We start from the raw sequence: 203,284 nt of genomic DNA on the forward strand, positions 1-203,284 counted from the left end.
TTTCAACTAAAGTGGGCCATTCATTTCTGAAGAGAAGATTAGGGGAAGAATAAACACCACTGTTCTGACCACACAGAACAAAATTCTGACAGATGAGTGTCTGGAAAGTGCAAGCTTATGTCTTGGAGAGAGGATTCAGTGTTTGCAAAATACCACCCCACCTAGCTAAAGCTGCCCCTCTGACAAGATATGCACTTTTGAAAATTCCCCATCCCATGCATATTCTGTAGAGACCATCTGCAACGTGACTGCTCCTTCATCCCATGGCTCCTACAATCCAGTTTGGCATTGTTTCCAGCATCTACAGAGAGCTTTTGTGCAACTCTTACACTGCCATAACACGATGGAGTTTTTAGCACACAGAGCACTCTGGAGCACTGTTGCTAAAAGACCTCTGCCCTCTGTGGGAGGCTGCTCCCTTCCTGAGGGTTGCACACAGGGAAGGATGGGAAAGAGATCTTCGGTGTCAGTGGGCAGGCTGTGTGAGATAAGGTGCTCACTGGGAGCAACTCATTTTTCCTCTTCCTTATTTGTGCTATCCCTTATACCCGGATGAACTGGTGATATGGACACATAAAATCCCATGTAAACCCTGAAAAATCAGACTTTAAGATCAGTGCAAACCTAGCTTGCCAAATTAATGAGGATTCTGAATAAATTTGGCTTTGTTTCTGTCCCTCAGTTCCTCAGTTATGAAGATAATAAAAATACCTAATTCAGCTGGGAAGCTGCTGATGAGCAATTTATTAATACCTGTGGCACTCAAATGTTATCATGAGCAAAGCTTAGAAAAGGCTTTGAGGAAACCTATCAGGGTTTAGCTGGAACACAGCAAATATGATATGGAGCACTTGGGAAGATATGGATAAAACAGAATCGTGTTGAATGCCTTCCATCTTGCGTGCTGAATGATACCCAAAACATCACCAGTGAAGAAATCAGAGGGTGGAATCTACCATGAGTGGAAGGATCCAAGCAAGGTCAGAGACAGTGTCACCATACAGCTGGCCGCCCTGGGCACCCATACCTCAGGTGTTAGACTAAGAGCAATCTGCTTGCACTGGCATTCTGAATGCAACTTGCTCCTGAGGGGAGGAGTAGTATGCATTAAATATTAAGTAGCATACAACCATTTGGCACTCCTGAGAAATTTCAGCTTGGGTGTAAAATTAGTTAACTACCAAGTATCATCTGCAAAATGGTAGTCACAACAACAGAGTGCATTATATGTCTGTGTACACAGCAAGAGGCAAAGCCATCCCCAGAGTTCTATTCCTCACGTGGGCTCCTTCCTTCTGTTTCTGTTCCCCCAGAGGTTGTTTTCTCAGTCCCCAAAACTCTTTGCCATTGCCCTGGTGAGTTACTGAGTGCTTTAACTTCAAATGTTATTACATCAAAAGGGACGTGAGTTTCAGATACACAGAAAAACGGTTTGGTTAGTACAGGGTAGTTCTACTATCACAGAATCATAGAATCTTTTGAGTCGGAAGGGATCTCCAAAAGCGATCTTGTCCAACTCCCCTGCAGTGAACAGAGACATCTACAGCTACATCAGGTGCTCAGAATCCATCCAGCCTGACCTGGAGTGTCTCCAGGGATGAGGCTTGGATGGAAGTAATCCACATCCTTTGGTAATCCGGTAATTTGGTAAGTCTCAGAACCCAAAGAAATCCAGCTTCTCCCTTGATGGATCGTTAGTAGCAGACATCTAGCCCAGATATAACACTGAAAGCAGGAGAGAGCAGCAGTACAGCAGTACCTTCCACCTCCATGGAGAATGGGAGCAGGCTCAGGAGTGATCAGCCCTGCAGCTTCAGCCAGCTGCTGGCCATGGGCTTCACCTCCTTCCACAGGGTGTTTGGATGGAAAATGGCACACTGCCACCAGGCACGGGGAAAGATGCTGCAGTTCCTTCCCAGTCGCGTTCCTCTCCTGCCTTGCAACTGAATCTGGCCCTCCGGAGGGAGGGGAGAGGGGACGACACGCCAGCAGGCAGGGCCGGGTGATAGCAGCCTGTTTGTAACCCTCGATAAATGCCACAGTGCAGCCAGCGTGAAATGAAGAAATATTGCTCCTGGTAAATATTTATTTTATATCAGAAATTAGCATACCAAATGTAATTAAAAACAACTTTATGTGCACATTCTACCCCCAGCCCCCTACCCCAGTCTGTCAAATGACATCTTAGAATAACAAGTCATAAAGAATGTGGCCTAATTAGCAAGCATCCCAGCTTACTGTTGCCTTTTGATAATTATCCTGCAATGAGCATCTGAAATTGGGATTTAATTCCCCCTCTACCCTCCTCCAGCTCTATCCCTGAGCTGCTCGGGAATGGCCGGCACGCAGTGAGCCTGCTGCCTCTGTGCATCAGGGTGTGTGAGATAAAACACTGCTGTAAAGAGGGTTTCCAAAGCCTGCAATCAGTTAGAAATGACCCCTCAGTGACAAAAAAAAAAAAAAGAAAAGAAAAAGAAAAAAAAAAGAATTAAAAACCAGATGGTGCCTTATGAGAGTCTTTCTCTCTTTGTAGCTTGAGTGAAAGCAGTGCTGTCTTCCCTATCTCAGTGCAGGCTCCCCTTGTGAGCTGGAGGAGCTGAGATTTAGGGCAAAAAGAGGCACCTTTTCTCCTCCTCAGATCTGGGACTCTCCCCGTGTGACGCCGCTGCCTCATCCTTGCATGTCCCTCCCTGCCACCACAAACCACCAGCTCATCACCCACCTGAACACTTCCCACCCCATGAGCTCCTGCTCTCTCACCCACAGTGAGAGCACGGGGTGCTCAGAAGGCTTGGTTTGTCTGGCTTGGTTTAGACATTGACTGCAGCATGAGACAAATTACGTCATGGAGGAGGCTGTTTTCTTCACTGACTAAGCAGAGACCCTAGGGTGACTTACTCAGATAGAGAAAAAAAGCAGTGAAATGAATCCCATTCTGAGATCTTGCTTTCCCACAAATAAGGGCTAACAAAGACAAAGCAGAGGTGAGGGGCAGCTAGTATTAAGGAACAACAGAATTAGTTGTAATGGGAAGCATTTCCCAAGAGGCCCTTCAAAATGAAGCTTTTCATCAGCACACAAGAGAGGCACTGGCTTTGGCTGTGTCTGGAATGCTTTGGCGAGAGAAAAGGGGAGAGGAAAAGCTGAGGTTTTGGAGAGAGCACCAGAAGGAAGGGCTGCACTCTCTGAGATTCATGGAAATCCAGAAGTTGTGTTGAGGGACCCAGGGATGGTTTCTGGTGGCCTCTGTCAGGGTGTTGGTGGTGCTGCTGACCTTATGGAGAGCTTCTCCTCTGTTTTGTAGAGGACAGGGAGGATCTCCATGCTGACATCACAAATGCAGCAGTCCCAGGCACTGGTTTCCTAATTACTGTGCATGGATGAGTCCTCCTGGGGATCCAGCAAGGAGGGCTACTGAAGATAAAGGAGGCTGGCATTACGTTTAAGTCATTAGAGATCTCCTTGGGGAGCTGGAGGGATGAGGGGGAGAAGGAGGGTGAGGCAGTGGGAGGTGTGGGAGCAAGGAAGAAAGAAGGGACTGAAGGAAGGTGTGGGCAAAATGGGATGGAAATAGGTGACAGTATCTGAGGGGAAGACAAAGAGAAAAGAAAAGGGGAGAAAGGAAAGCATGGGAGAAGGAGGTGGGTTGTGATGGTGGAAGAGGCCCTGAGGAGCTCTAAGTTGTCTCTGTGGGAGGGGGATGCCCATGGCAAGGGCATCACAGAGCAGGAGGATGCAGAACAAAAGTGCTGCTGCTCATGGCAGAAGGACAAATGCACGACACAGGCTTTGCTCCCAGCAACTTCCTATTGGAAATGGTTGGCTTATTTCTTTGGAAATACTTGCTGGTTTGAGAATAAAGCCTCTTTTCTAGGCACTTTTTTAGGGTAGCAGATTGTTGTTTCTGTCAATTGTAATGTCTAGTAGATGGAAAAAAATAACAAATATGTACAAAAATGATGTGCTTTCTTTTCTTTCTCTTTTTCCATGTGGGATATAAAGGGAAAAATAGAAAATGATGTATCTGAATGCATGAAATATTTTCATGGATTATTTTGAAGAAAGTGATTTTTTTTTTTTTTTTTTTTGGGGTGTGTGTGTGTGTGTGGTTGCAGAGGAAAAGGAAAGAAAGAGTGTTCCAATAAATTCTAGATGATCTTAGAGGCCTTTTCCAATCTTAATGATTTGGTGATTCTGAATAGCCATAGGGCAGTATCCTCGTTCCTGCTGCTTCACTGCTATTTTGTAGCAGGGGAAACTGAGGCACAGGGCTGCCTGCCCTGAGGGTGGGGAGATGGGAAGGAGCTGTGCTAACCTTGGTGGCTGTGGGCAGTCACCCTACAAAGATCTGCATCCTTCCAGCCTGAATGGCCCCATGCTCTCCCTCTGCTTCACGCGGTGTGTGTGCCCCACACATGCTCCATCTCAGTGCCAGCACAGGGTACTGGGCACACTGGATAAAAGCTGTGCACAAAGGGCATTTCTGCAAGTGAGGAGGCTGGGAGGAGTGGGAAGGAGGTTATTTAATTGCTGAAACTGGGGATATTTTCCAACACAGACTTTTTCAAACAGGGGATGCATCAAAACTAATTGCTGTGCAGGCTGGCCAGCTCCTTAATTAGGAAGGGTTTTAAAGCCCCATGTCAGCTCCCCACTGAGGAAACCACAGCATCAAGGGAGTCCACTACCCTCAGCACTTTGTTCCTGTGCCAGGACCATGGTGGCAGCATGGGGTCCTTGGGGTGCAGGCAGATGCTACACCTTCCAGCCCTTTCCCACCTGGGATGAATGCCTGGACCCCTGCCCAGCAAGGACACAAGGGGTTGTTGTGGATCCAATCCTGGTTTGGTGCAAGAAGAGGCCCAGTTTTTCCTGGTTTGGAAGAGCTGCTGTTTCAGCTCTGCCATCTGAGCTGGTCTGGGCTGTGGTACAGCCACGGCAGTCAGTGGAAAGAGTATTCCCCAGTGCAGCCTCCTGCCTCTGGATGTGCCCCCCCTCTTGCTTTCTCCACTGCCCTCTTGTCATTTCCCACTTGGGCACCTCCACAAACATCTTAATTTCATGCTTGCTTGTCAGGGCTGCATTGTGAAACATCTGAATGACATTAGCACAGTTTAAGAGTGTGACAGACTGAGGAGCAGCAGCCTCCTGTGATCACCTATTCCAGATGGCTGAGTGGCAAATCTAGCTCCTGAGACCTTCATGGAGAGGTGCCACAGGAGGACCCCCCGGGAGCACCATCCCTACCCACAGCCCAGCTCCCAACATCCGCTGGGATAGGCAGCACTCATCCAGAGTGAAGCAGACATGCAGCAGATGTTGCATTCTTCAGGGATCCCAGTGAGCATTCCCCCTCCCTCTGACTCGTTGCTGTCTCATCTCAATTATATGCACAGCCATCGGCAGCTTGGGCAGACCCTGCTCTTGCTCATCTCACCAGGGTGGTTCTCCTTCCCATTGCCTTCAGGTGGCATTTGTACTCGTAGACACACTTCAAACCCCAGATCATCACAGGATATTTTGGGGAGGAAACTGCATTCACTCATGTAGTGGAAGACAAACATCGCTGGGGACAAGTAGAGAGAGTGTTAGTTTCAAAAATATGCAGCCCAAAATGGTGAAGCCCTGTGTTCAAGGTGACACTACCAGCTGCTTCCATGCCTGCTGCCTTGCGGGGCACAGCTCTGCTTCCCATGCAGCCCCTCCTGAGTCATACCCAGCTCTTGGGACACCTACTGTAGTGTAAGAGGCTCCTGCTGCTGTTACTGCTGGGAGCGTAGAAGGGCACAGTAGGATCAGAGCTTACAGGGTCACACTGCAGTAAGTAAAGCTGGAGGTTTCTGGGGGAGCACAGATGGGGAAACGACTGAGTGAGGACAGGGCAGCAGGTGTGGGGAAGGAGGGGAAATGGAATACTGGGGAGAGAGTTTTAATGATCACCTACAGTTGGAGCTTTGTGCCTCCTCTGCAGCAGAGCACTGTTAGAGTACTGCCAGTAAACAACCTGTATTAAAAAGCTTCCATTCATCTTTGCAATTCAAAGCCAGTTTCCTGTTCTAGCTCAGGACTTGGACCCTGCAGTGGCTGTGCTCCTTCTCAGGCTGAAGGAGGTAAGTGTATCCTGGGTCTGTGGGATGCAGGAGATCCAAGACACAAGGTAAATATGGAGAAGGTATTTCATCCTATGCTTTCAGCATTGTCCTAGTGGTTTAATTACAGGCATGTGGGTGTTGGTAAATGTGTTCTCCTCTCCTAACAGCTCCCCTAGCCTTAGTTTCTATTCTCTAGCTCAGAATATACTAACAGAAAACAGGGCTTGGGAAATGAGGTGTTTCTTGTGTTCTTGCAATCTGCTTTAGGTCTCCAGGAAATGAATTTGAGGGTCTTGGGACGAGGTCAGCTGGCGCAGCAAACCACAGCATCTCACTCTGCCCATCCCAGACTGCTGCCTGATCTGGGGACACCCAAGAGATAGAAGTAGGACTGTGGCTTACAGCACCTTTACTGCCTGCTCAACTGACGTGCATGGACAGGGAGCTGAGCCGTTTGCAAGCTCAGACAATGGAAATCTGACCACCTGCACTGCATCAGCCCCGAGTTGATCAGCTGATCAGAAAACAAACCAGAGCTTGAGGGGAGAAGTCAAACCCAGCTTTTGATGATCTCACATAGAACAGTAGCATTCTGATGGATAAATAATTGCTTTTGTAGAACACTTAGGCTTCACTGTAGTGGCAAAAGGTTTTTTGATGGTGCCCTGTGAATAAATTTGGAGTCTCTGCAGCCATTGCTTTCCATTTAGTGAGGCATTTAGCTTTGGTGCAGGTGACTAACAAGTGACCTGGTGTATGGGAACTACTGAGTCACGGCCTGAACCTCTGATTGATCACCTGAGGTGAGCCATGAGTCAGCCAGAGGAGCACAGCTGAAGGCAATTCACTGTGCTGCCGGAAGGGGTGGAACCTGGCTGCACCCCTCCTAGACCTATTTAAGAGCTGGCTACCAGTGGGGAAGGATCTCTTCTGGAGATCCCCTCTTTTGGTGTTTTGTGGTGAGCTCAGCATAAGGGTAAGCCTTCCATTTATTCTCTCTTATTATCTTAGTCTACTTTGCCTAACTCTCTTGTTCTTTTTTGTGGTTATAACATCTTAATATCCATTGATTATACACCTTAATATCCACTGATTATACACCTGGCCTGATTCAGTTCCTCTGAGAGTCTGTGGGATGAGGAATCGCCTGCTTCCTTGTGTCCACCGCTTGTAGGAAAATGACAGGGGGGCCTCAGGAAGGCAGCAGTGAAGTTTCCAGTCACAAGCTAGTGGTGTATTTCTCAGCATTTTTAATCTCCTTATTATGGTAATGGGCTGCTAACTGATTGTACAGTTAAAATGGGAGTTGACACCAAGGCTACATTTTTTCTCTCTTCAGAGAGATGCTGCAGTAAACAGCTTAGTAGAGGGCTGTAAGAGCTGGTATTCTGTCTCAAACCTCTGTTAATGGGAATCTGAAGCACAAGGGAATAGAGTGAAACTAAATTCAAGAGGATGAGTGCATCAATTGGCCCTGGATAAATAAATTGTTTCTTGGCCTATAAAGGGGATGGTAAGAGAGGGCACTCTGTGGGTGATGAAGATAAGGCATGGAAAGTGCAGATGCTGTGGGAATACAGGAGCACACAGCACTGGCATTGTCCTGGCTGCTGTTTTTGTATTGTCTGCTGTACCTTCTGCTACGTGGCCCAGTGTGTTGGCCAAGCGTTTGCCTTCTATGGGTTTCCCTTGAATTTTCCATATGTTTGGGAACTTGCTTCTATCTCTACACATGATCTGCCAGTACCCTATCCCATCCCAGATCCCCTCAGTTTAATATACGCCCCTTCCAGCAAAGCACAGTGCAATGACAAATGTTCTTGGCCTTTGGTTTGCTCTCATATCTTCACTCTTGACAGTTACTGGCACTGAGCTGTAACTTTGCAAAGGGGAAAAGGGATCTCTATCACCATCCTAGCCATTAAGTTGTGGATGATAACAAGTAAGAAAGTGACAGGGCTATGAAACTATCTTCTTTTCCATCTCTATGAACACTTCTCTCCTATGCTACTGAATAAAAGGGGAAGAACATTTCTTCACTCACCCATCACTGAGATGGGTGGGAAAAGGGGAGGCAAATGGTGAACTGCTCTGCGCTGCTGAGCTTGTGGTACTCTTCTGAAATCCCTGGGGAGCTGCAGGTTGATTTCTTGATGGCTTCTAAGGAAAACCCTTGTATGATCCTCCTGGATTTACCTCCAATTAAGCTCCCCTCTCTTGCTCTACCAGATACTTAGACCATTCATTTTTCCCTTTGAAAAACAGAAAGGACTGGTTTCATTTTGAAACTTTTATGTTTGTGGTTTTTTTTTATAGTCATGGTCAAGTACATCTATGTGAAGCGAAAAAGACCCACTGAATTTCAAGGTCTTGGGCAGCAGTTATTTCCTCCATTAAGCAGATGGATGTGAGGAAATGAGGGAAAGCATATTGATTTATTTTTTTTCTTAACCATGATCCATTAAAGGTTGTGTGGATATTGAAATATGAATCTGGTTTTGACATGTGGCAGAGAGGAAACAGGAATCCTGAGAGACTGCTGTAATGAGGAGGTAAGGAGGGTTTGTTCTGCTGCTGGGATGGGCGAGGGAGAGTGAGTGCTTCCTTTAAAGAGCTGGACTTGATGATCCTTATGGGTCCCTTCCAACTTGGGTGATGCCTCAAGCTCAACTGTTAGCAGGTAGGGATGGGGTTGCCCAGCTTCTCCACCTATGTGCTGGTATTGGGAAAGAAATGTACATGGCTCCTTTGTAGGAAAAGCTGGGGACTGTGCTCAGGCATGAAAGGGGAGGAGTTATTTACAGAGGAGTCCACAGAAGCCTAAAACCTGAAAGGTGCTTTTTACCAGCTGGACTGGGGGCAATACTGTCTGTCTTGAGTGATTAGCTGAGAGTGAGGTGTTTAGAGTGGAGGCTTTTATCTAGCTGCATGTAGCACCCTCAGGTAAGGAGAGACAAATTTACAGGCCTGCAAAAATCCTTTGCTGTCTGTGCTCTGCATGCACTGGAAAGGAAATGGATCTGAGGGGATTAAATGGAATGCCCAACAAGGTTTGTGGACTAATGGATGTCTCACAGCCTCCCTTATTCCCAGCTTCTTGAGAGCAAGGAGAATTCACAGTGTGAATCGAAGCAAGTTCAGCTCCTCCAGGCAATGCAATACTGCAAACCAAGCTGTACTGATTGCACAGCACATGCTAAGCTGTGGGACTCCTTGCCACAAGGAATTATCCTGCTAATGGTGAAGATAACTAGGCAAAGCTTGATGACACGTGGTTATACAAAGCAGTATATACAGAAATGCAGTCTTGTGATCCATGCCATAAGGAGCTTCTTTTCTGGTATTAGTCTTGGAGGCCTTTCCTTGCTATTTTCAGGGTGCTGAACAAACGCTTCTTTGCTGTAAGTATGTTCCTGCTTGCACTCATTTTTTTTGCAAGAGGGGAGTAGAGAGAGGTGGCAAATGTTCCATCTGTGGGATGCTGGTTGAGTGATGCACCCTGAGCCAGAGGAGCCAGAGAAGTGGGCTTGTGTAGATGTGGGTTACAGGAGTCTATGCATTTCCCTACACAGAGAGTAGCAGTAAATCTATCTTGCAGTTCAGTTCTCTTACTCAGCCCAACTGTTCTCTGGGAGAATTAATGACCTGAAGAAGTGCTGAGCCAAAAGCATGCCTTGCTTTTCTGCTAGGAGACTGCCCTTGTCCCATCCCTGCCTCCATCCCAGCTCCTCAGCCCAACCTGTGCACTTCTTGAATGTTGCCCACCTGCTGGAAGCAAATGGCCACAGATTGCTGCCTGCCTCCTTCATGGTAATATCACTGTGGCTCCTGGTGTGAGCCGGGCTCCTGCCCCTCCACAGAGCATCATTTGTGTCCCTGCCTTGTGTCCTGACCATTCATTAGATGCCTTTTCTGGAAGAGGCACTGGGCTCCCTCCATTTACATAGTCCCAGAAGCACCCATTAGCATTAGACTTCCCCTTGCAAGTCACAGGCAGCCCCACTCTGTTTGAACTCAGCCTCTAATTTTAGTATCACAGCGACTCTTTGCAGAAGGTCAGCAGAGTCCCTGCCCTGTCAGGGGAATTACTCCCTTGGCAGCATGCCGATACGTTGCAGTCATGCAAGCCAGCCTTCTCTGTACAAAGCAGCCTTCATCAGGCAGCAGGGATGCCGTGATTCGGGGTCATTAGGTTGGCATGGCAGAGCTCACACATGGATCTGTGCTGGGCCCAGCACTGCCCTCCTGGCTGCCTGCAGTTCCTTTTTCCCTGCTCTGTAGTTGCGCTTCCAGAGCAGCTCCATGTGCAGCCCTGGGGTGTGCTGTCTGAATTCTTCCTCTCTTCCCATTTCTCGAGCTTTAGAGAAACCTTGCAGACCCTGGATGGTCCTAAGCTTGGTACTTCTCCGAAGATATTTGCTCTGGGTTTTTTGCATTTCAGAAAGCTATTCAAGTACTTGGGGGATCAGAGGTACAGCAAGCCTTCCTCTTGCTCCTCTAGGATCCAGAAGTGCTCCCCTAAGCAGGATGCTCCACAGCTTCTGGAGCACAGCTTGTCACAGCAATTGCCCTGTTGTCTTTGAGCTGACTGATGCCCTCTGTGAAGTGAGCTGCCTTCTGGTAGCGCTGCATGGATGGCATGACAGGGCTGTGCACTGAAGTTCTCCAGGAAGAAAGGAAGCCAATGAATTATTTAAGCACCTCCATTTCTGATTAGCTTATGACTAACGTTCATTGCACCCACCCCTGAGATGCTGTGTGTTAAAACCACTGGAGGAGATATAATGGGTTGAATTGCTTTCTAGGTAGCAAGGTACACAGAAAGCTTTTGTGCACTGGTGTTTGTTTTGCTTTTAAGTAGGTGCACACCAAGAGAGAGCTCAGGAGTCTGCTCGGAGATTGGGAGTTCACAATGAGCCTGAATAATTTTTCAAGGGCAGCGGGGAACAATGGGGAGTGAATACCACAGCAGCCACGGGAATTAGAAAGAAATCTTCTTTCTGATGCTACATTAAGGTTTTAAAATCCATAGAATTGCGAGATGAGACTGGGAGTGGAGATAGCCTTGAAACAGTGCATGGAACGAAGGGTGCACGAGCAACACCAGCAAATTTCACACTGTGTTGAAAAAAATATGAAAACCACTGTTGGTGGAGCTCAGAATTCAGAGGCCAAGTTACAGCAAGATAATGAAAGTCTGATGTGTGCTGACTTCTGTGCTGTACAGCCTGATGTGGAAATGCTTTCCTGCTAGGTTGGCTGCATGGCAGCCCAGCTCTCTGTCTTACAGGACATGGAAGTCCAAGGTAGAAGCCCAGCTACCTGCCCCATTTTAAACTGGGGATGAGCCCTGAGCCTGATAATGCAGAGACTTATGTAACAGTCTTGTGTAGGACTCAGATACTTTATGTTTTCCCAAATGGCTCCTACCTATTAGCTGACCCCCTTGCCAGGTGGCAGATCTGGGTTTAGACCATTAGGGACCATGGTTTTTTTTTTGTTTGTTTTGGCCTGATGCCCTTCTTCCTCCAGGTCAAAAGATTTGAAAACCCTCAGGCTGTTCTTCTTTGTTCATGTGCACTGAACAAAGAAGTGCCTCTGGATAAAATCCCTCTGGATGCCTGTGTACTGCCTTATTAGTTACCTAAGTTATATTTTCTAAATGAGGATATGGTTCTTGATCACAAAACCTAAGCGGTAACAATAAAGGAAAATTCATTTGTCATTGTGTTATTCCACTATATCAGTGCCAGCTGTGCTGTGTTCCCAGTGGTGTGAGTTTCCTGCAAGCTTTTTCATCAGCTAAGCTCCTTTCAGGTAAGCCAGCTATTTAAGCCACTTAGAACAAAAGTTTTGGGCCCAGAAGGAACACGAAAATGTGCCCCAATGGGGACCTCAAACCAACTCATGCAGCTCTTTCACTGCTAGCAGCTGGTTAGAGGACCAAATCTTAGAGATAAGAGCCATCATCCAGACCTTCTGCCCAATTCCCACCTTAATGGTGGGATATCTTAGCTGTGGGAAGCAGAGCGGTGATTTCTGATGCCCATTTTGACTCAAGAGATTCCAGCTTCTACCGGAAGCAAAGAGAGCTTCAAAGCATCTCCGAAGGTCCTCTTAAGAGTACCATTCACTGGAGGGATCTCACAGTGTGATGGTTGTGCTGGGCTGCCCGGTGCAGGTGGGGTCAATGTTTCTTGCTCCCTGCCTGCTTTCCCCCAGGGCTGCCTTATGCCACATCCCAGGCAGATGCAGCTGCACCACAGCAGTAAGGGACCCTGCTGCACGTCTGAGTCCCTAGGGGTGGAAGTGGTGTCACAGTGTCTTGGTGGTAGCATGAAAAAGGCCACTGCTAGGGACCATCTGCTCTCCCTTTGCCATATGTCTGTGTCTGTATGCAGCCTGAGTGCAAATGCCTCTTATTAAATAACAGTGTCTTTAATTGAATAAAACTCCCAAGGCTGGTTGGATTCCAAAAGCAACGTCAGCTCCAGGCCCCACTTTCCATTCTCTCTGACTTCTTAAGCCCAAATATCTCCTGGATGTTATCCCTTCTGCATTATTGGACAGGAATCAATGGGTTAGAGCTGTGCTTAATTCAAGGAAAAGCAGGGCCTAGGAACTGCATGGATGAGGCCATCCTGTTTCAGGAAGTTTCAGGAGAAGAGGTTTTTGGGTGTGTGGGTGGAAACTGTGCCATGCTGCCTGCCTTCCTCTCCCGAGAACAGAACTCTGGGACCTGGAGAAAGGGTCTCCAAAGGAGACTGACTGCTGCGGGCAGAAAGGAAACTTCTCTCTGATAGCAATAGTGTCTGCTGCTTTCTGTAATGAACCAGAAGATGTGCGTGCTAAGCTGAATCTCTGTCTGGCTCATTACAGCACCTTTGCTAAGGAGGGATGGTTGTCACCAACCAGCACTGTCCTTATGGGGTGCATCCTACTGAACTTATCCTTTCCTTGATGTTATTATTGTCATCTGCTAGGAGAGGGAGCCTGCCTCTTTTATCACTGACAACATGCTAAGAAATCCCTGTTCCTGCAGCTCCTCATGCTGCTGAAGCTCAGGCAGCTTCCTGCTACTCAGCAGCAGCAAGGAATTTATGTCCTGGAAATATCTAGCACAGCCTTGGCAGATGGGCTGGTGTGAATCAGGTAATGCACAGGTTGCAGTGCAGCCTGCCTGGGAACTCTGTTGATAACCCAGACCCCAGTAATGTTCTTCCTCCATTTATGCACCAGTCTCTGGCCGTCACACCAAACTCCTGGCCGGTATCTTCCCATAGATACTCAGCATTGCTGAGTGCCATGCTCTGGCACTGTGTACTGGGCAACCTTGATGTGTGCTTAACTGTTATTTTCAAACACAGACAGACAAGGGCAGTCATCAGTGCACAGACATTATCTCATCCATCCCAGCAGTACCCACTCCAGCTTCTTTTTGCCTGGCACCTCCTAGGTCCAGTCATCTCCACAGGAGGATGACCTGACTGCTTCATTCCTATTCACTGAGCCCAGCTGCCAGTGGGAGAAGCCACCTGTTTTCTCCCAGCCTCACCGTCAGGCTTGGGGTTTCAGTAGTGAGAAGCCAGGAGTGTTTCCCTTCCTATCGCCAGACTGCTGCCATGAGGAGCTGCCACGTGTCTGGGCTGATGCTTGACTGCAGAGTCCAGAGATCTGTAATCAGAGCCAATTGCTTCCATCACCTCATCCTTGCTGTACTTACCTGGACACAGACCCTAGCTGTTCCTGCAAGAACTGACAACGCTTCCATTGCAGCATCATTTCTTGCTAGGAGAGCTCTATGTTTGTGACAGTTGTCCACGCTATGCTTTTTGTGATAGTCTTGGTTAATGTGTTGTGTGGATCATACAATACTGTCACAAATCTTGGCATCCTCTGTACTACGTTTCCAGTAATATCCCAATTTTTAAAGCAGGTGATGGGTCAAATCAGCCTTGCACTATAATCATTGGCTGGGGGTTGTTTTATTTCCCTGAACACAGAGAACCCCATTCCTTCATGCATCATTTATATTCCCTACACCCTGGGAAATCTCTGGACATTTCTCTATTCCAGCCACGTATTCAGAAATGTTCATTTTCTTTCACGTTCTCTTTATAAAAACAGAAATGCTCTATCATCGCCAGTGACCCCCAGGATAGGTGATTGTGTAGATTTCCCACAATCTCAGCAAGTGCTTTGTCTGCAGATTTAACAGACACCATTAGGCTATGCAGCACATAATAAATTTCAGCCCCTATTATGATCAGTAAGCTGACATTTTTTTTTCTAGGTGTTCACTCATCCAGCTTAGGGGGGCAGTTTTCTCAAGCCAGCAGGATCCCCTCTTTTCCCCAGCCAAATGGATGTGCTTTATCCTTTTCCTCTCTTTCTCACGTGAGTGGTCACTCCTGTGCAGGAGCTCTCCTGCTCCCCTCACATACCAGCAGCTCTGCTGCTGCCGCTCACCTCTTCTTGCCTTTTTTGCCTAGTTGGAGAAATGAAAATCAGTAAGCAGGCTTGGTAAATGCATTGAACTTGTAATGAAACAGCTGGTATGACAGCCTAATGTTGTTATTGCACAGCCCAGCTGCATGGGCTCTCTTTCTCTGATCTCCTTCCAGTCCTGATGCTTTGCTTGGAGTAACTTAGGTCTGCTCCTTCAGCTCAAGTGTGGGGCAACCTCAGTGTCTGTGCTTTTGATGCCCAGGGACAAGGGAAAGCTGAGCCATGACAGCTGGTAGGGAAGGAAGGAGCCATAAGTCCTGAGAGCTCTCTGCACTGACAGCTTTGCAGAGGCTTTGTGCACCTGTACCAGAGGAAGAGCTGAACCTCCAGCTTGTGTCATGTTATCCAGGCCCCTCTCCATCTTAAAATCATAAATCATAGAATCATTAAGGTTGAAAAACACCTCTAAGATCATCTGGTCCATCCCCACATGACCATGTCCCTCAGTGCCACATCCACATGGCTCTTGAACGCCTCCAGGGACAGTGACTGCATCACCACTTTCTGAGATGAAATTTCTCCTCATATCCAACCTGAACCTCCCCTGGCACAACTTAAAGCCATTGCTTCTCATCCTGTTGCTACTTACCTGTGAAGTTATCTGACAACTGAGTTCTGTGTGGCTCATAGAGATGTGTAGGAGCCAGGAGGACAGTTACCGTCTATGCTCCGTCAGCTGTCTGGTGAGGGTTTGCAAGCACTCAGTTCAGCAGCACAGCTTTCAGGAAAGCTTCTGGAGGTTTTCAAGAGAAGAATAGTTAGATGTGGTGCTGAGGGACATGGTTAGTAAGCACGGTGTTGATGGGTTGACAGTTGGACTAGACTATCTTAGTCATTTCCAGCCTCAACAGTTCTATGACTCTGAGTCTCCCCACCCCTTAATGTGTCATAAGAGGAGGTACGTGGCTGGCTAAGACTTTCCCAGGCAGATGCAGCTGAAGCAGGAGAAAGCTTCCTCCAAGCCCCATAGGCCTTGTCTGGGTGGGGGTGATGAGGGAGGTCACACTTTGCACAATATTCTGGGCTCAGCATTCCCCTGCAGGGATCTGGATGCTTTATTCCTCACTCTCTGTAAGCCACCCTGACCTCCAAAGCCCAGGGGGAGGTGGGGTAGGTCAGAGAATCCCTGAGCCAAGGAGGCCCTGAGGTGCTGCTGAGCAGACAGGCAGCTATTGAGCATACTGAATGTTTCATAGCACAAACTGAAATCCTGAGCCTGCTGTCAAAGGCAGGCATCATCCGTTTAATGCCTTGTCTTTGAAATAAATGATAACTCTTAGAGAATGAACTGCAGCCAGGTGATGGGGGGTTGTGCGGGAAGAGTGACCATAATGAGGAGACCAAGCACTCTCAGCAGAAGGGGAACAGGAAATCAGCTCACAGTGACCCTCAAACCATGTTGAGTAGATTTCCAGCCAATGGTATTTTGGCAATCCACTGGAGAATTTGGGACCTCACATTTCAGTTGTTTTCTGATCTGCAGCATTTAGTACAAGTAGCTGGAGAATGCAAAGCAGTGTTGCAGTAGCATTTGGCCAGAGCCACCAAGGACTGTGGTGGGGGAATGTGATGCCACTGCCCTGGCATGTAAGAAGAGACAGCTTGGACCTTGAGTGGGAAGCTGTGCTGCTGGGGAATTAAATCTGAGAGGAAGATGCTGTGGGTAAAAAGGAGCTGCAGGCATTGGAAGACATAGGGCACAAGTCAGCAGGGGGATGTAGGAAAGCCTGCACAGTCCTGCAGGGACAAGTGGAACAGCTGCCATCTTCTGCATGGGGCAGCTGTGGGATGGGGAGGGCTGTGCCAGGAGGAGGGGCACAGGGCAGGGCACTACCATTTGTATGGCAGTAATGGCATCAGTCTGCTCAGCCCTGCCCAGCACACAAAGACACAGTCACTGCTTGGGAACACATGGGAGTCGTGAAGCCAAGAGACATACATACATATATATATCTATGCATGAAGAATGGGAGGAAAGAAGGCCACTGTAAACACAGGAAATGCTGTAGCAGACCAAATGAATGTCCCTTTATGCCCTTATCTCAACCTTGACAGTGGCTGCTATCAGATGCTTGAGAGAAAGCTGCAAGAACAATCTTCATAACACATCTGGGCATCGGTGTGATAGTACCCCTCAGGGGGCTCTTCCTGCCAGAGCCCATTTGCAGATCAGCCTATACACAGAAATGAGGAGATTCAGGGCTATGTCAGCTTTGCTCCGGCTGATGTTGCAGCCAGAAGGACTTTCACCCATGTGACCCATGGGCCCAGTCACTTTCCTTCCCAGAGTTACATCCAGGCTGTGTTCTGGTCTCTTCCACCCTTGTTAAGAATAGAGCTTACATCCCTGTCTGCTCCTGCAGACAACTGCAGCTTGAGGTAGGGGCAGGACAGTTTTCTTTCTAGGCAGGTCTAACTGCTGTCAATCACTGGCTTGTTGGGGATGGGTTAACAGAAGCATGAAGAACAGACCAGGTGATCCACTACTGCTGCTACAGAGAGTCTAGAAGGTACAACAATGCTATAAAGCCCAGCTGGAGGGTCTCTACCACCATTTGCAGGTGTTGGTATTATTGCATTGGGCCTGCTGCCTCTGTTCTGAACAGAGCAAAACTAAGGAATAAGGGAAACAATTTTGAGGAAGGACCCCAAAAGCAGATAGCAAACATCTATGACTTACTGACAACTGCTGAGCCAGTTGGTAGAGTGCAACATTAGCCTGAGTCCTTCAGAAGTCCATAAGACAACAGTCTGTAAGATCTACCTGCAGAACTAGCACGCACAGACCTCTTCATGGAAAAATAGCAGCTTTCTTATAACAGCACAGCACCCAGAGCAATTCCTCTGCAACACCCAGCTCCATTGGCTATCCCTGTGCTCATACCGGATACTCAGGCAGCACAGCACCCTGCTTTTGTATATGCAGTCCTAGGACAACAGATAATATCCTTCCCTGAGCTGGTCCTAGTTTAGTTTTGCTTTGTGATTTCCAGCACTTGGTTTGGAGCAGCTGGCTCTCAGTGCCAGGTGCATAGATAGGGAAAAGGCCTATTTGCAGCCCATGTGTGTGCTTATGCTCTTTCCCTTTAAATTTCAATTGGCCAACACAGAACAATCCAGCAGCCTACAGAGATTTTTTTTTCTTATATCCCCACTGTTTCATATTTACAAATACTTATAAGGCATATATTCACACATACACAGTTGTATATACACACATATATGTAGGTTGCTCTGAAAGTAACGCCTCCAATTTATTTCCATGGAAACTATAACAGACACAAAGAACACAGTATTTGTTAGAGCAAATTCTCAACTACAAAGCACTATTTTTATATATTTTTTTTCTTCAATATAGTCACTGTAATTCTATAATGGGATGGAAAGTACTGCAATGATAGCAAGGTTTGTCTTTAGCTACAACAAATGAGAACAAGCCCAAGTGCAGCAGCCACAAAAATATAGGAAAAAAATAAATCTGCTTACCTTTGAAAGGCATCAGGTAGGTACAGACCACCATCAAGAGATGCCTTCCTATCTCCACTGCCAACACTTAAATGAGGTCTGGGAAGGGGTGGATCCTGACTCCACCCTTCCAGTCACTCAGGTTCATTGCATGCACCTGAGCTCCCCTGGGTTGGCCCTGCCTTCTCACCAGGTGCTCAATCATTGCTCCAGACCATGACTTAGCATTTCCATTGCAGTCACCTCAATTAGATATCTGTTTTTGTCAGTGATGAATAAAAGGAGCAGTTCTGCATGGCTGCTCTTCAAAGCTTGCTGTGGGGCAGGGGAGGCAGGGAAGCAAAGGTTGTTCCTATGTAAAATGTCTGAAATAAAGTTTTGGTCTCACGTATCTGAGAGCAAGTTGTCTATTAGCTTTGAGCTTAGTTACCCTGCTAGCCAGGGAATGTATGTGGGAGAAGAGCAGGATTGTGCCTCTGGCAGTGCAACTATGTAGAAATGCATTTGGCAGGATAAATTGAGTGAGATTGTTTTCGTCTTACTGAATGAGTGTCCGTGTCATAAAAACATGACTTCACTGTTGCTACTGTACATGGTAAGATAGAAGACTGAGCAACAGCTTTGCAGCTCCCCAGTTGCTCTTAGCAAAGATCCCAGTACTGATCCACGCAGTGCTGGTTATCTGTTCTGTGCGCAAACAAGAGAATGCATCCTCTGGGGACTCTCAGTCTAGTTTCTTTCATTAAGAATAAATTAAACATTAAAAAAAAAGTGGAGGAGGAAATTAAAAAAAAAGTTTTTTTCTTTTCTTTCTTGTTTTTGTTTGGAACACATTTCTGTACAGCTCTGATTGGAATAAGCAACATGAAGTGCAGTGTATTTCGAATGGATAGAAATAATACCCTAAAATATACCAGCCTAATTAGATGTACTTTCTCTACAAAACCACAATTCTAATGTTCTTGTTTCACTGTAATTAAAGAAGCATTTACCACGCACTGGAACTTTTAATTAGGTCTACCATCTAATAAACTTAAACTAACAAAATATTTTCTCTGTCAGTGGGTAGTTTTTAGTCAGTGTCTGGAGATTTAACACTTCACACGGAAGACATCAGCCAGTGCCTGGAGAACCTGAAGAGTCATTTGTGTATAACCTGGAATCTGCTGTGCTCACCTCTGTAAGGACATGTTTAGGGTACCAGCTCCCAACCTTTCCCCTTTTATGGTTTATCTCTCTGGTGGTAGCACTGTGCAGTCTGTATTTTCAGGTTTGCTGGACGCCCAAGGTGGAGTCTGTACTTGCAGCAGTTGTCCAGAAGCTAGACTGGTTCCTTGCATTCCAGCCACGGCCAGAGGAGGAAAAGGTGATCTGCACAGAAAGCAGAGAATGGTCCACAGGAAAGCTATTAGGGAGAATGAATGATAGAATGATAGAATATCCCAAGTTGGAAGGGACCCATAAGGATCACTGAGTCCAACTCCTGGGTCTCCTGGTGATGATGGGATTGAAAGAACCTGATGGGGACAAGTTGTGCTGTCCATCCAGAGAAGGAGAGACTTCTTGAGAGGAACACAGGGACCATGAAGGTGGGACTTGGATGCTGAGGAGGATGTAAGGGATGGGGACCACAACTATTCCAACGTGCTCCATGTTCATGTGGGATAGGAAAATGAAAGCATGTCTTAGTGTCAAGAGATTGTGAGCCAAGAGATTATGAAGCAGTCTGATGAGGTTGTAAAGAATTTCAGAGCAGCAAAGCATAAACTGCATGCAGTTGCATTCCCCAGGCAGCTTAGATTGCCTCTAGGCACCAGTCATACTATCTTCCCATATCCTGCATCTTTCCCCTCCTTCTGGCAGTTATTTGAAGTTAATGATCTGTATGATGGTCTTCTGTTGGAGCTCTAAGATAATGCTATGCCTGTGATAACATGTCCTAAGGGATGTTCCCACTTATTGTCTCAGGAAAGGAATCCCCCCTTGCATCCAGTAGGATAGCAGAACCAAAGGGAGTGGGGAAACTGAGTCATGAACTATCGCAGACTTCCATACTCTCCACAAAAGGAAGGAGTAGGGGCCAGGGTATAGGTATACATGTTGAAGGAGCTATTGAGGAAGCAGAAAAGATGGGATACACATATTCAGGGCAAAAACTGAGGAAACACCATCTGGAGAAAGGGGGTGTAACAGCATTGGATGCAGTGGATAAAGCTGAGAGGATGGGGAAAAGGGAAAGGCTTTCAGGTTTTGCCATGGCAATGGGGGTAGGACCCTTTGGAGGGAGCGGAGATGCTGCTGCAAGTGGTCACACGAGGCAGTGATTGTGAGGAAGCAGACAGCTAAGTGGCAGCATTTGCCTCACTACAACAGGCAGGTGTCTGTGTTTTTGGAACAGAAGGTCATATATTTTGTGTGAAGTCTCCTGCATCTAGGGAATGACTTTAATGTAGCTTGAAGTGCCAGTAAGTGGAATAAGTATGTGCCATTACCAATAACAATAACAGCCCCAGAATATTTTCTACGCAAGGATCTCAAAGCACTTCTTTTTATGACTTATTCATTGACTCTTGATGTCCCCTGGGAGGCAGGGGATTATAATGATCACCCACTTTACACGTGGTGAAACTGAGGGTAAGTGGCTGAGCTGTGTGAATGGAGCTGTGACTGTGCTCCTCCAACAGCATCAATTTCCCCAGTCACTGGTGGGGAGGGAAAACGCTGCTTCAGCTGCAAGAAAAAGCCTTTGATTCAGCAAGAAGCACGGAGGGGGTACCTGTTGCACTGTCCCGAGGCCACTGCCATGTGGGGAAGACAGAAAGGCAGAAACCATGAGGGCACACTCAGCTCCATCTCTGACTAGCTCCATCCCTCAGGCACACATGCAGGCTGAATCAAAGAGCCTGTGCTTGCCTTCTGCAGCTGAGGAAGGGCTGGGGTTGTGCATGGCAGAGCAGAGAGTTATTGCTATGGCATTTATGGAGCATGTTGCTATGAATCGATACCTCACCATAATTATCTCATTTGCCCATTTTTCAAATTAGATAACAAGGTTGAAGGCCTGACCAGACCATCCCTCATCCGTTTACATTTCCTCCTCTCCTTGGCAAAGGAGGGGAGCCCTTTTCACATTAATCAACAGGCTTTGGGGTAGCAGGGTCAAACCCCGAGGGCTCACGGCTCTGTTTGCTGCTTGTGTCTGGACGCTGTCACCAAAAGGTGTGAGGCCAGGCCAGGCCTCCCTTGCAGTGGCTGCTATGGGGGCTGCTTGCCCCCCTGGCTGAGATGGGAGGGGGAGGGGAATGAGCTCACGCTCTGCTCAGACGGTGACATTTCCACGGGGTAGGGCTCATCCATCACCGTGCTGTGGCTGAAGAGAGCTGTTAACTGTTTCGAGCTGGCTGGCTGCCTCCCAGCTGCATCCAGAGCGTGCTCCTCAATGGAGCATCCCTTCCTACCTGCCCTTTTCTTCCCCCACCGCCCCCCTCACTATGGCTGGGGTATTTCTGTTTCTGCTGCTCAACCATGCTCGGTTAGGTGGGCACCTGGCTTTTGTGCAAATGAGATGTGCTCCAAATCAAGAGCTCTTCTGTCTTGACTCCCATTCCACTGTTCCTCCCCTCTCCTTGTGGAGCTTGCTCCCCAGCCAGCCCTAGGGGAACTGCCTGTTAACAGGTATTACACACAAAGCACATGCTGGTAGTCGGTTGGATCATTAGCTCTGATCTTCTGGGATGCCCCCGCACTGCTCCCTTTCCCCTGTGACAGTGAAGGCTGGCAACCCTCCCCACCTTGTCAGTGCGAGCTAAGGAGCAATTAGAGAGTCATTAATCGGCAGAAAGGAGGGCAGGATGGGCACCAGCTGCCAAGCTGCCGTTGCAGGGTTAAAGTGTGGAGTTTCAGGGGATTAGAGGTTGGAAACTGGCTTGTGCCTCTCCCTTGCTGTCAATTAGTCCAAGAGGTTAGCCATACCTCCAAGGAGCTGGGAGACCTCGGAGCAGCTCTGAAAACCGCAGGCAGACTCTTTGGAGACTAATTGGGGTCTTTTACCTCCTTTTAGCTGCTTATGAATTATTTGCACTGGAGTGCAAGCAGGATAGGAGGCACTTACTTTGCCAGACACTGGGAGTCTGTGGGGCTTTACCAGTGCCCTGGACAGCAACGTGTAATAGAAAAAGAGATCTGGCAGATAAATGAGCTGCAGGTGCTTTGCAGTGGGGAGCAGACCCTCATGGGCAGGACAGTGCCTGCATGGAGCAACCAGACCCTATACTGGCACTTCCAGAGCCTCCATACCTGTGTTCTCAGGGTACTAGTCCTTCATTCGTTTCCTCCACTTGGCCCCAGAATCCAATAAAGTGCTGTATGCCCCGCTCCACTGCTTCAGGAGTCTGATGGTGACTTCCAGTAAAAGGTGAAGGGGTGTCCAGAGTCCTCCAGGAAAAGTGTCCACTCCTGAGCAGAGGAGCAAGTGATGGGGTTCTTATGAGGATATGCTCTGGACTGCACCAGAATATACCAAGCGACGAGTGTGAGTGGCGGCTGGTTATGAGCCCCTGGGGGGGCAGCTGGATTCAGGCTCAGTTATTAAGACCATAAATCATGGAGACAGACACAGGGAAGGCTGATGAGGCAGGCACACGCAGCCAGGAATGCTGGGAGGGAGAGGTGGTGGGCATCAGAAGCACGTGACTTCTCCACGTTGCACGTTATTTTAGGAATTTCTCATTTTTTATGGCAGTCTTGTCAGTTTTCTCAGAAGATGGAGCCAAGTGATTTCAGGCTCCCTGCTTTCTTGCAGACCCAGGCATGAATGCCAAGTTGCTCACAAGTAAGAGCTAAGGCTGGGGAGGGGGATGGTGGCATCTGCAGTGATGCAGAGCAAGAGTGAGAGGTAGAGATAGGGCTGGGCTGGGTACTGGAATACCAGGGGAGATTGTCTTTGTGGACAGGAATGGCTGGGACTGTGGATGGCACTGCTCTCACTGCCAAAAGAAGGCAGCGTTTGGTTCTCCACTGGAGGAAATGTCTTTGCCACTTGCAGTCTAGAGATGCCCAATAGAGGTCCATGCCACCATTTTCTTCACCTCACAGTGTCCTTGGAGCACAGCAGAGGAGAGGAATTTGTAGTGCCATAGACTCAGAGTTTGTGAAAGACAACTCTCCCACTGAATCCATGAGACAGCAGGATACTAGGTGTGGAACTCGGGGAAGGAAACCGAGATCCCTGTCTTAGTGCCTTCTTCGGTGCTCTGATGTCACCTCTTCAGTGAGGAAAGAGATTGTGGATTCTCCCTCCTTGGAGACCTTCAAATGCCACCTGGATGTGGTCCTGTCAACCTGCTCTGGGTGTCTCTGCTTGGCCTCCGGATGTCCCTGTCAATCTCAGCCATCCTGTTATTCTGGAATTCTGTGAAAGGGCTGGTTAACCTCACTGCACAGCCTGGGCATTTTCACAGCAGATTTGACATCTGTCAGACCCATGGCTAAATCTCTCTACAGGTGAAGGCCCCTCAGCAGTCCAGCTCTTTGCAGAGGCAGACAAAGCTGAGTGCAGCCAGGAAAGACAAAATCTGGCCCTGGCACATCAGGAAGATGAGCTGGCACCAGGGCTGGCATGTGGCAGGAGCTTGGCCAGGGGCTGCAACATAGCCACCAGGCACGGGCTGGAAGTCCTCCTCCTGGGAGAGGCAGAACACTTTCTGATGCTCCCCTCTGCTGTGAGATATCAGGCACAGAGCTATCCCAGCTCTCCCCAAGGCGATGAACAGTCATTAGCTAATTAATTTCCACTGTCTCCCCTCGGCAAGGGACTTCCAGCTCTGCCACATTGGAGGCACAGCAGCAGGCAGTGCTAATCCAGTTTGCCTTCCCTTCTCCTGCACACAACCTGATGGACAGGGCTGTCCAGGCAGTGACTGCTCTGGGGCTGACAGAGCTGGCACAATTCTGCTGCGGTGGGCTGTAGCTACAGCCTGGATCTCTAAATCTTCTCGTCTTTTTAGGTCACTTTGTTCTGCTTATAAATCCTGACCCTGTTATGCAAGCCATAAATCTTTCTCTCCAGTCAGCATCATTTTTTTTTTTTTTTCCTCTGGTCTTTTTTAAAATACCGGGGTCAGAATGTTTAAAATCCAGATTGTTACATTTTCTGTTGTTTTGGCTCACAATAAATATTCTGTTCCTCTCTGGGATACTACCAGTGCAGTGCAGTTTGGGGTGAGAGCCTGGATTTGTATGTTGGCACAGTGGAGACCAGGCACCTGGGGGAGCCCTGCATGGCACAGGGGTTGCCAGTGAGTTGTGTGCAAAAACCAAACTAGTGCACAGCCAGTGCTTCCATGCTCAGCCAGCTGGCAACCTAAAGTGCAGCCAGTCATCCTTGTGTGCCCGCATTACTGTCCTCTTCTTAATGACTGTGCAACCTGTGTCTGCAGGCTTCATGTGAAGGACTGTACTCACTTGAGCATGCAGTCAATACTTGTCTTGATCTTCATCACTCACTGTCTCCAGGTTTTATTTATTGCTCACCACTGAATCCCCAAGCCAAAACAAAACACTCATTCCCTTGTGGCCTTTTGCATTGGGCATTCCCAGTGATTGCAAACTTTAACAAAATTAGCATTGTTCTTACCTTTGGAGGTGATATTGTCTCCAGCACATGCAGGAGGAGCTGAGCTGTAGCAGTTCTGCAATCAATAGTGCAGAGCACCTTGCAGGAGCAGCGTGGACCTCAGCCTAGCTTCTAAACAGCAGCACATCCTCCTCTCACAAGGAAGGATTGCAACAGTGTAAGTTAGCATGGAGGTTGTGAGGATGGCTGCAGGCAGGGTGGTGTAAAGTCCTAGACGTAGGTTAGAGCAAGAAGTCTAGGTCATCAGAGCTAAATGGTGGTTCCCTGTTTGAGAGAGCCAGGAACCCTGCTTTTAAAGAAGTGTGTATCATTTTACACCAGACAATGCACTGAAAGTCAGGAGTGCTTCTGCAAAGCCCCATTTGTTAGGACATATAGAACAGGTGGTTAGCTAATTAGTGAAGTACAAAGCAACAGGACACTTGGAGGTCACTTCTGCCTTGCTCTGACTCTCTCCCAGGCTGTCTCCAATCGTGGTGGGGTTTGGGCAAGAATGAGAGCCTTCCCCAGTGCCGTAATCAGACTTGGGAAGTGCCAACGTTCACACATTGGTGCGCCCCTCAGAGTTAGGCTGCCATTGCAGCTTCTCCCTGCTCCACAGCCCATACTGCGAGCTGCATCCTAGCTATCATCCCAGCCTAGCACAGAGGGACACACAGGCTCACCCACTTGAGTATTGCAGCTTTATTTGTATGAAACAATCCATGTTGAGAGTCTATACGTTACATGTCAGGTGGGTCAGGGTTAGGAGGTGGATGAGGCGATGCTTATAAAACATCTCACCCTGTTCAAAAGGTTCAGTTCAGTCCCTTGGTGTTTTGTGCTTTTAATATCGTGGATGACTGGGTGAGAGGGTCCCAGCTCCGCTCAACAACCATGATGGCACCCTATGAGATGTGGAGCAGGACGAGACAAGATATGGTGGTGATGATGGAGGTGGGTGGGCTTTGCCCAAGGGTCCCCACCCAGGATACCAGTGCAAAAGGAAACAGGAGACATCAGAAAACTTCCCTGCCCTTCACAGTATCCCTGTAGCTCCGGATGTTTCTGAGTGCTTCCATCAGTGTACTGTCTACTGGCCTTGGCAACCTGGAAGCATGAGGCTGGCGACGTCCCGCTGGTGCTGGATCCCACTGAAGTGGCTCACCATTGCACCTGAGCTGATTCTCCCTGCCCCTTGCAAGCTGAGAGAGGGATTTTATGTGGTCCCCTTCCACGGGATCCAGGAATGATCTACTGCTGATCTCTCCAGGCTGAGAATGAAGTGCCCAATGAGGATGAATATAGGCAGGGTGATGGAGTGAGGAAGAGTGTGGAACACACCACCTGATGGTCACCTCTGGCCAAAGGGAGGAGATGCCACAGTTGCTGCCCTATGAGACAGTCGCGTACTGAGTGACAGCTCTCTTCCTCCACTAGGCACAATGCAATACAGGCAGGATGGTTTTGGCTGTGAAAAAAGACCCAAGTGAAACCATCCTCGTACCAGTTTTTCCTCCCCACGTAAACATTGGAGACTGTTTCCATGATGTTAGGCATGGGCTATGGCCAAAAACACAAAGGAGAGCCATTTGTCTGTAGCATCTCCAGCATTTTGGGATTGTTCCGAGAGATGAACGCATGTTGTAGAGCCCTCTGCAGTGCGATGATAAATCCAGACAGTCCCAAGAGCTGTGAAAACAGGCCAAGATCATCTATTTGAAAGCACTGATGCCAGGTGACTTTACCCAGAGTTGATGCCACTGGTTACATCAATACACTGGAAAGCTAGGGTTGAGGAACAGAGGACAAATAGCAAGGTTTGATAAGAGCAATAGGTCACCTCCAGCAAACTCAGAGCGTGTCTTCTCATCCGAGGATGTTACATAGCAGGGTCCCCTAGGAAACAAATTCACAGGAAAGTTCCTTTGCTCCCCTTTTCCCAGTGCTCAGGGCTCCCTGGCTGCTCATCCTCTGGGAGTTGCATGCTGCCACCCCTACAAAGAGCCTAACATACTGCCCTGGTCAGTGCTGATGGCATTTCAAAGACAGCAAGATATTGATGTTCTCTTCTCATCACAAGTTAAGAGCTGTCTGAGTTGACCATGCCACTACAGCTTCTGCTGGTTGTTGTTCTGTGTTTATTGACACTAGTGACCAGTTCCTGAGATCAGGACCCAGTGAGACAAGATATGAACAAACAGGGAAGTGTGGCAGCATTCCCTTCGAGCTGGTTTGGGCTCAGTGACTGCCAAGAGCAGCTGTAATGCTGAGGGCGGTGCAGTTGCTGCTCACTTTCCCTGCCAATGCCTGGCATATTTCAGCTGTTATCCATGGCCTGCCTAAATAGATTATCTGATACTATAGTTATGCAAGTTTTGACCATCCAGGAATAAATACTCACTATAACATCTGGGTTTTATGCAGCTGAAAGCCTCCCTGCTGCCAAAATGGCAGGACCAGAACCCAGCCCCTTCAGCTGAGGGAGACGTCTGTTGGCTACAGCAGCAGCAGCAGGCCCTGTATCTTCCTACAGGGCTGGCAAGTATGCAAGAGGAACATAGAAATACACACACAGGATGGCAGTGCAGCCGGTTACCCGTCACTTGGCTTAGTGCTTCAGTCCAGGGTTGGCCATTATAGCCTCAAACACAGCCAACAATGAGGTCTGGGCACCAGCTCTGACATGGCTATTGGCATCAAGCGAGGGCTGTCCAGCTGTGTTCTGCTGTGCTGAGTCTACCCTGGGGGTAAAATATCTCACTGTAAGCCAAGCGTTCATAGCTAAATAGCTCTTTAGGACAAGACTTACTGGAAGCATAAAACTGCCTCCTTTCATACAAGCAAATGGTTTATAGGTCTAATGGCTTTTTATTATTCTCCATCACCCAGCATCCAAGCAGCTGCAGGGCAGAGCCCACTGCCTTCCACCTGTGAGATGAAGGGCAGTGCACAGAGTGCAGCCTTCTTTTCTTCCAAGAACAATGCAGCATGCCATCTTGTCCATCCTCTCAGCTGCCCTGGAGTTTGTCTTGAGCCCTCTTCTGTCACAGGGGAAGCCACCATGTGACCCACAGCAAGTCCCTGATGGAGCCAACATGTCTTGAAGTGCTCCTGTCTTCCTGCTCCATCATCAGCACTTGAGAACTCCACCACCCCCCCAGCACCTGCCAGAGGCAGTTATGAATGGGATGTGTGCTCTTGTGCCTACTGAGACTCAGTCAGCCCTGCTGACCTGCTGCAGGCCCCCTAGAGAGCTGCCTCCATTGGAAGAAGGACGCATGGTGGCAGAGCCTACACCCAGCCCAGGTTCACACCTTTCAGCAGTGCTCCTGGGGATGTTCATGGCCTCCTGCACACAAATGGCTGTCCCTGATTTGATGTGACCACACCAGGCTATGAGTAGCCATCAGAAGGGCCCAGAATCCCCTGTAGTGTGCCAGCTGGTGGCAGGTTGTCAAACAAACTGGCACATGTCTTATTCCAAAGGGGTGACTGCTGAAAAACACATATCTATCACAGCTATCAATTGGGATGCTGAGTGTACTGGGGTTATTCAGCTCCCGGCTGGAAACAACCAGCTGCCAGTTATTACCACGGAGTGTAAATTGGGTCCTGTTAAAATGCAATTTCCAGAGCTCTCCAGGACTCGTTTTTCTGCAAATGCCTTTTGTCTGCATTAAACGCCTTCCCAGGCCGAGTGGGACGAGCAGTTAACAGAGGAGCCAAAGTAAAACACAAACAGAGGCAGCTCCTGGCTTCCCCAGCAGCCTGTACTGGGTTGTGCTCCTGCCTCGGACACCCTTCCTGCAGGTCTCCCTTTTAATAATGCCCGGTGCCTCTGTGATGGTGTGGTGGAACAGTGCTGCTTCTCCCAGCAGCACTGCCGCCTGCTCCTGGTGACCATCCCTGCCCAGCTGCAATGCACAAAGATGCCAACAGAAGGTAGTTCTCCTGGTGAGGAGTGGTACAGGCAGGCTGCAGAGGGAGCACCCTGGTTGTCTCTGAAGCTGATGCATTTTCATGCTGTTCTGAAGCAGTGTACCCACAGGACTTTGTACAGAGAGAAATCAGATTTCCATGCTTTGAACAGCAGCAGAGAGCAGAATACAATTTGTATGGTGTTTACTACGCTCATTCATACATCCATAATTATCCTTGAAGGAAACACCTAAACATTTGACCTCCCCCAACCCCCCACTTTTCCCCTGATTGCTGCCCTGCCTTCTCCCAGAACAGCACTGCTTGCAGAAGCAGGGCTCCTGCTAGGGCTGCTCTCATGTGGCATGCTGTGCAGGGCAGACCCGTACTGCTCCCAGCCACGGAGCTCAGGAGCTCCCCAGCCGCTGGTGCGCTGCACTGTGATTTGTCACAGAGATGAAACATTTTTCACTCCTGTGTGGCTGAGAAGAGCTGCGCTCAGGCATTCCAAATTACTTAACTTCACATCAAATGAAACACATTAGCTCCGTCGTTTTCCAGCAGCTGATCTACATGGAGGAAAACAGGCTATTACTGTTACCAGCCAGGAGCTGCTTTTCAGAGCCGGGGTAGGAATTGACATTTGTGTTGTTCAAAGCTATGGATTAATGTCCTGTTGATGTCCTATTAGTGGGACTTTCATCCAAACGTGGAAAATTATAATACAAAAATGTATATTTTTTTTTTTCAGAATACAGTGAACAACTACAAAAAGAGGTTTCAAATGAAAGTTTCTTTGTAAGCCCCACTTGTAACTACACAGTAGCAGTCACTGCTTCTAATATCTACAGCTTATACCCAGGAGCCTGCACACTCACATATTTTCTGTTTTATACCCTGGAAAAAAAAAGAAGAAATTGAGTATATATCGGCTAACACCCACACAGCATTCTTCCTAATGTATTTCTACAACTACCAAGCAGAGGTCTCCTTGTAAATAAAAGCAGTCTCTTAAATTTATATTGCACTTTTCTTCTGCAGGGATTTTCATTCTATGTACAGAATAATCTCCACCATCACTGAAATGCAGCCACTTCTGGAGTGGAATAAAGCAGCTACTCGATAAGCATGGAGCAACATAAAACATCAAGAAGGGACACATAATGTACCAGGTTGGGACTGCAACAGATATTTAAGACGACAGTCTGTAATTAAGTTTAAGGACGGTAATTTAGCCAGAACGCTGTGAAAAGTGTGAGGGGGTCTTTAATTGCAAGGGCTGAGGAGCATGGCTTTACATCTCACCTGGGATGCATTACCTCCTCAAGGAGAACTGCCCCCTCAAGCACAGGGATGGGGCAGCAAACCCCAAACGCTGCTGCTCTTGGGAAGGGGGACAGAGCCTCTTGTCCACCACTGCGTGTACACATGCACACACACACACACACACACACACAAACAGCAGCTTCCATCACTGCACAGCTCCTCACTGCTGAAGTGCCTCTTCCCTCTGCCATGCTCCCCCTGCACACCTGTCAGGGGAATGAGACCCTTGGTGCTTCTGACGAGCTGAGGCACTTGTGTTAAGGGCTTTCCACCAGACTCACCGCCAGCCGTGTTCAAGCCAGAGATAAAGGAGCAGAGCTCTAGGCTGGAAGGGGCTCCCTGAGACTTTTACCAGAATTGCAGGTCCTACAAAGTGGCACGTGGGTGCCTGACAGCAAGGAGGAGAAAGCCTCACTGCTGACTGCTTGCTCTGCCCTGAGCCCATGGCTGCGGATGGGCTTCCTGAGCCCTGGGTCGGCTTGTGAGGCACTTACATTCCTCCTGGTGGGCTCAGGGCTGGCAGCAGGGCACGGACACTTACCATGTAGATGTTGCTCTGTCCGTGGGTCTGGACTCTCGGGCTCCACCTCCCCAACCCCTCAGCAGCCCTGCTGCCCACTGAGCATCAGCAAAATGCATTTGTGCAACCTCCTCCCACGGACCTGAGCAGCCTGTGGAAAGCAAGGCCATGAGGATCCCTGCCTCAAAGCCCAGAAGAAGGTGAGATGACTGCCCTGGGCTATGTCTTCCTGATAGGAAAATGCTCCCATTTCCTACTCTGCCCAGTGGAAGGCCCCTGGAGTCAGCAAGATAAGACTGCTAACAGGTCAGGAGACACCAGGTAGCGCCCAAGGGTTCCTGGAAAGCATCACCTCTCTGCTAGGACTGAAAGCAGATTCTTATGAGGGTGATGACTGCTATCCTCCAACAAACACAGGCAAAAAGAAGAGCGGACCATTGGACTGAAAGAGCGTAGTTCAAACATGCCGAGGGCACTGCCTGTCTGTCAAAATGGCAACAGACAGCAAGAAGCAGAATTGCTCCAAGCTCCCACAACATCCCACAGCACTGCCTGGCCCAGTGAAACAGCTGTCAAATAGGCAGCGTGATCAAGGTCCACACTCTGAAGAGGAAGAAAGACCTTGCAGAGACAGAAGACTGATAGGGCTCTTTCTGGAAAGCAGAGAAAAGCCACAGAAACAAGGGAGAGCTTCTTCATCCCCTTTCTCTTGTCTTGTAAGGATCTGTACGGAGGAGGCCCCTTGTCCCTCAGAGCTGATGTCTCTCTCTGATGCTGGCTGGGAGTTTTAATGCAGAACTCCCACCAAGGAGCAAAGAGAGCTGGAGTTCAGGAATTCAAACTGGATCTCTTGGGTGTTAAATAAAAGCTTTCCTCCTCCATCACTGGAGAAAGAAGGCATCAGCTGTTTTCAGAAGCAAGAGACAGCTAATACATTCAGGTATTTTGGACAAACACAGTTGTCTCAGTGAAGCTGATATATTCATTATGTTATGTGCTCACTGCACACCTGTGGTGCTCCAGATACAGAGCTCAGATGGGGAGGGGAGTCCCTAGGGGGAGGAGTCCCACTCAGCTAGGAGGCTAGTGGAGAAAGTAACCCCCCGTGCACCGTAATGTGGGGCTAACTCTGCCCTGTGCTGGGAGGTAAGTCATGCCCATTGCTGCTTCCATTTGCAGCAAAGATATCATGGCTCCTGCTTGGCCAGTGCAGGCAGACCCTTCTCCTGGGGTCTGCAAGGCTGCACGTACTGATGGAATTCAGCCACTTCTCCCTTGAGCAGTGGTGCTGTGCCACATTTCCCCCTCTCTGCAGCTAAAGGCCTGAGAAGTGAGGTGGCAATATCAGGCTGACATGCCTGACTCTTTCCATCATTCAAAAAGCTCGAGCTGAGGGAAATTAAACAATGGAGTTAAATATTAGAATAAATAAATAATGCAAGAGAGACAGAGAAGCAATGCTAGGTTTAGGGCTGAGACAGCTCTCATCCCAACAAAAATAGCAAGAAGCCAACGTGTAATTGCTCCCCCCTTCCCACCCCAACCCACTGGGAGACCTTTCTGCCTGCAGCTCAGATCTGCTCTCATAGTTTCTCCACCCAGCAAGAATTGCTGAAAGAGAGAAAGAGGTATGTGGGGGCCTGCACTGCAGCTGAATCCAGTTGGGACTCCTCCACCATTCAGTGGAATCCAAGGGATGGGTCCATTCCTGGTTCCGTCTTCTTCAGTCTGGTGGGTGAGAAGCACTAAAAGGTGGGGAGAGGACAGCAGCGCAGGCCAAAGCAAACTGCACAGGGGGCAGTTAAATACATGAGAGCCTGGAGGGTGGATGGATGGAGACACTGAAGCACATGCGGACGAGGCAGGGTGCTCCAGCTACTGGCCTGTGGGGCAGCTGCTGCATCACTGCAGGGCCACCCCAGCCAGTGGGAGAGCATGGCGGGCTGAGGAGAAGGCTGTGAAATACTGTCCACTAAGCTGCAGGCTCTGTGGTAAAGAAGGTAACTGTTCTGGTAGAAATTTGTGCTTTAATATGTTTTTCTTTGTTTGTTTAAAACAAGTTCCCACTTCCCTGAGGAAGCCCTGTCCGACATTCCCAAGGAAATATAGGGGTAGATTTTTCCTCCTTCATTTGCTTTTCACATTTCTTCCTTCTTTTTTTTTCTTTTCTTTAATTCCTTCTTTCCTGCGCTTCTGTTTCTTTCCTTCCTTCCTCTCTCTCTCACTCTCTTGTGCACGTGCTTTTTAAAAAACATTGTCTTTATTTTTTAATTTTGTCTTAGACATTATGACTTTCTCAAGGAGTGCTCCAGTTCTGAACCAGATCCCTTTGCGTGGTCATGCCTGTCAGTCTTTGGTAACATATGGACACTTTGGTGTGCCAGTGAGGAGGGGAAGAAGAGGAGCAGAGGTGGCTGAGTAGGAAAGGAGCAGGAATGTCTCGGTCCGAAGACAGGAGCGCTCACTTGCCATCATCTGAGCAGCACGTAAAGGAAGAAAGTCAATGGGCCACAAAGACAAGGGCCATGCTGGGCTGGAACCCCACTTCCTGGAAGAGCAACCGCTGCCAGCCAAGGAGAGAGAGAGAGAGAGAGAGAGAATTAGTGATGGGAAAGATGCAGATCTCATCAAACAAGTCAGTGCACAGCAGCGTCACTGTCTCTCCTCACACCCAAACCATGAAGCACATCCCAGATGTAATGAAAGGTCTTTCTACTCCTCCCTGGACATTTTCAAGGCTTTCCCCAGATTATTTCATTTCCAGGCCCAAAATGCTGAATCTTGGTTGCTTTTGCAATTCAACCTTCCTTTCTTCCTCAGATAATTCAACTTCAGCCATGGAAAAAGTTATCTTTGTGGTTTGGTTAAAGTTTGGCCATCTGAGGACCTTTAACTACATTGGAAATTTGCAAAAAATTAGGGTATTTTGACTATTCAGATGTTTTGTTTTCCTCTTCACCATTGGAATTATGAAAATTGTTGACAGGAACTCTTTCTCAACCATTTTTTTTCTCCTGCTCACCTGGACAGGTTATCGAGGACACAGGCAGGACACAGCAGGACTAAGGCACAAGGCAGGTTGAGTAACCAATGGTTCCTACTCAAAGACTTAATACTTGCATACTGTTCATGCACCTTGCTATGGCTTCAACCTCAGTGAGAATGAAGTTCTCATTTTCTGGAATGCTTTCAGCTACCTGGAGGTGACGCCCCCACACCAGCTCTTTGGCATGGTCTTCAGCATACTGGTGTTTGGCAGCACAGCCCCTACAGTATCCAGTTGTTCCTCTGAGCTTTTGCTGACTCATGACTATAAAGAACAAGTTAAAAGTCTGACAGGCCCTCTCCTAACTTCTAGCGATGGAGCCCGTTTTGTCGAGCCCCATGAATACATCAATGTGCACAGCAATCAGGGGAACGTCCCTAGCACACCATTCATATGTGCACTCCCGCTGGCTCATTTTCCTCTGGGGCATTCACATTCTTACCCTTATTCGGTCCAATTGGCTTCCTTGGACAGTCCCCCTTTTTCAGAGTGACATCATCAATGGCAATATCTCCCTCATAGCTCGTGCCCCGGACGCCTTCGAAGATGATCTGCAATCAGAGCATGGGTCAGAGCCCAGAGTGAAGCTGTGGAGGACCTGCTTTCTTCCCATGCAAGGAGCAAACCAGCTCTTACCAGGTTCCCCTGTGAATGACTTCTCCCTGCTTTTCCAGCACACATAGGATTTGGAGTGCTGAGCCCCACAGAGTAGAGAATCAACCTCTGTGTACTGTCTGCAGTGTAATAAATGAGCATGTAGAGTTCTGCTTTATTAAGTACTTTGCACTAGCAAAACCAACATTGAACAGCACTCGCAAGAGTAACTAAATCCTTATTTATTATTTTATAGTACCCAAAAGCATGCTGGGCATTTTGCCACAGTATCATATTGTACCAGCCTGCATAGCCCCAGATCTCACAAACAACCCTACAGCAGCCAAGCAGCCTGTTGGGCAAAAGCACCTGCAGTAAAACATCTGATAACAAAGCCACACACCTTCCTGGTATTCATAAATAGCCCATCAAGCAGATACATCATGCCTAGTTCACATTTGCAAGCCGCCCTACAGTCCTAAACCAGAAGGGTAGTGGGGGTGGGCTCTTGTAGAACATGCTCTGAGAAGCATCCAGCAATCAAAGTCACTTGTGACCTCTGTGCTTGCACTAAGCTCTTGCCTTGCCTCAGTGACCATGGGGGTGCAGAGCTCCCACAGCACATGGATGGGGTGGTTGGTATGCAGCTCCTCGGCTGTGGCCCTGACTTACCTGGAAGGGCCCAGGCGGGTTGATGGGCACATGTGCTTGCTGCCACATGTTCCCCCTGTTCCCACTCAGTGACCACACCTGGGTGTCGATGGCCCGCTTGTTCCGCACGCGAACCAGCAGATTCAAGGAGCCTGTAGGAGAGAAATTGGGTGCTGGTCACATGGGGCATGCGGGAAACCCAATCTGCTGGGCTGACCCTTGGCACAGTTCCTTCTCCTGAGTTGACAAACATGTCTCACTGGCAGTATTTCATCTACCTGGGCTCTTCAAAGAAGGATATGTACCCAGATGAAGACAGAGGAAATTAAGAAGCAGCAGCAGTTTGTAACATGGCTGTACGGCCTTGCACAAGAAGTGGGTGGCAGATAGGCTAGTTGCAAGGAACCTAAACAGGTGTCCTGTCCAACCTCTTGCCTGAAGCTGTTTGCAGTTCTAGAGCAAGACAGCATGGCTTTGTCTGGCCAAGTCCAGCACAGACCTCCAGTGATGCCATTGGAGGCTGCTGTTCCCTGTTATATTGTGTAATATTACGGATCCTTCCAGTACTTGAAGGGAGCGTATAAACAGGAGGGGGAATGACTGTTTACATGGGTTGATGGTGAAAGGACAAAGGACAAAGGATGGTTTTAATCTGAGACAAGGGAGATTTAGGTTAGATATTAGGAGGAAGTTTTTCACACAGAGGGTGGTGATGCACTGGAACAGGTTGCCCAAGGAGGCTGTGGATGCCCCATCCCTGGAGGCATTCAAGGTCAGGCTGGATGTGGCTCTGGGCAGCCTGGTCTGGTGGTTGGTGACCCTGTAAATGGCAGGGGGGTTGAAACTACATGATCACTGTGGTCCTTTTCAAACCAGGCCATTCTATGATTCTATGAAAAGAGTTTGGGTTTGTGACCTTTGTAATTGCCTTTCAAACAGTTAGTGGTCAAGGGCTGATAGCAGCCTCCTCTTTGCCTGATGGAGCAAGCCCAGCTTCCTCAACCTCTCTTCCCTAACATTTCTGCTCCTGTTCTATCCTGATGACTGTGTGTTGGATCCACACCAGTTGGTCCATATCTCACTTGAACTGAGAGTCCTAGGACACACATTCCCCTCTCCTCTTCCACTGCTGTCACCTGGCATATTTAGTCTACAGTTTTTCCTGATCCTGGCCCTTAGAAATATCACCTGTGTCCTCAGCAGCCACTTGTCCTGGTTACTTACTTGCCCTGAAGCACACAGATGTGCTTTTCTGGTGTTCTGTAGCATTGCCTCTCATGCCTGCTCCCACATTTTCAGAGGGACACAAACACTCTGAATCAGCACTGGCTTTAAGCCCTTTCCATCAAACAATTCCCAAAAGGTTCTGTCTGCCACTAAAACAAAAACAAAGCCAACAAATATGAAAACATTTCCAGTTTTCACTTTGAAAAGTGTCACATCCCCCCTCTACCCACAAATAAAACTGTCAACCTACTGTATCTTTTTAGTAATCCTCCCCAATTGACTTTTTTTTTTCCCTTTTTTGTTTCAATAAAAACACATTTTTAAACATTCATTCAGGGCTGAACTGAAACACTTTCTTTTTTTCAATTCAGCTGATGAACCAAAAAATCAATCAGGACTCTAGTCACTCTCTTGCTCACCAGTGTCTCTGATACGCAGACATATTACCCCTGAGAGCAGAGAGGCAGTAACAACCCTTACTTAAATGTCCATAGTCTATCTGCACTTGGGATGCTGCCTTCTTGCCTGGGTATGGCTTTATTGGAGCAATGAGAGCTCAGGGAAAGCGATAGGAAGAGAGACTTTCTTAGATACCTCCTTCCTATACAGTATCCTGAAATCCTTCTTGGCATGTCAGCCCTAGGGGTACTGTATGATGGACAGGGACCTGGAAGTACTCCTGCTGAGTGCCTTGCTGACAGAGAGCAAGATACATCACAAGCAGTTCAGAGATGCATAATAAAGATGATGAAATGTTTAGATTCTGAGTGGCTGACTTACAAGAAAAGGTTAAAAGAATGAAGTATGTGTATAATTTAGTGAACTGAGAAAAGACAGGCACGGTTATTGACTGGAAATATTCAGAAGCACTAGCATTAAGGCTGGCTGAGATAAATAGATGAACACCTGACCTAACAGGGAGAGGGCAAGACAGCAGGAAGGGAGGGAGACATCCCACCACCTGGGATGCATTCTGGCCAGCCTGCAGAGCTAATACCTCCCTTCAAATTCTTGACACTCAAAAATGAATAAGAGAAGGATGGGAAAACATTTTTCTGTCTGGAAATATTAGGATATTGAATATATCAAACTACTTCCCCAGTGGTTCTGAGTTTCCCTCTTCGAATGAGGAGTAAGGTGACTTTGTTCCTCTTTTGATCAGCTGCCACTGCACAACCTCAGGCAGAAGTAAGCGAGTGGGATCTCCCTCCTGGCAACACGGGTCAGCATGGGAGCCCCTGGCAAAACCAGTTTTGAGCCTCTGGCTTCTTGGTGCCCTCCTAACCTCAGAAGCAACTTAGGAGGGAAGCCTCACTAGGAAGGATACCTAGTCCTCACTGGAGCCCTTAGCCAAACTGATTGCCCACACAGGATCTACATAACCCCATAGATCAATGTCAACATGAGCGTGTTCAGAGCAGCTAATTACAGCAGTCAGAGCTGGTGAGTTGAGGGACTGAGACTAAATTAAGTACTGATATGGAGCTGCCAGCAAGCAAGGATTAAAGTCAACTGCTGTCCATTCCAGCCTCACTCAGGGATGGCAGCTAGGATCTACTACACCAGAGCCTGGCTGAGCAGCCAGCATTGAGACAAATCAAGCAGCAAATGAACTCTGCTGTGCCGCAGGATAAGAGAGATGGTGAGATAGAAAGGTACTCATAAAAGCATCCAGAATGCAAGTTAATGCCCCCAAAGCACTGGCTGTGAATACCTGGCCTGAACCCAAACTGAGCCTAAGCGTGTCCTCGCTGACAGCCTGCTGTCCTTGAAGCATTCAACCTTTTGGCCCCCAAATTCTCCAGCAGAACAATACTGAACACAAGCCGGTGTTTTTCAAGCAGTTTGAAATTGGAAAGGAAGCTTCCTTGTCTGCCCACAATATGCCATGTATCACCATACCTGTCTACACCTGGAAAACCGAGGATCAAAACAGCCAAGCAACGTGTCCACGACTGCCTTACAAATCAGAGTTGCAAAAGAGGGTCAGATCTGCTCCTCACAACCTGCATGCAATCCCACCTAAGTTACAAAGCCTCTCCAAGGCTGGGAAAGGACCACAAAACCCTCTTTCTCCAGGAACATCATCATTGAGAATGTGCTTCTGGGAGGCACGGCAAAGATGTCAGCTCTTCAAACTAAATATGGATGAAGCTTCAGCTCCATCTGGTTTTGTACTACTATCACGCCCAGTTTCTGGTGTCAGAGTCTGAAGCCAGCTGGCAGTTTTGTTACCTATTTGTTTAGTCAATGCTCTTTCCCCATCTCCTCCATCAGATGTGTCTGGCATTTCCTAATGGCACCTGGTGGCGAGGCACACACAAAGGCAGGCCACGTATCTGCTGCTGAATCTCTCCAGCTGACCAGAGACAGACAAACACAAGAAAAATTCCAGGACACTGACAATCCTATTGTTACCTCTCCCCAAACAAGACAATATTCACATTTCTCTTGCAATCTGTATTATTCCTTCTTCCCAAACAAAAGAGAGAATAAAGGCCAGTGAGGAATCAATTACAGTGGGAGCGAGCCCTGCCTTCTGCTGACTGCCTTTAAGACCAAAGCTGGCATTTCAAGAGTGGCACTCACACAAAAGAGCACCAGCTGGGCTGCCAGATAGAGTAGCCCAAGGGATGCCTTTAAATGTTACCTTCTCACGAGAAGAAAAGGTCTCCTCTCATTTTCCGTGGGATGGAGATTTCACTGTCATGCTGAAAAGCAGCGTGGATCCAGAGGAACCAGCACAGGCGGCACTGGGAGGGAAGCAGGGTCTGCAAGGGTAACACCATGGGCACAGTCCATGTGGGATGGCAGAGCACCCTTCAAGGGCTCTCTGCAGGGCAGCTGGGAGGGGGAAAGAGGAATGGGTACAAGCTACTGTGTGCAGGGGTGGGCACACAGCTCATTCTGGGTGGAAGCCAGGAAGAGAACAGCCAGAAAGCGAAGGGAGGACAAAGCCGAGCACCAGGAGACAGAGTGTGTGCCAGGCACGGCAGAGCTCTGTGGGCTGCATTGGAAAGGCTGCCAGCATTCACAGCTGGGAGTTGGGGTGGCTGCAGGCTCAGGGTGATCCCACCATGGCTCCCTGCCGCCTTCCTGCAGTGTTCCTGCTGTGGGATGGGGCTATCCCAGGGGATCAGCTACCTATGGACGTCTGGCTGGTGCAACGGTTTGGGTTTGGCACCCAGCTGAGGCCAGCCAGAGAGGGGAATCCAGAGCAGAGAGTCCTCAGAGCATCACAGCTGTAAGCAAGATAAAGCGAGATGAGAAGAAGCTGATTTGTGGCAGGAAGTGCCCAAGGCAGAGACAACTCAGACCTTATATAGCCTGACAGAGTCATTTGCAGACCTAATGTCAGGGCTAAAGCCAGGCCAAGGAGAAAAGAGCTCTTATCTTTCTTACAGGGATTTTGAGCACTTCCTTAAGTGTGGTTTAGTGTAACACCACTGATCACAAACTACAAGCCCAAAGCTTAGTGCAGGCAAATCCCAGAAACGAATGAAAGTCCCCAGAAAGAATCTATTACTGCTCATAATCCCCGGAACAAATACCCGTCTCTCCTTCTCCCTCTCTCATTTAAATGGATGCTAATGAAGAGCAGTCAGTATCAGGCTGGTGTTCTCAGTTACAGTGCTGTGGGGAAAAGTTACTGCTCTGAGAGCTGGGAAGCAAAGAGCAGAAAAACAATTGTGGCACTGATTGAGACGGAGAAATAATATCAGCTTGTTACTGAGTCATAATTTTCAAGAATGTCTTGTCTTTGTGCCATGATAGGATATATTTATTCTTCCACAGTACCTAATGATGCTTCATACATTAATATATGTGGAATAAGGCAATTAAAGCCCTTTGGCTGCTTTACTGGCTGCGCAGAAACTTTGCCTCAATGTGTCTTTAACTGATCCCAGCTTGGTGTGCAGGGCCCTCCGTGACTACTCACAGGTTCACTACCCAGACCCCTTCCACTGCTTCAGCAAAATCAAAGCGGGAGAATTCAGAGAGCTCATTAATACCAAGGAAACAGAGTCTTGGTCAGAGTTTGGAAAGCACAGCTATCCCAGCTCTACTTGTAAGGCATTCCCTTTGGCTTCAGAGAGACATTAAGCATGTCACAGGCCTGCTAATTGCTATGGGATTCTCTTTCAGCCGTGCTATGCTGCAGAGACTGATGAAAGGGATCGGGGGAATCAAAGTCTCTAGTTCCCTACTGCGGCTGGGACTTTCTGAGAATAAACAGCAATGTGGTAAGTTTTGCTTGGCAATGTTTCCCCTGTAGCAGACCTGTGAAAATCATTTAAATCTTGCTGCATGGAATTATCTTGGATTTTACTGGGGATTAAAAAAATTAGAAAAAAAATGCATTTTCACCCCTGACTTTTCAAAATACCATCAGATGAGGATGGGTTTGAAGCAATATCCTCTGACACAACAAAGCCAATTGCACAGACCAATCTATGATCCATCACTATGTGACCTGCCTGGCATGTATATGAGTGTTGGGATGGAAGGAATGGGCCAGCATGGAGAAAACTGTGAAGAGGCAAGGTGGACAGATGGCTGGCAACCTGAGGTGACTTGCTGGGGGGAGACCTGGGTCATGTGGGCAGTGGGGTAAATGCAGTGGCACCATCATGCCTTACTTAAGTGATGAGGAATGGAAGTGCTAACGGGAGGTAAGCAGGCAGACTACAGCTACAGCTCCTTCTCTCTAGGACATCCCCACCTGTCTGTGTACATGGAGAGCAGATGGTGATATGGTAGGAGCAGACTTGCAGTGGAGCTATGCTTGAGCAACTTTGCTCATTTGATCTGCGGTCTAATTAGAGAAAGTGTTGGCATACAGAGATGAACGATACAAATCCATTTTTGATGCTGCGTGTACAAAGTAAAATCCTGCCTCCTCTTTTCAGGGAAAATTCCCTCAGAAGTTCTCTCTGACCAGTGACAGGCTTTCCCGCCTATGGACAACAGGATATAGTTTAAGAAATTCAAAACCAAAACAAACAAAAAAACCCACCCACATTCCATAATGTTAAATTAATGCCATCTCGGAAGAACAAAGGCCCGTCAGATATGCAGCCAGAACAGAGCAGAGGGAGAGAACAGTCTGGCATTTAAAAAGACAAGAAGCAGGAGTCCTCAGGCTTTTCGCCAACTCCACATCTGATTCATTATGCCAGCTTGCTTAATCACACCTCCTTCCAGTACTTAAATGTTTTGCAGGGGACAATGTGAACAGGCTATATCCTTCCCCACAGGACAGTTTGGCTACAGCATCAGGCTCAGAGCATCCTCCCTCTGCCAAGGTTGCCACTGCACCAAGACCCCCGTTGCCTTCAGTCCAGACACTCTGCCACTGGGTTCTCCTGGAGAACTCCTGCCCTCCATAGGCAGAGGAGCACAGGACAGTGCCTACCACTGTCTCAGTTCAACGAGCTGGACACAGTGGAGAACGGCAATGCAAGGAGCAGAGCAAGGAGATAATGTGGAAGTAACTGTTCCCACCAGTTTTGCAGATTCAAGGAGCAGAGTGAAGCACAGTTACCATGAGGTCTGCGTGCTCCTCGTTTACCCTCTGTTTTGTGACATGCCCAGATGCCTTGAGGCAAACATTCTATCTTCTCCCAGCTTTGATAGCTGACCCTTTCATCTTTGCCACCAGAGACAGCTGGGTCCTTTGAGCAGTTTTTGCTCTCAGTTCTCAGACTGAGAACACGCACTGTGCTCTGCTCTCAGACAAGTGGAAACAGAGGTCTGCTTCACACATACTGCCAGGTTTAAAAGAGCACAACAGGCAGGCAGGGTGAGCCTGCCTGCATCTCTTCTGAGGGCAGTCTTTGGAAAGACCTCAGTCAGAGGGGAAGCAGACTTGCAGAGCCCCCTGGATACAAGTGGTGTCAGGAGGAGGCTGACAAAAACCCTGCAGAAGCAGATGTACTTACGCTGTCTCTATCCCTATTAACAGCCTATTTCCCCATCTTCACCCAGCCCCAGGAGCCAAGCATAGGGCAGCTGCACAGCTGCAGGGCTTGGAGCAGATGGGCTGTTTTAGTGCAATGCCGATGCGGGCAAGACAGCAGGAATGAGCAGCTGAGATCATGCATTCTTCCTGTTAAACTGAAGACACTGCTCAAAATCTGGTCTCTGACCTCATCCTCCGCCTGACCCAAAAAGAGGTGAATTAAGATTGGAAAAGACCTCTAAAATCATCTGGTCCAACTGCCAACCCATCCCCACCATGGCCATTGACCATGTCCCTCATTGCCACATCCACCCAGCTCTTGAACACCTCCAGGGACGGTGACTGCACCACCTCCCTGGGCAGCTGTGCCACTGCCTCACCACTCTATTGGATAGCAAGCTTTTCCTAATATCCAACCTGAATGTTTCAGACCTGGGAACTGGGGAGGATGATGGCCTCTTCACGCACAGTAGGGAAGCTGTTAGAGCTTGCTGTGTTCCCAGCTTTGAGATGGGATGGATTGTTACTAGAGACTTCTATACCATTTCCTATTTCATTACGCTTATTCTGAGAAATTTCCAGGAGACAGTAAGACTCCCAGCCAGGATGTGCAAACTCCAGTGGTTCAGGTGCTGGGATGCCTCTCTTTGGGAGAGGTAGTCACTCCTAGAAGCAATGGTAACGACTGACACTGGGAATTTTTGAGTTTTCTGGGAAGCATTTCAATACGTGTTGCAAAATCACGTCTTGCTGAAATTCAAACAGAGGCTGGAATGTTTGCACAAGTAGTGCAAGATAGGTGTGTCCCCTGCCCCACAACTATCCTGTCAGAGCACCTGGGGGGGGTGTCTCTGGAGGTACACCAATTTTAATCTCCACTTGCACAATCATTAAACTGCTCCATGAAGAGAACAGAAGAGTGACCTATGAGCGCTAAAGAAAAATCCAAAGAGGCACTTAGAGCTTAAGCATTTCTTCTTAACTGTTTTGTGTCTAGTGATTTCAGGGACTGAATAACTGATGCAGCACCCAGTATCCCAGGAAATGATCAGGTTGCAGTACATCCTGACTGACATTCAACTTTCACAAGGCTGTGCCATAAGCCCGGTCTGAATCCTCTGCTCAGAGCTGAGCAGGAAGGGGGTTGTAGTAGTTGTAGCTTCCCACAGGACAAATAACAGTGACTCAAATTAGGTGAGCAGAAGTAAAAATTGTCTATGGGCATTCAGGGCATCTGTGTCAGCAATCTGTGCTTGCCATCCTGTCCAACAAATTCTGCAGCAGTAACATGGTCAGATCATGATTTGTAAAACAGCAGAAGAGGATTTTTGAAGAAGGCAACATTTCACTAGCTATCTATCTGCAGTAGGAACTTGATTGAGTGGCACACTATTATATAGGAGCAAGAAAAGGTAAGGATCAGTGTTCCAGGACTGAAGATAATAACAGAATGCCTGCATCGATATGAAGACATATTATTCATAGAACAGAAAGGACATATAGCCAACCCATATGTGAATCCTTTTTCTTCCTCTCCATGTCTTCTTCAGCTTTTATAGCAGTCTCCAACCAAGCTCTTTGGGTTAAGACAATTCAGTCCCACAACTGCAGTCTGTGCCAAGCATGCTGTGGTGCTGTTTGTGAATCAACATCCAATCAAACCTATAATATACTGGGTTTCAGGAAGAGTAACTGAAGGGAGTTCTCTGCCTCTTGTTATTCAGAAACTTTGATTAGATAATGTATTGGTCCCATCTGGCTAGAATCCAAAGCTCACTGGAGTCTTCAGAAGAGCAATGACTTCTATTGAAGTCATTCTATAGCCTTTGGTTCAGAGCCACTCTATTGAACTTACAGAGTTTGAATGACACTTTACAAATCTATAGTTATCTTGCCAGGTATTTAAAATCCTTGCTCATGATCATGGTATTTGACTAACTTCCAGGAGAACCAAGCAGATACTATTAGAAGAGACAACAGTTTATCCAAGACCCCATACAAGGGCCACAGCAAGCTGCTTGACATCTGCAAAGAACATTAGTTAAATACGCATCAATTGATGGATGAATGAGTAAAGCCAAGAGCCCATCTGAACAAGTGAAAAAAGAAAGGATACATATATATATATATATATATATGTATGTATACACACATATAAACGGAATGCATTTTTTCTTTACAAACTTAGCTCTAACAGCAACTTGTTTTCAAAAGCCTAGAGGGAAGTGAATCACACTCATTAGGAAAATCAGCCTTCCCCCAATCAATCCAGTGACGTAAACTGTTGTGTAGAAATATTGCACTGGTCACAATGGCATGGATTAAATGAACTATGCATTTGTATACCAAGCAAAAGTTCTATCTCCAACACGAGGCAGCTACCTGCAGGACAGCAGCTGTGTAACTGCATGCAGTAGCACTTGAACCAACAGAATACATATATCCACAAGGTTTGGGTGGGAAAAAGGGTGCTAAGATGTTGAATATTACAAAAAGGTCTTCTTCATGGTTCAGATCACTTTGACATTGGCATAGCTGGTACCTGTCAATCAGCATGACCTGACAGCTCTTACTTCTGTCACTTGTCAGAAACAAGATGCAGCTATGGCACCTCTACAAACATTGGCTCCTATTGTGATCATCCCAGCCTCAGACACACCTTTGTACCAGCTGCATAATTTGAGTTGAAGAACTAAAACAGCAATTTGTTATGTCAGCCCTTCCTGGTCTATGTTTCCTGATCAGGAAGAGGGTGTCAATGGTGACACTATCAGTGCAACTGGGCTGCTTAGAAGCCAATTACTTCTGTATAACATCTTGTGAGTTTCTTAGATTTGGGTGCTCTGGCAAGCGATGTGCATGATTAAGGCTCACTGTTTCTACTGACCTAGATGAAAAATCCCTCTTAATCAGTACCAAGCATGGTTCCTCACAGTAGCTTATGATTTCACTGAAAGTCTCCCATTCTGATTATACATAGGCCAGACATAGCTGTTGTGATCAGATAAGGTCTGTGTCAGCACTAAGCTGGAACAATACCACCTTCAGTTCTCCAAGATTTTTACAGATGCTGGACACACACCAGAAAATAAGCCTGTTCTCTGACTTCCGGAAGAGGGACTGGCCAAGGTAAGACTGTGACACTACCAGAGCAGAAAGGAGGCTTGAAGTATAGAACTGTAAGCCAAGAATAGGATCTTCAGCCAGGCTCATCTCCTGTGGCCTAGGACCAGCCAGACTGCTGTACACTTCCAACCTAGGAAACACCCTAGAGAAGAGCTCTCTGCCATCTTCCCCTTATAAGGCAGAATACAGTCATAAGCCCATATGCAGTGATGAGTTGTATTAAAAACAAAGCAAAAAAAAGGGTCTGCCAGTGTGATCACATATGGGAAGGAGGCTAAAAAGTAGCTGTTTAGGTACATTCAGAGCCACTGCTTGCATATAGGTATTCCCAGCAAGTTGGTCCCTCACAGCATTCCCTTCTCAGGAAACCTCTGGGAAGAGGAATCTGACAGTGGAAACAGGGATCTGGGGATCTGCTCCCAGCTGAATGCTGAGACTCACAGGGCCAACCTGGCAAGGAGTTGCACTCAACAACAGGTCCCTGTGTGCTGTGGCTAGCTCCTCTTCTGAAGGAGGACATATAGTGAGCAATTCCTGCTTTGATGTATTTGTGTCTGCCACAGACAAGACTCTTGAATGTCTGCTAGAAACTGTATTTCTTTCCTACTCCTCCTCCTGATTTTTTTTGTTTGGGTTGGGAGGATTGTAGGCAACACAAACACTTGCTCCAGAGGGGGGTAAAAGAAGAAAAACTGATGACCAAATAACTCCAGAAGAATGGGAATTGCCTCCAGGGAGCTCCCCTTCACCCTGCTCTCTCATCAGCTGAGAGAGATTCAACATCATCCTGCTCTGCTAGTTGCTGAATATTTTATACCATGGCTACAAATGCTCCATTTGTATTCAGTTTCTCTCTTTCGTCATATCTATTATAAACGAGTAGTGTCTGGGAACTCTCCCAGGGAAGATTTGCCTGGATGGCTATGGATATTTTATAGTCAAATTGTAAGAGTAAACCAGCTTTCAAGTTCTGTAGAGACGGGAAAAGGTAATAAAAGGGTTATTAAAAAAATAAATAAATGTCGGGGTTTTATATGGCTTCCTTTCATAATGACAGAGCTTCTGTTGGCTCCACGATGGAGCTGGAGCTTCTAGGAGAAGCTAAGAGATATCCTCTTACTGGCACTGCTTGCCAATGGGAGACATCTGATATGCTATGGCTGACTCAGTAGTGCTGGCATCTGGCTTGGTAGGACCAGGCTGACACTAGGTGAGCCAGGGGTAAGAGCTGTGGCCATATGCACTGGGGACAGGTGGCAATATGGGAAGTGACATGGTCATGGCCCAAGCTGGTAAACACTTATCTTTACCTCCATATTGTCACAGGTGTGGTACAGGTAGGAGGCCAGGGTCTGTCTCTTCATTTGGCAGGAGGAGTCCTAGCAAGAAAGCCTCTATTTGAGGGCCAACTCCCCTCTTGTTCAAGTGGGGACTAAAAAGAAACATGGCCACAAGCTAAAGAAGCTTGCTTTGCCATCAGGCAGCCTGCCACTTCCAGACTCTCAGGGGCCTTCAGCCAGCATGGACATCAAGACTGCCCCAAAATATCAAAAAGAATCCAAAAAATTACAGAATATCATGACTGGCCCTGAAGGAAGCTACAGAGCAGAGAGCAGATATGAGGGACTGAATTTCAAATTGCAGATGGATATATTGTGGGTTTCCCAGACCAATCCGCATCTTCAAAACCCAAGAGAAAAGAACTTCTCATTTCTTTTTCTATCTATTCAGTCTAATTTTTAAATAATTCATTCACTCCCGCTCAGCCTTAGCCATTCTGGAAAATCATCTCATGGTGTTAAACAGCCTATTTACCTCACAAAAATTTAACAGCCCCTTTATGCAACAAGGGGGAAATGGGGACCAGGCAGGAACAATGGCATTGAATATAAGGGAATGATCAATTATAAAAGGCACCTGATGCTGATGAATATAAAACGATACTTGGTGGCTTTCCTAGGTCTTTGGTTTAACAATATCTTTGGCTCAGGGTAAGTCGTCGGTGAAGCAAATGAATAAAGAGTTAAAATACTAAAAGCCAAAAATCTGTAATGAATTGATTCCCCAGCACATCCAGTCCACACCACCTCTTGAGAAACCACAGGCATGCTGTCAAACAGCTGTCTTCCAATACAGAGCAAAAGCTAAGGGGCTTTTACTTTCCCAGTGAAATGAACTTGGAAATAGGGCACAGCTGCATTCTTAAAGGAGACAAAGAGGAGGTTGCTTTGTGCTCCTCCCTTCACATCTTCTTTCCCTGGCAGTCTCCCATGTTTCCCTGCTGGTCTGTGTCATCGTTGATTGCAGTCACAAAGATCTAATCCCTTTCAAAAATGCCAGGAGAAGACAGTCAAGAAAGCCAATTGATCACAATGGAAAATGGCTGAGAAGAAGGGAATTTGCCATCCAGCATTAACAGCTGGAGTCTGTCAGCTAAGAAAGCCCAGCAAACCTGGGAAAACTTGGTGTCAACCAGTGCCAATAGTTTTCTGCCAATGCCAGTGTGAAGACAGCATGGAGCAGATCATCTGCAGGAGAGATACAGGTGTGTGGAAACACCTCTGACCTAGCTGGACTTAGTGCAGAAAGCAAACCTGAGTCCGCACAGCAAAGACAGAGAAGGAGACCTGCTCTGTGAACCACTGCCCAACTACTTCAACCGGCATCCATGGGATCAGGTTTTCAGCCTAGCCCCCACTGAGAAAAGGTCTCAGATTTTGCAGCTTAACCTCTCTGCTGTGCCACATTGCACAGAGATGTGGTGGCTGGACTCAGGAGCATGTTTCCTTCCAATGACATCAATGGTGCTGAAGCAGAGAGCTGTTAATTAACCTCGTTTATTGAAGGGTGGACACATTCCTGCCTGGGCCTGCTTTTTCAGTCAGGCTCCAGTCCAGCAGGTGATTAATAACCTAGCGTGCTGTGGAAAGAGTGCATCTATTATTCAAATTAATGAAATTATAATCAAGAGGTGACGAATTAGCAATTGCTCCTTGACTGGATATGGAAACTCATTAGTGTGCTGGGCGCTGCCGTGGCACTCACTGTACCAGTATGTACAGAGTATGGCTGGAGAGGAGGGAGTCAGGCAGAGCTGAGAGCCCCTTCTCACAATTCTGCCCTGGCACACACATCTGGAACACTCCAAAGTAGCTGCACCCACCACAGAGTCCCACAGAGTACCTCCATCTCCTCTCTGATGTCACACCACCTAGAGCAAGGTGGCTGTGGTCACAACAAGGAGAAACACGTGAACATAGCTGTGGTGTTTTTTCTTGTGGAGGGTAAGGAGCCATGTTCTAGAGGAAACATGGCAAGGAGTGATGGCTGGCTTCAAGATACCATTCCAAGGACAGCCTCACAACATGCTGGGTACAGGCAAAGAATAACTCTCTGAGGACCATCCTGGTGCTCTGAGTACTGAGTGAGACTCAGCCACTCAGATTGCTGGCTGCAGTCATAGCTGGTGGAGCTGATGGGGAGGTCTTCCCCTTACACCCTGCACTAGGCCAGGGGAACCCATCCCCAGACAGTACTCACCGATGTGCTTGCCGTACATGTGGTAGTAGAAGGAGACACAGTAGTACTTGGCCGTGATGTTGTATAGTGGGCTGATCAGCCGGGCTTTGTCTCCTGTCACCCGGGGCCGAGAGGCCTCGATGAACATGTAATAACCTACACAAGGAGAGAAAAAGGTAGGGAAAGGCATTGCATCTTCCGCCCTGCAAGTAATGGGATGCTTGGGGCTGAGAGACTCCTCCTGATGCATGAGACGTGGCCTTGCTCTTCTCATCCCATTGGATCCCATCCAGAAACACGTGCAGAAAGAGGATTGCAGAAAGGATTCAGTGTATCTGGCCTAAGCAGTGTTGTTTTGATCTAAAGAGAGCAATGCCAAAGTAGTTGCTACCAACCCAAGGAGGATCAGGTTAACTATTTTTTGACATTGTTTTTGGTGCTAGGTCTGGCTGGTGTACTCAACAATAATGGGAAAAGCCACTTCCTTAGCTGGCCTTCGGGTATCTCCCTTTTTTTTTTTTTTTTTTTTTTTTTTTTTTTTAATTTTTTGTGTTCAGAGTTGGGCTTGCATATGAATTTATTTTCCTCATTAGAGAAAGGGGAAAGCAATATCCAGCTAAATCTGGTGTGGGTCCTATCTCGTCAGATAGGATGAGAAATACACAACAGCAGCCTCCTCCAGTCCAGCTTGGGGCCCCCACTGGCACTCCCCCAGCCTCATCCCTCCTGCTGGTGCTTGGTATGGAGGAGAATTGCCCCATGGAGATCTTCTTTGAGGAAGCAGCTGGTTAAACCCAGCAGGGACATTTTCAGGTGTTAGAGACGTTCTCTTAATTGTTTATCCTTTTTTTGACTTCAAAACAAGCATCAAATGGGACAAGGACATTAGGCAGCAGGCAATTAGCTAGTAACAAGAACTAATGCTCACACTATTCCCTTAAACAAAGTTGTGGGTGTTTTAATTGTGTGTTTAATGCCAATCAGTAACATGCAAATTAACTGCCTGCTCCCTGCACCCTGTGCGGAGGAGAAGCATGTGTGCAGAAAGCAGATCAGCGCTCTGCCATCTCCCACAGCCTCAGGACCCTGATGCCTTGTGGCTTGCATCTCCCCCCAGAAATGAACCAGAAGAAACCCAGAAGTGTGCCTACCCTCTGGCGTACCGCTGATGTCCGTGGGTGGCCCAGTGTTGACAGTACGCTTGGGGTTCTGGGTCAGGGCGTTCTGCCGTGTCCAGTCAAAGTTGTCCATCTTGTCTTGCACGAAGCCGCAGATCTTCTCATCCTCAAAGCGACAGGTGTTATCTGCAGGGAAGGACACGGAGTGCCGCTTTTCAGACCTCCTCCGGGGCTGCCTTGCTGCTTCAGGAGGGTATTCAGCACAGGTGAGCAGCCCCCAGCCTCAGGAGGAGGCTGAAAATGTATATTTTCATGGTGGCTACAATTAAAGAATGGTTAATCCAGGCTGACGGATGCAATTATCTGACAAAATAAAATACAGCTAACAGGACTTAAAAGAGATTCTGCTGGGAGGTCTAAGGGAGCTGATACAGAGGATGATAAAAAGAGTAACAGAGTGATGAAGGCAAGCAGGCCATGACAGCTTTTAAACCAGAACAGCCTGATGGTAGAATAATCTTCCCAGGAAAGAGGAGAGAATGCCAGCAGGTAAACTTCACTCTGGTCTACTTATTAAATTAAACTATGGCACACATGAAAAAAACAGCTGTGGAGAAGAGGTCAGCTCAATGCTATAAATGTGTAACTTAGCTAGAGCATATTCAATTTATACCAGCTCAGAGGTATATCTGCTATTGCAGCTTATGCGGGTTCTCCTAACAAAATGCATTACACTGGCAAAAGATTTTCATGTAGCATCAGCTACATGTGAAAAAGAGCTTCCTTATGCTACTACCACAAGACAATCACAGCCTATGGCAATATGAGATGGGTGAAAAATCTTGTGTATAGACACAACCCAATGTGGACCTGCAGAGAATGGAGCAAATCAAACTTGACCAGAATTAAGATGGTCTTTTGTTGAACCTTTGTGGTGAAAACTAGTTTCTGAGCCTCAAAACCAAAGCCTTTCACTGCTGATACAGTTAGAAAAGAAGAGAAAGAATGAACAGAAAAGAAAGAAAAAACAAATCAAGATTGGCTATGAAAATTACTTTGTTTTTTCAAATGATTCCAGGAATGAAATCAGAACTGGAGAATGAGATGAGAGTAGGATCTCAGAGCTCTCAAGTGGTGCAGACACAGCAAGCAGATCTTTTTACCTTCTGCCTTTACATTACAGCCAGGGGGGTATGCTATGAAACTGAACAATAAAGTAATTAAATTCATGAAAGAACACACAGAAAAGAAAAACATGTTCTTTCTCAGGTTATGGAATGTGTTAGAAACTCATCCATGGCACGCTGAACTCAGTTATTTGTGGTTCCCCCCCCACACACACAGTTCCGGCTATCATGGACAGATGAGAAGCAGCCTGAACACCTACCTGCATCTGCTTTGTGCCATGGGAGGTTCCAGTTGAATATCAGGAAAAATTTCTTATTCAAAAGAGTGGTGAGGCAATGGCAGAGGCTGCCCAGGGAGGTGGCGCAGTCACCACCCCTGGAGATGTTAAAAAGCCATCTGGATGTGGCACTGAGGGATGTGGTTAGTGGACATGGTGGGGGTGGGTCTTCTCCAACCTTAATGATTCCATGATGAACGGACAGCATTTTGTCTCTGAGACGCTGCACCTATCTTCCAGCTTTAGCCTGCATCACCTCCTCCCATTTGGGAAACGAAACTGCTGTCTGCCATACAGACACCAACAGCCTCCAGCCCCATGCAGCAGGGCCATGGAGGCTCTCTTCTCCCTTCTTATGTGGTTCTTACACCAAAGCAGTCAGGAAAAAGAATGTAGCCTCCTCCATGACCCACAGAATGGCTGGACACTATGCTTCAAGCAAGGGTTTGGTTTGTGGAGAAGGGCTGGCTTTTCTTTTAGCTCAGCAGGAAACACTGCTTCTGTGAGCTGATCACAGCCATAGGGAGCTCGACAGGGCTGGCCACTTAACTGCTGATTAACCCTGGCTAAGTGCTTTCCGGTCAATCCGCTCATTTCTAATTAGCATCCTAATCCAAATTAGCCACTGCTACACAGTGCAGTGCTGGGCACAGGGAGCTGGAGGAGGTGGCAGGAGCAGACAGGGCAGACACCTGTAGGGTCTGAGGCTGGGCAATAACATCGGCTAGGGGGTCTGCCAGCCCAGCACAAAATCCTTTTGCAATCATAGGGAACAATCAGGACGGGAAGGATTTGCATCTCTGATCCTATTGTGCTTGTGGACCTTTGGAGGAAAAAGCTAGCATTTTTCCCCAGCACAAAATTCCCTTAACTGGGAATATCAGACAGAAAACAGAGCTGAAAACTGTAGCACAAAGGCCTGCCAGGCAGCTGACTGAAAGGGAGCAAATCCCTGAAGAAAACAGCACAGAAACCAAAGAAGAAGGAGGCTGAGGAGAAAGCCCAAGCTCAGGTGGAGACCAGAGAGAAGGTCAGTGCAGGGACAGAGAAAAACAGGGAGCTATGCAAGACAAGGGGACAGTATTCCTGTCTTACAGCTGAGGCCCAGCCCTGGTGGCTGACAACTGCTGCGTGAGAAGTCCATCACACCCTTGGGAACAGGAATGGAGAGCTTTAAGGCGGTAGGAAGGGGCTGCTCTTACTGCTAGAGCACAAGGCATGAGGTGCTGCAGACTCTCAGCTCTTTGCATGCCAGAAAAGGGCCATGCCTCTGTCTTCACCTCTCATTCAGATGCAGCCAATTCCAGAAGATATTGCTCCTAACAGAGAGCACAGAATGGAGGAGGCTCCTGGGCATGGCATGACACAACCAGGCTTACATGTAACATCACTTGCCATGCGAGAGCAATCTACAGCAATGCTGCTTCTGCCTAGCTTGGGATCTCAAGGCAGTTTGGGACAGCTAATGAACAAGGCTTTATAATATCTCCATGAAGCATCACCACTTTATACATCTCCTGCATTACACACGGTGAAACAGATGCACTAAAATAGACACATCTAAGGTCACAGCAGGCAGTGTCAAAGATGGAAGCAGAACCCTGGTGTTCTGACTGCTGGTTGCTTGGTTTAAAGCAAACCACGGGAAGGCAGAAGCTCTGCTGCTCCTCTGAGCTGGAAGTGGAGGTGCCCACGATAACTCAGGTATATTCAGAGAGTTGGGAAACAGCCAGCGTGTCACCTCTGGGTGACTATCATCAGGCTGACTGAGAGAAACCTGTCTGATCCAGCTGCAAAGCAAACCTTTAAGTGACCCACTGCGTCTCAGAGGCTACAGCAGTGATCTGACTGCTGACCTCGGCTGTGTGAAGCAAACCTTCTTTCAGACTCGCACCATCTGCCAGGGATCCTGGCTCAGCACTGTGGAGCAAAGGAACCTTCCTGATTAAAAATTAAACAGTGGCTTTAAATATTGAACACAGAAGTTGTTCTCTGGATTGTTAGAGGCGAGGTGGAAGTAGCAGGGGAGCTGGTTCCTCAAAGGCTGGAGTTAGTGCTGTCTTCACCAAACAGATTTCCTTGGCAGGCTTTGCAGTGGCAGCAGCTCAAAGTGCAGAGATGTTTGCTCCTGGTTATAGACACCTCCCTGCATTCCCAGAGGTGAGACCCTCAGCCATGCCTATTAGCATTTCTTGTTGCTTCACCTCCTCGAGAAACATAATGGAGGTTTTCATTTCAAGTCCTCAGGGGTAAGCAATCCCTGGCCTTGAAATTCTAGCTGCCAAATGAATGCATACAAAAAATAATAAGATGATCCTAGCTGCAGACTACAGGTGAATAGCAGATGGAAGCACATTCAAATAAAATTGCCTTCGTCATTTAGCTGTGCTGTGACAGCTGAAACTGGCTTGGAGCACAGGGGACCACGATCTGAGCCTCAGCTCTGTTGCAGACCCACAGTGTGACCTGCAGCCCATCACTAGAGATCACTTTCCCCACCTAGAAGATGAAGAAAATGCAAACTGGATTGTGACCTCAAAGTACTCTGGGATTTAAGACACACGTAACAAATTTTTCCATAAGTTTCTAAAGCATTTCTACATTTCTAACCAGTAATGGAAGAAAGCTTTACAGTACACTAACTGGTTGGGTCATATTGGAGCACCATCTGCTTTAATATCCCCATCTATGATACTGGGATAATATGGCCCAATCTCATTTTCCATCCTGTCATGAGGAATTAGTGGCAGTCACCTGCTTTAAGATCTGGGATGGGCACAGATTTGAGGAATCCAATTCTAAACACTGGGATCACATCCTGTTCCCACATGTTCATGCTGAGTCAGCAAGTTCAGATCCCTCTGTGCTATGAGGCATTAAGAGAGACAGGACACACAAGCACTGGATGGTGAGCAATGAGACAGGTTAATCTACAACAACCTGCAGCCGATCACCACCCACCGTACATTTCCACCATCCAGAAACATTTTAGCTCCATCACAGCCAGATTGCGGATACATAAGGAATAATATGTTTTTTAATTCTCCTGTCACTGAGGTTGTGAGGCTACATCTGCTAGAACCAGGGAAACCAAACCATACACTGTGAATAAGATGGAAAAGTTTTGGGAGCAACACTGCAGGGTTGGGTTGGAAAGTGAACGTCATACCCAAATGAAATCACAGAGTAAAAGTAAGAAGGACAGAACAGATTCCCCTGGAGTTTAATCATAACATTAAGATGATCAGCTGTCCTAGGAGATATTTAAAATATTACCTTACCTTATACTACTCAAAGAGAGACTTTTAAGATAAATTCTGGTTTCTAGAATAAGATTAACTGGTTTTTAAGAATCAGTTTTACTGCTAATTTCTAAATAAGTGAAATATTCAATATCTTTTGTTCACTCCCTGTGCTTTCAGTTTCCCTTTGCCTTATAATCTCAGCACCTGGCTCAGTAACCATAGCACATGCATGCCTGCCCCAATGTCATTAACATCTTATTAGGCTGGGAGAGAAAATGCATGAAGAAGTAATTGTATTAAGTGACTCTCAGAGTTTGTAAATTAATCACCATTGTGCATGCCCTTGGATCAGGCTGCCAGAGGCATTAATCATCCAATCTTTGCCTTTCACTTGAGAGCTCTCAATGTTTGCTCCCAGAATTTGGCTGGGCAGCCTAGCGTGAGGATACCTTTGCAATCACAACACTTTTTTTCTGGAGGTGGTGGTAGCAAGGGAAGTGGGGATAAAAAGAGGTAGGAGTAGGGATTTCCATGCTGCTGAACTGAGAGGCTTGGAAGCAAGTTGTGGCCCAGAGACAGAGCTATGAGGCTTTGGGCTCATGTTTGCAAAGGGCTCGTGTTTGCAATGGCAGCCGGCCTGAAAGGAAGGGAGATCTCTGAAAGCAAGAGTGGTGGCTGAAGTTCTAAGGCAGTCAATCTCAAGGCGTGAACTCAGAGGCAGGACCCTGATGGCTGGCTCAGCGGTTCCAATTTTCAGCTCAGTCTGGATAAATCATAACAAGGAGAACTCAAGTGCTGGTTTTACTGCATGAAAATACAGGTGTGGCTGAGTTCTCTGATGTAGGCAAATTTCATTCTGGTCTCAGTGAAGCTGCCAAAGCAATCCCAGGTGAGCAATCTGAAGGCTCAGCTTATAAAGACTCCGAGGAGACTGACACAATTAAGACTGAAGTTGCCCTGTCATTACCAGAGATACATGTGGTGTAAAAGCAAGTGGCAAAAAGCCAGATTTTTCACTTTCCCCTGTGAGCCAGAATGCTCACCTCCTCCAGCAAGGGAGAGATGCATCCTGGAGTGGGTCCCTGGCAATATGTTCGTTGTTTCCTGGTGGAAATCAGCCCAATGGACCAGTGAGTTCTCTTTGGAGAATGTTTAAAGAGGATCAAACAGTGGGGAAGAGGAAAGAAAAAGGAATCAGGAGTCATAGATACAAAATCCCACTGCCTCACTGAGAAACTCCTGTTACCGGATAAGATGTGATAAACCTAATCATCCTCGGAGTGTGAATCTGCACACACGAATGCTTGATGGCTGCCTTAACAAGATAACCCTGTGCTCCAGTTCCTGCTTGTTGCCCAGTCCTGGCTTCTCCTTCCCACTGGTATCCTGCAGTGCAGCAGTAACACTTGCCTGCCCACATGCAGAGTGCTACCTAAGAAGACTGAACGGTGTTTCAGCTTTTTTGATTTTTACTTAGCAGTTGAAAACAGGAAAAAAGAAACATCTACATTGAACCAGCCTGCTCTCTGTGATCACCAGCAAGCAGTTTGCCCATCTCTGCCCAAGAGCTTTGCCTGGGCTCATATCCAACAACTGAAGCAAAGGGACTTTGTTTCATACCTTGGAGATTAGCATGCTAGAAATCCTCTTTTATGGACATTATCATGTTCTTCACTAAGAACATCAATGTGGGATGCTGTGTATTGTGATCTCAAAATCAAGAGGAACTCTGGGTGCTCAGAAAAGATGGGTCTACATCTAGATGTTAGGATGCATTAGCAGGAATGACTGGAAGATAAATGAGAAAGCAAATAGTGATGACACCAGAGGGGAAGAAGAAAGGAACTGTGCTCATGGAATTTGTAAGCAGAACCAGATATGAGCTCGAGATTGCTCCACACCAGCCTGTAGAGGTGTCAAGAAGAATATGAGGGTTATACATTCCTCAAATAGAGATATTTTGGAGAACTTTTAATAATCTTCTCAGTAGATGCAAATTGCTATTAGTAGAGGGAAGGTGGGCTCAATGTCACAACCTACTCAGTCACAGAGATATCAGGTTTAAGTGGGAGGCATGTCTCTGGCATATATCTCCCGATGATAACTCAAGGTACAAAAAATGGCATTACTTAATGAAATTATTAATAGTTTATGCAATCGCAAGCTCTTTGGGGGAAAATACTTTGTTAAGTTAGTGCTGTTTTCCAGTTTGGCTGATCTCCTGCAGCACTTGACTAACAAGCATTACAATCAAAACATAAAATACAAAGGTCTTGTTGCTTACCTGTTGGGCTGGGATAGTTGATTGCTGGAAAAGGAAATAGAAAAACAACACATCACAAATCATAATCAAAGTCTGAAAATAAAACAAGCACATCAAGAAAGGTCAGAGTTGTACAAATCTCTTAGCAGCATCCCTGCAAAACAGCACTGCTCAGTGTTTGCCTTGGTGATAGAATAAGCTGCTGACTCACTGATCTGAACAGCAGCAGATCTTAATAATGGGTGATCCTGGAACTGCACAGGGAATCCCTTTGGGCTTTCTGAGCAGTTTCTTTCTGAAAGCAGCCGCTGGGAGATACAGCTTGATATCTAAGAGGGGCATCAGTGTCACTTTCCAGGCCAAGAAAGTTGTGAGATCATGCAAACACAGGTGGAAGGAGCTCTGTACTTCATGCTAAAATACAGGGTCCAGACTTCTAATGGGAGTGAAGGAATCATAAGGTTGTGAGAATGGATGAGCTGGGAGCTGTCTGGATGCTGGAAAAAGAGGCATGGTCAAAGTCTGTCAATTGGATGATCTGAGATTCAGGATGTTGGGCAGACCTACAGGTTTATTGTGGCTAGTTGGGAAATGAACTGTGCATTCAGCTCTGGAAACAATGAAGTTCCTTGAAATCCTCTTGCTTTTACGGGCATGTGGCTAATATGCAGAATTCACTGGCTGTTCTCTGAAATATGTCACTGAGCCACAGGTAGCAGTGGGGTTTTGGGCTCCCACAGAGAGGAGAGTGTGCTGGAGCTGCTGGGTAAAAAATGAGTTGAGACTGACCATAGTAGGTCTCTGTGTAATACTCTGCATTGATGGTAGCAGCCAAAAAATGGCCAAATATGACAGTACCATGCCATCAAAACTCTACGCATCTGAGAGATACACCCAAGGTTTGCAGGAGACAACATCTACACATGCCCATATCCATTGGCCTGACCCATAGCTGGCAGCTCAGACTTGCTCTCATAGCCAGGACAGAGGAGGAGACACCTACGTTCCATGTACCGGATGATGCGAGCAGCCATATCGCCAGCCCCAAAGCTGGTGATAGGTGTCAAGCGAACTTCGTAGCTCTGAGGCACCTTCAGGTTGGGCAGGATGTGCTCCAGCAACAGGCCCTTCTCCATTTTCTGCACAGGAATGAAGGTTTGGATGATGTTTCGTTGAGCCAGCTGCATGAAAAGAGAATCCACAGTGTCATGAAAATCCTGAAATTAGAAACCAGAGAGATCATATTCACTATCTAACACCTTGCTTTTTCCCTTCCTATATAGGCAAGTATGCCTGCTTTGTCAGTGAGATCGTCATGTAGAACTGGCTAAAAATTCCCTTCTCTGGCACAGAACAGTGATCAGGAGCCTGAGCTTTCACTGAAAAAAAGCTTTCAGGTCCTCCTGATTAGGGGGATGACTTGAAATATGGACCTGGAGCAATTCCATGTCAAGACCAGTGGCTCCAAGATGGGAGAAATAAACCTGATTGACTTGCATCAGTGCACCAAGGTCCTGTGCTCATTGCAGCATGGCATTTTGCCAAGACCCCCTTGAGTTCACAATCACTGCTGCAAAATTAATTCATTTGCTGTCTGTGTCCTGTGGCATTTCATTTGGTGCCTTGCTGGAACTTACCTACCAGCTATGCTTCCTCAGCACCCTTCCATGGGATCTGCCCTTCAAGCCTAGCCATTACTACTGCTTCAGACCAGGGTAAGGTGTCTTGTGTAAGTCAGGGATCCTCTGCAGTCACCCATAGGCTCCCTCTTTCTCTAAATTCCACTGAAGATGCAAACCATACTACCTGAACCATACCAGCTGAACAGAGTTTCATACACTAAGGCATCAGGGAAGCTTCAAGAAAGCGACTGGAAAAATATCGTTGTCAAAATCACCACCACTAAAAATGATGAATTATGTGTCAGCAAAACTTCCCTGCCACAGTCATGCTTGCTTGGCAGGGGAAGGACAAGAACAAGGATTATACAGTAAAGATATAATCTCTATTGCTGTGCAGTGCCTGGATCCCTGCAGCAAGGTTTGGTCCTGATATGTTACTGGGGATGCTGGTCCTGGCAATAAGGCCTTCGGCAGAGCTTTCTATGGCCTCACATTCACTATCCCAGACACTAACCTCCCCTTGATAACATTCTCTAGGCTGACAAGTTTCATTGCAAAGAAAATTCTCCTGATAGCTGAGCTCAGTGATCATCACAAATTCTGCAATAACAGGACTGAAAGAGGGATGCAGGGAGGAAAGTTTTCAGCAAATCCATCAATATGGAGATTGTGGGGCAAGAGCGCAGTGCGAGGGTAAGGCAGGAGCAGAGGCCAGCAGCAAGAGGGGGCGAGGGAGGGATGCAGGCAGAGCACCCGAGCAATGCAAGCACATGCAATCCCTCTGATCCCCACCTACCCTAACATACATGACTCTAAGCTCCAGCTGAGAAGGAATGGTTGTCACTGGACCCAGCCAGCTCCCAGTGCCAGAGCCCCATTCTTTTCCAGCACGGCCAGGACCCATTTCCTCAACTGAGCCAAACTACCCACAGGTTGCACGGAGCTCCCATGCAAAGGGCAGGGCTGGACCAGACCCTACCACAGTACTGTGCAGAGTCCCCCACAGAGCTGCGGCTGCATGCTGTTTTCACAGCCAACAACAAGCTTTGTACCTGCTTAAGCTGATCAGGCTGCAGTTTGCTTGAGGAACTGGCACCCTCCTTATCCCCAGGTAAGAGGGGTCAGAGGACTGGGAAGGCTCCAGTGCCTTCCCCTATCCCTGTACTTTCCAGGGAACAGCCTCAGTGGGCAGAACCAGGGCAGTACCTGTGGGAATCAAGCATGACAGTGGCACTGGGCTGCTGTCAGGTTCCGTACACGTAAACAACACTGTCTGCATGCATGCATGCAAGCTGGGTGCAGGTCCAACTGGCATGCCTGCTGCTCAGCCCTTCCATCTGCCAGCCTGCAGCACGACTGTTATGCCAAGAGTGGAACCAGATCCTGGTGGCAGTGATCTCACCTGGGATCATTAGCACCAGACCATCATTTACTGGGAAGGAGAGGAGGAGGCACAAGACATAGGCAGGGGACTGGGGGTGGCATGGCCTCTGGCATGGGGCTTTTTGGGAAGTAGAGCTTGACCAGGGGGCTGGTGGCAGCTCCTCCTTACAGGCTGCCACAGAGCCTGGGCAAAGGGAAGGTAGCCAGCAAACAGGAGGGGGTCAGGAGCCATTTCCCTTGTCTAGACATAACCTTTAGAAGAGAAACAAAATGGAGAATCGAAGAGAAGCCTGAAGGTGAGGTTCAGACAGTGCAAATTCCACCTCATCTGGGAGCTGTGTGGAATTTGGGTATCTAAAGCCTCTGGGAATAACATGAAATTACGTATTCTTCCACATCATTTAAGCCAGGACAAGAAATCAGCCTCTAGTCCAGACTGCAAAATTCCTGAAGCACCAGTCAAGTGTATCCACACGGGCATGTCGGCTTAACCAAATAAACAGTTGGATGCTATCTCAGTTTGTCTGAGATAAATCAGAAAAGAATAACAGCACCCATGTCCCCATGGATCTCAACTGTCCTGCTTCTAGGTGGAACTTGTATCACTAGGCAATGGGCAAGGCACAACAGGGTACCCTGGACACATTTCCTCGTGCAGCATAGGTAGAAAGTTCTGTGAAGGCTGAGAGAGAGAGAGAACAGGCTGGAGTTCAGCACAGTTTAGTAGGTGTGACATCAGTGCAAGGGAGAACAAGGCCTGGCTCCAGCCAGCTGCTCACCCTGTGAGTGCATAGCTGCTGTGGGCTTGCAGTGATGAGTACAGGTCCAGCAGACAGCAAAATTACAGCCAACGTCTGGCTCCACCTCCCTCTCCCCAAGCATCCTTTGCCTTTCTGGCTGCCAGCAGCAGCTTTGTGCAGAGCTGCACACATCAGTACAGCAGGAACTTGTTTTTAATCCTTTGCTCCAGTCTCCTGTTGCTGCCTTTATGCTCTTCTCTCATGCTACCCCAGTACCTTCTTCCCTCTACCTCCTCTTCAGCCTTCTCCTTCCTTCTGATCATGCTAGCATGGTCCTCCAGTGTAATAGTGCTGCGGTGCAGTTCCTAAAGCAGAGGCAGGCACAGAGGACAATGAAACACTGGCCACCTTATTCAAGATGCTGAAGCCTCTGTGGAGAATCTCAGGCACTGAGCTCATTTATCACCAGGCTCAAGATGCTGCCAGTGGGCCCAGAACAAGAGTGCAGAGCAATGCGCAGTCTCATTTCGCCTTCACCTCCTTCCATTTCAAATAATGAGAGGGAGGGAATGGGAATAGAAACAAACAAGCAAACTCACACTATTTCTACCAGATGGCTGTGGATATCACACCGGATGCAGAGGTGGGAATGCTCTTGCAGAATGGTTTTTCTAGAAACACCTTACAAAGGACAAAAACACCCCAGGGGGGTTGTATATATCAACATGTACAGTAGGCAAGCTGTCCCTTTCCTGTGTCACTTGTAAGCAATATTAGCGACCAAGAGAGAGAACCAAGAAGTCTCCCAGCACTACAAACTGGGTCTGCCCTTTCTCATTCCTCCCCATCACACCCTGTTGGCAGGTCTCGTCCAGCCAGTCCCACACCTCATTGTGTAAACTGGTTTGTGGTCCACACAGAGTGCTTGTGCCAGTGTGACCAGCCTCAGCTGGCTTGTGAGCCAGGAAGACACAGCCTCAGAGAGAAGAGCCACACTGCCTCTCACCACGTTTCATTCCCAGCTGGGATGCTGTCTCCACAAAAGGACCAATGTATGACACCAACACGTCCAAGCTTTTTGTGTGTTAGAAGTGAAAAGGATGCTGTTTGCAGGCTGAATTATGTTGAGAGCAGGCGTGTATCAGCTATCAGATATAATAAAGCCAAAGCCTATTAACAAACGCATCTGTCAATATTTACTGTTGCAGCGCTGCACAGCAACCCGCACCAGGGATTCAAAGGACCATGATAACCTGTGTGTGCTGGGACTCAGCATGACCTGAGCAGCCACACACGTGCTCTCACAACCAGTCGCAGACTGCACTGCTACATGCTTAAGGGAGAAAGTGAAATCAGAATGAAAACCTGTTTCATTACTGAGCCTCGGGAATCAGTGCAAACATCAGCTAGAAAAATTTATATTAAAGCCCCACAGATTCTCCAGTAAGCTGATCAGAGCAAAGGAACCACTTGGTGGGCATCCTGCTTCCCAGCATTGCTATTCACTCCTGCTGCTCTCTCCCCTTATTTGTCCCACTTCAACAACAACAACTCTGCTCAGCACCAAACATTAGCTCTGCTCTCCAGCATCTTCTCTAAAAATTCCTTCTACATGCACTTGCTCTCTCTTTCCCTTTTTCACTCTGCCTCACTCCAATTGCAGCCAAGCCACCCAGTTTATCTTCTGGCATAGACACGTCCCAGTTTAGCATGGTCCAGTAGTCAGGTGAAGGTGACAACAGCAGAAGGGCACTTTTCCTCTGACAGGTAATACTACTCAGAATGTGAAAGAACTTTCCATTTTTATCAATTCAGACTGTTTGCCAGGAGTTTTGAGCACAATATATAGCACCGTCCTAGGGGGCTGCAAGCATCATCTCATGTTGAATTTCCCCTGTGACTGAGACTGCCATGAATGAAACCAATCTAAATGCACCTAAGATAGAGCTACCCCATTCCAAAGGGGCTGTTGCTTGAAAGGACCAGGACCTCAACAGGAACAATCACACCACTGCCCTCAACATGAAGAGACTGGCAGTACCTGTAGCCTTAAACTGGTGATATCCAGGAAAGATGTACCCAAACACCCAATCCTTGGGACTGGAAGGTGTCGAGCTTTGTTATGGCACCAGTGGCAAATTCCTGAATGAATGTGAGGCTCTGCAATGCAAATCACCTTGCCATCACAGTAGGCACCAAGCACAGTTGTCCCCTCCCCCCCCTCAGGACTTCCACCGATTTCCTCTGGTGCCAGGATTGAGCTGTTCACACTACTTGGGGCTTTGCTGAGGTTTCTTAGGAATTTAATCCTCCACCGGCTGCTGCTGGAGAATGAGTCCAGAATATGACTGAAAATAAGATGATAGCAAATTCTTAGGGAAAAATTAAAAAATGCTCAGAAAGAGAGGTAAGAGAAAGGTGGGGGTTTGGAATTTTAAGAACATCTCCTAAACATATGAAGCTGCAGTATTTTCCAATGACCTTTGTCTCCCACTTCTCCCCATCCTCTTCCTTGTACACAGCAGTGTACTGAGATTCTGGTCCTTTATGTCACCTTGGGTCCACAGGACAGAGCAGAGGAAGATAGGTTTTTCTTTGATGTGACACTTGGACACCACAGATTCGATTCTTGCTCTCTGTATTTTGGGACAGGCATAACATCCCTCTGCACACTGGAAACAACCTGCTATCTATCAGGAGTTTAGAACAGAGACAGCACAACTGCCTCCAGGGACAAAGTAGGGGAGGTACAGCTTTGCCTCACAGAGCCCAGTCCCTTGACACCACAGGGGCTATTTCTGCTCATTTGTTTTATGGATGTATCATATACCATCTTAAAAGTCATTCCCATTTGGCCTGCTCCTCCCACTGGACAGCTGTTCTGGAACCTAACCACCCTAATGTTCTCATTTCCAGCCTGAATTTATTCACAAGCAGCTTGCACCCACTTGATCTCATGCCAGTATTATCCTTTAACTTTTCCCTCCCTGCTGCTTGACCCCCCATTGTTTTTATAAACAGCAATCACATCCCCTTCAGCCTCTGCTTTGCTAGGCTAAGCAAGCTGAGCATTCTGTGCCTCCTCATATAGCACACTATCACTTTCCCTATTTCCCTATTTCATAATCCTTTCCTGCATGATCTCACTTGCTGGAGTTGGCATACAGGATGCAACAAGTCCTCTCCACCTTCCCTGGAAGTACTTTAGGCTTCACTTAGGAGTACATTTGCCCTTTCTCACACCTACCTTTTACCAGCAGATCCCTGCAGTCAACTTTTTTCACCCACATCATGCCTTCAGTCCTGTTATTTCCCTCTTAAGATCTCCTAGCTTGTAGCAGATTCCTCTGTCAGCACTCCGTACTCATGACCTTTCATTAGTACTGCTGCATTTCATCCTACTTGACCCACTGAAGCAGTTTCCAGTACTTGGGATCTTCTTTACAGTGTCCCAATCCTTCACTATGATGGCACTGTCTTCTTAATTCAGCAGCACACCCACAGAAACATTAATGTTGGAAATACCTCTAAGAACATCTGGTCCAACCACCAGCCCATCCCCACATGCCCACTGACCATGTCCTTCACTGCCACATCCACACGGCTATTGAACACCTCCAGGGATGGTGACAGCACCACCTCCCTGGGCAGCCTGCGCCACTGCTTCATTACTCTTTCTGAGAAGAACCCTCCTGAGAGGGGATTCTGATCTGATCACAAGTTGTCAACCTCAATAAAGGTGCCTTCCCACTCAGCAGTGTAGCTGCTATCTGCAAAAGCCATTTGGGTAAGTTTTGGGTAGCAGAGAAATTTGCTTTGGATATGAAGACAGACAGTAGTTGGGACATTTCTCTATAATTTCTCATCAAACTTCCTGTGCCTGTCAGATTGGATTGCAACATGTTCCTGGGTTTATACTTTATCACCACCTTGAATGGAAATGATGTCAAACATTAACGGCATCAATTAAAGCACTATGTGGATTCATTTCCTTTTCCTTATTTGATGACCATTGCTTATTAGGGGTTTTCAGAGCAAATAATCACATTGGAAACATAAAATTGTCATCTGCCAGACAAGCAAACCAGCAAACTGAAATTCATGCCTGCGTTGTTCATCAATCAAGCACACTTGTTCAGATCATGAGGTTAAGCAAGCATGAGTGGTCAAAGCAAATCCATTATTCAGTCTAAATGAGGAGTCCTGGAAGGTTTTCCTCTTCAATTGTCCGCAGAAGGAGGCTCCCTTTTCGGGATGAGACATCACCATCTCTAAAGAGAGAAACAACTGTGACCTTCAGTAGCTACAGAGGACAGCTGGAGCAGGAGAGCGCCTCTCTCTCTCACACACAGGCAATCAGCTGCCCATCCTCATTAGGTACCGAGAGCAGCAGTTTACAGCTTCCTAGAGAAGCCAAATTGGTGCTGTCATGAATTACTGTAAGTGCTTGTTCCACACTCTTCAATAATGTCTTTCATTAGGGACTGATCAGAAAGCAATATGTATTTTATTAGCATATGTTCCCTGGTCTTAGAACAGATCTAATCTTCACTCTGTCAGGGAGACAGTCAAGCAAAAGCCTTAACTGAGGCACAGCATGACTGGCAACTTCATGAGCCGTGGCTTAGTGGGGTACTGCAATGCTGCACGTCCTGAGGAGGAAGCACCCGGCAGTAGAGAAGGAAAGGAGTAAAACACCACCTGAATTTGGTGATGGGTAGGAAGGAAGGGAGAGCCACGTACCTCCCAGTTTGTGTTGGGGTCACTGTGGTTTGTACTGAGTTAGATGGGTTATATATATGTCTAGCCATGCTGATTTCTCTCCTACTGTCTTCACAGCCATACCTTCAATCCTGAAGGCACATGGATCCTCCTGTTTAGAATGGGAGTTCTACAGTGGTGCTGCAAGATCATATCTGCATTCATCTATGCAATGCAGAGCTTGGAATCACCTCTTTGTCTGCATGATGGGCATAAAATCAGTTAAGGACAACATTCCTCACACTGCTTCCTCCTTCCCAGAGCAATGCTTCCCGTGAACTTTGAACCCACATATGAAAACTGGCACTACTCAGAACCTTTCTGGATCCAACTTTATACCCATCCTAACCTCAGTGAGTGCAGGTGCCTCTTCCCGTCTCCTTGCACCAGATCCAACCTTCAGCAAGACTGACATATGTGTCAGTGCACCATCCTGCACCATTCTGGCTCAAGAAGAAAATGCAGTCCAGCTCTGCACAGCCCAAATTTTCCAGCTTCAGTTTGCTTGAGCTCTAAATCATTCTGTCTATAATATGATTGAAACTTAGTAAATGAGACTGTGCCACCAACAGAAATTGTCACCTCCTGGGCCCCTTTCCTCAGGCTCCTTTTAGACTCTGGCAGAATATGCAGTTTTACCCTTAAAAACAACAGTTGATAAAGGATGGGGCTCACTGGAATTCCTTGGTTTGTGTGGGTCTCTGGACTTCCCAGTCTGGTACATGTAGTGAAGGTATACAGGCAAGTATCACCCAAGAGTCTAAGGGCCATCTTTGAATCCACTGCACTTGCAGTCCTACTTCTCATAAAGAAGGGAGAGACAGCACAGCATGTACAGGGAGAGCCGTAAAATACTTCCTGTTTCTCCATGCTGCCTGTGCTGGCAGCAAGACTGCATAAGCTTCATTCCTTTATGAAACAGACGAAACATCTTCCTGGAGCCTACTCCTGCCCGTTTGTCACCAGCTACAGGAGAGACTATGTCTTCCTTCTGAATCCTTCCTCCTTCATACACTTTCAACATGTTCTGGAAGCAAGAGCAAGGGAAACAAAACCAAAAAAGGAAATAGAAATAAAAGAATGAAAAGGAAAATAGAGAGAGAGGAATGGAAAGGGAAGAAGATTAACAAAGAAAAGACTCACTCCAAAAGCAGTAGCAGGAACTTGGATCTGACTACTGAAAACAACAGACGAGCAGAGTAAAAGGCAGGAAGCTACATCATAGCCCATCGATATGGAATCTCAGAAAGACTCAATAACTGACATGTACCCCTTGAAGCCACTGGAGAAGTGTGGATAAGAGATGCACATAAAGAACTCACTTTTATCTTTGAGACCTGGCAAGCATTTTTCATCCTGTGCTCAGCTTTGTAAAACACAAGCCAACAGCCTGCTGGATACGAACAAGCACAAGGGTGTGAAAACAACATCTCAAGCCTGCAGGGCTGATATGAGGGGTATATTGGTTGGGGGAATGTGATTATCCCTTCTCTCACATACTCCTTACTTTGAGTGAGCACTGAAAAGTGGTGTTAGGAGCTAGAGATAGATGAGATTTTCTTACTGGATGTGTTTTAAGAGCATATGAGCCTTTCTAGCAAGATTATTTGTACTGCTTTTCTCGGGCACTGTGACTATTCCAAGCACAGCTAAGAGTGCGAAAACTGTTTATAATTATTCCCTTGTACTAGGGAAGCTAAACAATATCCTGCTTTCTCTCTATCTCAGTCAAATGCTTGAATTGCATTAAGAACAGTGCTTATGAAAATTGAATGTTAAGTGTAATCTCATCCTTCTGAAGGGCGAGCCATGTTGTAAAGCCTTCAGCTACCCTGTTCTGGGCAGGTTACTTTACTTGGGATAACCATAGAAGAGAAATAGTAGCAAGAGTCTGAAGCATGATTAACCTGCCACTCCTCATATTGCTAATTTTCTCAATTAACTGATTGCAACTGATATCTGGACCAAGGATAAACAGCTCAAGAAAGCCATGAACCACACTGAGGAGGAATGTGTGAATGCAATAAGACAGAGTGAGTCAGGCTAATTCATTAGTTAGGCATCGTTTGCTAAGATCCTGTAGGCTAAGGGAAGTCTCGATAACAGAACTGGAAGATATTAGGCAAACCTAAAGGAAACCTCATCCCACTGCTCTGAGCAATTCCACTGAACTCGCCTGACCCATTTGTGCTGGTTACACCCTGCAAGAACCACTCAGATCTTTGGCTGAAAAGCTGACAACACTTGTGGCCAGGCCACACCTGCAGCGAGCAAGGGTCAGGAGGAAACATGCTTCACTTGCATTGAGTGGAAACTCTACTGTCACTGACTTTGTCAATAAAAAATACATACAGAAAATCAGAAAAAAGCTCTTCAATTCCCACCCCCACCAAACATCCATCTGAACTGCAATCTTCTCTGCAGCACAGTTAGAGAGAACCTTGCCTTAGTAGCTGGCATCATGGACACACTATCCCCCCATGGTGTATTGCTGGGGACAGAAAGAGAGTTGGCTCAACCTGCTGTAGGCTGCAGGGATGGATGCTTAGCCCCATTTTCAGGCAGGAGGGAGCACAGCTGAAGCAGGATCCTGCCGTCTCTGCTCCCAGATGCCTGTGGTACAGTTACTGCTTTACCCCCTAAGCCCTCCCCAACAATCTAATTAAGCTTCAAGCGGAGCTTGTCCATCAAACGCTATCGATCAACTTTCACCAGCACGTGGCTGCCGCTCAATCCCACCACATGTCCCAAACCTCTCCCTCTCACAGCCTGTAAAGGCAGCATAACCTCTCCCTCCCCTTGCTTTCCTTGCCTTTGCATCCTGATGGCTGTTTGATCCATCTGCTGAACACACCTCCCAGACACACTCGTTCTGTATCCTTTTCCACTCCCCTCAGGGCTGAGTTCTGCACAGCATCACGCACGCCACTAGCATAACTGAAGGCAACTGACATGAGAGCACACATGCAATCTGCCTGTTCCTCCTGCCTGAACAAAAATCGAAAAAACCCTGCATCAGTTGGGGAGAGAGGAGAGTTTGAGCCTCTTCCTGCTACAGAGGACAGCTCAGCAGGTAGGTGGAATTGTGCTGATTTGACTTTGTCCCAAATGACAGCAGCCTGTGATCAGACATCAAACTGGCAGCCAGGGCAGGGAAAAAAGAAAAGAGGACTACAGAAGCTTTCCAGCAGGCATGACTTATAAGCCATCCCACAACAGAAGATCTGCTTTGAAATTCAGTCCTGTGCAAACACTGCAAGGCCAAGTCATTGCAGTTCACAGTCCTAACACCAGTGAGATGGGACCAGCACAACCCGTATCAAGTGACATGATTAACAGAAAAGGGATGTGCTCTGTGTCCCACCCCACAAGTCTTTTGATCCGTGCAGCATCTCACAAGCAGCCAGCGGCACCATCTGCTGCGTCATGGGAAGCCACACTCCTCTCCCTCAAGCTGAGACTGTCATGCTGTAGCAGGGAGGAGGAAAAAAAAGAGGCTGACACGTCCCTTTTCCATGTTACCTGTCTGTGCCCCTGTCCATGCACTGCAAGGTCTTCTCATCCTGCGGATAACACCAGGTGAGTGCTGCACCAGTCACAGTTCATGCAGAGCAGTATGGGACCCTTCCCAGTTTACAAACCACAGTTCCATCCTTTAATCTTCTCATCTTCCAGAATGAAAAGGCATCACAAGGACCTCTTGAGGAGCTATTTAGCTCAGCTGTCCTGAAACCTCACTGCATCACCTCTGATCACGTCCCCCAGCTGAAAACTCCCCCTTAGCACTAGTGGGGGGACACTCAGGATAGGCACGACGAGCACGGGAGCATAGGGCACAGCAGGCCTCGGGATGCAGGCTGCGGGCACAGGCCTATCTTCCATCTTCTGTGGTTACCGTGGTGATGGCAGCATTGCCCAGACAGCGTGCAATCCCTGGGAGCTGGCAAAACGCTAGCCCTTTTGTTTGTAAAATGAGTTCGGTCACCCCTGCCTGCCTTACACAGAGTTTCCTTATTCTGTAGCCCTCAGGCAACCCCCCGAGGTGCCGACTGCTCTGTCTCTCAAGCAGCTTCACCTGAAGCCATGGCTGCATCAGCAGAAGATAAGGGTTTTCATCCTGCTCCCACAGCACAGGGCTGAGCTGCTGCAAGGAGTGTCATTTGCCACGTTCAGAACCTTTCCTGACTTGGGGCTTATAATGCAGATAAAGCAATTCTCTACATGCTATATTTTTCTCCAGACACTGGATATGGCTGAAGATGGGAAGAGACAGCCTCTTGGTTCATCCCACATGGATATTCTTGTGTTCTTGTTAACACAAGTCCAGGAGGATAACCTTGCTCTAGAAGCTTCTTCTACCCTACTACTTCTGCACACACTAGTGGTTTGTAAGATCACGGCGTTGCTTGCAGGCACTGGAAGATGCATCTAGGTTCATTAGGTTGGGTTCCACATGTGCCAAGGGCCATGCACACATGCTCATCAAGCTGTGTTAACTCATGAACAGGGCAAGACAGTGGTGTGGGCTAACTATTCTGATTTAGAGATTGATGTAGGAGAATATGGCCAGGCGTATAACTCACTTCTCCATTTTAAGTCACACCATCCCTGCTTGGTGCATGAGGAAGAAGTGTGAGGATGCCCTGTCCCACTCTGTGGTCCCGGAGAGGGGCGCAGCTCTGTGTACTCCCATCTCAAGAGCACAGCAAACGAATAACTCAGAGGCAGAAAGGAAGCGATATGGATCCACAGACTGTGGGCCTTGGTGTAAAAACTCTCCCACTGGGTTGTGATGGCAGTCAGCGGAGTTATCCTTCCGCTCTAATCACAATCATTAAATCCCTGCTAAAGTCCCTGTCCTCTGTGTGTCCAAACAGCTCTGTTATCTGCCACCTCCCCGCACGGTGAGCTGGCTCCCCACGGCCCCGGCTCTCATTAACACTGCTCTGGCTGGCTGATGAGGCGAGTGGCAGGCGGCTCTGCAGCCCAGATGAGGTTTGTAGACAGCAGGGGATGTTTATCCAACATGGAGGGGATGAAAGTACAAACAAAGAGAGGCCGCACAATTACTCAGGCATCGCACAGGGCCACTCTCATTAAAGACAGTCTCCCTGACAGGAATTAATCTGAAATGACAACTCAGTGAGCTAATTTAGCAAACGGGTCCGGGGCTTGGCCTGGTGCAAATTGTGGGGTCCTGTCTGCCAGGTGGGGCTGGGTCTGCTCTGCCTGAATCCCTGTACCAGAAGTCATGGAGGCAACAGCAGCCTCGAGTCTCCTTGAGGGGTACAACAAAGATTACACTCCCCTTCTGCACCAATACCTTCTCCTTCCTCTTTCTCCTGCAGCCTCAGGTCACAGATGGGTTCCAACTCATTACGTGCACAGTAATTCTGCCACTATCCTCTGCAACCGTAACCACCAGCCCAGCTCAGATCTTTCCTCCAGGATGCGACCTGCTTGCAATATTAGATGGCTTCTCATTTCTCTTTAATGTTAGAGCAGAGCACTGGGAGGGGGATAAAATACACAGAGAGAAATAAGCAACTTAAAAGGCTTTTCATTTTTTAAGCAAAGATCTGGCTCGGGGAGGCTGCTTTGAATCCCCAAGCAATGAAAAACATTTCTAGTTGGAGCACAGTTTCTCAGTGCCTTTCTATGCTGCGAGAGCACACAGAAGAAAAAAGCTGACCAAATGAACACCCCAAAGCCTGCTGGATCTGCCCAGAACCAAATGACCTAAGGCTGCAAACTCATTAAGATCACTGGCTGCACTGAGGTAAGGCAGTTGGCATTTAGGTCAGCTGCCTTGGAGCAAGAAAGGGAAAACCTCCCAGACCTCCAAAATAGATATCCGTGAAGCTCCCCACTGAATCAGTACTCAATGCAATGTCACTGCCTAGCCCACCTGGCTGACACGCTCCAGGAAGTAACAGCCTGTTTGCAAAGACAGCTTTACAAGAAATTTGCTCTACAATGCTAGTATATGTGCTTTGCCTGGGTCAGTGGCTCCAAGCTGTCAGGCTGTTTATTGGGTTTTAATTTAAGGTTAATTCTTATTCTACTGGAACTGGTAAGTCTGCTGTGCTATTCAGCCTCTGCTGCAGGGCTGGGAACAATCAGCTTCTATGGAAATGCACCTGCCTGTCTTGCTGGGAGCCCATGCATTGCTTAGGAAAACAAATTCCCCCAGGCTGCTTGCAATCCCCGAAGGAATGCCCAACCAGCCTTCCCAACCAGCCTTCTCAACCAGCCCTCGGAAGCCATTGAAGAGGGAGAGCTGGAAGAGCCATAGCACCCGCCAATTAATAAGCAGCACTTTTACCCTCACCCAGCCCCATTTTCAGCAGCTGCAGCAAGTAAATTGGATTCAAGGGTTCCCAGGTGCTTTGAAAAGCATCCTTCTACTTAGGGATCTTCACATTACATATGCTAAGAGCTCTTCAAGTGAACTGGGGAGAGCAAGAGGAAAACCAGTAAAGCATGTTAAAACCAGCGGGCATTCCAGCTGGTTGCCCTTTGGACTCCACCTAAACAAAAGCTAAGAACCCTCCCAGACAGCCTGTCACCATCCAGCAGGCACTGAGAGGTGGCATGCTGTCCTGCTCACATTTGTCCTTACAGTGCTGAAGAGCATTTGGCTATGGAGGCTGGGGAGCTCCCAGGGCTGGAAGAGGTGGGCTGGCTGGGTAAGCTCTCACCCGTTTGATGCTGGCAGTAAATCAATCGTGACCTGTTGTTTGTTTTTTTTTTTTACATTTGAAGAGAATATCCCACTTCAACACCAGCTCTCTAGGAGGACTTTTGTGCCACCTTAACTAAAGTCTGGAAGCCAGTGCATCCTGTGAGGAGGGTACCCAGGCAACCAGTGGCTCCTCATTCAGTCAGACAAATCCCCTTTCTTAAGAGCTCTTCAAACACCGACGCTTTTAAGCTTTTGAGCTTTTTACAGTTATATTCATTAACGTCACCATGTTCTGCAGTTTGACAATTGATCAGCAGGACACAAAGCTCAGCTCACATGCCCCAGTAAGGGGAAGAACGTGACGAAGGAGCAAAGACTGCAGGACATGGAAGAGAGGTATGGTGCAGGGGAAAGAGCAGAAGGACTAACAAGAGTGCTATAAGCCCAATGGAGATGTCACAAGGAAAACACCAGAGAAACAGCAGCACAGCAGAGAGCTCAGTGAAACCTCAGCACATGGAGCTATGGAGACCTCATCATGTGATGCAAGTGGCTTTGCAGGAGGAGGGCCAGGCAATACTGGTAAGATGCCTTCCAGACTTTCCTCCTTGTGCTCAACAGAATGGGAACAATGCTCCCCTGCTGCCTCCTTGCTCTGTCATTTGTTATTCAGAACTGGGCCACCAAGATGGGACCTGTAGAGATTTCTAAGAGCCTGATCATACATCACATTGGGATACAACACGGTCATGGTACAACGACTCCTCAAAAATACACCTCTTACCAGTCAATACCATATAGTGATGCTGCACAAGAAACATTAGCAGCAGTAACCAATGGGATATGGAAAAAAAACAGAAGATTAGGCTTTCCCAGGCACTCAGCTTCCTTTACATCAGAACTTAAAGCAGAAATGTGGCTTTTCTTTCACTTAAACCCTTTTGCTAGATGCACAACGAGGACAAGAACCAAGATTACTTTTAGGCACTGAGCAAAAGGAAAAAAAAACTCAACATCACTGGAGAAAGATAAAAATCACAAATTAGTTTGTGAAGTTGCAGTGCTGGTAATGGCAAAACTTGGCTAACAGGGAAGGGGTACTGTGACAAACTGCTTTCATTATTAGAGGCTCCCCTGTGTCCTGTATTATTATTAAGCACTGACAATGCGTTCTGCGCTGCATGAGGAACAAACAAAGGCTGTCCCACCCCAGAGAGCTCACAAGCAAACGGAGACATAAAACTGAAGCCTACTGTGCAGAACTACAGGAGAGAGAAACTTGGATCGTTTAGATTATTTTATTTCCTATCTGCAGTAAACAAACTTCTCCTTACAAAACATATTTGCTTCCAAGCTACCACTGAGTGGCAAGAAGTACCAATTTGAAGCATCCCCATTTTTAAAATGTATTGAATGCAGGCACTTTGATGAGCTTGGATGAAATTATCTGGCAATCCTTACTGGTTAATGTGCTCTTTAAAAATATCAGACTTCTCCTTGTCCTTCTCCAACCAGCGCAATCTTCAGCTTTTCCTCCGTTCTCCTCTCAGTCCAATTTCCATACTCTGGTGTGACTTCTCTTCACATTCAGCAAGCCTTGCAACACACTTCTCTTTCCCTGCAGAGTTTATGTAGTCCCAATAGCTTCATTACTGTGACAGTATGAAAGCCCTTTTGCAACACAGACACTGACTTTCCTGCAGTTCCTGCCTGGAGAGCTCTTCAGCTTATTCCCTTTATTTCACATGAGTGTTGAGGGTAGAAGCCTACTTACTTGAATCTTTGGCCTATGAAATCTCTAAAATCTACTAATGACTGTGGATTTTTGTTCATATTAACCTCCCTTCAGAATACTGAGCAGTAGCCATCTGATGGGAAGCAGCAATACTCTGAAAGCTCCCAACTGTACCCAGCATCTAACTTAATGAACACTGAGCTGTGTACTCAGCCCATGTCACCGATTCAGCTGGGAAGGCACAAGAGCACCTACAGCTCTTAATCATCAGGGAGATTGATGTAACTGCCCCCTCTCCTCAAAAGCATGAACCAGGGATGCAGACCTTACCTGCCTGACTTCCAGGCGATACTTGAGGATAGGATCCACAGCATCAGGTTCCTTCTGTGTCCACTGCAAGATGTAAGAGTAATTCTTGGATTGCTTCTGGCTCAGGGTGGGGTTTGGAGTGTCATAGTAAAACTCAGGGCTGTAAGCTTTTGCTGAAGGAAAAAAACAAAAAGGAGGAAAGTAAAGAGTGGGATAGAGGGGGAATATAAATTACAAAGATATCGGGTGAGTAAAGGAGCTCTTCTCACCCAACTTATCATCTGCCTTTGGCATGAGAGAGTCTTTCAATATTCCAGCTGTTGTTGTACTGACATGTTAAATAGTTCATGGCATCTTTTTTCTGTGGACTGCTTCTGCTTTCACAGCCTAACCTACTGGGAGGGTTCACAGACCTGCAGCACCAGTGGGGCATGACTGACACCAGAAAAGGTGGAAACAGCTTCGATTCTCCAGCTGGAACCAGCTCTAATCTTTTGTGTCTTGCTTTTTGTAGCTTAGGTTGAGGTAACTTTAAACTGGCATTTCTTCTGTTTCATCTGCAGCTTTACAGAGTCTCCTGCTAACAGTCCCCAAGGAAAGATCATTTGGCCAGTAGGTCATAGGAAAAGTGCTATTTATCACACAGGGGACAATGGCACTCAAAAGGAGACCTTGTTCCTTCTGCATCTCCCCTGCCTTGAAAACACAGTGCTCCAGCCTCTTTGTAGCACGGCTGTCAACTCCGCAGCAAAGGGGATGTTGACCTCAGCCAGGGTGAAAACAGCAAGAGATTTTGCAGGGACAGAGTTTTCTAAACCCACATCTCTAAAAAACTAGAAGGAAGCAGGAGGAAAAGAAACACAGAAGGAAAGATGTACTACAGAGAATAACAGAATCGTAGCATGGCTTATGTTGGAGGGGACCATAAAGATCTTCAAGCTCCTTGCCTTGGACAGGATTACCAACCACTAGGTAACCACTCAGGGCCCAGTCCAACCTGACCTTTAACGCCTCCAAGGATGGGGAGAAATTGGATGGTTCAGAGAAGAAGGGTTTCCTTGTCATTTCACCAGCCACGGCTGACCTGAACCAGTAACTCAAAGGCTGGTAGAGTAATGCACTGGGCATGCTTATCTCCAGTCCAGGTCTAATCCAGGCCTGCACACAGGCTGGGAAGGCTGCAGGAGAGCAGAGAAGCCCCACAACTACCCTCCTAAGTACTGTGTTGCACCTTGCCTCTTGAATCCTGGGCCCGGCCATTCAGTATGATTATAATTAGGCTCAAAAGGATTCAGCATTTTATTTTTTATGAACTCAGATGGAGAATATTGATGTGTATTTCCAAGTCTTTTTTTCCTTATTATTTTTATTGACTTGAATTTTTGCACAAGCAAGAAGTTCAGAACCACCTCAGAGACTAATTGCTGCTTATTCAACTTGTATTGACTGTGGAAGTCAGGCTTCATAATGGATTCAGAAATAAAATCAGAACTGATTATAATCATAATCTTGCATGATATTAATTCCTTATTAATTGACTCTAAAATAGAAATAGAAGCTAAAAAAAATCCTTTTAATAAGAAAGGAAGCACATCAAGATACTTTTGGAACTTCCTTTCTGGCAACTTTTACCATTGACAGAAAGTTTGCCTTTCTCCTCCAGCTGACAGAAAGAGCTAAAGGTTATTCACTCAGTCTTTCAGGGCTTTTTTGTGCTGGTAGATGGTGGGGAGCAGGTGATGAGTGGTATGGGGAGGGTCTGGATGTGGATTGGATGTTTTTCCAACCTTCCACAATATCACAGAAAAGCTAATCTCCCATGCACAGAAGGAACTAATCCCACAACACAGATCTTTCCATCTTGGGCATGGTTTTGTATTCCGCTTCCAGTACATCTGAACACCTCATGGTCACAGGTGAGTCACTGCCTGCCCATCAGCTAGGAAGGTTTATGGTCCATCTTTCCAAGCAAGAAACAGAAACAAAAAGAAACAATGCTGTTCCTCCTGCTTACAAAGGAAGGTTGTAGCAGATGTGAATTAAAACTCCAGCAGTCCTCAGCCCAAGTACCATAGCCTAGCCACCGATTTTTCTGGTTACTTTACAGATTCAGAAGGTCCAATTGATTTGCAGCTGCCCAGGCAGAGATGTCTGGAGCTGAAAAGCCAGCATCGGCTATCAATGCCAGGGAAGGAGAAGAGAAATGCAGAAAAACAAATGCTTGCAGCTTTCCCGGCAAGGGCTCTGTAGAGATGACCACTGCTTTCTGTTAAGGGAATCTTGTCACATGGGGCATGACCTGGCACACACAATGGCATTATGTACTACTTATTTTTCCTGCAATATTTAGATCCTGGAAGTATTCCCAAATTTGCTAAGAACAAAGCTTGCCATGGTGGAAATTTGCAAATTATTCTCTCTTTTTTTTTTTTCCCCTTCCTTTCTTTCTTTCTTTTTTTTTTTTTTTTTTTTTTTTTTTTTTTTTTTTTTTCCCAGCCCCTTCTTGACATGTATTATAAATTGGCCCTAGGCTGAAAAAAAAATATTTTGACTGATTTTTTAGTTTATTAAGGGAACCTCATTTAAGAGCTTGTTTAGAATCTGGTGCCCAACTCGATTCTGGGGTCATGGGAAAAATAGATTTAATGATCAGCCAGAGAGGCTAGAGCAGATGCATGGTTTTAGTTGCTATAACTCTGCTGCTCTTCTCTGCAGTTGCAGGTGCTAGGAGCCAGTGCCACTGCATGCTGGAAAAAGAAAACTGAGCAGCAAATCTACTAGTACTAATATCCAACACAAACTTTGTTTTTCTTTTCAGGCATCGTAATACAAAGTCTGCCTAGAGATGTAGGAAAGGCATAGGAATACATGGTGTGGTTGGTTGAATTGTTTGAAAGGGAAAAATGGATGTTTTTGGAGACTGCTGGGGTACATAGAGCTTTTCTATCCTCTTGGTTAGTACTTACTTACAAATAGCTTGCCCAAGCTGGAAAGTTTATGAGTCTTGAGTTTTAGTCCCACATCTTTCAGGCAAGCATCTAAATATTGTTAAAATACAGCAGAGGCTGCACTAGCTGCCCCTGCTCCATATGGCCTTAAAGGTCTGCCTAGATGATAGACACAGATGCTCTGCTAGCTTACAGAAGGCCATCCCATTTGAACCCACTTCCAAGACGCCATCTAAAGCTCACTCCACTGTGTGCTCTGTGACTCACCAGACACCTGGAAGAGGCAGGCGGAGACCCCCACATCATTGGAGATGCTGCACTCATAGCTGCCGCTGGTCTCCCGGCTCACGCTGTCCACTTTTAGCTCCGAGTAGTCCTGCTGTTCTGCAGGGGGCTGCGCCAGCAGGGTGCCATTGAAGCGCCAGACAGAGGTGGCCACCTTCATGGGGCTGCCCTTCAGCATGGTGCAGCGCAGGGTGACGCTGCGCCCCATGCCCTGCCGCACATCCTGGAAGGCTGGCTCCACCACCGGTGGAACTGGGGACCAAACAGACAGACAGCGACGTCATCAGGAAGAGCTGACAATGCTCAGCACTGGCACCACGGTGCTGTCTCTGAAGAGATCTATTGCTTCTGAGAAGATATTTATTATCTAGCAGGAGACAGACTTTGCCAAACAAAAAACAGGAATAACCATCAAGCATTACCTTCTGACTGGGCTGGACCCACCTACTCCCTCCTTACCATTTACTAGGTAGGTGTGGCTTTTAGCAAGCACTCATCCTACAATGAGATACTACTTGGGGGGCTACCAAGCAACGACCTACCACGTGAAAAGTGCAACACTCACTACAGCTTAGCTTCAACACTGGGATCCTAGTCAAAACAACCATAGTCCTTATTCCTCACATCCAGCATTAGTTGCACTCCTTGAGCATGCAGGTATGCTCCCAAGCAATTACACTCACACTCAACTAACAGGCCTATCAGAGACACCATGTTCAAATGGAGAGATACACATTGCCCGTCCTCATACAGCACAGAACTCAAGGGATCATAAAATCACAGAATTATTAAGGTTTGAAAAGGCCACTGGAATCGTCTAGTCTAACCATCCACCTACCACCGCTATGCCCTGTAAGCTATGTCCCTCAGTGCTGCATCTCCACATTTCTTGAACACTTCCAGGGACGATGACTCCACCACCCTGGGATGTCAGAGTGCCTCTCCCAAATACATCAAATACATCAATACGATAAATCAGAGACTAGCTACAGGGACCCTGGGTCCTATTCTCATCTCTGCCAACAATGCCATGACATTGCAATGTCATTTCTCTCCATGTCAGCTTCCCTGCCAGTAGCACTAGAATGATACGTGGACACCTCCTTAGCAAAGGAGGTTAAGTCTTGTTCTTTGGCACTTACAAAAATTTATAGGAATCTCATAGTTTGGACATGGTTGAGGTAAAGTAAGGAGAAAGTCTGAATTAGTGTTTCTTGGGTCAACCCCTTATTTAACGCAATAGCAGAAGACTTCAATCTCAGCAGATACCTGACGGACACGTTTCACTTGCAATAAACTCTTAATTAAAACACTGACGCAAGGGAATAACCAGAAGCTCTCTCTCTAAAATGAGGAAGGCTTCCTGAAAACAAAACAGCTGTTAGCCCAAATGGAAAAGAGGGAGAGCAGGCTTATAGCAGCTCCACCACTGTCACAACTTACCTCTGGATTCAAAGCATCTGCTCTTCTACTGACAACTTCCTTACAGTATAGGCCTACAAAAACACCTGACTCTTCTAAGCATCCAAAGAGCTGCCGAGCTCAGCCAGGTCCCCAGACTTGCAGCACACAGCACCCACTGTGCCACAGACACAGCTGCATGCAGGTCTTTCAGCACCCTTTCAGCCCAGAAATAGACATGCCTGGAATGCTGCAGTGCAGCAGCCCCTCCCCTAGCCTGACCCCAACAAGACTCTCCTACAGCTTAGTAATAAAAGTGATTTCTCCATCCTTACCACAGCCACCCCATAGCTCTGCTATGCAGTGTCCTCCCTCCTACAAACACTGTCAAATCTGTGAGTATGGAGCATAGAAACACCCCCTCTACCTGGCAGCCCTAGTCAACAGTGGCTGATTGTTTTCTAGATACCTGTTCTCAGCTCTCAGCCTCTGGGCCCTTTACTGTGCTTAAGTGGATTAAAAGCAACCCTTGACTGAACTCACGTTGCTGTGCTGAGTGGTGTGGTCAGCTCATTACAGATGGTTTTGCTAGCAATGTGTCTCAGCAGGTGCTCCAAGCACTGACTTGCCTTTGGCATACACGTCTCCCACCTCACAGTGAGAATTATGTGAGAAGTTGTTTGATTAGACCTAGTGGCATCAATGTGTCATCTCTATCCCTAGCTGCTATCCCATTTCTTGGGTTACATCTGCTCCTTAATTGAAGATGGTGGGGTCTCACATTATAATCAAAGCCAGTTGGTGGTGACAGGAGGAAAAAAAAAAAAAAAAGGGTGGGGAGGAGGAGAGGGGGAAATACAAAAGAGAAAAGAAGGCTTAAAAAAACAAAACAAACAAAAAAACTATGGCACAACAGCTCTGGTTGTACTCAAAATGATCCATATCATGAGAGGAAGAGAGGGGAATGGGAGAACAGCACCCATGCATGGAGCTGTTACAGAAGAAAGAATCTGAAAGAGGACAAAGTGTTCCTCAGAAGGATATCCCCTGAGCTCCACTGTGGGAGGGCCTGGGGCTGAGACAGTCCAGTTGCTTCTGTAGGTCACAGAAGTAGCACGGCAGCCAAGGATGCAGAAAATATTTAATCTTCCTCAGCTGGGAAATGGGATTTACTTGATTTGCACTGAGACAGGCTCAGGACCTATGCTACTATGCTATCACCTTGTGAAGGGAATGTCTGAAAGTGCCTACACAGTACACACTGATTACATTTTCTCGCCTTTGGCACGAGGTAACAGCAAACAAACACAAACTGTTCTGATGGCACCAAAGCTCCTGAGATCTCAGTAGAGAGAGCTGAAGCAGGTCATGCTATCAGCACAATGGATGCAGCACCATGGCAAGGGGCAGTGCTGAGGGATGGATAGGAAAGAAAAGTCAACAGCAGCTTCAGTGCCAGATATCAGTTTGTGGCCTCCAACACCTGCTGGGGTGCCCGCACTTCTGTGAGTAGGTTACCCGTAAAGGGGAGGCCCACCGCTAAGGCAGGGATCCAGACTGCACATCCTAGCAGATTAACAAAGGGTCTTTTATCATCTCTGGCTTAAGCACAAAAGAGAGCTTGTTTAGATGAGCTGGCACTCTGACCGTCTGCGAGGAGAAACCTACAACATGATTCTGGCTGTGAGGAAGATATCTGCTCCACACAGCAGCATCTGGCTGTCATAGTGCTCTTCTGGAAGCTTGGAAATCAGCCTCAGTTTTTGCCCTGGTTCCAAAGGAAGGTCCTTGCACAGAGGCTTCTCCAAAGATCTCCAGTGCTCTGTTAAACAGCAGTTACACTCCAGGAGGCAGGCTGCTATGCTTCAAGGGGAAGGTAAAAAAACTACCAACCTTCTACATGCACAGGGCACTGGGATTCGCCTGCAAACAACAGGGCAAACAAATACAGATGATTGTTGTTTTCTCTCAGCACTGTTTAGCACTAGAAGAGCCAGCCAGCAGGAGGAGCAATGAAGAGAGCAGCACACTGCTGCTGTAGGCAGCGATGAAGGAGCAAGGCTCCTCCAACAACCTTGTTAAGATGCGGCTGCTGTGAGACAACAGGCAGGGCAGCCTGCCTTCACAGCAGAATTATTGTGCAACAGAAGAAACATAATCATTCACCTGCTCGTTAGGAACAAATCAAATCAGCCCAACACAGGCAACCTACTCCAGCATGCCAGGCGCCCTAAAGTAAAGCCAGGCTGCAAGCAGTTCCCTTGCTGTGAGCCAGAGCAGATGCTCTGCACTGACGGGGCTGCTAAACTAGCATGGTGTTCACAATGATGAAGGGCAGGAGCAAGGGAAGCACAACAAAGAAATGTCAAGTGTCAGGGGGTGTTACTTTGTGCTCCGATAACCTCTCATTTTCTTGGTTTCATTGGGAATAACTAGAACTGAAGCGTACTGTCCTGTCAGATGAGAGAGAAAAGCACTGGTTGTTGGGCTGTGGCCAAGCCTGCAAATACTTGTTGAAAAAGCCTGTTCTTATTTTAGCCTCGAGGAAGGGAGGTTAGTTCTTCCTCACCAGACCCAAAGTACTTGCTGGAGAGACCATAGTCTCCATGCAGTATTACAGTGAGGCGTCACTATGCTCACACACAGCTCAGGGAGGGCTATTCTGCGATCTCTGTGGTGCCAACTGAGTGCTGTACATTCCTGTCAAGCTCAGATGCCTCCAAAATGCATTTGCTGATGTTGGGCGTGTTTCCTCCTCCAAGGATGAAGCCAGAGCACCTCAGACTGGCAGCAATGAACCGCAAACAAACAAGATCTACTCTGTCCTCCAACACCAGTCCAATTAAACAAAAATTTACATTTCTCACTTAAATCTGGAAAGTGCAGCATGTAACAGAAGCAGCAACAGTGCCAAGTCTTGCTAGGTTAGAAAGTGGCTGTATTTTCTACAGCACCCAGCCTACTCTACTGAATGACTCTCTTCAAGCCAAGCCATGCAATTACAGCATCAATGGGACTCCTGCTCACAGGCTTCACCTCACCCTGTGTGTGTGTGAGCTGATAACTGACCGCTCATTTACAGGATTAAAACTGCAAAGAACATACAGAAAATCTTGTATGAAAGACTGTGCTTTCTGTGTAGTCACAATTATTAGCTACATTTTGTTATCCAAAGTGGCTAAAGATGTCAGTCAGCAATTTGTCTCTGGAAATGAGCATGGCTGTGTTAAGGCCTTATAAGATCTATACAACTCCATCCAACATCCATTTGAATTCTGATAGATACCCTCCTGAAGTCATACCAGAGTTGTCTGGATGCCAGCAGAGGGTGCCTTCTTTATCCAGCTCCTTGACCTATAATCTGAGAAGTTAAATATGTCACAATCCTGCCTTCATAGAAACTAGAAAACTCCATGCATTGAGTTCCAGGAGAGACTGCAGCTTTCCCTTCAAGCAAGAAGGAAGCTCTTCTTTTGTCACAAGGGTGTGAAATCACAGTTGAGCAATTCTGTTCTCTAAAACAGCATCCATAATCCATACTCCAACAATGCACGTTGGGCACCAACCAAGCAGTTTTCCATTTGAAGACAAATATCCAACTAATATTTGCAAGTTCAGTTTCCTCTGTTGCTTTCTGAGATAGAAGAGGGGAAATGGAGAAAAGCTTGCTCAACCAATCTGAGCTAGAAGCCAGAATATCTTTCCTTCTATGCTTTTTGTCTTTGCACTTCAGCATCCTCATGTATAAAGAGATAAAATATTTATTTCTGCAAAATGCTTGAAAGCCAACTTGCAAGTATTGTTATTTCAAACAATACAAATTTCCTTTGAGTTCATTTTCTGCTAGAGAAGCGGGTGGAGGGACCAGAAGACCAGAGCTCTGAGTGGAGCAGGCTTAGTTGTGTGCTGGTTGACTGGTTTTAAGAGAAGAGCAAATAAAATATATTCACAACAATCTTTTCTGCTTTCTTCTTCTCTGAACTTCCCAAGCCAATTAGCTCAACTCATCTTCACCTTGTTTTAATAAAGAAGGATTTGCTAAAGAATTTCCTCTCCTGCATGATGAGCTGTGATCATTAATGCATGAGACCTCCCTCGCTCACCTTATAAAGCAGTTTCAAGAAAGTCTATCCTGGATGGGAATTTCCTTCTGCCTCACATTTATGTCTCCATAAAAAAAAAAGATCTGCCCCAGACATGCTGGAACTCCACTCAGACTCACAGCCCAATTAATTCGTGCTAACAAGACACTACAAAGACAAGCGTTCCCATGCCTCGCTTACCTTTGAGTGCCTGCTTTCAAAACAGTGTGCTCCCCTAATTAAGAAAGACTAAGTGGGAAAAGATGGCGTATGTACAGAGGGCACATACATATTTGTCTGAAATGCACGCTGTTAACCCTCCCCCCACCCACATACCACCCAATTAGAAAAGTTATTCACAAAACAAGTAATGAGGGTAAGACAGTGAGCATGGTTGTTTCACAGCTGCCTTCAATTACTGTCCAGCCATCGGCATAAGCCATATCTAGTCTTTTACTATAGAGATGCTGGAAAATATTGTCTTTAACTCACATGCAATTTTGCTGGTTGTAGCGTGGTGAAGCAGGATGACAGCTATGCCAGATTTGTTTTTCTCCTGCCCACCCACGTACCCATAAGAGGGAAGTCCTCCCATTTGGAGCACTGCCAGACCACCAACTCTTCACTCAGGTTTATACTTCTGTCTCCTAAAAGATAACAAGATGCTGGCTCATACACATGCATCCATTAATACATGCTTCTGTTTAACAAATTGGGCTGGGAGTGACATCCTGCTCCCAAGAGCATATAAATAGTTTAGATGCAAACATTCACTAACAGTCAGCCAATGATACTCTCTCCCCAAAAGCATCCCATATGCATTAACTTTTGGCAGAAGACCAGTTATCTTACTACTCAATAATTCATAGGTGAGCTACTCAACTGGGTAGTTCTGGGAATAAAGAAACTCGTTGCCAGTACAAACTAAAGAGAGGGAAAAGAAAAAGCAGCAAAAACAAACCACAAAGAACCAAATAAGATTCTTCTTCGAGAATGTGAAATTCACATCTTTTTTCCTACGTCGGGGGTTAGTTACTAGTTTTTGTTACCATCTAACCTCATTCCCTTGCTGCTGCTTAAGCCTACTGCAAGCTGTCCCATAGCTGTTTACATTCTAGTAATCAGCTCTGTCCTATCCCAGTAGTTCCCAACCTGAACCAAAATGAGAGAAATTTTGACCAAATTCTCTCTGGAGTTCTTGACAAATGATGTTGGCATTTGATACATATACATATCTACAAGCTTTCCCACTCTCTCCATTCTCTGCTCTTCAGGTGACAGGAGCACAGCTTTAGTTTCGTGTTAGATTTCTGTTTTCTTTGGGCAGAAACACTGCCTGAGAATTTTAAATGCCAGAGGAATCACATACAAACAGTTTTGGGAAGGAGAAAAGTATAAGAGAAAACTGCATATACAGTTCTAACTCTCCTCACATGCCTGGCAAAAACAAGCAGGGCATGAGGAACTACAATAGGGCAGAGAGCGTACCAGTACCATTTAAAACCACGTGAGCAGAAACAGAGCTTCTTGGCCCACTGCAGCAGAACATATTCCCTGTTCTTCCATCCAGAATATAAGGAAGTGAAAATAGCAGAAAAAAAGCCCATCTGTGATGTTCATAGTCCTAGGACACGTCTTCCACATTCTTGAGGATTAGAAAAAGTGAAAAAAGAACTGATCATCCCGCAGCTAAGACAGTAAACTTGGAACTAGCTAAAATAGGACTTTAAAGGCCAAATTTAACTCATTTAGCTTCAGGCTCTTTGTTGAAGTGCTTAAGGTGAACATAATCTTTTCATGAAGGCCACCTCCCCCAAAACCAACAAGTGTGAGGTACATCTCCAGAAGGCAGTTCAGGACTAGGAATCCCTATTTGACATTACCTCCCTCCTGCATGGCTGCTCAGGAAGCCTAAGCTACCCACAACCTTCACATCTCTGCTATGTCCAGTGCCTTCCCTCTACGTGAACCTCTCCGTGACTTTCAGTGCCTTGTTTAGTAAGTTCATCCATAAGCTGAATCATAACATGCATCTGAAACTCGGGCAGCATGTCCTGATGTTGGACAGGTGCCACCTCCTGTGCTTCAGCTGCTTTGTGCCACAGCGGAGCTACTCTGGAAAGCAAAACAGACACCAGACAGCACTTTCCCTATAGCAAATCAAGCAATAAATCTTTGGACTCCAGACAGCATCCAATTAGTGCCACTGCTAGGGCTCCTGTCCAGAATATGCAGCTGCCTGCAAGGAATTGTCTGTTTCCCCTTGTCTCTCAGGGAAGATCTTACTCACACCCAGAAGAGCTACTAGGCAGAGGTGACTGCTGGCTCCAAGCAGCAGCCCAGTAGCAACAGGCTCTTATTCCATCACCAGCTGCTGGAGCAATTCAATCACCTCCATATGTTTGGAAAGTTAGAGGCAGAGAGGCTGCAGGAGAAAATGCCTCTGAGAATGACAATCCTGTCAAAAGGGAGGAGAGTTCCTTCTTTAGAAATTCGGTGATTGTCAGAGCCACAGGTGGTCAGAGCCTTCTGCTCAGAGTTGGGCTACAAGCCTTACCTCACCTTCTGTTTTCAGTTTGAAAGCTGAAGTGGGAGCACTAGATGATCCCTCCACAGCTGCTTTCAAAACAGGCAGGTACAGCAAGAGGCAGCATAGCCAAGAGCAAAAGTGTTGATTAAAAAATCAGATGTCCTTTAATGCAAAGGTGGTGCCAGAGCTGGACGGGGAAAAGATCCAAGACAGAAAGAGCCTGGTAGGGAAGGAGGGCCACCAAAGGCAATTAAGATAATCAAATATTAACCAGCACTCCTTAATATGTTTACTTCAAATTTTCTGCCTGTACTATTAAGAAAAAAAGGATGCATGGGGCAAAGCTAGACTAGGAGAAGTCAATGCAGTGGTTCTTATCTATAGAGTGGAGAAGCTGCCTACACAAACCAGACTTTTCCTCAGACATCAGGCCTGGTAAGAAATTTGAATCAAGGGGGAAGAAATCAGCGTAGAGAAAACACCCAGTTCTCCATCACTTCTCTATCTGCTGCTTCTGAGTTCTGCTGCCAGTCGTTTAATATCCTGCTCTGCTAACTGTCATCATTATCCCATTTTTCCATCCTTCACCCTTGATTGATCTTGATTCATCTGCGGAAGATGACGACAATGAAAACGTAACCATTCAGAAGGAGGCTAAAAGGATGCTCAAATGAGAAGATTTATGTCAGATGTTCAGTCTCATAGATGAAGCAGCCGAGGTCAACAGATATTAAAGCAATTTTCCCCACAAGAGTTAATATAACAAGGCGGGTGGTGCATAGAGGAATTTAGGAAATGCACACAATTTAAAAACACAGGGTCAGCAGAGGTAGAATAGAGAAAGGAAAGGTGAGAACATTTTTAACTATTAGCACTTTTACTGTCTCTCTCTTTGGATGGTTACCTGTTCATCACTGTCATCATCATCTTCAGATGAATCAGGATTGATCAGATCAATCAAGGATGAAGGCTGGAAAAACGGAGATAAGTTCAGGCAGTCCATCAGAGAAAATGGCTGGGGTCTTTCAGAACAGCGACTGGCTCCAAAACATCAGCTGCCAAATAACCAGTCTCCGTCATCTAAGAGTTTTATATTCACTCTCTGTCCTTCGTACTGTTGCCTGCATGCCTTTAAAAGTGTGAATTTCATAAGTCCCTGCTTCCAACTCCTCCTCTATTAAACAATTCTAATGGGAAAAAAAAAAAAAAAACAAAAACAAAACCAACCAAAACCAACTCTTTATCTGTCATATCAGTAACCATCACACTTCTCAAAAATGCATCTTTAGTAGATTGCTGGTCACAGAAAATCATCTCTCTGTACCTTGTTCCCAAAACTGGTGATGACCTGTACCCCTGTGAAGGCATCTTTCTGCCTCTAGGTTAGGATAATACCAATGGCAGGACAGTGGAAGATTCTGGGCCTCAACCAGGCCCCGGCCATAAACGGATTAAGAAAAGTGGGCTGTAAGCCATCTAGTCTCACATCTTAGAATTATTTCTCAGCTGTTTCAATAATTTAGCCTTTTAGTTTCACATGCTGAGCCTGGTGTATACATTCTTAATAACCTCATACCATTAACAGCAAGAGACGCTGAACTACAGAGAGATCTGCTTCTGCTGCTAGCCAAATATCTACTGCAAAGAGAGTGCAAAACCAGGGAAGGGCCCAGGATCAAGCTACGGAGGAGTCACTCTCTTGCTGGAAACTTCTTGCCCTCTCTAAGTTGCCACCATCTTTCCAGACCAGCAGCACACCGACCTGACTGCAAAAGCACCCACACAGCCCAGCAGCTCTCATCTTCCCTTGCATTAGGATGAGCACTGTCACTCCTGAGGGCTCTACGTATGGTGGTCTCCCAGAAATCACTCTCCAGAGTTCAGGGTCTCCTCTTGCAGCAGAGAGCGTAGGAAGGAAGCATTAACACACTGGCAATCATTCAAGGACATAGCCTGATTCCCTGACCTCCCCACCAGCTCTGTTTTACCTCCTCTGGACTTGGAGCAAGAGAAGGAAATTCATTAGCAAGCCCACTCTCTGGATAAACCTTCTCTGGCATTTGATTTTCCAGGCTGCTTCTGGGTCAGCACTAGTGGAAACATTTGGAGAATCAACATCCCTGCAATGTGGGCATGTGCCTATCTCACAGTTACTTTTTCACGTCAACTGACGAGAACTTTGATAGTAATGAAGACGTTCTGCAGATCATCTGGGAACCCCCCGGTCAGAGTAGATTTTGGTCCAACAGATACATGCCTGAAATCTATTCCATACAGTTTCCTTCATTCCAATTCCCAGCTTTTTTTGGGGCACAAAAAGTAAAGCCATTACCTTCCTCATTCTCATCCATTGCATCAAGAGTTTAAACTGGATCCTGGCCTGAGTTGTTCCATCAGCAGTTTTCTGCCTGAGGAACTGAGACAGCATACGCTGCAACATGTCATCCTGCTCCTTCCACCCTCTCTGTGGTAGGTAGATACCACCTTTCAGAACCAGATCAAAAAGGCATTCTAAACAAGTTTCAGTAGTGGTTGCTGAGCCATCCCACTGCGGTGGGCAGAGGAAGAGTATAATTCTGTGTACAGCCCTGGGAAGAATCTGCACAGACTCAAATCTGGTAGCTAAATTTTTTGACTAAAGTCAGAGATGAAGGAAAGACAGGCTTCTCTCTGTGCAAGTGTAGCTAGATCTGCAAATCCAGGCCTGAATTCATCTGTGAAAAAATGGTAGGATTACAGACTAACAATTGATTGCAAAACCTCCAAAATGACATAGAAAGTAGGAAAATATGGGGAAAAAAAGGGTATCTAGCCAAGCCCTTGAGGGGAAGTATGTGATAGCAACCTCCAAACACCAGAGGAAATAAAAGTACTCTGTATCAACCATGATTGTGTTCCTTATAAGAGTGCAGATGTGAGCTCATTGGGTCAACATAAGCAGAGAAAAACTCAGAAAAAAAAAAACAGCAATAAACCTTTTTATTCCTCATTGATTTCAGAAAAAGAAATTACGGAAGATGAATGTGGGATGCAACTATACAAATTAAAAAATGAATGGTGATTAATATGGTTTTATGGGTCCTTGGCAGACAAACTGGGTAGTGTTTGAGAAGGCAACAAGAAAAGTAACTATCTTGTCATAACATCCTCAGGCGTTGGAAAGATTCTGGCTTGCTTCCACATGACAGACTAACTGAAGATGTAATACTATTCAAATGTAGTCTACATTAAACAGATTAAAAGCACATTCACTGAAAAAGTTCAAAAAGAAATTTTAAATTGGTGCACACACCACTGAGATCTCTGTAGTGAAAGGAAAGCCCTTCCCCAGGAAGACATCCCAGGTGAGATCCCACATGAACCTCTTACACTGAAGCTATTTCACATCACCACCAAGGTCAAAGCGCCAGCAAGCAGGTTGGCATAGCTAGAGAATATCAATTACAAACTCCCCAGATCTGGCTGCGTATCCAGTATCATACATAATTTCTCCCTTGCAGTTAGGGTGGCTGTGTGCAGATTTTGGCACAGCTCTGGAATGTCTTGGGTTTTGCTTCCTTCCCTTCCACAGAAATACAGCATTTCAACATGCAGTAACAGAATCACCATCCTTGAGCACCCATTCACAGTAAGATACTAACATCTGTGGGTAATGTAAAAATCATAGAATCATAATATGGTTTGGGTTAGAAGGGACCTTTAAGATCATCCGATTCCAACCCCCCTGCTACAGGCAGGGACACCTCTCTCTCGACCAAGCGGCTCACAGTCCCATCCAGCCCAGAAAATACATAGTAGTAAATAAAATATTTGAGAGATGCCTCATACAGGACAGCTTGGTTTGCTTGTTAGAATGAGCTTATAGTAAGAACACTCAATTTGCCTTGGAAAACGTAAAGACTTGGAGAAAAAAAAAAAAAAGCTGTTGAGGAGAGAATGTTTCACTCTTGTCAAAAAAGAGACAATGACTCCAGGAGGAGCCTGAGTCAATATAACCATGTCAACTGTCAGCATAACTCTGTAGTTCAAAGGTGTCAAAATCTTGGTATGATTAAGTCAAGAATAACTGAAAGTACTGTGAAATTGGCATCACTGCTGTATCTGCATCAATGGGATCATTTAAAAAAATCTGTTTAATAGGGGTTACATGCTGCCAGAATGATGTTGAAAAAAAAAAAAAAAAAGACTACAAAAATGATTAAAAGGACTGGAAAACATGCATTGTGGTGAATGGCAGAGAAGACTCTGGACTGTGTACTGAAAAAAAGGCTAAGAGATGACTGGTTCTGGTACCTCAGACTACACAAGAAAGAAGCCGCTAATAACAAATAGCTCTTTATGTCAGAAGACAAAGGCATAAACAGAGCTTGTATCTGGAAACTGAAAAGAGACCAGCTTACATTAAGTCATGACAACTGAACCGTGGCAGTAAAAATTCATTGGAACAACTTCCTGAGGGAAACAACTTACTGAGGGACTAAGTTGACTTAAGTTGCTAACCCACTATCCATCATATTTTTGAAGTTGTGTCAGTCTGGGGAAGTTCTCACTGACTGGAAAAGAGGAAACATAATTCCCATTTTTAAAAATGGAGAAAAGGAAGCCCTGGGGAACTACAGGCCAGGCAGTCTCACCTCTGCACCCACTGAGGTCACAGAGTAGATTCTCCTGAAAACTACACTGAAATACATGGAAAATGAGAAGTTAACAGCTGACAGCCAACATGGCTTTATACACTTTATACTCTCCAGCAATCTACCTTACATGGAGCACTGCTCCCTTTCCCTTAAACCCAGTTCCCCATTTTACAGCATAGCATGATATTGGCTGAAGGGTCTGTTCTATGCATATGATATGAACTGCTAAGAAAATCCCAGCAGAGCTAGCACTATTAAGCCCATCTATATTGCATTAAGTTGTTATGAGCTACCACATTCTAGCTTATGATTAGGGCAGTAAAATCTTTTCACAATCAGCACTTGGTAAGGAAAATCCCTGCTCTGTGCAAATGCCACCATTATTTACTGTTCTCTTGACCTCAATCTTAGCCACTGTCAGGAACCTGTAAGTTTTGACGTGCCAACCAATCCCTCCCATCAAATGCATGGCTGAGTTTTGCCTAGAGTTGCAGCACATTTGCAATGGATGAGATTTCCAGTCATGAAAGTGGGTCTCAACAGATCAAGAGCCTACAAAGGATGAGCTGGACTGGCCTTCAATTGCCATTCTTTCTTTACCAGCAGGGATCTATCCCAGATGCTTCTTCTCTGCAGAAGCAGTAATTTTCAGTCTCTTCTACTTTCCATTCATCCCCTTGTAGCTTGGCAAGTAAAGCGAACACTCAGAAGTCAGCTTCCTCACAGTCAACAGTAATGAAAAATTTCCATGGTTGCCTGTGATTGCATGTGACCCCAGAAACAAGGACTCCAAAATCATGCAAAATGCAGCAAGTCTGCATGCAACTGAGAAATCTAACCACATCTGTAAATTCCTGGGATCAGAAGGGTTTCACACGTTCATCACTGGGTTCATAAAAGAAAACTGACTGTTTTATCTCTGTCCTAGAGACCAATTAAGTTTGAATCACAAGTGAAAACTGAGGTAAGGTAGGAGCGTGTGCGCACACACTTATTTGTGTTTGCAATAAAGAGGCAAAGAGGGATGGAAATAAGAAACTATATGAAGTGAAATAAGATGAGAAGTGCATGTTGGAAATACAGTCTTTGTGCAATGAGAAAACAGTTTTCTAGCTTCAAAGAAAACATAGTTTCTTTCTCAGAGATAGAACCAAGTAAAAAAGCATAAACTAGTAACTGAGCACTTTTTTTTTCCCCCACAGGTGTCTCCAAAAAGTCTTACACTCTTCCTAAAAATGGAGCCCTCAGCCTCCCACTGAGTGACCCTCAGTGTCCCAGCACAAAACTGGTGGCAGAAAGGCCTATTAAGCTGCAGGAAAGTCTGAGAACCTCTGTAATGTAATTTACATGCAAACAGTTTCCCTGTAGGAGTGACTGTAATTGGTGCTGTTTCAGAGCTCAGGGTCAGTATGGTCACAGCTAATTAAAATTTAGACCCCTCCCTGGGATGCTCAGTTTCCTGTTATGGTTTCTGTTCATACCATGGGTGTCTCAGGGGGGTTTCCTTGCACAACATCTCCTCCTTCAACGTGGCATCACTGTTCTGCACATTGTCTCCATATGCCTGCTGCAGTCCTCCAGTGAGCTAGAAGGAAATAGCTCTGCACTGAGAAGATGAGGGATAGTACCCTTGCTGGTGCTACATGAGATGGTTTCATGGCCAAAAAATCATGCGAGAAGAGCAAAGCCGCTGGCACACTGCCATGGCACCTCATTGTTTCTCCCTGTCAAAGAGGCTGGGGACAGCACGTCCCAGCTCCCCTAGCATAGGCTCTGTGTTAGGTTTGATGTTATATACTCCCTTGCACACGTGGACAGCTGTTTTCACCTCTCTCTGTGTCTCGGATGCTTTTGCAGTGGCTGTGAGTTATTACAAGAAAATGAGATGCTTTTTTTTTTGTCTGTTCAGTGCCTTCCTGGTCCCCCCAGTGAGCCCTGCTCCATGGTATCTCTCTCCCCCACTGGGTGCTCAACGTTTGCTTTCTGGTCACCACAAGGCAGGATTTGGCAGGAGCAAGATATTCCCTCCTTTCCCATCTTGTGATCCCAGCCCAAAAATGAAAGCTGATTGCAGTTTTCTAACTAACTCCCTTTATCTAGCACTTCCCTTGCCCAATGTCTCCTGTTGCCAGTGGTACCACACAGCTCACAGTATAGCACATGCCTCTGCAAATCTATTTTGCTCAGGTGTACATACATTCTAATAAAATAGAGCTACTGCTAACAAGCCTTCCCACCCTCTTACCTTCTGTAACCCTAGTCTGGGTCCCCACATTTAAAACTTTTCTCCTCCAAGTGTAGCTGTGACACTCAATTCACACAAACAGGTACCAGTCCCCTCTACCACCTCTGCAGAGGATATCCCTCCAACCCACATTTCAGGATTCATGGCTCTTGGTCCACTGTCTTGCCCAAGTGCCCATATTCTGAACTCATCCATATGCCTATGGTGCTGTGCAGACCAAGAGATAAATCTTGACTGGTTGTAAGCACGTGGCAGAAGTAAATACACTGTCAGAGAAGAAAGTTGCATGACATCCCTGTGCAAACCAGAGCAGAAGCAGGATATTCTCTCCTATCAGCCAGGCTGCCTCAATGTAGTCTGGGTACCACCAGCTGCGTCACAGCTTGGGGATCTCTGATACAGATGGTTTAACTCATGGCCTAAAATCAACAACAGGGCTCAAAACCAAAGAAACAACTTGGGGATGTATACTAACATGGCTTAAAGACAAGGACACACCCAGACCAGACATGTACATTTGCAGCCTCACATGAGGCTCAGCACAAAGCACCAGAGAGGATTCTGGAGATTTTTTTTAACCTAACAAGCTGATGTAGAGCTAGATTTGAAAGGGAAAATGACTGCCAGAGCAAGAAAATCTTAAGAGGAGTATCTGAATTTAAGCAGCACTAAATGTGGTGTTCAGCACCAGGAGGGCCACAGTAGGTGAGCAGTTACATAGAGATGACCAAGGCTGTCTGCCATCCTCTGTGTGTGTGCAGGTCTTGTCTCTCCTTTCCAGCCAAAATTGTATAGTGTGGACATCTCTCTGACTTGATAAAATTAAGTTTGCTCTTCCTGGAGAATATGGCCAAAAACAGGATAACAGCAGCTTATGGAACAGGTATTTGTTTCTCTTTACAATAACTGAGAAATAGATTAGCTGATTTAAACCAGTTCTCATCTGAACAAACAAATTCATCTCTCTAGACAAGGAGCTCTCACGTAGGCTTTTACTTCAACCTATCATTACAGCTATGGAGTTGCTCAGAGATGAGAAATGGGCCACTGAAAGGCCAAATGGCAGCACAAGCAGGCTGCAATCCAGTCAGCATAACCAGAGCTTCCCCCTTCTTGAGGCGTATGTCTGGATGCTGCCTTCTTTTCTCTCATGGCCATTTCCCCACGATGCAGTGTAGAGGCCTCATGGTGTTTTGCACCCAACATGCATCTAAATCTGCTCCCCAGTCAACACTGCTCCAGTCAACTCTCCCCACCATATGTACCTTCTGCTTTACATCTCAAATTTCATACATTTCCTGGTCACCACAGCATGCAGACATGCTCTGTCAAACCATTTCAAATCAAAGAGGTAAATCTGAAAAGCTCTCAGAAAACAAGGGAGACTGCCCAAGAAAATCTCAGAGTGGCAGCACACAAGAATCCTCCCCATCAGGCAGCAAGTGCAGACTAGGATCCTGTGGAACAAATTCCATGTGCTGAAAGGAAAAAAAAATCTGGCAGATCAAAATACATACAGCAGCTTTACTCTGTGAAAGACTTTTTTTCCTCCGAAGCTGCATATACCAAATGCTACAAAAATTCAATTCCGGGTGTCCTGAGGCTTTGATCCATGAAGATAAAGACTACAAAGGCAGGCATAAAGAAGTAAGTTTTGGCCAAACACCCTTTGGCATGTCAGACTAGCTGCCCTTCAGTGCCATGAGGCTGGCAGGAGGATAGGGCCAACAGGTCCTGGACAAACAGGAGCCATCCTTTCTTTGGCCGCATTTGATACAGCCCCGTCTTAAGATTCACTCTGAAGATAATGTAAGCAATGTCACAGTTTGTCTGCCAGGCTCTGGGACCAAGAGATGGTAATTGTTAAAACAAATCCAAGGCCAGCTAATCCTTTGTGGTTGTTACTGTGCTCTGAACCATGGCCATTTGGATTTACAGCCATGACGGAATGAAATGGATTCCTTCTTCAGCCCGTCCTTAGACTGACAACTCTAATTAGCTGCTAGCAGCCCAGGCACTGGGCAGCCGAGTGAGCAATCCTCACGCTGTAACACTGAGGACAGAGCTGTATGCACAAACACAAACTCAGAGCAACGTAATCCCAGACAGCACTGCTAGCTGAAAGCGTGTTGACAAACAGGAACAAAACTCTCAACTCTTAACGAGGAGGGTTCTGTGTTGATGGAAAAACAGAATTAATGTATGCTTTCAGCTTAGTCACACAAACCTATAACAAATTAGAAAGGAAACAAGGAGGATTTTGATTGAAGTAGGACCAAATGACAGAGTCAGGCTTTGCCCATTCATAGTGGTGGGTTGAGGTCATGCCTGTAGCTGCAAATAATTCTCTTCTCACTAATGAAGGTGCCCAGGTTGGCAAACACTGAATTCACAAAAGGCAAGGTTTACCCATGACTTTGAATGCAGGCACACTTTTTCCAGAAGAACCTCAGTTAATTTTTAAGATCACCCTTAGCGTCCCAGAGCTCTGGTTATTACAAGAGGACAGATTTCCCTCTGCTAGGAACAAGACCTGTGGGATGTAGCACAACAATACTGAACATGAATGGAAGGACAGGAAAGCCTCAGCCACTGTAAGAGTAGAAAAATTACCTCCTGCTCCCAATAAAGCTTCTGAACTGCATTCCTCCACTTGAAGTAGATTGTCAGACTAGGCTTCACTGATTAAAATCATAATTAAAAAAATAAAACAGCTACTATTAATAATTTCACAAATTAAACCAGCCAAGTCTAAAATTCTTAGCAGATGGCTCCACACTCCAGCTCACATGGCCCAAGCAGCAAGATGGATAAACCAACTCAGTCACAGATATGAACCAGCACTGGCCAGGGACAGTCTCATTTCTCTTAGACTCCCTTCACATAAGCAAGGAGAGCTGCAGGGAGCCCTGAGGAGCCCAAGGCCCCATCATAACCACTCTGAAGAACCATCTCCGTGTCAGGAGCATTTCTCAAGAGCACTTTTAATAAAAAGTACTTAATATCCATGTTTATGTTCCAGAACAAGTAGGATACCTGCATAGAGCACTGACACTGATTGAAACCATTTAGTGCATTTTCATTTCTAGTTGCGTGGGTCCAGTGATACGTCTTACTTATTGACATAATCACTCCCTCCTCTGCTCCCTGTTCTTCTGTTTGCTACATAGGTAACAGGGAGAACTGATGCTGACTATCGCCCACCTAATGTACAGCACTACCAATAGGTTCAGGAGAATTTTAAAGAGAAATGAGTCAATAGCACATGAGCTTGGATGGGATTCTGCACCTGAATATTTCTTTAAGTAGCAAGGGCAACAGATGCCACCCCAGGTTGTATTCTGGCTGCCTTTCAGATGGGGGTAGAGCCAGGTCTGCTTATCATAGAATCAATAAGGTAGGAAAAGACCTCTAAGATCACCTAGTCTAGCCATAAACTCATTACTGTCATGCCCACTAATCACACCCCTCAGTGCCTCTTTTAAATGTTTCTTGACTACCTCTGAGAATGGTGACTCCACCACATCACTAAGGAGCCTGTTCCAATGCATTATCACATGCAATACCACTTTCTGAGAAGAAATTTTTCCTAAAATCCAACCAGAACCTATCCTGCTGCAACTTAAGGCCATTGTCTCTCACCCCATCACTGTCCTTGTTACTGGCCTTATAGCCATGTGCATTGCTAGAACTACACATATCTCCTGAAGTCCCGTTAACTATGGTGGATGCCTCTCCAAAGACAATGTTAGATTACTTTCCTGATTGCACCTAACATTAACTGTGCTTTGAAGATGAAACAATGATCCACCTGTTCCCCACTGTACAGTGTAAAACTCAACCTAAGGGCAGTAAGTCTAATTCTTTGGAGACCAATCCCAGATGACTGTGAACTACTATTTTGGATCTAGAGGGGGTCAAGTTCTCAGGCCATCTTATTCATTCTCTAGTGTTTCCTTCTGCCTAGATGATGATCTGCAGTGTGACCCAAAGATGAAAAACAGCGTCATTGTTCAGACTGAACTACATAAATATTCCCTGGAGGAGATGTATCAAGGATTAGGCATTATGAGGAGGGTAGGGCAGAGCTGGATTTTAACAAAGCTGTCCAGAAGCATGTAACATGATGGTCAGCACTGACAAAGCATTAGGGCTGGCACGTAATCATGCAAGCAGAACAGTGTACTGGGATTACAATTTGCATTGTGCTATTATGTAAGACTCTAACAGAACAAATGTAATATCACCACAACAAGATAAAGTTGTTGCAAAGGCCAGCTCTTGCAATAGCTAGAGTTTTGCATTACTCCTGCTCTCCGCAATTTATGGAAATGCTATTTTGACCAGGCTTGCAGAATGCACGGATTTTTATTATTACTTTTTTTCTTTTACATTATGTACTTGCTAAATTTGCATCTAGGTAACATCATTTTCACTGATCCACACGGAGACTTTTTTTCCTCTTTTCATACGTGTTAGCTCATACTATACTTTCTAATCCAAAATGCACAGAGAGCCATACATTTTCAAGTCCAGAGGGTGTTTTACAGCCTTATGCTGATCTCATCTGCGCAGAGTGACCCAGACCTCAATTCAAACCCACCTCTGCAGAGGATTCATTTTTCTGCCAGGATTTTCTTGAGCAAGTACCTAATCCTAGAAAAAGGCTTGACAACAGCATTAACAATAGCGTTGATATTATTAACAACAGCACTCTGCCCTTCCATGGCTATTTTTGTTCCAAGATTTCAAAGTGCTGTTTATTATGCCTCACATATCCTTGAAGAGACAGAGCAGTTTTATTCCTGATTTAAAGAAATGGGAAAAGACGAGAAATTGTCACACTGAGTGGTAGCTAGATCCCCAGGAGTTCTGCAGAGCCCAATCTCTCCCTCTAACCAGTATGTAACATTTCTTGATCCTAACCACAGACCTATGAGGCTGCAAGGACTTTCATGAACTTATTAATCTTCCAACCCCCTACAGTTCAGACCAAGAAGTCCAGGGAGCAGACTAGCCAGCCTGTCAGGGAGTTGATGATAGACAATTACTGCTCATAAGATAAAAGAACATCTTTTTCTGCTTGCAAAATGTAAAAAAATAATAAGAACAATTTTTTGTGACAGCTGACTTGTTCTTTTTGTCTTCTTGCTCTCTTTTCCAATACTGCAGTGCAGTTGGCAAAGCCTATTTCTGGGCTGGTTTGCTACAATACGTAACTATATGCATGAGGGCAAGGGGAGAAAAGGAAAAGAAAAAAGAAACACAGAAACAGGTTCTGACATCTAATCAGATCTGCTGTATTGATTTTGCAACTTCAGCTTTGGAGCAAATCAGAGAAACAGCCACATTATCGCTCAGAATTCGCTCTTCCCTTGAGCGAGCCGGTTCAAAAGGAGCTCACCCAGACACACAGAGAGGCACGTCTGCATGCACACACACACACGCAGGTGGGCGCACGCGGCTCTGTGGATGCATATCACCTAACCGGGCCCTCCGGTGGGAAGCACTCATCACGGAGGCTGCAGAAGCCACACGATCCCCATTTCTGATATGATGAGAATTCCAGAGCAAGCGACCGGACTAATGAGCTCCTCACACTGCAGAGCAACGTTTCAATTAACCACTGCGGCCCCGCCACTGCACCCACCTCCTTCCAGCTGCTCAAACTAGGAGGAGAGGCATAAACATGGGCTGTGCTGTTTGCTGTTGGCTTTTTTTCCTCCCATTTTTTAAGGGGATGTAAAAGCAATGGGGGCAATTCTTGCCCTCCTTTCTTGTTTCACAGTTTATTATGCATGGACCATGCTGTTGTTACTTGTGCTAGATCACAACAAAACATTGCTCGGCTTAAGGAAAAGTTATAGGAAGAGTATGTCAAGTTACTCTTTATACAGAAGTTCAAATTTTTTTCCCTCTTGTGGAACAATCACACCACAGGCCATACCCACAACAACTTCAATCCTCTGCCTATCATCTATTGCATGGAGAATTGTGTCTATCCACTCCAACTCAAGACATACAGCTGTGATTCCCCTCCAAACTACCTATCAAGCCTGAATTCATCCCAGGCTGGGCACTACCTCTCCCTCTGCAATGCCATACAGTGGGGACAGCATCACTTTCAAACACCAGCAAGAACTGGGGACTCCAGCAGATCTGATTGTTCTTTGCTCCAGAGTGAGACTTTGCTGTATCTCCATCCATCCTTGGGGTGAGGATCACTCTCCCTGCTGCATCCTCCCATGCACCATATGCTCATCCCAGCTCGCCTTCCAAAACAGCTTAAATCAAGGCACCCACAACCACCCTGCACAGAATCTTCTCTACACACATTTCCACTTCATGAAAACCTGCACACATTTCCCCATCCCCATCCCATAATTCAATTGCTGACGTGCTCGCAAATGGACAGGCAAACTGTTTTTAAAGGGGAATCTTAGAATACTCCAATATGCCTGAAGGATATGGCACACTTTTGTTACTGCTGTACTCCCAACAGCTTGCACCTGTCAGCAGTATGCCTGCTTGGCTTCAGCCAGGTTATCTGCTCCAGTCCTGCTTCTCCTTGGAGAGTGAGCCAGGGAGGAGTGAGGCAGCACTCACCTTAATGCACAGATATACTCGTCAAAGCAAGGCTGGGAACACCGCCCATCACTGAAATCACTCAATACACCACATGCTAACAGTCAGTTTTCTGTTGCTCACACGATCTGCATGGAAACTATTTGGAATTATGCAGTCCATGTGAGGGTCTGCCTAGTGCTGCTTTCCAGGCAAAATGGTTCAGGCTGGGGAAACTAAGATGCAGAAAGGGTTATGAGGTACAAATGGCATAACTGACATTCGTTTGCTATCTTCCGAACAATTCTGACTTCACAACCTTTTTAATATGCCCTGAATGCACATTTTGCAAAGCAGCTGTTTTGCAATAGTCAACTGATAGGGAAATGGAAGAATATTGTGTACAAACACAGACAACACCCTTCTCTTCCACTTGCAACACACTACCCATATAGTATTCTATCCTTGTCTTTGCAGCCAGGCCAATTAAATACAAACTGTTCAAAGGTCTTCAGATAAAAGAGACATGTAATTTCAGCCCAGTAAGAAACGCCAGCCCTGCCTGAAAGCAGTACTCGGTATGACAGAGATGCTTTGCACTCACACAGGCATTCAGACCGGTATTCCTCTTACATGTTATACTCACACTGCACGTTGAGCTGCACCAGGGCTTCCCGTGGTCTGATGTTAAAGCCATTGTACCTGGCTGTCTGGCACTTATAGGTCCCGCTCATTTCTCGGCTGACGCTCTCCAGGTGCAGCTTCCCATCATACGTCTCCACCGCCATTGTCCCTGAAGGCATGGGGGTTTCCTTATCTACTCGGGACCAGATGATGGGTGGCTTAGGCTTCCCTCGAACCTCACACTGCAGCTCAGCCCTGGAGCCCTCCCGGACGGTGATGGTAGACTGACCCTTGGGGACACTGATGGTTGGCGGCACTAAAAGGGAGATAAAAAGGGACTGGTTTTACGCTTGATTTCCAATAAGCAAGAAACATTCCCAAGATGCTTGTGCCTGCGTCACTCCAGCAACCCTGAACTCAACTTGACGCTGATAGTATTACTGCAACCCATACAAGAACACACTGCCCATGTAAACCATCCTACAGAGTCTGGAGCTGCATGGTACCAAGGAAGTTCCCAGATTCTCCAAAAATTTACCCCAGTGTCAATGACAACTGCCAGCTCTCCTGGAACATTTTGCCAGCTCCCACCTCTTACTGCAAAAGCCTCTTTCATCCATTTCTCTATTTCTGGTCAGTAAATTTCCTAAATCGAACTGCAAACTTTTGACCAAGAAATAGAAGATGTCTCTGCAAAGGCATCTAGTCCTCTTAACAGAGGTCAGACAGAAACAGAGATTTATAGGATTAGTGCTTAGTAAACCTCCAGCCTTGTCAGACACCCAGGACTTCTGTTTGCTGCTAAACCACAGTAAGGAGCCATCTCTGTTAAGTGCCTTTGTTTACTCTGCACTGAGATTCACAGTGTGCTGGACACCTCTGGCTCACTCCAGAGAGAGGGGTCTCAGCAAATGTCACTCCTGTGCATCACAAGCTCACCCAGCAGAACTGCTGCCTAGCTGGAGCTAATGGCACTAAAACGCTCAAGAAAAAAACAGCTCTCAGACAGCAAACAAAACTGCTGACAAACAGCTCAAAAGAAGTCCAAGCTGAAGGGAGGAGAGATTTTGGGGAAAGCTTGTTGTTCACATCCCCACATTCACCAAAGGCCCAGGAAGGGAAAGCTCATGCTAAAACCCACGTAATGTTGACATTTAATTTGTATTAGGCTTCTGAGTTAACTGTTCAACTGAAGTAAATATAGAATCATAGAATCATTTGAGTTGGAAGGGCAGCAGTTGTTTTCTGAAAGCTCCTCTTTCAGCCCTTCCAGATGACAATGGTGACACTTGGATTGACACTTCCATAACTATGTAATTCATTTCCATTTAAAGCAAAGTTTAGGACAGTTGTAACAAGCTAGCCTGACCAGTATTAGCTCAATTCAGTTCCAGCAAGGAAGAGTGTGCTAAACTAATTGCACACATTACAGCCTACAGCTGCTTTAAAGAAGATTTAGGATGACTCCAGCCCCATCTCCCTCAGCAGCGATCTCCCAATGCAACAAGGAGGCTGCATTTTCAATTTACAAGTCTTCCATGGGCTGGGGAAACCTCATCACACCCTGTCCTGTGCAGCGCGATGGACGACAACACTCTCAGCGCCAACAGTGCCAGCAGCCACTCACTTACCTGCTAGAAGTAATTTTCTCCATGGGGAAAAGCTGAAAATTGCATTTGGAGATTTTTTTTTTAATTAAAGCTGTCTCCTCAGAGCCACTCCGTGGAAGCAGCCACCTTGGCGAGCTCAGGTCTTTCTTGTTGGAACTGCCACTGCTGCTCTTCTGCACGGATCCTGCACTCAGGAAAACCCACCAAGATTTTATGCAGGAACCATGTGTTGGATGTGGTTTGGTTGCTGCTGGTGGGCTCATGCTACCTGAGGGCTGTTCCAGCAAGGACAATGGCGTTCACTCCCTCAGTCACAAAAGGGGCTTTGCTGGACCAAGCTGCTGAAGTGAGGCTTCAGAATGGCCAGGATGACCTTCTCTACCAGCAACCCGTGTGAGTGTATGCCTCTCACTCTCCACCAGCACAGAGCAGCTGCTGCAGACACCTCCCTTGGGAACCTGGGCCAACCCCTGTGCCAGCAGAGCTGCCCAGCTCCTTGGTGGGATCATCCAGGGTCTCTCAGCTCTTTGCTGCCTCCCCCCTTTTGTACCCTTAAACGCAAGTGCACTTTGGCATTTACTGCTCTTGGACAAAAAGAATTACTCACAGTGGCAGTGACCCCCACTCAAGACCTACAGGACAAAGGGGCTGCTAGCAGAGTGGAAGCACCAGCCACAGTGTCTTTCAGGTCCATGGCAAGGTAGGGATTCAGTCTTCAGGCTGCTGGTGAATGTGAGTTAAGTCTCACTGGGAGCAAACTGGTCCCAGCATTTCTGCTGAGACAGATTCCTGAATCAGCAGAAGCAGTACAACACTGCTTTCTGCAAGGGTGCTGAAGCAATAAGGGTCCAGAAATGGCATTGGGACCAGCCCAAATAATGGGTTCAGCACAACCAGAGACTGAAAATAAACTTCTTATGAAGCTTCAAGACAAGCTCTATGAGCAGCTGACTGCCCTTGCCAGATTACTTGTATTGTGCCATACTCTCAAGGTCCTGGAAAGACAGCAAGATGACATCGATATGTTGAAGGGTAGAGCTGGATCCACCAGCTTTTCCAGAAGCAAAGATGCAGCTCTGAGACTCTGAATTTTAGTCCCCAGGGAGACTCTCAAGCTCGCCTATATCTTAGGGTTGTCCTCACCAACCCATGGGGTGAGGTTTTGACCCTGGTTTTAAAGGTGAAGGGCATTTGTGACACATGGAGTCCTGCAGAGAGTACCCAACACAGATTGAAATTGCAATCTAGTAAACATTACATTAAATCTTTCCACAGAATTTGCTATAACAGATGATACCAATCTTCTGATCATAGCTTTGAAAATTTCCTCATAAGCTATGCCAAAGAAAGCAATGAACAGCTTTATTTTTTCTTTTACTCCCTTCTAAGCAAAAGGACTTCTGAAATTTGGTGAAATATCATTTCCTCTATCTTCCTGCACAATCTGGTGCCTTCTTTGTATAGTCTTACTCTAAAACTGTGGGATGGAGGTGGAGGATGTGATGTCCAGAAGGTCCCCAGATGTCACAGAAAGGCTCACCTGTCTCTGAGGAGATGTTCACCTCCACACTGAGGTCAGGAATGGGTGCTCCCTGGAAGGTGGCCACACACAGGTAGGTGCCGTAGTCACTGAATCTCAGGTCGATAATCTCCAAGCTGCAGGTCACAGGTGGGAGCTCAGGGTCATTCCTGGTGATGAGTAACCGGTCTGAGAACCTGGCTGGTTTCCCATTCTTGTACCAGGAGTAGACAACTTTCTCCTGGGGGACAGCATCCACGTGGCATGAGAGTTTCAAGTCCTGCCCTAACTGGATGGTCTCACTCTCTTTGATCACATCAGGGGTGATTTGGAACGTGGCATTCTTCATGGCTGGGATGAACACAAATGCAAAACCATTTAGGGTCAGCAAAGAGCCTCACGTGGCACAAGACAACAGCCCTTCACTCCTTTGGAGGGCAGCAACTCTGTGCAATATACATGTCCCAAGACCTTCTCTAGCTAAGCTCCCACAAGAGATCCCCAAGGCCTCACACCTGTAAGACTAGGATCCCTGTCTAGCCCAGGATAGCGATGCAGCCTAGGATGAGGCTGAAAGTAGCCAAAGCACAGCTCTTGATCTGGGAGCACAGAAGCTTGCACAACAGCTTCTCCAGAGTACTGATTTCTGCTAAGCATCCCTTAGTTGTACAAGAACACTCAGGGGGAATGCAAATCTAACTCCTCCTCTGAGAAAAAGAGCAACTTACACCGCACCAGTAGGTTCACTGTCTTCTTTGCTGGGTTCCCCACATTGTTTATGGCTGTGCAGTTGTAGTATCCTGAGTCCTCCACGCGGATCCTCCAGATGGTGAGGTTGCCTCCTTGCACGAGGCTGTTGGGAGGCAGCAGGCCGGGAGAATGAGACCAAAGCACCTCAGGCTGTGGGTCACCGCCTGTCAGAGAGCACTGCATAGTGATGTTGTCACCAGGGTTGACCACCAATGTTTCATTGACTGACAGTTTCAGAGCAGGTGGGGCTGGAAGAGGACAAAGAGGGACACTTCTAAGCTTGAAAAGGACCTGTCCGCTCACCTGTCAACAGCTTCGTTCTTTCTAGGGTTTCTTCTTGAAGTTAGCTGGTTTGAGAAAGGAGAGCTGCAGGGACTCAGTAATGCTTTTTACCTGTAATGAATTAACGTTAACACACCTTTTTGAGTTAAAGCATCCTTCTTTTCTAAGGTTAGAAAACTGCAAGCAGGGCCTGCAGGCAACCCAGACCAGAAGCCATACTTAAAACACCCCACAGCCATTTCTCAGAAAAGGGATACAGCTAGGTACAGTATTTTAAGATTGTTCACTGCAAGTTCTCTAGGCTTAGGACTCAGTTCAGGAGAAAAGCCTGACAAACTCTCCTTGCACAGATAGGAAAAATAATAAGACATAATTTGGCAATGGAAAATCCATGGTCTGGAAAACCAGACCGTGAATAGCAACCCTCACCCATCACATAGGTATCAAATAGATTTCCCTGTTGGCCTGCAGACTGTAAACCAAGTCCTGGGATGCTCTTTCATGCACAGCTGAACAATTGGGAATTATTCAAAATGTCTAGGCAACTTATCCTTTGAACAACCTACTATATGGTTTTGGCTTATTTTATTCCTGCACTCTTCTCACTACACCTCTCTCCCCAGACTGATCCCAAACTCCTCCCCTTGTATTTTCAGTTTCATTGCATCCTCCCTTTGCATTCTCTGCCTCATCCCAAGACAAGCTTTTTAAAGCCCTTGTCAGCATCACTGCTGGCTCCATCCAGACAGAGCTGAGAAAGTAGCAGTCCGCAGCACAAAGGCTGGGAGTACGTTTTAAGTAACTGCCATAATAATGCAAAATAAGACATTGTTCCATATTCATGAAGCTTGATTTAACAGCATCATTATTTCAGCCTCCCTCTCCCTGGACCCTGTGTTAATGAGCTGTGCTGGGTTGGTGTTGGATCTCTGAATTACAGCTCATACAAACAAGGCAAGGAGGAGTGCTCCCTTCTCAGCACCTGCACCATAATTTAGCACTGCAACTACTGCTATGCTGGAATACTGCGTTAGCACACTAAATGCAATGCCCTCTCCCTGGCCATGGTATGTGCTTTTTGCAACCAGATGTGGACAGCTATGCTTAAGGATGAGGGCTACTCCTCTGCTTCCTGCACTTCTGGCCATTCTGAAGCCTGTGGTTGGAGCCCTTGAATTTTGAGAGGCCACAGCCTGCACTCAGGATCTATGATTGCTTCCAGCATTCCAGGAGAGAAACCCATGCCCAAAGGCTCATTAAGTGACAAAGCAAGGATTTGTCCTCTCTGGGCTCCAGATGACCTCATGAAACTTGGTGAAACCCAGCAAACAAAATACCTCAACAGACTGTGGCCTAGGCAGGACACTTTTCTGTGGCGAGAAGGAATACAACTGATACGATATAGCTGTTCCTGCTCCCTGACACTGAACAAGTCTCAGTCAAGAACGCAGACAAGCTGCTAGATGCAGCATCTTGCCTGGGGGCATCCTTGCATCTGCATCCGAGCTAGAGAAAGGTTGAAACCTGCTTACACCCAGAAAGAATACGTCAGTTAGTATGAACCAGAACTCCTGCAGCCTTTGGCTAAGATTTTAGGATCCTGTGTTGCTTGATGTGCAGATAGGATGAACACTCACCTTGCAAAGCTGTAACATGTTCTGGGCAAGGAAGCATGGAAAAGAAGTGATGCATTGGGCAAGCACTGCCTTGGGGCAGGTTGCATGTAAGATTGAAAGCAGAAAAGCTGCAAAGCTGCCACCCACACAGCTTGATGCAGAGAGCCTCCATAGTCCCAAAATGGAGCCCTGGCTATGGCAGTCTGCATGGGATCCCACTCCCACTCCTATCAATAGACAGGGGTTAACAAGCTGCAGACATTGTTATGCATGAGATGAATCTCATTTATTTGTAACCTGTGGCAATTCCTTTTGTTCTTGGCTCAGAAAACCTGCTGGCAGAGTCTGCAGAGAAGCAAGGGGACCATTAAAAACAAAGAGTCGCTTTCAATTCCCTTTGAAGTCCAATTTGCTGCAGTAAAACTGCAGGAGAATTAACCAGCTGGGCTGCTTAATTTTGCAGAAATCAAGGAAAGAGAAAACACCAGCCCTGCCCTGCCAGAGCAGGCAATGACAGCCTGGTGCTGAGCTGGCGCCACGGTTCTTCTGGATTCAACCTGCTGCTCCAGAGCCACAGGACAGCAGCAAGGGAAAGCCTCCTTCCTGCTGAGGCTGAAGACTTGAGAGCTCTCTGCCTGCTGTGAGGGCCAAGCCTCTGACACTGGCCTGGGGAGAAGCACATCTCCATGCTGGACACTGTGGCCTGCCTAAAGGCAACTGCCCAGAGAGCCCAAGTGAACTATCTGAGGAGCAAACAGACTGAGAAGAGCAGGTTCTCTTGTTCCACTAGTTCCTCTCAAAGTCAATTGCAGTTGGGTCTATAAATGTTTAAGAAATTGATTTCCATGCACCTCTGCACCCTTTGGACCCTTCTCAGTTGCAAGGCATCCTGAGGGAAGGAGGCTATGGAGTTTGCTGCTGCATGAACACAAGAGGAAAAGAGATCTATGCAAAACAAGGAGAGAACTACAATTTCTTTTTACAGTATTTTCTCACCTGTGCACAAACACTACCAACATTGTAAGTAAGCCAGATAATATTTAATGATAAATATTCTCATGCTATTTAATACAAACCCTACCTTTAGTGCAACACCAGCTTCATTTTCATGTGTAGCTTTTGAAAACAATTTAATGGGAATACATTATCCATAGTCTTTGAGCATGTGGTGTCAGGCTCTTTTATAACCACATGTAAGCATGCATTTACAGCTAAAGCACAAGAAAAAGATCACTAGATGCATAAGATATACGAACCAAGTTCAGAGTTTTGATAAGTACCTAATAAGCTGGTGTTTAACAGGACAAGAGGTAACAGCTCTAAGGTATGCCAGGAGTGGTCCAGGTTGGATATTAGTAGAATTTTATTCTCTTAAAGATGGTGATGCAGTGGCACAGCTGCCCAGGGAGGTGGTGCGGTCACCACCTCTGGAGGTGTTCAAGAGCCATGTGGATGTAGCACTGAGGGACATGGTCAGTGGGCACGGCAGGGGTCGGTCAATGGCTGGACTAGATGATCTGAGAGATCTTTTCCTTACCTTAATGATTCTATGAATTCAGATCTATGCTGGCTTCTGATCTGGCAACAACTTGAAAATACATTTTCCTATTCACTCAATAAAAGGGCTGAGCTGAAATGAAGGGCTGGACTGGCAGAGGAGAGGGAGCATGAAGAGAAATGTGATTTTTTTTTTTTTTAAACTTTACAGAAGTAAAGCCACAGTAGGAAATAGCAGATGGCAGAGATCCCTTTCCTTACTATGAGCAAAAGGCTTTTAAAGAGAATATTCCTGCATTCTCTGCAGTTTCATTCTGAGACAAGCTCAGGAAGTGACATGAGTTGCCTGAGAAGATCTCACAGAGATCTTACCATCAGGGGAATATTTTTACTCCAACATGAGTTATAGTTGACTTTTTTTCTTTCTAAATAAAATGAAGCAACTGTCGTTCAGCACCCTGGGCTCAGTCAGATCAATAAACATAATTTATACTGTATCAACAATATCCCATCAACAGTTGTCAGCATCAAAAGGTGTTGTTTCTACGGCACAAAGATGACACCAGGGATACAAACTACTTTGTGCTACATAAGAGAGAGGTGAATAATTCAAACACCTACATTGCCTTCCTTTCTGATCATGAAATACCCCAGAGCTGGAAGCAATTTTCTGACATTTACGTATTATTTGATAATATTCAAGACAAGTGGGGACTCTGTAATGGTGTGGGTTGCTTTTTTTTTTCCCCTCTTGTTCAACGGACTGGTTACAGTCAGGTCTTTGCAACGCATCTGGTATATGATTTCAGCTGTTGCATGCATGTCAAGCGAGGGGTACCAAATTGATTCTGTTTGCAACTGGAGGTGCACTCAGACCCTGCCTGCATGGATATCAGTGCATGTGTGTGCAGTTCTAGAATTTATTTATTGGGAAGGCACCAGAGATATTTGCCTTCCAAAAACATCTGTACTCATGGGAACCTTGGGCTGGGAGTGCTCTAAGTGCAGCACTGCAAAGCAGCACACAGTCACACATAGATTAATTATTTGTAAGGACTTCTGCAGCAGCTGCCTTGCTCCAGACTGTATGAAATTTATTTTTAAAATCACTTAGAATTATAAATAAATAAAACAGCGTCTGGATTAAAAACTCCGTTGTGCCTCAACACCTACGTATAGTCTGCTTTAATGATCACACAGCAGGCCTAGTCATGGCACTGGCTGCAAGAAATTAAAGCATCCCTGACCACAGAGTTCCTGCCTTAAGGATTTACAACGTCAGCCACGCGTGTGAAATGGAGGTGATTTTCTAAAAGCTGTAGGCCTGGAGAGGCCATGGCTGCTCTGCAGGCTGCTGCATTACCTGTGGTGTTTGTGAGCTGGAAGGTGATCGATTTGTCAGGGATGCTGCAGACATTGCGGACAGACACCTGGCATGTGTAGCTGGCGTAATCCTGGGGCCGCAGGTTCTTCAGCTTCAGGACTTTGGTTTCACCCTGGGAGTCAGGAAGAAAGGAGGAGAAAGATGTATATGTACGAAGTATAGCTCATCACTGCAAGTCAATCACTGGGCCCAGAGCTTACAAATAATAACCATTCAAACCTCAGGAAGCTGTGCAGACTCCAAACCCTCCTAGCTATACACATAGGAGACACAAAGCATTTGCAGGGACTGCTCTGAGTTGCTCAGAACGCCCAGCAAATGTCACAAAACCTGGAAGCGGTGCCAAATGAGTCTAGGTTTAATTTCTTGTCAGCTTTTGTCACAGTCATCTCACGGAAAGAAAAAAAGCCTTAAATGTCCAAGGACAGCCCCTGAGCTCACACTGAGATGTCAGTGGGAGCCTAAATAAAGTGAGGGGAGTCTCAGCATTGCAAAAACAAAGTAAACCAGGGCTGATGCTGACTTAAATATGGCATGATCAATAGTTAAGCCACACACACACACACAAAAAATTGCAGTCCAGAAAAAAAAAAAAAAAAGGGTAATTTAGAGAAATACTCAAATATTCCCTCCCCTCAACTCTTTTGATCTCTTTTCTCCAGATTCTAATCTCATTTACACTGGCATAAATCCAGAGTGTCTGCACTGAGTTTGATAGCCTTTTCTCATGCTATGGCAACAAACAAGCACAAGAATCACTTGCTGACACTCTATCATGTTATAAAAGCAGAATAAAGTTGTTAAATTAACAATAGATGTGTTCCGTAAATTTTTATTTATGGAATGCAGAAAGCTCAGAGATGCATCCTGTGGTTTGCACACCCTGCAACTCATATGTCTTCTCACGACAGCTTGTCGCTGCTGTGCTCCTTGTGCTTGTCTAAATCTCTTTTGGAGAAACCATTCCGTAATTGCCTGTAAATGTGAGAAGGTGTCAGCATGACAAATCCTCTTGAGGCAACCTCAAGGGACTGGACGATGAGCTCAGGCATGCTAATATGCATAGAACAAGGATTTGAACTGAGTAAATTAGGAAGATAAATACCTAGGAGACCAATAACCCTACGGAAGTCCTGTCCCCTAAGATTTGTTGCTATGCTGCGCAAATGATGGCATTTACACCGGGCATGTCAGCTAGTGACTTATACAGTCATATGTATCCAGTTTATTGATTAGTAAATGCATATAAACCTTCAGTGTAAATAAGTTTTTAAAAGCTTAGACAGCAAAATCTTTCTGTCCTTTCTAGTGCAAAGGGCTACCTGAACCTGGCTCTGATAGCAGTTCATCTGGCTTGTCTCAGACAATTCTACGAGCTCTGTGAAGAGTGCTTTGTTAAGCACAATTTATTTGAGCTCCAGGAAGGTTTTACTCTCCACACGTGCTTCACCTAATTTCAACTCTTCTCAACCCAAAGGCTCATCAGGGTAAGAACACTGCCTGACTGGAGCTGCAGGGTTTGGGGTCATTTACATGTTAACCTGGCACTACAGTGAACTTCCACCAAATGCCTTATTTATCTGGAGAGAACATCTCAAGTACTAGGACATCCTCTTCCTAAGCAATGTATCCTGTTAACCATAAAGAGCTTAACGAAAGCTGGATGTGCCCAGAGTGGCTTCCTCTGAGGCCAGGGATGTCCTGGTTGGATGCCACAGAGCACCACACAAGACAAAGCGCTCTTCAGGACCAAAACAGCACTGACCTACAGCATTTCTACAGTCTGCTTGGGAACCCAAAGCACTGTGCTCTCCCCTAATCTGCCTGTGTGTTTCCATTTGGCTGCCTATTTCCACAACTTGCAGAAATAGCGTGTTTCAATAAAATATGAACATGACTGCATTAACTAAAAGGGTGCCTACAGCATGCTCAAAAATCAAACTCAGTCACAATGTGCTTAGGGCCCAGCTTTGGGAGTGCCTGAGAGCAGAACTGGATGTGGGATGAAATGGGTGCCCTTAGGAACTGCCCACCTAGCCCTCCCTTCTTACCCATCCTAGTCATCCTCCATAAGTTCTAGTGCTGACTGACATCTTAAGTACATTCAGAACTACTGAGTCATCAGCAACATAAAACTTATTAGGGAAAATCGGTCCTGCACTCAAGGACAGTACCAAATGGGGAAGAAACACCAAGCCAAGGATACTAGGCTGTCATGTTCCCTCTTGCTCTCCTGCTTCTCTTTCTCCCTGAGAACCTACAAACAGAAGAACACACTACCAGCCCTTTTGAAGCTGATGCTCCTTGCAGTGCCCACCACCATCTCCCCACCATTGTAACCCACACAGAGAGAGAAACATCATCCGGTACAGAAGGCACTACATCACACTAAGATGTCGATCACAAGCTCGTGGAGGTTTGCTTTTTTTCACCTGTGTATAGAGGGGTTCATAGATGTCCACACCATTGTCCTGACTGTGGGAAAGTGTTTCAGCTCCCCGTTTCCATATGAAGCGAGCTGGTGGGTTGGAGTTGACGGTGCAACGGAGGAAAACAGTCTTCTCCTGGTAGAAGCTGCCACGTACATCACTGATGGTCTGATGAACAGTGAGGACAGGTTCATCTAGATCTGGAAGGAAGGTAAGGAGGGCCACAGCAGTTGTTAGTGAAGCACTGTCTGCATGTACAGCCTGCAGAGCAGATGATACTCCAGGGGCTGTAGGGGAGAGGGGTAGCTCTCATACATTTAGCCAAGAACAACTGCTGAATTCAGAACTGATCTGAAGGCAGGTAATACTAACAGCATCTAAAGGGAACAGACAGGAGAAGCCAGAATTCTCCCGCTCACCACACAACATTCCAAGAATAGAAAGCATCCTCCAGTTCGCGGATTCTATGTGGCCTTCCAGTAAACCACCTGTTTGCCACACACCTGTCTGACCAATGGGCTGGTCGTCTGACCACCAATGACACCTCACACCTAAAATCACCATTATCAGCTTCAGCGAGAAGTTGGAAGGATCCCAGGAAACTCTACCACATCCTCATTTCCTCTGCTCCCTTCTGAAATCACAGGGCTAAGCCCATGGTTGATAAGTCAAGGGGTGAGGATAGAAACCAGGACAAGATCAATGTCCTTGTTACCAGCAAGTCTTGATAGAGTGCTGCTAGAACATGAGAGGCAAAACATAGTGATTGGTGTGTATAACTTCCCTCTTATGCCCAGTTTAAGTACTGCCTGAATTTTCTGCTTCACAATGTTTGTGCTGACTCTTCAGTAACATCTACTAACTGCATCTCTATCACTCCTAAACTGATCAGATTCTTTTCTCCCTTTACAGAAATTAGTCCTTCCAAATCTTCCTTCACCATAGCCACATCACACAACTGTTGTCATTGATTCAGTGGTTATCAATAACTTCACTTGCAAGGACACAAGCAATAGCCCTGGAGGGAGGGTACTCGGAGGGTACTTTCTGCTTCCATCCAGGTCACACCGCTGCCTACTGGTTGCCTTCCTGCTAAAAAGGAGATATTTACCTTGTTAGATTTTTTTTTTTCCTTCAGACATTGTCTGAACATCAAGGAGTCAAGGAAGCACAGAGAAAGGAAAAACCTCAGAGTTCTTTCCCCTTCCAGAACCACTATGATATTGAGTAGGATTAAATGTAAAAATCCCATTTGAAAAGCTGGGACAACTTTGCCCTCTAAAACTGAAATGTGCCCCATGACCTTAAGCATGTCTTCAAAGTAGTCTGTTGAGCTCAGTGAAGCACTTCTGTATTTTCAGAAGCTTTATGAACCCATCTTCAGCTGCAAAACTACTGAAGCACACATGAAGCCCTTCTGTTGCCAGCACTGTCTTCTGCACATAACAGCAGAGAGGAAGAGGACATGTGCCCATCACCTCCAGCTCTTGTGCGTCACCTAATTTTCAAGATACATTATTTTAGAGATTTGCAAGTTTGGAAGTCTGGCTCCCAGGAAGGAAGTGGGGGAGGAGAGATGAGTTTCTGCTAACAAGTCATCCAAATAATGTATGTTCTCTGCTGAATCACAAGTGTTAACTGTTGGATTTGCATATTTTTGTAAGATGTATACTTGTTGGCTTGCCCATAACATAGCTCAGAGAGATGAGTAGAGCTGTGGACAAGGCAGGAGAAAACAAAATCAAAACACACAAAAACCATCTAATACTGTAGAAAAACATACACAAGTGGAGATAAACAGCCTCTGTCCATAAAGTGCTTTCTCCATATGGCCATGACTAAGATTTACATCTCTTGGATCTGGACTTTGGGCATTGTCCTTCTTCTTCTGCATTCCTTAATCCCCCTTTGTTTGTTCACCCTTTAGATGAATAACTCAGTAGCTACCACCCCTCTGAGGCCCCATTTCTCTGCATGGCAAAACACTTCCCTTATCCATCAAAGAAGACACTCTCCATTCAAGTCTGCTGGTTCCCAGCTACTCCCCAAATAGAAAATATTACCTTCCTTTTTCTTACTAGACCTTTCCTCCTTCAAATCTTCCATCCTTCTTTAATAACAGTCAACTGTAAGCCTAGTCCTCCTGAGAAAAGCTGAAATAAGACCCACGACGATACACGTGTGCTTGATGTACGAGTAAAGCCACTGATGTCAGTGAGCCGCACAAATGATAAATTTGGCCCAAGGCAGCTCATGGAGAAGATCACATGGGATGTTTCGTGCGCAATATAAGCTTGTAAACATCTATTCTTTCTTTTTCTTTCCTTTCCCTCTCTTGCACATAAAAATACTCCACTCTGCAGCAGCCTCTATGCCAGCATCTGAACAACACTTTAAAGTCTCACTCAACACACACTCGGGGCAAAGGAATAACTTGCTACACAGGTTAGTGCTTCCAGTTTGATATCCTCTTGGTACCAACAGTGCTCTTCACACAACCTTTCTGTCTAATACTATGAGTGAAGAGTAGTACTGGCTGTCAAAAGACATCAAGGTCCAAATGAGAGTGATTACTTACCTCTAACTACAAATAGGGATGTGGGGAAAAAAGGGTTGTATTTTCAAATTCTGGTTCATTCAGATGAAGGTTGCCCGGGTGAGCGTTCAACAAAAACTGTGGCTGTTCCTATGTGTTCCCTTATATCTATTGCAAATACCAACAGAAAATAGATTCTCCTCCCCAAAAACCAAGTGAGCAGAATAGAGGTGCATTACCAAGTCCATCTTCAGAGTAGATGTTAGTATGAGAAAGCCCTTGGCCATCCCATTAGCCCCACAGTTCTACAGGTCAGAGCTGCATAAAGGACAACAGGATGCTACATCACTCTAGTTCCAGTCTGCATCTCAGAAGTAAAGGGAATTCCCATAGCCCACATCATGCAACAGTCCAATTCCTAGAGACAAAGACTCTGACAAGTTGCCATATTGAGTACTGAGAAAAGCCAGACTCTTTTAATATGGAGAGTTATTGAATGCAAGAGAGAAAATGGTTAGAGAAGCCAAGCAGAGCTTGGTGGGTGTCAGAACTTCTCCAACGAAGCTATGCAATGCCTATGAAGTAACGTTCATCCTATTCAAAGTGGCAAGAGGCTCAGATGAAGTGATCTGCCATACGTGTCCAATCTGCTAGTTTTATGACTTTTGCCCTTCTTTAAAAATGATTTAATAAAACATAGTAAAAAAAAAATTAAAAAACAGGTTTTGTTACTTACATGCTCTAACTGTATTGCATGTTTTACAAGTGGTTCAAGACAATTCCTCATCACTCAGTGTGGCCCAGACAAGCCAAAAGGCTGGACACTCATGCATATACTCCAGATCTGTGGGATGCTGCTCATGCTCTACTACTGCCCATACAGGGTAGGGAAAGGAAGGGAGGGAGATGAAAACCACTCCAAGCTAGATAACACGAATATGGATCATAAGGTAACCCAAGCATAAGGATTTTCACATACAGACATAATCTAAACAGAACATAGCACAGCGCTTGAACACACTAGCTCTCATTTCAAGACTGGATAGCGGTGGTAAAAGGATGCAACCAGGCAGTGTTTCCTGCAAGCAAAGTCTCTGCCCAGACTTCAAGCACATCCCGGGGTTTTTAAGCCTGAAGACTGCTCCGCTGACAACAGTTACATCAGCACAAAAGGCCACCTTGCTAGAAGGGCTTTATAATCATTTGCAACTTTTGCATCAGTCCATTGCTGGACCTTCTCAGATGATATGAGGAGTGGGATGTGGTGCTAATAGGATCGGAGGAATCTGGAACAGTGGATAGCCAAAAGCAATGAACAGAATCTTAATCCTTGAGGGCAAACCTCTTCAAAAGTTGCCTAGACCTTAAATCTCCAATTCCTCCTATCTGGGAAGTATAGGACAAGCCTAACCCTCTCTTCTAGCCACAATTGCCCAAGAATAAATATAAGAATGCCCAAGAATCAGCATGAGAACCTTCAAAGGTGGAGAGCTCCTAATAGCATTGCCAGAACACAAGATAGACAGGCATTGCAAACAGCCAGAGAAATACTAAGTCACTTCTGAAACCAAGGGATCCTCAGTAGTTTCCTTCACGTCTGTCCTTTCACAGCTCATCTTCTTCAGATGCATCCCAGAATCTTTTGCTCTGTTTCCACCGCACTGCAGTTTGAGATGTGGGGTTTCAGAAACACTCCAGACACCAGACATCTGAAGAAGTACTGATTTCAAGAACCAAGCCATCTTCAAAATGAAGATAAAGACTGCAGAAGCCATCTACAATGCTACGTCCCACACTAATGCTAGGACTTCTTGTAGTGGCAGACACCACAATACCTAGACAAGAGCATTGACCTGGACAGGCAGAGCCATCTTTTTCCCAGATGGATATCTGATCTCTAGAGAAAAACAGCACAATAGTCCCTTTGCCACTGAATTAGGTGCACACAGTCCTAGGGCAATGCAGCTCCCTACTAGCCCCGCAGCAAGACAGAGACACACAGTAGAACTGTGGGAAGATCTGGGTTGCCACTAAACGACTTACACTGCACATCTACTCGAATGGACTTGATGGCAGGGACCCCAACCCCATTTTCTGCTTTACAGTAATAGCGGCCCCCCTGCAGCCTTTGGATCTTCTCAATCCGAAGGGTCTCGTTAAGCACTGACGTCTCTTGGAATTTGTCCGATGCGCTGCCAGCTGTTTTGGTCCATCTCACCTGCACAAGAAAGAGAAACACAATCTACCAGCGACAGAAACCAGAGATCCCAGGGGACAGCAGAGCTCCCTTTTCTCCCCTCCCCAGCCATTTATAGAAATGGGCCTCAAAGCACCACCAGACTACCAAAGTTCAACTGCTGATCTCAGTATGTCTCTGCAGACTAGCTGCTAATTCTTAGCCATCACCAATTCTTATGTCCTAGCACCTGGGATAATCCTTCAGATCACAGACACACACAACACACTCATCACCCCTGATCTTGTCCTCTAACTTGCTTAGTTTAATATCACTGTATGAGCAGCACAGGACTTTCATCGTTAAGCCTCAGGATCCCACGTGGCTAGCAGGCCATGAAGCTATAGAAGACATCAGCTTACAGCTACAGAGCTTTTATTGCAGTCAGCACCCTTTCATCTTTCTCTGGACAGCAAGGTTATTTCTGCTGTTTGCTTTTCCAACAGTTGAAACTGCTGTCACTATGTGGCTCTCACCTCCTTCCCACAGGGGAACCCCACGTATGTTACTTTTATATGTCACCCTTCTGCAGTACACAAACTTTTACTTTGATTTTAAAACAAAGAAAAAGAAAAGAAACAAGAATCCCTTCAGATTTCAGGGTATCTTGGATTTCTGACCATATGTTACGTGTCTTAAAGTCCTGACTGATGGGGGCAACATAGTGACTCAGTATTTCACAATGAATGTTGGCAAGAGGACAACACTTCTAAAGACTGAAAGGTATTTTAAGGCTTGTAATGAGGTGTAGTCTAAGCAGCATTGGTACAAGCTTGCCCTCGTTTTCTACAGCCCAGATGATAGAAGGTAGAGACGGCTTACTTCAGCCCATTGACTGCTTATATCACAAACTACCCTTCTAAAGGCTGATGACACTGATGGCTCCCACACCTGCGCCATCTAGTCTCTGGGGCTGGGATCCAACAGGATCTGCCAACAGAAAGGAGACAGACATTCATTCAACTTTGGCAATGGATGGGAAGGACCAGATTCCTTGACCCCTGACCCCAGGCTTTGCCTAAAGCTCACTGCCACCTTCTGATTGATGCTGGCGCTCTAGAAACGACAGGCATGTTTAAATCACAGTCTCACAGCACCAGGCTGAGCAGACTTTGGAGCTAATGATCAAGGATTTATTTAGCCTTTGTAGGCTTATTATGAAATTGTCTGAGGGCATCAAGTTTCCTGTTTGCAAAAATACTTCAGCCAGCTCTTTAATCTTTTCAATTTCAATCTCATTTAAGTATTTTGGCCACATTTTCATACTTTAATGACTGCCTGATAAGAAGGAAAAGATTAAACAAAGGTTAGGAAAAGAGCTTAGCTGAGAAAGAAATCTATCTGTGAAGAGAGGGGGCAGAAATAGGACACATCCCATGTTTAATGCACAGGTGCCAGGCCTCCCTCATCATGCCTGGCTCTGCATTACAAGTGTCCCCTGGGTGTGTCCGGGCAATATCACACCTCAGTGTTGCCCACAAGCATGCTGTCTGCATCAGGCTCTGCTACAGAAATCTGTCTTCTCAGGTTCAAATCTCCACAACCAGCAACATGTTCAACATCCTTAGGTAGAGCCAGCCCCACCATCCTCCTCACTTCTGATGTACACAGCTATCACCCACCTAGCACTTTCACAAGTCTAAGCTGGTCATTCTTGCTGTCTTGGTTCAGATTTATTTATATTTTAATTGCTTCCAGGATATGCTTTGATGGACAATTCATTTCAAATCCTGCTGAGCCTCCTTCCTGCTCCTTTGTTGTCTCCTCTCAGTAAACCATCTCTTCACAAGCAAGTCCATGGAGAGGTTGACCGACACATGCTAATGTGTACTGCTCAGCACAAATGCCTTTGATTGGAATGACTGAAAAAGAGGGCCAAGAAGGTGCACATATCATACTTGGATCCCTTGAGCGTATTCTGGCATATGCTGCCTCCCAGCACACACCAGCTGCCATGCCTTCCATATTGTCCAAGAGCAGGCAGACCCATGCTCCTGGCTGAGCATCTTTATAGACACCATTTACACTGATATTGAAACAGCCTACTCTGAGTATTTGAGGGGTGCAGAGGGGGTTGCACAGGACTTGAGGCTGTGTGGCACTTCAGGGGCCCCGAGGAAGGACTGCAGCAGTTAGCCATATTCACTCCCAAGCCTCCTCACTGAGCTGAGGCTGACCACAGCATGAACACATCCAGCACCACAGGTCTGAATCTGCCTCTTGTTGATGGCTCTAAAGCAAGGACCAGTGGGCTCTTTGTGGAGCTCTACAGAGTACGCCACAAGCAACTTTCTGAACTCCCCCAGGCAAGTTCCTCCTTGCCTGCACAACCAGAGAATCAAAGAGAGAGATGAGCCATGAAGGACCTACTTCTGTGGTCAGCATTTGGGTCAAATCTTCTCTAGTCTGTTCAGGTTTTTGTAGAAAGTGAGGTCAAAGGTTTGAGGGTAGATTGTACAATGGGCTCTTCTATTTTGAGAGAAACTTCACATACTGAATACCACTAGATGTTTTGGGTAGGCTCCTGAAAAACAGTTTGGAACATATTCCTTGAAAACAAGGCTTCTTCACAGTTTGAACAGTTAATATTCGGGCCATAGGACACTACCTGGCTCCAACATGCAGGATAAAGTTGGGCATCCTGCTGACAGGTGAGACTGAAGTCTTACCTGTGGCCGGGGGTGTCCTGTGACCAGACACTGCAGGACCAGCGTGTCCCCTTCCCGAATCGTGTAAACACGTTCACTGATGTTGTCCTCCTTCACTACACACGCCTGCCCAGCATGGATAATTTGGGCCTGAGCAGGAGCTGCAGAGAAGAAAGAAGAGGTAACGAAGGAAACAAACAGCACTCCACCCCCTTGACTCCACTACCCATGACAGCTGTGCCCACAGAAGGATGGAAGAGCCACCTCTCGAACCACAGAAGGGAAGAGCCAGATAGCGCTGGGTATGAGACACAAAAGACTCAGAAGATGGAGAATTGAGTAATTATCCTTATTTCCTGGGAGCCTGGTATCACCTTCTACTTAAAGTTCTTAGGCACTGTTGAGATTAGCAGCTCTAGGCACTGAAAAGAAAACATGGAGGTTTTTGTTTTGTTTTGTTTTTAAAGACCTCCCTGAATGGGCTAAGGATCAAGAACTCCCTGCTCTCCCAGAGATGAGCATACACAAGAGGTTAAAGCAGGGATCTGTTCAAATCATGGCTGCTCTATGCTTGTCTAAAATGGGCCTAATGACTATAAATTTACTATGCAGAGGGCTGAGTGGAGTTAGAAAGGGCCTTGATGCTCCATATGGCTTTCAGTACGTCCCTAGAACATGCATAGTGCATGCTACAGGAAAAACAAGCCTTTCCCAAGTTACACAGCAACCATTGCAACTCTGTGCCAGAGGAAACAGTCTCCATGGGACCAGAAAATGCATTAGCTCTAGGGCTCCTCTCTCTCTTCCCAGGATTCTAGGAGTAGACCAGTGACTGCCAGTCCAGCCAGGAGAACAAGAGAGTTGTGCAAAGGAAAAATTCATGGAAAGAAAGTTCCCAGAGTTTACAAAACTGCACATCCCCAACCAGTGATCCACTGCAGTTCTAATCAACAGCAGGGAGAGAGAAACAGCAAGAAAATAGGACCTAATGAAAAAATCACCTTAACTCTAGAGATCTGTATGAGCAGCCCTTGGTTCCCTAATCCAAAAGCATCTGTGTGATCACTGAAGCGGCTGAGATGTATCGAAAGTGACTGTGCAGCCCAATGAGACACCTGTGCTTGTTCGAGGGAGAACTCCAGTCACACTTCAAGGAACAGAGAAACCCACACGTGTCTAAGAACCACTACCTCAGTGAGAGTGCCCTTGGGATGCACTGCCCTGTCTTGCTGCAACACTTCCAGGTGACTCCAGAGTCACAGCTCCAGCTGCTATTAGTGAAATACAATGCAAACTAACAAGACAGTGACAAGACAGGAAGACAGGTGATCCAAGGGTTTAAAGCAAAGAGCCTGAGTGAGCCTTCTGAAACAAACACCGATTTATACAACCTGTCACAGCTGAACTAAGCACCCACTTTTTCCTCAAGGTTAGCTGAACTACTATTTTCTTTCATGGATTTTTTTTTTTTTTTTTTTTTTTAAGTGATTTCTTATTTTGCTCCAGGCATGACCAAAATGCTCTAAACCTAACCAGATGGCAAACAGAAGTGCTCAGATTTATGCTGGTTCCATGCACCAGCAGCACAGACTCAGGGCAGGCTGGGCTTAAGCAGCAGAGATCTGCCTTTGAGGTTCAGCCTGTACAAACTGGTGTCACCACAAAGCACTGAGCAGCTATGACACAAGAGTGGCCACAGGACCGTGGGCAGCCAGCTGCTCTTGCTGCTGGGTTCTCCATTCATGGCATGGCCACACAGCACTCAGGCAGCAAGCTATTATCTTTTTAGAATCACAATTATTTGAGTTGGAAAGGACCTTAGAAGGTCAGCTGGTCCAACTCCCCTGCAGCAAACAGAGACACCTACAGCTACACCAGAGTGCTTAGAGTCTTGTCTAGCCCGACCTTGAGTGTCTCCAGGGCCAGGCTATCCACCACCTCCCTGGACAACTCATGCCAGTCTCCCACTGCCCTTCCAGTCTGATGTTACTTGGTTGGCACAATCATGATGGGCTCATTACTATCCAAGCTATTGACTAAGAGAAGTAATATGTTTATTTGAACAGTATGATGGCATAAACAAGGACAAATCCCTTAATCTTTTTCATCTGCAGGACTTGTAGGAACTTGCCTGCCATCTCTGAAACAACAGTCAAAGCTCCACTAATACAACTGAGCAGATGAGTGACCTTCCCCTGCCTGGATGGCAGAAAATTCTTGTTGAACACAGAAGGAAGAAGAAAGCAGGAACTTTTGTATGTACATATATACATATGAACACATGTTTATGCTTTTTAAGTAAGACAGTGACTTATCAGTAAAAGACTGCACGATTGCTTGTCAAGCGAACAATGGCAGAGCAGCAATTCAGATGCCCACGTAACCTTTGCCAGTACACTTCAAATCCAAAACACTGCCTCTTATCATGCTGCTCCAGCCCTCTGCAGACATGCTGTAACACCTCTACCCACATGCACTGCAGAACATTGCTTGCAGTGCCAAGACACACTCTGTGATGATGAAGACTCCCTGCTCTATGATTAAAAGAGAAAAACTCTGTCCCTTCCTATCCTATAGCACACTCTCCTCCTGACCTATACCACCCCTGTTTCAGTGGGGTCCTGACACCCTACAGCATCAAAGCTATTGAAATCTCTCTTCTCATTCTCTGGGCTATGTTTGCCGGCTGGTGGCTCTGTTCTCCCTTCCCAAACATGACCTTGCTGCGAAAACTAATTGCCAGCCATCCCATGGAGAATTAGAATATTTATCTGCAGCTCTTGCTCACAGTTAAATGTTGCCTCAAGTTGCTCAGCTGTGCCCCACATGGTGCACAAACTCTTTAGCCTCAAGCCTTCCAACTTGCATGCTTCTCCCTTTGGCCATCCCACCACCCATACTTTTACCTGCCTTCTGTAACCTCCATCTCACCTGCCTAAAGGCATTTCTACATAGGGAATTTCCACAGCAAAACATTAAGTACAGTTGTACTGTACAAGAGGGTTTTTGAGCAAGCGCTGCAGTACCAAAACACTTTGTCATCATCATTGTTACCAGAGTTTGATAGAAATATTATATAAACTAACCCTTACTCTGCAGTGTAAAGCAATATATAGCACTAACTTATAGCAAAATGAGAATGCTGGAGATAAATGTTGTGTCAGTTTAATTTTTCTCTCCCCAATCCCCCCTGGGTCCACCTGGGCTGTCACATAGCTTAGAAACATGGGGGTGTACATTCAGCTTTGTTCTACTGTTAAGAATACCTTAAGCTCCATTTAGTGGAAAGGGACATCACTTTAATTGAATCACTACTATTCAAGCAGTGACATCTCTCTTGCAATCACAGCACCAGGTCTCCTGCAAGACCAACAAGCATTTTACCATGTTTTAAACCTCACATGAACCCATCTCTCAAAAGTGAGACCAAAAAGCCTAGGGCTGTCTTGAAGAGAAAAGCGCTCAAGGAAATGGCACAGGAGGCTGAGAAAACAGCCTTAAATATAACCTGATAAAAGCAAAGGTGTGGGGACTGAACAAGGGGTGAATCCAGCTCCCAGAGGATTATGTTAAAATCATAGGATAGGATTCCAGAAATCTTGGTTCCAAGCTCAGCCTGCCACACTACGCAAAGGCTGGGAAAGCCACCTCATTCCATACTACAGATAGACAGAGATGGTAGGGATTAATTGTACTTCTAATGTGTTCGAATAGAATGTTGAACAGAAAGAATATGTTGTTTGACATCATTCCACATCTCCTGGAGGATTTCAGGACGATGACAGTTTGCCATCTTGTCCTGGCAACACGCAGGACCTGCTTTCTCAAAAGAAACAGTTTCAAGAAGGCCCTTGGGAGCGAAAAGAAAGGTTCGAACATCAGGCAAGTGCTGGAGACGGAGAAAGAATCTCAGCCATTCACAGAGGAGCCCCACAAGGAATGAGTTTTGCAGATACAACCTGTCCTACTAAGCGTTTTAGAGCAGAACTGCACAAAGCGCTCCAGAGAAACTGAGCCAACCAAATATTCGAAGCCAGACACTTTACAATGCAAAATTCAAGCTCTCAACCTGCAGCATTAAGCTCTTCTTTCAGAAAGAGCTGGCTTGCAACACATTTGGCCCCTGCATCGAGACTTCCTACTACGCTTTCATTTGATATATTCACACATTAAAACAAAAGGAAATTGGAGTGGGTAAGATAATTTTATTCCCAGTGCAATGTACTGTACAATGTTATTATTACTATAATCTGGAAAGTTTATGACACTCTTGGTGCTTAGAGGTTGCTAATATCATTAAAAAGTAGAAAAGGAAAGAACTGTTTTTTGGAGAGGACTGAGTAACGTGCATTTGATTCACAGGCCTAGCCACTTCATCTTTTTGAACCTGAGATCACCTATCTCTGCGATGGTAATGATGAGAAGTCCTTCTCAGAGAGGGTAAGACGCAGATTCTGCATTGCCAGGAGCCAAATGAAAATCTATAGCTCAAGGAGGGCAGAGAGAGAGGGAAAAAGCAAGAAGACAAATAGGCAATGGCATTCTTAGGTCTCTATCAGTTTATTACATATTCTAAATTTTAGGGAGAAATAAGAGGAGTGTCCCTTGAGAACAGATCTGCTGCAGCAGAACAAAGAGAAAAGAGGAATAGCTGAATTCCTGCTTCAGTCTGTATCCTCTTCCCAGACAGTCTACCAGTGTTGCAGGCTTTCTGCAGTCATGTTTCCTGTAGCCAAGCCCTCCAGGTGGCTGCACCAGAAGGCTGTGCCTTCCATCAATGCCTTCATCTGCACAGGAATGCAATCCCCTGGCTGCCTCCAGGCAAGGTTTGACAGAACCCAGCTAAGCCCAAGAAGCTCTAGGCAAAGAAGCCATGGACTTCCATTTCTCAGCTACAAGGGAGCACTGCTGGGAGGCATTGGTTGCTAATCTGCTGCTGAAAACCCTCAAGAACCTTCTGGCATTTTCCCCTCACCATTCCAGTCCAAAGCAAGTGGCATGTAAGAGGTGCATCTTGAAGAGAGTTTCTGGAAAGAGGTAAAAGATGTTTAAGGAGCGCATGGAATTGAATACAAATCTCCCTCAGCCATTAGTGGCTGAATAGCCACTCTCAATAGGACCACCCACAGGTAACACTGCCCCATGGCACTGTTACAGGTGCTACAGTACAGAGGGAGTCTCTCTCAGGCCTCAAAGTCACTGCTTCAGTGTTTTATCCATTCTGTTTATTCAGTGCACAACTCTGCTCAAAGAGGAGGCAGATGCAAACATAAAGGCCTCTGAGAATCAAAGGGGTTGGAAGGAACCTCAAGAAATCACAATGTCCAAGCCCCCTGCTAAAACAGATACCCTACCAGTAGGCATCCAGATGGGTCTTGAACATTTCCAAAGGAGACTCCACAACCTCTCTGTTCCAGCGCCCCATCAACCTTACCATAAAGTTTACATACATGTTAGTATGGAACATCTTATGTTCAAGTTTTAAACCATTACTCCTTGTCCTACTGCTACGCACCACAGAGAAGAGCCTGGCCTCATCCATTTTCCTCCCACCTCCTTTTAGATATTTATAAACATTAATCAGATCCCCTCCCAGCCATCTTTTCCCTAGGCTGAACAGCCCTAGGTTACTCAGCCTGTCCTCATGCAGAGATGCTCCAGGCCCTTTATCATCTTCATGGTCCTCTGCTGGACTTCTTCTAGGAGATCCCTGTCTTTTTTGAACGGAGGAACCCAGAACGGGACACAGTTTTCTAAATATGGCCTCACCAGGGCAGACTAGAGGGGGACTTCCTCAACCTGATGGTCACTCTGTTTTTAATGAACCCTAGAATACCACTGGCCTGCTTGGCCACAAGGGCACATTGCTGACTTATGGCCAACCTGTTGTCCACCAGGGCACCAAGGTCCATCTCCACACAACTCACCTCCAGCAGGTTACGCTCTTATCTATGCTGATGCATCTGGTTATTCCTCCCCGGGTGCGAGACTCCACTTCTTGTTAAACCTTGTCAGGTTACTACCTGCACAACAACAGAACATCCTGCCTATGCCCGCTCAGGAGAGGGTTGGCAGCTGGGTTGTTGTAGGGTCCATTGCTATTCAGCTGGTCTCACTGATTGCTCCACTGTGGATGAAGACCACAGGCTCTGCCAAAACTTCCGACAATACAAATTAACCAAGCCTGCTCCAGCCCACAGTGCTGGACATGATATTGATGGGCTGTTTGAAAAGGAAAATTCACTCCAGCTTGAGGCTGATTATGGAAATAATAATACACAATCAGTGTCCATTAACACTGTCAAGAGGGCTGTGGATCAATAGCATATTAATGGCTGAATAAAGACTGCCCATACCTATAAGCAGTTCAGGCCAGCACAGTGGCAGAGGGAGAAGCAGTGTCAGCAGACAGGTGTAAAGGAGCTCAGGTACCTGATGTCTCCACACAGCCTGCCCTGGGAGGCTGGAACAGAAGCCCCTAGAGTAGCTACAAGGAGAAAAGCACACCATGCTCTCAGGTCTCCCACTCCTTGCTCCGAGCCATCTCGCACACCTCCAGCACTGCCTTCAGCACGTAGTCTCCATAAGCTTAATGCTTCTCCCTTGAAGCTCCTCCTGCCAGCTCTGCTAACAGTTTGCTGCCCAGGTGACTCAGCCACACCAAAGGCTTCCCTAATGCAAAAACCTCCAGGAAACCCTAATGGCATGCTGACACTAAGGATTACAGCCCCAAGTAAGATAGATCATTATTGAAACTCTCTTGCTCCCTGTGTATCAGCATTCTCATGGCAGTGCAAAGCATACATACTTAAAAATAAAAAATCTGCTTACTGGACTTTTGGCCTAAATTTGCAGCAGGGAACCTGTCATATTTCAGCAGCAAAATGCCTGGCTCCTTACCATGATTAGAACACAAACATCAGTCCACCCACAACAAAAACACAACCACTTCTGAGATATGCAAAGCAACCATGCCTAATCCTATGTAACAATTCACCGCACTCTTGAGCATAAAGGGAAGAATATAATTTTTGATAGGAAGAACATAAATCACAGAATTTGGGAAAACATTCATAGAGTGTGAAACTTGGCCAAGGCAGTCTTTACAACTCTGGCTGATTGCATATCCAAAAACAGAGTTCCCTTTTGTAAAGCTCAGCCAGATGATTTGCATGGTCTTAAAATAACTTCCTCCTAAAACGATGCCACTTCCTTGAAGCATCTGTATAATTTTGTTTCTTTTAGAAAAACATCAGCAACAAAACCATGTGAGATATTATGAACAACAGGTACACTCCCCAGTGACTGCAGGAGATGCTTCTGAGGTCTTTGTTCGATCTAAAATGAAGGAGGGTAGTGTGTACTTTATTGAAGCATCAGAGCCACTAGATCATCAGTAACTCCTTCGTTCCCAATTCCCCTGCCTGTAACAGATCATTAATTCCCAATGGTGTTCCCCAAACTTTCTTACACAGATCCACCTATCTGCAAAGTATTGAGCTGCAGAGTAAAAATCCAAGTGTTTTGTTTGACAGGTATTAAGTGATAGATGTTACACACGCAACATTACACCAGCATGAACTCTGCATCACTACCTAACTTGAGCCTGAAGGGAATTTGTACAGATAACTTAGTGTCAGCAATATGAGGCAGGTTGCCTTCAAACCATTTGGGGCTCCAGATATGGTAGCAATCACAGCCCGTGCTGTACCTGAGTAATACCATCCTGGGAGATTCCAGGTTTGGTCAGGAAATTTATAAAATAAGCATGCCTCATGACAGTCATAGAAGAGACCATTTTCCCCAACCCACTTCCCACTGTACCAGCTTCAAAGCCTGTGTCGTATTTCTAAATCTTGCTGCAAAACCCAATGAGCCACAGAGCCACACTCAGGCAAGGAGATCCTGGCAGGCTGAGTGCTCAAAACATTACACTTTCAGAACCCATTTCTTGTCTGGTTGCTACTTCATGCTCATAAGCATTTTAGGGTAAAACAGACGAGGCAAGCAGCTTGGAGGAGAAATCAAGCATCCTCTTTTCTAGGGACCACAGAGAGATTGACTTGTTTGTCAGCTGGTAAAATACTCAAAAAAAATGAGGCAGTCTCATCAGAAAACAGAGGGCTGCAGAAATAGAGACATTGCTCATACTCTCAGCTTCCAGCACACCTCTCACCTCTGTGTTCCAGGCAGCTTCTGAGCACCCAGCCAGCAGAAGAGCTGAGATGAGACTGGATGCAGACAGGAGTCAGCTGTGCTCCATACATCTCATGCTTTCTGCTCCCTATTCTCATTTCTCTTTTCCTATGCTCTGAAGGTACACAGTCACATTCCTACTAGAAAAATGCCTTCCATAGAGATGCTGCAGCTTCGCAGTCCATGGGTGATATCCCCAGGATCTGCTGGTAAGAACCTTTGCAATCAAATGAATTTAGATCCTCTCCTCTTTTCCCTAAATTCAAGATCAACTAGTTCCCAAAGTCACCACTGACACTGCTTACTCTACATCCTTTCCCTTTTTATATTCTAAGTCACTTTGGTACAACAGTGACTTTTCAACAGAGATTCAAATACACAGATCTATAAACCAGCATACTTTGAAACTCAGCTGTAGTTTAATTACTAGACTATTTAACACCAGAGATGAAAGGAGAGCACAATACAGACTCTTCATCTCTTCCAAAGGGCTAAGATATGTCAATTTGCTAATCTGTCAACTACTTTGGGAGCAAAGGTGCACGACCTCTAATCAATGAGTAACTACTTTTCATATCAAAAGGAAAAAAAAAGCATCAGACAATGGCTGCGGCTCTCAAACCAGAAAAATAAGAGAGTGCTGAGGTGGAAACTGGGATATGGAGAGCATCAGAAGGGCAGGCAGAGGAGAGCTGTTTGAAGAGAAGATTCATTGCTATATGGAGAGCCACAGGGGCCATCTCACACTGGGGACCGCTGACCCCAGTGGATAGGCACATGATAGTGGGGTGAAGCAGAGCCAGGCCCTAGGGCAGGGCTCAGGCTCTCCTGCAGAGTTTGCTGACAACTGGACCATTTCCACCTCTGTCAGAAGAGCTTCTGCCAAGGCACAGAGCTTGGTGCAAAGCGCAAAGCCCATCTGAGGAGCCAAGTAAATACTCAGGCCCTGAGTCTGTGCTAAACCCTCACCTGTCATAGCTGAGCTGCTCCAGAGCCCAGTGAGCTTGCTCAGAGGAAGCTGAGGACATGAGGGCAATCACATCATGACAACAATGCAAACATTGACTCTACACGGGAAAGATTCAACAAATGGCCGTGTTTACCTGCTGCTTTACCCAGCCTCTATGGAAAGCAAAAGGAACAGAGCAGGGCTGGGGGAAATCACTGCAGGAGTGAGAGGATAAGAGAAGCTGGAGAGACAATGAAATACAGTTTCACTGAGACAGCTTTGTTCTTCCCCATAGTTAGAAAGAGCTGGAAGTACAAAGGCTAACTTTAGTTCAGGTATCTAAAAGAATCCAATTTTGCTATGAAAAGTGGTATGCAGCAAGGCCTTATCTCTGTGTGAAGCTCTGCACTGAGCAGTAGAGGCACACAGTCTTCCCAGGCTATCAGAAGCAAAGCAGAAGCAAAGTCCCCCCCATGGGGATGAGCAGCCGCATACAGAGCTCAGCTCTGTCTTGGCAGTAATGCCAGGACCACAGAGGAAGGTCAAAACTTGGCACCCATCAGTTGCATCCCTAATTCCAGCCTGGCACCTTGTGAAGCACCAGCCTGTAGCCTCCATGGTTGCCTAGCACAGCACTAAGTCCACACTTCCAGGAAGACGAGGAACCTCTCATGCAACTCGGAGGAGCTTGTTCAAGAAAAACCGCTTTCCACTGGATTTTTTTCCCACGTCTCTTCTTGTCAGCACAGGAAACTCAAGACCAAAGACTACTGCCAGCATGCAAAACAACCTGGAGAGAAGGGAAGCAAGTGTAGTAGCTCAGCTCCACACCCAAGGAAGACAGCGAACATAGAAAGGAAACAACAGCAGATTTTCAGCAAAGTTGAGTCAACTGAGGCTGCATGACACCCTGGAAATCAAGCCCAGCAATGTTTTATCTTGACAGCATCCTCCACACCCCTGCAGCGCCGTTAGTGTGAAGAGGACTAGAAAGTCCCCGGTTCTTTCGCTCTCAAGTACCAATAATTAATAGCCACAACCTGGCAGACAAGCCAGCAATTCCCACTGGCTCTGATAAGAGGAGCTGACATCCCTCTAACCCCAGCCACCTCCATTGTTTTATTCTCTTTGCTTATTGATTCGTTTATGCACATAATGCAAATTGGCATTTAATAATTCAGCCGAGTTAATGGTGCTTAAATATTAAAAGACTTTTCTCTTTTAATTAGATACAGCAAAATAGGCAACAAAGGAGTCCTAGAGAGATGCCATTTAAAATGCTCTTGTCCAAGTTCTTTGGCATTTTTCTAGGGAATAGGAAGGAATAGTTCAGGGAAAATTTCTCCCACTCTCATTGGGAAAGTAACCAACCCATAGCAGTGGTTTGGAGAATTTGATTAGTAGAATGAATTTATCTTTGTTAGCCCTTTGTTTTGTCCCCCTTCTAATGATAAAGGCAGAAGGGAAGGAAAGAGGGGATGGAAGGCACTTCCCTATAAGTGCCACTACCGGCAGCAGCATGCTGGGTAACAAAGTGCAGACAGATGTAGAAGTATTCAGATGTGCCACTGCAAGACCCACAGCCAGGTGAAAACAGAGTTAAATGAAAGAAACACATACTGTGAATTGAAGAGATACAGACAGCATAGAAATCTGGCAATTACTCCTTGAGGCAAAAGTTCTAACCCAGAAAATTCATTGAAGATTATACCAGTGAAATAAAGGTTTCTACACTTATTTTTCTCCTCTCTTCATTATGCCAAGGGTTGAGGAAAAATCCACGATATTTTTAAGCCTCAGCTTTGTGTCATCTTTAGCCTATGAAAATAATGTGTCTTAGTCATGACGATGCTGTTTAATGGCATCACCACAGAAAGAATTGGTACTATTTAGGGTGCTTTAAGTGCTCAGATCTCTCCTCTTGATTAGCTCTCATTTTAAGTAGTGAATTTGTTTGAGTTTGAGATAATGATGTCCCACCTGACCCAGAGCAGAACCACATAGTCACAATAATTAGATCTAGTAACCGTTAATAACTTAGTTTAATCAGAACCTATTTTCTTCAAATTTAGCCTAGGCATAAGTTGCCAATGAATTTCAATTACATGCCATGTTTGAAGAGCATGCGCTCTACATTATTTAGTTAATTCCTGACAAATAAAAATACTAACAAAAACTAAATTCCTTACAGAGGACACTTAGAAAAAAATCATCTTACATTGGACCAATTGACTTTCATTCTTCCAGCGAGGATTAAGTGCTGCAATTCTGTAAAGGTTAAGAAGCATTTTTCACGTAGAACTGAAATCAAATTCCTAACGTGTGCAAAGTTCTGTTTGTCCTCAGCAGCAGAACTGCTACCTGAAAAACAGTGGTGAGGGGTGACCCACCTGCACCTGGGGACACCAGAGCCATGGGAAGGGCAGAATGCTGGTCACCCTGCCCAGAAGGGACAGAGGTGTGCAGCACAGACTTCTGCACAGCCAGCATCCCCCCATGCACACAGGAGAGGGCAGTGGTGCACGGAGCAGAGTCAGCCCAAGGCGCTTTTGTGACTGATTTTAAAGTGCAGAAGTTTTGACATAGGAACTGCTACTCCCCTCACACGCAAGTGCTAGAAGAGAATCTCACACTCGGGGCATCCCCTACCATTGCTTTGGCAGAACGTGGAGGAACCCCTCCCCCCCTTCTGTCAGACTCTCTGCACGCAGGGAACATTTTCTGTCACTCCACATCTGCCACATGCTGAAATATTCTTGACACTGCAACAAACAGTTTGCAGTGTTTCCCTTTAATGGATTATCCATCCGCTCCTTTCCAGCTGTGCAGCACATCTGGCCACATTGCTTCTCCAAGGCAGACACTCCTCAGCCCAGTGTTCTACATGTTGCTCCTCAAGGGACATCGGAGCTGATGGAGGAGTAGAGGCCCCACAGATCAGTAGCATTTTCAGAAATGCTCAGAAACAAAATTAAGCTTCTTCAGCATGCAGTTGTCTGCTGTCGCCTTCTGTCATCCCCTTTGTACCTGCAGCTGTTCCCTGCACAGACACAGTGCTCTATGGACGTGCCCAAGGTTGCCTAACACAGTACTGCCAGGCTGTTCCTGGGAAGGGGATGTGCTCTCCTTGACTACAAGTGCCAGCTGTTGGTCTCAGAAGCATTCCCCAGCCCTTGCAAAATGAGAGTAGCTCTGGTATTGCCAACCTCCTGGCACACACTCCCTCAAACAGCATCTCTTTACAAGGAGTGATTAAGAAAAGAAGGGATTAGATGGAAAACAGACTAGCAAAGAATTTGGCAAAAAAAAAAAAAAAAAGCCCAACTACAGGCAAGGAGAAGCAAAGCAGGCTGATGCTGGCATAGCAGCTCCCTGGTGAGAGACTGATAGCAATGAACTTTGGAGGCAGGAATTCCACAATGCAGGGTTATGAATTGATTACTTCACATCTGTGCAAAGTCAAAAGATCATCTGAAACACCAGAGATTTGCAGAGGGAAATGAGGAAGCACTAATGCACATGGGATAGTATTTAAAATAATTTCCCAGTTGGCTGGCTGGCTGCACGGGGGGTAAGGACAGAGATTAATTCCCTGCCTGAGATCCTGCATTTGTGCAAACATTGTTGAACGCTTGTACAACAGGGAATTCAGGGATGAACACAACCATATCAAAGCAGCCGGGGTCTTGCTGACAGCCTTGCAAAGGAAGCAAGATGATCTTTGACACCAAGGAAATAAAGCTCCGAGAGACTGAAATGCTGACAGACATCAGCCTCCAAGAGGATGTGTGTCTGAAAAGGAAAGCCCTTAAAAGACTTTTGTTCTCAGACTCTCTTCTGCAAGAGAAAAGCTTTGGCCTATATTTAGGCGAAGCTACAGCAGGCTAAGACCTCAGCATATTTTAAAATTACTTATCCTCAGCTTCACTTGATGTTCTCTTGACTTAACTAAGAAATGTAGTTTTATTTAAAGTACTCCCAGGCCTTTGGCAGCCCACCCCATGGAGAACAAAGCAGTCCCTTGATTCTGTAGGGGACAGGAGGAAAGCAAACTTTCCAGTCAGCAGGGAAGAGAGAAGCCCTGCCTTGTACCTACACCCTAGTGGGTGCAACCAGGCCACTCCTCTTGTCCAGACCAACAAACATAATCATGTCTACCCAAGCAGAAAGGAGACCCTCAGTCACACAGTATAGTCACTCAGCCTTCAGCCTTATCTCCTTGCTTGATCACATCCTAAAACAGGTGAGGAAAAAAAGTTTAATTCCTAGTCATGTTTTTCCTGTTGCTGCCTTGCCAAGGACAATGAAGCAGCTCAAGTATCTGGGGAGCTACTGGTTAAATACAATAATAAAGGTTTTCACTTGCAATAGCAGAAATGATCCAAACCACCAGTGACCACTGAGCATTGATTGCAAATGGCTCTTCAGGACGCTGTTAGCCACAAAGTTATTCAGCCAAACTACCCCAACTTTACCTAGGAGATATAGTACCCTATATTCTATGCTCAGGTAGATCAACCTAATGCTCTTCAGCTCATGGTCTTCAATGCTCTACCACTCCTATATATCACTGCTCAACTATAACACAAGCAAAAAAAAAAAAAAAAAAAAAAAAAAAAAAAAAGAAAGAAACACAAACTGAGAATCTACTTCAGCTGGTATTTGTTTTGATGCGAGACCCTGGGCAAGCACATTGTCCTCTAGGTACACCTTTCTCTCCCTCTCTGTCGTTTGACTGATTATCCTACTTTGCCATGCAGGGTACTTTAAAGCTTGTTTATACAGCTTTTTGAAGATGCAAGGCACAGTATAAGTGCTAAGTATTATTGTGGCTATTACCTTCCTCACAGGGGGGTTATGAAGCTTTGTAATTGATGTTTGTGAAACAATCCTGTGTCATTGGACAGAACGTGCTACAGAAGTACAGAGGATTAATATCCTCAGTAATCTGATGTCGGTTTTACTGTTCTGTGCAACACTTAATAAAATGTAATTAAAAACAAATCTAGGCTGATACTGATAGGAAGGATGAGGAGGTGGAGCTGGATGCATGTGGGGACAGCCTGCTCTCTGTTAATTAAACCAAATACCATCAGTCTAGAAGAGAACGCCGAGCGTTTTCCTTTTCTTTGTGAAAACTGCATTAACATTAAAGCTGATTTTGGGTAACTAATACTCAAGCACCCTAGAAAATCTCATGTTTGGAATTCTTAAATGCAATACCAAACATCTGAAGCAGGATGGCTCTGAGCCCCACAACTTCTGCAACAGCAACTGGTGCTGTAGGAACTGATTAGATAGAGAGAAATCAGGTGCACTCTTTTTTTTTTTTTTAATGACTCCACAATCAGGTAGGAAAACAGATTTGGGAAAAGAAAAAAACCAACAACAACAAAACAACCATGTGAACTCATGCACAGGGCCTCAGCCCCAAATATCCCAAGTCCCTGGTCTCCATTTACTAGCTTGGAGGAGTAAAGTATTTCTTAATTCCTGAAGGAGCTACTGCTTTATCCAAAGATGTGCAGGATTCAAGGCCCTCCAGTGCACAGGCAGCTACTGATCCCACACACCAAAAAACAGTAGCTCAGTGGCTCTGTGGGATAGATGCCAACCGCGTTATATTTCTTCCATATGAGAATAATTGAGTCTATTGTCTCCCACAGCAGCCCAAGTAACCTGTTGGTTGCTTGAGCCCACAAACCTTCCATAGGGTCAGCTGTGGTTCTTCCCCTCCTCTAAGTCCTTGAAAGCACACTACTGCTTTGTTTTTCCAAAGCCTTCAGCTCAAGATGGGATCACTTATCCTTCAATCAATAAGTTACAGAACTAATGACAGTAACTGAACGATACAAAAGTCCAAAAATGAGTATGTTTTGTTTCCAACCCAGGTCCAGCTTTGCATACTGCCTCCATGACTGTGATAAGGAGTCCATCACTGAAGGTCTAATGCTTAAACAGCTCCCATGCCAATAGCCATAAAATCTACCACTCTTTAGGAAACAGTATAAGGCCACCGCTTATGCACTGTAAGCTGAAGAAAATGATATTCATCATAACAGGATGGATGATGCTTCATTTAAGGACAGTCTGAGTGGAGAAGCTAAAGGCTGAATGAGCGCTCAGCACCTCTTCAAGCAAATAAATGAGGGGCAAAGAGCAAAAGTACACCCAAGAGCTGGGCTGGAAAACACCAAGTATATGGTAATCACAAAGCAGTGACAGTCCCCTCCAAACAGCCACATTCAACATGCAACACTGCAGCCAGTCCAGCTTTCTGCTAAATCATAGAAATGTGGCTACACTAGTGTTTAGCAGTGCAGTTACATCCATGGGAAACGGAGATGGAGAGGCCTACAGAGAGTTCCTTGGATAACAATTATGATCAAAGAAGGGAAACCGCAAGCAGTTGCTTTAGGTTCTTGAGTACCAGTCTTCTGCCCATCACAGCAAATGCAGATACTACCTCATAGCTCACTGAACAAACAAAAAACGCTCCAGATGCATTGTATATCTGTGTTTCTAGACACATGCCCTGGTACTGGGTGGCACAGACAAGGCTATTCTGCCTTCATGCACACAGGCTGCAAGACTCAGAAATCAAACGGATGTTGCCAGCTGTAAACAGGAACACAGACATTTTGGAAAACTGTTAATCAGACTTTACTCTTTCTGCATTTGTCCACAGGGCTTCTCATGGTGCTTGGTTTACTGCAAAGAGAAAAGTGTTACTGGTTTTACCCTGCACGTGTGCATACACTTTCCAAAGGAAAATGGATCAGCAGCAAAACTCGGAAGAGCTACAGAAAGAGCTCCGGCAACCACACACATTACAGACAGGAGTCCTGCAGTACCTGCCAGGTCATCATATTCAAGTCTTCCCTACAGCCCACAGTATTGAGCCTGATCAATCTTTAATACGATTCCCTTTAAAAAGAGACATTTTTGAATCAAGAAGCTTGTCCTGACAAGCATCCTGAGTTGTGCCCACAAACAAGGAGGTTAAGACAGAGTGGAAAAGCAGCACCTAAAGCACCCATCTTGCAGCAAGGTTGGTTTACTTTTGTTTGTGACTTGAAGGCACACAGCAAGGAAGTCTGATCTCTCATCATGTCACATCTGTCTTAACCTCCTTGTTCACAATTTTCCATGTCATGCCCACCACACTCACCTTCACTATACAGTCTTTATCTTATCTCCTCTGCAGCTTGTTACTCCAAGTGGCATTTCCACCACTGAAAGATGAGCACCATTCCTTTCCTATCTGCACTGCTGCCCAGCATGCTGCTCTCATTCAAAGTGTGCAGGGCAGCTATAGGTGCCACAGAACAAGAGGTGAAGGAGAAGCTCCTTCTGCAGCTTGCCTCACCAGGGGGATGTCAGACACCCCAGCTGTGAGAAGTCACTTCTCACATTTTACAGTCATTTGTCACATCAAAAAGACTTTATAAATACCCAAGTGATGGAATAGGCTGCTTCTATAAGCAATGAAGTGCATCTTCCTCAGAGGGGGAACATAGCTAGTTAACAGGGCTCAGGCTAGAAAAGAAAAAGCAATCTAAACTGATTTGCAGCTTTAGAGGGAATTAGGGAAGCAGAATATTATTACCCAAGTTGGAATTTAGACAGAGCTCATGGAAGGGAACAAAAAAGTTGTGTACTTTAATGATCACAAGCAATCAGCAACTGAGTTTTCTGTGCCTTTCCAAGGGGTACAGGTGTGCATTTGATCTCACAGTAAACACTGTTCTTTGAGAAGCAGTTTGGAGGACAAAGGAAGACAGGATATACACCAATGTAGCTGTCAACTACATTATAGTAATGCACTAAAGAGGTCACAATGGTCATAATGTTTCACATCATGTAGATGACCTCTAACTTTGGAACATGCAGGTTTTCAGTCCTTGAACTGCACCAAATTCTTAGAATCCCCATAGCAAATCCTCAATGAAGTATAGACTACTGTCCAACTGCAGCCAAATGTGTTTCAGAATATTCCATATGTGCCACCTCAAGAATGCTTCGCAAATCACCCATGGAAGAACAGCAGGCTTGCTGCACAGTTCTGGGTCCTCCTGTCCCCAGGCAGTGGCAAAGGACTTGATCTAACTCCACTGAGCCAAGTAAGGCTCTTCACCAGCTCTTCTGCTTGCCAGCCCATGGTTACTCAGGATCAACTTCTATCCCTCCTTCACTGCAGGTGCTGGGTAGGTTAGGGCAGCAGAGTCTCATCTCCACCTGGAGGAGAGCACAGGGCTTGGGTCCCATCCCAGTAACAGCTGGGTCTCATCCTGAGAGCACCAGCACCATGTTTGGGACCAGGCAGCTGGAAGTGAACAGGCTGAAGCCTTTTGGCTTTCTGTCCAAAATGCTATATCTTCAAAATGTGTGTCAGTATGATTCCTAGCAGGCCTGCTGTCACAGCAACAAGAGACCAGGAAAGAAAACGTGAATTACCAAAGCAGCAAAAGCCTTTCATCTCACTAGCTCTGGCACACCATTGTGCTGAAGCTTCCCTAGCATTTCACAAGCCGTGAGAAGCATCCAAGCCAAATCTGGTTTGCATTAAAGGACAGCCTGACTCCCACTTGGGTCTGAAACACCACACAGCTGCCTGCAGCTCACACAATGTCCATACGGGAACAAGTCATGGCTAAAACATCGCTCATAGAATGCTGCCAGCAATGCCAGGCTGGCCCTTTTCCACCTCCAACCTAGCAAGCACCTGTGAACAAATAAACACAAGGCTGCTGCCCTTCTGCTCCAGTCTGCCCAGAAACAGTAACAAAGCAATGAGGAGCTCTGCCAGGAGGAATTAATTTCATTGTTTTTAGAGCTTGTTATAATCCAATTAAAAAAAAAAAAATCCCCAAGTCTACAGAAAAATAAAAGTGTCACAGACTAAAACATTTAAAAACATGCACAAAAATAGGAAACGGTTGCAGCAGGCTTGGCTTTACACTCTCAGTCACATGTCCGTTCTTAATGGTAAAGCAGTGTGGTGGGAGTTATTTCCAGTCCACCGCAAACTGGGGGAAGTGCTGGTCACAAACACCTCGGAAGAGTCTTGCACTGACCTTGGAAAAAGAGGAAACTGGTGATGGGTTTTCTGTCTCTAATACATATGGATCCAATTCCACCTTCCGCTGCAAAACTGTAACATCCACTGCAGTCGATGGGAATTACACCTATTTAATAGACGGCAAAATTGATTTTGTGATCTCAGGTGTCTGGGCATGCAAGATTTCCAGCCCACATAACTTTAGATAAAAATCCTGCAAACTCCAAGATAATGAAGTCTTTGAGATTCCACAAACACTCCCTTACTGAGCAAAGCTCGAAGGTGGCTATAGCTCAATGCAATCATGAGCTTTTGCTAAATTACCTTGGGCCAGAAACATTGCAGATCAGGACATTTCCAGCCAGGCTAGAGACTAATGCCATAAGAATTGCTGCCTAAGGGATATTTTTATTGCTACTCCATTGCTCCTGGGCAAAATGCAAAGGGAACGATGTGTACACAGCACTACAATCCCCATCTAAGAGTTGAACCTGAGCTTCACATCAAGCTGTTTGACTTTACTCTGCAAGCTTTGCTTGTCACAGTGCAAATGCAATGATGTATTTAAGGAGATCCTGTTGCCAGACAGAAAGAGTGAGAAAGACAGCAGGAGCAGCTGTCGCCTGCTGAGATATGGCTTTGTAACTTAGTCGGTGTCACGTTGAGGACTGTGAAGTGCCTGACAGGAGCAACAGAAGGTCACAGATACGTATTCTCACTAGTAGGTCTTGGCACCTTGATATAAGCATCCCTGGGAAGCAGGGATGCTCCTGCCTTTCTTTGGCTTTATTTTCCTTTGTGTTCTTGCTGAGCTTCTGAGGGCAAGAGGTTGTGCTTGACTAAGCAGGTGCCTGGCAGCTGGGAGAGTCTGATGGAGAAGGAAGGACAAAGTCCTGAGACAGGACAAGCATTGACACCCTTTCTCCCAGAGCCTCATACCTTTCCAGCAGCATGAGAAGCCTCACCATGTTCGCAGCGCCAGCCCACAGCAGATCCAAAGGTCAGCCCAGAGTCCTACAGATGATTTAAGATCACTCAAACAAGATGTTGTCATCTAAAACCTGCTTCCTTTGCAGGACACAGCCTCTGTTCTCTTGCACTGGGAGCGCTCACAAATGTCACTGCCCACACCAACTGCAAGTTCAAAACTGTCCAACGTGTAGAGCCCCTCAGTCTCCTGAAGGAAACAAGGGGAATCTGATGCAGCAGCAGAGCAAACCCTGAATGACAGACCTGGAGCCAGCATAGCCATGAAAGCCAGCTGGGGAGGCTTTGTACCACAGTGACTGCCAGCACCACCCTCCCATTATTCCAACAGGGCAGAACGTGGGAGGCGGATCTTGCACCAGGGAAAGCACAGAGCCTGCTACATAACCTCCCCAATAGCAGGTTTCAGGCTACAGAACACGCAACCTGCAATAACCTACTCACTGCTTGAGCTAGAACCTTCACACTAGAGGTTACTGTTCACCTCTTCTCCCTTCGCAGGCTCCTTCCTTCCTCATAAAACTAAGCACATGTAGGCTGTTTCACGGTCTGTCTCTCCCACAGTCAGTCTGCTTGCCACAGAAATGCATTCATGTGGGGACAGAGCCTGGTACCAGCTTAATGGTGCATTGCAGCATCAAACATCACTTGAACAGGGCAGGAGAAAGAGGAACATTATATATGATCTCACACCAGACACTAAAACCCTCCTGCAATCATAAAACCCGGAAAAGAACAACAAGCCCATGGTATGTTTTTTTTTTTTTTTTGGGGGGGGGGGGGGGGAAGGAGGTGGTCTCTAGGTAACAAGTCACATCCAAAAACAACCACAATACCAGATATTCACACCAGTGCAGCAAGCAAGACAGCATTTTGCCATTTACCTCCATCTATGCTACTCAAGCACTGAGAGATGCTTCCATCTTTTCCCAAACCAGGGAGCAACTGCTGTATCCTGCGCTCCGGACCCACAGCACTGCCCAGGATGCTTACAGCCCTACTTCACCAGGGTAGAAAGGAGCAATAAATGGCTGAGGGCTCACAGCATCCTTGCATACGTGACAGTGGCAATAGTGCTGCTGAGTAAATATGGTTACACTGGTTCTCACTAAAATGTATGAGTTAGAGACCCCAGCAGGCAGATTTTCTGCAGCTGTGAGGAAGGGCTGGTGGTGCAAAGCTGTGAAGAATGAGAAAGCAGTAAAGCTGGGAGCCCAAAAGCTTTAGTCCTTTGCAATGTACCAGCAAGACAGCACTGCATACTCCGCTGCTGCCTCAGACAGTGCTCATCTGCCCAGCAAAGCTGCTCCCATTGGTCTCCTCCACTGCACACAAACACATCCTTAACTTGGAATGGGGTAGCAGTGAGGGCCAGCTGAGATTTGCTCCTTCTTCACAGCATCAGCCTCAGATTAGAGGGAGATGCAGCCCTTGGAGCTTACCCATGCTCTTAGGCTTGTGAAGCATGAGATTCACAGCTGGAGAAGATGCTGGATGGAGTAGTTCCTCCCCTCCTGAGTCACACTGAGCCCCAGCAATGTGGGCAGGAGTCACACACATAGGCAGATGTGTGTGAGCTCTGCAAGGAATATAATTCACATCTCAAGAAACTAACCCTGCCAGTATAATTACCTAGCAAAAAAAAAAAAAAAAAAAAAAAAGAAAAAATAGACTTTGCAAGATGCTAAGGGGAACACAGCAATACACATCAACAGAGATGGAGGAGAGAAATGGATGCTGTTTTTCCAGAGTCCTGAACCAGACAGGAGCCTGGTACAGTCGCTGGGAGAAACATACTGTTCCAGTCTTGCTTAACAGCACAGTAGACTGTGGTTCTGGGACTTGTCACAGACTGCTGTGCATCAGGGACATGCTGGGTTTCAACAGATATCTTGTGTACTTTCTCAGTATCATTTTCCAAGCTGTTTCTCTACAATTGTGCTATAAAGCTTTAAACATCAATTGAAGGAAACAGCTTGCTTCAGTCCCTCCCTTCCACTTTCCTGGGTGGGACAGTCACCCATAGCATTCTCTCCCTAGAAGCAAGCCAAAGCAGCACTAATAGTCCTCCTGCTATTGTGCTCTTGCTCCAGCAGTCTCCTCCTGCTGGCCTGCTTCATGGTGAACTGCACAGCATCCCCATGGGAGCAGGACACAGCTCAACACCAGCATAGATCCATCTCAGCACAATAGCTTGCTTTCTTTGCTGCAGGACCCAGCTCTGCAGAGCACAGGAACAGTCCAGCTCCCTCCTACAGCCACAGCCCCAGAAGCAGGTAGCAGAGTGAAAGGGCAGCACATCCAAACCAACATAAAGGACCCACAGTTTGGCAACTCCATCGCATGAGTTATTCTTCTTTCTGCTGAAGCACTGGGAACTGTTCACTCTTAAGGCAGGAACTGGATCAATTAGTTGGTGTGAAAGGCTTAAAATCCATCACCCAATGGGAGCCAATCAATGGTGCATATCAAGGAACTGGCACCTTGGATTTTAATTGCCCCATGTCTCGCTTGCTTTGCTCTGGCAGCCTGGCACTGGACTTGCTCTGCTGTCTAGAAGCAATGCTGCAAGCTAGAGGAACGGAGCTTCCCTCAGGAAGGAAATGGGCATGGGATTGAGGAACCCCTTCCCCAGAAGCCAGTGCCCCAACAGAGGAGCCTGCCCTGTGCTGTGCTTCCCTCCAGCACTTTAACAAGCCCTCTGCTAACCATAAAAGCAGCAACAGCATGCTCCACAGCCCTGATACCATTAAATACTCCCCTAAATATTACAAAGTGCTGTTGTCATCATTCCCACACACACTCCACTCATGCTATTGACTGCAGGGACCTCTGCTTGGCTGCTTTAAAAATCCCATAAAGTTTTGCACTCTCTCCCAGTGCTGGAGTTAGTGCTCTCCTCAGGATTCAGACCTGCTCCCTGAAAGTTATGGCCAAGTCAAAAATAAGCTTGTGGTCTAAAAACTGAACGGACTTAAAATTTAAGGTGCTAATTTATTTATTCCTTCCTATCCTCTCTCTTCCTTATAGAGTTCCTATGACCATCACTAAATTAAAGCAAGTACAACAAGGCTGAGGAGAATTCCAGCCAATTTCAAAGGCTAAGAACAGCAGACAGAATAAACTCACCCCATGACTCTCCCTATTCTTTGTTTTGCGAAGGAAAGCATATCTCTCCTGCCTCTTTGCATGAAGAATTCTTGCATGTTAGGCTCCTGTATTCAGGCAAGTACTGGAAAACAGGCAGCACAGTACCACAAACTAGTATGCAAGCCCAACATATGCCATATATATGCCATATATAGGTCAGCTGATGTTTAGAGACCTCCTCCAATTCTTACATATTTCAGAATGATGTGTGTCAAGTCAACCAAGTATTTTTCCAGTCTCTCAGATACAGAACACATAGATTGTGTAAATCAGGGCTTTCCAAATTAGCTCCCCACATCTCCAACCACAGCTGTACCAGTGGGCTAAATCCCACCTGTCTTCCAAGTGGCACAGGGACCATCAGAAAGCAATTGGCATTAGACCTGCTGGTGACTCAACAGGCAGTGGAAACAAGCCTTGCTAACCTTGTCAGGTTTTTCTATTGCTATTGAAACTTTCAGTAGCTCTTGATAGGTGCAAGCACTGATCCCAAGGATCTCAAAATAGTTCCCTTGTCTGGATAACTGCCAAAACAGCAACATAACAGGAAACCAATGGGGAGAGGAATAAGAAGATGAGCGCCATGTCTTTAGGGGGATGGAATCTTTGTGTGGAAGCTGGGTCCCAAGGCTTGTTATCAGGCAATTTTTGTCAAACCCCAATAAAGCACTGTGATCCAAGGAGCTCCTGCAGTGGACTCTTCACTTGAGAGTTGCAAAATCCACACTGTTCTTCTCCAGCAGGGGATATGATGGTCAAGCCAGCTGTAAGCCCAATTGGTCCATACTGAAAACCATAAAAATTCAGTAACCTACAGAGCAGAATGCATGTACAAATGAATATATCATAATGGCACAAGAACACCTCCCTACCAAGAGGATGCAAAGAGCTGTCTCACTGCCCTTGACACACCAGCCTGCAAAGCTCTCAGATAACCCAAAGAGACAGACAGAGGGTGCCCAGCCCAGAGTTTAATCAGGCATTTTGTTCAGCCAAGTTGCCTGGCGCAAGCTTGATTCCCACTTGACAAGCGCCAACCCGCAAACCCCCACAACAGGGCCCCCCTCTGTATATTGTGCAAATTGGAATACAAATCAGAGGAAAAAGCTTTCCTCTGTTTGAACAAATTGCTATAGATTCACCCCCGTCTCAGGTCAGAGCCCCCGATGGGAAATATTTTCACTGGCTGACTGCTAATAGACTCTGGAGCAGCCATTGGATCAATACCTGAATAAGAAAATTAGCCAAAGCACACAATCTGATTTTGCCTTGTTTTGAATTACAGCAGGCTTGTGTTTATTTCACTCCCGTTTCCCTCCTTCCCTCTCTAGCACGCTTCCCCAGCCTTGCTCCCTGGTTACCTATCTATCACATCTAGTCAGATTTGTGGGAAAATAATAAAGTACGTGCAGGAAGATGTAATGCCTTTAGAAAAATGTTTACATGCATTAATATTTTCTACTGAAGCTGCAGCACTGCCACTCCCTCAGAGGAGACAGCTCAAGAGCAGCACTAAGATTTGCACATACATACATACTCCCCCCCCATACTCTCAAAAAAACCCATATGCAAACCATTTAGGGGATGTGCAAAGCATGAGCATGGACTGGCTACGCACTGCACTCCTTTTCAGAAAACCCAGGAGGTCAGCAGCGAGGTTTTCACATTGGAAATTTAAAAACAACAACAAAAATAATAATAAAACTGGAGCAGAGTTATTTTCTTCAGCTGTTTGTGGCAAGAGATGTGAATCACCACCTGGGCCAAATATCAGATGCATTGAGGGTGAGACAGATACTAGAAGTCTCCTTTCTTCTTTGAAAGACTTCACCAGCAAGCAACCAGTAAAGGGGATGCCTCTCACACAGAGTCAGAGCTGTGTTTTTGACACCAGGACACATAGGCCTTCCCATCTCTCTAGTCCCTTTTCACATGCCTATTCATTCTAATCTGGAAATAGTTCTACAGAGAGGGAGACACAGAGGCAAAGAACAGATACTAAGCATGTTAGGAAATAAAAATCCTACCAAGCCAACTGTTCAGATAGGGCACATTGCCCAGATAAAATTCAGTGGGAGTAAAATAAAGCCTACTTCCCACCCTAGATTTCCATTCTCCATGCCACCTACAATTGTGTCAAATGAAAAGAGAAAGCAAAACCAGATCTTCAGCTTCCTGCTCCAGTATTTCATGCTGTGAAGCAAAGCTGCCAACCGGGCACCCGTGGAGAACTCAAAGTGTAAAGAAACCCTGGGGCATCCAACGTGAGATGAGGTCCCCTTGTCGCATTAGCACACCGCCAGTGTCTTTGAACTAAACAGTCTGAACAGGACCTGAAGTTCCCTTTACAAAGCATTCTGAGAAACCACACGTCTTTCTTCCTACCCAGTCATTTGTTGCTATGCCCCGGGGATGCAACCAGCTCACGCTGACAAGTCGCACAAGGCAGGACACTTGCTGGACACTCCCTGCTTTCCTATCAAGAAAACTGGAACGGGGTACCTCAATCAACTCGCTGCAGAATGTGTTTGTGTGTATAATACACATATATAATATTCCTATTACATAGGAACACATCTAATTATAAACACACAAAGGATTTTTTCCCGTCGTATGTGGGCAGCAGGTTTACTGATATTTTGCACCATCTCTAATTCCATGCTTGTTTAATCTTTTTTGTTGTTTTCACAGAAAAATACTAATTATGGCCATTACTGGAGATCAGCTTGGATATTAGGAAAAGCTTCTCAGAGAGAGTGGTGAGGCATTGGAACAGGCTGCCCAGGGAGGTGGAGGAGTCATGACGACTCCAAGAACCACATGGACGTGGCACTGAGGGAGATGGTTAGAGGGCATGGTGGAGATAAGGATCTCTAGATCACCTAGTTGAACTTTCCAACATTAATGATCCTATGAGTATGCTGCATATAAAATGGAAAGTGTAGAGATGTCTACCAGTGCATCTTCCATTTTTCTGTTTGTCTTTGTGACAGGCTACACCAGAACTGTGCTGTGCTAATTACAGCAGGGTTAATCAAAGCACTTTAGAAACACAGGAAACTCCCATTAGCCATAAAAAAAAACCCTTCATCCTCTGGTTTGTCAAACACCAGCAGAGGGGAACAAAGAGCTCATGGAACCCCTATCCTTAGATATGCTCGAAATGTAGTTGGAGAACAACCCAAGCAACCTGTCTTAATTTTATAGTTGGATCTAACCTCAGGCTTAGCCCTGCTTGCAGCAGACAACTGGACTAGATTACTCTAGAGGTCCCTTCCAACCAGCAGATCTTTAAGTTATCATTTTTCCTTTAAAAAAAAATTTGGATTTTCTCACTCCTGCATATAGTGCTGATCTTTACTGCTTCCATTTGACTACCATAAAAAACAAATTTCATGTTTCTTGGGCAGTGGCCACAGAGCTCCCAGAACAACACAAAATGTCACAACTTCCTACAGCCAGGAATTCCAAGGGAATCTAACAGATTATCAGAGATATGAAAGCAGTTCTCCCAAGATGGATGAACAATGGATTTGTTATAATATGTACAACCATACTGCTCACCTAAGACACATCCCTGTAGAGTCTGTGGACATGCATACTCCTTGAGAAGAGCCACCAAGTACTGGAGAGGATGAATAGATCAGCTCTAGAAAGAGACCTGCTCCTGAGAGACTGTACGGTGACCTTTCTTTCCTTCCAATTTAACTAGAAAAGAATTGCATGACCCCCTCATCTGTGATGTAAAGGAGGCTGAACTCATCTCTATTCAGCCTAACCATTTCCAGATGTTGTAGAAGTATGGTAATTCTACACTAATGAGGAAACAGCAAAACACTGATCCAGCAGTGACGTGTGCTCTAAGCACAGGAGTACCATGGGAGTACAGCATTCTCTTTCCATCTTGGCAAGTATAGCGCCTGGAGGGATTCTATCCTGGAACATGGAGAAGTAGCATTTTTTGGCTTCCTTTCAGTGTCTGCACTGGGCTGATGAACAGTTTGGCCCAAGTGGTACTCACACCGGAAAGGGTATCACTCCAGGAGATGCACTAACCCAGAAAACACAAGCAGTGGAACATGTAGAACTAGATTTTTTCCTAGAGAGTGATGGGAAGATGGACAAATTATCTGGGAATCTATCTGCTTCCCCAGGAACCACTCATGCAACCGGAGAAGGCAGAGATGCCCATTTAGCCAAACCTGTTGAAAAGCTGAAAGGCACATTCAAAATGCAAGTTTGGGATAAGAATACAAGAGGAGAAGACAGGTCTTCCTCAGCCTTTGTTTTGTGGAAGTTAAAGATGTTAAGGACAGATTCCACATGCAAGAAGCTACACAGAAGATGAAGATGTTAGCTTCATGAGACATCAGATGTCTCTAAACAGGAAGGAAACCAGAGTGACAGAAGCACCAGGAATCTGAAAAGCAACTTGACAGGAAAAACAAAACAGCCAAAAAGTCACTCTTTCACTTTTGCTCCTAAAATGGAAACAGTGACGACCATTCAGACCAGAAGAGAAAACGCAAGAGCAGAGAACATTAGTGGGGCTACAGAAGCAGCCTTGGAGGCTGTCAACCCTGCCTCACTTTACATAGTAGAATTACAGAATCATTAAGGTTGGAAAAGACCACTAAGATCATCTGACCCGACGGTCAGGTCTCACATCGCCCCTGAGATACCCAGGAACCGGCCCTTGAATCCCAGCTCACTGCTGACCTCCAGGTAAGGTTCTCACCACAGTGGGATGATTCATTTAATTTCAAACATGTATGAATAATCATAGTGAGATTAACAGGAAAGAAAGGGGAAAAACTGACACAGCGGAAAAAAGTCCATCTTCTCTGAAATATTCAGCTGCAGAACCAAAACACATTATGCCTGGATTCTTTTCAGATATTTCTCCTAGAGTAACAAATATGATGTGTACAGTTGGTAGAAGCAGCCTAGACCCACAGCAACTTCAGAGGCCTGGAGGCAGCTTCCACAGCACATAAAGTGTTCTGAAAATAAAGACTAAAGAAAGAAGCAGAGGCAGGAGAAGAACCTACAACGCCAAGCAGCCTCATGCCTTCCTGAAAACACTATACCACAGCAACCCACAGAGTGCCAGTCCTGAAGGACTGCCATAAACACCAGAGATGGAAAACAGTTTATTCAAAAATGCTCAAATCCTTTGTGAAAGGAGTTCAGGAAAGTACCTTCTCACCAGCACCATACCTGCAACTTAATCATATAGAAAGATCAAACCAGGCTTCCAGCTGCTATTTGCCATTGGTCCTTTGGCTCTGTATAAAGGCAATGCCAGCATGATTTCACTGCTGTTTGGTTTTCCCTTGCAACAAATCCTAATGCAGAAGCATGCCAGCATTTGCATTCCAGGAAGCAGGAGAAAAGGGCTTTCTTCTGTTGAAGATCTTTTAATTGCACGCTCATTTTATGTGCAAAAGCATACAGTTAGACTTTCTTTGCAAAGCACTCTCTCACAGAGCCAACATGTGTATTTAAACTAAGCTTATAATGTGTCCTTTCAATATAGCTTTTACTATTCAAACACATATTTTAGGCAAAGTGAATACAGCTAGGATTCTGAAGGTGGAACACCAGGAACCAAGGAAAGCCTGAAGGCAGAGGGAAAGACGGCAGGAACAAAGGAACACAGACTCCCCACTACGAGGCACACATCTCCAAAGCTGAATGATATCCCGAACACTACTTCTATTTATGTCTCTTTCTTTTAGATGCGCTTTCCAAGGCCAGCAGAAGAGCTAGGTAAAAACACAGGTGACAAAGATAAGCAAAATGGTCTCAGTCAAATATAATGCAATTAAGCCATGGAAAGGAAAAATTCCTCCTTTCCCAGAGCGAAGGGTAGAAAAATCTACTCTTACCAGCTGCTCTCAATTCACTCAGAGACAGCAAGTCTCAAGAGTGGTAAGTCTGCAGCCTGTAGGAAAGGATACTTTAATATCAGCTACTATAGGAAACAGTCAAAAACTTCGGGAGTAGGAAAAATTGTTTTTTCCCATCATTCCAATATCAACCAATGAAAGCAGAGGCATAACTCACTGAGAGTGGAGCTACAGATCAAGTATAAGAGTTAGTGCACTCTGGAGTAACCATAAGCACAATCCAAGCCCTTCAGAGTAGTGGGTTTTGAAATCAAACTGTCCAGACACTTTTCAAGACCAGAGAAACAAGAAATTCCTCTAGAGAAACCATCAGATCCAGACAATCCTGACTATAGAGCTTGGCTCTTCAGAAGCATTGCATGCAGTTAGCCCAGGTCCTGAGGCATTGCACTCCATTTGCACAAAGCAAGCATCTTACTGCTTTACAAAGTAGATTCACACATAGGCTTTCCAGCAGCACCTTGCTGTAAGTAGCTCAGTGCTACTTGGGAGTGGAAGCAGCCTGGTAAACACAGCAGCCAGCCATCAAAGAAGTGATGCTCACCAATGCATCCAAGTGGAAGCCGCCACGTGACTGCAAAAAACTCAATTAAAAACGTAATGCTGATGGGAAAGCAAAAATAAAAAATAAAGTCATATCCCTAGAAACTTCTGAACTACTAAGATAAGATGCTGCATAGAAACTGAAATTGCTTCTCTGTGGCTCCACTGAAATCACCTTCAAGACATCTGAGGAAAACACATGGCACCACCTCCCATTCACATGGGGAGAAACTAACAGACATGACATCTTTTGTTTTGTTTTAATGTTTGTTGTATTTATTTTAACATACTTGTCTTCTAGCAAAATCTTGAAATAAACTTGGAAAAAGACAACAAAAAAATCCCCCACAAAGACTGACAGAGACAAGTTATTATGTGCATCATTTCAGGCCAGCATTTTCACCAGAACAACAGCACATCTACATTCAGCTCCTTTCACTAAGAACTGAAATACCAACTACATGAGTAGTACAGCAGAACCAAAAACCATAGCCAAGATAGATATCAGTAGCTCCTCCAAGATTTTATTTTTCCTTCTAACTTTTGCATTCATAGAGGAGCTCTGAAGAAACACAACCATTCCTCCCAGCCAACCAGTGACAGAGACTGGAGTAAGCTCAGCCATCAGTTCCTCAGACTCCTGCTTAGGCACAACGGCTGCCTGCTTGTTCTCTTGGCTGCATTATTTCCTTCTGGGCTAATGGGTAGAAAGCCATCAATACCAGTAAGGCAAGGAGGTGTGACAAAACATTCAAAAATAAGCCCTTGCTTAACACAATGGAAAGCGCAGCAAAGACAATAGAGCAGCAAGGCCCAAGGCTGCAGCAAGCGAGGATTTGCTCAACTACAACAGCCACAGAAATAAAGGAAAGAAGGTACTTACCTTCTTCACACAGGTACACAAGGATCTCCAGCAAAACACCCTTATCTTCGCAGCCAACTCTTAAATGAGGTCTGGGAAGGGGAGTATCCTGGTTTAACCCCTTCTGGTCACTCAGGGACATTGCATGCACCTGAGCTCCCCCCGTTGGTCCTGCCTTCCCACCAGGTGCTCAATCACCGGTTCAAGCTGTGACTTAGCATTTCCACTACACCTTGTATCAACAAAAATGCAATCAGCCAAATATACTGCAACAACTAATTAGAATGTCTTAAACTAGATCAGTCAACATGGTAAAGAAAAAAAATAAAAATCCAAAATGTTAGTTCAGCAAGAGAGCCTCTTAATCACAAGCCATTGCATCCTGGGATTTGGGCTCCAGCCTCAGTGTTACTACAACTGTTTTCTACAGGCAAAAACAATTCTTCCTCATGAAACTTGAAAAAAATGGTATAGGAATATACATGCAAGAAGTGCTTCAGATTCCCCTGTTTCTTGCAAAGGGGTGCTAAGAGCATCCTGCTTTCCATGGCCCTACAGCTCCAGCTCTCACCCTCTGGGAGATGTATGATTCTATTCCAACACGGTTCCCACCTGTTGAGGACTGTGCTTCTCACTCACTCTTCAATCCCTCATTTCCAACAGCAACAATGTCACTGGTATTACCAGGAGGGCAATGAAACAGAGAAATATGCTCACTCCTAGAATTTACACACCGTCAACAGCATCAATTTCTTTTCTCTCTTTTTAAATCTAGCAATAGCTAGACACATTTCCTTCTCATTTTCCTGTCTATATGTTCAAGCAGATCATAATACTTTTTAGCACCTTCCTCTGCTTCCTCTTTCTGCAAAGCTTTTATTTAGGCCTAACCAGCAAGGAGCTCGCACTGAGGTTTCCTTCCCCCACCTCCTCACTCGCTTCTTCTAAACTTGCCCTGAAATAATCAAGTGCAATTCCTAAATTAAAACACCATTTACAGTTAGCTGAGCTGGAGCTTTCCCACGCGTCTCTGGGTGCTGCTGACCCACGCAACACAAAGAAGACTGCAATGCTGTATTGCGGGACTCCCCATTTCCCTCCACTGTTCTTTTCTGTGCCTGTACTGCACACCCTGCTAACCCCCGGGAGCCGAGCAATACGCAGCTGATCTGCTGTGTCTTATCGGGTGTCTCTTATCCAAAGTCTCCTTAAGCAAGCCATATGCTGCAAACATACTTGGGGATGTCTCCACAATAATCCGAGAAGCAGAACTGTTTGTCAAGTAGCACACGCACTGCTGCTGGCCACTTGGAACTACCATCAGCCACAAGTAGGTACATATGCTCATTGTGATCTGCAAAATGCAGCACGTCAGCTCTGCCAAGGCTTAGCAAATGGCACAGAGAGCTTTGATAACCACCGTTACCTTCGGCTAATTTCTCCTTTTACTTTGCGTTTCAGGCCTGATTACCAAACATGAGCATGCAGCCACCCGCTCCTTCCAATTTGTTGTGATAACACTCGTTCATTTCACCCGGCAGCCCCACATGAAAGATTTATGGTATTAATCATGCACATCATAGTAAACAGCCATTCTCTACCGCCTATTTCCTTTTTCTGCAGGAATAAGGATGAAAGTCCTGATCTGCTGTATCATTCGACTGACCAGAAAACAAGCGGTTATTGTGCTATTTTAACCAAAACCGGAGCTTAGTTTCTATGGGTAACGTCTCAGATGCAGCTCTGTGCTTTGGGAGCTTGACTACCCCATTTGGAAAAAAAACAATTTAAAAACTCAGTGGCAGTTAAATGCAGGGTTCATCTTTGCAGGGAGCTGTTCAAGGAGAGCTTTTTGAGTCGAAATGCAAAATGAAAGATTAATTTTAGACCTGCTGTCCACAGCATTGCTTTCACAACAGCTGAAACCTGGCTCTGGAGCACACACAGGTTGCATTCCCACCTTGTGCAGGCATAGTGTACATGCACCTCAAGTCAACTGGTTTGCAAAGACATTCCCCTGATCCCACTGTCTCATGACACTGGGAAGCCCCTATTCTCATCCAATATCCAAGCATTTCTCTCCTGTAAAAGCAAGGTGTTGTCTCTCACTGCACCTTAACATGGGGTTCTTCTGGATGTGCAGCAGCTGTCACCACTGCCCTCTTCTGATTCTGTATCCAGAGATAAGAAAGTGTTCTTATTCAGCAGTTCTTTTTAATCACAGATCAAGATTACCCCTTCTCACAAACTTACCTGCAAATTTTATTTGCTCTAAATATAATAGGAAAAACATTTTTTTCAAAAGAAAAATAAATAATATTAATTCCTTTCAGCCGTTGTCAGCATTTGTGAAACAAGAGTTACAGAATCACAGAATCACAGAATTGTAGCGGTTGGAAGGGACCTCCTGAGATCATCGAGTCCAACCCCCCTGCCAAAGCAGGTTCCCTACAGCAGGTCGCACAGGTCAGCATCCAGGCAGGTCTTGAACATCTCCAGAGAAGGAGACTCCACAACCTCCCTGGGCAGCCTGTTGAAGAGTTGAAGAGTTGAAGATTTCTTTGCTCTATCTTTGCACTTGCAATAAACATAAGAATGCAAACTTAGCACTAATTAAAAGAACAAAACTTGTTGGAGTATTCAGACATCCCTTCTTCAAAAGCTATGCTCCACTCTGGCATCCAGTCTCACTGCAAGAGCCACAGCTCCAACCTCATTGCCATCACTTCTTCTCTGGCCCAGGTGCCCAGTAGCACACCTATGATATCGCCTGCTTTTTCTCCCCATCCCAAATCGTTCATAGGCAACTCAGTATTATTTATTGTCCTTCCTTGGATGCCATAAAAAAATCATTTAACCTCCTTCATTAACGAAAGCAGTTTCTATGGTTAAATAATAATGAGTCAGAGATCTCTGGACAAGAATCTGTTCTCGGTGGCTTAGAATCATGGAATCATTAAGGTTGGAAAAGATCTCTAAGATCATCTCATCCAACCACCAGCCCATTCCCTCCATGCCCACTGACCATGTCCCTCAGTACCACATCCACACAGTTCTTGAACACCTCCAGAGGTGGTGACTGCACCACCTCCCTGGGCAGCCATTCCAACACCTCACCACTCCTTCTGAGAAGAAATGTTACCTAATATACAAACTTATTCCTTCTTGGGGATGTATTTATCTTGCACCTATCAGCTGCAGGGATTGCACTCAATACCAACTGCACTCTACCAGGTAGAAAAGAATGGTTAAAACTTCAGTGATGTTCAGTTCTCCATTCTGCATAGGGTGAATCACTCTATCTCCATCTCACTTTCTCTCAGACAGAGTGGAAGGACTATAGGCTGTATACTTCTATATATTATAGTGATGGGAAACCCCTAAACCCACAAAGAACCCTACTTGTGTGCCCCAAGAGGATTTTCATGGTCTAACAGCTGTGGTGTAAATGCTCCAGGACAGCTGAGAGAACACATCAGACATGCACTCAACTGGCAGGGGAGCTCAGCCACCCATCCCCAGCTGAAGTCAAATTACTTTGTGAGCCTCCATTTTTCACATCCTCACTGTTTCTGAGCTGGAATGAACCAGGTACTAAACTTAGCAAGATACAGTCACTCTTCACCATGTAATTCTACAAATGACTCTTCCAACATCTGTAAGCAAGAGGTGTTTTGCTGTGTTTCTCAAAGATCAGTGTGAATCACACCTTCATTTTTTCTTTTCATTCCATCATGGAGGGACACAAGAGATGCACAAGATTCCCATCCACATTTGTCTTAAAACAATTTATGCCAATTAGTGAAGGACCATTTCTTCCTGAAACAGGAGCAGTAACATCAAGCAGCTCCTCTCACATTAAATGTCCACCTGCGGACATCCTAAAGCCTTCCTCACAGCTTGACTTTAGCTTTCAGTGTTGTGCCAGCTCTTCTTTATGCAACGTGTGCTAATATTTGTTTGGAAATTACAGTCCTTACTGCACCTCTGCAAATTGCTATCCTCACCATGCCACCGTTTCCATTTACACAAAACCCAGCACAAGTGCCCGCATGCCATTTATCCTACACCATGGCTCACAGCGGAGAGAAGACACAAGCCAACACATCACAGCCAGACAGATTTCTGTTACATCTGTAAGATCATAGAATTTTTCAAGTTGGAAGGGCCATGTGGTCCAACTCCCCCGCAATGGACAGGGACACCTACAGCTCCATCAGGTGCTCAGAGCCCCATCCGTCCTGACCTTAGGTGTCTCCAGGATGAGGCTTCCACCACCCCTCCAGGCAACCTGTGCCAGTGCCTCATTTCCCTTATTGTAAAAAAATTCTTCCTTATATCCAATCTATATTTTTCCTCTTTTAGTTTGAAATCATTTCCCCTTGTCCTAGCACAACAGATCCTACTAAAGAGTCTACTTCTTCTTTATCCCTTGGGCAAGGCCAAGCAGAGGGACAGCAGCCAACACCCCATGAGTAACCCACAGTGTGGGCAAGAAGAGTGACAGGAAAGAGATAAGCTACAGAGAGCCACCTAGAACCCTGCTGTCAGTGTCCCTGCAGCCCAGCAGAGCAGTGACCTGCTCCCAATGCAGCAGTGGTGACCCCCTACCGTCAGGCCACTCCATCACTTCTATCCTCCCTTATTTGCAACTGCTGAAACGTTGAACTGCCTCTGCATTGCTCTTCATGATGAGTACAATGCTAAGAACACAGCGTGCTTCATGGAACAGACAGAGGGAACATCCTCTACAGAGGAGTTTAAACACAACTAGACTACAAAGCTTACTGTAGATTTTGAATTTACAGTGATAGAAGCATATGCTGGTGTGGCCAGATTGTCTAGTTTGAAAAAACAAGTAGAAAATTTAAAGAAATAATAATTTATATTCAGTGGTATTTCAACAGTTCTCTGTTTACTTGTCCCTTCGCTGGCCACGGACCAGAGTACTTAGGGATTAAAGATTCTGGTATTAACGATCAGAAGCTGATCTGGGAAACAGTGCAGTCAATGCAGTGGAGCATCAAGATCTCCCAGTAAGCAAGCACAACACTGAGAAGAGCATGCTGCACTGAGCCACAGCCCCTGAGCCACAGTTTCCCAAGAGCTGAAGCACCACCATCACTGACACCTCAGCTCTGCTCCCTCACAGAGCTGGGAGATACAGGGCAGCAGCCAGAGGTGCATGGTAGCACCAATGAGCTCACTGGGGCCCAGGAGAGGTGGTGCTGGCCAGCTAGATGCCATCTAGATGCCTACATGCCATCATTTTTCCTCCTCCGGGGGAAGGCCATCCATGAGGAAGGACCCTTCTGCTCTCATATCTGTTCAGATTCCTTTAACCCTACTTTCCCTCCTCTCTCTCTCTTTTTGTGGTCCAGGGAAAAAAACCAACATCCAACATGGATGCCCCATCCCTGGAGTCATTCAAGGCCAGGCTGGATGTGGCTCTGGGCAGCCTGGTCTGGTGGTTGGCGACCCTGCCAATGACAGTGGGGTTGAAACCACATGATCATTGTGGTCCTTTTCAACCCAGGCCATTCTATGATTCTATGGTTCTACGATCAATTCATAGTCAAATAGGTGTATGAAGGGAGGAAAAAAAAAAAATAATGAGAGCACGGTTGAAAATCAAATCAGGATTTATGATGCCTATCCTGGCTTCATTACATGATCTTTTATGGGAAATGGACAACTCCCGGAAAGAAAAAAATAATGAGGAAAATAGGATCATCACTGCTTGGAAACTGTGTGACAGCTTCAGACCCAAAACAAAACCAGACCAACCAAGCCGGCAGGCGGCCAGCGGAGCCGCTTGGGGTCGGACAGAAGCTCGCACTGCGCTTCCGGAAGCCCGGGTGCCAGCACCTCTCTGCCCATCCTCTCCCCACGCGTCCGTGCGGGCATCTCCCCTATTCCGCTGGGGACGGGACCCCCGCCCCGCCCGCCCCGCCCGCCCCGCGGCTCCCCCGGCCCCGGGGCGCTGCAACAGCCCCCCCTGCCGGGCAGCGGCGGAGCGGCGCGGCCCCGGGCCCAGATGTGCCGCAGCTGGGCTGGAGCCCGAAGGCAGAGCGACTTCCCCCGACAGTCGGGCAGAGCTGGAGCCGATGCTCCGAGTAAAGCCGCGATGTCGGTCTCGGCACTCCGCCTCCAAACAGGTCTTGGCCCGGCCGAGCCCTTCTGTGCCTCGACTTTTGTTGAGCCAAGATCAGAGATGTCCGGGTTTCTCTTTCTTGGCCCCTATTCTCTATTTCTTTCCTAGATCTTTAACACCATGTCGGTTTTTTAATTTTTTTAATTTTTTTTTTTCTTTTAATCACCATCTCCACGGGGCATCTCACATTTAATTTCTTCTTTTGAACACTAAGCAGGCGTTTGGCTATAAAAATAAACCTCTGTTGTTCCTCCAGCCCCTTCCCCTCCACAAAAGGCAGATGAAAGCTCTTTTCCTTTCAAAGCAAGCACTCTGGATCCCAGGAGCAGAGAAATCTCACCGCTTAAACATGAGTGTAAAGACACAAAATACACACGCTCCCTTCTCCCCTGGTGCATCCCAGGGCCCTGCACAACAGGGCCCCCTCCTGTCTTCTGCAAGCCTGGGGGATATTGACACATTTTCCCAGCCCGAATTAAAGCCAGCAGGTGGAGACTGGAGTTTGGGTGGGATCATGGAATTGTTTGAATTGGAAGGAACCCCTAAAGGCCATCCAGTCCTACTCCCCTGCGATGAACAAGGGCACCTAAGGTAGATCAGGTTGCTCAGAGCCTGGTCCAGCCTGGGAAAGGGGCACTAACCCCACTCCTCAACATTTCCATGAGTTGTAGTTGTGCAGGCAAATTTCTTTGACATAAATTATGGTTAACGAAGCTAAAGAACACAGTATGGGTTGAGGGAGTGACTGGAAAACCAAGACGTCACCAATCAAGAGCAGAATAACAGTAACTTCAGCCCAAATCTGGGAAAACACTCAGGCTTCTGGCTGGAGGGAAGCCTCACACCATCTCTAGTCTCCAGTCTCTTTGTCTTCTTATTTAAAATAAGAACAGCACTTCCAGCAGCACAGCATCCCTCACTGCCACTGCTGAATTGCTGTCTGACTGGTAAACCTCCAAGGCTACCCTCAGCTGCTTATAGAGATCTTACTGCATCTTCCACCCCATCTCTTAAAATCATCTTAAATTTATACGTGTAATAATAAATAATGATAAAAAAAAAGATAAATCCAGTGCAAACCTGACATGGTGATAATTTCAAAAGCTGTGCTGCTCATGTCAAATTATCCAACATCTGTCTTCATGTTCCCACCAAAATTAGCATAGGATGGTGGTTTCTGGTGACACTTATACTGAAATATTTTGACTCCTACCAGCAAGTTGCAAACAACCTGTCAAAAGGATAATGTCGTTTCTTCAGTGCTGCATATTAAAGTCAATTGAGGGTTTATCAGGTGTGTGAAGCTGCTGACCTGACCTCCAAACACAGGCTCTGGTGGCACAGAAGGGCGAGGCTGATACACTGCATCTGGAGAGTGCCGCAGTGAGGGGGAGCATGAGGTGGACAGACTTAATGCCCCGACCCCACAGGGCTTCTGGAGAAGCATGCAAGCTCTGGACCAGCCCAATCCTTGCGTGTAGCCCTCCAGTTACAAAATACCTGGAACCAAAGGGTACAGCTGAGTCAACAAAGATTTAAGGTACGGACAACAAGGAGAAATGGCTGAGCTCAAAGAAAAGGGTGCATATATATACATGCACAGTATATTGTGCACATGTATATGACACAGCTATATTACAGCCTGGGGGACAGCCATCCCTATCCTGATCACACAGCCCTTCTCCAAGACGGGCCAGCCGAGAGGCAGCAGCCAGACAGCCCCACTGCTGCCTTACCCAGCGACCTGCTGCCCCATCTCAGAGTGCATGGGAGGCATGAGGCTAACACCGAGGAAGCTGAGAGCTCCTTGCCTGCAGCCCCACTCCTGCTGGCAAAGCAGTGACCGGCAGCAGGGGACAGGGATGGTCTGGGACAGCAGGCTCCAGGTGACATTAATGTCTGTTCCCCCAGAACAAGCAGCAAAGACACACATGTGGGCTGAAACATCCAACTCAGGCGATGCTGCGCTCAGAGCTCCAGGAAGGCCTGGTGGGAGCCATTCTGAAGGATTCTTCATGCACCCTTCAGCAGGTGAGTTACAGCAGGCAGGGGCAGAGCACCCCACTCTCTTTTGCCCTGGTGCTGCTCAGCCAGGCTGTGCTGGCTGCTGGGCACCCAGCGATGTTAGCTGTATGCTACATATGCAGGAAGTAAAGCTGCAGCCCCGCACACACTGCATCGGAGCTATGCAAGTTCTGAGACAAGTTCGGAGTTGCAAGAGGAGACAAGAGGCACACTCATCCCCTTGGAAGCCCTCCTTTCCTCCCCTTCCACTAACGCTCAGTGTTGAAGCACAGTTAACTTCAAGCATGTGAGGGCAGCAGCCCTTCCCTGCTGTCTCTTCCTCCCTTTCTGCAAACAGTGGCATTTCCCATACATACATCACAGCTCGCACCACATGCCGACAGCAGCACTAACAGGACAGCACTGTTTGGGAACAGGGCACAGCAAAAGCCTGACAGAAGCTGCCCCTCAGCAGCCTGTGAGCTGCCCTCTGTGCACCAGGCCAGCCCCGTCCTGCTCCAACCAACAAGGCAGGAGAGGTGGAATCAGCTAATGAGAAGAGGGCTTCAGACACTCGTCAGTCATTACAACAAATGCCAATTTGTACAGCAGCCTCTTCGGGTAGCAGCTGACAGCACCTTGACTCCTAATTAAATCGCACCTCCAGTGCCATCGCTCCTTTCCCAGCAGCCCCTTTACACACGCTTTATTTATGCCGTTCCCCTCAATAAAGCTCTCCAACAACTCCGCTCTCTCAGACAGAAGTCTTTTGTGTGCATCCACGTGGGTGTATTATTTAAAGAGTACATCACATGGATACTTTATCTGCTTTAATCTGATTTAATCTTAGCAGATTTACTGAAGCAAAATATATTTATAGACCAATACACACGCCTCTCCACGTCCCCATCGGTGTAAAACACTCAAAAGGAGAAAAATGGACCTGAGACACGATACCTGAGTTCCCAAAATTGCCACGGTCAGAGCTTTGCTCACAACACAGCACAGCCAATGGCAGCCAGCCCGGAGCTCTGGTGAGAGGCACGCATTTAGGGCACAAAGAGCAGAGGGGCAGCAGCACCACTCCCTAATCCCACTTTAGCTGTCCTGGCAGTGGTTGGGGCTGCTCCCAGCCTCAGAGATAGATGGAAACATGGGGAGGGGAGAGCAGGAAAGGGGGCGGATTCCTCCTTTGTGCAGCTATGGACGAGAACAGACAGAAGTACCCATTTTGACTCAAAATGATGATGCTCATCTTGGCACCAGACTATCTGAGTTTTATTTGCAAGCAGCTTCTCCGTTCTCTTTCTGAGAGAAGAAGACAAAGCCATGAGTAAGTTGTTCTGGAGATGTAACTCGGCAACAACTCCAACAAATGCAGGTTTACTGTGTTTATGAACACAGAGCCTCCTCAGGTTAAGCAGGAGCAGGTGTACACTCTGTCCCTCTCACTGAGGGGCCGCTCTGAGACCCAGCAGCAAACACACTGAAACAAAATCAAGAAAGTTCAGCTGGGAGCACTCTGCCTGCTTAAAGGATCAAACAGCCCACCCAGATCAGGCTTCTGTACCACAATCCCATTCCACTCTTCATTTCCCTGCAATTTTCCTCCAGACTTACAAACTGGGAGGATGAAAGAGAGGGAAAAAAAAAAGAAAAAAAAAAAAAAAAGAAAAAAAAATGGAAGCAATCCACCCTTTATTTAAGATGGTTATTTTACAAACCAGACCTACGCTCAAATTAACATCCCGGCCCTCAAGGAGAAAGAAGGAATTGTGTCCATTGAAGAAATACATCATTAAAAAGTGACCTACAAAGACATACCCATAGTCAGTGAGACTGAACCGAGCTCTGCCAGGGCTCACACAAGGAACTGCTAAAAGGGGGAGGAGGGGGCTGGCTGCTCTCACTGGGGTCTCTCTTCAGCGCGTAGAGAGCCGGGCTTGTTAGAGGCAGCGCCGTGCCTCCCAGAAGGACTTTACAGCAGCGCACAACTGAGTTGTAAGCCAAGATAAAGCCGGCTTGTTGTGAGAGGCAAGGCTTGTGGGTTGCTTTTCTTCATTTTTTTTTTTTTTTTCCCAGTGTATTGGAAATGCAGAGCTTGTACAGCGAGAACTGAGAGAGGGCCGGGAGAGGGGAAGGGGCGGGGAGAGGGCCGGGGTGCGCAGCCCGGCTGTCCCCCAGGGCTGGCACTCGGCAGGGATTCGGGTGCGCTGCCCCGGGAGGCTGAGGGGCTGCAGGATCTCGGGTTTTGCCGCACAGACCACCAACGAGGGGAGAAAATAAGCACCACCGCTGTCCAAACAATGATAATAATAAAAATAAGAAATGGAAAAGCTCGCCGTCAGCTCTGCTATCACCACCCCCGCCTCGGGATGAAAACGGGCAGCATCGAAGTTCCATAGGGTGCACAGGCAGCATCACCCCTCGCCTCCCGGGAGCGCGCCGTGGGGATAGCTGGGCTCGGGCCCGGTCCTCCCCTCCGCACCGAAGAAGCGCACTTCGGGGGCGCAGTGTCTCCCGCTCGGGGCGGCCCCACGGCGGCTGGAGAGGTCGGGCCGGGCGGACCCGATCCCTGCGGCAGCGCTCGCCCCGCTCCTCTCGGTGGCAGCGCTTGGGGGCGAGCATCCCGGTGGGCTCGTCAATCCTTGGCGGCCAGAGGTTACGGCGAGGAATTACAAAGTAGCTCCAGGCTCCGGGAGCCCTATTGCTGCATCAATCTCTCCGCTCGAGCTGCGGCGAGCTCCGCCGGCATCATTTACTTTCCGCTGCAGGTGCTTTTTAACTTTGATCCCATCGCAGCCGTCCGCGCCCTCGCCTCCCCCCTCCCTCCCGAGCAGCCGCCGCCGCGTCTCTTACCGTAAACCCCTTGTCCCCTGCTGTACGCCGGCACCAGAGAGAGGAATAAAACACAGATCATCTCCATCTTCAAGGCAGCGCCTTCATCGCCGGCGAAGAACAGCAGCCAAAGCAGCCCTGGCAGCATCCGGCGGGGGAGCGGGCGAGAGCCTCCCGGAACGCCGCCCCATGCGCCCGCTCCGCCGGGCACCGGCGCCCCTCGGGCGGAGGAAAGGACCCCCCACTCCCCCCGCAACGAGGCCGCCGGGAAGGAATTTAAAAACAACGGCAAAAAAGGGGATGAAAAATAAAATAAAAAGGAGAGAGAGAAGAGAACGAGGGAAGGCAGCGGGGAGGGCTGGAAAGCGGAGCGCTGCTTCTCTCTTTCCCTTGCCAGGTTGCTCGGGGATGTCCAGGAAAACGATGCCCAGAGCACGGGAGAGGCCGATCCGGAGGGGCAGAGCAGAAGCAGGAGCCGGGCCGGCCCAGCGCCGTTCCCAGAAAGGGGATTCCTTTGTTCAGCTCGAGCCGCCGGAGTCCCGGGCTGCCCCGAGTGCTGCCAACTGGGGCCAACTTGGGAGAGCCTCGCCCGCCCTCCTCCCGACGAGGCTCTGGCCGCAGCCCCAGGAGCGAACGGGGGGAAGAGGAGGTGGAGGGAAAAAAGGAGGGGGAGCAAAGAGGGGGGGCTAGGAGCCAGCTGCTGAAAGAGGGAGGGAGGGATAGGTATTGTCTTCTCCAAATCTTCTGGGGAGGGGATTGTTGTAATTAATCAAATCCAGGAAGGGTTGGTTGTTTTGTTTATTTTTTTCCTTTTTCTTTTCCTCTTTCTTTTTTTATTTTATTTTTTTTTTAAAGCGTCTCCTAAGAGCTCTCCCAGCTGTACAGCATCTCCCCAGCCAGCCTGAAGGGAACAGCGGGCGAGGAGCAGCCCCACCGCACACCCCGCGGCTCAGCCCGGCTTTCCCCGCCGCCTCCTTCTCCCTTCCAAACTTTCCCCGATGTTGCGAGCTGGATTCTGCCGGGTGCTTCTCCTCCGCGCACCGCGCAGACGATTTGCAGCTGCCGAAGGCTCTGAGCCGCTCCCCTCGACGGCTGCCGCGGGGGCTGCAGCTGAAAGGGAACCGCCGCCGAGGATGGTCACGGAGTCGGAAGAAGTTGATTTGCTCCCGCCAGCCGCCGGTGAGCGCCCGCACAAAGTTGCCCGTAGAAGCTCCGGGCGCTCCGCTGCGCTCCGCCAACCCCCGACGGTGCGTCCGGGGGCAGCGTGCCCCGGGCTCGGCTCGGCTCACCCCTCCCCGCCCGCTGGCTCTGCCGAACGTGCCGTCTTTTCCTTCCCTTCGGCTTTCCAGGTTTTCCCCCTCCTCTCTTCACCATTTCATTCCCTTACGGCTATGGAGAAGGAAAAAAAAAAAAAAAAAGGGGGAGCCAATTAAAGCGGCCGCGCTCGGCGGAGCCCTGCCTCCTCCCCAATTCTCCGAGCCTCCCCCCGCCCGGCCCAATTACGGGCAGCGCCGCAGGGCTATGGGAAAAGGGGCTCGTTTCGGGCTCAGGAATCAGCAGCCAGCCCGCGGTTCACCCCTTCCTATCCTCAGGATCCCCCCTGCAAGGTCGGCTTATCCCGGGGCTGGGGGAGGCGGGGAGGCAGAGCAGGGTGCTGCGAAGTTTTTGCCCCCTTCCAGGCGGGTTGCGGGGCTCCCCTGCGCTCGGGGTGGGGACGAGCCCAGCGGGGCGGGGGCTGCCCGACCGCAGCAGGTCGGTTCCGGAACACTGCTCTGGTCTTCCCCCCCCACCACGCACACGCCGCGGTCACGCGTGGGCCGGGCTCGGGGCGCTGCTGGCTCCGCATCGCCGCGGGGAGGGACAGCCCCGGAGATATCCGCTCACCGTGCGACTGTGACGCCGCCTGGATAAAAATGTAATTAAAGAAGAAGAATGTAGAGGTGCGGCTCGAAAACCGGGCTGGTTGGTAATTCACGCTCTAACAAACAAGCGGTTAATAGATATCGCCGCTAATTAAGTGGTTATTCCTATTGTAAGTGGTGCTCAGCGGGAGGGAAACAGCGCTGGGGATGGGGCAGCGGCACTGCAAGCAGCGGCACGGGGCTCCCCCCGGACCCATCTCGGCTCTCGTCTTCCCTATAACCAATCTAAGGGAACATATGAGACGCTCCAAGGTGTCCTTTCCAAAGATGATGACACGGAGCAGGACGCTTATGAGTTGTCTGATGTGAACAATTATTTTTCCTTTTATTACTGTGATTTCAGTCAGCCCTTCATTGAGGACGATTTCTTCCCATCCTTCCCCCGGTGGGTGGTGGCAGTGTGGATGAAGGGCGTGTGGGTAGGAGGAGAGGCAGCAACGGGAGCAGCCCTTCTGCACGGACAGGGACAGGAGCTGGCAGCGATGGGACAAAGCAGGGCTGCCTGCATCTGCACAAAGCAGGCAGAAAGCAGCACAGGAAACAAAGCCAGGAGATGTTTGCAGAGCCGTGGCAATAAAAAGAAAATCAGTGAGATGTGAATACTGTTTTTTCTACTCTTAATTTTGTGATATTTATGGGGCGCTTTGTAGCCTTTCTAGTACTTTTTTTTTTTTTTTTTCTTTCTGGGATTCTCATTTGGTTATGAAGTGATGCCTCAGAGTTTGCATGACTATGAATTTCAGATCTACATAATGAGTTTTATAAAAAAGAATCCCAAAAATGTGTTCTTCGCACCCATTTCTTGTGTTAACTTTCAATGCACATGCTCATGTTTTACTGGCACAAAGGCTTGTGGAAATTGAATTTCAAAGTAAAGTGCCCAAGTATGTGAAACAACCCAGTTTCCTCTAAGCAAATAAAAGCATGTGTGCCACAGTTACCTTTGAACATATTCAGTTAGGGAACAGTTAAGAAATAAGTATATAAATGTGAGCAGGCCATTAAATTGAACGGTAAATAGAATCATTGAACAGTTTGGGTTGGAAGAGACCTCAAAGCCCACCCAGCCCCAACCCCTGCTGTGGGCAGGGCTGTCATCACCAGCTCAGCTGCCCAGGGCCACATCCAGCCTGGCCTTGAGTGCCTCCAGGGATGGGGCACCCACAGCTTCTATGGGCAGCTGTGCCAGCGCCTCACTGCCCTCAAAAAAAATAAGTGGATAATAAATAATGAGAAAGAACTGTCACCTGTCAGTGGATATTCTGAGAAAAACTGCTGCCAAAATCCCAGCACATGGTTGCATTTGCTAAATAAGGTTGTTGAGTCCCAATAAATCATAACGCTCAGAATTATGGTGTTTCCAATGGACACCAGTAAGCCGGCACTCCCATCACACTTGAAAGCAATCTACTTGTCATAAAGAAACCGTGCCCTGTAGTGATTCTGCCTGTCAAGAAGTACAGATAAGGGATGGCTTTTCCCTCCACAGGCCATTCCTATAGAATACATTTGTCCCATCTCTCCAGCTGGGAGTCATTGTCTCCAGTCCCTTCTCAAGCCACTGCTTGTCAAATGGGTCCTGTCTCTCTGAAATATCTCTACGTGCTACATCACCTATATCTCACTGCTAGATTGAGGTAGGCAGCCTCTGGGACAGATGTGGTTTTCAAGGAGAGCAAATCACGCACAGCACAATATCCCCAGGCAGAAGATGGCTGAAGCAGTGCGTGAGGCCAAAGTCCAGTTACGAGGACATTAATTCTCTTTGTTGTCAGTGTTTTCATGCTCTAATCCGGTGCAGTCAGTCATTTATTTCTTCTCTGGGATGATGCAACCATCTGTGGTTCCCGCTGATCTCTTGAGCTCGTGGTCTGATATTTCGGTCACTTCTTTCTGCTCATTTTCTTGTCAGTCCCACATCCATGAATGCCTCCAAGTGAGATCTCTTCCTCCTCTCTCCCTCCCTAAGCACGCATATGGACATGAGCGCAGCCCAGCTGGGTGCTTTGCTGCAGAGCTTCTCTTTCTACAGCTTACTAAAAGGGAGCAGAAATAGACTGTCAGAAGGGAAGTGGAAAGCGGCACTGTAAAGGCAATGGGCAAATGCTTCAGAAGAGGTGAGAGTTGGGAAGGGGAAAGCCAGGGGACTCTGTAGCACTGCAGCAGAGATGCTAGCAGGGAAATAGGAAACCCAGGGAACTGTAGCTGCGGATCAGGTTTGCATGAGGGAGCTGCAGAGCTGGGGCACTGACACCATGCAAGGGAGGTGTAGGATGCACAGCAGGGCCAGCAGGAGAGAGCTGGTGGGATGCTGTGTAGGGTGCTGTGTTAGGGGAAGAGCACCAAGCACACTACAAAGCAAGGACCACTGGGAGATGGGAAGGCATGGGCTGAGCTATGACAGCAGGAGGCAAACTGGTCACCGTCTGTCTTCTCTCTGTTTAATTGGCCTTCGTGGGAAAACTGTAGAAAAAAAAAAGACAATAAAAAAATGTGACTTTGTCATCCTGAAGTGCTGGAATCAGCATCTCTTTGGGGAAAAAAATTTCCTAGCCTGGAGCGGTGCTTTCTGCCATTCTTAACACTAGGCTGGTGCTGCTTCTGCCCTGGATCCTCCTGGGTATCACCCGCTCCCCATATAAAACATGCCGAGGTAGGGCTATAAATCCCAAGGGCTCTGCTTTACTGTTCTCAGCTCTCCAGTGTATGCTGCTCTGGGGAATACACCTATGCTGTGTTTGCTTTCTTCCCAGATGCATTTTACAGCATTAGTAGTACATCTGAGCCTCCTGTGTATTCTCTGCTGTTTGATTAGCTCTCCTCATCATGGTGTTGGGGATGGAAGGAGTGATGAAGAGGAACTCCACCTCTATCCCTCACCTGAGGCGCTCATCCTGCCTGAGTCTCACTGCCCTCCCTCTCCATGCTTTGCAATGCAGCCTTCCCTGTGCCACAATGGGATTTCTGGAGGCTGGTTGATATTGTAATGGATTTTGCTTTCCCTGCCTTTACCCAACTGTACTTTAAGAAACTTCCATTTCCTGGTGCAGGATTATCCAAAACCCACCCCAATTTCTTCCTCCGTGATCTCCATGTGGGGCCACTTTTCTTCCCTCAGCTCAAGTGCTGACACACACACACACACAACATCCCACTTCTTGTGCATTGGAACCACAGGCTTTTAACTCAACATTTCCTACCAATCTTTATGCCTTTTGGACTATACATCTAGTTTGACAGAGATCCTGCTGTTTTTTTGCTTTTGTGCTTTAGGATAGAAGGGGCAGGGGTACAGATGAGTGTCTCAGCATCACCAGGAGCATCTTTTTCCTCTTTCGCCCTTTCTTTGATCTTTTTTTCCCTCTCTCTGCCTTCTTCTCCTCCTGCATTCATGCTTTCTTCTTCTTTCCCACCCTCCCTTTCATGTATAAAAAGTGAGCTGAAAAAATGTCAAGCTGGTGCTGGTCAAAGGAGATTGTTCTTCCTTTCTTACACTTCCTTTCATTGCTTAAGCCCCCATCTCCAAGCACGCATCTCTCAGAGAGCACTGGAAAGGGATGCTTTTCAACAAAGGCAGATACAAAGGTTTGGGTCATGATTCTCCCCTGCTGGCACTCACTGCTGCCTCCAGCAAAGGGTGCATCAATTGCTAGTCTTTTCAGTGCTGGGCAGATGATGTGAAGTGTGTGATCTGTGCCCCGTGATAGCAGCAGGGTAAAGGAGCTGCTCCTGAAGGCACTTCCAGCCAAAGCCCTGTATTTGAGCAGTACTCTACAAGGCTGTGCTACTCAAATTCCCATGGGATGTTCTAAACCCCACTCACAGCATGGGGTGGATTTGACAGGGACCAATGTAAAATCTACAGAGGACAACCTTGGATGGGGCCATGCCATTAAGGCCTTGGTGGAGGCCATGCCATTAAGGCCTTGGCTGCAGATAGCATGCTGTATCTTCCATATCCTGATATGATGAGAAGGACATCCTGAAGTCTCTTGCATGGGAGTGCTCAGGTAAGGCTGCGATCTCACATGCTCTAAGACCACTCCTTGGTGAGAAAGCACCCCAGTTGGTACCGTCTCACTTTGACCATACTCTTTTGGGAGAATCTTTGCAAGGGGACCTGTGCTGTTTGCAATGCATTAGCTTAGAATTACATTACATACAGAATTACTGAGGAACAAGATATTCCTCAGTCCCTTTTTGTCCCCAGACAGAGGCACTGTCACTGCAGGAAGGTGAGCATCTGTGGTTTGCACATAAAAAGTTTCAGAAAAACCTGGAGGTCTGAAGTCAGAATGTCAAGAGCCATGTGGAGCAAGCAAAACCTAGGGCAGGTGGCCCCTCTGACTAAATCGTAAAGCCACTGTCCTCGTGTGACTCAAATCCAGACAGAGTGCTAAAGGAACCTGCAAGGCTCAGCTCCTCTAAGTGGGTATGAGAATGAAACCTGTATGGGTAACTTGCACAGAGGCAGTTTTTTTGTTGGGTGCTATACACAGGTCATGATCTACCTACTTTCACGTTACTCTTCCCTTTTCAACTTCAAATGCTGTTGACCACTGCTGGAGTACTCTTGACTTAAGGATCCAGTGAGTTTTGTTCTTGCATGAATCTCTGTGAACATCCATACACACTTATCCTTTCTTCTCCTATCCAGTGACGCACTCTGGCAACATTTTTAACAAGGCACCTGTTACAGTCAAACTATCTTAATCAATTCAGAATATGGAACTAAATCCAGATGTCTTCCATCTGTAACCTGATAGACTGTTCCACTTTAGAAAATCCATGACAAAAGCCTCTGTTTCTATTGACCATGACTATTTATAACCCAATTCTCTAGCAAGCCAGAGTTAGAAGTACTGTTACTGTACAACCACATAACATGAGATGCTGCATATAAGAAATTAACAGGAAAACTCTAGTTGGAGGAAGTTACAGAGGTACCAACCACATTTATCCACTTGCTGCTCATTTGAGATGTCCTCATCGCTGTAAGCAAGCTGGGGCTGGCCTACAGGAAGGCAGGGGTGAGGAGCAGCTCTCCCAGCTCCAGGCAGCCAAGTGGAGATGCACAGAGTTGGAAAGGAACTCTTCCTTCTCTCATTTCTAAGAGCAATGGCAGACAGAAAACACTGCTACTGAACTGTGTATTCCTATGTATAATTACTTGCTTATTAGCTGGATAGCTCACCATGCCAAGAAAGTTAGTGGGAACACAGAGCAAAGACATTTCTCATCTCTCTGTCTTTCAGACCAGAGAAGAAGTGACAGATCGTGTGACCTGCTGGGATCCTCCACCTCTTCCACCCTTTATAGCCTGGCAGAGGCTGAAGTTTGATTGATTTCTTGGATACATTTAGTCCCTAGAAGAATAAGAGCTAATCTTGCTAGCTTGGTGCAAGGGCCAGAGATGCTGACAGCTATGGCTGTGGCTGCTATCACTTTCAGAGTGTTGTGCAGGACATGTGTGACCTTGCACTGTGCCATGAGGATGAGGAGGAGGAATAGAACAGTGCCAGTCTGAGGTAAAACCAAAAACTGTACAGGATTACTTTTTTCCAAGCTTGGAAATGCAATTCCAGCTGTTGCAGCCTCCCACTAGGGGCTTATTAGACACTGGCATATTTTCATACACTTCTCTCATGTTTTGAGCATTGCACTTTCACACAAAGATGTTTCTCCATGCAGCTCTCAAGGTGGCTGCACTACTGTGCAGGATGGAGCCATTCTCATTGCCAGACCAACACCTGCATCCAAAGAAAAAAAAAACCACCAGAAAAGCAGGTAAGGCTTTTGAGTAACAGCAACAGGCTGTTAGCAAAGTGAAGCAGGAAAATTGGTGGAAAATAACATAATTTTTATATGGATCAAATCGTTCACAAGTTACAGAGACAGAAGGACACACTACTGTGGTCTGATCTGCTCTAATCAGAGAGCATTGTGAGGAGCAACCTCCAGTCCTGATTTCTAAGAAGCCAATAATAAACCATTCATTTGTATTTCATACAGAATAGTGCCATATTTCATCAGGATGCACAGCCTGTATTCTGAAGGAACAATATGCATTGGAGATTGGATTTACAGCTGTTCTGCAGCTCTTGCATTTACAGGTAAGCTACACTATCTGACTTGCCAGGAAGATCCATGGCATATCACAGCATTCGGACTGAGAAGCCACCTCTGCTCCCAGCTGCAGGAGGGATGGGGGGAACAGCAAGAACCAGGAGAGAGGGAAGAACTGGAGAGACACTGGGGCAGGTTTGGCTCAGGAATGAACAAGGGCAGGTAGAAAAAAAGGTAGAAAAAGGTATAGGAATTGGGCTTGGAGTGGATGGAAGAGGGACAGTGGGGTAGCACAAAGCATAGGTCAAGAAGCAGGGGCTGTGGGAAGGATTCTGGAGGTTGGAAAGGATGGAAAAATTAAACTTGGAGAAAGCCAGGATGTGAGCTTGCATTGCTGGTGCATCACTAGGGCAGGAAATGACAACCCCAGGGGCTGAAATGGGATCCTGTGCCACAGGCAGGGTTAGGGAGCCCAGGATTATGGAGCCCAGCTAGAACTGCTGGCAGTGCCTGGGGCCCTGGTGGCTCTGACCTTTCTTTCTGCCCACTTTGCCCCTATTTTAATATGCCACTCTGGCACCCTGTTCAGCTTCCCCAACACATCCTGTCCCTCCTTCCATCAGCTGGAGGCTCTGATGGGAAAGCAAGAGAGGAAAGCAGCCCACAGTTGTCCATGTGGACAGCACAGAGTTTGACCACCTGAGAGAACAGAGAAGTGGCTTACCTTTCTCCAAACCCTGTGTGAGCTGTCATACTAAATCTGCTTCCTCAATTACTACGTCTGGGAGAAGGACCTGTGGGCCTCTGAGAACAACAGACATTTTGATGGGAGAGGCCTGAGAAATAATATTTTACTGAAAACAAGAGATGCTTGTCTCTTTGGAAAATGAGCATTGGCCGATCAAGAAATTACCAATAGAAATGTCTCATATTAGCACTTTTTCTTCTTTTTGCTTGTCTTAGTGGAGAATTACATTTCGTTTTCAAACCACAGTTCTACATTTATCATCCCTGATTTGGTAAATTACCTCTTGCAGGAGCGGTGTCTAACCTACCTTTATTTAAGTCTTTGCAGGATAATGTATTTATGTTGAACTCAGAGAGGGTCACAAAAACAGCAACTGTGCTGCAAATATATTGAAATGGAGGCAATGTAAATGATTTCAGATTCAAAATATTCAAGTAACTTCACACTTTCAGAAAATATTATGTTGTCAGTGAGACTTAAATTTAAAATCTTGAAAGCGAGAATAAGTCTTATTGTCTTTTTCCCTCTTTTTTTTTTTTTTTAACAGGGATCAAAATCAGCCTACAAAATCATGGCAATCAAAACAAAAGGAGGTGAATCATAGAATCATAGAATCATAGAATCAAAGAATCATAGAATCACAAGGTTGGAAACAACCTATAAGATCATCTAGTCCAACCATCTGAGAAAAAGAGGTAATGAGAATTACCACTGCTACCACAAGCACTAAACCATATCACGCAGCACATCATCCAGGCGCCTCTTGAACACTGCCAGGGATGGCGACTCCACCACCTCCCTGGGCAGCCATTCCAGTGCCTGACCACCCTCTGAGAGAAAAAGTTTTTCCTCATGTCCAACCTAAACCTCCTCTGGTACAACATGTGACCATTTCCCCATGTCCTGCTCATTGCCTGGGAGAAGAGGCCAAATCCCTCCTCACCACAACCTCCTTTCAGGAAGTTGTAGAGTGCAATGAGGTCTACCCTGAGCCTCTTCTTCTCCAGACTGAACAATCCCAGCTCCCTCAGCCGCTCCTCATAAGACTTGTGCTCATCTAACTATATATCCAATAAGGTTGGAAAGACCTCTAAGATCATCTAGTCCAACCAGCCCATCACCAGTATTGCCCACTGACCACGTCCCTCAGTGCCACATCCACAGTTCATGAACACCTTCAGGGATGGAGATTGCATCACCTCCCTGGGCAGCACATTCCAACACCTGAACACTCTTTAGGAGAAGTCGTTTTTCCTAATATTCAACTGGTGCAACTTAAAACCATTACCTCTCATCCTATCAGGAAGAAACCTCTATCACCAGTGTTGGCTCAAGGTTTATTGGCATGGTAGGCGGAATTTAATTTCACAGCCCAAGGAATTTTTCTTCATTCTCCAGCAGGCAAAATTCAGCCATGTGGCAGCAGGGTGGGTGACTCCTGGGATGTACTTTTCCTTTTCTACCAGGTCCATGATTTTCTGCACAGCCTGGGGGAAAGGCTGAGCAGACAGGGTGCTGGGAGTGAGGGCAGCTCACCCATCCCAAGCTGAGACAGAGAGTCCCCTGTTTCAGCCTGTTCCCTGCCATGAACTTCCACACCTGGACTTCAGGGGTGCCTGAGATTCATATACATGCCACTCATTTGTGCTCCGTGGTGATGTGAGCAAGCTGATGATTTCCACTGGAATCAATAAGAAAGGTAGAGGGCATCAACAAAATCATTAAGAAATTTCTCTCAATTATAATCTGCTTTCTTCAAATACAGCTGTTGCTGGAGCCTCCAGCCAGAATTAATGATATGGAAAATATGAAGGGCGATAAACAACGTATTTGTGAGCTAGGGGGGATCTGAACAAATATCAAATGTCCAAGGGGTTAAATCTTTAATAAACTGCTGCCCCAAAATCATTTGATGTGCTTTTCTTCATGGGTTTGCAGCTGTACTCACTCACTTTCTGTTTTTTTTCAAGTCAAACACATTTCACAAGACAAAGTTGTAAAGGAACTTTAATGAGTCTTTAACAGAGAAATAGATTGTAACCTTACTCTTATGTCTTAAAAGCAATAACATGAATGAAAGATTATACATTCCTTGTAGCTGGCATTCCTCATAGGTGCACACTCTATCCTGTATTCAGCACAAAGCATATTGGTATTCAACAATTTCTGTTTTGTTTTGTATTTTAGAGTGAATCAAGCAGGTACATTTTGCAATTGTTAGTACTGAGGGTAATAATATACACACACATATGCATCCACCCACATGAGCGCAGAGAGGTTAGTAGCAATCTAAAAATATTTTGCATGGCACAGAGAACACAGAAACATTGTCAGCAGAGTTGCTGGAAGACAGTAACATTTAATGGGATGTTGTAGTATTGGGCTTTTGAGTGCAGGATTTAATCTCTGCTCATCTGTCCAGCCCAGGCAAACATTGTGTCTACCTCTTCTAAAGTAGTTTATTGAGTGCTTTGGAATGAAACAGGTCTCAGCTTCTGTATGGCTTAAATGAAGTGGCCAACAACAGAAGTGGAAAAAGGCACACTTACGAAGCCATGAAAGAAACAGTGCGTTTTCTTATGCCTGATTTTGTGTCACAGGTGTATTTCTGATACTTTTGAACTTGCCAAGAGGCTGAAAATGCAGAATTCTAATCCCTCCAAGACTCAGAAACAATCACTGATGAAGGGGAAATGCTGAATTCCCAGCATCTTGCCTTCTCCAAGAAAGCCTGTTGGCTGTGTAATGCAAACTAATCTGCTCCAAGAATCAGCTGGTTTTTTTTGTTTCTTGTCCTGGTTTACGTACAAACACATATCCAGAGGGAGAGAAAGATGGAGAAAAAGAGAGAGATTGACCACGTCCGCACATCTCAATGACTGCTGCTGAAAATAGCTGATACACGGCGCTGGGGCTGGAGCAAGGTGGCACTGCTCCGCAATTCTCTCATTGAGTGGCAGCTGAGATCAGTCCAGAGCCACGAGAAACAAAATACTCCACAGCAGATGAAAACCAGGGCATGTTTTTTTACTTTCTGAGGCGGGGTTGGGAGAAGGGGGGGTGAGGGGGGAGATAGCTATAAACTGTAGCTGGGAGAAGCAGATGGCAGCGTATTAAGAGGACAGGGCACTGCTGCTGTTGCAGCCGCTGCCACAACTGCCACAGCTCAGCTCTTTCCTATCTGACATAAGGGCCTCTGGGCAGCCAGGGCTGAGTCAGACTTACGTGTGTTGCACAGATGTCTCTGGAGAACCCCCTCTTCCCCATTCATTTATGTCACACCACTTCAGGGTTTGAAGTAAGTTGCTCAGCTCCTACATGCTACGAGTACCCTGTTCCCCTCACTGCATCTTTCCCAAGCAGCTGAGCCATGGCCAGCCCCTGTGAGCATCCCATAGATCACACAGGACAGGTCACTGCAGTCTCCAAACAAGGGTGCCACTAGCATCTTCCAAGTGTCTCGCTTGAAGTCCCAAAGCAATGCCCAGGTGAGAGGAAGCAGTCAGTGAGGACACCTAAAACTCCACGTTACATGCTGCCAAATAGTGCTGGTTTTGGGAGACATCACAGCCACTGACCAATACTGGCCCCCATCCAAGCAGACGGAGGAAGGAGATAGCATTTTAAATTGGAGTTTGGTGTGAACACATATCCAGTGTGTCCCACTGCAGGAGAAACTGCCAGCTGCTTGCAAAAGGGGAACTAAGACAGCGATGGCACCCTGGGTTGCTCTCTTTTACACAAGATGTAGCTGTTGGTTTGAAGCAGGCGAGCGGTTTCCTATTCTGATAAGACTATTTTAAGCTCCATACAGAGCAGTTGCGGAACAAGCTCTGCTGTTGAAGAAGAGAAGCAGCAAATCCATTTTACCTTCATAGCTAACAGTTTCTCCTCCTGGGAAAGAGATTTCTGGGAGGAGAAACAAGCAGAGTTTTCTCTGCCTCAAGCCCACCCTGGGCCCCAGCAGCAGGCTACTACCCCAGCACGTAGGGGAGAAGGGGCACCCTCTGGTGAGATGCTCTGCCCCACCAACCAGCCTGCAGGCTGAGGACTGGGCTGGAAGAGGGGAGATGACCTGGAGGAGGATTTATCACTTATTGTGCTCTGATACCTTCTGGGAAAAAAATAGGGATACTTAGCTGCTGTCATGCAAACATTTTATGCAAATCTTATCTTTGTCTTCTGCATACTGGTGTGTAATTTGCATCTGATTATCAACTTTGGGTCTATTGTTTTATTCTAAACAGAATTGCTGCTGCTGAAAGGTTTTGGATTGACAACCCTGGTGAATAAAGTCATCTTTCTAACTAGGGAACCCAAGAAAAACAGCTTTCCATGCCATAATTCCTAACCCAGGGCTAACAGTGAGGGTGCCAGCTCTTGGCCTCTTCTAAACATGCCTGCTAATGAAAAGGACAGTTTTGAATATGGAATCCATTTGAACTTTATACAAAGACAACGAAAAATCCTTTAAAAAGGATCAGCCAGTCTCTTGGGTTGGCTTCACATTCATTCTACACACACCGAACGTCCCAGTACCTCGTGGGCTCTCATGTCACACCCGAGTATCACAAGAGAGTATACACTGTGAGATCTGCACATCCAAAATGAAAGCCTTTGCCATGTTTAACTACAGAAGTGGAGTTCTTTGCTCTCCTTGGCACATAAACAGACACTGCTAGTTGGATATATCCCTGCCTCCAGCAGCAACACATGGGTCCTTTTTCTGATTGTCATAGAGAGCCTTGTGTTGCGTCAAGGCAAGGCTAAAAGGCCTGCATACAGTTGGAGTGGCTCAGCTTCACTGGAGTCAATGGCTTGACTTAATTTTACCCTGGCAGTGAACTGGGCTCATCTACAACAACATTAGCAAAAATTTCTTGGGATGCCCTGTATAGAAATCAGTGATGACCAAAGATCATAGTCTTTTAATTTTGTAACCCGTGGATCTCATCAGTTGCCTCTTCTAAGTCTGGAAAGGTGCTTTTCTTCCACCTTGAGTAGGGACAAGGCCCTCCCAAATGTTGAGGAAACACAAGGAACTATTTACAGAAACTACAGGATGGGATGTGGAATGAACTACCAATAGATTACCCTGACGTATGAGGCTGCTTCAGCTAAACCAAAGGATCAGTATTAATTAATATTAATTCTGATCCTTAGGCTTCAGCAGTCACAGCACTGAGTGATATGAGTATGTCCACTTGACTTTGGGATGGATGGCTGCTCCAGCTTTATTTGTCCTGTCAATAAATATTCAGCCCCAGTAACAGCTGCTTCTTAAAGAGTGCCAGAGTAAGACAAATCAGACTTAGTGCTCTTTACACGGATTGCATGGGCTGACCCAGCTGTAATATGCACACCCACAAATCTTCTCAGATCATTACCTCATTGAACATGGCTGTTCCTCCGTAAAGACAGGAGTTGGGTGATACCTCTGAAGAATCTGAACATGACATGCTAAGTCAGAGCTGGAAATTGCTGATGGAAAGCTCTGGGCCTGGCCTGGCAGGGAGGTATGCCTATCAGAAATGCACAGCCTGAAGAAGGACCCAAGGCAGCCCTGCTGGACAGGACCCTTGGCTTGCAGAGATGGGGGCATATATTTTAAGGCATTCCTCATTATTTCTGCACTTACTCTTTGCTCACACCCCATCAGTATTTCACTTCTCTCCTTCACTGCATTCTCAGCTCTGCATTGAATTGTGTAAATAAAGTTTGTTGTTTTCCTTTGAAGTATGCAGGAAAGCTTTGAAAACCCAAGTTCAGCTGTTCCCAATAATCTCAACTTTCTGCTCTATTTCTCTGGTTAACCTTGCTGACTCAAAACAACAAAAAGCATAGCCTGAAGGAAATAGTGCTCACTGCTTTCTTAACTTTCCAATGGCATTTTACAGGAGATATTTCATTTTTGTCAAGATCTTTGATGTCTGTTCCTCTCTTTTTGTGTGGATTCCCATTGAGACTGAATGGCTCTTACCAGCTTGCTTCCCCAGGCATGGGGTAGGAAGCATGATTGCCTTCCCTGGGTCACAACAAGAGGGAAGAGGCAGTGAGGGGGTTGCTTAGATGCCAGCAGTAAACAAGTCAACACAGAGATGTGGTTGATTTTCTTCCCAGATCATGGTGGGAGCGAGATCTCTGACGTGTGCATTCAAACCAGAGAGCCGAGATGAGTTCTATTAAGCCACCACTCTGTCGGTCTAGTAAGGCTGAACAAGTCTCTCCTTCGTTTTGCTTTGCAGTCTGCTCAGGAGTTCACTGAAGCAAATTTTGTTCCCCCCAACACTTGCTTTCCCTGACCGTGCATTTACAAATTAATTGCCTGTAGAAGGAAGCAACAGGAGCTTCACATCAAGGCAGGCTCCTAACAAGCCTTGTTAAAATATCTGACTGGTTGAAAAGGGTAAAATCTGCCAAGAGGCTCACTTGAGGGTAAACAGACACATTTCCTCAGGCCCTTACCTAAGGCCTTACAGTACTACCATACTCTTAAGCCAGAGTGTACCTTCTCTCTTTTTTGGCATGAAGGAACTATAGTTTACTTGTCAGTCTTGAACACTGTTCTCAGGAAAGTTATCCATAAGCTGGCCAGTGACTTGAGAGACCACCATCCCAAGCTTGCAAGAAGCAGATACTGCTTCTGCTGAGATAAAAGTCCTAAACATGAAGAGTGTGAAGGAGAAGGGCATTTATCATGCTATGATGCATTTACTACAGCACCACATTGTATGGAGGGCTGTAAGCAGAAAAGACCCACAGCAGGGAGATGTCCCTGCCAAGATATTGTTGAAATCCTGTACCATGGATAAGGAAATAGCATTCATCCTGATAAAGTGATCAGACTACGCACCCATGAGGATTTAATATCACCACCCCCTGTCTGTCTCTCATCTTTAAGGAAATCATGTCAGTGGAAGATGTGCTAAAAAACATGTTCTGCCTTCATAAGGCTCAGTCTCCACAATGTAGACACTCCAAATAAAGAGAGGAAGAAAGAACACTATAAACAGTTCCCTTGAATATAATTGAAGAACTAGACTAATTTGGCTTGTCTTTATAACAGGCCAGAGCTGGGCACTAGACTTACCCACAACAGATAAAGATGAGTAACTACATAATGAGGTTAAAATATTCATTAAGCTAATTGCATGTTAATTAAGAAAAGGATGCTATTAGGGATCCATTGAGCTCCATCTGTGTGTGCAAACAGGAGTGAGAATAATCACACCAGAAAGCAGAAGAGACAGTGACAGCTCTGGGGTCCAGGCACAGGGAACCAGAGTGGCTGCCAGCAGGGACTGTGCTGTGTGCTGGGGGGGCTGGCAGCCACCTATAGAACTTTGGCTTTGTAAGAAGAGGAGGAGCTGGTAAGGAGAAGCTGTGGCCAAGAGTCACTTCATGAATGGTGATTTCCCTGCACTCTGCCTCCATTTCCAGACACGTATAACTGAAGCTATACCTCTCTCCCAAGTGAGGAAATTCGTAAGAAAACTCACAAAAGGGTCTTGCCAAGCTTATTTTTGCAACTGTATCTGTTGATTTTATCAGAATTACTTTCAGGGGCAGAGATCCATCAACCCAGAAAGCATTGCAGCATTCAAGGCAATAGCCCGCAAGGCACTGGAAAGGACCATTGTTGAAAATAGCCTATGAGATGACTAAAAATAAGGAGGCAGAAATTACTCTTGTATTTAAACTTCCTCTGTCAGCACCACAGAGGACAGTTGCTAATAAATACTTCCTCAAAAAAGGAGAAAAAGATTCCATTTGACATAATTATGGCCAACAGTCCACAAGGTAGAATAGGGAAAAATGCCTACATATTTCATGTTAAAATTCATCAATAATGGAAGACCAAGATTAAATTATATAACTGCCACCTTTAAGTTAAATAACATTTTCAGCAAAAGTAAAGGGAGATGGGACAACTCCATAGCCAACGCGTGTAGTTCAGCATATGAATAATTTAGGCAAATAATACAACAGCTTTTTAGAAGGGAGAAGACTCAGAGAAGAGGTTAGGATAGAAGGGACTTGCACTGCATTTGAAGATTTGAAGGACTTGGAGAATTATTCATTTTCAATCATTTATTTGATTGATTTCTTCTTTCTTTCAGGCCATTAATACTCCGATTACTCTTTTTGCAAATGCACTTATAGTCTGAAGTCACTGGAATAAATCTGGTTCATGGCTCCCCTTTAGTGGCCACTTTCTTGCAAGTAGTCATTGTGCAAAAAGGAAACAGGTTTGGATGGGGATGTCAGCTCCCAGAGGGTTTCTGATCTCAGACCAGCTCCTCCAATACCTTTTGCAATTAATCTAACATTTCCTCATTCTCCTGCAATAATTGCTTAAAATTTCTGCTTCCACAGGTAGACCGGCCAGCTCACCCTGCTCATCCTTTGTGGGCAGAAAGTAGGGGAACGAAAATAGATGAAACAGAGTCATTAAAAAATTTCAGATCATTATTCATGAAAAATTAGTTAATTGCACTAGCCTGTCCCCAGTGAATCTGGCACTGATCCAGACCAACCTTCTGATGAGTGGGAAGAAGAACCACCTAATTCATTCATAATTCTGCACTGAAACCTGACAGATGAAGCTCTATCCAGGGGCTGATTATTGTCATGTGCAAAACAAATAATCCCTGTAGATCCTACTAAGTGCCCAAACATACGTGCTCTTCTCCACAGCCCCAGAGCTTCCCAGACACACTGACTCATCGCAGATGCTCAAAACTGGCACAAGCCATCCCACAGACTCCTAGATTAAACCAGCTGCAGAAGTACACCAGATTTGTCTGGTGAGAGGAGGTGGTGCTGATCTTCGGATGAGGATGTTTGCATAAGAGCACAGCTTAGGTGCCTAGAAGCCATTCCTGCCACGGATTCAGTAGGAAGCCTTGATTGTCATTGTTTTACGGCTGTTAGAGGCCTGTGCCTAATGACTTTTTTTTCTGGGGTGCCTGCCCATTCCCAGGTAGATGAATGCCTGTGGAATGAAAACAGAAGCTGTGCTTGGTACTGGAGTGCCAGCCAAGCTGGGGATCTGAGCATGCAGCCTAAGGGCTCAGCTCAGTCTCCACAGCCATTTTATGCTCCATATCTCGAGAAGGCTGCTGGGCAGCGGAAGGGACAATCAGCAAAGACAACGCAACTGCAAAATACCTCAGCTCTGTCTGCAGCAGGAACAAGAGAAGAATGCCCAGAGCGTAATTAATTCTGCACTATTTTCTCCTCATTCAAAGGAGGAGAAATAATTTTTATTAAAAATAATAAAAAACTTCTGAAAATATTTACTTTAGGATTGGGATGCAAGTGAAATCAAGGGAGTTGATATGTATATGCATAAGAGATAAAAAGCAAGAAAGAATGAGAAGGCCGGTGAGCAGAAGACTGTTGTTTTATCTGAACTGCTTTATGGGTTAGATGACCTAATAAGTCTTTTTCATCTCTAATTTCTCTGCTTCACCTATCCCTAGTTTATCATTAAGAAATCACTTATGCAAATTCAATTAAGTATTTAACATTTTCCTTCCTGCAGCTCCCCGCCTCACTGACTTTTCATCCCATTTCAGGTCTCAGCTGACATCCTCTCTTACCTCTCAGGTTCCCATTTCCTTGCCCTTACACCATTAACTCACTAACTGCGTGACTTAATCCTCTGAAATATTTTCAGTTTTCATGGCCTCACAAAGGAGACAAAAGGAAGTACAGAGTACTGCATTAGCAAATCTCTGCTCACAGCTGCTGGGCATACAGCTGTACGCTTCAGGAACTTCACACACTTGCCTGGCAACTCTGGTGACCCAGCTCCAATGCTACATTAAGTCAGAAATGAAAATGAACTTTTGCTTTCTATTGTTTGTGTTCACTTTAGTAAATATGACATACGGGTCTGAGTTTAACAAAATGCATTTGTGAGCTTAGTATGGGAAAACACAGGCTATGGTGTGGACTAGAGGAAGAAGACAAAAGACCAGGACTTACAACCAAGAGGTGTAAGTGTTGCATAGTTTTGGCCAGTTGACATTCTTCTGGGCTTCGGGAAGGAAATGTTAACTGTTTAACCTCGGGTTTCATCCTCCCGTTCTCTCTGCCTTTAGTCCTCCAGGTTTTCAGTCTGTCTCATACACGTTACCCTCCCTGTCCACATACACACTAATGCAATTGTGTGTAAACTTTCTCAAGTTGAAAAGCAATGTTCCAAAAGGCTCGGGAGCAAGTCACAGCTAAGTGCATAATTATATAGTTGTTGGGATAATTTTCCTCCTCCTCTGAAAATGCACATTGGCTCTGATTTTCCTATCCGCAGATTGTAAGCTCATAATTAGCAGTAAATTACTCAAACAAGTGACAAATTTTGTGCTTTCAAGTAAAGACACAAAATGCCCACAGTTTACAAATTGCCTTTTGGTGCTGCAGACACCTGGCTTTTCCTGCTCTCATCTATTCCTCTTGCTAGAGGGATAGATGCAGCAGAAAACACCTCTTTGAGAAGCCTGGATGGTGTCATCAATTACTGAGTTACCACAAGAAGCTATAAAAGGCAACTGTGAGCTAATGCTAGTCAGTCCCCTAGGACTACACGTCTTGGCTGGGTGTGAGCAGAATCGTGCTTGGAAGGGGGTCTTTTGCTGCACTGTCCTTGGCCTGCCTACCTGGAGCATCTGGGGACATCATAAACCCTTGAAGGATGACCTGCAGAGGGACCTGGGTGTCCAGGGTAACAAAGCTGTGTAGTGTCTGGAGCACAAGTCTTATGGGGAGCAGCTGAGGGAACTAGGATTGTTCAGACTGGAGAAGAAGAGGCTCAGGGGAGACCCTGTCACTCTTCACAGCTGCCTGAAAGGAGGTTGTGGTGAGGTAGGGATCAGCCTCTTCTCCTAGATAACTGTGATAGGATGAGAGGTGATGGCCTTAAGTTGTAGTGGGAAGGTCCAGGTTGGATGGTAGGATGGTAGGAAGAATTTCATCTCAGAAAAAGCAATGAGGTTTTTGAATGGGCTGCCCAGGGAGGCGGTGTAGTCACTGTCCCTGGAGGTGATCAATAACCATGTGGATGTGGCACTGAGGGACACGGTCAGTGGGCATGGTGGGGATGGGTTGGTGATTGGATGAGATCTTAGTAGTCTTTTCCAACCTTTACAATTCTGTGATTCTATTCTATGATTCTACATTCCTGCCCATTCAGCAAAAGAAAGCAATGTTAAATAATATATGCTATTGGGAAGTTGCTGCAAAGCACTGAGGAAGGTGAACATGCAGAGCTGTGGTGGAGCAAGGGTCAAAGTAAGTACTGAGGATGGTACAAGATCCTTAAAACTTGATCTGGTCTTGGGCACTGCTGTATAGCGAAGCAGTGGAGATACAGTTTGTTAAGCACAGTTAAACACTTTATATGGCATTGATATGGCATTGATAGCCAGGTGTCTTACTGGGGAGACAGTCCAAGCAGAATGGGTGGACTTCAGGCAAATGAGCCTTTGATTTTCCAATTTTAAAAGCCTTCGTTTCAGAAATGACTCCTGGAAGAAGCCCCAGAGATGGGTGGAGCTGGATGGAAAATCATCTGTCCTGACTTGATGTCTGTCTGAGGCTCAGAAAATGGCAACAGGCCCATTCATCTGATTAACTGGATTTCTGCTTTCATGGATCTGACCTAATGGCCATCAGTATCTCTATCACACAGCAAGAAGGTGTCTCAGAAAAAAAAAAAATTGCCACAGCAATTTTCAGAGAGGTTGAAATAACAACAGGAAAAAAAAAGAAACACTTTGGGGGTCAAAAGGTAGCTGCCTGGCAATGAATAAATGCAAAAAGGGATTACTGGAATAAGCAGTTAGGAGCCTAGGAACAAAAAGAAAATGTGAGGAGAAGATGCTGGGCAAGAGAGATTGTTTGGTACAGGGTTATTTGACAAGAAGCAGTGTGTGTAGTGGCAGGGGAGGCTCTGTTTCCAGAGCTGGGATTCTGTCATGGATGCTGCTGTGAAAACAGGAATAAGCAAAGGCAAAAAACAATATTCTAGTTTCAACTTCATTGGAAATTCAGAAGGGAAAAACCACATATTTCACTCAGCAAGCAGAAAAGAAGAAAAGGGGAGAAAAAAGGCATTAGAAATGGTATTGTAACAAACAAAAAAAATGTGAAGGAGATTACATGAAGAAAACCTGAAACCAGAGGTTACAACTGGCCTGGCATCATAATCCTTTCATTATTACATGTTAATATGTAAGGAATGTATGCAGAGAAAAGATAGGATAAAATAATTAATCTAGAGCATCCATCCAAAGAGAAGCAATTCTGTCCTATATGTATTATCGTGGGAATACATTAGGAACAGGGCTAATCACAGAAGCATTTCATACAGAATTCAGTCACACTTTTAAAGGTGGACTGAAATTTTCTTAAATATGCATATTTAGGAAACACTGTTTGAGTTCTTGAATAATAACATTTTGCACTTTTGTAGCAACTTCCCTCTGAAGTTCTCAAAGGACTTTACAAAAACGAATGAATGAAGTTTCCCCAACCCACTGTGAAGGAGATAACTCCTATTACCTTATTATAAAAAGGCTGGGAAAGCAAAACAGAATAGTCAAGCAATTTGGCAGAAGTCTTGTAGTACATCTGATGGTCTGAAGGAACTGAAGAATGAAGTTAAGATGCTACAGAAAGTATGCAGCCCTGCTGATACCAGCTCGGGGGCAGCCCTCTGAAATGAGTGTTTGGAAGAGCAGAGTGGGGTGTGCTCTGTATTTGTGATGAAAACAGAACTGAAATGACAAAATATCTGGAAGTCTCAGATATAACAGGAACTCTGGAAGGACGTTTCAAAACCACTTCAATCTATTAGCTTTGTTTGTGTGTCAGCAAATATGGGATAAATGAAAACTATCCACCTCTTTTCACTTGGATTTTCAAAACATTCTCAGCAAGATCCATGTAAGAGAGTAGACAATCAGGTAGCGTATTAATGAGAACACTCTGCCATGGCAAACAGAGAGAAACTGGCTAAAGGATTGAAAGAAAAAAAAAATTAGCATCAGGATTCAATTTCCAACATAGTAAAGTATTAGTATCAGTATGCATTTAGCTCCTAGAAAGATCAGTGTTGGTTTGTAGGTTGGTGGACAATATGGCAAAGATGAGTAGTCAGTGAGATGGCAAGATCTGCAAACAGTAAATGCTTCTTGTCAAAGCTAGTGGAAGGTGTAAGAAGTCAACCACGTAACAAAGTAAAGTTTCTTGCTCAGAACATACACTGGAAGGGTTTATTTAAAGTATCCATTTGAAGCAAGGCTTGATATGAGAAAATGTTCATGTCCTGTCACACTGCAATCAACCCAACCTTCTTGTGGAACCACGCTCTTCTGGTCACGCAGTGCTCTTTATTTGCTGGGGCATGCACAGGAGCTAAGGTGGAATTTCATACTAAAAATGCTGTGAGATCAGTAGGCAAGAGCTGGAATGCTATGTTCAGTTTTATATTCAAATAAAATTACAGCAGAAATCAAAGGTGTCCAGAAATAGTCAACAAAATTGTTTCAAGGCATTGCATGACTACCACATAGGAAGAGAATTTAATGGCAGGTGTGTTTATTTTAGAAATCATATGAATAGAATAGGCATTCAAAACAGTTAGAATAAATTATGCAGAAAAGCAAATTCAGTGTTCCTATTTACCTTGTCTTTCACACTCCAGCACCAAAGGCACATCTCATTAAACTGAGAGATAGGGAAAGTATTCCATCAAAGGGAATACTTTTCCTCAGGCATCCTCATTCACCTGTGGAAATCTCTGCTACGAGATATCTCTGAGGTGCAGAGTGTAGAAGGATTCAAATAAGAAGGCACTACTTGTGGATATTGAAATTTTCTAAATTTTCAATAAGAGAAGTTAAGATACAAATGATGAATATAAAAGCTTCACACTGCAGCATGTAAGTCAACCACTAATGAGGGTGGTAGGGAGCATTATTTCCCTAAGCAATAGTTATTCTTAACTGTCCAATGCGAGATCCTGCAATCTTTCCTTTGTGGCCTCTGGTGCTCACCAGAATCAAAGACCAAGTACCAAACAAATGGATAATTGGCCAAATCAGACGTGGCATTTCCTTCTGCCTTGAACGTTCTACTCCTTCGCTTTCTATTTTCAAGGCCACCCTTCCTGTCATCTAAAGTGCATGGAGGTACTGCTGAGTGATTTAACATTTCTATCAGTGTTTTTTTGGCTCTTTCAAGCAATTTAACTTATGGTACCCAGCATCAGGCTGACTGCCAGTTTTAACTTGACCTGGCCACAATTTTGCAAGCACTGCCAATGCCAGAACGACAGCTGAAATGGAAATTTTAATGATGTTAATGAATAAAAGCTTAAGCTGTGCTTCCTGCACCTGGGCAGCAAAAGTGCATTTATAATTAGTTGCCAAACAAGCCTCCTGGCTGCATTCTATCTGCCCCAGGCAAGCAGTTAAGTGGGGTTCTCTCCTTTCACAAAGATTATTTCTGAGTGAATAGTTCTGCTAGTGCAAGGTGTTGGATTGACAGCTCTGGAGAATGAAGTCCTCTATTTTGTGACAGAAGGGAAAAAACGTGTAACAACAGTTTTTATTAGGTCACTTAGTTCATCCCTCTGTCAACACAGGATTGTTCTCTATAATATATTCTGGAGAGATTTCCCCCCCACGTACCTTAAATCATAAATTTAAATCCCCAGACCTTTTCCGTTTCGCTGCACAGCTCTGATCCTCACAGTCTCTTCCACTCCGACACTGCAGAAAACCTGTGTGTGTGTGCAGGCAGATAAGTGTCTGCATCTTCTAGGCTCCAAGAATTCAGCAGAGAAGGGGCAACAAGAGCACTTGGAATCAGCAGGGGAGATACAGAAAAACTAGCAAATAGTAATTTCTGTGGGCCAGCGCTTTTCCTCAGAGATGCCTCCTGGAAGGAGATTTCAGATCTAACAATGTTCTTTTCCTTGTTCTAATGCAAACTTCTCACTGGTATTTTTGGGGAAAGTTTTCAGTGACTCATCTTTTTACCAATGGAGCACAGAGGGATTTAGTGACTTATCTGAGCTTCTATTGGGTGAGACGAGTGTGGCTGTGTTCATAGCTTCTGGCCCTACCCCTGAGATGTCCTCTCAGGACTAGTTTAATAAAACTTATCCGTAAATGAATCTTTGTCCCTGTAATGGTGGTGTCCCATACCAATGCAGCAGGCCCAGAAGAGCTCTGGCCTCAAAAGTTTCATCCCTAGAACACAAAGTTCTAACCAAATCCTATGTTGTACAGATTTCTGGGAATTTAGATCACTTCTTCACCCCTTTCCCTACCCTTACATATTGGCAGAAGACAGCCCCAATAGTGTGAGATAATGGTATTTCTTCCAGGATAGGTTCTTCTTTTGTGTAAAAGTTAAATCAACATACAGAAAAAAATTGGAGCCTGCTTTGCCTCATGAGAAGAGCTCCAACAGCTGTTGCTATTTAGTACATGAATAGGGATGGAAGCAGATGCTACACTAGGGATGACCGGTTTAAAAGGATGCATTTTATCTCTTTTCTGAAAGATTCAGCAGCAATTACCAGCCACCTTTTCTTATCAGATTCCTTTCCTGATACCAGTTCATGTTCTAGGACAGACCTGGGCTGGGAACCTTCCCACAGAGAAGTATCTTGATAGGCCTTCTCTTCAAAGGATTGTCACATCACTACATGAAATGACCAAGATTGCTCTCCCAGTCATAATACAGCATTTAAGTTCCTGCCACTTAATTATATGCCTTGCATTTATAGAAGAATGTTGGCTGGTTGGTGGTGAACAGTAAGCACATGTGCTCAGTTGGGGATTAACAATTGACCTAATCATTGCTGTGACAGTGCAGATGGCCATATCCTAGCTGTCTTTTAAAGAACACGGGGCATGTTCTGCTCCCAGTTAAACTGGACAGCGTATCTCCATCATACTTTACAGCTCACGCAGAAAGTTCCAGGTTTGCACAGTATGACTCAGCTGTGGTTTCGAAGGCACAGGGCTACTCTGTGTGGTGCTGGCTCCAGGGAACTGGTCCTGCTTGGAGCTCTCTGCTGGTGTTGCCATGTCACTTCCATGACCTGTGCTAACAATTTCATGCAGCACCCTGCTGTCAGGTTTGCTCAGTGCTCTAGCACAGCAATGCACCATGGCACCATGTGATGTGGACATATCGTCAGGTCACTTGCCAAAGTCATTGGGTTCCTCCCAGCTCACGCAATGACAACTGGGCAGCATCTGTCTGCTTTTATTGAAAAAGAAGGTGATTACAAGAGGGTATGACTGACCATCTGCAGGAGCTTGAGCAGGAGAAGGGCTGGTTGAAGAAAGCCAGAGCACGAGCAGAAATTAGGAAGTATTATGGACAAATGGACAAACAAAGGACAGCCTCCATGGGGATTTCTTTTGCAGGAGAAAGCTATGAACATGGACCAGATTCAGAAGAATGGGAGATACTGGAAGGGCTAAAAACAATTTAGCAAGGCACTTAAAGACGGTGAGACTCCAGGATGTAACTACCAGTTGCGTCAGATGTCTGACCAGGCCTGGCTGCCTGGCCTCCTTCTGTCCAATGTTGTTACTTAGCATTTAGCAAAACAAGGGCTGGCTGGCTGTGCAACAAAACAGGACCCTGCCATTCCTGGAACCTGGCTCCCAGACACCTGCACACACCACAGAGCAGTTGAGGACAGGGGCTGTGGAGACCACCTAGGGTCTCCCCCACTCTCTGCCCACTGCACTCATCTGGAAGCACACAATGCTGTACCATGGCACAATTCATGCCCTCCGTAAGGGAACAGTTTCCAGCAGAGTAACACAAGTGACTCATTCTGTCTGACAGTCTTTCACATGTAAATATTTTATATTCCTATTGAATATTTTTGGATGATTATGAATTCTTGATGTGATGAGGACCTTGCTATGTATGAGATGCAGGCAGCAGCAAGGACTCAGCAAGGAGGAAAAGCATCCAAGAATAAAAAATAAGATATTACAAACTACAAATGAGAAAGCTGGGATAAAAACACAGACAGATATCATTCTTCCTCTTCTCTCTGGACACTTTCAGAAACTGTCTGGAGCTCACTTAAGAAGCTTCGTGCATGTATGGATGTGCAGTCAGCTGCCTCTCTCTCTGTCTCCTTCTGATTTAGTTTTAATTTCTTTATTGCTGCCGAAAGATGCAACACTAACAGCCCTGGAGACTAAAGACTGAAGTCACTTCAGAATCAATTTACAGAAACACTTCTGTCTTCAGTTTGTTTCTGCAGTACACCCAGAAACCAAGAGTGTCCCCTGATTAAACATGGTCTAGACTGAAGGTGGAGAACTACAAAATTGGGTATGGCTTAAAAAAAGAGAATGTTTTCTTTAATACTCCTGTTATTGTTAGTGGCAGTTCAAGCTTCTGTACTGAAATGGCTCAGAGTTAACAGGAGGGACTTTGCTGGGCTGCAAGAAGTGAGCTCTGTCTCAGAGCTCAGTGATCCAGTTAGTCATAAGGACTTGCAGAACTCAAGAAGTCAGAAATGATCACTCTCAGTCAAATTAGGGCAGAGCTCATCAGCAGAAGCACACCCTCTTGATTTGGACTGAAATAATTAAATACATGTATTAGAATGCAGGTTTGTTTTTTTTTTTTTTTTGCCTGCATACATAAGCTTTATCTCTCTTCTAACAGTCTTCCCAGTGCTTTATGAGATGGACTGATACTGCCATAGTACCTTGACTGGGAATGCAACATCAATGCCTGTGGTCAATACAAGCATGCTGAGACCTCACCTGCTGACCCAAATGTGACAGTACAAGGGCCCAAGTCCAATTAAAAAGCATGCATTTTATGCTGTTGGTGTGCTTGGCTCTGTCCCAGGTTTCTCTTGGATCTTGTTTGATCCTGGGCCCAGAATTGAAACTCCATAGAAGTTCAGTGAAAAGAAGAATCCCAGAAGCCTCTAAAGAACAGCAAAGGTTTCTTTGCCTTATTTATAAGGTGATGGAAGAGAAGTTAGTACTCTCTCTGCAGAATGTGGAAGCTAATTTGGACAGAATTTAACTAAGAAATCAGCACAGAAAATGGTGCCCTGAAACCCATCTTCCAGACCTGTCTACCTCTGCTCATGCATCCCACTTGCCTGCAAAAACAGCCCCCAAGTGATAGACTGCTTAGCACGTTGCCTACAAAGGTAAATCACCCCAACGTGTACGAGGTTAACAGGGGGCCACCAGCATGGTGAGGGCAGCTCTCAGCTGGACAAGTCCAGTTAAAGATTGCACAAAGGGCCCCCATTATCTGTTTCCTGTAGTATTAGCACCAAAGTCCTGCACTGAGCATCAGGCTATCCATGAGTCCCCAGGGTGCACTACACTCACTTTGCTTGAAGTGCAATTTAAGATTGATGAATTCACAGGTTTTAAATCAACTGCAAGCATCCGGCCTGGGCCCTTGATGAAGGCTATTAACTTAATGAAACTGAAAGGCTGCAAAGTCAGATAACAGACATGAGAATCTTTATTTACCTAGAGATTTAAGGAGACCTTTGTGAGGTAGCACAGGACTTCTGTTTTGGAAAGCATAAGCTGCCAGTTGGCAGCACTTCCCAGGCACATGTACAACACACACACACACACACACACAGACACAGGCTGCCAGGGAGCCACAATGTGCTGACAAGTACTCTCTCTCACGACGGCTGACAAGTGGCACAAAGAAAATGTCTCCTAATTGTACACGTTCTGCTGCAGAAGCTATCCAGTACCAAAGAACAGACATGTGGGGTCCTACATAGCCAGCCCCAGAAATGAAGAATCCAGATCAATTTTTTTTTCCCCACATAAACCCAAATGCACGGAGCAAACTGGTGGCAGAACCAAGGACAGAGTCCTGCCCTTCTGATCGGTGCCCAGTTGTGCTGGGCACTGGGCACCACAGCTTTCCATCACACACTTCAAGAGGATGGGGCAAAGCAGTGCTCCAGCTGAGTGAGCTGAGATTTAGTATCAACTGGGATCCTCCTGCTTCCCACCTCATGATTAATTCATGTGGCATAGCACGTGCATGCTCTTTCTGTGCACAAACGTTGCCTATTTCAACTCCTATCCAAAGGAATTCCTCTGATAAGCTCAAACCTTATGTCTCTTGCCTCCTCTCTGCTTACATACACAGTGACAGGGTGCACGGTTCAGATGCTCCAGTGGCTGTGCACGAGGCAGGAGAGGCTTGGCCATCTGGCTCACTGCTTTCAGGAGCAAGTGGGGAGCAGCAGAGAGAGCACCCAGCACATATTGCAGTCTGCATGCCCCACCATGTGACTTCCTGACACCACCAGCAGCACCAAGGAAAGGGCAAGGAGAGCAGAGGACTGACAGTGGGAAGAAAAAAAAAAAAAAAAAAAAAAAATCTAGCAATCCCCCACCCTTCTCTTCCTTGGAAGCTGGCTCAAGGAGGAGGGAAGGTGTTTGGAAAGGAAAAAAAAACAAAACAAGAAAAGAACACATCAGCTAAATCACTGCAGCCAACAAAATCCCACCAGACTTCAGCAACCACACAGCTTCGTACCAAAAGTTGTTAGGCTATGAAGTAGCCTCCTACAAGGCAGTAAGGATGTCCCCACTGCCTAGGTCATTTGGAATAACAGTCTCAAGTGAACCACTGTGTGTTGGATGCATCTGTAGTTCTGCTTTCTTTGTTTGAAACTCCCCCCCCTCACTTACTGAGGTGCACTGGGACAAGTTCTTTGTAGGTCACTCCTATCTTGGAGACCTACTGCAAAGCCTAGCATACATTGTACAAGTGTCCTTGAATTCATCCCAGCACCAACCAGAAGGATCCTCATAAGCATGTGACAGAGGATTTAAGTGTCAAAATAACTAAGGAGTATTAGGGAATTTATCTTGGCTAAATGACATATGTTGCAATTTGCATGAGGCTGAGGACTATTCCATTTAAGCTCTTATGCAGATAATTTTTGCTCCAGTTCACCTAGAAATAACCATGTCTGTTCAGCACAAGTTCAAGGGTCATCAACTGAAACAGACTTTCTATTCAATTCTCTTCAGAAAAAAAAAGTGAATGGTAAAGGTTTACCTTTTAAACCTTTTTCATTTCCCTGCTTTCTTCTTAGTGATGTAACACCTCTTTGGATTTTCCTACAAGCTGAATGCACTACTTAAGTCAGTAGCAGAAGCACTGCAATTAAATTCCAGAATAACATGCCATCTTCAGGAAGTTGGGATCAAATGTTATGCTCAATATCTCATTTACGGGCAAAGAGGAAACACACGTATATGTATAAAGCCAAGAATCCATTGCTAGTGTAACTAAAATAACACTGTAATCTAAGTCATAATACTACAGATCCGACGTAAAAAAAAAAAAAAAAAAAAAAGGAAGAGTGCTACTGTGTAAGAAAATTCTCAATAGCAGTAATAATGCAGTTAAAATAATTACACACACACTTCCCATTCTTCCTCAGCTTTTCTCGGTCTTGATGTTGGTGACTTCTTTCTGATGGGAGGGAGTGGTGTGTCAGGATCTGTCATCACGCACTGGAATCCTTCAATAGGATGAAAATGATGATATAGAATCTCCGTAGGGTCATTCTTATGTTTGGTAACAACACAGTTTTACACCTTACTCTTTAACTGCTGGTCTGCAGCCCCACATTACATCTGAATTTAATGATTATAGCTTACATACATCTGGTATTTGTTCTTTACTTTCTGCACTGCCCATGGAAGTTGTTTTTGTCCAGCTCCAGGTCTGCATTTCTTCATCTGGCCGTTGCTGAGTGGTTTATAGCCCTGTGACATCCAGTGCCACCCTGTGCCCCCTCACTTGTCATCCCATCCCATTCCATCCCTAAACTGCATCTTACGCCACCAGTTTTCAAGGCATTTGTTATCAAAACAGACGTATTTCTCTGTGTTATGTCATGATGTTAGAGTCATAAATACAGATATAGCACATAGAGGTCAACAAAAGCAAAACAAATTAGCCATAGCTACCTGATTAATTAGCAAAGTTGTTGTTACAGCTAAACCAAGTAAAACAAAAGTGCAGCAAGGTCAACTTCAGACAGAGCAGGCCTGACAAGCTTCAATTTGAGGTTGCAGAGATTTGGTACAAAGCCTGTGACCTGTTACCAGCAATGGCAATATCATATTATGAGGTACAGGTTTGCCAAGGTCTTTCTGAAACTTTGTATAATGTAACTGCAGTTTGAATCGAGTCCTTTATGACTGTGAAGATAACAAAGATTTGCCCATTGCTCAGTCCCACCAGGATCACCCAGGCATTTTGGCCTCAGTGTTGTTCTACACTGTTAAAACATTCTTGAAAACCAAACACAAAGACGGGCAGTTTTCCTTTTAAATCCCTGTGGCTCTCATTGCTGGTTTACTCCATCTTACTTGCTGCCTTCCACTTCTAATTAAAGTGCAGGGGCAATGTCATGAGGACTGTAGAGTTGGAGCAGGACCACAAAATTTGTCTCCTGTCACCAACTTACCAACTGATCTCAAGCAAAAACATACAGTGCATGCCATTTGTTTTCCCCTTTGCAAGGAAAGGATGACATTGCTTATATATCTCTGCAGTACTCTGGGAAGAAGGACAGATAAAACATTGACCCAGATTTGCAGGTGTTCCAGAGCTCAGCTCTGATAACTCAGAGAGAAAAAGTACTAGTTATAACAAACTATTTATCTAACCAATATTTCATCAGGTGTGATCCTTGGGTGGAGAAGAGAAAACCTGGGGATCACCAAATAGCAAGCTTAGGTAGTTCGAAGGTCTAGATTCTATGAAGGGTGGTGACAGTACAGCATGATTTCCCTCTCCCATAGACTTTAGGATGAGGGGGAATGGTTTTAAACTAAGTCAAGGGAGATTTAGGTTAGATATTAGGAGGAAGATTTTCACACAGAGGGGGGTAACACACTGGAACAGGTTGTGTTACACAATCCACAACCAAGGAGGTTGTGGATGCTCTATCCCTGAAGGCATTCAAGACCAGGCTGGATGTGGCTCTGGGCAGCCTGGTCTGGTGGTTGGCGACCTGCACATAGCAGGGAGGGTTGAAACCACATGATCATTGTGGTCCTTTTCAACCCAGGCCATTCTATAAGACTATCATAACCCTCACACCCATGGTACTGAGATCAGCTGGGGACTCATGTTGGCCTAATCCCTGAAAACTGTGCCATCTGAGTACAGAGAGCTCCTTGGTTGCCAGATACCCATCCCTTCTGGCAGGATGATGGAGAAGGTCTGATAACCTCTCAGTAGCAGTAATAACAGCAATAAAGGGAATACTCTCTCTTGTAGCCTGCCTCCCAGAGCAATAATTTCCTGCTAAGGTTCTCATCCTAATTCACCGCTTCATACCTCCTGGAGTCCAAGTACAGAAGCATGCTACTGTGCTCCATAAACATTTCTTGTGCATAGCTGCTGACTCCATTATTAGAAAACTGTGCATTATCCACCTGTGAGTGACCTGTGCATTAAAAGTCACCCACGGGGCGTCATCCTTTGTACATACAGGTTAGTACAGCCTTTGGTTACCAAGATCTGGCACTTTGGTTCAAGCTGCTGTAGATTATGCTGTAGACCATGGTGCTGCCTGCTACAGACTAGCAATAACACCACGTACTAGAGGGTTCGTTATGCTCACAGTTGTACTTGTGCAAATGGGCAGTAGTATTGCTAAGGACTAATAGACACGTTAGAGGCTATGTGACAGCAGAATTCAGTCATCAGTCTCCTAGTCAAACACAAAATAATTCATGTATTACTTCTCCAGTATCTTACCCTTCAGCATTAGGTATAATCAAGGACCTAAATCAAGGTTGTAAGTTTCACCTTCTCAGCACAACTGACAAGGGGTTAGGGAAGGAAAAATCCACACATAACAAAACAATAATCATTCCTTCCCTGCTGGAGGTTTTCTGCTCTGTTAGTTGTTGCAGAGCCAGAGAAACAGTAAATTGACTGCTTGTCACTTTTCTTCTTTGGCAACTGACCCTCCAAAGACAGTGACCACTCCCTATTCCTTTCTGGCTTTGGAGACTGCTCCTTCCCGTATCTTCATCATCATTTTTCACCCTGCTTGGCAAAAGTAGCTAATTCTGAGCGCAGCCCACTCTGTCCAAAGTGTCTGAAATAGTGTTACCACTGGATGGGGGAACAGGACTTACATGGCTTGAAGGAACCCTGGGGAACTGAAGGGGAACTCTGGAAAAGATATTAACCAAAATAAACCTGTTATCATCTGTGAGAACCACTACTAACTGCCCCTCTTTCCTCCACTCTGCTGAGCTACATGTCCTAGGGGCAGAAATGTCTGTAGGAGCAGCTGGGGAAACAGCACAGCATGCATTCAACTCCCTTAGGATTGAGTCCAGCTACTACAGAGTCCAAAACCTTCTACTTTGCCCAAAAACAAACACAGATGTCTCACTACAGCTGAGTCCTGGAGAAGGAAAGGGATGCTCTGCCTGCTGCTCAGCACACAGGGTGACAATCACACCAGGGAACACACAGCTGCACACCCCTCAGAAAGCACAGGAATCACCCAAAATTCTGGGTCTGAGCCATTTGCAGCTTTGCTCAGTCCCCACATTTGCTTCCCCACCTTCTCCAACCCAGAGCGGGACTAGATGGTGTTTCTCCTGCCGTCCTGGTCCTGCCATGTGTTTCATCTTTTCCCTCTGTCACAGCTGGATTAACCCTACTGCTCAGCTGGACAAGCTGATTAGTTAAAGAACTTGTTTCATCCCTCTCTAGGGCTTTATTTTTCATCTGTCATTTCCCTCTTTATTACTGCTAGAAGCCTCTGCCTCCTCAGCTCACACTCCCCCCACCCTCACTACCCCTACACTTCCCCACCAGCAGCCCTATCACCTTTCCCAACCAGGATGAGGGAGCAGGGCCTGCCCATTTACCCCAGCATAATACATCCCCATATTTTTTCCTCTTCCTCAGTTCAGACTCTCACTAAAGTTAATCTCCTGTTTGGTCTCCAGAGCTCTGCCTTAGCACTCCCCAGAGTTGCTCTGGCCCCATGCAGGAGGCTGTGCTTAACAGTCCCTGCTGCTCCTGCACACACAAAGGCAGTCAAGGCTGCCCCTGATCTTGGGGTCTCTGCCACCCACACATGGTAGTCTTGGACCAGGAATCACAGGGAGCGATGTGTGCATATACTTGCCCTGTAGAAGATGTGCAGATTGGTACTCTTTGCTGGTCAATAACAGCTTTGAACCATGAAATGGAGGCTACAGAACCTTGCAGTCAATCAGAGGGACTGACTCCAATAGCCATCCTCAGCCTTTTGTAAGACCAGCAACAAGATCCCCTTGGCTCCTTTACTCATCTCAGCAGACTGAGCATCTTGTTTTCCCTCTCTGGTTCAGCTTGGATTGTCAGTTACTACATCCTGATCGACACTGGAACACTCCTCCTGCTATCTCCTATCTTCTCCCTTCTTCCCCCACATGTTCCTCCACATCTTTCTCTATTTCTGAGGAGCATAAACGAGCCTTACAAACAGTGGGCAAAGAGCATACATCTTCAGAAAAAGAAAAAAAAAGAAATCATTAAAAAATAATAAAGCCCATAATTACGCTGTCTTTGTGACTCCTAGCAACAACCCTGATCGTTTTGATTGTTTGTTGTGACCTCTTTTGCTATGCTCCATCTGTTCACTCTTATGGTCTATGCATTTGCAGCAGCACAAGGAACGTAGTCTGATTTGTTTCTATAGGGTCTCCTGTGCAATCAGTTCTGACCAGGGCTTTGCTCTAGAGGAGAGATAAGTAAGAATAACAATGAAGAGTGTGAGCTGCAGCCAGCAGCACAGCCCTACTTTGGGAGCAGAACAAGACAATTAAGCAAAGGATTTTCAAATAATCCAAATGAAGAATACAAGGGAATAAATATTTAATACCCAGTCATGCAGTTTCATCCTCCTTAATCATCCCTAACATTACTACAGTGCCTTCCAGGAGGGAGAAGTGCATAAAGGCCAAATACAAAACCATCTCATGGAAAGGACCCCCCACTTCTGCCAATGAGACAGTAAGTGTGCAGATGCAGCCATGGCATGAGGCAGCCACATCTGTAACCCCATGGAAACCAGTCAGAAGCATGTTTTCTGCCTAAGAATTGGCTGCGGTTCCTGCTCTTACTCCCTTTGATTCCACGAGATCACGCAGAGATTGTGGATGTCTAATACCCTGTTTAAAATCAAGCTAAACTCGATTACTTGATTTGGGTTGTTTTTTGTTTGTTTGTTTGTCTTGCAAAGTCCACACACCCTTTCACCTGAGGGACTCAAACACTGTGAGGATCAGAAGAAAGTACTCTGCATGCATAGAGAAGGTCTGCTGACCATAAGCCTTCTGTAAAATGCCCTTGTCCCCCAAGCAGTTTCTTTGCCTGTGGGTTTCCCTAGCCAGAGAAAGAAAGGAAGAGAGGCCACATGCATGTTGGGGGGGGGGGGGGGGGCTCAGGAGCCTGAGACACATGCAAGTGGGTGTATTTTGCCTGTGTATGTGGAAAAAAAGGGAGCCTGCCAACACCATGAATGTGGCTTGTTATATCCATGCAAAAAAAGACTCAAGTACCTGGCAGGGAAAAAGCCACCCACATGATCTCTACATCCTCCTATCACCTATAAGTACAAACTTATTCTAGTTTTTTTCTTCTTAATAATTAAAGACTAATTGCAAACAGCATAGGGAGGGGAGAATTGCTACAACTGATGCATCCTTTGTACCTCAGAGCTCAGGAGTGTATTGAAGAGAGGTCCCAATGGCAAGACAGATCTAGATAAAAATCTCACTCTGGGACCTATAAGGTTAATCAGGGCTGATGTCATCTTTCTGGGTTTTGAACAAAGAGGCTGCTCTACCACATTCCCTCCAGAAGCTCTGTGGATTATAAATCCTTTTGCAGTGTTCTGCAAAAGTTAACATATGAAGAAAGCACTCGCCTTCCAAGGTGTTCTTAGGTGTTTTGTTTTTTGTTTTTTCATATCTCTGTTTCCATTACCCAAAAGAAAGACATATCTCAGGAAGGCCTTGTCCCTCAGCAGCTTTCACACGACCACAAGTACCACACTACATGGCAATCCTGGGAGAAGAAAGGAACCCAAATAATGAACTACTGAATAAACCAAGATGGAAAAGCCCTGCTAACTCCTGCTTGTAGCATAGCTAACATCAAATCAAGTTAAGTTATTCAGGGTATCGTGGTGCTCTTTTGAAGATATTCAGTGATGGAGATACCAGAATATTGCTGGGCACCTCCATGATAGTGAAAATTCTCCCTTCTGTCCAGTCGGAATTTCCAGTGCTGCAGCTCACAATGATTTCCTCTTATCCTTTCACCTCTGGGAAGAACATCTTTTAGGCAGTAGAAAAAGAAATGAATCTCCCTTTACCTTTCTTACTAAAGACTGAAAAAAATCACTTCCCTCAACCTCTCCTTCTACATCATGTAGTGCAGCTCCCAACCATCTTGGTGACCCTGTACTAGACTCCTTCCAGTTTGTCAAGCTTTTTCTTTCGCTAGGAAAATCCATACTGGACTTTAAGGAGCAGCTATATCCTCATGAGTGCAAATACAGGGGACTAATCACTTCCCTGTGTCTGGCATCTGATCAGCTCTCCAGGTCTGCCCTTAATCAACATCCTGAGCGCATCCTTCACAGTTCTGCACTATGCACTGCACACGTCAGAAGAACAAGGGATTGCTAGTAAGCATCTGGCAAATTTCTTTTTATACTAAAAGAACCCCGAAAACATTTGAAATAATTAATGTTTAAAAGTTACCAACAGAGAAGAGACTTGGAATGTTCAGTAACATTTTAGGGCATATTGTGTGTGTGAACATACGTGGGATGTAAGCGAGTAGGTGGCTGAGTGGGTGTCAGTGGCACTAGAAAGGGTTTTTGATGATTTTTAAAATAAAAAAAACGTTAAGGAGCTAACAGTATGAAATAGCAATTATGAAGTGTGATCTCATTTCTGAATGTGGTATGAATTTCAGACTCTGCAGTTATTACATTTTGAATAAATAGCAATTAACATCTAAGGCTTTTCTATTTCTTCTTCCTTTTTTTTTTTTTTAAACTCCTGGCTAACAGACAAACTTAAGCTGTTCTATTATTCAAATGCCATATAAGAGAAAGTTGAGACCCCTAATTCACCACTAATGGCAAAAAAAAAAAAAAAAAAAGACCAAAGCATGTTGTTCAATTTTGAGATTTTACTGTATCTTCCTGGACTGACACAAACAGACCATTTTGGGGCTGTCATCTATTGCAGTGCAAGATGCCTGCAAATCTCTTGCTGACTTCACAGTTACTTTGTGTTATAGCTTCTTCTAGACTCTCCCTACTAATCTTGGACTTTTCACCTTAACTTATATGATAACACACAGATTCGCAGACCATGTTCTACTGTCAGTAATAGACATTCATTGCTGGCAATACAAGTGCATAACCTGAGCCTCCTATTTGTGCCCAAAATAGCAGTTGTGGAAGGTCCCTGTGTTCACTTGTACTTGTAGAAATGCAGTGTGGAGATGGGGCATGCAGAGCTGAAGCTCAGGCCACCTCTCCAGGGATATCGTAGAAGAAATTGAAAGCCAATGACAACGTAGTTAATAAATAAGACAAACACAATTCGCAGATGGTACCATATCCTTTCACTGGAAAACCCTTTTAGACCTATGTGCAAGTTCCTCAGAGCCTTGTCCAGCCTGACTTTGAATGTCTGCAAAGTTGGAGCCTCCATCACCTCTATGGGCAACAAGTTCCAGCACCTCACCACCTTTATTGTAAAGAAATGTCCTCCTTATATTCAGTCTGTGCCCCCTCTTCTAGTTTGAAACAGTTTCCCCTTGTCCTACAACAGACTCTGCTAAAGAGTGTGTCCTCTTCTTTCTTGTAGCTCCCTTTTAGATACTGAAAGGCCACTGTCAGGTTGCCTTGGAGTCTTGTCCAGGCTGAAGAGCATCAGCTCTCTCAACCCATCCTTGTAGGAGAGGCATTCCATCCCTTGGATTATTTTTGTGGCCTTCCTCTGGATGCACTCCAGCAAGTCCAGATCTCTCCTGTACTGAGGACTGCACATCTTCAGGTGAGGCCTCAACAGCACAGAGCAGAAGGACAGGATCATTTCCCTGCCTTGCTGGCCACACTTCTTTTGATGCAGCCCAGAATATAGTTGGCATCTTGGACTGTGAGCACACACTGCTGGTTCACATCCAGCTTGCCATCCACCAATACTCCAGAGTCCTTTCCAGTAGAGCTGTTTCATCCTTACATCCCCCAGCCAGTAGCAATAACAAAGATTTGCCTCAAACCACATGCAAGACTTCGCATTCGGATTTACTGAACCTCATGAGACTCACCCGAGCCCACCACTTGAGCCTGTTTAGGTCAAATCTATCTCCACTTGTTATGTCTAACATCTACAACTAGGAGGAAAAAAAAGAAAAAAAACACAAACAAAACCTTGAAGATAAACTATCAACACCAATACATGACCCCTTATATTCAGTTTATCAAACACTTTAAAAAATTCCAGTGAAAGAAACCTATAGAACAAACGTAAGACAGCCAACAACACTTTCACTTCTTAGTTATCTTTCACACATACTGCCCATATCTATGAACCCCCAGGAACCTGTAGAGATTGAAAACCACATGGCAGTGACATATACAGAACAGATAAACCAGCTGCAGAGTAATAGAAAGACTGGTGGTCAGTTAGTTACAAAAGCTTGTATTAGACAAAATACTTGTGTATAAGCTCCTATTTAATAGAAAGTGCTGTTGCTGAAAGACTGATATAAGTTTTGCTTGCGGAAAAGAAGCAGTACAACAGGCCACCTGATCCTGAAGCATTTTAACTTATTAATAAAGTAGTAGAAAGGTTGTGTGCTGCCTATTTCAAAACCACAGAGGTTCTTCCACTTCTTTTCTTAGGAGAAAAGTTCTACAGTCACATAGATGCTCAGGATTTGCCTTTAGACTGAATAATGCAGTTTAGAACAGATAGATTTAGAACAGAATAGATTCATTTATGTTGGAAAAGACCTTCAAGATTATCAAGACAAACCATCATCTAATGCTATCCAATCTACTAATAAGTTATGTCCTTAAGTGCCACATCTACATGTCTTTTGAACACCTCCAAAGATAGTAACTCTACTACTTCCCTGGGCAGCCTGTGCAACACCTACCTACCCTTCTGTGAAGAATCTCTTCCTGACACCTAATCTAAACCTCCCTGGTGCAACATGATGCTACACCCTCATGTCCTGTCACTTGTCACCAGAAAAGAAAAGAAAACAAACAACTTCACTACAGCATCCTTCCAGATAGTTGTGGAGATAAACAAGTTTGTTGTCATTTTATTGTCTCTTGGCAGTGTTTTATATATTGTCTCCGTGTCTGCTTTTCAAACCTCTCTCAAAACAAACTGAGTTACGTGCAGTAACCCCAAGGTGTTAATTGAAGGCTCTGGTAGCCCCTCTCCCTTTCTTCCTACTTGACTCCACATTGCCTCTGCAAGTCACGGCCTGGCAGTGGTGGATCAGGACAGAGGAAGCTTATTTTTCCCCTTGCAAGGGCTGGATTTTCCTTGGTGGCTATAGGGACAGTCTCTGCTGAGGTTTGCAGAGAGCAGAATCAGGGAAGCTGAGCAGCATTATTGAAACTCTCGTTCTCCGCCATTTAGCAAGGGTCACTTTCAAATGCTTTTTCTTTAACGAAGCGCTGGCTGTTCCTTCCTGGTGTATCATTAAATCGTAAGCTGGAGCAGGCAAAGATGCACTGGAGTGAAAATAGAGGGGACACAACCGAAGGCCTCTGCTCTCCTTCAGAGCCTCCAGTCCACCCAAGTTGGAGCCCTATCCCAGCTCACAAAATATTAAAGCAACTATTTTTTGTTTTCTGGGTTTGTTGTTTTTGTTGTCTTCTCCTTCTCCCAGTGCCATGCCCATCGTTCCAAAGAAAGGAGTGAATATTTGATTGCAGTAATTAGTTAATCAGTAACTGGCATAAATTTTCCCCTGATTAATGCTCTGAATAATCATTGCAGTCCTATCTGCAAGCAGTCCTGTTATCAGAGTCACTTTGAAAACAGCTTTGAAAAGATGGATCTGCATCCATACAGATAAAATTAGACAGGTCAGATGCTCCACCCTCCAAAACCTGCTCCTTATTGAAGCTAGCTAGGGAAAGAAAGAGAATCAAAAGTGCATCCTCATCGCCCAGCTCACTCAGTTGCAATTCACTGTTGGTACCACGCTGAAATGGCCAAGGGAAGGAGTCCCATGTGGAAGATTTCTAGTTCATGGGGCAGATAGAGGCACAAGATCAGCCTTTCTGGAAATGAGGACCACAAAAACATTTATACAAAGCTTAACCTGTCTCCTTTCTTGGAGCTATTTTCATTGCTTCAGGGGAATGCTGAAATTGAGGGACCAGGTGGTGACCACAGGGAAGGGTAAGCTCAGAATATACTTTCTGTGTTTATAAACAGATAGACACAAACTAGTCTATATACATGCATACACAAGAAATTATTAGAAAAAAATTAATAAGAAATGGATGTGGCATTGTCTTTCCTGTAGAAGTAAATCCAACTCCTAAAGCAGTGATGGTACTCACTAAAGATTATCATCAACTCCAAGAGTTTTTCCAACTCCAAGTTTTTTCACAGCAAGTTATTAATTCAGAAAAAACTGAAACTCTTCAAAGTATAATCCCAGTCACAGCGTGAGGTGTCTCAGGAACAATCTCTGTGGCTTCTGTACGCTATTACTAAGAGAAACGTGAAAGGAAACATCACAAGTGAATGATGCAGGGCTTAGAATGCTCATCAAGAGGTAGTGCTCATAGCAAGTTCTGACCTTAAAAACCATGGCCTCTCCACTTGCATCTGGAAAACCTGATTCCCAGTTTTACTTATCCAAAGGTCAGTGTTGTGGTTGCCCACATTAGTTGTTTATGAGGGTCAGCTCCTGGTCTTTCAGCTCACCAAAAATAAACAAGACAGATTGAAAGTCCTTCCTTCCCCCTCACTGCAAGAAGGGAATATTTCTGTAATCCTGAAAATGCTCTGAGGAAACACTTTCCTAACAACATTTCCTGGACCATCTGTAACGCAATGGAAAGCATAGCAATGACAGCAGAGCAGCAAGATCCAAGGCTACAGCAAGTGAGAGTACATTCAAATGCAGCAGCCACAAACACAAAAATAAAATAAAAAAAAGCTTACCTTTAAAAGGCCTAAGGTAGGCAGGGATCTCCAACAAGGTACCCCTGCCTCCACTGCCAACCCTTAAATGAGGTCTGGGAAAAGGTGGATCCTGGCTACACCCCTTCTGGTCTCAGAGCTTCCCTGAGTTCACTCATTCACCTGAGCTTCCCTGGGTTGGCCCTGCCTTTCCACCAGGTGCTCAATCACATCATTTTGCATTTCCACCACACCACCTGATCCCAGAAAATGTAACACATGAAATGGCCTCATCAGCAGCTGTAATTTGATTATCATGTCAAAAAAAAAAAAAAACAGGTCAAGAATACAGAAGGTATTTTCCCAAGGTACCTTTATGTTTATCTGGCAAAAGGCTACTATTGGCTTTTATCAGTCACTGTAAGCTATCAACAACAGCCATGAGAAACTAATGATCTTTACTGTGAGTCTTAGCAGTGCCTAAGTAAACAGAGCACAACCTGCTGCCATTTTTGCTAGAAAAAAAAGAGAAGATACGTGCAGGGGATGAAGAAAGCATCCCCTCTGCTATCTGGTTGATCGCAGCAAGGATGAGCTGGATAGAGAGCTACTCACACATCCTCCCCTAGATACAAGTTGAATCTCCTCCTTGAGCCAGCTCTCAGAAAATCAGAACACTGAGAAAGAATGAGTGTCAGGTAGAAATCAAAGGGATTTTAAGATTAAAGGTGAAGAGAGAGGCAATACATTTATTTGTGAAGACATACGCTGCATTGCTCAGAAGAACTGGACCCAGCTAGGCCATGTGACCCCACAGACATTAGCTGGGAAAGAGCTGAAGTAATCATACCTATGAGAATAAGATTTCCAGTAATATACACAAAGAAATGTTTTTATCAACCTTATAATGTGATACTGCAAGTAAATCAGGAACAATGCAATACAATTATGATCAAAACACCTTATCTTTATCTAAGTTATGTTCCCAGTTATGTTGTAACTTAAGTAGAAGTCTACTGTCTTCTTGGCAGAGAGGCCATTTCTTCTGACCTTTTGCCCGTGGAAAGCCTCAAGTCATTTGTCTCACACCTCCAATATTTCCTGGATGTTTAACTTCCACTTAGCCTACCTAATGCTGAGCTGACAAAAACTGTCTTAGTAATGGGTACTCATATGTGCAAAATGACCACCTATTCTCCTATCGTATTCTAACTCTAACGATTATTGTATAATATTTCTACTTTATCTTCGGCTTAATACTACACTTAGGCCTACTGAAAGAAAGAGTCAGGATTAAATGACATGTGAACAGCTATCAGAAAGGATAATGCTATTCTCCTTGCATCAGGAAGGCTCCCAGAGTGATATGGTCTAGTTGGCCAGTGCATTTGTAGTCATGAGAAATCAAGAAGACAGATACCTCCATATTTCTCACTCTGAAGAAAGGAGAGATGTTTAGTGCTTCTTTTTGTCTGCTTAGCATGAAATGGCCACCTGCAAAGGAAAATAAAATAGTACCTAGGTCCTGGAGCAGACACTTAGATAACTCTTCATTGCTGTACTTGAAAGAGCCAGATCACTTATTAGTATAGCTAGTGCAAATTTTAAGTTTCATTTTTTGCTTATATGATTCCAGAAGTACCTTTTGTCTTCAAAAGATTGTTTCTGCCTTGATAACTGACCTGGTCCTGGCTATATAAAGATACCTGGAAAGGGAAAAGAGATGATCATTTACTAATGTTTACTCACTCTCCTCCCAGTGAGGCTTCACAAAGGATAGAATAATGGACTCTCATCTATTTATTTAACTAAGAAAATTTGCCTGGAGCTGCCAAGCAAACCCAGGGCTCCCAAGCCAAGAAGAGCTAGGGTTGCTGTCCCAGCCGTACTGGTGGCAACTCCACAAGCCCTGGAGACTTCACTGGAAATGCAGGAAGCAGCAGCAGTCTTAAATTTAGATCACATTAGCTTCTGCTGAGGGAAGGGGGAAGCAGCTGCCTATGCCCTGAATCCCACATCTGATCTCTCTCATGCTTGGATGCTTGGGCATGAAGAAATTCTGGGAAAAGAATAGGGCTAGGGGCAGAGACGGGAAAGCTGAAGGAGTGCTACATACTCTCATCCCCAGGGAGAATCTCCTCAGACTTGGCTGTATTTTTAATCTGCCTGTTCCATCAGCAATAACAAACACAGACAGGAGAAAAAGTAACAGGAATTTTGCTGTGTGTGAACTCGTTATCACAAAATGTAATCTCTTCATCAAATTAGAACTGTGTTCAGACATTCTCTTCGCTGACCTTGGACTCATCAAGAGAAAAACATTTCCTTCCAAAGGCAGCCAGCTCTTGGCTCAGCCACCTAGACAGTTTCTCCTTGTAACTACCATATTAGTCTATCTATGCCTAACCACACCTGCCTAACTCTGGCTGACTCAACAAGTAAAGTCAAAACAGCTTGGGATGTTTTAATTGACATGAGATGCCTAACAAAACCACAGCTGAATCTGTTTGCTATTAGCACTCTTGTTACCTCTATACCCAGGACAAATTCCAAGCCAGAAGTTACCATCCATCCTAGATTTACCGTATAGCTTCAGATGGTCGGGAATGCCTCCTCTTTTTGTACTTTCACCGGGAACGTAGCTATGAACAGGAAAGTGACTATTGTAGTTCACAGCAGGGATAGTGGCATTTCTGTGCTGGGCAGAGTGATTACAGTATGCAAGAAGCACAAGAAGTTGATGAAGTTTGTTAAACATCTTGGGTGCAAGAAATTTTGGTGAAAGACGCTCACTCATCTCTTACTTAGGCGTAACTTATATGCAATCATTTCAGGATGCTCCATTCCAGAGTGCCAGTGCTTAATGGCACTCAAGGAGCCAACAGCGACTGCACCTGCTTTCTAGGCCAATGCCCTTCATAGTGGAGGTGTGGGAGTATTCTCTCCTGACCTCTAAGGCTTATCATCAGCTCCCTGATTTATGATGGCTGGATCTTTGTCCAGCATTCCCACAGGTCTGTCCTAACCTACTCAACTGAAGGTATGGGAGAGAGGTGCTGAATGACCCTGCCTTGTCCTTAGCTTGCCAGCATGCATAATTCATCATCCTCAGATAACCTGTAGTCCTTCCACTCTTCTGAAGACTGTATCAGCATTTGCAATGCAGAGCACTCTTTTAATTTTATTTATTGAGGGACTGATTTGCACAGCAGGGCATCACTTTGTTTATTCTCTGCTATCATTGTTACCTTTAATGAAGACAATGAAGAATTTAAAATAATAATTAAAAAATATATCTCCCTCAGTTACCGTAGCAACAAGCTGGAGCTTTTTAACACTGCCACATATTCCATCTGTTTCTTTCTTTTAAATGACAAAACAGCTTCCTTCCATACCAGCACTGCATAGAAGAGAAGCTGTTCTCAGCCAGGGGAAGACAGAAATTCCAGCTAATAAACAACTTACTACCCTGAAGGAAAGCCCACTTCTAGTCAAGAGTGGATTCCTCCTACCAATGTTGTCAAACAAGGTTTTCCTAGACAATAAAAAGGGCACCAGTTTGTTAGCAGCCAAGCCTCCAATATTCCATTGCATTCCCCAAACACCAGGGCAAGAGGTACAGTGTTGAATGTTTCCCTCTGTTCTCTGCATCTCAAGCCAAATCAAACTTGGTCAGCTGAAACTTGACGAAAATCTAGACCTGGATATATATCGGCTCAGTTTGGAAGGCAAAGAACAAGGGCATTCTTGTGAGAGAAACATCAAAACAGATTGCTTTTCTGTTAGATTTGGGTGGTGAGGGTAAATAAAATATCACAAAATGATTATTTTTAGCCTCAGAAATTCCCTCACTTCTCTTTATAGAGACTTCCTCCTCATTCTCAGACTCTGAATTGTATCTTACTCCAACCCATCCATTTTCTCAGAAACCTCTTCCACTTCAGCCAAAGAAGACATTTCTTTGAAATCTAAAATGGACTCTTGTCTTCTCTCTTCCCTTGGGCTTGTAGATTTCCTGGCAGATAAGCCCCCTCCCCCTGGACTGGCTGTCTGCCACAACTGTATGTCACACCTGCCTCCTGCTTAGCATCTGACTCACAGTTTAATTTAGAATCATATCAAGTCTCTGTCTGAAAGATTTTACTCTTATTTGTATGGATACGAATCCATATTAATACTCCAAGATTTGGTGGACATACTCTCCCTCTAATGCTTGTGTTACCATGACCAGAACTATGCTCAGATGTTCTCCTTGGTCTTACATCTGATGGTCCACAGAGTACACAGAAGGAAATGTTTAGAACTAAAGCTGAGAAATCACTGTGCATGCATAGGAAAAGCAAGCCCTATCTTCAGGAGTTTCAGAGATTGTGATCTCTTTCCTTTCCCACTTTCAACTTTTTTTTTCCTCCATATTTAAATACTTCTATAGTCTTCTATGCTCCTTGAAAATAGGTTGTATTTTTTCATGGTATTCTCTTATTTCTCTCAGAGTCCAGTTCAACCACCTGGAATTTTAGTTTCATGCAGGCTGTACAGTGTTTTGGTCTTTTGCCTGTTCTCATACAGCCAGTTTATTGGTTCCTTCTGTCCTTCCAAATAAGCAGCAGATTGTAACTGGGGAAAAAAAATTCTTTTGGCTGTTTCTCTCTGGGAAGCAATCTGAGAGTCCACTCAGTGATAGGGAGCATCTCTAACCAAGCTTGAAACGAGATCTAGTACCTGGCCAGGAGGTTAACGCTTTTCACCTCTGCACACATGGATCCTGGCTACAGATGCCAATGAGTCTGGTAGATTCTCATCTTGGCAACTATTAACAGGCACCAGAATATCATCATGATGGCAATTTCTGCTTTGGAAAGATTCAGGGCTGAACAGCAGAGAAAAGGGACTGTCAGTTGCAAGGATGTCTCTGCAGAAAAGTCTGTAGGTCACAGCATG

The 203,284-nt window shown here is 45.9% G+C and overlaps 1 protein-coding gene and 2 long non-coding RNA genes across 6 annotated transcripts; all 3 read right to left on the reverse strand.

The window, feature by feature from the left end:
- Nucleotides 1-14,080: 14,080 nt before the first annotated feature.
- Nucleotides 14,081-18,140, reverse strand: LOC125688950 (uncharacterized). Its single transcript, XR_007374974.1, has 3 exons — nt 18,087-18,140; nt 15,190-15,333; nt 14,081-14,580 (listed from the first exon to the last, which is right to left on the reverse strand). It is a non-coding gene; the product is annotated as an uncharacterized LOC125688950 (long non-coding RNA).
- Nucleotides 18,141-30,034: 11,894 nt separating this feature from the next.
- Nucleotides 30,035-158,940, reverse strand: MDGA1 (MAM domain containing glycosylphosphatidylinositol anchor 1). 4 transcript variants are annotated; one of them, XM_048935583.1, is made up of 17 exons: nt 117,681-117,765; nt 117,382-117,535; nt 114,819-114,993; nt 110,243-110,439; nt 107,790-107,922; nt 103,010-103,279; nt 102,303-102,632; nt 99,175-99,468; nt 77,052-77,321; nt 73,858-74,009; nt 57,605-57,818; nt 56,623-56,646; nt 49,722-49,874; nt 48,592-48,726; nt 34,758-34,888; nt 33,934-34,042; nt 30,035-33,008 (listed from the first exon to the last, which is right to left on the reverse strand). In XM_048935583.1, exons 2-17 carry the CDS (start codon nt 117,394-117,396, stop codon nt 32,917-32,919), a joined length of 2,694 nt encoding a protein of 897 aa, XP_048791540.1. In that variant the 5' UTR covers nt 117,397-117,535; nt 117,681-117,765; the 3' UTR covers nt 30,035-32,916. The 4 variants fall into 4 exon arrangements, with proteins under 4 accessions (XP_048791540.1, XP_048791538.1, XP_048791539.1 ...); XM_048935581.1 differs by lacking the exon at nt 117,382-117,535 and adding an exon at nt 158,337-158,940 and having other exon boundaries at nt 31,411-33,008; nt 117,681-117,820; XM_048935582.1 differs by lacking the exon at nt 117,382-117,535 and adding an exon at nt 158,337-158,939 and having other exon boundaries at nt 31,933-33,008; nt 57,605-57,782; nt 117,681-117,820.
- LOC125688951 (uncharacterized) lies at nt 122,250-147,376 on the reverse strand. The gene is made up of 4 exons (XR_007374975.1): nt 147,341-147,376; nt 123,587-123,682; nt 123,014-123,088; nt 122,250-122,686 (listed from the first exon to the last, which is right to left on the reverse strand). It is a non-coding gene; the product is annotated as an uncharacterized LOC125688951 (long non-coding RNA).
- Nucleotides 158,941-203,284: the final 44,344 nt, after the last annotated feature.

The sequence above is a fragment of the Lagopus muta genome, chromosome 2 (genome assembly GCF_023343835.1).
Source record: "Lagopus muta isolate bLagMut1 chromosome 2, bLagMut1 primary, whole genome shotgun sequence".
Lineage (NCBI taxonomy): Eukaryota > Metazoa > Chordata > Aves > Galliformes > Phasianidae > Lagopus > Lagopus muta.

What these genes read in the sequence shown, in the direction of transcription:
- MDGA1 (XM_048935581.1), bottom strand. Translation starts at nt 158,463, where the DNA reads ATGCTGCCAGGGCTGCTTTGGCTGCTGTTCTTCGCCGGCGATGAAGGC. An exon ending in AGTGAACCTACTGGTGCGGT is followed by an intron (nt 102,633 to 103,009) that starts GTAAGTTGCTCT and finishes TGTTCATCCCAG; the next exon opens with CCATGAAGAATGCCACGTTC. An exon ending in GCCAATTGGACCGAATAAGG is followed by an intron (nt 33,009 to 33,933) that starts GTAAGAATGTGA and finishes CTTGGCTGGCAG; the next exon opens with CGGTTGCTCTTCCAGGAAGT.